The sequence below is a fragment of the Schistocerca americana genome, chromosome 1 (assembly GCF_021461395.2).
Source record: "Schistocerca americana isolate TAMUIC-IGC-003095 chromosome 1, iqSchAmer2.1, whole genome shotgun sequence".
In the NCBI taxonomy this organism is placed as follows: Eukaryota; Metazoa; Arthropoda; class Insecta; order Orthoptera; family Acrididae; genus Schistocerca; species Schistocerca americana.
The window spans coordinates 953,556,036-953,844,393 of record NC_060119.1 but is presented as its reverse complement, the minus strand read 5'-3'; the positions used below and the strand labels follow the sequence as shown (position 1 = coordinate 953,844,393).

General features: G+C 41.6%; 1 non-coding gene across 1 annotated transcript; it reads left to right on the top strand.

Annotated features, from left to right (window-relative positions):
- Positions 1-272,317: 272,317 nt before the first annotated feature.
- Trnaa-cgc lies at positions 272,318-272,390 on the top strand. Its single transcript has one exon. It is a non-coding gene; the product is annotated as a tRNA-Ala (tRNA).
- The last annotated feature ends 15,968 nt before the right edge of the window (positions 272,391-288,358 follow it).

Genomic DNA, 288,358 nt, shown 5'->3' with positions numbered 1-288,358 from the left:
TACCGGTGGATGTCGATGTGCCACGGCAGGGGTTATTCTTGGTAGAGCCACTACCTAGTAATGAGGTTTTAGACGAAAAGCATTGCTTTATTCGTAGGAGTGTATCATGGGTAACGGACATAAATGGGCAGTTTATGGTTCCGGTGAGTTTAGGTAACTTCAAGCGGGATGATGTTGATCTGCTGAAGGGACTAGTAATAGCGACATTAGAGTTAGTGGATGAAGAGGACATCGATAGTTCGAGGCTAGACTATGATGTAAAGCAAACCGACAGCATGTCTGCACTTCGTGACAAGGTAAATCATTTGAGAGGAAATGACCGTTCGGGTATGGAAGCATTATTACTAAAGTATAAAGCATTGTTTGAAGCACAGGGTACGTTACCTGCTACACCAATAACACACCATCGTATTCCGACAGGGAATCGCGCTCTGGTGTATTGTAAGCCATACAGACTACCGAAACAATTACAACCAGTAGTAGAGCAATTAATAGAGCAGCAACTGGAAGATGGGATAATCCAGCACAGTAACAGTCTTTGGTCTATTAGCGTGGTCCTAGTTTCGAAGAAGACACCGGACAGGTCGAAAAAGTTTCGCTTTTGTTGCGATTACAGACATTTGAATGAACGGACAGTGGTGGACGTACATCCTATTCCGAAATCACAGAAACGTTAGACAACCTAGGGCAGTGTAAATTTTTCTCCACTATGGATTTGCGAAGCGGTTATCACCAGCTTGAAGTATGTCCAGAGGACAGGCCAAAAACAGCATTGACGATGCATTGTGGTCACTTCGAGTATAATAGAATGCCGTTTTGACTACAAAACGCTCCAGCAACATTTCAGAGGTGGTTGGATGGAGTCCTTCGCGGGTTGAAACCGAAAAAAATGAGTTGTGTATCTGGATAATATTACAGTTTTTTCAAGAGATATAGAGCAGCATGTGGAACAGTTAGAGGAGGTGTTTAAAAGATTAGAGGCAGCACGGCTAACATTAATTTTGGACAAATGCCATTTTGTGCAAGCACAAGTAAATTATCTCGGTAATGTTATCACTCAGGATGGGGTATGGACAGATCCTCGTCTCACTTCTGCAGTATGAGATTTTCCGGTTCCACAAACGGTTAAACAACTGCAATCGTATATTGGTCTTGCGAGCTATTACCGAAAATTCGTACAGGGGTTGGCAGAAATAGCGAGACTACTTACTAAGTTGCTAAGAAAAGGTGTTACCTTCCAGTGGACGTCAGAGTGCGAGAAAGCATTTCAAGAGGTGAAACGGATACTGACATCAGATCCAGTTTTGAAGTTTCCAGACATTTCGAAGGAGTTTATACTACAATGTGACGGGTCTAACCACGCTCTTGGGGTTGTACTTGGGCAAGAAATTGATGGCAAAGAACATCCTATGGCGTTCGCGTCTCGTCAACTTAACAAGGCGGAACAAAATTATTCCACTACGGAGAAGGAATTGTTAGCGGTAATATATGGGATTTCATAATTTCGATGTTATCTGTACAGTAAAAGATTTAAGGATGTGATGAACCATTAAGCTCTGAAATGGTTATTAGGTCTGAAAGACCTAGCGAGTAGGTTAGTGAGATGGGCGCTGAAACACTGTGAGTTCGAGTATGAGGTAATACACAAGCCAAGCGTGAAACACGCCAAAAATGCTGACGCATTGAGCAGGAAAGTGGCAGTATTACAAGTAACAGGGGTGACTGAAGATGAGTAGAAAAGGGCACAAGCCACGGATAGTGATTGCCAATTGTTCAGAAAGCAACCGCAGTTCCTAGTACAGGACAGGTTACTTTGCAGTTCGACGAAATGCGGCCTGTACGTCTTCGTACCAGCAGCGTTAAGATCTGAAGTTTTGCAACAGGTGCATGACCACTTTCTTTCAGGACATGGCGGGAGAAGAGTTACGGATAGGCGGATAGCGGAGAAGTTTTGGTGGAGGACATGACATCAAGATGTGGACGAGTATGTCAGGAATTGTGTGCCATGTGCACAGTGTCCAGATTTGAGCCATCAAAAGATTCAGCTTCAAAGATTACCAGAGGGAGACAGACCTTTCCAACAAATCAGAGTTGATGTATTAGGCCCATTTAATAGGAGTGCAGCAGGGAATAAGTATGTGTTAACAGTGATTGACCACTTTTCTAGGTATTTAGTCATGGTCGCATTACCAGATCAGAAGGCAAGTACGGTGGCACAAACGTCAGTTAATAATTGGTTACTCAGATATGGGATACCTCAGTCCTTAATCTCGGATCAAGGTACTAATTTCACTTCTGATCTGATGAAGCAACTGTGTAAGTTACTGAAGGTAAAGAAACTACGGACTAGTCCATTCCATCCGCAAGCAAATGGACGAACGGAGAGAGTGCATCGCACGATCACTAATATGTTGAGTCACTATGTAAATAGTCAACATACCGACTGGGATGTGTACTTGCAATTCGTAACCAGTGCATATAATAGTAAGGTACATACGATGACAGGATTGTCGCCGTACAAAGTGGTGAATGGGTGGAAGATGCCATCAACTTTTGACATGCTTCGTCCAAGGCTGGGAACGGAGGGCGAGCATGTAAGGCAATTTGCGAAAAGCTTTAAGGAAGTATAGCAGAAAGTTAGACGAGCTAACATGAAAGTGTTGGAACGACAAGAATGGATGGGAGGTACAACGAGGATGTTGCCACAGTACAGAGTAGGCCAATGGGTGCTACTAGCTAATTCATATGTTCCGAAAGGGAGAACCAAGAAGATCACAAACAAGTTCCAGGGACCATACCAGATAGTGGAAATGACATCACCTGTCAATGTAAAATTACAATTGCCTACCAAGACAATGGTGGTTCACGTTAACAGAGTTAAGCCGTTCCAGGGGGTAGTAGATCCATGTATATGTACTTCTCCTTCTGGCAGAAAGCGAAAAGAAGCGCCAGAAGCTGACAGTAAACCAGGTATTGAGTATAAGTTGCGTTCGAGGGATGTGTAGTTACCAGTAATTGTCATGTGTGTACTATCTTTGTGGACGGACTAGGGATACTTTATTGGTATTAAGGGGTAGCGATGGGAGTTTTTTCCTTCTCTCTCCATTCTGTAGGTGACGCTGGATGGGGTGCAAGTGGATAGTATGGGGCGTAGTCCTGCGGCAGCTGACAGAAGCTCGCCAGGTACAGTATGTGCCATTCTGAAGTAGCGTGTTGTTCAGGAAACAAACGGATGTGGTCCTCACGAGTCACGAGTGGTCGCTTCGGCTGGCACTCAGCATCCTGCAGGAAAGGAAGGAGATGCGGCAGCTACAGGAGGTGGCATCGAGTGTGGAAACGGTTGCATCCAAGAACGGAATATTACGGGACGTGCAAGAAGAATACTAGGCTTTGGATAGGTTATGTAAGGAAATAAGGGAACAACTGTGCCAAGTTGTGAGCATGATTCCAGGTAGGAGAAAGAGAGTAAAGAGGGGTTAGTTGAATGCAGGTGGGAAGTTGCCGAAAACAATTTTTGGAACAGTTATTCGCGACAGGGAGAAAAGCATAGGGAAGTTGGCGGATATACACACAACAGAGATACAGGGATTAGGTACAGAGTTGTTGAATGTGATACGTGTGGTGCGTGGGATGGCTACAGGGTTACTCATGCTACTATGTCGAGTTTAGAGTTGAGTAGATGCCTAATGGAGTCAGTTCCATTTGTCCATCGCAGGTTGTTTTCACGGGCAAGGGGTCGTGTGAGATGCAGTTATTTAGGGCAGAAGCAGAAGCCATTTTCAGCAAGTTGGGAGGCTCTGGATGTATTCAGTATTCGCTACAGAGAGGATATCAGCCAAGTGTTATGACGATGGGAATTGGACAGCAACCATGGAGATGGAATTAGGGGACAGTGGTTTGCTAATCAACGGGACAAATCGTGAAATGGTAGGGGATCGTTTCAGCTTACCAGCGACAGTCACGGGAGTCACCAAGGATACAGATACTCATCTGACGTTGTACTGGCCTGATGCGTCATTCAGCATCGCTCCAGGAGAAAATTTGACGTATATTAACAACACCTTGGATGCTACACTATTGCAAACGATAGACAAACTAGTAGATTCGGAGAAAGGTCAAATTTAAATGCAGCAATTACTAAGGCATGTGGAGGAGTACGATACCAGGCGTAATCGTAGCATAGTGACCATTGGTATTTCAATCAGTACTAATACCCTGTTGATTCCATTTATCGGTATGGTATATGTCTTATTAAAACGGAAAATTCCTGTAGAATGTATTACCAGTAGGGCATGTGTCAGGGCAACCTGTATGTATATAGGAAAGAAGTAGAATATAGGATAAAACTAGGGTTAACGTATAGGATACATTCAGGGACGAATTTAAATTTTAGGAGGAGGCAGTGTTATGGCCACATGTAGTAAGCGTTGCTTCATGCAGTGGAGAATGGGAAAACAGAGGCACACCGTCGACCGAGGCGTTGCGAAGTAGGCAGGCACAGATAGCCTTGCTGACAGCAGCAGTCTACCAACAGGCTGATGCAAGGACGCACACAGACCGAGCGCTGAGCGAAGCCTGGAGAGTGCTGAGTAAGGAGAAATGAGGCCAGCACGCTAAGTTACGCTGCAATATACTGCGGGAGTAATAACAAAAAGCTACCACTGAGGGTAAAAGACGTCCTCTTGCCGGATATAAATAGTGGACCGCAGGCAGCAACAGACAAAAGCCAATAGGAAACAGTTCGGATCTGAGGACGGACGTGGTCCGTGTCCGAATGTTCAATCTTCGCAGGTGACGATTCCAGAAGTCTGTTCCAGCTCGCAGGAGTCATCCGTTCGCCGCCAGATGTCAACTTCAGCTCTGGAGGTCGGCCCGAGATCGGTCGGCCCCATGGCTGACTAACTACAGCGAAAACTTCCAGCAGGACCGGCCACAGCGCGCTCTTGGTCACAGGCGCCGCCGGGGACTGACGCTTGGAATTCACGGCAACCCTGCCCCATGACGTATGGTCCGTCCATGACGGGTCCTCATGAACATCGCGACTGACGGCTTCCCAGCCGCCGGTGCAGCAGGCGTCGGCAGCTGACCTCATGGCGATGCGGCTCTGTGGGCGTGCCCATGCTGGGGCGACGAGTGGCAACGAGTTCATCTCAACCACAGGGCGTCCTGGCTTCAGCGGAGTACTGGTGGCCTGAGGCTCCCGAGTGCGACCAGCGGCGCGCGTTGCGCGCATTGTCGGAGAATCTACACAGCAGCAGCCAGGCGGAGGGATCCGCAGGGCTAGGCAGCGACGAGAGGGAGAAATTGTAAAGAAAGTTCAAAAATAATTGTAAAACTCCACGCCCTCTCAGTCTTTGGTGCAGCCAGGCTGTGTCTGCTGCTAACAAGTGGTGCAGAAGTCGTAACAACTATTACATGATGATGTTCAACCTCTCATTCTCAGCATAATTATGCGGAATGAATTCTAAGGTAAGATACCTGTGAAACAAATAAGGGAATCCATTACGTGAATTTATTTATGACCGAACTATTTGTCTACCCTTATCGCTGATGTACTTATCAAATACTAATAGTATTTCAACTGAGAATTGCAAGTTTCGTGATCTTATTTGGAAGGTCAGAATTTTAGAATCGCCAGACTAATTTTTGTTTTGTGTGGCGATCAACTTGACACACCTGTCAAATTTAAACATTATCATTATTCAGACTAAAGTTTACAGCAATCGGGAAGCTTATCTTGTACCAGTTACTGTCGGATAAGATGGATGTTATAGGTGTACAGAATACCACCCGTCGGAAGCAAAGCATAGTTATCACTATTTCCTTAGTAGTAATTTTATAATATGCCTGGAAAGCGCTATTATAAAGTCATGACTGATCATCAAAACGAAATTGTGAGCGATTATATGATGGTTAATCATGCATGTATCGTTTTTCTTTTCCACGTACCGAAAAGCCATTAAACGTGTGAGCGGAAACCATTCAAAAGGTTGTATACCGAGGGAAGAAAGGAATTCGTCGGTGGAGCAGAAGAACCCCGGGTTTTAAATTCCAATTTTCCATTCAGACTAACTTGCAAGCAGGTAGTTGCTTATGATAACTTAAGTTCCAGATCAATAATTGTATTTACGGTGTGTAGGGTGTGTATATAGATATGTTCAGTGACGAAAGTATTATAATTTTTGCAGAAAATTTGTGCACTCTGACAGCCTTTAGTTTTGCTGTCATTAGACTGCTTTCATTGTCAAACATGTGACGTTACGACCACTGGTGGTACTACAGCGTTAATAGGTATAATGTATTAATATACAATGTGTTTGCAAAATATACGTTATATTTACCAGACCAGTAGTAATTTTAGATTACGTTAAATACTCGATATCAATGGACTCTAGCAAGAATAAGGTCGTCGCACTGGGATATGAGTTGGAGGAAACCACATCGCAAGAAAACCCATCGACGGATCTATCACATTACTTACGCTGAAGTTAGAAGCTATGCCATGAATAATGAAGACAATGTCACAGAATCAGCGGTCCATGTCATTTGAGTTGCCAAAATTGTCGCAAAATACAGAGACTATAATCCAAAACCAGGGCACTATTATGACCGAAACCGAAAAACTCATTGTAAAGAAAAATTTCTTAGCTCAAAATTTGCCGAAAGCGGTAGAGAAACTTTCTGCTGATAGTAAAGAAATTAACCAGGCACAATCTGCTTTATCCAGGAATGTCGACGATTTTCTGACGAGGGTGGATAATATAGAGGCGGGATAGGCATAATCGTTACGAGGCCAATTTAAAAAAGAAAATATTACTTGGACATCTGAAAAGAATAAGTAAATACAGAGTGACAATTATAGAACTATATGGCTTTGAGCACTATGGGACTTAACTTCTGAGGTCATCAGTACCCTAGAACTTAGAATCTAATTAAACCTAACTAACCTAAGGACATCACACACATCCATGCCCGAGGCAGGATTCGAACCTGCGACAACAGCGGTCGCGTGGATCCATACTGTAGCGCCTAGAACTATATGAAAAGAAGACGTAAATTAGTTACAAGCTAAGGCGTTCACACAATTTATTCAACATGTAAACGTCACTATAGACTTTCGGATCTAGGTTATGACGTGTTCGACATGTCTACCATTATTGGCGAAGATGTGGCGCAGACCAATAGCAAAATTCTGCATGACCCGCTGAGTGACGGAACATCGATGCTGCCGATGACCTCCTGAATGGCTGTTTTCAGCTCACCAACTGTTTTGGGGTTACTGCTGTACACCTTGTCTTTAATATAGCCCCTCAGATCCGGAAAAATTATTGCTCCCCAAAGTTCTCCTCCAATACATCAAACACTCTCCTGTTTCGATGATGTCGAGCTCCGTCTTGCTTGAACCACATCTTGTCGAAATTAAGGTCACTTTGGACAATGGGGATGAAATTATCTTCCAAAACCTTCATGTACCGTTCGGTAGTCACTGCGCCACCAAGGAATATCGCACCGGTTATTTCGTGACTGGATACTGCACGCCACACAGTCACTCATTGAGAATGAAGAGACTTATCGATAGAGAAATGCGGATTGTCAGTCTCCCAGACGCTCCAATTTTACTTATTGACGAACGCATCCAAATGAAAGTGAGATTCGTCGCTGAACCAAACCATATACGCGGATACTAATTCCCATTATGGCCCGCGGCCAACCGTGCAGTTTGAAGTCCTAACTCAAACCGTTCAAAAGTTATGAGGCTTTTGTTTCATATAGTTCACTAATTGTCACGCTGTAGATCGAGATAACAGAAAGAAAAGGTTCAAGATGTGATTAGTAAAATCAATAAGAACACCATGGCTGAACAGGACCCCACGGAAAGTCAAAAGGAAATTGATTTATGGAACACGATGAAAAGAAGATTTTTCATGTTGGCAGGGAGCTGCCTGTGAACATATTGATGATGTGAAAATGAAAATAGCCAGAATGAGAGAAATCATGCAAAATAATCAATTGATAGAATAATTATAGGAGGATGGAGTAATCCTGAATCGAGATCAAATCAATATGAGCCCTCTGTGGCAATGTTGCGTGAGTTGCTACACAAAGCCGGACCTCTGATGCAAGTAAATATCATTATGTTAGAAGAACATTTGATACACCACAGACAATATCAAATTTTTGCACCAGATGAAAGAACAAGGCACCCTTTTGTGTTCATTAATGTCTGTAACGGACATCGAGCAGATACATGACAATAGGACTAGTGAGTAGCTATGTACACGATGATGCCGCATTGTCGACAACTGAAGCTGCAGAAACCTGTAAAACGTACGAAGAATTCGAGACAGGAATGTCTTCACAAGAAAGTTTTTAATCCAGAACCATTCTAGGCATGACTTAGAACGTACAATACTTCGAGAAACACATTAATGAAACACGATATTGAGACAATCCAATAATGCACTAGGATGTGTTACAGATTTCAAAGACCAAGCTACTTGACCACGTAAGAGAAAAAGTCATTATAATGGCAGAATCTCACTTATAGGAAATCCTTGCAGTATTAGATTCCACAGAGCTAATTCATGAAGATACATAGAAAGCGATTAGCAACAGGAAATTTAAAGGCAGGTTTAATTCGAGATAAAATATTGTCAATGGTAGTAGTCAGTGTCAGCCATACTCGTTAAACAATCCAGTTAATCACAATTAGCGTAGCACAGTTCAGGTTAGTGATATGACAGACAATGTTAAATGTCGATCTACATCGAACCTGGAAGAAACCAAAGACCATAATATTTCCCCATCCATCTACTACCAGTGATCAACGTATATAACTGACCTAATGTCAATGTGGTAATGACGTTAGGAATGAGTAGCATTCTGATAGCAAAAAGTTCAGTAACCGACCTGTGATGGTGTCATAGCATTTAAACCGTAAGTAGCCAATATTCTGATTACAACTGTTCGGAACATAGGGGCTGTGGTAAACGTGACCTCGAATAGCTTGTACAAGAAAATGACCGAGAAAATACATTTATCTGCCTTCTCAGTGACTGTAAAATGTTTTGGGCAACAAGTTCTATGTCGCTTAACATATGATGGGAGATCTGCATACCACTCACACTAGGAAATGTAGCCATGCAATGCAAATTTTTAGCAAAAGAGACATTGGCCGTCTTGCGACCTCACTTCTGCACTGGCTTCAGCATTAGTGCTTACAATCCATCGTTGTGAACGTAGTTACGCGGAATGCATTCTTAGATAATATAACTTTGAAACTCATTGCGTCCACGGTGTGAGCTTATTTATAAAAGTGAATTATTGTTCTGTCCTTGCCGATGAAGTACTTATGAAGCACTAATAGTAATACAGCCGTGATTAATTCAAAATTGCATGTTTGGTAATCTTATCTGGAAGGCTAGTTGTTTAGAATCGCTATTTAGATTAATTTTTATTTTGTGGATCGCGACACCTGCCGCATATGTTAAATTTAAACTTTATGCAGATTAAGGCCAACAGTAATCAGAAAGCTTATCCAACGCCAAATGCCGCCAGATAAGACGATTGTTATTGTTGTACTGAATACTAGTACTAGGAAATATAGCACGGTTATGGCTACTCTCGTAGTAGTCGTAATTTTATAACAGTGCACGGCTTTATTATAATGCCTTCTAGTGGCTTTGAAGCCTTTATTTTCAGGATTACATCAAATCATTAAAAATCTAAAAACATGAAGACGTATTAAATTTTAGTTCATGTCCGTCTATGCATGATTTTGCCTGAGCAGAGCAATAAAGTGAAAGCTACAAGAGTTTACGTAGGACCGTACAACTCAACTCATTAGACCTGAAGGACATGCGCCATTTCGACGTTTCATATTACATGGGCATGCTGAAGGTACCTGTAAGCACCTTTCTGCTCCGAAGAAGACGCAGAAATCCGTCATAGCCGATAAAGTATTTTCTAGCAGAAATGAAAATTTTGACATGGAAAGAAGGCAATACGTAATTGCGGATGAGAGATTTGCTGTCAGGCAAGAGGAGGCCATTGAAAGTGGTATGATCACTTGTACCGCCTTTTTTTCTCTTTGTGTGTGTGTGTGTGTGTGTGTGTGTGTGTGTGTGTGTGTGTGTGTGTGTGTGTGGCTTTTGCCAAGTATGTGCTAATATCAGAGTAGCAATTGCAACCTGTGTCCTCAATTATTTGCTGGATGTATTCCAATCTCTGTTTTCCGCTCAGTTTTTACCTTCTAAAGCTCCCCATAATACGATGGAAGTAATTGCCTTATGTCTTAAAAGATGTTCTACCATCCTGTCCCTTCTTCTTTCCTCGCCGATTCTGCGAAGAACTCTTACGTTCCTTACCTAATTTTCAATATTCGTCTGCAACCCCCCCAGCTTAAAGGCTTCGATTCTCTTCTATTCCGGTTTTTTAACAGTCCATGTCCCACTATGATAAAACGCTGTGCTCCAAATGCACATACTCAGGAATTTGTTCCTCAAATGAAGACAAGAATACCCTTTTTGCCAGTGCTAGTTTACTTTTTATGTCCTCCTTTCTCATCTGTCACGGGTTCAAATGGTTCAAATGGCTCTGAGCACTGTGGGACTTAACATCTATGGCCATCAGTCCCCAAGAACTTAGAACTACTTAAACCTAACTAACCTAAGGAAAGCACACAACACCCAGTCATCACGAGGCAGAGAAAATCCCTGACCCCGCCGGGAATCGAACGCGGGAACCCGGGTGTGGGAAGCGAGAACGCTACCGCACGACCACGAGCTGCGGACTGTCACGGGTTATTGCTTGGACAACAGTACTCCTTAAGGTCATCTACTTCGTGATGCGCATTTCTGATGTTAAGTTTCGTATTATTCTCACTTCTGCCACGTCTTTCTTCAATTTACTGTCAGTTTATATTTTCTACTCATTAGACTTCTCATTCCATTGAACACATCTTGTAATTCTTATTCACTTTTATTGAGGATATCAACGTCATCAGCGAATCTTAATATTGATATCCTTTCACCCTGTATTTTAATCCCACTCTTGAATCTTTCTTATGTTTCCCACATTGCTTGTTCGATATATAGATTGAACAGTAGAGGTGAAAGACGGCACCCCTGTCTTATGACGTTTGCAATAGGAGCACTTTGTTCTTGGTCTTCCTGTCTTGTTGTTCTCTCTTGGTTCGTGTTCATATTCTGTATCATCCATCTTTCCCGGTACCTTACACCTATTTTTCTCATAATTTCGAAATTCTTGGAACATATTGCATAGAGAACTTTTTCCAGGTGGAAAAATCCTATCAACGTCTCTTGATTTTTCTTTAGTCTTGCTTCCATTATTAACCACACCGTTACAATCGCGTCTCTGGTGCCTTTATCTTTGCTAAAGACAAACTGATCGTCATCTAACAGTGCCTCAATTTTGTTTTCCATTCTTGTGTATATTTATTCTTGTCAGCAACCTGGATGCATGAGGAGTTAAGCTAATTGTGCGATAATTGTCGCAGTTGTCGGCTCTTGCTACCTTAAAAATTGTATGGGTGCTGTTTTTCCGAAAGTCTGATGGTATGTCGCCACTCTCATACGTTCTACACATACATTCTACATTTTGTTGCCACTTCACCCAGTGATTTTCGAAATTCTAGTGGAATATTATCTACCGCTATCTGCCTTTTTCGATTTTAAGTCTGCCAAAGCTCTTCTAAATTCTAATTCTAATACTGGATCCCGTATCTTTTCTCTGTTCACCCTTGTTTCTTCTTTTATTATGTCATCAGACATGTTTTCTTCCTCATAGAGATCTTTTTCCGCCTATCCGCTCCCTTTTGCATGTAATAGTGGATTTCCCATTCTACTCTAAATGTTATCGTCATTGCCTTTACTTTCACATACTTTTCTATATTCTAAGAACATCTTCCTGACGACCATTTCTTTTTAGATTTCTTCACATTTTTCATTCAGCCATTTTGCCTTAGCTGCCCTGTATCTCCTATTTACTTCGTTCTTAAATGACTTGTACTTCTATATTTATGAATTTCCTTCGACATTTGTGTACTTCCTTCATTCGGCGATCAAGTGAAATATTTCTATCGTTATCCATGATTCCTTTGGAGTTACCCTCCTTGCACCAATGGTTTTCTTTCCAACTTCTGTGACTGTACTTTTTAGAGATGCCCATTCCTCTTTAGGAGAACTACCTACTCAACTATTCATTATAGCAGTACCTATAGCCTCAAAGAACTTCAAGCGTGTCTTCATTCTTTAGTACTTCCGTATCCCACATCCTTGCCCGTTGATTATTCCTGACTAGCATCTTAATTTTCAGCCTATTCTTCATTGTAGTTTGAGTCTATATCTCTCTTGGGTAAGCCTTACAATCCAATATCTTATATAGCGATCTCTACCTGACCACAATATAATTTAACTGAACTCTTCCCGTATCTTTCGGCCTTTTCAAAGTATACTTCATTGTCTTATGAATCTCGAACAAAGCATTCTCTTATTTATTGCAAAACTCAATTAGTCTTTCTTTCCTCTAGTTCCTACTAACGAGCCTAAATTCTCCCGTAACATTTTCTTCTATTCCCTTCCCTACAACTGCATTCTAGTCCCAAATTTACATTAGATTTTCATCTCTCTTTACGTCCTGAATTACTACTGAATTACTTGTTGAATATCCTCATATACTTTCTCTGTCTTTCCACCCTCTGCTGGCGACGTGAGCATGTGTACCTGAACCGTAGTTGTCGGTGACAATTTGGTGTCGAGTCTGATGAGAAGAACCCTACCGCTGAACTGTACACAGTAATTTACCCTTTGTCCTACCCTATCTTCTCTTCATCTTTCCTCCTGCTCTAGTTTTAATGGCCAGGTGTGTTATTTGATTCTCTTGTTTTGTTAGCACCTAAGAAATCCTAACTGTGCGACGAGGGTGCTCCAGATGTGCTTCGGCCAGAGACTAATGGACAGAGACGCCACACTGCATCTGAGCTGAATGGTCACCTTAGGCAGATAAAGTGATGCACTGCTTGCAATGCAGTGTTCCGATAACTACCTGTTGACCTGTTGTCGAATTTATCTTAAGTGGTCGTGGAGTAACTCTAAATCATGGTTAGTAGCTACGAGGTCATAGTACGAGCAGAATTAGTAGTAAATTCGCAGGACATCAGACTTTAGACTTCTGGTTTTCAGCGTATATCAGCGGAGAAATTATCTCAGTCTGTAGGCTGGTTAAAGTTTTATTACAAATGGCAATTAATAATACATGTACTTATCCTACGTGTCTTAACTATTTTAAAACCTCGGCGAACGTAAGCAGCCGAAAGTAAACAGCGACACAGGCTTGTTGAAGAGGAGTGTGCGTACGTTTATTATGAGGAACTTTAACTCTGTGAAAAATCTCTTACAACATTGCGACCGCAATTACATGATTATAGAATGAGCATCGTTGATCCCGAACAACAGAATTCGAACGTCTTTTATATTCTGTATTCAGATACGTTTCGATGGTCATGCAAATTTGGTTCACAGACTTGCGGTCAGTCATCTGATATTGTAATCCATGATTTTATCGTTTGTCTCGGGAGAACGCAGTCATAAACCACTAACGTAAAAAAATATAAAGGATGAAACTCTTCTTGCACAAATTTATATCCACTATTCCATGTTTACCGAATGATTAGATTATCTGTTGTAGAGAACTGCCAGCTCCACAAGGCTGCTACGACACATTCAGAATGTCTTCGTTTACTTTGTGTGTATGATTTCCCTTCCGTTATATAACTGTCTTCCTCAAGAACTATTGCTACTTATTGCTTCTCACTGGGAAAAACGACTCTTTCAGAAGGTTTTATTCCACTCTACCTCTGTAAATATAGTTCTCATATTAAATAAATCTGCTATGCAGAAAAAATTGTGTAACGAACACTGCCGACGTCCAATTTTCAGTTTGTCCATCCAGGTGCAATCGTTATCGCAACATATTTCTACCTGAAGGCGAAGGCATATTACACTCGAAATATCCTGTTTCGAAAATGGCTGCAGATGAATGGATACCCGAGGGAGGGCTAGTTCGACAACATTTTTCCATATAGGTGACTTATCATTCGATACAACCTCATACCCCACCCACAGTTCCCTTGTGCACTATCCCCTTTTAGTTTCATATATTAATTTTGTTTACTTTTTCGAATTGTTCACTGGCTTTTGCCACATGATAAATTTTTGTGAATATAAGCAAATTCTCTGAATGAAGTGTGCCAATATATTATTTAGTTTTCCATGTTTGATAAATGATAATCTGGGACATCACTCCTGCCTCTTTCTTAACGAAGCTTATCAAGTTCAGTCAGACAACGGATGACAAAGAGATTGATTAATGAAAGAAGTATGGGACGGTGGTGGCATGTGTATAAATCAATGAACCTTCAACCTGCTTTCCGCGAATAATTTTAATGTGAGCAGAGGTAAATTCGACCACACTAGTAACTGTCTCCTTTTAAAAAGATGTAAACAGACAGTTTGATACTCTTCTTAAGAGGTCAAACTATAAGCAACTCAGATGTTATTGAAATAATACTTTTTCGTTCGTATAAGGTAACGTTCGGATGGACGAGTTTCACACAGTACTTGCTTTCCTCTTCAGGCGAGGCAGCCCGATGAGCCATGTGAACAATAGAGAACTCAAATAATGTACGCAGCAGTTTGCACATACCAGGTGTACATCATGATTAGTTCTCGACGGAATGCACAGGAAGGACGACTCACTGATTATTGGTGGAGTCACGTCTCTTGAAGATTTTATTAATTTATTTACTTATTTATACGTCAAGCTCCGTAGGTCCAAATTGAGGAGCAAATCTCCAAGGTCATGGAACGTATAAGTACATGATATTACAACATAAAAGTAATAACAGATAAAAATGAAATGTTTATGAACCAGAAAAAAGTCAAGCCATAAATTTAAGTAAACGCAGTCAACAATACAACAAGAATCAGCTTAATTTTTCAAGGAACTCCTCGACAGAATACAGGGAGTGACCCAAGAACAAACCCTTCAGTTTCGATTTGAAAGCGCGTGGATTACTGCAAAGATCTTTGAATTCTAGTGGTAACTTATTGGAAATGGATTCAGCAGTATAACGAACACCTTTCTGTACAAGAGCGTAGGAAGTTCGATCCAAATGCAGGTTTGATTTCTGGCGAGTATTAACTGAGTGAAAGCTGCTTATTCTTGGGAATAGGCTAACATTGTTAAGAAGAAACGACAGTAAAGAATACATATGTTGAGAGGCCAATGTCAAAATACCCGTACTAATGAATAGGGGTCGACAAGAGGTTCGCAAACATCCATCACTTAATGCCCGAAATGACCGTTTGTGAGCCAAAAATATCGGTTTATAATGGGTAGAGTTACCCCAAAATACAGATATAATACCATACGAGATAAGCGAATGAAAATAAAAAACGTGGACTAATTTTCGTGTCGAACTACCACTTTCTTCAGATTCCGTTCGAATAGTAAAAGTGGCATCATTAAGTCTTTGAAGAAGATCCTGGACGTGGGCTTTCCACGACAGATTACCATGTGTCTGAACACCTAGAAATTTGAACAATTCAGTTTCACTAATCATATGCACATTCTGTGAAATTAAAACGTCAGGTTTTATTGAATTGTGTGTTAGATACTGTAAAAACTGAGTCTTGCTGTGATTTAGCGTCAGTTTATATTCTACAAGCCATGGAATTAAGTTGTGAGCTGCAGTATTTGAAACCGAGCCAGTTTTGCACTCAACATCCTTTACTACCAGGCTAGTGAAACAAGCAAACAGGAATATTTTAGAATTATCCGTAATACTAGAGTTGTTGTTGTTGTGGTCTTCAGTCCTGAGACTGGTTTGATGCAGCTCTCCATGCTACTCTATCCTCTGCAAGCTTCTTCGTCTCCCAGTACTTACTGCAACCTACATCCTTCTGAAACTGCTTAATGTATTCTTCTCTTGGTCTCCCTCTACGATTTTTCCTCTCCAATGCTAAATTTGTGATCCCTCGATGCCTCAGAACATGTCCTACCAACCGGGCCCTTCTTCTTGTCAAGTTGTGCCACAAAATCCTCTTCTCCCCAATTCTGTTCAATACCTCCTCATTAGTTATGTGATCTACCCATCTAATCTTCAGCATTCTTCTGTAGCACCACATTTCTCATCTTCAGAAACGCTTTCCTTGCCATTGCCAGTCGACATTTTATATCCTCTCTACTTCGACCATCATCAGTTATTTTGTTTCCCAAATAGCAAAACTCCTTTACTACTTTAAGTGTCTCATTTCCTAATGTAATTCCCTCAGCATCACCCGACTTAATTCGACTATATTCCATTATCCTCGTTTTGATTTGGTTGATGTTAATCTTATATCCTCCTGTCAAGACACTGTCCATTCCGTTCAACTGCTCTTCCAAGTCCTTTGCTGTCTGACAGAATTACACTGTCATCGGCGAACCTCAAAGTTTTTATTTCTTCTCCATGGACTTTAATATCTACTCCGAATTTTTCTTTTGTTTCCTTTACTGCTTGCTCAATATACAGATTGAATATCAACGGGGAGAGGCTACAACCTTGTCTCGCTCCCTTCCCAACCGCTGCTTCCCTTTCGACTCTTATAACTGCCATCTGGTTTCTGTACAAACTGTAAATAGCCTTTCGCTCCCTGTATTTTACCCCTGCCACCTTTACAATTTGAAAGAGAGTATTCCAGTCAACATTGTCAAAAGCTTTCTCTAAGTCTACAAATGCTAGACACGTAGGTTTGCCTTTCCTTAATCTAGCTTCTAAGATAAGTCGTAGGGTCAGTATTGCCTCACGTGTTCCAATATTTCTACGAAATCCAAACTGATCTTCCCCAAGGTTGGCTTCTACTAGTTTTTCCATTCGTCTGTAAAGAATTCGCGTTAGTATTTTGCAGCTGTGGCTTATTAAAGTGATTGCTCGGTAATTATCACATCTGTCAACACCTGCATTCTTTGGGATTGGAATTATTATATTCTTCATGAAGTCTGATGGTATTTTGCCTGTCTCATACATCTTTCTCACCAGATGGTAGAGTTTTGTCCCAAGGCCGTCAGTAGTTCTAAAGGAATGTTGTCTACACCCGGGGCCTTGTTTCGACTCAGGTCTTTCAATGCTCTGTCAAACTCTTCATGCAGTATTGTATCTCCGATTTCATCTTCATCTACATTCTCTTCCATTTCCAGAATATTGTCCTCAAGTACGTGGCCCTTGTATAGACCCTCTATATACTCCTTCCACCTTTCTGCTTCCCTTCTTTGCTTAGAACTGGGTTTCCATCTGAGCTCTTGATATTCATACAAGTGGTTCACTTTTCTACAAAGGTCTCTTTAATTTTCCTGTAGGCAGTATCTATCTTACCCCTAGTGAGATAAGCCTCTACATCCTTACATTTGTCCTCAAGTCATCACTGCTCAGCCATTTTGCACTTCCTGTCGATCTCATTTTTGAGACGTTTGTATTCCCTTTTGACTGCTTCATTTACTGAATTTTTATATTTTCTCCTTTCATCAATTAAATTCAATATTTCTTCTGTTACCCAAGGATATCTACTAGCCCTCGTCTATTTACCTACTTGATCCTCTGCTGCCTTCACTTCTTCATCCCTCAGAGCTATCCATTCTTCTTCCACTGTATTTTACCCCCCCCCCCCATTTCTGTCAATTGTTCCCTTATGCTCTCCCTGAAACTCTGTGCAACCTCTGTTTATTTCATTTGATACTAGAGGGGATATTATTATATAATAGGGGGATATTATTTCTATAAATGAGGAACAGGAGTGGCTCCAACACTGATCCCTGGGGCACCTGACACTTGATTGTACCCCACTCAGACCGCACATCACAGCCATTCTCTACATTGTGAGTAACGACCTTTTTCTATCTATTTCTAAAGCAAGAGGTGAACCAATTGTGAGCTCCTCCCCATATTCTGTAATGGTCCAACTTCTGGAGAGCAACAAAATCAAACGCCTTAGTTAAATCAAAAACAAGCTTAGTGTTCGAAACCTTTTGTTTAACCCACCCAGTACGTCACAGACAAAAGAGAATATAGCGTTTTCAGTTGTTAAACAACTTCTAAAGCCGAACTGTACGTTTGATAGCAAACTGTGTGCTATAAAATGATCAATTATCCTTACATACATAGCCTTTTCAATAACTTTAGCAAACACTGATAGCATAGAAATAGGTCTAAAATTTTCTACGTTATTCCTTTCTCCATTTTTATAAAGGGGCTTTACTACTCAGTACTTTAATTATTCAGGAAACTGACCATTCAGGAAAAATTACAAATATGGATAATGCACAACAGTACTTTAATGTTCTGCTAGGCACTCCATCATATCCATGATAGTCCTCAGTCTTCAGTGATTTAATTATTGTCTCATTCTCCCCCTTGTATGTATCACAGACGCGTATTTCAGACATCATTCTCGGAAAGCTATTTGCCAAGAGAGCTATACAGTTCCCTGTAGAAACTAAATTTTTATTCAATTCACCAGCAATGCTCAGAAAATGCTTGTTAAATACTGTACATATATCTGATCTATCAGTAACAGAAATATTTTTACTACGAACTGACTTTATATCGTTAATCTTATGTTGCTGACCAGACACTCCTTCACAACTGACCATAAGGTTTTAATTTTATCCTGTGAATTAGCTACTTTATTTGCCTTCCTAATAACTATTTTAAGCATCTTACAGTACTGTTTGTAGTGGGCTACTGTAGCTAGATTGTGACCACTTCTAACATTTTGATATAATTCCCGCTTTGTTCTACATAATATCCTTAGCCACCAGACAGCCACCTGGGCTGCCTTTTACTGCTAGTACACCATTTAGAACGTGCTAATGGAAAGCAACTCTCAATGAGCATGAGAAATGTGTTAAGGAAAGCATTGTATTTATCATCTGTATTATCAGCACTATAAACATCCTGCACTCTTGCTCCTTGATGAGGTTTAAGGAACTCTGTTGCTGTTGGATTAACTCTGGTACATAGTTTGTATTTATGTGTGACATTTGTTTGAGCACAAAAGCCTTTGAATGTCAAAATTTGCACATCATAGCCTGAAAGGCCAATCACCCTTTTACTAAAAAAATGCCCATCTAGCAATTAAGAATGAATTAAAATATTGTCTATGGCTGTGATACTGTTACCTTGCATCCTAGTTCGAAAAAAAACACAGTCTGCATCAGATCATATCAATTTGAGAGATCTACCGACATCCTTTTTCTTGCACCATCATATACAAAATTTATATTGAAGTCACTACATATTACTAATTACTGGACTTTCTATAAAGTGAATCAAGAACCCTCTCTAGCTTGAACAGAAATGCTCTGAAGTCAGAGTTAGAGGACCTATAAACAACAACAATTAGAAGTTTAGTTTTACTAAATTCAACTGTCCCTGCACAACATACAAATACCTGTTCAGTGCTGTGCCATGATACATCTATGGCCTCAAATGGAACACTGTTATTTAGTTACATGGCCACTCCCCCACCCCTCAAGGAACTCCTTAAAAACAGCCAGATAATCTGCATCCTGATAAAGGAAGCCTCAGAATTGTCATATTATTTGGGTGGTGGTCCGATATACCAATAATTTCAGAGTAAAAAATCTATAAGCAGTTCACTAACTTTATCTCTAATACCTCATATATTTGATGAAATATGCTAATTCCTTTTCTACTTGGGAACATGACATCGATTAGTTAGAGGGACTTCCTTTAAGCAGGTATACCTATCAGCTGATTTCAATCTAAAAAGGTGCAGCTCTAACACCAACTACTACAGGACTTTTTCCATGAGTGCATGAGTGATCCCTCCACCACCCACTACCCTGCCACCTATAAGCTTTGACAGCCTCCTCTTCCCATACCTTCTGAGGTGCAGGCCTTGCCTAATGAAACCTGATCACCGATAGACTCAACTGGCATCGCTGAAATGTGACAAATGCCCTCTGCCATCAGCGCCTTCTCCAGCCCCATGTTAACACGCCTAACAGCCGCATTAAGATGAGGCCGATCATGATGCTGAAACAGGTGCACTAAATGCACAATAGTGCCACCAGTTTGACTAGTTATCTTTATCAGGTCACCAATAACATCATATTCTCCGTTCCTATCAGGACTGTTCCCTGTTCCACCCACTATCACTACCTGATCTACCTTCGTAAAATTCCTACATAACTCCCCTATACTGTCAGTCACCTGAGCGAACCCAGCACCAGGCTTCACAGTGATGGTGATCTGGTGCTCACTGCCCAACACTTCCTCTAACTGCTGGCCCACAACTCTACCATGCGAACTACATAGCAGCAGAACCTTCTTGTTTCTGTTAGACTTTGCAACTGACCTAAGCCTCCTAACTGCTGAGGACTGCTGCATGTTCCCTACACCTACAGCTACAAGAGGCTCCTCTCCACTTAACACTGACAGTTAGTCAGATCTATTGCGTATACGCAAAGTATAACTGTCTGAATAACTCCCACTCCTAACTGCCTCCTTGCCAACTACTAGTTCCCATTACCCAGCATCCTTCACCCTTCTCAACCTATCTAGTTCCTCCTTTGCGTGTTGTTACTGCACCTGAAAGGCACAGATCTTACGATCGTGCTCCTGTATCAACTTATTTCTACTACAGATTCTGCATTCCCAGGAGAGGATCTCGCTAGAATGCCCACTGGCTTCCACACTGCATTGCCCCCAGTGAAAATACTTTGAACAAATCGCACATGTGACCCACTAGTGTCAAATCTACGACAGAGACCACACTTCTCACTCGTGGTAAAATTTTACTGTAACCATACACCTACGTTACCTAAGTTCAGTTGTACTTGTAGAACTACTTATAGATCAAACAATAGCGGTCTCTAAATCGTCTCTCTACTAAGAAATCAACTACTTGTATTAATACTACTAAACCACAACTAATACCAATACCAACAACACTTCGCAAAATTACTAGCTAAAACTAAATATTCAAGCGGCCACTGGAACACTCAACCAAGTTAAAACACTGAAACAAAATTTTACTGAAACATTTCACTAGAAACAATAAGAAACGTCAGCTGAATACTAAAGCACGAAATTTACTAAAGGACTTCAACGCACAGAAAACTCAAAAAAAAATCACAGCGAGCGAACGTTGCAAAATCGTTATTACGACACAAACAGCACAAAACACCGCTGAAAACTATTAAATTTAATAACAGTGCAGAAATAACTTTGTCAGTATTTAGCTTTACAACCGCTGTAGCTGCAACTGCACACCGCAAAATGTAAACACACTACTGAGGCGTGAGGCTTGTACGAACGACGTAAGCACACTCACGAATAACAGACCACTCGAGACAATAACACAGGAAGAAAGACTGAGATTAATGAAAATCCACTACTAAGTTACTTTTACAGAAAATATTAGCACAAACTTTAAAATAAGTAACTGAAGACTAAAACTTTATAAAATATTGAAGAGCAATTCCAGTAGCAGTCCAACACACATGACGTCACCATACCGGTAAACAACTCAGAAACTGACGATCGTTTATGCCCCTGAGCGATAAGGTAGCATTAGTCCGGAGTTGACAGACCACTGATTAAGTGGGAAGCTATGACCATCGATGACGTACAGATGCCAATTTGTTTACCAAAAAGACGCTTTCGAAAAATATTCGGAATGGTAGGGGAAGATACGATGATTTTCTCATGTCTTATAGCCTAACGCTGAACCAAGAGCTCTCATTGGTCGCTAATAGCCCATGTGGCGTGGATATTCGTGAGGCTGATAAGATGAGAAGAGGGGAATACTTTGGAAAATAACCACAAACCCGGGTAGACTGACGTGGGTTATTGGTGGAATGTTTTTGATAAGTTGCCAGAGTTTGAGAAACGAAACGTACAGAGAGCATTCTGTTTTGGAGGGTAGTGGAGAGAGCTTTCGGTTTTAGATATCAGTACAGAGAGCATTCGGTGTCGGAGATATGTGAACAGCAGTTTTCTGGTTCTGAGATGGATGAAAGGCAGTTGGTGTTCATTTTAGAACCGAGGTAGCCGCCGGAATGGTGAGCATTCTCGCTGGGATTTATGAATTAACTGAGGTTAGCGACATATGAAATTTAGGAACGTTACGTCCAAGTTAGCGTCGTTTTACACCCATAGTCATGATAAATAACTTTTACTACAACCCTTTCATGGCGGAACTTAACGTTTGTTACAGTGAACCATGGATTATCATGATTTGCTCATTAACGTGCTGATGCATGTCTAATCTCTTCTTAATTCCCCAGCTAATGCAATTATTTCTATGAAATAGAGAATGGGGAAAGAAAGGGAAAGGATGGGTGAAATTCCTGACTTCCAGCCGCACAGGGCGTTGCATATACATGCAAATATTTTTGCCACATAAAATTTCGGGCGTGCAGCCGCATAAATTTCACTTCATATGATATTTCGGCTGTATACCATCCACCTATCTTCAGTATAAGCAGGGTGACTAACGTTCCAGCACATGCACCGTCCTTTTAAACCCGCAGATCCCGCCAATGCGCATGCGGCTCACTCTCAAGATGGCTGGACAGTATACGGCCGAAATATCGGAAGATGTAGTGAAACGTATGCGGCTGCACGCCTGAAGTTTTATGGAGATATCATTCTGCGGCGAAAATATGAAGATGCACATCAAGTACCTCTTTGGGTAGGAGATGGTTTTAAGTGTTGGACAGTTGGATAAGTTACAATACTTGAGAGCGAGGTTACTGGGCTCTTTAAGACGTTATTAAGGTGCCGTGATCATGGCATAGTTCCGAAGTTTCCCAGATTAGTACATTTTATAAAATCGACCGCAATGAATAAGATTTTAAGAAAAGTTGGTGCGCTGTTAAGGAGAGAATCCATTTTTCCCGTCGAAAACTTCATCTGGTTTCTGAACAGCTTTATCGCTTGTATCTGAAGATGTCTCTGGAGTTATCCAGCAATTTATGGAACTGGATAGATGATATAAGGTGGGCCATTCAGAATGGGTTCATGAAGTGGCCACAAGAAGACAGACATCGAAGTTTAGCCTGCTTGAAACGTATTGGCAGCTAGAAACTACTGTTCGACGCTTCGCCGTTAGTGTGACGTATAAATATTTGGGCAAAGCTACAGTGATGATGTTCTTCAAACACCTACGTTCATCAGTGCCATTGAAGAAGCTGTTCGACCTCTTTCCAAGGATTCAGCAGAAGAAATAAGACGCGAGAGTTGTCCAGTAGCTATGAAGGTTCGTCCAAAAAGGAGTAACATTTCTGTGACAGAGAGGGCTCCACTGCACAAGTTCCGCCAGAATACCGAGACGATGGTTCTTCCAGCTGATAATGGTAATGCTACTGTTTTAGCGTATCCTGACGACTCTCATGATAAAATGAACAGTTTACTGATAGCACATACCGGAAGATCAGTAAAGACACCACCAACCAGGTAGTAAGGATGATTGCTTCGCTTCTGAACCCCCCTCCCCCTTTCCACCAGAAGTTGTGCGAAGTTTGAAACCAAATGGTTAGGTTCCTATGAGGCTTAATGGACCTCCAGAGATCCATAAGAAAGATGTTCATCTGCGTCCGATAGTGAGTAACATTGGCTTTCCAATCTACGACTGCGAAAAACACTTAGCGTCGTTATTAAGGCCCCTCGTCGGAGAATGCAGTCATCATACACATAACTCTTCGGACTTTACTGGGAAACTGAAGTCACTCATACGTAACAGTTCTGCCAAATTAGCCAGTTTCGATGCAGTATCAGTCACAAACGTTCCTCTTACAGAATCATTTCTCATTAATAAACCCTTGATAAAGTGATTTCAGCTTTCTTTAAGCAAGTCTTGACCCCTACATAGTTTTTATTCTATAACGCATTTTATGAAGTCTGCCGGTGCCGCCATGGGTAGTCCTTTGTTTGTGGCAGCTTCTTTATGGAGGACTTTGAGGAAAAGGCGCTGGAATAGGCTAGCTTGAAGCCCACTGTATTCTGGAGATATGTTGACGGCATTTTTGTTGTGTGGCCCCATGGTGAAGATAAATTAATGAATTTTTAAATTATCTAAATTACATCCACAGACAAATCCAGTTCACACCGGAAAATGAAAAAGACGAGTGCCACCCATTTTTGGACGTTTTGGTACGACGCAAAGATGATGGCATTTTTGGACATGTGCTACATCGGAAACCGACCCATACAGATTTATATTTAGGTGCAAATAGCTGTCACGATCCTCCTCAGCCGGTGACTGTTCTCAGAACTCTGGTACACAGAGCACACGTCACTGCTGGCGAGAGCAGTCTGGACGACGAGCTTCTACATTTGAGAACAGTTTTAGAAGCCAGCGGGTATTCTCCACAGCAGATACGTAAGGCACTACGAATGGAACCAATAGTGGGCGTAAGAAATCCAGAAGAAGACAAGGAAAGTTTGAAATCCATGAGTTTTCTGCCATAAGTGAAAGGCTATGACAAAATTTGGGACTTATCCTCAGCAAAAACAAAGAGAAACTGGTTTTTCGCCCTCCAACAAAGACAGCAGCATTCTTGGGTTCCGTTAAAGATGATTTGTTGCTTCGGAAGCCTGGGGTTTACACGATCACTTGTGATGTGGCCGTTCGTACATCGGACAGAGGTCACGCACAGTCCATGAGAGATGCACAGAGCACTGCAGATACATCCGACTCTTACAACCTAAAATATTGGTGGTGGCAGAGCACTGTGTTGATACTGGGCGCTCTATGGTGTACTATAACGTCGAAATTTTAGCCTCGAGTTCATATTTCTGGAAGTCAGTAGTGAAACAAGCAACTAAAATTCGGTTGACGACGTTAATTAATAGAGACAGCAGCTTCAGTTTCGACAAGTCACGGAACCCGGCACTTTCTGTAGTAAACCTACAAACATGTGACAACGACGGAGCTCGCAGTGGTACATCGATATTGCAGTGCGGATCGGCCGTGCAGTCATAGATCTAATTTCAAGCAAATATGTTCTGCCTCTTAGCCGCCGGTCAACGTCTCTAGCGCCTCGCGTATCTGTTGCTGCGTGCGCAGTGGCGTGGTCGGCGGGTTTAAAAGGACGGACCAAGTGCTGGAACATCAGTCACCCGGCTTACTCTGAAGATGGCTGGACGGTGTACAGCCGAAATATCAGAAGAATAAGAGAAATTTATGCCCATGCACTCCCGAAATTTTTTGGACGTTCACCAAAAATTGCGCTGCGAGAATATAAAGATCCCCATTTCTGCCACAGAATTTAAATTCGATTTAGTCGCAATCTCTGGATGTAATGCTGTTTCACACTGCGTTTCCCAAAGCTCTTTGGATTTCCCATATGTGCATTACTTGTAACTGAGAGTTAAACACTTCATGTATTTCATGTTTTTTGCATGTGAGTATATCCTTGTGAGGAAAATGTGTAGTAATCGAATTCAATAATTAGTTAATCCCATGTCACTTTAACATAGATTAACCAATGCCATCGACAAAAGTGAATAATAATAAAATGCACTCAATAGTCAATAACTGCTTAAATTATCAAAAATTCTGGCAGTTATGGAAAGACAAGAATAATGAGGCCTCTCCAAAAGACGCACAGCTATATGGAGGTCCTTTTTTCGCAGCTACCGGTCTCAGGTCAGTTTATATGCACCTTGGGTTTAACTGCCAAGAATACAAATTTTATGAAGTGGTAGAATACAGAACCACAGGTAGTGTTAGCATTCACCAAAAAATACTGACGAGTGTCCGCAATGCTTATGTGCAGATGGCTAAGCTTTCGACAATTTATCCACGTTAAGAATCAAACCATGTTGGTGAGTTGTCGTACCAAAAGATGGTTCAAATGGCTCTGAGCACTATGGGACTCAACTGCTGGGGTCATTAGTCCCCTAGAACTTAGAACTAGTTAAACCTAACTAACCTAAGGACATCACAAACAGCCATGCCCGAGGCAGGATTCGAACCTGCGACCGAAGCGGTCTCCCGGTTCCAGACTGCAGCGCCTTTAACCGCACGGCCACTTCGGCCGGCACCAAAAGATGTTTGTCGAAAGTGTACAAAGCACGACTAGCGAATAAGCCAGACCTATAAAAAAGCAGTGGGGAAAAATAATGAATGGGACATTAATGTGAATGGGGATAAAATGCCTAAAGTCTAGGGAAAGTACTGTATGTGTATGGGAAGGTATCATCGAAAAATTAATAATCTAGTATGGCACCGAAACGTCGAGAATGGAAGAAATATAAAACATAGCTTACTGGCTATCACCTCATAGGACAGAGCGAGCAAGTGCTGCAGACTGAGCAAATGTGCGTACGTGCGGCACATATATCCACATCTCAGTCAGGAGGCAAAGCGGAACAGCGATATCTGTGACTAGACACGTATACCAAATGAGCAACAACGGTTCGCTTCCTGGTTTATGCGGCAGGAGGAGGACCGAAGCACAACCAGGCTTGCTTCCCTCTGGCGATTGTAGCTTTACGCGAGACGTACTGAGAAATGATGAGTACTGCAAAAAAGCAGAGAAAGAGAGATCTGTGTTGTTTACAGGGCATCCCAGCTAGTGCGTAAAATGTAGCGGTGACATCTATGCTTGGAGACATACATTAATTGAGTGGTGACAGTTCCTTTTCCTTGTTTACGAGTTTGGTAAGTGCCACATTCCGACCAAGAAGTTGCATATTGCAGCAGCTCTGTACGTATGCAGAATTTCTGGCCAGATATATTACAGAATTCGGTAGACAACAGCAATAGAGAACAGATGCAAGTAAAACTTAAAATCCTGTACCGCTAACAGGCTGATGTAGTGATAGAATCCCGTAAAGGCTAGCTAGCATTGCCCTGGAAAGTGAAAGGCCACGGTGCCGAAGATGTGTTGGCTTTCCGCCTTCCATTGTACTGCTAGACTACAAGGACTCCTTTCACCACATCGCCCTGTTAGAAATACGGCAGACGTACGAACATCTTAGAGAATTTTAAGTTTTGCTCACATAGTTTTGCACAGCAGGTGTCTAACGAATCCTGTAATACAGGGTGTTACAAAAAGGTACGGCCAAACTTTCAGGAAACATTCCTCACACACAAAGAAAGAAAATATGTTACGTGGACATGTGTCCGGAAACGCTTACTTTCCATGTTAGAGCTCATTTTATTACTTCTCTTCAAATCACATCAATCATGGAGTGGAAAGACACAGCAACCCAACGTACCAGCGTGACTTCAAACTCTTTGTTACAGCAAATGTTCAAAATGTCCTCCGTTAGCGAGGATACAGGCATCCACCCTCCGTCGCGTGGAATCCCTGATGCGCTGATGCAGCCCTGGAGAATGGCGTATTGTATCACAGCCGTCCACAATACGAGCACGAAGAGTCTCTACATTTGGTACCGGGGTTGCGTAGACAAGAGCTTTCAAATGCCCCCATAAATGAAAGTCAAGAAGGTTCAGGTCAGGAGAGTTTGGAGGCCATGGAATTGGTCCGCTTCTACCAATCCATCGGTGACCGAATCTGTTGTTGAGAAGCGTACGAACAGTTCGACTGAAATGTGCAGGAGCTCCATCGTTCATGAACCACATATTGGGTCGTATTTGTAAAGGCACATGTTCTAGCAGCACAGGTAGAGTATCCCGTATGAAATCATAATAACGTGCTCCATTTAGCGTAGGTGGAAGAACATGGGGCCCAATCAAGACATCACCAACAATGCCTGCCCAAACGTTCACAGAAAATCTGTGTTGATGACGTGATTGCACAATTGCGTGCGGATTCTCGTCAGCCCACACATGCTGCTTGTGAAAATTTACAATTTGATTACGTTGGAAAGAAAGCCTCATCCGTAAAGAGAACATTTGCACTGAAATGGGGATTGACACATTGTTGGATGAACCATTCGCTGAAGTGTAGCTGTGGAGGCCAATCAGCTGCTGATAGTGCCTACACACGCTGTACAAGGTACGGAAACAACTGGTTCTCCCGTAGCACTCTCCATACAGTGACGTGGTCAACGTTACCTTGTACAGCAGCAACTTCTCTGACGCTGACATTAGGCTTATCGTCATCTGCACGGAATTTGCCTCGTCCATTGCAGGTCGTTCGTCGTTCTAGGTCTTCCCCAGTCGCGAGTCATAGGCTGGAATGTTCCGCGCTGCCTAAGACGCCGATCAATTGCTTCGAACGTCTTCCTGTCGGGACACCTTCGTTCTGGAAATCTGTCTCGATACAAACGTACCGCGCCACGGCTATTGCCCCGTGCTAATCCATACACCAAATGGGCATCTGCCAACCCGCATTTGTAAACATTGCACTGACTGCAAAACAACGTTCGTGATGAACTCTAACCTGTTTATGCTACGTACTAATGTGCTGGATGCTAGTACTGTAGAGCAATGAGTCGCATGTCAACACAAGCACCGAAGGCAACATTACCTTCCTTCAAAAATGGTTCAAATGGCTCTGAGCACTATGGGACGTAACATCTGTGGGCATCAGTCCCCTAGAACTTAGAACTACTTAAACCTAACTAACCTAAGGACATCACACACATCCATGCCCGAGGCAGGATTCGAACCTGCGACCGTAGTAGTCGCGCGGTTCCGGACTGAGCGCCTGAACCGCTAGACCACCGCGGCCGGCTACCTTCCTTCAATTGGGCCAACTGGTGGTGAATCGAGGAAGTACAGTACATACTGACGAAACTAAAATGAGCTCTAACATGGAAATTAAGTGCTTCCGGACACATGTCCACATAACATCTTTTCTTTATTTGTGTGTGAGGAATGTTTCCTGAAAGTTTGGCCGTAACTTTTTGTAACACCCTGTATATCTTATGAGGTGATAGCTAGTAACCTATGTTTCATATTTATTCCATCCCCGACGTTTCGGTTCCATACTATATTATTAATTTTTGGACGATATCTTTCTGTGCACATACAGTACTTTCTTGTATACTTTAGTTAAATCTTGTCCCCGCTCACATTAGTGTCCCACTGATTATTTTTTTCCACCGCTTTTCTTGGCCCGACTTATACAGCAGTCATGCTTTGTACTCTTTGGACAAATATCTTTTGGGTGTACTGAATTTTATTATGACAACCCACCAATGTATTTGGCCTCCTAATGTGGATAGCTTACCAAATGTTTGGATTCCATAATCGTCGATATACATTATGAAAATATAACTATTATGAGTGCCGTATTCTACCATTTAATAGAATTTCGCACAGTAATTCGTATTCTTGGCAGATAAACCTACAGATTCGTCTGCACTGACGCGAAACCAGTAGTTTCGAATAAAGATCATTTATGTAGCTGCGCCGCTTTTGGAAACATTTCATTCTTCTTGACTTTTTAAGTCTTACCATTTTTATGATAATTTAAATGGTTAATGATTGCTGAGTTTTTATCTTGTCATTCACAATGTCTCTTCGGAGCTGTGGTCGTCCTACACAGAAAGCTGCTTATCACTAGAACCGCGAGAACTAGCACCATACTTAGAACCGCCGGTGTGGTCAAGGTGACCCCTTTCTTTGTAAGTACATGCTGTGCTGTTTAATATAAATATTAATGACCTTGATAACAATGTATCACTTTATTTACGTTTAATAACAGTATCGTTGTATTTTACAACAACAATGGGAACATAATATTACTAATATTAAAGAACGTAGTTCACAATATTTATCTGCAACCATACTAATTGTATAGCAGTAGTTTTAAAATTAATAGAAATTAATCTTAATGGAGAAACTAAGTACCCATGAATATGTTAAGAGAAAGACCAATCATAAAATATAACAATGTATAGTACCTAATCCTACTTACAAGCATTACAAACTACTGTCTTTATTACTTTATATGTACACGGCCCACAAACATATCTCTTGCATTAAACTGCACACTTCATTTGTCTTGTTTCTGCATTTCCTCGTTTGGCATAGTTTTCTTACTTTTGCAGGAATTTCCACTTCTTCTCTTTCTTCATCTCCATGTCCTTTTCTTCCTTTTCTTTTCCATCCCTTGGCATCCTTTCCTGATTTCTGCTAGGTTCAGATCCCTGTCACTAGCTTGAAAATGATCCATGCCTTGATGGCTGCTATTTCAAGGATATTGTGAAATACGTGTACACGCCATCGACGAGTACAAGAGCGGACAGAATATTTCCTCGTCATCCGGTCCAAGACATCTACAGCAAATTATGTGCTATTATAGAAGCTCACTGTTTCGGGAAGGTGTTTCGAATTATTTTGTATTTCATCATCTGTGTGCATGGTGCTATACAGAAGAGCATTTTTGTTCTTATTATCTTAGTAAACAGAGTACCCCCTTCCCTTTTCAAGAGAACAGACGTATAAAGAGGAGTTTTCATTTTTTATAGTGTTCGGTATCTCTTTTCTTGCACGGTCGATAGTGCCGACAAGTCTAGTTTTCTCTTTTTCCAGTCTCTCCCCAAGTGTGACCGTAGTGAAAAAATTATCAGTAGTCACATTTCGTCCTTTACTGCGATATGGAGCTACCAACTTCATTACTACTTGTTCTTGAAGCTTCCCATTACGTGCCCTCTGTTCGTTCTTTCCTACATAAGGGAACCCAGTACAAAGATATTTGGTTTCTACATTCGCTAGAAGCCAGAATTTGATTCCGAATGTATCAGGGTTGTTCGGCATATATTGCAAATACAGACACCTGGTTCTGCAGGGGAAAATTTGTTTGTCCACAGTGACATTTGATCCAGGTATGTAATTCAACTGACAGTTTTCTGTAAAATGGTTCCAAGTATTTGATATAAGTGCAAACGTTCCGACCGTGTATTTTTTTCATCAAAACGTAGATATTTCAAAATATCTCTAAACCTGTTTCTGCTCATTGTGTCAGTGAAAAATGGGGCTCCCCACTTTTTCGACCACAACTCATCTACTTCAACACATCCGGCACCTATTGCACCACGAACATATAACAAAGCAACAAATGCATCTAATTCTTCTAAATGCAAACTCCAGGAATCATTTCCAAGAAGCCGCTGTACCTCTGCTTCTGTGCATTTCTTTATGTGTTTCAACACTGATTGATCAACTAAAAGGCGCCAGGCACTCGAAACATTATCATTTGAGACGTGCCGCTTTGCGTGTGGAGTAGGTCCCCGTGTTTCTTTCAATATATTTTGTTGATCTATCCTACCTGGAGTAGTAACACCGAAGTCTAGCTACAGTCCACTCCGTGAATCCCGTCCTTCCCCAGGAGTTTTGAGCCAGGTTCTGGAAGCGAACCCTCACTTCGTTCTCCTCTTCTACGTCGATTCTGTATTGGTCCACTTACAGGAGGTGCAGTTCTTTTTTTTACCCAGGGTGGGTCCTTCTCTAGCATTGTTTATATTACTGATTTGTCCTGGTTCAGCAACTGCGTGAGGAAAGAGACAACTAGAAAGCTACAACTCATTATAAAGATAACATACCACACAATAAAATGCAGTAACAGAAGTACCAGTAGAAGTGTCAGCTCTGTTATAATAGTGATCATTATTCAAATAGTAACAACAATAATAATAGTAATAGTCATAAAAATAATAATAATAATAACAATATTATAAGTGAATGTAAATTACCTTCATCTTCAGTCTCGGAGCTGCTACTCTCCACATTAGCGACAGGTTGGTAATCTTCATCTGTAGAATCTTCTACAAGGTCCTCAACTTCAAGATCATTTTCAGCATCCGATTCATACAAAAGTGTGACAATTTCTTCACCTAAAAGTGGCCGTGGCCGTGGTTTGTATCGCTGTGACATCTGAGCCATGTCTACTGCTCTGAGACCAGTAATCTAATAATGTTTATGCGAAACCCAATAGCAAACAATAAATGACATATTGCATTGTTGAGCTTTTAAATTCAAACAATGCGAATAAACTTTAGTAACCAACATATGTAGTACATTGTTGACGAGTGCTAAGAATAAATCCGTGGAGTGACGCACAACAATCATTAAATAATCTCTTTTCAAATATACATGTAATGTGGTCAAAGTGACCACTCGGCGGTGGTGGTCATTCAAAGAAAACTAATGGACATAAAATAAATATTGGACTATTTATATGGTCTACATAAAAGTCATTAACTCACAACAGCATAGATTAGAAATTGACCAAATAATAACATGTTAAAATATAAAAAGTGGTCAAATTGACCACTCGGCGGTCCAAGTGTTATATCATTGGGGAAACTGTTCATGCCGAATTCTATGGTGCAGTCTTCTTTCAGACAACAAATAGCTTCCAATCAGCATAAAGGCCATAGGACATATTCCTTTATTTTGCTCTGGCATATGGCAACTCCTGCATTGAATCATTAATAGTACAAGCAACATCATACTTAGTCCCCACGTCATAGGTTTCTTTCATTTAAGCTCACCCTGACGGGATATTATTCCTTATCCATATAAAACCGATCCCGTTAATTTGGCAAACCCTGTCTTAGGATATGCGAGCTAGTGTGAATCTTCTGATAACTAGTCAGTTTGCACTACAAGGAGATGCATTTATTGAGAACAGAATGTCGAATGGCGTACGTTTTTCTTCCGTTTCGAACGGTTTTCATGCCCCTTCAGCGTTGTATGATACTGCGTTGCTTGGTGGTGTGATGCGATCCTTTGCTTATATTTAAATGTGTTGTGATTTTGATGTGTTGTTATTTTGAATACGAACAGAAAGTCTGTCTGAAATAGCGTCCTGCAATCAGTCTAAGAGCAATTCGAGGTGAGTGAGATGTGATCTCGGGGAAGGGTCCTCTGAATTAAAAGCGCAAGATGCATGTGACTTTGAGGCAGATGCATTATCAAATATGCTCGATGGCGTAAACAGCACACAGGAAACCATCCCTTGTCCTGTTGGCAAGATACTGAGACTGTTTGTGGGGAAGTTGAAACACCTAGCGATTGTACAATGATGGACATTTGTACACTGGAGGCTTCAAAAAGCTCAAGGTCCACTGACAAGCAAATGCGAGAAAATGATTGACAAGGTAGTGGACATATGGTTTACGAGTCGTTTGTTTAACACGTTAAGAACACAGTACCTCACCTCGAAGAAATGAAGATGAAAATCAGAGAAGTGAATGAAAATTTAAATGGTCAAAATAAAGGTGGAAACAAAAAGACAGATATCGAGAGGAACGTCAGGACGAAAATGTAAACAAGCTCAGTAAACTGGAAGAAACACACGCGAAGGATGGCATGAAGCGGGGCAGAAACTTACTACTAAAATCGAGGATATCAGTAACTGTTTATATATAGTTGAACTGATTAAATTACGAGAAGAGATTAAAGGACATGTGGAAGCAGTGCAGCAAGATATCGAAGCAGTGCAGCAAGATAGAAGACCAGGCGCAGGTTACGGCCCACAGTACTTCCATACAGGGTGTGGAATATAAATTAGAATCCTTAAGTACCAACATGAATGATTTAACTTCGACAGGTTAGGTAGGTACAGGAACTGTAGTGGGGAGTGTGAGGACATTAGTGGTTATGCATAAAAGCAGTGGTGGTACGGTATCTACTGCGGTGTCCAACAGAGCTTAAGTTAACTTCTTGCTAAAATTTAGAGAAAGGCGTTGTGAAATGAATATTAGGCCAGAGCTACGAAAGCGAGGACTGTGTGATCAATGATAAGTGTCGTGTGGTGGATCTCAATGACTCCAGACGAAGATGAATGGTATTGTGAACCAGAAACATACAAACTCATACACGGCACAAAAAATTACAGTAGTGATCGAGGTTTTCTGCAATGATGAGAGATGGATGGCTTTGATTAAAAGCATTTCTTGTACGCTCAGAAGTTCGAAATATATCATAATTCCTGAAATGATATCCATCCCAACGATTGGTTTGAGCAGTTCCACTATTCTCTGTCTTCCACATAGCAGAATGGGTATGGTTATTTACAGCAAGAACTGGCCCTCCGAATGAGACCAATTGTGAGATAATGTCATACGTACATAATATTGCCGATTTACCTCCAATATGGATTCACAACTCCAGCGAAATTCATTGAGCATTTCGTACAGAATGATCAGTTCCATTACAATCCGTACAGCACTGCAGAGCTAATCAGTATTGTTTTACCTGGGAAATACAATAAAGATGTTGAAGCTTTGAAAGGGTATGATGCAGGAGGAAGCGTGATGAAAAGTAACCAACATGGTGAGAACTATTATAATCATCTGCCACGTAATAAGAGGTCGCAGTAGAATCCAAGATACGACAGAATGTGCGGATTTAATGTGTCACCAACTCGTGCTTTTCATAAATGGAACTGCCGAAGTGTTAAGATTTTCTTCAGGTGCCAGTGAAGATGGGAACTGATGAGAGCAAAACTGCTATAAGGATATAAATAACTCTCCGGAAGAGTAGGTTGTATGCCGATTATGCCGAACCGTACATGGGTGGCACTGCCGTCTATCAGTTCATCTGTCCCAAGCACATCGCAAACCGTGCTTCTTGTACCCAATGGACCGGTCCACGAGCGGTGTATAGCCAAAACGGCTGTCGAGTTCTTTAACCATAAAGCAATGGTTCTCCGTAATGGTCAACGACCCAAGTTACGACAGCGATTTTCGTAAAGATGTTTTTATGACTTTCGGAACATTAACTGCATCGTTAGCGTGCTTCTGTCGTGGAGGCCTTTCGGTCGATATAGGAAACAGACTATCTTGTGCTCTGCGAACCACAAAGTACGCTTACAAGCAATATACATCTAGCTTTTGCCATCTAGGAGACAGGGTGAATTCAGTATTTCACTCTGTCATGTGACTGCAATGTCTTATCTTGTAATGAATGGCCTCGGCACGAGATTCTAATGCTTGACGGCCAAGTCGAGTGACATTGCTATCCTGACTGAAAGTGAAGAAGAATTACTTGATCTGTTGAATAGAACGAACAGGCCAACGAATGCAGAGTGGACTGAGAGCAAATCGAAGAAAGACGAAAGTAATGAGAACTAGCAGAAACGAGGAAAGTGAGAAACCGATGATGGTCATGAAGTAGATTAAGTTAAGAAATTCTACTACGTAGACAACAAAATAACTGATGATGGACGGAGCAAGGAGGACATCAAAACCAGACTAGCACTGACAAAAAGGGCATTCCTGAATAATAGAAGTCTACCACAATCAAACATAGGCCTTAATTTGAGGAAGAAATTACTGAGAATCTATGTTTGGAGTGCAGCATTGTATGGTAGTGAAAGATGGACTGTGGGGAACCTGGAACAGAAGACAATCGATTCATTTGAGATGTGGAAGAAATTAATGTGGAAGATGTGGAAGAAATGAATAAAGTTAAAGCATAAAATACACTGAATGAAATTGTTTTTAATGCATATTGTGGGCCACCAATGAAAGGAGGGAAGAAGATTTTGCGGAAGACCAAACTTAACAGGAGCCGACACGCTAATGTGTGTTTGTCACCAACATAATAATCGTAGTGGCTCGCAACACAGACTACAAAATGCCCAATGTATCGCCAGAGCGTTTGCGGTGGCTGCCGTCCGGGTACCGAGACGATTAAGGATATCGAACTAACGCGGGCAACAAGGAAGATAAAGAAAAGGCGCTGCTGAGAAATTGCGGTCGCAACGCGAACTGTTACACTTTGCTATTTATATTACATAAGAATAGATCATTGGTGATACAAATGTCACTAAAGAGAAAAAACATTTTAGTTTGCTACTTCTGTATATTAAAACAATGTACACAATAAATGAATCAGAATGACCTAAATGTGGACTAATGATGACAGTAAACTTGGATATATTAACATAAAATAAAAAAAAACATGTAATAAGTTATCCAGCTAGTTAGGTACTGAGACCCCTTAATTCAAAAAATTCAAACAATCACAATTGGTCAAGTAGGGCTCGGTGTCCTAATTCCATTTTGTTGTTGCGATATTCTCAGGTGACTGTCTTATGGATTTTACTGTAAACGTCTCCTGAAGTACTTCCAATAAACTTTTATAATTCCTTTTGCTTGTGAAACAGCGTAGTGTGTGTCATCATCCCTTATCATAACACTTTCTTTTTTTTAAAGAAAAGGGGGATTCCATCGATTGGATGAAATATAAAATAGGTGCACCCTCTGGCACGGATATCAAACGTTCGGCAGTACCGGTATCTGAGAAGACGTAAACGTTTTCAAGGACTTGGGCGTCGATTAAGATGCTTTTGTTTTGTGTTCATAAGCCACCTATTCCATCGCACATTGGTTCATCACTGTATTATAAAGTTCACATCCCTACAACACAGTCGTTTTACAATCTGACGGTTTCGTTTACGTTGCCATCAACTAACTATAATAATTCTATTTTTATTTATATTACGAGTTCCTGTCAATTTTAACCAACATCTGTTATTCCTGATTCGTTACAACATATTTATTTATTGTCATTTACTCCGGTTTTATAATATTTATGTTGTTGTTGTTGTGGTTTTCTGTCCGAAGACTGGTCTGTTGCTTCTCTATTCCGTGCAAACATCTTCATTTCTATATAATTAGTGCAACTTACATCCTTCTGAATCTGCTTACTGCAATCATCTATTGGCCTCCCCCACAATTTTTCCCCCCACACATCTCTCCAATACTAATCTGGTGAACCCTTGATGTCTCAGAATGTGTCCCATAAATCGATCGCTTCTAGTCAGGCTGTGCCACAAATTTCTTTTCTCATCAGTTATATTCAGTGTCTCTTAATTAATAACTTCATCTGCTCATCAAATCTTAAGCATTCCTTCAAAAGCGATTTTCTTCTTCTTTGAATTGATTATCCTCCGTCTTTCACTTCTGTGCATGGCTACAATCCCTACAAATACTTTCAGAAAAGATTTCCTGACACTTAAATCTATATTTGATGACAACAAATTTCTCTAACTTCTTTAGAAACGCTTTTCTTGCCATTGCCAGTCTACATATTGTGCCCTCTCTACTTCGGTCATTGTCTTTTGTTTCCCAGATAGCAAAACTCATCTACTACTTCAAATGTCTCGTTTTCTAATCTAATTTCCTCAGCATCGCCTGATTTTATTCGATTACATTTCATTATCCTCGTTTTGCTTTGTTGATATTCATCTTATATTCCCCTTTCAAGACACTATCCATTCGTTCAGCTATTCTTACAATGCCATCGACAAAAGTTTTTTTTCTGCTCCCTGAACATTAATTCATATTCCAAATTTTCCTTTGGTTTCCTATACTGCTTGCTGAATTTACACACTGAATAGCATACTTGCTTCCCTTTCACTCCCCTCGATTCTTGTAACTGCTGTCTGGTTTCTGTATAAGTTTCAAGTAACCTTTTGCTCCCTGTATTTGACCCCTGCTACCTTCAGAATTTCAAAGAGATTATTTCAGCCAACATCGTCAAACGTTTTCTCTAAGTCAACAAAATGTATGAACTTAAGTTTGTCTTTCCTTAACCTGTCTTCTATGACAAGTCGTAGGGTCAGTACTGCCTCGCGTGTTCCTACATTTCTTCGGAATCCATGCTGATCTTCTCTTAGGTCGGCTTCTACCAGCTTTTTCATTCTTCTGTAAGGAATTCGTGTTATTATCAATACTAGATAAAATATTACACTTTGTCACTTAAACAAACTGAGAAACTAAGAACTGGATTTTAAATGTTCTCGGCGAATCAGCTGTTTCTATTGTCCTCACGTCAGAGCCGGTTTAAGGCCCAAACGACCCAAGCCTCCCATTTGGGCACCAAGATGACAGGAGTGTCCATATGTGAGATTTGTATACATTGAACGATGTCTATTAATATGTGGATAAGGAATAATATCCTGACAGGGTGAGCTAAATGAAAGGAATCTATTACGGGAGGACTACGTATGTTGTTGAATGAGATCCTTTTTTTTTCAGGAGTGCTAGTTCTGCAAGGTTCGCAGGAGAGATTCTGTAAAGTTTGGAAAGTAGGAGACGAGGTACTGGCAGAAGTAAAGCTGTGAGGATGGGGCGTGAGTCGTGCGTGGGTAGCTCAGTTGGTGGAGCACTTGCCCGCGAATGGCAAAGGCCCCGAGTTGGAGTCTCGGTCCGGCACACAGTTTTAATCTGCCAGGAAGTTTCATACGTATGTTGTTGTAAGATTCCACGAAAAATTCAATACAAGGGTTCCCAAATGCCTCAAGCTGAATGATTAATACAAAACAAAGGGATATATGCCATGGCCTTCTGCGTGACCTGAAGCTACCTGTTGTTTTAAAGAAGATTTGGGTCACTGAACTGTCATAAAGAACAATTTCCATCACGTATGAGTGTGGCTGGTGGCATAGGTTAATCTATACCCAAGTGGCATTAGATTAACTACCGAAATACTATCAAAAGGAATTAAATTACTACACATTTATTTTGGAAAGATCTATTCGCATGGGAGAAACTAAACATTTTGGACAGCCCCGTCCAAAATAACAAGACATAAAGGAAGTATTAAACCATCTCAGAAGTAACAGATATACGGTGGTTCGCAAGGTATTGGAAAATTTACTTCTAGAGATAGCGAGTAAATAGACTTTCAGTGATGCAGTGGAAATAACTACGTTACCCATGGTGTTAAGGAGAGGCTAGACATGCACCTGAATTAATGCATCCACCAGGCAAATTAACGAGCAAATTGTGGTAACTGAAGATTCACTGCAACAAACTTTGATTTCCGCTACGAAAGAATTGTAATAAAATAATTAAGTATCATAACTATGCGTGTGAAACGACTGTAACTTGGTTCCCAGGTTCCAAGATTCTTCAACTTCATATGGTGCTATCCTCAGAGTACTCACAATTCTGGCTGACACTTCGGATCTCAAACGAACACCACGTGCTCTCCGTCGATCTCAGAAGCCGAATGGTCTCTGTACCGATCTCTGAAACCGAAAGCTCTGACTTCACCCTCCAAGAGCAAATGTCCCCAATACTTCTCGTTTCTCTAACTCTGGTGAGTCAAGAAAAATAATTCCAACAAAAATCGGTATCAGCCTACCACGGTTCGTGGTTATTTTCCACACCACTGCCCTCCTATCGTCTTATGACCCTCAGAAAGATCAACGCCGCAGAAGCTATTGGTGACAAATAAGAGCTCTTGTTTTGGCGTTAGCCTATGAGACATGAGCAAATCCTTGTATCTTCTCCTAACATATGGGCAACATATTACTACCGCCCACATATATCTCGCGTAATGATCACAACGAAAAGATCCGAGAAATTAGAGCAAATACGGAGACTTACAAGCAGTCGTTCTTCCCACGCACAATTCGTGAATGGAACAGGGAAGGGGGGATCAGATAGTGGTACAATAAGTACCCTCCGCCACACACCGTAAGGTGGCTCGCGGAGTATAGATGTAGATGTAGATGTAGATTCCAGCTATTTTTCGAAAGCTCGTTAATTCGACGCACAGTTTTGGTTAACATATTTTGTGTCGATCAGTCTGTCAGGGACATAACTTCTTACTTAATCAGCGGACTGTCATCTCTCGACTGGTGCTAGTGTGTCACTTAGGGGCTTAAGCGATCGTCAGTCTCTGAGCTGTCTTTCCGGGACTGGTGCACCGGCAATAGGCGTATCTTCACAGTTAATCGGTGACATGTGTTCCCCAAATCATACCACTGACAACAAACCATGAGGAACCCCTGGCAGACTTGTAAATATACCGTCCAAGGCAGAGGCCCTGCTGTATGCTTTACTTGAGCTTTTTATTGTCCACAGGGAACAACGGGCCGCTTTGTCGGAAGAAGCGCGTGACGCGTGTGGGAAGCTCGGGCACATGAACATTGCCTCATACAAACGAAGATACATCAATTGAATAAGATTTGACTTGGTTGTTCCTTGACGTACTAAGAGGAGTATCAAACTGTCTCTCTAAATTATCGTGAAAGAAACTAATCACAAGGGTGACTGAAGTTACAGCTGCTCACAATGAAGTTACTGGCGGCAACCAGTCTGAACCGGCCTTTAACCACAGCAGGTGGATATCTCAATGAAGGTGGAAATAGTGATATACAAGCCAGCATCCACCCGTGTTTCTTTCATTAATCCACCTTCATTAATCCTTAAAGCGTGTACAGCGAAAACTGAAATAATAGTTTATTAAAGGCGGCAAGTGGTGTCAAACACGTACGTGTGCTCAGTATTACATATTGACGCTAAAGCACAATGGAAAGTGACTGCATACGAAAAAGTTAGAGAAGCAATTTGTGCACAAGTTATGATCAATAACAAACAAGAGCCGGCCGGTGTGGCCGAGCGGTTCTAGGCGCTTCAGTCTGGAACCGCGCGACCGCTACGGTCGCAGGTTCGAATCCTGCCTCGGGCATGGATGTGTGCGATGTCGTTAGGTTAGTTAGGTTTAAGTAGTTCTAAGTTATAGGGGACTGATGACCTCAGATGTTAAGTCCCATAGTGCTCAGAGCCATTTGAACCATTTTTTTTTGGATAAACAAGAAGAACGACAGTAAATTGTACGTACACTAATTAACTACAAAGATACAAGAAAAAAACTCATTTAAATTAAATTAAAAGGGGCTAGTCATGGATAGGATGTTAATAGGCCACCTTAAGAATCAGTAATCGGTGTCGTCTGACATGAAATAACACCAAATTTACACTTGTTACAGAGTACGAAAGATAAAACTTAGGCATAGACACAACCTCACATAAATAAGCAGAAGCACTGACTTCGCAAAAAAAAAGAAGAAAAAGAAACAAAAAAGATGTTCATCCACATCTACATACATGCTCCGCAAACTACCATACGGTGCGTGACTGTACTGCTACTAGTCTTTCATTTCCTAGACCACTCACAGTTGGAGCGAGGGAAGAACCTACGGGATATGTAGGATCGCTCTGTAGTCAGCTTCAAATGCCAGTTCTCTAAATTTTCTCAATAGTGTTCCTCGAAAAGAACGTCTCCCTCCTTCCAGGGATTCCAATCTGAGCTCCCGAAGCACCTCCGTAACACTTGCGTGTTGTTCGAAACTATCGTCTCTGAACAGCTTTGATATCTTCCTTTAACCCGACCTGGTTCAGATCCCAAGCACTCGAGAAGTACTGGGGCGCACTAGTGATCTCCTGTACAGACAAACCACACTTTCCTAAATTCCCCCAATAATCTCAACATGACCATTCACCTTCCTACCGAAACTTCAAATGCTCGTTCCATTTCCCATGGCTTTGTAACGTTACTCCCAGACATTTAAACGAAGTGACTGTGTCAAGCCGAACACTCCTAATGCTGTATCATAATACTATGGATTGTTTTTCTTATTCATTCGCATTAACTTACTTCTTATACATCTAGAGCCAGCTATCATTTATCACACCAACTAGAAATTTTGCCTAATTCGTCTTGTTTCATACTACAGGCACGTTCCTCTACGCTACAGCATCAGCAGACAACCACAGATTTCTGCCCACCCTACCACTCACACCATTTACGTACATGGAAAAAAATATCGGTAATGTCACACTTCGATGTGTACATATAATCGAAGCATTTAACCATAAAATTTTCTTTAACAAAATTAACAAATTTGGAAAATTATTTTGACTTTAAATCCTAAGTTGAATAAGCTTTTAACCTTTGCAAAAGAAATCTGAAGTGCTGTATTGCAAAACAGAAAATAATATGACAATGATTACAACGGCCGGACCTGCAGCCCGCCTATTATCCGGTGAAACAGCGGTGTTTACTACTGCGCTGGACACAGTCTGTCTTATTAAATGCCCTTCTGCAACACATGAAAACTACGTAAGCACCATTGATGACAAGAGTGATTCAATTACTCAAAACAAATGACTTAACTTTTAATTTGAAAGCTGTATGTCGAAAAGTTCGAGGTTAAGATGCGCACCTGTGCCTAAAGGTTAAACAGATTAGCAAACAATACTACAATGATAAGACTTACTTCAAAGCAACCAACCTCTCAATTTCAATCGGCAACCAAGGTGCGACTGGATCCCAACCTGCCCCTTCTGACAATTGACTAAAGCCTGGTGACAGCTGGCTGTTAATATTTTCAAGGTCAAACTAATTGTCAGTTATTAAGATCGCTCTGAAGGAACATCTTAAAATATCACTTGTGAACACTTATTACAAAAGAACTCATTCGACGGAACCACAAGATCCAGCTAAAATTCACCAATAATGACCCGGTCTTTGAAACACGGAAACGAACAGTTTAGTACAACAGGTTGTTCAGATTATCACTAATGACAATCAATTACAATCAAAGAATTGAACCGGTTAACAGCTAAATCTAACCAAAAGGTCCCTCTTTGTTTAACGGCAATCTGTGCCTTACAACAATTGTTCCGGCTGTATTTACGACGAAGAGCTGATTAATTAGAACTTTAGTGACTGGGTACAAACATAGAAAGGAAAGGCAATATAATAACGGGACAAATTGTCAAATGACAACTAGTCTCTTAGTACAATACTACTGCCTATATTTACGACCAAAGAGCTGATCGAGTAAAACTCTAAGCGTCGGGTACAAACCAGAAAATAATAAGGAAGGCAGGTAGATAATGAAACAAATGGCCACGAGAATTACAGGATGTTACTCTATTAGTTAGTAGTTCCATGGATCGCCGGCCGAAGTGGCCGTTCGGTTAAAGGCGCTGCAGTCTGGAACCGCAAGACTGCTACGGTCGCAGGTTCGAATCCTGCCTCGGGCATGGATGTTTGTGAAGTCCTTAGGTTAGTTAGGTTTAACTAGTTCTAAGTTCTAGGGGACTAATGACCTGAGCAGTTGAGTCCCATAGTGCTCAGAGCCATGTGTGTGAGTTCCATGGATCCACGGTGCGTCGCAGCGGTTACTGAATGGCGCCGAAGAAAGCCAGGTAGAAAAGGGCAGCCATACCACGACCGGTCGTCCGACACGAATGTTGCCAACCAAACGACGGGATGTCGACGCTGACCCCTCTGAAGTACGCCGGTATCTTCGCTCTGCTCAGGCCCTCCTTGCGCAGCTCGTGGCTTCGGCCGCTCGGACCTCGCGTCCACCTCTTGTCGCGACACTACCGCCATTCCCCAAACTTCGGCTTCTCTCTCGGGCCAGCGAACCCCGTTTATATATCGGCAAGCAAAGACCTTTGAAAAGTCCCCTTAGAAAAATTAGTGAATTACTGTGCTGATAAACCTCTTACATTGTTTGATTTTCAAACAGCTAAGCAGAACTGAACGTACTCAGACATTTCGCTCTTTACCTATTCTGATCAACACTAAACTGACAGCCAATATTTTTAGCGCAACGCAATCTGACTTTCAATAATCCCTACGAGAGAATGGCCCTGACTAACAATAACCTATACGTTTCATGAATTCTTACCTCACAAAAATCTTCGTTACTCGAACTACTGCAATACAGCGAGCGCCAATACTGCCAGCTAAATTCTAACTACTGAAGGCACTAACTACTGATAGGCATAGTTAGCAAATGAAAGATTTTGATAGAGAACAAACGTATTTACCTTAATCGTGTTCAAAAGTCATAATATATACATCAGTCAATGATATCCAATATTACAAATTTACACTTTCTGATGGAAACGCGTCCAGATCGTCCGCTCTCAAAATTCCGCCATCTCTCTCCCCACATCCACCACTGCTGGCGGCTCACCTCCAACTGCGCAACGGTACGCGCTGTTAACAGCCAACTGCCCAACACTACAATAGCCAATAACAATGCAAACCAGCCATAGACTGCACACAGCACAGTCAGTGATTTTCATACAGAGCGCTACGTGGTGTTACCAATATAAAAACCTAAGCAGCTTACTTACATCTTGTGAGGACACAACCCACAGTTACCGACTCTTCCTCATAGATATTGGCGATGGGGCCGCAAGAGGGGTAGTCGATACTACACCTGAGCCAGTGGCGCCAGACAGAACAGTCTACTAGCTCAATGTCGCCACGGCTCATCTACGCCAGTGATGCTTATTAGTTATTAGTATGTTGTCCATACGGTACTCTGAGCAATGGTAAAACGACGGAATGTTTGTACGATTCTTCTGTGTGAGCGACTTCTTAAACGGGGTATTTAAAACTTTGGCTTCCGTTTTGCTTTAGTGAACTGCCATGCCACCCTTGTCAACGAGTGAGTAGACAAAAGCCTTAGACGCGCCTAGTTATTTTGCATAGCTTCAAGATTTTGTCGGGTTCTCGGCCAGATCGTTCGCTAAAGTATGACCGTGGTTGATGGTGCACGCTTCGCGCATACATCTTTCCACTAACCTTTGTCTTAAGTCATTTGCGCATTCTCTTTGGAACAGCCATTGCCACCTCAACACTTTCCGAATTTCGTTGCTAAACCGCGGTGGGTCTTTTCCATCCTTAACCCACTTACTAGGCACATATTTGTCCATCGCAGGATTTACAATCTGTTCAAACTGTATTCATAATTCCTCTGCGTCCATCTTACTGGAACTAAAGATTCGTGTATAAGTGAGATGCTAACAACTGTTCATCTAGGGGAAACATTCTTCTAGCCTTGTAAACAGATTTATTAACTTTCGTAAACATAGTAGCTATGATAACAACATAATCAATAATTCCCGTCTCCATGCAGACGCCATAGGTAAGGTCCGGCTTGCTTGTAGCGAGAGGGTCTAAGATATTTCCAATGATTGTATGCTGCCGAACAAGGTGCTCGAGAGAGATTTCAGAAAACTCTCTAACATTACTTCCCAAGTTTGTCTGTTCGCACCCTGCAATGAATCCATAGACTCCCCAGTCTATTCGGTGGGTTAAAGCTAACTCCAACTATTATTGCACGATCTAGATATTTACGCGCTACGGACATTACACATTTTATGAATGAATGTCATAGTGGAATCGGGTGACTGGTAAAAACGTCCATCAATTAACTTGGTTTCTCCTAGACCTGTTATATGCGACCAGATCTTCCAGATACCTTTACTGTCACACCCAATCTCAACCTCAGTAGAGACAATATTTTTCTCAATTGCAATGAACACTCCTCCTCCAGTTGTGTCTGATCTGTGCTTCCGATTAACGTTCCAAATCAATTTCTATGATTCACTGAACTGTCCTCACTCTCTGAAATATTTCTCCCGTAATTCTTACTCTTCCAAAATGTGTTTTTCTGATGGGCTATTTTTTTTCCTAGGTAGTCTATTCCATGGACTCGGCCACCTCTTCCTGGCAAGGGTATCTACACTCGGAAACTGCTGCTGAGCTTTAATTTTTGTCTTTTGTATTCTTAAACTGGCTTCCCGAAAACCTTCCGTCGACGCGTTCTGAAGTGGCCTCCTTGGGAGTTCAGTCGTCGCACCAATGTGACAATTGGCCCCTCCTGTCTCCTCGGACTAGTACGAATTCTGATTCCATTACTTGATGACACCTAAAATACCCCGTCATCGACAACTCTTGTAATTGTGTGGTTTTCACCAAACCCTCTTGAATAAACGACAGCACCCATTCACTTCCTGCTCCAACTTTTTTCTCCTGTTAGTCAGTTCTTATACAGCAACAGGTACAGCCGTGCTCAAAAGTATCCCAACGACCTGAATTGCATTTCGCCTGATTCACATGCAACCTACATAACGCAACTGCCCAGCAGGTCCTCTAATCGTTCCTGGGTACAGTCGTTTGACTGTTGAAAATGGTCCCAACAAGTCACCACTTGAAAACACTACTCTGTATCGCAACAACTCAAGATGTAAAGTAATACCACGATACTACAAGTATCAGGGAACACCTTATCACAGATAAGACTGTCCTTAAGGCTTGTAAGCTCACATTTATTACAATAAATGACATACCTGAAATGTTGCCACTCTCATTATTACGTCAGATAGGTAATGCACGTAATAAGTTCGTCGTATTCATGATTTCATCTTCAAAGTAACATACTGCACTTATTATTTAACACAAAATGAGATTAAAAATTTAAGTTATTCACGAGCAGCTAGTTGAGGATACGTATGAACTTCAAATGACACGACGAACCGTCTCGTTCTGCATATGGATTCTAACCCAGGTCATGCAGACTAAGCAAAGATTTCGTGACTGACGGAAACTAACAGTCATTCCTGATTAGGCATACAGAGAGTGATATACCTCGATTTTAGACAGTATCAGTTAGCAAATACCAACTTTAAATTACACAACGCAAGCATTTTTAACAGACGCGAATTCCTACCCAGCACCTATTGTCCCTGTTAACGAACTACGAGAGATGTTAAATATTGCTTCTTAACAAGTAACTTACTTGAATTGCCGTGAGGTAAAGCTTTGTGTTGGACAGGGATTCGAACCCAGAACCTAATCGGATAGATATCGACGCACAATCAACTGTGACATTTCGGATTTTTCGGCAGTAGCTAGATGTTTTAACTGAAATGACTAGACGAAACATTAATTTTTTTCCTTCCCAGTACTCCAACCCGGCACCTATCGCTGTTATATTCTAGAGAAAACGAACGTTAAATATGGGTTTGTTGCACCAGCAGCGACATGTGAGCATGTTTGAACTAGAAATAATATGACGAAGAGTTCAGTGCTGACTAGGAATAGAGCTCCACACATATCGTTGTTGACTACACACAAAGAGACGTCAGCTACCGAATTTTTCTCCAGCTCGGACTAACATCTTGAACTTACAGTGATCTCGTAAATAGTTCTGTGTCTCACTGGGAGTCAAAAACGTCACATATCGTTAGTGTTGACAACGAATGAAAATACATTAAAATCAGAATTATTATCCACCAGCAGATAGGTGTTCTCATGCAATAGCTTGATAATACATAATAAAATCTTTAGTGCCAGGCCAGGATTCGAACCCATTAACGCGCAATATGTGGAGATGTTGAGGAATCTGCAGAAATAAATAACTAGTATAAGAAAGGTTACTGGTGATAGAGATTCTATATGTCACCACTCCAGACTTTATTGCGGTTGAACGTAACGTCTACTTGGTAGAGAACAAATATAATTTTTAATGTTAATTTCAGACCACAATGCCATTATATCTCCTTCACTTGGTGTAGCCAGAAAAGAATGGAATCTGTCTCTCACTATCATTAACAGAAGTTGGGATCGAACCCAGACCGTAGATATACAAACATATCATCAGTCCAACAGACCACCAGAGGCTGTTCTCTGTGGCTCATTTTTCTATCGTAACGCCGTTGTGTCACACTGGTTGAGAATTTTGACACACAGGCTCCCTGTAGTAATTAGCAGCATGTTCAGTAAATTTATTTACTTGGTTGACCGAATCACCATGAACTAGCTGCCTCGGCTACCCAGTGCATACATTCGACTTTATTTTGCAATCACCGAAATAAAATCACGTAACTGCCACCTACACAGAACTGCTAACAGTGTAAGATGCAGAAATTGAAATAGGAAGTGTTTCTTTCCACTTGAGCTACTCTATTGCGCTATCTCTTTGTTGAAAACGTCGTGCAGTGCAAATGTGGTATTTCATAAATAAAGTTTTGTATTCCTAGAAACCCAAATTTGCTTGTCAGCGGCGGGAAGAGGAGTTACCTGTTGTGCAGCATTGTAAGTTTTTCATCATTGCACTATGAGCCGAAAGTATTTTCTTGCGATTTCCTTATCGATGTTTGATCTGACTGCTTGTAGCTCTTTCACAGAAGGGATAAGAACGCTACAGTCAGTGAGACTGGAACTGCGAACCATAACAGACCCATTTTTACAGGTCAGTACGTTACCACGGTGAAGAAGTACGTGTCTTAGCTTCCTCTTACGAGAGCAATAGTGCCTAGAATTCGTAAACCACCATTTAAAGGACGAGATTAGTTGCGATTCCACGTGCAACGACTTTCCTGCGCTGAAAACCGTAAATTTACAATCTATTTTAATACCTCAAGCGATAATAACTCAGATTATTCAATGGAAATGACAGGTAAAATCAAGTGAACTCTGAGGCTTAATTCCGTGTACACCAGAAAGTAACTCGTCCATCACAGTGTTGCCAAACATACGTTGCCTTGTTGCCAAATCTCAGTTACAGTACCAGCAGGAAGAAGACGAACCGATGTGATCGTACAGCGGGCTGGGAAGTGACCTGAGCTGGTGTCTCCAAGTCGCGGGTGCTACGGCCTGGAATACGTAATACGTCTGATTCGCATTTCCGTAACTAGGTTTAGGGACTGGAGCGTAGTTACTAATAATACTCAGAACTGACTGCAAACCAAGCATCATAAATCAGTAGCTCTCGTAGTTGTTTTTATATTTCTTTCCTAAGTGTACTCAAAACTAAGAAATTTTTCATTAAGATGACACGTTCCACATCATTACGAAATATCGTATTTATGATCTATGAAACAAGAATTGATCTAATGTAATGTAATCTAATCTAATCATATCATATTGCTGACTAGCCATGAAGAGTCATGAATTACCGAAACTTTTGCCGATACCAGTAACCAAATCTAAACTTGAAAATAAAGGCGACGATTTTTGTAATAACAGGGACTCCTATCAAGACCCTTTCGTCCCTGTTATCTAACCGCGAAAGATGTCTGATATACCTCCATTCTGAAGTAACAAAGTGTGCATGCATTTAAAGATGAAGTGCATGATGTGAAGTTCTGTGACGGAGATACGAACCCAACACGTTATCGGATAGTTAACTAAGTTAAATCAAACGTTACGTATCGGTTTTTCTTACCTGCTGCTAGGTGTTTGAATCTAAAATAAGGATACAAACTTTCGTGACTAAGCGACAATCGAACTGCGCACCTACCGTGCATCCACGAATATAGCTTAAATATTAGTTGCTTACTCACCAACGGTAAGATGTGAGCGTGTTTGACCAGAAATAACGACGCCCATTGCAATTGTTGTCAACACATGAAGAGACATTAAAAATGCACGTTAATTTTCACTAGCAGGACGGTGTGCACGTGATTGGGCTTGAAATGAAATTATGAATATTTTTGTATTGGATCAGGATTCGGACCCACATACTTACCTTTGGAGGAGACCTAGAGAAGATTGCAGTCTTGGGAAAAGGAACGAAATGATTGAACTATACTGTTCCGAGAGATTCAAATCCTCGAAAGAGGAGACACGAATTCGAATCACAGTCCAGCACCAAATTTTTCAAAGTCTCTATTTCAATCAAGTACAAGTAAAATAAGAGCCCTGTTCCTTTAAATGGCTATAGCTTCATCAAATAAAATAAAATTTTCTAATGTAAGTAAGTTTACCGGCTACTGTATTTCTGTTTACCATGACATCCGCCATGTCATTTCGCAACGTAAACCGGCTCTGCCCAGTTGGTAATGAAGGAACGTGATGTTTAATGAGGATTCTGGATTATAACGTCTTTGTCTTGAGGTTACCAGAGGTAAAGTAAATCTGTTTGTGCCTCTTAAAAGTAAATGCCTGAACCTACGCATTGCAACTGTGATAGTTCGTTTCACCAGACCATTGTGGCCGCCTTTCGCAGCCCCAGGAGTGTGCTGTAACCGATGATGTGCTTAGCTTACAAAATTAGTCATGGTGGAAAAAACGCGAGTCTATTAAATGGTTAAGTAGAATCAAACTTCTGACGCGGAGATTATGCTATTCTCATGTCAGCAGGATGTAAAGACTCTTCTAGGCATCATAGGCTGGATGTGAAGCCATTTTGAAAATTTCACAAATTCAGCAAATTTCTTAGTTCGAGAAAATCCAATGGGAAGTGTGAAGGTACCGGATAATTCGAATATTACCGTCATTATTACTATCATTTTCTTCATTCCGCTGCAGGAACACTGTACTTGAAGATCAGTTGAGGCCTTTTGGTCACTATAGAAGTAATTTCCCAAGAACCGGTTCTTTCCCTGTCTACGGAATTCTTTTCATGTTAATATCAAACATCAGCAATTACTCACACATTACATTAAAACTAAAGTAATTGATGCAGACGTTACTTGATAACAAAAACGCGCTGCCTTTCTTCAGTTGCTTGCGCCTAGAAATGGCTATCGAGTACTGCCAAACCAAACGGTAAGAGATCTTACTGCCTGCCGATATACGTCGCTGTCAGTTCTTCCATACGATTTGGTCGACGTGACCTGTTTCAAGTTGTGTATGACAGAGAATGTTTTAGAAAATCAATTTTTTTCCTTTGCAAGAAACAGAAAGATTTTCATTCTAAGCTATACAAGTACAAAATTTTCGCAATATTAGATCAAATTTAATATTCGTTCTAAAATGTAGTAAAGTATTTCACAGTAGCAAAACTCGCATCCGACTCACTGATCTTACAATTGGTCGATGACCATAAATTCCAGCTCAGAGTGACACCAGTTTAAGTAACTTAATGTAGCGAAGACTGTTTGCCAGTGCTCTTTCTCACCGGAAAACACGCAGTTCACTCACTTGGCTCCATAAGTACACTGAAACAGTAATTTCTGTGTGTATGCAATGCATACGGATTGTAGAATTTAGTGGTGCTCTCTCTTCCACTTCTGTATTCAATATGACTGACCTAAAGGGGCCCTTTATTGTTATAGGCCCAGGGGACTGCTGCATCATACTAACATCGATAGCCGGCCTGGATGGCGGAGCGGATCTAGGTGCTACTATCTGAAACCGCGCGACCGCTGCGGTAGCAGGTTCGAATCCTGCCTCAGGCATGGATGTGGGTGATGTCCTTAGATTAGTTAGGTTTAAGTAGTTCAAAGTTCTAGGGGACTGATGACCTCAGAATTGAAGTCCCATAGTGCTCAGAGCCATTTTTTGGGAACAGTAATGTTCTTATACTGACAACCTGACTGTTCGTTTTACCTGATTTTGTAATCATTTAAATAAAATAACATGACCTTCCAGTGGGAGACACTTCGTCTCCCTTTTCCTTCTGTAAATTTTGTCAGTAAGCTATTTGCCTTCCAACCAGCGAAATGCGGCAGAGCACGGCCGGTAAACGATTCACAAACCACGACTTAGTGCCGTTAAGACGATTTCTTTAAACATTGTCGGTGCTGTAGGAATTTAGTTTCGTCTTAAATCGTCTCAAGCAGCAACGTTCACAGACATCTCACATACGAAAAAGCTCGTTATCCAGGTACGAAGATTGTAAAACAAACTTCCCACAGTTTGTGTCAGGTTGATCTTTTCGTCTGATTCAGCGCAGGAAAGTCGTTGCACGTGGAATCGCAACTAATCTCGTCCTTTAAATGGCGGTTTACGAGTTCTAGGCACTATTGATCTCGTAAGAGGAAGCTAAGACACGTACTTCTTCACCGGCTCTGTGGTAACGTACTGACCTGTAAAAATGAGTCTGTTATGGTTCGCAGTTCCAGTCTCACTGACTGTACCGTTCTTATCCCTTCTGTGAAAGAGCTACAAGCAGTCAGATCAAACATCGATAAGGAAATCGCAAGAAAATACTTTCGGCTCATAGTGCAATGATGAAAAACTTACAATGCTGCACAACAGGTAACTCCTCTTCCCGCCGCTGACAAGCAAATTTTGGGTTTCTAGGAATACAAAACTTTATTTATGAAATACCACATTTGCACTGCACGACGTTTTCAACAAAGAGATAGCGCAATAGAGTAGCTCAAGTGGAAAGAAACAATTCCTATTTCAATTTCTGCATCTTACACTGTTAGCAGTTCTGTGTAGGTGGCAGTTACGTGATTTTATTTCGGTGATTATTTCGGCCGAGGCAGCTAGTTCATGGTGATTCGGTCAACCAAGTAAATGAATTTACTGAACATGCTGCAAAATACTACAGGGAGCCTGTGTGTCAGAATTCTGAACCAGTGTGGCGCAACGGCGTTTCGATAGAAAAATGAGCCACAGAGAACAGCCTTTGGTGGTCTATTGGACTGATGAAATGTTTGTATATCTACTGTCTGTGTTCGGTTCCAACTTCTGTCAATGATCTTAGATGGGGAGAGACAGATTCCATTCTTTTCTGGCTACACCAAGTGAAGGAGATATAATGGCATTGTGGTCTGAAATTAACATTAAAAATTATATTTGTTCTCTACCAAGTAGACGTTACGTTGAACCACAATGAAGTCTGGAGTGGCGACATATAGAAACTCAATCACCAGTAACCTTTCTTATACTAGTTATTTATTTCTAGTGACGAAACAAACGCTATGTAGACTCACAGGACACTTATTCCATCTTTTATCTGAGCTTCTGAATGTCGATAAAATTGGTTCTGAACTGGGAATGCAAATCAGACCGTCCGTAACGCGAAATTTGATCCCTTCGTGACAATACAGCTCGGCTACAATTTGTTGTTTGTTCAAAACTGCAGATTCTTCAACATCTCCACATATTGCGTTTGAATGGGTTCGAATCCTGGCCTGGCACTAAAGATTTCATTATGTATTATCAAGCTATTGCATGAGAACACCTATCTGCTGGTGGACAATAATTCTGATTTTAATGTATTTTCATTCGTTGTCAACACTAACGATATGTGACGTTTTTGACTCCCAGTGAGACACAGAACTATTTACGAGATCACTGTAAGTTCAAGATGTTAGTCCGAGCTGGAGAAAAATTCGGTAGCTGACGTCTCTTTGTGTGTAGTCAACAACGATATGTGTGGAGCTCTATTCCTAGTCAGCACTGAACTCTTCGTCATATTATTTCTAGTTCAAACATGCTCACATGTCGCTGCTGGTGCAACAAACCCATATTTAACGTTCGTTTTCTCTAGAATATAACAGCGATAGGTGCCGGGTTGGAGGCCTGGGAAGGAAAAAAATTAATGTTTCGTCTCGTCATTTCAGTTAAAGCATCTAGCTACTGCCGAAAAATCCGAAATGTCACAGTTGATTGTGCGTCGATATCTATCCGATTAGGTTCTGGGTTCGAATCCCTGTCCAACACAAAGCTTTACCTCACGGCAATTCAAGTAAGTTACTTGTTAAGAAGCAATATTTAACATCTCTCGTAGTTCGTTAACAGGGACAATAGGTGCTGGGTAGGAATTCGCGTCTGTTAAAAATGCTTGCGTTGTGTAATTTAAAGTTGGTATTTGCTAACTGATACTGTCTAAAATCGAGGTATATCACTCTCTGTAAGCCTAATCAGGAATGACTGTTAGTTTCCGTCAGTCACGAAATCTTTGCTTAGTCTGCATGACCTGGGTTAGAATCCATATGCAGAACGAGACGGTTCGTCGTGTCATTTGAATTTCATACACATCCTCAACTAGCTGCTCGTGAATAACTTAAATTTTTAATCTCATTTTGTGTTAAATAATAAGTGCAGTATGTTACTTTGAAGATGAAATCATGAATACGACGAACTTATTACGTGCATTACCTATCTGACGTAATAATGAGAGTGGCAACATTTCAGGTATGTCATTTATTGTAATAAATATGAGCTTACAAGCCTTAAGGACAGTCTTATCTGTGATAAGGTGTTCCCTGATATTTGTAGTATCGTGGTATTACTTTACATCTTGAGTTATTGCGATACAGAGCAGTGTTTTCTAGTGGTGACTTGTTGGGACCATTTTCAACAGTCAAACGACTGTACCCAGGAGCGATTAGAGGACCTGCTAGGCAGCTGCATTGTGTGGGTTGCATGTGAATCAGGCGAAATGCAATTAAGCTCGTTCGGATACTTTTGAGCATGACTGTACATAACGCAGCTTTAGAAGGTAGGTCAGTGTTGTAGCTAAGTGACTTATCCCTGTTATTTCTCCACTTGCCGTGCTTTACACTGCAGAAATAAATTTTGGCTGGTTGTATATCTTCGTGAAAACCTATGGATGTATAATGCTAGAAAATGTATATGGTTTCGGTAAGTCCGAAATAACAGACATTATTTTGATTAAGCAGCCACTATGAATCAAGATACAAAGGAACTAATGGCGTTAGCTGGCAGTGGGCATTAATTTATATGGAAGGGCAAGGTGAAAATTTGTGCCGCTCCGTGATTCGAACCCAAGACTCCTGCTTGCTAAGTAGACGCGATAATCACTGTGCCATCAGGACACAGTGGTCACCACAGCTGCACAGATTACCCTAGCACATATCCCGTCAGACACAAATTCTCATCTGATACCATACACTACTGACTCATGTCCCATTCTCATTATCCTCATTATGCATGCTATTTCGTCGATCACTGTAAGAGTTCGAATCTGATGTGCATCTCCACTGAAGGGATCATTGGCCGTCATTGCCTTAACTGTTTATGTGTAGTGTCTGTTCTCTCTGACATGTTCGAACCCTGATTTTTTAAAATTTTTAATTTGTCCCTTTGGTGTAAATAAATGCCCATTGGCAGTTAATGTCTTTAATTCCTTTGTGTGTTGATTTACAGTGCCTGCAGAATCTAAATGGTGTCTGTTCTCTTGGACATGTCCGAAAGAACAGACACCACATATATATAATCAAGGTGACGACGGCCATTGATTCCTTTAGTGCAGACGCACACCGACATCGAACTCTTACGGGAATTGGTGAGATGCCGCGAGTAACGAGGCTAAACAGCAGGAGCACTAAATCGATAGTGTGTGGTATAAGCTGAGACTTTGGGTCTGACAGGAAGGATGCCAGGGTGGTCTGTGAGGATGTGGTGACCACTGTGTCTGGATGGTGTAGTGGTTTGCGTGTCAGCCTAGTAGGCAGGAGACCAAGGTGCGAATCTCAGTCAGGGACAAATTTTCAACTTGACCGATTGATATAAATCAGTTCCCAGTTGCAGCTAATGGCTTTAATTTCTCTGAGTTTTTAGTGCTAGACTAAATTATATGTGCGGTTTTGCGTATGCCATATTTTATTTGAATTAAGCTCAAAGTTACGAACCATGTTAAATTCGTATCAGGGGAGGAGTTGAAAGGTGCCAGTCAATTCGTCGGTCAAAAATTTTGTAATTTTATAAAGTTCAGCACAGTGTCTTTTCCCTGCCAGTGTTTTCCTGTATTTTTACTATTCCAGGGAGCGTGTTTTATTTTCATTTTTATTATGTCTGATATTCAGCGTTCCATGTACCGTTAATCAACTTCCGTAAACAAGAATGACCGCCTTGCAGATTAGATAAACGGTGATGCAATTGCAAACGCATTCACTTCGGCATGGACTCTGTGGTTCATATTTTTAGTAGAGGCCTGGGGAAGGACGTTGAGTTTAAATTTAGATGCTGGCTTAAGGCGCCAGCGTAGATGGATCGAATCTCCCAGGGCTTTCTTAACTAGTGGCTTTTCGACGGGTTTCTTCAGACCCAAGCAGAAGGCACACACTCAGATTTTGACCAATGAAAAATTTTGAGCCAGGGAAACAAATATTCTCTCTTCTGCCTTCTGGCTGGAGATGGCTGGTTGTTGTTGTTGTTGTTGTCTTCAGTCCTGAGACTGGTTTGATGCAGCTCTCCATGCTACTGTATCCTGTGCAAGCTTCTTCATCTCCCAGTACCTACTGCAATCTACACCATTCTGAATCTGCTTAGTGTGTTGATCTCTTGGTCTCCCTTTACGATTTTTCCCCTCCACACTGCCCTCTAATACTAAATTGGTGATCCCTTGATGCCTCAGAACATGTCCTACCAACCGATCCCGTCTTCTGGTCAAGTTGTGCCACAAACTTCTCTTCTCCCCAATCCTATTCAATACTTCCTCATTAATTATGTGATCTACCCATCTAATCTTCAGCATTCTTCTGTAGCACCACATTTCGAATGCTTATATTCTCTTCTTGTCCAAACTATTTATCGTCCATGTTTCACTTCCATACATGGCTACACTCCATACAAATACTTTCAGAAACGACTTTCTGACACCTAAATCTATAGTCGATGTTAACAAATTTCTCTTCTTCAGAAGCGCTTTCCTTGCCATTGCCAGTCTACATTTTATATCCTCTCTACTTCGACCATCATCAGTTATTTTACTCCCTAAATAGCAAAACTCCGTTACTACTTTAAGTGTATCATTTCCTAATCCAATTCCCTCAGCATCACCCGAGTTAATTCGGCTACATTCCATTATATTCGTTTTGCTTACCACTTAAAAATTCGTCAATCACAGCTTTGTGGTCAGGTGAGTATGATGTGCCATTTCTGTGCACACTTTTAAGAGTTTTTTGAATGGCATTTATCTTAGGTTTTCGTATGAGGAACTTTTTATAATTTTGAAGACATGTGGTATGAGCATTATTGGGTTCCCGCGAGCTAATTTTACTATTGCTTACGAAGATTACGATCGAGACGAACTTGTTCTTACTCACACAAGATTTACTTCATATATCGTGAACACGACTGAGTTCCAAGTTTCTTTTCGCTGCGGGCTGCAAGCCAGGAAATGATGAATTTCGTCTCCAGTTACTCTCCGCACAAACGTTTATTAGAATATCGTGCTTGCCTCAGCGATACAGATAGCAGTACAGTCGGTGCAACTGCGACGAAGGGATATCTGTTGGGAGGCCAGACAAACGTGTGTTTCCTGAAGAAAGGCAGCAGCGTTTTCAGCATTTTCAGGGGCAGTAGTCTGAATGATTGATTAATCTGGCTCTGTGAAATCAACCAAAACGGCCTTGCTACGTTGGTACTGCGAACGGCTGAAATCGAAGAGATACTACAGTCATAATTTTTCCCCGAGTACATGCAGCTCTACTGTATGGTTCAATGATGATGGCATCCTCTTCGGTAAAATATTTCGGAGGTAAAAGAGTCTCCCATTCGGATCTCTGGTTGGGGACTACTCACGAGGGCATCATCAGGAGGAACGAAACTGGCATTCTATGAATCGGAGCCTGGAATGTCATGTCCCTTAATCGGGCAGGTAGATTAGAAAATCTATAAAGGGAAATGGAGAGGTTAAAGTTAGATATAGTGGGAATTAGTGAAGTTCGGTGGCAGGAGAAACAGGACTTCTGGTAAGGTGAATAGCCAAGATAAACTCGAGGCTCACACCCACGACAGTGGTACAAGTTTACGAGCCAATTAGCTCCGCAGATGAGGAAGAGACTGGAGAAATGTATGATGAGATAAAATAAATTATTTATATAGGTAAGGAAGTCGAAAATTTAAAGATCATGGGGGGACTGGAATTCGACAGTAGGAAAAGGAAAAGAATGAAAAGCAATAGGTGTATATGGACTGAGGGAAAAGAATGAAAGAGGAAGCTGTCAGGTAGAATTTTGCACTGAGCATAATTCGATCATAGCTAACACCTGGTTTAAGAACCATGAAAGAAGGTTTTATACGTGGAAGAGACATGAAGACGCCGGAAGGTTTCAGATTCATTATATAAGACAGAAATTTCATAACCACGTTTTAAGTTGTAAGGCAATGTGAAGGGCAGGTGCAGGCTCTCACCACTATTTACTGGTTATGAACTTATGTTTGAAATTGAAGAAACTTAAAAAAGGAAGCAATTTAAGATTTTGAATTTAATTGACGAAAGGAGAAACTGTGCCGTAAATGAAGCGGGCGAAAGGGAATACAAACGTCTAAAAAATGGGGTCGATAGTTAGTGCAAAATGGCAAAGCGGGAATGGCTAGAACGCCAATGTAAGCCTGTAGAAGTGTGTGTCACTTGGTGCCGCCTACAGGAAAATTGAAGAGAACTACATGTATGAATATAAGAGCTCAGATGGAAAACCAGTCCTGTGCAAAGAAGGGAAAGAAGAAATGTGTAAGGAGTATACAGAGGGTTTATACAAGGCAGATGTGCTTGAGGGCAATATTATGGAAATGGAAGAGGACGTAGATGAACATGTGATGGGATATATGATACTGCGAGAAGAATTTGACAAAGATCTGAAAGATCTAAGTCGTAAAACGGCCTCACGGGCAGACGACATTCCGTCAGAACTACTGATAGGCTTGGGAGAGCCAGTTACAACGAAAGTCTTCCATTTGGTGAGCAGGATGTGTGAGACAGACGAAATGCCCTCATACTTCAAGAGGATTATAATAATTCCACTTCCAGCTCCAATTCCAAAGAAAGCAGTTGCTGTCAGGCGTGAAAATTGCCGAACTATCAGTTCGATAAGTCATGACTGCGAATTCTGTACAGAAGAACGGAGAAACTGGTAGAATCCGACCTCGGGGTGATCATTTAGGACTCCGGAGAAACATAGGAATACGCATGGCAATACTGACCCTACGACTTCTCACGGAAGATAGGTTACATAAAGGCAAAACTAAGGTTATAGTGATTTTAGACTTTGAGAAAGCTTTTTAAAATGTTGACTGGAATACTCTCTCTCAAATTCTAAAAGTGACAAAGGTAAAATACAAGGAGCGGAAGACTATTTACAATTGTTATAGAAACCAGATAGCAGTTATAAAAGGTACGAAAGGAAAGCAGTGGTTGAGATGGGAGTGAGACACGTTTGTAGTCTATCCCCGACGTTATTCAGTCTGTATATTGAGCAAGTAGTAAAGGAAACAAAAGAAATGGGATAGGAACGAAAGTTCAGTGAGAATAAATAAAGAAAATCGAGGTTTGCGCTGTCATAATGTCAGAGACAGGAAAGGACCTGGAAGAGCAGCTGAACGGAATGGACAGCGTCTTGAAAGGAAGATATACGATGAACGTCAACAAAAGCAAAACGAGGATAATGAAATGTTTTAGAATTAAATCACGCAATTCTGAGGGCGTTACATTAGGAAACAAGACATTTAAAGCAGCAGTTGAGTTTAGCTATTTGTGCAGCAATATAACTGATCATGACCGAAGTAGAGAGGATATAAAATAGAGACTTCCAATGGCAAGAAAAGTGTTTCTGAATAAGAGAAATTTTTTAATATCGACTATAGATTTGTTCCAGGAAGTCTTTCCTGAAAGTATTCTTATGGAGTGTAGCCTTGTATGGAAGTGAAACATGGACGATAAACAGCTTAGACAAGATGAGAATAGAAGCTTTCCAAATGTGGTGCTATACATGAATGCCGAAGATTAGATTGGTAGATCACGTAACTAATGAGGAAGTCCTGAATAGAATTCGTGAGGGAAGAAATTTGTGGCACAACCTGACTAGAAGAAGGAATCGGTCGGTAGGAGACATTAGTACTAGATGGAAGCATGGTGGTAAAAGTCGCAGAGGGAGACCTTGAGATGAATACAGTAAGCAGATTCAGAAGGACGTCGTAGGTTGGGGTAGTGAGTAGGATGGAGAGCTGCATCAAACCAGTCGTTTGACTGCAGTCCACAACAACAGTAAATATATATTAACATACCATATATATTTAGGAAACGTAGCCTATGACCGGAGAAAAGTTTATTATAGCATCGTGTGAATGTTTGAAGTACATCAGTCAAGTACTTTCGCCTTCCGAAGTGGCCGTGCGGTTAAAGGCGCTGCAGTCTGGAACCGCAAGACCGCTACGGACGCAGGTTCGAATCCTGCCTCGGGCATGGATGTTTGTGATGTCCTTAGGTTAGTTAGGTTTAACTAGTTCTAAGTTCTAGGGGACTAATGACCTCAGCAGTTGAGCCCCATAGTGCTCAGAGCCATTTCAAGTACTTTCCGATGTTATTGGTATCCAAGTTAAGCAACTACTTGTCTTTATACAGCTGTGTAGATAAATCTTTGCACCTCCTGTGGTCATTAATCACATACAACCTGTAAGAGAACGACACTTGGAAAGATTTAGTAAAATTTAGTCCATGATTTGGGAATGTGAAATTCAGTAGTTAGATTTCCGTTGTGCATTTCCCATGTAATGACATTCAGGGATAAAATCAGTCAATATTTCTGGGACGTAAGTCGATTAGTCATTCAGCGAACATAAGACGAATTGGAATTCAAGGGAAGTTGGACGATAACAAGCATCGTTTTTATCAATAGGAAGGTCGTGGCTATGAAAGACTCTGTTGTAATCCAAAAAGTGTGTCCCACTGAAGAATCATTACCAATATTTAGACCCATTGGACAGCAGCTACTGCACATCTCTTAAAGTCAAATACATTTACCATTATGTTTCTGTTAGATCGCATCTCCGCAGCTAACGTTAAATTGTTTTTTAGCAAATGAGGCCTCAGTGCACCCACTCATGTCCAGCATTACTGCGTCTTATGATAAATTATTCTTCACTGTGAGTTAAAAATTTCGTATATATGAGCATTTTGACACGATTATGAGTTCAGAGCGTTTTAATCTATTGTGTTTTTTCCTCTGGTATTGGATCGATTCGCCATTGTTTAAAGCATTTCTGTGTGTCTGTGGAGAATGTGCGCTATTTCTCACGACTGCATGTCGTTCACGGTGTTATTTGTAATTGTGTGAAGTACTATTAATGTCACTATAGTGTTTTATATGTGATACTTTCTGAGAAGTCCAGTTTCAATGCCTTTTCATCATCTACGTGTGGGATGTACGGTTGAGTTATCCCACTGTCAATAATAACCGCACTCAGAGAGGAAACAGGTGTGAATAATTATTTAGTGTAATGACCACTAAGCCACTTATTCTTAAAAGAATCGAACTATGATACATAAAATAGCTTCACACGGCTGATTACTCTCAAATGAATTGACGTGTTAAATATTTGACGGTTGTTGTTGTTGTGGTCTTCAGTCCAGAGACTGGTTTGATGCAGCTCTCCATGCTACTCTATCCTGTGCAAGCTTCTTCATCTTCCAGTACCTACTGCAATGTACATCCTTCTGAATCTGCTTAGTGTATTCATCTCTTGGTCTCCCTCTACGATTTTTACCCTCCACGCTGCCCTCCAATACTAAATTGGTGATCCCTTGATGCCTCAACACATGTCCTACCATCCGATCCCTTCTTCTAGTCAAGTTGTGCCATAAACTTCTCTTCTCCTCAATCCTATTCAATACTTCCTCATTAGTTATGTGATCTACCCATCTAATCTTCAGCATTCTTCTGTAGCACCACATTTCAAAAGCTTCTATTCTCTTCTTGTTCAAACTATTTATCGTCCATGTTTCACTTCCATACATGGCTACACTCCATACAAATACTTTCCGAAATGACTTCCTGATACTTAAATCTATACTCGATGTTAACAAATTTCTCTTCTTCAGAAACGCTTTCCTTGCCATTGCCAGTCTACATTTTATATCCTCTCGACTTCGACCATCATCAGTTATTTAGCTCCCCAAATAGCAAAATTCCTTTACTGCTTTAAGTGTCTCATTTCCTAATCTAATTCCCTCAGCATCACATGATTTAATTCGACTACATTCCATTATCCTCGTTTTGCTTTTGTTGATGTTCATCTTATAGACTCCTTTCAAGACATTATCCATTCCATTCAACTGCTCTTCCAAGTCCTTTGCTGTCTCTGACAGAATTACAATGTCATCGGCGAACCTCAAAGTTTTTATTTCTTCTCCAAGGATTTTAATACCTACTTCGAATTTTTCTTTTATTTCCTTCACTGCTTGCTCAATATACAGATTGAATAACATCGGGGAGAGACTACAACCCTGTCTCACTCCCTTCCCAACCACTGCTTCCCTTTCATGGTTCAAATGGCTCTGAGCACTATGGGACTCAACTTCTGAGGTCATCAGTCCCCTAGAACTTAGAACTACTTAAACCTAACTAACCTAAGGACATCACACACATCCATGCCCGAGGCAGGATTCGAACCTGCGACCGTAGCGGTCACGCGGTTCCAGACTGAAGCGCCTAGAACCGCACGGCCACACCGGCCGGCCTCCCTTTCATGCCCCTCGACTCTTATAACTGCCATCTGGTTTCTGTACAAATTGTAAATAGCCTTTCTCTCCCTGTATTTTACCCCTGCCACCTTTACAATTTGAAAGAGAGTATTCCAGTCAACATTGTCAAAAGCTTTCTCTAAGTCTACAAATGCTAGACACGTAGGTTTGCATTTCCATAATCTAGCTTCTAAGATAAGTCGTAGGGTCAGTATTGCCTCACGTGTCCCAACATTTCTACAGAATCCCAACTGATCTTCCATGAGGTCGGCTTCTACTAGTTTTTCCATTCGTCTGTAAAGAATCCGCGTTAGTATTTTGCATCCATGACTTATTAAACTGATAGTTCGGTAATTTTCACATTTGTCAACACCTGATTTCTTTGGGATTGGAATTATTATATTCTTCTTGAAGTCTGAGGGTATTTCGCCTGTTTCATACATCTTGCTCGCCAGATTTGACGGTAAGCTTGTAATTTAGAAAGGATTTGAAGTTATCTTTAAAACTGCTTCAAAGTTGCAAGTGATCTCATTATTAATCACTTGATGAGTATAGTAAGCGTAAATTGCACCTCGTTTTAAGTAAAATCTAGTTCTCATGCATCTTAAAGTTTATGACGTCATAGCTGCTGCACTACATGCCGTACAGTGATGTAATTTTGTAGGTACGATCAGTGGTATATATGGACACTGTCTGCCAAACGTGTTTGGAATAGAGTTAGTAGCAAATAAGTAAAAAGTTAAAACGAAGAGCCCGATTCTGAATTTTTACTGCATGAACAGCGAAAATGTAGTACGTGATAAAATTTTTCTCCGTGTTGTGGGGAGTGTCAGCGAGAAGACCTTTCCTGAAGGTTTAAAGTAGTACGTAATGTTTGTTCGAAGTTGGTAAGGGCTCTCAATCTCAAATATGGGGTGAATATAAAGTGGTTAGTTTGCGCGCCATGCGTTACGCCACGTCAGGACATATATGGACACATTCTAACTGTAACACTTGTCTTCGTGCGTTAAATCATTAACGTACGAATGAGTGGCAGTATAATGCCTAAATGACACAAAACTTAAGGTTAAGATAGGCAATCAAATGACAGAAAGCTTCCAAGTTGTAACAGGATTACGCCAAGGAGATGGGCTATCACCTGTCCTCTTCAACCTGGGACTTGAGAAGGTAATGCGGGATTTCAACAAAGAAAACATCAAGGGCATTCAAATTGGTAATGAACACATTACATATCTGGCCTATGTAGACGACATTGCACTATTGGCATGCACACAAGAAGATCTGAAGAGAAGTATCCAGACCTTGGAGTTATTGGCAGCTAGGATCGGTCTACAAATTAGCTCTGAAAAGACAGAGTATATGACCATAGGAAGAAAGATCCAGAACTCTCAAGATTTAATTGTGAACAACACCAGGTATAAATATGTGAAAGAGTTCAAATACCTTGGATCATTTTTTACAGAAGTAACATCAACTGAAGCAGAGATAAAAGCACGACTGCAGGCGGGAAACAGATACTATCACTCTCTAGACCCTATATTAAAATGTAGAAGTGTCTCGCAACAACTAAAGCTACGATTGTATAAGACATTAATAATGCCAGTAGTACTTTATGGTTCTCAAACCTGGAACACTCGAAAACAAGACCTTAAGCGACTCCTAACATTTGAAAGGAAAGTCCTCAGGAAAATATTTGGACCAGTCAGAGATCAGACTACTGAAGAATGGAGAAGACGCCATAACACTGAATTAGAAGAGCTGTACAAGGAGCCTAACATCTTGGGAGTGATGAGAAGCAAAAGACTGCAATGGGCTGGATATGTTGTTAGAATGGAGGCAACAAGATGGCCCAAAATCACAATGGACTGGATCCCGTCAGGCAGCAGACCAGTGGGAAGACCTAGAAAGAGGTGGATCGATGGAGTGAGAGAAGACCTGTTGCAGCTGGGTGTCACGGAAAACTGGAGACAGATAGCAGAAGACAGAGACGGATGGAGAGCTCTAACTGTGGTGGCGCGCGGTCCTCTGGGCCTGATCGCGTGAAGAAGAAGAAGAAGAAGAATGAGTGGCAGTATTTGAAATGATTTATTTCGGTCGATAATTGTATGAAGTACTGAAAATCAAATTTTTCTTGCCCCTGGAAGCTGTTAAATAGGTAACCTGCAAACGAGACTCTGCAAATGAACCATGAATCATGAACCGCGTTAGTGACACAGATCTCTAGAATGAAACATGAAGTCTGTACACTGCACCAGCTAGACGCGTAAACACGCTACTGACTGGAAAGGCTCCATGTTGGAAGTTCACGTCTTAGTTGTAAACACTGCAAATAATTTCATCGGTCATTACCTTAGGACTCTCTCGAAGGAGAAAAATAAATAGCATCGTGAATGTATGGTTACTAGGAACCAAATTCCACATTATACTAGCTTTTGAATATAAATCTGAAGGATAGTGTTCATTACGTCATTTATTTCTTCTAGGGTAGCGACATTGCTTTCAAATCTTTGATTCCAGTCCAGCACTTTACTGAGAAACAACTGGTACATTCTATACAGATATTACCAGTTAGGTTCTGAGAGAAGATACCTCTTAATTCTTGCAAAGTGCGCTCTGATGAACTTGGTAGCAAATCTGTTGACTTGCTTCAAGTCATTCCTTTGTTTCATTATTCGTACCTTATTATGAAACCGTCCCAAGATGAACGAGTCCATTAATTCGAAATACGGATACGTCTCAAATTATGTTAAGACAGACTGGAATTAAAGGCAGCTTCTTAACAGGGATGTAATTCATCTACCGAAATCGTGAAGTTGATCGTCGTTTTCTTTTTAATAATCCATTTTTAGAAGTATCATGAGACAACTACTGTGAGACACTTCGTCTTCGTTATTGAAGTAGTACTCACGATATCTCCGATTCTTGGGAGCTTATAGTTCTACATTATAAAGTGACACATATATGGTTACCGACTAGAAAATATGGAAAGTCTGAGGCCGCTTACCTGCTCTGAAACAACAGACACTTGCAGCAATAGGCATCGTGCCTAACAAAGTTAATTTCACACACATGCTGTAACCCCCTCGAACATTACAATGATGCACCGCATTACTATTCTACATACATCTATAGCAATGATTTACCTTTGTCGTACTGAAACTAATTTTGTAATAAAATTTTCAATAATCTTTCTGTTTAGGCTTCTATCGCTGTGAATCAATAAAGTTTCTATTCTGGCTTCTTACCTTCATGGCAAGGGCTTGAGAGTTGTTCAATTATTTAGTTAATTAGCTGCATGATCATTCGAACGATACTTTTATCGAAATGTTGTGGAATGAATCGGTTTACAGTATACACACAATGATTCGATTACTGTTGACATTAATGAAATGAAAAAATTATTATTTTTATTCCTACTCACGCTATTTTCTTCCTCACTACAAGTTTTTAATTAGCAACTTGTCGTTGGAATTGGAGGTGCTCTTCAGGAGAAATGAATTTAAATTAGATTTAAAACCTGCTCCGCTATTGGTCATACATTGTTTGTTATAGGGCATATGATCAAAAATTTTTATTGCTGCATATTGAACTGCTCTCTGAGCAACTGACAGCTTTAATAACGGTAAATAAAGGACTTTTCCCTCTAGTTTTGTGCATAAGTACATCATTGTTTTTCTCTAACTGTGTTGGATTATTAATGACAAATATCTTTAACGAACATATATATTGTGACAGCGCAGTTAAAATGCCTACGTTCTTGAAGTATCCACATGACGTCAGTGGGTGGACATTCAATTTAATCCAACAGCTCGCTTTTGTGGAATTAATACTTTCTTTCTGAATCGTGAGTTACCTTGGAAAATTATTCCATACAGCATTATTGAGTGGAAATACGAATATGTTAGAAGGCTGAAACGGTTGTTTCCAAGGTTAACAATTACATGAAGAGCAAAAGAAGATGAACTTAATTGTTTAAGGAGCTCAGTAATATGCTTCCTCCTCTTCAGGTTTTCATCAACATACAAACCCAAAACATGGAACACTCTACACTGCTTACTGACTGCTGCTTATTTGCTACATAAATTATTGGTATGACTCTATTTGTTGTAAAGAACTGTACGTGGTAAGTGTTTTTGTTTCAAAATTTAGGGTGGGTCCAGTTTCGTAAAACAAGTTAATAATTCTTTGGAAAATGTCATTTACCAACTCTTCTGTTGATTTGTATCTATTGGGACTTACTATAATACTAATATCGTCTGCAAGAAGTACCAATTTTGCTAGTTTAATGATAAGGGGAAGATCATTTACGTACATTGGGAATAGGAGTGGACCCAAAACTGAACCCTGTGGGACTCAATTTGTGATTTTTTTTTTCCCCCTCCAGTCATTTAAATTTTCTACTTTCTCAACATTGCTTGAATTATTCTGTGCAGCCCTTTACATTCTGTTTGTCAAACATGATTCAAACCAGCTTTTTAGAGAGAGTATCATGTTCAACACAGTTGGACGCCTTGGAAAGATCACAGAAAGTAATAACTGGCAATGTACTGCTTTTTATGGATTGTACTGTTTGATGTGTGAATGTACAGATAGCATTCTCAGTCCAGCAACTTTTCTGGAATCCGAACTGTGATAAGAAAAAGGTCAAAGTGTCTGAAAACTATCTACGAACATCTACGTATATTGGATATTTAGTTGATAGATTGGTTGGTTTGGAGGTGAGGGACCAAACAGTGATGCAATCGGTCCCACTGGATTAGAGAAGGATGGGGAAGAAAGTCTACAGTGCCCTTTTCAAGGGAACCATCTCGGCATTTGCCTGAAGTGATTTAGGGAAACCGGCCGGACGCGGGTTTGAACTGTCGTCTTTCCGAATGCGAGTCCAGTGTGCAACGTTGAGAAGCTAGTAATTGTTCCCACTTAAGTGTGTGACCACTCTTCAGTTCGTTCTTTTTTTAATAATATAGAAAAGGATGACAGCAAGCAAACTGTGTGATGATTGTTTAATTCCGTCTTGTCGCCTTTCTTATGAAGTAGTTTGATAGCTGCATACTTTAACCCGTCTTGAAAGTGCAGTGTATCCGAATTTGTAGACTGCAAATTTCCGACTAATTCACATAGTAATCTCAATTCAACTATTTCGATGTTGGGTACACCTTAATTTCAGTATTTTAGGGAGAGTGCGATTCTGCATGTAGCTCCTTAAATGAGAAAGTCTCATCATATTTAATTCCATGGAAAGGATCGTGCCCCACGACCGTGATGTAATTCAAGACAGACTTAAGGCCAGCATAGGCCGTTATGTGATTTATCGTTTTTTCCTACGTTCCAGATCTAGGTTTCAAGCCAGATGTGCTGCTCTCTTACTACTACTACTGCTACTACTAATACTACTTATAACACACTGATGATAGCCGCACGGTCAGTTGAAATCTAGATCTGCAGTACAATAAAAAAAAGGCAGCTGAAATGACGACCGACGCTGACCTCCTTCCAGACTCCATAAGTAGGTCTCCCATCACGTAAATTGGCCACACGGAACAAAGGCTACGAAGCCTCCGGACATTTGAATCAAATAGGATTATTCTCCCGAAAACATACAGTTTGTCGACGATAAGTTGGCCGACGGTGGGATGAGCCGGCACAATCCATGGTCGATTTGTCAGCGTCTTCTTATTGTTCTCAATAAAGAAGTATAGAAAATATGTTTTTAGAAAAGCGCCTAACCATCTTTGCCACTAGATTTTTAATACAAAATAAACGAAACTACCTATGCGCCGTCCTGAATCAAGTGAATTTCTACTAAGATTTATTAAAATGTATTTATTTTCAACCACTCGAATTCCTCCAGTCAGAAAAATTTCCGTGTTTGCCCCTGACAGTTGCATGTACCACCTCCATTCCCCCAACCCCCTACGCCAAAGACGCCCCCAGACGTCCTCAAAACTACGGCAAATCCGGGAAAACGTGGATCCAAAAATTTGCTCTTGCTTTTCGTCGTGCTTGGTGCGTGCGTGACATGTAGAACGAGATTCGTATATCGGATGCAGGGCTTTGAAATAACTTCTACGTGATACTGAGCAAGATGTTATAAATACTAACGCTCAATATCATTGATCTCATATACCAATACATTTTTACCTACTAGCATAGCTTTGAGTGCATCGTATCGTAATTGATAAAACAAGAATAAATAAGGTTTCATCCTGCTATTTCCTCCTTTACATAAAATACTCAGGGAAACATAAATATTTTAATAGTAGCTCTTCCTATTTTGGTTTAAAAATTCCGACACCTGCAATTCTCGCAGAAATTTATTTGCCGATATGTTGTCCAAATGTGAGGTGGAACTTCCCGTGGTAGGTTCAGTGTTTGTGCAGCACCATGAACTGACGGGTTTATGTCTGTAGGCGGAATTGCTTGTCTGAGACTCCAACACCGTACGAACACCTGCTCCTACGGGAAGTGGTGCACGCTCCGTGGTGGGTGGCGGAAACCAGTGCGGCGTGAGGCGGGGGGTGTGGGTGGAGCAGATAGCGGGGGTGGATGTTACGACCCTGGTACGTGTGCCGTAAAGCGAGCAGGTGCTGGAACGCGCACTCCTCTGTCACACTCAACCGACAGCAATAAATCCCTTAGTAGAGGGGCAGGGTGAAACTTCCTCACAACAGAAACGACACGCAGCTCACGGCACAAATCCCTAGTCTCTGCTATATTAAGTGTCTACCAGCCTTCATAGAAAATTCCTATTTTCGTGCCTCTGTGTTAAACACAGATTACCTGTTTCTACGACAGTCCATTTATCTAATATGAACCTGACGTGCGTCTCAGTTTTTTATTACTTTTTTGTCGTATGGCAAACTAAGATCTGCAAGTTGAAAATTACAAATACAAAAGAATAAAATGTATTACGAAACAAAAGTTGTGCAAATAAATGATACAGATGAGAAATTCACAAAAAATATGAACACAAATCAGAAATTCTATAAAAAAGTAGCTTTGATACAACATTCCATATTAACAGATTTATATCGTCATTTGATATCCCGTTAACAACTTTAGCTTTAAGTTCCAGGACATAAGTAGACTTTTTCTTGAGAATACTATTGAGCAGTGTGTTGTCTTGAGTGTTCAGTCGTAGCATGTTCGAAACCGGTTTAGACGGCACGATATCTTTTTGTGTACTCCGGGTTCTGGCGTTGGTAAAGTGGACGCTCCGTAGCCGTTATGATGGAAATCTTACTTCACTTCCGTCTTTATTTCCATGCTTCCTTCACGAGAAAGGGTTAGTGCTTCCACATGCCATCAGTTCCCTTCATGTGTCGTAGGGAGTTCAGGCAGGAGCGTTGTTGATTACAATTTGGATTGGAAGTAATTGCAGGAGTATAGGAAAAAGAAACTTACACCATTACTTGTGCCCTGCTGCCCTTTCAGACAGCTTAGAACCATTGCTGAATGCGCTAGAAGACAACGACATGGCAAACGGAGTGGATGGTGCAAAGAACTGTTTAATCCCTTCTAAGAGGCACACTGAAAAGAAATCTAATCATAAAGGTGAACAACATATCTGTAAAAAAGAAAGCTATGACATGATACCTCGGCATTTGTATTGACGCACATTTACACTTTAAAGAATGTGCCAGACTAACAATTACCAAAGTGACAAAACTCTTGCATGAACTTGCAAGACTGAACTAAGATACAGACTACCCCTGCAGGCAATGAGGACATAGTACGCAGCATCGCTTGAGTCATTAACTTCTTTTGCAAAAAAATGGTTCAAATGGCTCTGAGCACTATGGGACTTAGCTTCTGAGGTCATCAGTCCCCTAGAACTTAGAACTACTTAAACCTAACTAAGGACATCACACAAATCCATGCCCGAGGCAGGATTGGAACCTGCGACCGCAGCGGTCGCGTGGTTCCAGACTGTAGCGCCTAGAACCGCTCGACCACCCAGCCGGCTCTTGTTTTGCAGTTAGCGCTTGGGCACATCGATTATGCCTAGATACTCATAAAATCTTTGTGATGCTGGGCCATAGGAGTGTTCTACTCCGAATGGTTGGGGATTTCGGCACTACCTTGATTGAGCTACTGTGTGTGATACTGGGAATTTTCCCAATAGATATTACAATTCGCCACATAACAGCTGCCTACTAGCTGAAGAGGGGAGAAGCGACAAAATAAGAGAGAGAACTGGACAGGACGTAACCGACAAACGGAAATTAAATAAGTGGAGGCCTGATACGTGGCAGACAGAATGGGATTCAACTGATAAGGGAAGACGAGTCTATTCTCTCTTCCTCAGCATCCGAGTGCGGATGAATCTTGAAGTACATACATCCAACACGCGGCATGCCGTACTTTCTCGCTGGCCAAGGCCCGTGTCCTGTGCATCTTCACAGTTTTAGCTTAAAACACTCTGACACTGGTGCCTGTGGCGAGAATGGCACACCTGAAGACGTAGTGCTCATCTGCGATGCCTTAGGACGCATGAGATCAAACTTAGGGAACCAGAACATACTACAGTTAATGCGCAGACAATATGACTGGAAGTCTATATACAACATAGCAGACGAATTATGGCGAGCACTACATGTGGCATACAAACGGGAGAGACCATACGCTGAGAAAAGATACATCAACAGCACTTGATAAACGACAGAGAAACAAATACAAACACTGGATTGGATGCTACATCACGCACAGAAGGTGAAGACGAGATACACACACAAATATAGCAAAAGTATGACAAAGTTCTCTAACACTGAATCGAATCAATGTGAAAATGTAACTCCCTATGTAGTTGGTTGTTATACCATTGCAAATAGAAGATGTGACATTTCTTCTTCTGTCGCAGCATTAGGTATGACTGGCTCGAGGTTTTACGAAGTCCTCGCACCTGATGCAGCTGACTGTGACATTTTAAATCAACTCCCAATCTCGACTGTTACCTTAAGTCCAAAGACATATTGTAACCTAATTAATCAATACGTTATTAATTATTACCACAATCAAGACAGCATATTTAACAGACGTAAACACATATGTAGACGGTATAAAAGGAAGAACTGTCAAGTCATATCTAAGTCAAATTGCTATCTCTTCTTTCTTCCATTAAATACGCTGTTAAATTTATTTAAAATGCATTCACAACATATTATGTATCTTATTTATTATCATTATCTAAGTCAGCAACAAACTTAAATAAAAATTGTGTCTATACATCTATACTTCTATTATTTTCTTATTTGTTATTTTTTATTTTATAAAATTCTCAAAAAGTGCATTAGTAATAAAACTGAATTTGTGTTATACAACATGTAAAAATCACACAATATTAGACCTGCTATATAACAACAGGCAGCAGGTCTTTACTTGAGAAATAGATAATAAAAATAAATAAAATGTCCTTTCAGACGGTTACACTGAACCTAAGACTCATCAAGGTTATAAAGAACTGCACAGCTGCAGGTGTGGTATGTCATATGTGTATTGAGAGAGAAAGAGAGATAAAGAGAGAGAAAGAGAGAGAGAGAGAGAGAGAGGAAAAATAAAGCAAGGATGCAAGATTAGGGTTCTATATCGTCCCATGATAGCGCTGACATTAGAGATGAAAAACGAGATCAGATAGGACAAGAACGGGGTAGCAAATCATGCGAGTCCCTTTATGAAGAAACTATCTGGGCATTTGGCTTGATGGAATCATGGAAGCCACAGAAAACCTAAATCTGAATGATCGTCTATGCATTTCAACCGCGGTCCTACCAAATGCATGCTAGCCACGGCGACTCTCGTATCTGCTTGCGTTGCGAGTATGTGTCAGACAGGGGGTACATCAGGAAAGAATGTGACGTGTGTGATGACCGTAAGTCACTATGGAAGATGGGAACTTACTAAACTACCATTTTGTGATCTCTTTCTGAACTCGGAAATTTCAGTGCAACATACCAGTGTCTGTCAGAGAAGGTAATGGAGCTCCTTCATTGGAACTCATTCTTGTTTACTGTTGCGGACATCGTAATACTGACGCACCCAGACGATATCCCAGAGCTATGCTATCGGATTAGATTCTTCTAAAAATACAGATCATTTCTGAATGGAGGGTAACCTCAATGTTCTTTGTACATATGTTTTCCTTCTCAAATTCTGTTATCGCCCTTTTTAGGGATGTCCATTCCTCTTCAAGTGTAGTGCCTACAGAGCTACTTCTTATTGCTGTATCTATAGCCTTATAGAACTTCGTAATTCCTTAGTACTTCCGTATCCCACTTCTTTGCGTATTAACTCTTCCCGACTAATGTCTAAACTTCAGCCTACTCTTCATCACTACTATGTTGTGATCTGAGTCTAGATCTGCTCCTGGGTACGCCCTACAATCCAGTATCTCAGTTTGTAGTCTCTGTCTGAGCATGAAGTAATCTAACTGACATCTTCCCGTATCACAGTGCCTTTTTCAAGTATACTTTCTCCTCTTGTGATTCCTGGACAGAATATTCCCTGTTACTAGCTGAAGTCAATTCCAGAACTCAATCTGTCTCCTCTGTCATTGCCGGCCGCAGTGGTCTAGCGGTTCTAGGCGCACAGTCCGGAACCGCGCGACTGCTACGGTCGCAGGTTCGAATCCTACCTCTGGCATGGATGTGTGTGATGTCCTTGGGTTAGTTAGGTTTAAGTAGTTCTAAGTTCTGGAGGACTGATGACCACAGATGTTAAGTCCCATAGTGCTCAGAGCCATTTGAACTATTTGAACCTCTGTCATTCCTTGTCCCAAGCCCACATTCTCCTGTACCTTTTCTTCTGCTTCTTGCCCTACAATTGCATTCCAGTCCCACAATACTATCAGATTTAGATCTCCCTTTACATACTGCATTACCCTTGCAATATCCTCATACACTTTCTCTATATCTCCATCTTCAGACTGCGACGTCGCCATGTGTACCTGAACTATTGTTGTTGGTGTTGGTTTGCTGTTGATTCTAATAAGAATAGTCCTATCACTGAACTGTTCACAGTAACACACTCTTTGCCCTACCTTCCTATTCATAACGAATCCTACTCCCATTAAACCACTTTCTGCTGCTGTTGATCTTACCTTATACTCATGTGACCAGAAATCCTTATCTTCTTGCCACTTCACTTCACTGACTCCTACTATATCTAGATTGAGCCTTTGCATTTCCCTTTTCAAATTTTCTAGTTTCCCTACCATGTTCAAGCTTCTGACATTCCACAACGCGACTCGTAGAATGTTGTTATTTCGTTCATTATTCAGTATTTTTCCCCTGATTACCTCCCCTTCGGCAGTCCCCACCCGTAGATCCGAATGGGGGACTATTCGAGAATCTTTTGCCAAAGGAGAGGTCATCATGACACTTTTTTCAATTACAGGCCACATGTCATGTGGATACACGTTACGTGTCTTTCATTCAGTGGTTTCCATTGCCGTCTGCATCCTCATGCCATTCACCTTTGTTGATTCTCCCGCCTCCAAGGGCAGTTTCCCGCCGATAGGACAAGAGAGTGCCCTGAACCTCTATCCGCTCCATCGCCCTCTTTGACAAGGGCGTTGGATGATTGAGGGTGACTTCCTATACCGGATGTCTTCGGCCGCCAGTGCTGATCATTAATCAAAATTTAAGCAGCGGCGAGATTCGAACGCGGGACTAAAGACGTTTTGATTATGTATCAAAGACGCTACCCCAACACCACAGGTATAGCATGTAACGAATACATTAGCCATATCGTTAACGAATGGAAAACAGAATAAGCCGTCGGATAAAAATAAGTCCGGCTAGAGAAAACTGTTTTGCAGTTTGCGGATGTTCTTACAGGGATAAATGAGTTATGACTATAGACTGAATCCAGTTTTCAGAGAATATAAATTAAAAATATCGGCACTGGATTAACACTGTAAGAAATCGATATATTGACTTTTATCATGATAGTTGGAAGAGCAGTTGAACGGAATGGACAGTGTCTTGAAGGGAGGGCATAAAATGAACACCAACAAAAGCAAAACGATTATGGAATGTAGTCGAATTAAGTCTGGTGATGCTGAGGAAATTAGATTAGGAAATGAGACACTTAAAGTAGTAAAGGAGTTTTGCTATTTGGGGAGAAAAATAACTGATGATGGTCGAAGTAGAGAGGATATAAAATGTAGACTGGCAATGGGAAGGAAAGCGTTTCTGAAGAAGAGAAATTTGTTAACATCGAGTATTGATTCAAGTGTCAGGAAGTCGTTTCTGAAAGTATTTGTATGGAGTGTAGCCATGTATGAAAGTGAAACATGGACGGTAAATAGTTTGGAGAAGAAGAGAATAGAAGCTTTTGAAATGTGGTGCTACAGAAGAATTCTGAAGATTAGATGGGTAGATCACATAACTAATGAGGAGGTATTGAATAGGATTGGGGAGAAGAGGAGTTTGTGGTGCAACTTGACTAGAAGAAGGGATCGGTTGGTAGCACATGTTCTGAGGCATCAAGGGATCACCAATTTAGTATTGGAGGGCAGCGTGTAGGGTAAAAATCGTAGAGGGAGACCAAGAGATGAATACACTAAGCAAATTCTGAAGGATGTAGGTTGCAGTAGGTACTGGGAGATGAAGAAGCTTGCACAGGATAGAGTAACATGGAGAGCTGCATCAAACCAGTCTCGGGACTGAAGACCAGAACAACAACAACATCATGATAGTTACCCAATAACATCTTAAAGAGAACCAATAACAATCAGCCAAGGGAATAGAACTCAGAGTTTTCACAGGTGGACGGAAATGAAACGTAGTTAGGTTAAAAATTCGCGGAGACGGCCAGTCACTACAAATTTATTAGTTAAAGATGGTAAGGGAACTGGGCCGTCACCAGTCGATCACGGCGCTTGAGACCTCTCATAAAGGGGCCGCTACTATCGTGTTGTCGTCCTGTAGGGAGGTCCGGTCAGCGTACGATTGGCTGACTTCTTCTCACTGCCTTCTCTTCCTTAACGTTCCCGACTGGCTTTCCCAAAGCGACGGACCGTCGTCGTATAGGGAGCACGGCAACGGGAGGAGAGGCAGGAGCGTGGACGCTCAGATGGACCGGAAGCTTTGGCTGTAGAGTACGTCAGACTTCCGGTCGTCCCATCATCCGGCCTCCGCTCTGGTGGAAACGTGTCCCGGGAAAAGCCCAGAAGGGTACGTCCACCTCATGAGACCCGTACCACGATGTAAAAGGTGTCGGCTGCTGTGACGTGGGTGGGTCCAGCTCCATCGAGAGAAGGTGAAGTCTCCGTCTCCATGGGGTCGCCCCGCGGTGTCTGACGGCTGTTGTGGCCGGGTTGTCCTCGGCACCCGTGAATCTGGGTGAAGAGATACAGAAGGATCACTATGCATATGATAGTGGCGAATTTGATTGTGATGTCGGCGATGCAATCCGTTTGTACCTGAAATGAGATACATGCAAGCGGCAAGTCGATGAAGGATCCCATTCTCGTAGCAAAATACGTTATGTCCAGGAATCCTGCATACTCGGTTCGCTAGACAAACAATCAAACGAGTCGTATTAATGAATTTTATTGTCGGCCGCGGTGGTCTAGCGGTTCTAGGTGCTCAGTCCGGAGCCGCGCGACTGCTACGGTCGCAGGTTCGAATCCTGCCTCGGGCATGGATGTGTGTGGTGTCCTTAGGTCAGTTAGGTTTAGGTAGTTCTAAGTTCTAGGGGACTGATGACCACAGATGTTAAGTCCCATAGTGCTCAGAGCCATTTTTGAATTTTATTAAAATAAGAAAATTACAATACTTAACTTTTGCAATTACATAGATGGGTCGCAAGTACTCAATCTCCTTAACTGTAAACAATTCCAAGTCTGTGCTACACAGAGAGTACAGGCGAAGATAGAGAGTACAGGCGAAGTAACTAGAGTTGACGCTGCTATTGAAGCTGCTAATCTTGAAGCTGCTATTGAACTGGCCCGTCGCTATTCAGTCGCGGCGTTTATGTCCTCTTCACATAGTGGTCGCTTCTGTCTCATTGTTGTCCTGGAGAGAGCGATTGGCTGACTTTTTCTCGCAGACTTCTCGTCCCTATCGGTCCCGACTGACCTGCTGGCGTTTGACGCCGTAACAGCAAGTACCCGGAAAGAAAGGAGTGAACACAGTAAGACAGCCTAAAATGCGCATAGGGAGCGAAAAGCCGGATGCGTGACTTTAAGGTCGTATACTCGGCTCCTGAAGGGAGTGAATTAATTTCGTCTCTGAACGAAGGTGGCGGGAGCGATGATGACTCATCTTACCAAAGCACGTGGGTAACGACAACATTAGCTGGTAACAATAGTGGCTGAAGACGATGACTACCGCCCAGTGTGTGTACTTAGAGCTTAAGTACAGATGTCCTTCCAGTGGCAGTAAGGCGCATCTAATCAGTCACCTCTCCTGTCCCAACCTGAAATGTGTACTTTTCGAATGACTAAAATGAAATATTTACAACAGCCTAGAGAGAAGTGTTTCCTCTTTTATACTCTAAAGTGAAGTCATTTCTGTACGAAAGCCAAACACGAAGTGAGTTCTCTGAGAGTCGTCTGGAACTCGGCAGTCTTCCTGCCAGAAATAGCAGTTGTCACCAAATTGGCATGGAAAGTCCGAGTTTTGACAAATGAAAACTACGTTACAGTGATAAACAAACTCCTACCGTTCTCTGTCTCATTATACTTCAGCCAATCGCTCACAGGTCGTGACTTTATCCTGAAACTGAACTCAGCACGTTGGCACAGCGTGAAAAAGTGGGCTTCTTCCAAAAATGGTGGAAAGACGCAACCAGAAGGCAGTAAAAGTTAAAACAGAGCGTGTTACTCCGAGGCACTGTAACGGTAACAAACTTGCACACACCCTAAGGGTAGCCACACCTGCTTATAAATCTCTTATCTGGCTGAAATACATTTGCGAAATATTTCATATTCCCTTAGACAGTGGAATGCATATTTGAGTTCCGGTTCGTACGCCGTGCCCCAAAATTCGTCGATGGCGATTATTCGTGACAGGAATTGGCCGCCATCCTGTTGCCAGCGTGCTACGTGGTCGGAGCATATTGCACATTGCTTGAGTGACTGTAGGATGATAAAAGATGACTTGGACAGGATTTGTGATTGGCGTAAAGAATGGCAGCTAACTCTAAATATAGATAAATATAAATTAATGCAGATGAATAGGAAAAGAATCCTGTAATGTGTGAATTCCCTATTATTAGTGCAGCCCTTGACACAGTCACTTCGATTAAATATTTGGGCGTAACATTGCAGAGCGATATGAAGTGGGACAAGCATGTAATAGCAGTTGTGGGGAAGGCGGATACTCGTTTTCGGTTCATTGGTAGAATTTTGGGAAGATGTGGTTCATCTGTAAAGGAGGCCGCTTATAAAACTCTAATACGACCTATTCTTGAGTACTGCTCGAGCGTTTGGGAACCCTATCAGGTCGGATTGAGGGAGGACATAGAAGCAATTCGGAGGCGGGCTGCTAGATTTGTTACTGGTAGGTTTGCTCATCACGCGAGTGTTACGGAAATGCTTTAAGAACTCGGATGGGAGTCTCTGGAGGAAAGGAGGCTTTCTTTTCGTGAATCGCTACTGAGGAAATTTAGAGAACCAGCATTTGAGGCTGACGGTAGTACAATTTTACTGCCGCCAACTTATACTTCGCGGAAAGACCACAAAGATAAGATAAGAGAGATTAGAGCTCGTACAGAGGCATATAGGCAGTCATTTTTCCCTCGTTCTGTTTTGGAGTAGAACAGGGAGAGAAGATGCTAGTTATGGTACGAGGTACCCTCCGCCACGCACCGTATGGTGGATTGCGGAGTATATATGTAGATGTAGATGTAGGTCGTCCTGAGCATTGCTGATCACCGTTCGCCACACTTCCTTGCTAAAACTTTACTAACGACTGGCGTGTCGCGGAAGTCACCGGGCGGCGACGTCACCCTGTACTACAGCTCTACCAGGGGGGCTGCAGAAAGCACAGTCCTGCGACTCAACGGTTGCACACTTCAGTGAGACGAGACGTTAGCAGTTCGACCCACAAAGGCCCTTCGCATGCATCACAAAACGAAAAAAAAGGTGCGCACAGTCATGTCAGGGCTCGCCCATGCTGCAAACCTTTCTGCTGCATACTCTGTGTCACGTGCGGTCAATAGAATGCAAATACACCTCCTCCATGCGAGTATTTAGGACCAGGCCAACCCCGGTCCAGGCAGTTCTGTTGCAGCTAGTCAACGGATGACCCAGCACCGCTTCCGACTACACGTCGCCTTCGCCTCCAGTGGACAGTACTAAGTTCATCAACATGCTCGCGGCAACTGTTGGTGTCATTCATTACTGTCGGAGTCTTCCGTCGAGATTGAAGGGTCTTTGAAATTATTTCGGTATTTTCAGAGCCTTAAGTTTCAAACTGCTCAGACTTACGTCTTCCAGTAGGATTGTGGACTTAAGAGATTTCCGAATGTTTTGTGTAGTGGGAGGACTGTACCATATCACGGAGAAAATTTTTGGGTGTTTCAGTAATTGAAGGATTGTGTTATCAACCATTCAGTGAACTTTCCGTTTAGTGTAAGATTTACTTCTAGGTTATTGGCACTTTTCCTGTGTGGAACTTCAGTATCAGTCACAGGAGGCCATTTGTGATACGAAGAGGAAAATAATTATGTTAATAAACAGAGACAGGATTTTGTTCTTATGTCCGTTATATACTCTGTAAACAAGAGTTTTACGTATTGTAAGCTGTCGACGAATGAATACAGTAATAGAAGTAACATAAGACTGTTATATTTTCGGTGAGAGCAGGAGCCTGTGTCATGGAGCAGGCTGCTCTGAAGAGGCGTGTAAAACATAGATGAGTGGAGCGCAGTCGCTCATGGCGTCCTGCATAACGTCACCAATAGCCAAAGTAGAGAGACCTCACTATAATCCACGGGAACTGCTTATAAACATATATTAGTATAAATATACATAAAAACGTGAAACATGAACCGTTTTAAATACAGAAGAACTTATTGGAAAATGACACCGTCTCATTTTAATACATGCTGCCCTTACGAGTGCATGTATCAATGTGAGTGTGGCAATGATGGTTAATAGAACACAAACGGATTACCACGGAGCCGAATGAGAGTTTATGTAGTCCACTGTCAGCCAAATACGTTGCGGCATCGGGTTGTGAGGGATATGGAAGTCGATGGGCACTGCCTTCAGCTATAGATATTGTGCAGTTATCTGCGGCTGTCTGATAGCAATTAAAATAAGTTAAGTGTAATATTATCGTTTACAAGGCAATACTGCTCTTTACGAACGCAATTAATACGACACTACATCTTACAGACCGATTACAGAATGCAGCATACATCTTGTGCAGATGACAAGTAACATGTACATCATATCTGCAGCTAAAGAGTTAAAATGTATATTAACTTAAAGGTAACAACCTAGTCGATACCTGCAGTATCACAGTGTTGGCTCACAAGCTTTGTGTAGTCATTAAGTACTATATTCGCGCTAAATACAGTTTATTAGCGCCAAGAGACAACTACGATCTACTATAAGACAGTATTACAAAAAATAAATAATATTTACAAGATGTACCGAATTGTTATTTTTTTAATTGTGGGGATATGGTTCAAATGGCTCTGAGCACAATGGGACTTAACTTCTGAGACCTTCAGTCCCCTAGAACTTAGAACTACTTAAACCTAACTAACCTAAGGACATCACACACATCCATGCCCGAGGCAGGATTCGAACCTGCGACCGCAGCGGTCGCGCGGCTCCAGACTGTAGCCCCTAGAACCTCTCGGTCACTTCAGCCGGCAATGTGGGGATAGTTTGAGCAACAAGTAGCATACGCAGAGAGAACAGAGGCCACGATGATCAGCCTGTACGTACATAATCCAAATTACATTTATGGGTGGCACGTACAGATATGAAAATATACGTCGCATCCAAACAATACGGTGGAATATCTTACGTGAGTGAATGCATTGTCTACATTCTGAGGCACAGTCGACAGTATAGAGGATAGGAACATATTCGCTCGTCTGCGACAAGCGAGCTTGGTTTTACAGGTTGAAACTTTTACGACCTGAAAATAAGTTCCCACGAGTGTAAAAAAATTATATAAAAGGAAACACTCTGTAAGTACATGGAGGGAATTCTATAGAATTAACGGAAAAAGGTAAAAATATATAAACATAAAACGATAATCTGTGTAAAGGGTAATAAAACATTAAAATTAATAAAACAAACCAGGAACGGAAGAGCTGGAATTTTTAGACTGATTCGTTAAACATATCGACGGGACGGCATCTAGATACATACGTCTAGATCATAAACGTTTTTCACCTATAAAAACAATCACAGGTATCGCAAACGAGTAAATGTCTTCCCATCCACCATATTACCGCTTTTGTCACAGGTTACAGGCAATGCATTTACCCACGTAAGACAATGTACCTTAGTTATGGGTTGCGATATACATATATTCGTATGTGTATGTGCCACCCATAAATGTAATTTTGAATTGTGTAAAAACAGGCTGATCTTTGTGGCTTCTGCATCACAAGTCACCCAATGGAGTGTGGCGAAATGTACTTCCGGTCGCACTAACCGGTCTCTCCTTCCCTGTTTCACTCCCGAACGCCGCGTAGGAAGAAATGCTTGCCGGTAAGCCTCTATATTACTTATAATTACTCGAATTTTCTCGTCGTAGTCATTTCGCGGGATTGGAGGTCGTAATATGTTTTTCGACTAGTCGCGGAAAGTGCTCTCTGGATATTTCAATAGTAAACCTCTTCGTGATTCACTACCCCTCTCTTGTATCGTCTTGCGCAGTTAGACAAAACATCCCCATATTTTTAAAAATTTGTATTTCTTGTAAATATTGTTATTTTATTTACTAGTTTCTTATCGTAGATATTAGTTGTCTACTCTCGCTACTATTCTTTATTTAGCTCGAATATAGGACTTAATGACTACACAAATCATGTTGACTCACATTGTGATACTGCTATCAACATGGTTGTTCCCTTTAAGTTACTATCTATTTTAATTCCACAATTGCAACCCTGAGCACTAAAGCACTCCGTCTTTAGGACACGAGTGGCCCATTGGGGCCATCCGACAGCCGTGTCATCCCTGAGGATGCTGATACGAGGGGTGTGTGGTCAGCACACCACTCTCCCGGTTGTTATCATGGTTTTCTTTGACCATAGCCGCTACTATTCGGTCCATTAGCTTCTCAGTTGGCATCACGAGACTGAGTGCACCCCGAGTTTGCATCCCTGATGTACATATATTGTTTCTCACATGCAGACAATATGTGCCACATTCAGTAATTCTCATGTAAGATGTAATGTCTTAATAACTGCGTTTTTAAGAAATTGTATGGCCTTGCAAACAATAATTTAACACTTTATTTATTTTAATTGTGCATCATACTAGCAGACATGTTTTCATACGTAAAATACGGGTACAGGTAACCCCACCACATCCATAGCAGAAGGCACTACTCGTCGATTTCCTTATCGCACCCAGCTGTGGTTAACGGAGGACTACATTGACTCACATTCGACTCCGTTTGCGTCCTATCGACACTCACTTTGATATTTGCATCTGTAGAGGTTAGCATATATTAAAATGAGCCATTGTCATTGGACGAGACATTATTCTCTGATTAAGAACTGTTTATGGTTAGCGTCTTTTGTATATATTCATAATATCCCTACGTGTTTCACAGGATGTTTCTATGACTTTAACTCATAATAACATAAATTTACAAACAGTTCTCTCAGATTATAGTAACGGCTCTCCAGTTGACTGTTGATGATGTTATGCAGTTTGTGATACGCTTCGATACCTGCAAGAAAAGAAAGAAAAAAACATGATACATTGAGCAACAGAATCAAGGATCACTTTTTCGACATCCCGTAATTGTCTCCCATTGTGTAGTTTGTAATTTGGCTCAAAGGTGCCTGAAACCTTCCACTGTGCGACGAGGCCCACAGACTGCTCAAAGTTCATCTGACGTATAAAGTGGGTTAATGGTGTTCAACTGGCACCACATTTCACCACAACTCTCCCCTTCGCTGCCGTCGACGTGTCACACGACGAAGGGTCGCCACAGCCCCTGTAGCCCACATTTCTCCTGTTCTTTTTACGTCTTTTCAATGGATGTCAGAACCGCCACTCCCAGGGTTTAAATAATGCGGTTTTCTTATGAGTGGTCGATGAAAACGTTTCAGAGACATCACCGCTCATAATCGACACCAAAGGATAGGCGACCACCTGATACACTTCAGGCGTCTAGCACCACTTTGTAGGTTTTCTCTGCGAAGAAGCAAAATTTTCATAATTATGAATAAATCTAAGGCACGGGGGGAGCCGGTTTTCATCGAGATTGTTACCGAACTGCGGGACCGTCGAGAGACCCTTTGCCGTTTTATTCGCGCGTATGTCAAAGTCGCACCCGTTCGTGAGCTCCCCACAGGAGAGTGTGAAACAGGAGTACTGAAAAAGCGTAAGAACTCTATGCCACTTCGGATCACATTCAGATTTCTTCGAATGATTTTTAACGGTCCCTAGTGGTTCCAGCCTGTACAACAGAGAAAAATGTACGGTCGCACTGCGCTACAGGTAGGTGAGATCACGTACAAAGTGGTTGTTAGGTCCTGATGTCTTTAGAGAACGGTCGAAGGGTCAAGGAGAAGTCAGCAGTGTCAGAGGTTGTCAAGTTTGTCTTCTTGTTGCGCAGTGCACTGCAAACTGTCATTTCCGACTACGAAATGCACAAGAATCAACGTTCCAAAGAGAGAAGTGGTTTCATAGACGCCATTTTTGCCACCCCTGAGGCCTTTTCTTGTCGATTCTGGGCGGCGGTGTGTCTGAAGTGTTTCCCTTGACCACTCGTAAGTAAATCGCGTGTTTTCCATGGTCGGTGTCGCCGTTCTGACCTCCATCGCAGAGTCCTCAAACGGATGGTGAAATGTGGGCAAGAATGATGTGCCGATCTCCTCATCGTTTGACACGTCCATGGTGGTGTTGGGCAGAATTCTAGTGAAATTTGGTGCAGATGGGGCATCATTAACCCACGTTTCACGTCGTATTTATTTCTGAGCTCTGTAATTTTTTCCGCATGTGTCGACACCTCGGTGCTGTAAGCTTCGTCACCCCCTAGGGACACGTGGCAGGTTGCTACGCTTTTGACCATTACAGAAGAAGGTTGTAGGCACCTCTGAACCAAATGTGCATCGCAGTGGGAGACAATTACGGGATTTCGAAAAAGTGATCCTTTAATGCTGATCGCAGTGTAGCTGCAGTGACTTTTGTTCCACGCATCGTGTGATGAACTATGCTAGGATTGTGAAAAAAATTTCATACACATAAAGGTGTGTTTCTGGGATACTTCTTTTAGTTCCGTCTCCCTGTCACACCTACTGCTGGTCGTTAATTTTATTTGTGTGTGAGTGTGTGTGAAATAAGGCTGCGTAAGTACCTTTCAGGCATCGACAGACATCAGTGGTGCTCCAGTAATCAAGATCCAAGACGAGTGAGATGAATGTATTTGAGAATAATAAAATTAGAATTATATATTATACCTTCAGCTGCTGACAGAAGTTGACGTATATCAACGTGGACAGGTGAAATTGTGTGCCACGACCAGGACTCGAACCCGGGATCTCCTGCTTACATTGCAGACGCTCTATCCATCTGAGCCACTGAGGGCCCAGTGACAAGTGCGACTGCAGAGACTGTCTCGCACACCCTCCAGCGAGACCCACGTTCTCACCTTATATGTCCACACACTACATTCGCAGTGTCCCTACCCAACACACTCATAACTCGCGAAAGACATTCTTACCAAGTCCCGTAAGAGTTCGGGTAATAAGTGTGCATCTGCACAGAAGAAGGTCATGGCCCGTATTGCCAGAACTATATACTTATATGGACATATCCCAAAGAACAGATACTATATCCATATAAGTATATTGAGAATAATATTCCCATTCAGGATACTTTACATGAAAAGTGCAGGCAGCTTGTATTATACACGTTTTCAGAACATGGATGCAATTATGAGCATGAAAGAGTTCGGATTTTTTCACGATCCCTCTCAAGATTGCAATTATAACGAAGTGCTGATGTGCTTCAAACTCAATAAACAAATAAAACAGGATAAACAGTGTTAGACTGAAAATGGGGTCTTGTCAGTGGTGTGATGGACGGGGGAGTGGGATAGAGGGGATCGAAAAGTAGCAGTTTGCCTTGAACGCTTACCCTAGTTGTGCCACTGGCGCTAGAGGTACAGTAATCAGTTTTCGCACCGCCGTAAGTCTAGATCTCCGAGAACTAGCCCCTAACGTAATCGGAACACTCACACACGAGAGAAGTAACCGCCAGCCGTCCCGATACATCTGCTTTACGTCAGCCGAGTTGGAACTTGGGTGGGAATTCCAGGCGTTAATTTTCCAGGTTACTGGCGGCTCGCGCTGTGCGGAATGCATTTCTAACCTCTGCAGGGGCTCCACCGTCCGATCTGCCTCTGCCGCGCCAACCAGGAGCTTGCTCGCTCCGCTCTGCTTTAAGCGCTTCCACGAGCCGACTTGTTTTGTACCTGGGCGCATTCGCTCGGAAAAGCAATTAGACGGAGCCGGCTCAGGTATGAGTACAGGTGTGAAGCAGGTTATGAATACATAAGCGGCAGGCGGTGCGCGTATTAAGACGGAAATTTCTAAGGTCAACGCACCAAGGAGAAGGAGAAGCGTATCTAGGCCACAGCTCCGTATATATTCTAGATGTTCCTTAAGCATACTTGTGACTTACTAAGAAGAAAGTCTGCTACATCACCTACGATTTTAGCTATTTATTAAGTTTCAGTGATACGATACTGCAACGTAACGTAGTCTGTAATTTATCCAGTTGTGTTTATAGTTCCCTCCGCCTCTTGGGTCTCAGCATTTGCCTTTTTAACGACAAAAACAAGTACTATGTTCATCTCAAACAGTTTCTGAAAAAAAATTTATTCAACAACTTTCGTCGGGCAAATGAATATCTCAAGATCTGAACATATCTACAAAGAGCAACATTATAGAGAATGGTGCGACATTCAAAGTTCACATATTTTCACTACTGAGCGAATATGTTAAACGAATTACTGACCAGTGAACTTACCGGGAAACTATCTCAATGAAGATTCTGCATCCCCCAGCGAACTCGTAAGGGACATTCCCTCAAATAAATGCAGCATCAGATGACTAAAGTAGTCTTGGCAACACCTGTAATGCCGTGGCCAGAATGCTGAAATGGCACCAATAACTTCCTATCACGCTGAACGTTTGAGCTGATTCGCATTGGATATTACAATCTGAGAGATAGCGTCCGTCTATTTGGTACCTACCAGTGAAACAAAGTCCTGCAATGCCTTATCCTACGTCGTGGTCCCCACAGAGTATGATGTTTCATAATGTAAGCTACACGATGAAAAGTATAAGGACACCCCTAAGTGAAGAGGAATTGACACATCACGAGAGGCGAGCCCGCCAGTGTAGTCCATGTAAATAAGTTGCCTGTCAATCAAGAGGAGTAGTAACAGTGGAATGGGTCGACCAGCTAAGCTCGGTGACTTTGAACGTTTGTAACACCGAAAATGCAGGATGCATGGCACCTACTACCGGTATATAACTTTTTTTGAATTGAATGTAAATATTTCTAATTTAAATGCTTTCTTTTAATAAGTAAGGACATTGCTTCACTGTATGTATACATTTAGGTAGAAGTCTGTTGACATTTCATTCTATTTATCTATGTTTTACTGTGAAACTTATAAGCTCTGGGGAAAGAGCCAGAGGAATTGTTATTTGCATCGACTAGCAACGGTGATAGCAGTGTTTTTGCATTGTAAAATCTTTGGGTAGGGAGTTGTTACGCAGAGCTCGCGGAGAGAGCGAGACGGGTTCCAGCAATTGTAGTGTGCAGAAGTGTAGTGTCAACGCTCTCGCAGTAGAGAGTACCATTTTCGGAGGCATCATGTACGCGCGCTGGCCAGATGTCTAGAGCAGGAGTACGGACAGTGGACGGGCGGAAGAGGCTGTATTAATTACGATTGCCCGACCCTATAATTAGCCATGGCTCCACAATATGCAACAGTCTTCAACAACAGCAGCAGTTTCAGCAACACAGTTTCGTCGTCGGCTCTGAGTTTCGTCGTACGCACAGCACTGAAGTAAGACTGTTCATTGGTAGAAAGTATTAATAGCTAACCCAGCAGCACAAATGAATGTGATTTGATTGATAAGATTAATTTAAATAATAATCAGTTAAACTCAGGGCGATTGTGCCCTCATTGCCTCCAGACATTGTTACCAAGCAGGATCCTTGTTCCCTTTTTTTTCCTAATATGCAAACTGAGTGTCATAAGAAACAAATTGAATAGTTACACGCAGTTTATTAATGAATAACTTCTCTTTTAAGAATTTTTGCCTTAGTCTACTATCAATTAACTGTTGTACAACAGTGGCTTTATTATATGACTAAAGTAAAGCCATTTCATTTTCAAGTTTGAGAATCAATCACTAGAAAAAAATCCAAATCTAAAAAAAATGCACAGATTAAGAGTGCGGAAGTTTTATTTATTTACATATACCTTGGAGCACATGGCTGTTTGGTTTGGTACGTATTCTAATATTTAATTCTGTTCAAGTCAGTAAAAAAGGCTTAGTTGTTCAAACAATATCACGAAATCCAATTTGCAAAATATGTAACGGCAAAGTAAAAAGTGCTTGCTTTTTTTCTAAATTTCTTTGATGACATTATGCTGAGTCACTGAGAGTCATTTATAATTGTATATTTTCAAATCATTACTCGATTACCTTTTTCAAAATTTAATGCCAAACATAACGTAAGAGCAACTTCTCAGTTTCCTTTACCATTACATACTCACTTAAAATTAGTGTAAAAAAAAAGTAACAACATGCAGTTGCCACGTCAATGTATTTTTCTTTCCCATCATCTTGTACAGGATTTTGGATGTAAACTGCCCTAGTGGGCTGGCGGCCGTTAATTATTTCCTTTTCGTTCATTAGTGTAACTTTAGGATTCATGATCAGTGGTACCCGTTTTCTGTCTGGTGTTGTTCGTGAGTGAAAATGGTTCAAATGGCTCTGAGCACTATGCGACTTAACTTCTGAGGTCATCAGTCGCCTAGAACTTAGAACTAAGTAAACCTAACTAACCTAAGGACATCACACACATCCATGCCCGAGGCAGGATTCGAACCTGCGACCGTAGCGGTCGCTCGGTTCCAGACTGCAGCGCCTAGAACCGCACGGCCACTCCGGCCGGCTGTTCGTGAGTGAATGCACAAAATAACTTTCATTTTCCCAAATTATGGCCATATTCGGTTTAATTACTTTTGTTTTAGTAGACTTTCCATCAGAAGGATCGGTCGTACACTTTCCTCCTACTTATCGGTATCACGTCTTCGGCAAAGGTAGCCTTATACAATTAGAAAAATTCCATTAGGCATACACGCGATCCACGGTCATATTTTACGAGCGCAAGCAGGATAGGTCGATTAGTGAGAGGGAGGTTATACGTTGTCTAGTCATCACCTGAGTAACAAATCCATCAGGGCATTTAAACTCTTCTGAAGCTGTCCAAGTCGACTCTTGGTGTTGCGATTGTGAAATAGACCAGGCAGACTTCATGTACTGACGAAGAGGGATCTTCGAGTATTGGTGGTGATGGCCATAAAATGTGGCCTGAAATAAACGGATGGAATAACTTGTAAGTTTCACAGTGCTACCAGTAGTTCAGCTAACACAGTCACTATGGGTAGATACTTAAAAAGACGGAGACTTCGATCGAACAGCTCCTCATAAGCCGCATATTTCTGTAGGTCAGAGCTAAGCGAAGCTTGAGGTAGTGGAAAGAGCAATGGTCCTCGTTAGTGGACGATTGGAAACGAGTGATTTGGAACTATGGCTCATGCTGTACCCCGCCGCAGTTAGACTGAATGTATTGGTTTGATTTCCAACTGTTTCCAAAGCCCGAAGATCACCTTCGAGGACTTCACTTTCACAGAGATGAGGCGGTGCTAGTAGAGGTGAGGCTATGGCTCTGGCAAAAATCAAACATTCCACAGCGACGTTACCAATAAACTGGTCTATCGTTGGGGTAAATGTGATCACCATGGTGACTATCTTGAGAAAGAAATACGTAGACATGTAGAATAAAGATGTAGGACATCGGTAACGTTTGTTTCATTTAAAAAGCTGTCAGAGTTTCACACCTTTCAGCGCACCTTCGTGCATCACTAATATTTGCAGTTGTGCAGGAAGTAAACTGTGGTAATTTATCTGCTCTTAATTAGCAAAGTAACATTTGAGAATGGAGTTTGCAATGTAAGCTTTTGCTTTTCTACACTGAGTTTAATTTTTTATGCCATCCATTAATGTCTGGATGCAGACTTTGCTGCCGCTGACAGTCTTTACATATGAAAAGAATTCTTATGTGTTTTATGAGGGATAAATCGACAAGATTATCATGCGTTGTGGAGCAACTTGTAAACAGTTCGCTATGAAATCGGACGAAGCATACCTGGAAATAATGTCGGAAGTGTACTAACTGTGGACTCATGCAGTCCGTTACAATGTAAATAAGTTGCCTGTCAATCTATACAACGTCGTTCTTTGTGATCTGTTGTCTAATGTTCGACAATTACTGTAGTCCTTGCCCATCAACTTACATGATCACGACAAACTCGTCAGGTTTCCGTTGATTTCACATTCGTATCCACCAGAATTTTGTCTTATCCGCTGTGTTTGCATGTCTAGTTTTCCTTACATATTTCTTCAAAACCGTTAGTTATTACTAAGTTTAAACACAGTGATCGTCAGCCACTTAGCAGTCACTTGTGAGTATGTGTGTGTGTACTAATGCTAGCTCCAAATATGTGTTGTAAACAGAATTTTTAAATCAACTAAAACTACGTCTATCAATAAGCTGTTAGTTACTTCATCACGGCGAACAAGTTTTATCCAAGTTGATGAAATAGATTTCTCTTAGCTTTCGGCCGGCCGAAGTGGCCGTGCGGTTAAAGGCGCTGCAGTCTGGATCCGCAAGACCGCTACGGTCTCAGGTTCGAATCCTGCCTCGGGCATGGATGGTTGTGATGTCCTTAGGTTAGTTATGTTTAACTAGTTCTCAGTTCTGGGGGACTAATGACCTCAGCAGTTGAGTCCCATAGTGCTCAGAGCCATTTTTCTTAGCTTTCGGATTAGCTGTGAAAGGTGTAAAGGAATACCAACATGTATTTCAAAATTGAAACTGATATATGTCGCTATATCCTCACTGCTTACAGTATGTCTCTAAGTATTAATCACGTACTTCTGTTGATTGTGTACAAATCTATTTGACCTGTGTTTGTTCTCATTTACATATCTAAATGTCTATAACTTTTTGCCAGGCATATTATTACATCTGCGGTTAACGCTTGATGCATCTTCTATCCTATTTTTTTTTTGTGCAGTATCAGTTAAAAGCTTGGAATACGTCCACTGTTGTATGTTATCATGAGGAATTGTTGAGGCACAAGAGAGAAGTCGCATTGTTTTTTATGTAGTATTCGATTAAAAAATAAATGAATAAAAACAAGATTCTTCAAAAACTACAAAAATGTATTTTCTAGCTATTGCAACTGCAAAAAGTTGATTTTAATTGAAATTAGATATAAATGACATTTTAAATACACTAAATTTGTAAATATCGTTATGTGTTGAATCAATTCACTTTGCACATAAACTGCAAACATCATCCATGTAACATTAAAATGGCTTAAAATGTACTTGGAAATTTTGTTATACATCTCAAATTGTAGCAACAAATTGTCATTTTGAACTTCATTCCCTATTTTGCGTAACGAAACCATATTTAACGGTAACATTATAGTGTTAAGCGATCATGTATGAAACCATTGCATAGATGTTATAAGAGCAAATATGTTATAACCTAGTATCGGTAGAAGCTGGAGACCTCAATTTAATCACCATCGGATCCTCATTTTCTTTTGTTTTACTGTCCAATAGAATGTCACACACGTAAGACTAGTAGATAATATCTATTATTGAAAAGATGGTACACTCTTTTAATCAACTCTTTTTAGTGAAAAAATTATATAAAATTATTAGAATGTAGGGTTACATTATATCACTAGTGCAAAGCATGATTTTTCTCCAGATTACAGAAAATAGAAGGGATAATTTGCAGTCAGACTGACACCGATAGGAGTTACATCTCTGTCTACGATTATAGTTTGAAATAAACTAAAATAATACCTTTGGATTGGCTTCCTATTTAAACGAAAAGTACAAAAAATTATATCGTGGTTCAGAGAGGAGATGGAAATAAAAAAAATAATTAGTACAGTAATAATCTATATTAGAAAAGATTGAAACGGTTTCTCTGGGGTGAGCACAAAAAGTAATGGGATCTCATTGTAGCTGTTACCAAAACTGGATTACATTGTTAGAGAGAAGTACGACTGTAACATCTGTTCACAAAAGTAGCGAGTTTTGAGTAAAACGTAAGGGATGTTGAACCAGAAGAACAGATTTCAAGTTTCTAACAGTAAGCATGCGAAAGAAACACATCCACTAGCTGCAAACAAATGAGAGTTTTTCCAACCACAGTGTGTCGCTAATGAAAGTGGAAAGGGCGAAACACCTTAGATACTTAATGTAGGGCTTTACATTCACCGAATACTACCAAACGCTGTCAGATGAAATCCACACAAAGAGGCCGAGTTATTCAGACACGAAACTGCAAACAAAGACCTGTTTTTGGAAGTGAATCTCTGTATTTTCGATACGTGTTTAGCAATGTGGAATGCTGTTCTTCACGAAATATGGTGTTGTAAAAAAATCAGCCTCAAATAAGTAAGGGGAAGGTAGAAACGTGGAATAAAAGTAGATAAACGACCGTTCCGTTGTTGTATAAATATTACCATAACTGTTACTGCGATTGTATCAAGCCGAAGCGAAACCGACCTGACTTTGTAACATTTTGAAATAACTGCAGATATCCGCATACAGTCGATACTGCAGTAACTAAATTCACCGTCCTGTTTTGATGCAGTAGAAATCCATCCTGAAAGCGTTTTCTTCTCAAACTCAATCAGCATTGCGAATCAGTTCTGTAGCTGCTGCTTTAATTCGATTTCTCGGCTCAGTGAGTTTGACAGATAAAGCTAACCTCTTTATTGAAATCCCATGGTGATGGAAGAGAAATCACAAATTGCAAATCGATATGGACGACCACAATCGTTCACCCAGGATAGCTGCTAAAACACGTGACCAGTAGTGACGGTACACAACTCTGTTCATCCCAATTTACGTTCGCCGTAGTTTCTACAAATCACATCAGAACAATATAAACACTGTTCTTTCCAAAACGGCACTATTAGTTTCCTCTCTGCTCCATGTTAAACCTCTCAATGTAGAGGGGCCGTTGCCCTCTAACATTAAGTTTCGCGAACAGTTCACCAACCAGCTATTGGACCATCAATGTAACTGTGGGCATTTACGATCAGTGAATCGAGAAATAATCTTGCTTGGCGTTCATGTAATGTTATCTAAATTGTGAAAACATTGAATTTATTGAAAACACAAAAGACTTTCAGCAAGGAGCTACGCAACAAGGTGCCTCTGGTATTACTCTGGATGACTGAGTTACTGTCATCCCTTGAAGTTTTACACAACCTCTCTACAAGGAATATACCAAGAGTTAGATTTGTCATTGTTTTTCACACGGAAAACGTATTGCCAAAAACAAATACACAATGGTATCATGACCTAAGTACTTTGTACTATTTTTCGACATAGGCGCCAGTAACAATGAGACAGTCGTCGAAGAGTACAGTCCGTTTCAATAATCCACTGTGGCTAAAATCTGTGCCCCGTGATGCGAGGAATTGTCGCACGATCAGCAATATTGTATCCATTCATGGATGCGTGGATGTTAAGGGAGCCCACTTCGAGCTTCATCCTCCACACTCTGGCTTTTTTCTCCGAACATGCAACAACAGCGCCCAATCATTTGACGAGACGTGACCTCTTCACCTTACACCGCCTGTAGGTGTTAATGCATGACGGTACACACTAGTCCCACGTGACCATTCATACCGGGTAACAGCACGCACTTCCACTGGCGACCACGCTATTAGTACACGTGCGTCTGTCATCGTTGTTTGTACTCGAATATCCTCGGGCACTCCGTCCGTGGCTACTCTCTCTTCTTCAGCGGTCCGTGCACGCGTCATTTATCCCCCGCTAACGTCTTTTCAATCGTTTAACCATCAACGGATGTGGATTCATGCGAAATTGTTTGTGTCATACGGTGTATCATGATCTGTTTCAAAAGCAGTGACGAAACTAAAGCCAGGAACCGGGAAGTGGATAAGGAGGAGAACACGCCAGCGAGGTCCCTCGCTTTTGTTCCCTTCGTTGGAAATATCTCCTTCAAAATAGCGAGAATTCTTAATAATTTTCATGCGAATGTGGTTTTTTGTCCACCTTCTAAGATTTCGGATTTGCTGGGATCAGTGAAGGATGATTTGGTACTGCGGAAGGCGAGAATTTACAAAATACCGTGTCAATGTGGTGTGGCGTATATATGACAAACAACGCTTACAGTGGAAGAGCGTTGTACGGAACATCAACGTTGCAATCGCCTTCTGCAACCCAGTAAGTCTGCAGTTGCGGAAGATTGTATTCCCAACGGACATTCAATGCAGTATGACAGAACTTCGATTTTGGCCACAGCAACAATTACCAAAGAATCCGTTGAAATACGCATCGCGGGAAATATAATGAACCATGACAGTGGTTCCAATTGAATATGGCGTGGAATTCCGTTATCTCCGAAATTTGCTCGAGAGGAAGACGCCAGAAGACTTCGATAGCTGCGGCGAGTGACAGTATCGACGGCAGCTGAGTCTTGCAGTTCCACTATCGAGGGCGCTGTCGCTGGGCGGTGTGGTCCTTCCGTCTCCGCGACTTCAGCGCATGCGCGGCAGTACCCAAAATGGTTCAAATGGCTCTGAGTACTATGGGACTTAACAGCTGAGGTCATCAGTCGCCCAGACGTAGAACTGCTTAAATCTAACTTACCTAAGGACATCACACACACCAATGCCCCAGGCAGGATTCGAACCAGCGACCGTAACAGCAGCGTGATTCCGGACTGAAGCGCCTACAACCACTCGGCCGCGGCGGTACCATCAGCGCGTTATATAAGACGGAGCGGAGAACTTCTTCATGACCTGTGGAAAACCTTCCGGATCCTTTTGATCACTTAAATCTTGCTAACCTGCCTTTGTAGCTGCAGTAACCGATCTAAGAACTACGCCAGATGCTCGTTGTCTTATATAGGTGCCATAATCTGCCTGTTTACATATCTCTGCATTTGAATAGGCATGCCAATACCGTTTCTTTGGCGGTTCATTATATACACTCCTGGCCATTAAAATAGCTACACCACAAAGATGACATGCTACAGACTCGAAATTTAACCGACAGGATGAAGATGCTGTGATATGCAAATGATAAGCTTGTCAGAGCATTCACACAAGGTTGGCGCCGGTGGCGACACCTACAACGTGCTGACATGACGAAGGTTTCCAGCCGATTTCTCATACACAAACAGCAGTTGACCGGCGTTGCCTCGTCAAACGTTGTTGTGATGCCTCATGTAAGAAGCAGAAATGCGTACCATCACGTTTCTGACTTTAATAAAGGTCGGATTGTAGAATATCGCGATTGCGGTTTACCGTATCGCGACATTGCTGCTCGTGTTGATCGAGATCCGATGACTGTTAGCAGAATATGGAATCGGTGGGTTCAGGAGGGTAATACGGAATGCCGTGCTGGATTCCAACGGCCTCGTATCACTAGCAGTAGAGATGACAGGCATCTTATCCGCATGGCTGTAACGGACCGTGCAGATCCCTATCCCTGAGTCAACAGATGGGGACGTTTGCAAGACAACAACCGTCTGCACAAACAGTTCGACGACGTTAGTAGCAGCATGGACTATCAGCTCGGAGACCATGGCTGCGGTTACCCTTGAATCTGCATCACAGAGAGGAGCGCCTGCGATGGTGAACTCAACGACGAACCTGGGTGCACGAATGGCAAAACTTCATTTTTTTCGGATGAATCCAGGTTCTGTTTACAGCATCATGATGGTCGCATCCGTGTTTGGCGACATCGCGGTGAAAGCAAATTGGAAGCGTGTATTCGTCATCGCCATACTGGCGTATCACCAGGTGTGATGGTATGGGGTGCCATTGGTTACACGTCTAGGTCATCTCTTGTTCGCACTGACGGCACTTTGAACAGTGGACGTTACATTTCAGATGTGTTACGACCCGTGGCTCTACCCTTCATTCGATCTCTGCGAAATACTACATTTCAGCAGGATAATGCACGACCGCATGTTGCAGGCCCTTCACGGGCCTCTCTGTATACAGAAAATGTTCGACTGCTTCTCTGGCCAGTGCATTCTCCAGATCTCTCACCAATTGAAAACGTCTGGTCAATGGTGGGTGAGCAACTGGCTCGTCACAATACGCCAGTCACTACTCTTGATGAACTGTGGTATCGTGTTGAAGCTGCATGAGCAGCTGTACCTGTACACGCCATCCAAGCTCTGTTTGACCCAATGCCGAGACATATCAAGGCCGTTATTACGGCCAGAGGTGGTTGTTCCGGGTACTGATTTCTCAGGATCTATGCACCCAAATATCGTGAAAATGTAATCATATGCCAGTTCTAGTATAATATATTTGTTCAATGAATACCCGCTTATCATCTGCATTTCATCTTGGTGCAGCAGTTTTAATGGCCAGTAGTGTATGTTCCTTTTCTCATCGATTTTATTTTTCTGTGTTGTACTAGATTTCCACCATATTCGTTTCTTTTAATATGTGTATTGGTGCTGATAACATCGGTGTTGAGCGTCCAAAAGCTGCAAGCAGACACACACACACACACACACACACACACACACACACACACACACACACAGGAGCGCGCGCCTGCAAACCCAGTATTATTAGAAGAGCTGCCCAAAACTATGTAACCAAGAAGACTCATAATCAGGTGTAATAATGACAAACAAACTCAGTTACGATCAGTGTAAGATCATTTTCACTGCACACGTACGCTATGTAGCTCTTTTTCCTGTAAGTACAACGCCGGCTGTGTACCAGGCAGACCGGTGCTTGGGAAGCGCTGTACGGTTGATTCACAAACAACCCAAAATTTGGCCCAGTCCGTGCTCGTTGGGAACAACCAGGAACCAACCTCTTTGTGCCCGTACTTTCAGCCTCGGGAACTGCATGCTCGTATAGTCAGCATCCAGACACCATTGTGCTCCTACAGCCTCTCTACCAGAATAGCGCCATACCCACGGATCACCAACATCATCATCTTCCAATACGTCCCGTTCCGTTTCTCCGCAACATACTTGAGACACCACAACAACAGCGGCCACTCCAGTCCTCCAAAAATACGGGGCATCTGTCACCTTTTGCCATCGGCGAATCGGCAGTCACCCCTTTCCAGGTGCACACTTGAAGACCAGCGGGTCTGCTGCTTGACGATCAGCTATGTAACCAGCCGCTCGAGGCGAAGACGTACTCGACGACGCGCCCTCCGTGGGTACGTCGTCGCTCACCCAGTGTTATCCATCAGCTGCTGCTGACGGGCACAGCGCTGTCTTCAGACTGTCTCTGCTTCGCTGTTCACAAATGATTCCTGCCTGCTGTCACTATCGCCCGCCGAGCGACTTTCGGTGCCGCTTGGTCGGCTGCGTGCACGCGCCAAGTTCCCTTGGTGCAGGACGTTCACGTGTGCGGATCTGGCACCATCTGACGAGCCACCAAACCACGGGAAATCAGATTATGGTGCACTTGTTTGGATGGAAGTGCGTGTGTGTGCAAGAGAGAGGAGAAGAAAATCAAGAAGAAAGATATAGATGAAAATGCAGGAAAGAGAAAAGCAACAGGAGTGGGAGATGAGAGTGAATGAGTGCCAGTGGGAGGAAGGAATTTAGAGAAAGCGTGTGTTTTGGTGTAACGGTATGTCCTTTCGTTGTTGTCTTTGTTATTTTTTATTCGGGTATAGCATTATTGCATTTTGTGTTAACAATGGGTAGCATATGAAATAAGCGTTTATATCTTGTTTGTTATTACTGGAAATCCTACCACTGCCTTTTGAGTCAGTTCCCTGTGACACTTGTGCTTTATTTTTTTCGTTCAACTTTGACAGTGTCGTACCATTTGGCACCGTCACTATAGTTTCTCCAGGATATCTGTTATTCCGGATCTTTCTTGATTTCTTGTTCTCTTCATGTTGCCCCATCTTATAATCTTTTAGCCAGTCAACTGCCATCGTACGGTTGGTTGGTTGGTTTGTGGGATTGAAGGGACGAGACTGCTAGGGCCATCGGTCCCGCCATCGTACGCAAAGAATAATTATGTCTCGGCTGTTTTCTGTGTTTCATGTTAAATCTGTATAGAATCTGTCCTTCGACCCAACTGTTGTCTAGCATCATGCATTACTTTTTCCACCAGATTGACAAGCATATTTGTAGTAACGGTCAAAGTCCCCTAGCATATGTAACTCTTCTTGTTTATGACCCGCGCTGTAATCTCTTCACTTCGATCGAAAACTGATCGGCTTCTTATTACAAGCCCAGTCAAATTTTGAGATCCTACCATTCATCGTTTTCTACTTGAGCTCATTCTACTGTATAACATCGAGTAAGTATTAAAAATCCTTGAACAGTTCGAAAGTGCCAGCACCTTCGATGTCCATTTACTCAAAACCGGTGGAGAATGTTTTCCAATACCGGAAACAACTTGAGAGGAATCTCATTGTTTCCAGCGTTCGGAGCAAAACAGCAGATAGTTGAAAAATTGGTCCTGGCGTCGTTAAATGACGGAAGGATAAACTATCGTGAAAATACCATTATTATCGTTGAGTTGTCACTCGATTTTGTAATCGCCAATTATTTACTCACACAAAGCCGTGACTATGAACTGGACCTCGGAAACTGTCTCCAAATTGTTAAAATTTCGGGTCGCGTGTAATGCGAAGGGCACTTAGGTGCATGTAATGTAATGTGTGAGGAGGGCAAGCAAATTTTTATAGATTGGGCACGGGAACCAATAGACAATTATTAGACGAAATCTGAAAGACACGTTGCGGCTGCTCGCGGTTTAGCCTCTTACATGCGCTTCCAGGGTTTAGAACGCCAGAGACCGTTCATGAGTAAGTTCCCCCAACATCTCACGCCGCTCCTGAGATGCGGGACACGCATATGGAGAAGAAAATGCTAGTACATAGAGCTCGAGGGCGCAGTCAATCCACGAGCTGACGAAACCACGGGAAGCGTGCTAAGACAATTGTAAGAGTTGGAAGTGAACCTCCCACAGTAACAGAGACGTTCATATGAAACGGAGAATGCGACAGAGATTGCGTTGTGACAGAGAAAGGCGCTCCACGAGTGTGTGGGATACGCCCACCCACCAGTAAGAGGAGAGAGTGTTACTAAAACTAGACTAGACGAGTTCTCAAACCGTGAAGGCGATGGGAGGGGTCCGTGGATATATCATTTGCATGTAGCTGATTATTTTTAAAGATTATAAACACACAGCATTTTGTGAATGTGGCATGTCATTGAAATTAGTACGTATCTATTGTAATCAGATAGTGGTTTGTGTGGGTGAGGACAGTGCGATGTTGGTATGGATGTACAGAAATAAAACAGCGAGCGTGTCATTGTGTGTGTGTGTGTGTGTGTGTGTGTGTGTGGTCTGTGCGATGACTCTCCATGCTGCGCGAAGCTAAGAGGAGCCATCAGCAGTAGCGAGTGTAAGACTCACCCTTGCGTTGGATTATAACAGAGCTCCCGCTTGTCGTTGCCATTTACTTGATGATATTTCTTTAGTTTATGCCTATTTTTAATATGATGTACTCACGTTTTGTTTTTGTATTTTCATGTGATGGGTAGAGTTGAATGATTTAACGTGAATGATGAGAGATACCCACGCCCACGAGGACGCGACAGAAACGTCGCACGGACTGCGGAGCATTTACCTCGAAAGTAAAACTTGAAATGTATATTTGGACATGTTTGATTAGTTTGAATGTTGAAAGTTAAGGGTAGGCGGCAACAGCCTATGATGTTTTTCCTCTCCTGTTGACAATCGAGCCCTTTGGCGTGATTTGCACAGCCGTCACTATAACATTTCGTGAAAGTGCGGGAGCTCTCAAAATATGAGTAGGTGTCACGCGTACCTAGCTCATAGTGATCGCAGGTGGTGTAATTCAACAGAAGGCACCGACTTTTTTTTGTATTTATTGGTTTTGTGGGAATCAGACCTACTGAAAGTAAAATTTAGTGATTATAAAATTTAGTTACACATCCCATCCTATTCAGCCAGACCTCGCGCCAATATTGCTTAAGGCACCCTTGTCGGCAAGTAACGCCAAATCTGTCAAATCGTGAGACGAAGTTGTTAATTACCTCCCCCATCATTGCCTAATTGCTTAGTCGTGATCATACTTGTACTATTGATCTGTGAGTAATATTAGATGTAAATGTGTCCATGTATTTACCATATTCTACTTTAATTTACTACGTTTTTGGTGCCCAGAGTGGGGGGACTTTTGCTTATCAATTCTTCTGGCTGTCTGAATCCATTATATCTCCGGCGTCCAATGTGGGGCGACCTTATTTGGGTATTAATCCGTTATCGATTTTATTTCATTACTTCTTTTAGTCAAGCTGGCCCGTAAATATCTGTTTTGACCCATTCAATTCATTACCTCCTCGTCCGCTATTAGATTTATCTACGTAAATACACTCCTGGAAATTGAAATAAGAACACCGTGAATTCATTGTCCCAGGAAGGGGAAACTTTATTGACACATTCCTGGGGTCAGATACATCACATGATCACACTGACAGAACCACAGGCACATAGACACAGGCAACAGAGCATGTACAATGTCAGCACTAGTACAGTGTATATCCACCTTTCGCAGCAATGCAGGCTGCTATTCTCCCATGGAGACGATCGTAGAGATGCTGGATGTAGTCCTGTGGAACGGCTTGCCATGCCATTTCCACCTGGCGCCTCAGTTGGACCAGCGTTCGTGCTGGACGTGCAGACCGCGTGAGACGACGCTTCATCCAGTCCCAAACATGCTCAATGGGGGACAGATCCGGAGATCTTGCTGGCCAGGGTAGTTGACTTACACCTTCTAGAGCACGTTGGGTGGCACGGGATACATGCGGACGTGCATTGTCCTGTTGGAACAGCAAGTTCATTTGCCGGTCTAGGAATGGTAGAACGATAGGTTCGATGACGGTTTGGATGTACCGTGCACTATTCAGTGTCCCCTCGACGATCACCAGTGGTGTACGGCCAGTGTAGGAGATCGCTCCCCACACCATGATGCCGGGTGTTGGCCCTGTGTGCCTCGGTCGTATGCAGTCCTGATTGTGGCGCTCACCTGCACGGCGCCAAACACGCATACGACCATCATTGGCGCCAAGGCAGAAGCGACTCTCATCGCTGAAGACGACACGTCTCCATTCGTCCCTCCATTCACGCCTGTCGCGACACCACTGGAGGCGGGCTGCACGATGTTGGGGCGTGAGCGGAAGACGGCCTAACGGTGTGCGGGACCGTAGCCCAGCTTCATGGAGACGGTTGCGAATGGTCCTCGCCGATACCCCAGGAGCAACAGTGTCCCTAATTTGCTGGGAAGTGGCGGTGCGGTCCCCTACGGCACTGCGTAGGATCCTACGGTCTTGGCGTGCATCCGTGCGTCGCTGCGGTCCGGTCCCAGGTCGACGGGCACGTGCACCTTCCGCTGACCACTGGCGACAACATCGATGTACTGTGGAGACCTCACGCCCCACGTGTTGAGCAATTCGGCGGTACGTCCACCCGGCCTCCCGCATGCCCACTATACGCTCTCGCTCAAAGTCCGTCAACTGCACATACGGTTCACGTCCACGCTGTCGCGGCATGCTACCAGTGTTAAAGACTGCGATGGAGCTCCGTATGCCACGGCAAACTGGCTGACACTGACGGCGGCGGTGCACAAATGCTGCGCAGCTAGCGCCATTCGACGGCCAACACCGCGGTTCCTGGTGTGTCCGCTGTGCCGTGCGTGTGATCATTGCTTGTACAGCCCTCTCGCAGTGTCCGGAGCAAGTATGGTGGGTCTGACACACCGGTGTCAATGTGTTCTTTTTTCCATTTCCAGGAGTGTATTTCGAAAGCAACAGTTCTGCGTCTAGGCAATTAACTAAAATAGCTTTGAGTTTGGAACTTCATCTAAACACATTTTTTTCTCTTTTCAGTATCTTCCTCCATTTTCAAATTATTAATGCAACTGAATTAAACTGAATTCATTTTTCAAGTTTTAACGTATAGAGTTAGGAAGGAACGAGTAGCTAAGTACATAGATTTTGCATATATGTCCTCTCCTCATACAGTGCTTTAAAATCCCGATGTTTCAATGGTTTGCAACTTTTTAAGTTCAGTGGAAACACCTATGGAATTTTTATTAACAGTTGTCCCAAACCGTTAGATTCAGAGCTACACATATGGTAGAAGATTCATTAGTAAGTGTTTGGAGACGATGAACTAACGATCACAAATTGATTTTTAGGGGTTCTGTTGATACCATTGACTTAAAATTTGACATATTGTCAACTGGAAGTAGTGACCTTTATAAGTGTTTCTTTAGTAATTTATTACTTTACGATCGCTTTTTCAGTCAAAGAAATGCGTTTTACATTAGTGAAGATGAACAAGTGCTCACAGCTCTCGGAGTGTGTGTTTACTGAACATTTTTCTCTTGTTTTCGTCCATACTACCTATTTCAGAAATATGGAAATCAAAACGCAGTAGAGATGAACTTCATTCTATATTTCCAGAAGCCTTTTTACATTGTGGCTTGTAGTCAAATTGCGTGCTTATGGGATATGGTCTCAGTTATGTGAGTGGATTCGTGATTTCCTGTCAGAGAGGTCACAGTTCGTAGTAGGTGACGGAAAGTCATCGAGTAAAACAGAAATGATATTTGGCGTTTTCCAAGGTAATGTTATAGCCCATCCACTGTATCTTTTCTACATAAACGATTTAGGAGACAATCTGAGTAACTGTCTTAGGTTGTTTACAGTTGCTGCTAAAGGCATCACAAGGTCAAAATAAATTGCAAAAGGATTTAGAGAAGATATCTGAATGGTGCGAATATTAGCAATTGACCGTAAGTTATGAAAAATGTGGGGTCATCCACGTGAACGCTAAAAGGAATCCGTTAAACTTCGGTTGCATGAAAATCAGTCAAATCTAAGTACCACAACTTACAGAAAAATGTACATTTGAAAGAACACATAGAAAATGTTCTGGGAGAGGCAAACCGAAGATTGCACTTTATTAGCAGAACACTTAGAAGACGTAACAGATACTGCCTACACTACGCTTGTCCGTCCTCTTTTTGGTGTACTGCTGCGCGGTGTGGGATCCACACCAGATAGGATTAACGGAGAAAGTTTAAAGAAGAGCAGCACGTTTTGTATTATCTCGAAATACTGGAGAGGGCTTCATTGACATGATACAGGATTTCCGGTCGACTTCATTAAGCAAAGGCATTTTTCGTTTCGGTGGAATCTTCTTACGAAATTTCAATCACGAACTATCTCCTCCGAATGCGAAAATATTTTTTTGACGCCGACCTACATAGGGAGAAACGATCATCATAATAAAGTAAGGGAAAATAGAGCTCGCACGGAAAGATATGTGTATTCTGTTTTTTGCGCTCTGCTCGAGATTGGAATAATAGAGGATTACTGAGAAGGTGGTTTGATGAACCCTCAACCAGGTACTTAAGTTTGAATTGCAGAGTTTCCATGTAGATGTAGATTAGACTAGTGTTTAATGCACTTACCGTTAAGGTTAGCCGGCCGGGGTGGCCGAGCGGTTCCAGGCGCTACAGTCTGGAACCGCACGACCGCTGCGGTCGCAGATTCGAATCCTGCCTCGGGCATGGATGTGTGTGATGTCCTTAGGTTAGTTAGATCTAAGTAGTTCTAAGTTCTAGGGGACTGATGACCTCAGAAGTTAAGTCCCATAGTGTTCAGAGCCATTTGAACCGTTTTTGTTAAGGTTAACTGTAAGGTATTTGTAATCAGTGCTAATCAGACTTATTGTGTTCACTGGTATGTGTATTTTATTAGAATAATATTTAACTCTGTTAGTGATTGCCAAACTTATTCTATCCATTAGTGATATGTATTTTACTATAATACGGTTTAACATATTCAGTTCTTGACGAACTTGTTTTATTTCTTTGTGTTAGTATACTTCTAGAATAGTGCTTAGTTCTGCTTATATGTGTGAGTTTCAGGGTAGATCATGTCCTCTTTATCGAATCCAGGGGCAGACCCAGGAACGGGCTTTGGTATATGCTTTGGTTGGTCTCACGACATTCATCAAACCATTCTGTAAATTCTTCATACATCTGTGGAATATGTATAAACGTCTTATGGCAATTACCAGTTTGGTTGCAACTGTTTATTACTTTGAATTATTTAGTTTAATTTTACTTTGGGCCGCCAACGTGGAGCGATCTTGCTTGATTTTTAGTTATTATCTTATTCGCATACATTTCAACGATTGTGTATTTGTGTATTTTCTCTTTGTAAAGTTTAATTCTTTCTGATAGTAAAGAGCTTTTCAGGTGTACCTTATTTTGTGGTTCCTGTACCGCACCACTCCCAAAATCCCTCCTTACCGTTCCAAAGACTCTACAGAAAAATACTGTTCAGTGAATGCGTCTGCTTAAGTTAAAGAAACCTTTTGATTTAGTTTCGAGTCTACATGTAATCGGTAAGTTAGGATGTTAAATAAGGAGGCATCCTATAGGGAGTTCTGGTAAATGCAGTCCCATATGAACTTCTAGACGAAGAACTGGCGCTGAAATACGCATTTGTGAGCACGTTACAGTCTTCATATTTACGTATTTCATTCTCTACTCCAAGGACTACAGTGAGCTATCAGAGACCCAATCAGTTGTAGAGTAATGGTTCTATTTAGCCGGTTACCAGGTCACTTGATGATCGACAGAGGAATTTCCGGTTGGGAACAACCGCGAATGTAACACCAGTTCAAGCATTTGCCTGATACCAAAGAACCATTTAACCTACATTTGGACAATGTTGTGCAGTGTTTTAAACAAGAATTTAAATTTTGTGTATGTATGTGTCGATGTTTTTATTGTGTGTGGTTCCTAGAGCTGTGAACAATGCTCAAGACAAGAATGCAGTTGTACTCTAAACATAACTGTATGTCCCATTCCAAAAATATTTCATAAATAGCATTTCACCCTAGTAACTGTGACTGACTTGAAGAGCTTCGCGCTTAGTGAGTATATCAAATTGTGTTAGCTCTTCAGCGTTCTGGTACTTCCAGAATAATTTAGTTCGATGTCTCACTTGGAGTGCACATGTTATCAACAGGTGCTGTATCAATAATTTATTAATACTGGTAAAGTGTATGCAACTACAAAGAAACACTGTGTCGAAATCTGACAGAAGAAACAAAAGCGATTCTTTCCATATGTAAAGAACACTAGCAGCAAGACACAATCAATACCTTCACTGTACAATGTCAGTGGTAATATTACCGATAACAGCACCATTAAAACGGAGTTGTTAAAGACAGTTCAGGAAGAAAACCACTAAATATTCTAGAATTCGAGTCAAGAACAACTGCCAATACGAGCAGCTTAGAAATAGATATCCTCGATGTAGCTAAGCAGATCAAAGCACGTAATACAGGCAAGTCTTGCTATCCAGACAGCATACCAATAACGTTCCTCTGAGTATACTTATACAATAGCCCCATAGTTAGCAATCAGATACATGCGCTTGATCGTCGAAATATCCACACGAAAACACTGGGAAGTTGCACCAATTCTCAAGAAAGGAAATAAGAACAAGCGATTGAATTACAGACCTATATCACTAACGTCGATTTTCAGTAGGGTTTTTGAACATATTCCGTCTTCGAACATAATGAGTGTGTGTGAATTGCCAAGGGACAAACTCCTCAGGTCATCGGCCCCTAGATTTACTTACACTAATTTATGCTAAGAACAACACGCACACCCATGCCCGAGGCAGAACTCAAACTTCCGCCTCGAACTTACGCCTCAAACCGCGTGGCTACTCCCCACGGCTCGAACGTAATGAATTACCGCGAAAGCTGAGGTCTTTTAACACAGAACACGGATTAAGAAAATATCGTTTTTGTGAAACAAAACTAACTGTTTATTCTGATGAAGTAATGAGTGCTATCGACAGAAGATCTCAAATTGATTCCATATTTCCAATTATCCAGAATGCTTTTGACTCCAACTCTCGTAAGAGACGTCTCATCAGTGTTGCGTGCCTATGAAGCATAGCTTCAGTTGCGCATCTGGATTCGTGATTTCCTGTCAGGAAGGTCAAAGTAAGGAATTGTCGACGGAAAAATCATCGATTTAAGCAGACGCGATATCCAGCGTTCTCCAAGGAAGTTTTACAGGCCCTCTGCTGCTCCTCATCTACATAAACGATTTAGTGGAAAATATGAGCAGACATCTTAGGTTGTTTGCAGAAATCAAAAGTAATTGCAATATGACTTAGACACGATATTTGTTTGGCCGGAAAGTGGCAATTATCTCTCAATAAGGAAAAGTGTGAGATCACCCACATTAGTACTAAAAGGTACACGATTGTAGGTACACGTTTTTAGGTACACGATAAATCGCAAAAATCTAAAGACCGTAAATTCAACTAAATACTTACGGATTACAATTACGAATAACTTAAATCGGAACGATCACACAGAAAATGGTGTGGGGAAAGCAAACCGAAATCTGCGATTTATTGGCAGAACTCTTAGAATGTGCAACAGGTCAACTAAACAGACTGTTTACACTTAGCTTGTCTGCCTTCTTCTAGAGTACTGCTGTGACGAGTGGAACCCACATCAGATGCGACTGTCAGATGACATCGAAAGCATTCCAAGTACGACAGCTCGTGTTGTATTATCGCGAAATAGGATAAAGAGTGCCACAAGTATGATGCGCGAATTGGGGTGACAATCTTTAAAACAAAGATGTTTCTCTTTACGGCAGGATTTGCTCATGAAATTTAAATGACAAACTTTCTCCTCAGAGTATAAAAACACTTCGATGGTATCCACCCATATAGGGAGAAATAACCATCATAATAAAATAAGAGAAACCAGAGCTCGCACGAATAGATTCATGTGTTCGTTTTTTCCCGCTGGTTGCTCGAGAGCTGAACGGTTGTGAAATAGGTGGAAGGTAGTGCGATGAACCCTCTGCCAGGTCGTTAACTGTTAATTGCAGAATACTCATGTAGATGTAGCTGTAGATGTACCTACAGAGTAAAAAAAAAAAAAAAAAAAAAAAAAAAAAAAAAAAAAAAAAAAAAAAAGAAAAAAAGAAAAAAAAATTAGTTTCATTTTATTTAGACGATAAATCACACAAATTTAAAGGCTGTCAGGCTGTCAGTTGATTAAATATCCGGGAATCACAATTAAGAATAACGTAAATTGTAACTACTAGATAGACTGTGTATTGGCAGAAAGTTTAGAAGATGCAACATGTGTACGGAAGAGCCTGCCTACACAACGCTCGTTCGTCCTCTCCTAGAGTACTGCTGTGTTGTATGGGATCCTTACCAGACATGATAGACGGAAGATTACCTTGTTTTGTATTATCGCGAGAAAGGGTAGAGAATATCACTGATATATAAGTGAGTAGGGTTGGCAATCTCTGAAACAAAGGCGGTTTTCGTTGCGGGGGGATCTTTTCACGAAATTCCAATCAGCGGCATTTTCCTCTGAAGGTGAAAGCATTCTTTTGTTGCCAATCTACTTAAGGAGATATGATCATCATGATGAAATAAGAAAAAATGGCGTTCATGCAGAAAAATATTTCTGTACGAAAGCCAGTTTTTCTTATTTCATTATGATGATCGTATCTCCCTATGTAGGTTGACGAAAAAAGAATTCATTTCGCTCACAAGCAGATAGAGAAATAGTCGGAAGGTGCCCTCTGCCACCATCTTAAGTTATCTAGCTGTAGAACGTGTTTTTTGTACAAGAAGTCGTTACATATCTCCAGAAGTAAAACATTCGAAGCAAACGAAGAACCACTACACCACAGCAGGGTAAGGATGTACTATTTCAAATCTGTGGACATTCATTCATCTTCTTGATGTGTCCTGAAACTTTCCAGACTGAAACCCAATTCCACTGTTGCACCACTTCACTGAGCAGCAATACAAGCCTCTCAGTTATGTCCCGCGCACGCACAGAGCTGTCAGTACCTCTAATGGAATGTTGTCTACTCCCGGGGCCTTGTTTCGACTCAGGTCTTACAGTGCTCTGTCAAACTCTTCACGCAGTATCATATCTCCCATTTCATCTTCATCTACATCATTACCATAATATTGTCCTCAAGTACATCGCCCTTGTACAGACCCTCTCCTTCCACCTTCATGCTTTTCCTTCATTGCTTAGATCTTGGTTTCCATCTGACCTCTTGATATTCATACACTCCTGGAAATGGAAAAAAGAACACATTGACACCGGTGTGTCAGACCCACCATACTTGCTCCGGACACTGCGAGAGGGCTGTACAAGCAATGATCACACGCACGGCACAGCGGACACACCAGGAACCGCGGTGTTGGCCGTCGAATGGCGCTAGCTGCGCAGCATTTGTGCACCGCCGCCGTCAGTGTCAGCCAGTTTGCCGTGGCATACGGAGCTCCATCGCAGTCTTTAACACTGGTAGCATGCCGCGACAGCGTGGACGTGAACCGTATGTGCAGTTGACGGACTTTGAGCGAGGGCGTATAGTGGGCATGCGGGAGGCCGGGTGGACGTACCGCCGAATTGCTCAACACGTGGGGCGTGATGTCTCCACACTACATCGATGTTGTCGCCAGTGGTCGGCGGAAGGTGCACGTGCCCGTCGACCTGGGACCGGACCGCAGCGACGCACGGATGCACGCCAAGACCGTAGGATCCTACGCAGTGCCGTAGGGGACCGCACCGCCACTTCCCAGCAAATTAGGGACACTGTTGCTCCTGGGGTATCGGCGAGGACCATTCGCAACCGTCTCCATGAAGCTGGGCTACGGTCCCGCACACCGTTAGGCCGTCTTCCGCTCACGCCCCAACATCGTGCAGCCCGCCTCCAGTGGTGTCGCGACAGGCGTGAATGGAGGGACGAATGGAGACGTGTCGTCTTCAGCGATGAGAGTCGCTTCTGCCTTGGTGCCAATGATGGTCGTATGCGTGTTTGGCGCCGTGCAGGTGAGCGCCACAATCAGGACTGCATACGACCGAGGCACACAGGGCCAACACCCGGCATCATGGTGTGGGGAGCGATCTCCTACACTGGCCGTACACCACTGGTGATCGTCGAGGGGACACTGAATAGTGCACGGTACATCCAAACCGTCATCGAACCCATCGTTGTACCATTCCTAGACCGGCAAGGGAACTTGCTGTTCCAACAGGACAATGCACGTCCGCATGTATCCCGTGCCACCCAACGTGCTCTAGAAGGTGTAAGTCAACTACCCTGGCCAGCAAGATCTCCGGATCTGTCCCCCATTGAGCATGTTTGGGACTGGATGAAGCGTCGTCTCACGCGGTCTGCACGCCCAGCACGAACGCTGGTCCAACTGAGGCGCCAGGTGGAAATGGCATGGCAAACCGTTCCACAGGACTACATCGAGCATCTCTACGATCGTCTCCATGGGAGAATAGCAGCCTGCATTGCTGCGAAAGGTGGATATACACTGTACTAGTGCCGACATTGTGCATGCTCTGTTGCCTGTGTCTACGTGCCTGTGGTTCTGTCAGTGTGATCATGTGATTTATCTGACCCCAGGAATGTGTCAATAAAGTTTCCCCTTCCTGGGACAATGAATTCACGGTGTTCTTATTTCAATTTCCAGGAGTGTATAAGTGGTTCTCTTTTCTCCAAAGGTCTCTTTAATTTTTGTAGGCAGTATCTATCTTACCCCTAGTGGGATAAGCCTCTACATCCTTATATTTGTCCTCTAGCCATCCCCGCTCAGCCATTTTTCACTCCCTGTCGATCTCATTTCTTGAGACGTTTGTATTCCTTTTTGCCTGCTTCATTTATTGCATTTTTATATTTTCTCCTTTCATCAATTACATTCAATATTTCTTCTGTTACGCAAGGATTTCTACTAACCCTTGTCTTTTTCCGACTTGATCCTCTGCTGCCTTCACTACCTCATTCCTCAAAGCTACCCAATCTTCCTCTACTGTCTTTCGTTCCCCCATTCTTGTAAATCGTTCCCTAATGCTCTCCCTGAAGCTCTCTACTACCTCTGGTTCTTTCAGTTTATCCAGGTCCCATCTCCTTAAATTACCGCCTTTTTGCAGTTTCTTCAGTTTTAATCTACAATCCATAACCAATAGATTGTGGTCAGAGCCCACATCTGCCCCTGGATATGTCTTACAATTTAAAACGTGGTTCTTAAATTTCTGTCTTACCATTATATAATCTATCTGAAACCTGTCAGTATCTCCAGGCTTCTTCCATGTATACAACCTTCTTTTATGATTCTTTAACCAAGTGTTAGCTATGATTAAGTTGTGCTCGGTGCAAAATTCTACCAGGCGGCTTCCTCTTTCATTTCTTACCCCTAATCCACATTCACCTACTACGTTTCCTTCTCTCCCTTTTCCTACTGCCGAATTCTAGTCACTTATGACTATTAAATTTTCGTCTCCCTTCACCATCTGGATAATTTCTTTTATTTCATCATACATTCCTTCAATTTCTTCGTCATCTGCAGAGCTTGTAATACTGTAGTAGGCGTGAGCTTCGTGTCTATCTTGGCCACAATCAGGCGTTCACTATGCTGTTTCTGTAGTAGATTACCTGGACTCCTATTTTTTTTATCCATTATTAAACCTACTACTGCATTACCCCTATTTGATTTTGTATTTGTAACCCTGTATTCGCCTGACCAAAAGTCTTGTTCCTCCTGTCACCGAACTTCACTAATTCCCACTATATCTAATTTTAACCTACCCATTTCCTTTTTTAATTTTCTAACCTACCTGCCCAGTTAAGGGATCTGACATTCCACGTTCCGATACATAGAACGCCAGTTTTCTTTCTCCTGATGACGACATCCTCTTGAGTAGACCCCACCCGGAGATTTGAATGGAAGACTATTTTACCTCCAGAATATTTTACCCAAGAGGACGTCATCATCATTTAACCATACAGTAAAGCTGCGTGCCCTCGAGAAAAATTACGGCTGTAGTTTCCCCTTGCTTTCAGCTGTTCGCAGTACCAGCACAGCAAGGCCGTTTTGGTTAGTGTTACAAGGTCAGTTCAGTCAATCATTCAGACTGTTGCCCCTGCAACTACTGAAAAGGCTGCTGCCCCTCTTCAGGAACCACACGTTTGTCTGGCCTCTCAACAGATACCCCTCCGTTGTGGTTGCACTTACAGTACGGCTATCCGTATCGCTGAGGCACGCAATCGTCCCCACCAACAGCAAGGTCCATGGTTCATGGGGGTCTTTTATATTACGTTTCATAAAATTATTCTCTCATGTGGCTGAAGATAAGCAAATTGTATCTGCTGAAAGTCCCCCATATGGAGTAGAGGCGGTGAAATAACAATAAGGAAAAAAATAGGCACACTGGGACAGTGGGTCACTGTTCTGCCATCGCCATCAGCTGCTGTTACGCTGTCTCAGTGTTCTGCTGCCTTGGCGAGCTCACTCACTTCCACTAGCCAAGGTGAACACCTGTGCCACAGCAATCGGTCTACGGTATGATAACTGTTGAGCAATAGAGAGCGTTTTATTGACTCCACATTTAGCACAGTTTTGGAAGATCCCATGCCCACAGTCCCTTGCACGCATTTCAGGGGACCGTCCTACAACACTGTTGTCAGCATAGCAGTCAACGCAAACAGGACACCACTACAATCTCAGTAGTCCGCCCACAGTGTAGCATTTGTTCTTTGACGCACGATCGTTTGCTATTTCTAAAAAGGGATTGTTGGATTCCTCCATTATAGAGTAATGGAATCCAGGCTGGCTTATCAGAGCATGTAGAGCGACGAGAAGCTAAATGTATATTTGAGTGTTACAAGAAAATTATTTATAGGAGCTTGTACGTCTGTGCCGCATAATGTTGCAAATAATATATGTAGTGCTTGTTCTGAACTTACGTTGTCACACCACATTTATTGAGTCAAGAACATTGTGATAATGCCCACAAGAAAATTATCAGTGAAAGTGAGTAAGATTTATGTATGGGACTAGCATACTCTGAGAAAGAACATACTTGTATGTCAGTGCAGAGCCGATTTTACCACAATTATGTAAACTTAATTGATTTAACTTGTTCGGGAATTTAAGGATACGGGAGCTGGATGAACTGAAAGAACCAGAGGATTTAGAGAGTTTCAGAGAGAGCGTTAGGGAACGACTGACAAGAACGGGGCAAGGAAATACAGTGCAAGAATGGGTAGCTTTATAAGATGAAATAGTGAAGGCAGCCGAGGATCGTGTAGGTAAAAAGACGAGGGCTAGAAGAAATCCTTGAGTAAAAGAAGAGATATTGAATTTATTTGATGAAAGTAGAAAATATAAACATGCAGTAAATGAAGCAGGCAAAGAGGAATACAAAAATCTCAAAAATGAAATCCACACGATGTGCAAAATGGCTGAGCAGGCATGGCTAGCAAACAAACGTAACGATGTACAGACATATTATTAGGGGTAAAATAGATTCCGCCTGTAGGAAAACTAAAGAGACCTTTGGAGGAAAGAGAACCACTTCTATGAATATCAAGAGCTCAGATGGAAAACCAGTTCTAAGCAAAGATGGGAGAGCAGAAAGGTGGAGAGAGTATATTGAGGGTTTATACAAGGGCGATGAACTTGAGGGCAATACTACAGAATTGGAAGAGGACGTAAATGAATATTAAACGGGAGATATGATACTGCGTGAAGAGTTTGAGAGAGCCCTGAACTATATCCAAACAAGGCCCCAGGCGTGGACAATTTCTATTAGAACTTCTTATAGCCTTGGGAGAGTCAGCCCTGACAAGAGTGAAGAGTTTGACAGAGCAATGAAAGTCCTATATCAAAACAAGGCCCCAGGAGTAGACGACATTCCATTAGAACTACTCTACCATCTGGTGAACAAGATGAATGAGACAGGCGAAATACCCACAGACTTCAATAAGAATTAGTAATACCAATTCCAAAGAAAGCAGGGGCGGACAGGTATGAAAATTACAGAACTATCAGTTTAATAAGTCAAGGCTACAAAATAACTACACGAATTATTTATACACGAATGGTAAAACTGGTAGAAGCCGACATCAGGGAAGATCAGTTTGGATTCTGTAGAAGTGCTGGAACACGCAAGGCAGTACTGACCCTACGACGTATCTTTGAAGATAGGTTAAGGAAAGGCAAAACTAAGTTTCTAGCATTTAATGACTTAGAAAAAACTTTTGACAATGTAGACTGGAATATTATATTTCAAAATTTGAAGGTGGCAGGTGTAAAACACAGGGAACTAAAGGCTAATTACAATTCGTACAGAGACCAGATGGCAGTTATAAGAGTCGAGGGGAATGAAAGGGAAGCAATGGATGGGAAGGGAGTGAGACAGGGTTGTAAGCTATCCCCGAGGTTATTCAATCTGTATATTTAGCAGGCAGTGAAGGAAATAAAAGAAAAATTTTGAATAGGTATTAAAACACATGGAGAACAAATAAAAACTTTGAGGTTCACCGATGACATTTTAATTTTGTCACAGACAGCAAAGGGCCTTAAAAAGCAATTGAACAGAAAGGTCAGTGTCTTGAAAGAAGAATATAAGATGAACATCAACAAAAGCAAAACGATTATAATGGAATGTAGTCGAATTAAATCAGGTGATGCTGAGGGAACTAGACTAGGAAATGAGACACTTAACGTAGTAGAAGAGTTTTGCTATTTGGGGAGCGAAATAGCTGATGATGGAGAACGTAGAGAGGATATGAAATGTAGACTGGCAATGGCAAGGAAAGCGTTCCTGAAGAAGATCACTTTGTTAACATCGTTTATAGATTTGAGTGTCAGAAAGTCTTCTCTGAAAGTATTTATATGGAGTGTAGCAATATTTGGAAGTGAAGCATGGACGACAAACAGTTTAGATAAGAAGGGAATAGAAGCTTTGGAAATGTGGTGCCACAGAAGAATCCTGAATATTATATTTCTAGATCACGTAGGTAATGAGGAGGTACTGAATAGAATTAGGAAGAAGACGAATTTGTGGCACTACTTGATTAGAAGAAGGGACTGGTTGCTAGGACATATTCTGAAGCATTGGAGGGTAAAAATCAGAGAGGGAGGCCAAGAGATGAATACACTAAGCAGTTTCATAGTACTTGGAGGTGAAGAAGCTTGCATAGGATACAGTAGTATGGAGAGCTGCATCAAACCAGTCTACGGACTGAAGACCACAACATCAGAAGAACATAACAATTCACTCAAGAACACGATTCCCTTTGAATCAAATTTTATATTGTGCCAAAACACGTCTTCACAAACGAGATTTCTACAAAGGAACGAGATAGAGTGGGCGGAAGCTTCAGTTGGGTGGTACAGGTCCCAGTCGGGAAAGAAGCTTTACCTGGCACTGTATAAAAATCGAATATTACTCAAACTGTACCGCTTACGTAGTCCGCTACATAAAACGGAAAGATGATTGAGAGGGTGACAGTTCGTCCTGTTCCAACGTAAATACTGTCCTCAAACTTTGAAGCTGTTAGCTTCATATGGATCAAGTAAACTACAAACATCCGAATAACAAAAATTAGTCTGTGTGGATTTGTCGATTTGGATTCTCATTTTGTAATGTGACTTTAATGAAATAAGCGTATTAGGTTCGAAATTTTTAACGACAATATAATGTTGATGAAAAGTTCCAGAACACAGAAATGCATAGTACGTGACATGGTATTTCTGATGCACACGCTGTTCTGTTGTAATTAGAAATTCTCAGCTATACTAATTACAAATATTTGCATTTCAAACTGATAATTTCAACCTAAACAATATTGCTGTTTTGTGTTTGTTTCCATAACTGTCTAAAATTAACTGATGTTGCAAGAGAAAATTTAATCCGTAAGCTGTGATTGTTTCTCATTTTTAGCTTTCTATACTTGCAAACAATTGTAGAATCCATTACCCATCCTCAGCTGATGTCCAACCATAGTGGTAGCCTTTTGTGTTTCATCTGCTTCAGTCTCTCTCGTTATAAGTTACATGCTTTTATGCAAAATAAAGTAATTGCAATACGGATATTTGAGAAGTTAATTTTTTTATAATTGTGGCATGTACGTATTACACAGAAACTTTCTTTGGCGACTACAAGCATCTCTAGAAACACTCTATGTATTTTGACATGAATTTTAATGGATTTTTGTGCTTTAAGTGATTCTCAGCATAAATATGTAATTGCAAATACAGAAGGTCCATAAAGCACTACATATTACAAGCACAACAATTGGTTGTTAGTAATTTTATACGGCTTCACTTGTTTATTGGGTTCATGTTATTACAACATTACATATACAGCACTCGCAAATTTTGTTTCATAGCTACGTTATTGCCTTCCCTATTTCAAGATTTTTTGGCATTTAATAATACATATTATAGAATACATGAGATGTAACAGTTCCATTTCTGCTTGCAGATCACTGGATTGTCACATATAAACAATCTGTACAGGGTGTAACACAAATGTAAGTCATAAACTGCAGGACATGTTCCTTACATGTAGACGAAGAAATTGTATAATATGAAGATGGATCTGGTAACTCTTTGTTTCAATGTTACAACTCTTTTCCTCCAATTCATGCGAAATACACAAGAAAACGTTAGAATCTTGGCGAACATTCCCTCTTGGTAATGTCTGGTTACGTTGTGGAGCCGCCAGTGTTTTACTTTACATGTCCCCATTGCCATATGATGTACGTGATCTCTTGTTTTCGCCGGCCGGAGTGGCCGTGCGGTTCTGGCGTTACAGTGTGGAGCCGAGCGACCGCTATGATCGCAGGTTCGAATCCTGCCTGGGGCATGGATGTGTGTGATGTCCTTATGTTAGATAGGTTTAATTAGTTCTAAGTTCTAGGCGACTGATGACCTCAGAAGTTAAGTCGCATAGCGCTCAGAGCCATTTGAACCATTTGATCTCTTGTTTTCAGGTAATATAAACTGTTCTAGCGATCAGCATGACCGTGACAAGCACACAGGTTGCTATGTATAGTTAATCACAGTGGCATTGTACACAAATGTAGAGAAGGCAGATGCCCCTTTGATGTATGGATTAGCTAAAAAATGGCTCTGAGCACTATGGGACTCAACTGCTGAGGTCATTAGTCCCCTAGAACTTAGAACTAGTTAAACCTAACTAACCTAAGGACATCACAAACATCCATGCCCGAGGCAGGATTCGAACCTGCGACCCTAGCGGTCTTGCGGTTCGAGACTGCAGCGCCTTTAACCGCACGGCCACTTCGGCCGGCTATGGATTAGCTCATGGCAATGGTGCTCGCGAACAATGTTTGTACCGGGAGAGATTTCCAGGACGAGAGGGCGCCAACAGGAAAACGTCTGAAGCCGTTGAACATCGACTTACGCCTGATTTCAGCCTGATACTCGTGACCGCGGGAGGCCTAGAAGGACGAGGACGCCACAACGGGAGTTTTTTTTTTTTTTTTTTTTTTTTTTTTTTTTTTTTTTGTTACGCTTTTAGGGCGCAAAACTGCTACGGTCATTAGCGCCCGGACAACGAGAGGTGGCAAATCTTCAATCAGTTGACGACGACCCATTGTCAGTACAAGACATGTAGCTGCAACACCGAATATTGACTACATGACTGTATGGCGAGTGTTACAAAAGGACAAGCTGTATCCATGCCATACACAGCGTGTGCAGGTACTATAATCAGCTAATTTTCTTTCGAGGGTACTCTTCTGTGAATATTGAACAATGTGTCAATCCTAATTTTAGTGCAACGGTAATGTTCACAGATAAGCTGTCATTTCAACGCGATCAGACTGTAAATTTCAGTCCTCATGCAACTCTTGAAGCAATTCATCAACAAAGATTTTCTGCCAACTACTGGGCCAGCATTTTTGGCGACTGTTTCGTAGGATATCAGTTTCTTCCACGAACAGTCAACGGAAAAAGTTGTCATAATTTCGTAAAGAATGTTCTAGCTGACCTCTTAGCAGATGTGCCTTTAGACATGTGACAAAACATGTACTTCATGCGGGATGGAGCACCTCCTCATTTTTGTGTTGATGTCCATCAGCTTCTAAATAACAGATTAGGTTACAGATAGATAGACGGAGATGGATCAGTTTCCTGGTCTTCATTGTCTCTGGACCTAATCCCACTGGACTTTTATTTGTGAGGACATTTGAAATCTCTTATGTATGGAACCCCAGTGCAAGATGTTCAGAGTTTTCATGCATATATTATAGAGGGCTGCAAAACCGTACGAATACTCCAGGGACACATCAGCGCATCCGAAATTCACTTCGACGGCGGGTTGGTGCAACTGTCAATGCCCACGGAGGGCGTATTGAACATCTCGTGTGAGAAAGACTTGCATGTGGGATGCTGGTACGTTCTATTCGTGAATGTTTCCCATAATTAATGAGTTGGAGAAAATGAATCGTAACACATAAACAGAGCGTTTGCAGATCCATGTTCATGTAACACAATTTCTTCGTCTACGTATGAGGAATGTATCCTGCAGTTTGTACCATACAGTTTTGTTGCGATCTGTATAAATGGTCATGGTACTCAGTTGAGGCTTTGGTTAGTAAGAAAAACATAATTTTACAGAATAACGTGATTATTGTTAATTAACTTTTCATTTTCAATATTATATGTATTTTTTGTGTGTTTTAAATAGAGTACTTGTATCTTTATCCGTTTCGGTACTCTAAATGCAACAGAATCTCGATTCTCCATAATTTATTATTGTATAGATAGTATACAGGAAGAACTGTAGATCTTTTTGTGGACAAAGTGAATTTATGTTACTTTTGTCCTGCTTAGCAGGAAATTTTACATGTAGATTTCAGACTACGGCGGTATTTGTTTTGAAGAATATGCTTTTTTATAACAGTGAATGAAGCAATGTAACTTTTCTTAAAAGATACTGTGACAGTGACCATACTTATTTCTTACTTGTAGGTATCTGTGAACGTTACGGTAGCAAACCTATGAAGCAGTAGAGCTACAGAAACGAACCGTGAGCCACTCTTTCACGTCTCCAGAAGATGGCGCAACACGTTCTGAAATATGTCGTGGTGTGCTAAAAAATTAAAAATTGATAACGTTAAGTTCTTAATATGCCATTGGTCTCATACTCATAATTGAAAACTGCGTTCGCCAGCTTGCCACGTTAACCTGGGAACTGTAATTCGCCTACGAGAATAGAGGGCGTGGCAGAGAACAGGTAGTCTCCACAAACTTGATGCTAGAGAGCTGGGCGAACACTTGGAGGACTGTACATCTTCTTCTTCTTGGGCCGTTAGGGACGGCCTCCTTTCCATGAGAATGGCAGCCCGAGATAACTGCGCAGATAAAACGGCGGCCGTCCTCTCTCTCGCAACCCTCACTCCCTGCCTCTCGCCGGAAGGCCGTGTTCGCTCGTCAACACGGCCTGGGGGGAGAAGGGGGGATGAGTGGGTGGGTGGAGGAGGCGGCCCGAGCTACCTCAGCACATCCAGCACACACACACACAGACACACACACTAAATACACCAAGGCGTTGTAGAGGTGGTGCGAGGCAATGAACAGATCAAGCAGAATGAAAGCGTCACTGTTTGCTCAGCAACGTGTATATGTGTACTTTGCCATTTACGGGGGACTGCCGTCAAACGGAAAGAGACAGGAAAGAAATCTTTTGTTAATCGACGGTTCCACTCAGACTTCGTAAGACAGTACACAGTGTATGGGAGAGGTCAGTTGCTGCCAGAATGATACAGCGTGATTTTTTCCACCCTGTACAAATTCTACGGATTGATCAAGGAGAGTACAAGAAATAGAAAAGGTCTAATGAACTTATGGGAAATGCACGGTTTCCATGCTATAGACCATTTATTCATTCATACATTGTTACAGAGGCTGCGATCTAATACACACTGCACCAAGCAGCCGCAGTTACAAATGGCTCTGAGCACTATGGGACTTAACTGCTGAGGTCATCAGTCCCGTAGAACTTAGAAGTACTTAAATCTAACTAACCTAAGGACATTACACACATCCATGCCCGAGGCAGAATTAGAACCTGCGACCGTAGCGGTCGTGCGGTTCCAGACTGTAGCGCCTAGAACCGCTCGGCCACAGCGGCCGGCAGCCACAGTTACAGTACGTGTTGAAAATCATTTTCATGTTCCTGAACACATGTGTGTACTCGCCATAGCATATTCTGTCTCACACATTCACATTGGCCAGGCTGCATCCGACCAGTGTCAAAGGCAGCATGAATACGCTGCTCCAGAATCTCCTCATCTGGAATGGGCTCTGCATACACGATGCCTTTTAGACAGTCCCATAACCAGAAATCACACGGGTAGAGATCCGCTCAACGAGCAGACCATACAGCTGCACCCCCTTGTCCGATCCACTGACCAGGGAAGACACGTTTGAGATGTGTCGGACGTTAAAGGCGAAATGGCCTGGAGCACTATTATGTAGCAGCCACATAACCCTTCGAATCATTAAAGACACTTCTTCCAGCAGAGGAGCAAAGTCATCCTCAAGAACCACCGATAGTTCCGGCCTGTTACGCGAAGTGGAAGGAAGCCTGGCTGTATCAGTGCTGCTGATTCACTGTCACCATACCATTGGGTTTCTGAATATATCCCACAGACGACTATCATGAAAGTTGAAGATACCACTCCGCATAAAGGTGGTCTCATCTATGAATAGGATGGATGACACAAATCCCGGTATCGTTGTTGCCTGGTGAAGCAAGCAGTGACAAAACTGCTCCTGATGTGCAAAATCTGTTGCAAGTAAGCCCTTCTAGAAGGAAACCATGCATACTGTAACTGTACAATGCGTATTAGACCGCAGTCTCTGTAATGAAGTAGTATTCAATAAATGGTCTCTATCATGGAAGCCATGCATTTCCGGACATAAGTTCATTAGATCTTTTTTGTTCTATGTCCTCTCATCGATCAATCCCTAGAGATTGTACACGATGGAATAAATTACCCCCCGTACTGATCTCTTTATACATTACTGCTATAGTTCAGTAGCTACGGCCACAGACTTGACTGGCGTAGCGTATTTTGTTTGAATAAAATTCAGAGAACAGCGTAAAGTAAATCATTATAGCCGCTTTCAGATTACTGGCCTAAAGTGAGTAGCGCACACCAGGAAAGTAGTCTGGAGGCATGCATGTTATATGCTCCATACTGAATTGGAGTTCGAAGTGACAGTTAATGGTAATGACACGACCTCATTGTGATGAAACTTCCTGGCAGATTAAAACTGTGTGCCAGACCGAGACTCGAACCCGGGGGCCTTTGCCTTTCGCGGGCAAGCGCTCTACCAACTGAGCTACCCAAGCATGACTCACGCCCTGTCCTCACAGCTTTAATTCCGCCAGTACCTCGTCTCCTACCTTCCAAACTTAACAGAAGCTCTCCTACTAACCTCTGTTACTGGCGGAACTATAGCTGAGAGAAATCTACTGGAAATCTACTGGAAAGAAAAGTGCCTATGTCCAGCATATATAATTTCATCGTGCACATAATTAAAATTTAAATGGTCTGTGTACTTAAACTCCAACGGCATGCCCTGTCGAACCCATTTGTACCAACCCACCGCCCTGTTAGCCTCCTGCCAATGGCGTCACTTGATGCGGTGTGGAGGGGCGTGGGGCCAGCACACCGCTCTCCCAGCTGTTGTCAGCTTTCTTGACCTGGAGCCGCTAATATTCGGTCAAATAGCAAATCGATTGGCACCATGAGGCTGAGTGTGCACAATTCCTGTCCTCCCATCGAGGAAAATTCCTTGCCACTACCAGGAATAGAGGCCGGGTTCTCCGCATGCCAGCCAGCCGTGTTGACCCTTCAGTTACAGAGGTGGACCAAGTACGCTGCATGCAAGATAACATATCATTACAGCAGGGTAAGGATGTACTATTTCAAATCTGTGGACATTCATTCATCTTCTTGACGTGTCCTGAAACGTTCCAGACTGAAACCCAATTCCACTGTTGCACCACTTCACAGAGCAGCAATACAAGCCTCTCAGTTATGTCCCGCGCGCGTACAGAGATACTGCGAGGCCTATTGCAAACAGCATGGCTGGCCACACCGTGGGACTGCATTAGACAACCGAGAAGAATTCCTGCGGTACATGGAGGGGTGTGGTTGTGGGGATTATGGATGTTTGGAGGAGAGATGGCGGAAGAATGGGGAAGGATGCGGTCCCAAACCAAGACATAGAAAAGGGGTGGAGGGGATTGAAGAGGATGGGGGACGAGAGCCCTGACAAGGTTTGGTTGGCCAGTCCAGCTATTTTCTTGTTATTATTATTTCATCTCCTGCCCATATATATATATATATATATATATATATATATATATATATATATATATGGGCAGGAGATGAAATAATAATAATAAGAAAATAGCTGGACTGGCCAACCAAACCTAGTCAGGGCTCTCGTCCCCCATCCTCTTCAATCCCCTCCACCCCTTTTCTATGTCTTCGTTTGGGACCGCATCCCTCCCCATTCTTCCGCCATCTCTCCTCCAAACGTCCATCCCCACAACCACACCCCTCCATCTAATATCTTTAAATGCCACGTTCCCATGATGTCCTCCTCCCTTACTGTCTAAATCCATTCATCCCTGTTGTTATTTATGTATCCCATTTACTTAGTCTTTCCATTATTCTTTATTCGACTGTTTGTCTGTTTTTATACGTATCTTCATGTCCAACACTTATTTTACTTTCATCTGGAAATGTATTTTAATGGCTGAGTCAATCTTTTATATTTTTATTATTCCTTATTTATTATTCAACCGCCATGTCCAACTTTAATATTATTGTTGTTCTTGTCGTAGTATTCAGTCCTGAGACTGGTTTGATGCAGCTCTCCATGCTACTCTGTCCTGTGCAAGCTTCTTCATCTCCCACTACCTACTGCAACCGACATCCTTCTGAATCTGCTTAGTGTATTCATCTCTTGGTCTCCCTCTATGATTTTTACCCTCCACGCTGCCCTCCAATACTAAATTGGTGATCCCTTGATATATATATATATATATATATATATATATATATATATATATATATATATATATATATATATATATATATATAAAAGACCCCTTTAGCAGAAGCATTGGGAAATGAGACACACTTACAGCCATTTGCGATTTGTAAGCTGTACATTAACGAAAAGAAAAAAAGGTAAATACATAATATGATACTATTTACGAGTGTAGTGCTCATTATCTTACTTGAATGCTGCATCTCCTGACGGATAACTGACAAGGCACCTCCACTCCAGCGCAGCTCCGTCTACCAGGTGTACTGTGTACATGAATCTAGCCAAACCATTTCTTTGTACCTGATCGGTTGGCGCTACCTAAGCCACGGCTGCCAGTCATCGATCCCTGGTGACCACTGCTGTTACTGGCCGCAGCACAGTGCGAGACAAGCAGATGTGGCTTTGATGTATAGTTTTCCTGGTATTTGATTCCTGACATAGACTGTCCCCAGTTGAAAAACATTCACTTTACCCAATCTGAAATAGGGATATTGTTGTTGATACTCCTCGAAAGTCTCATGCAAAATGTGGATTCCTCTTTTTTATACGAATTATTTTCCAAGAAACAAGAAATCGGATCGTTCATACCCTTTCACGTCGTTGAAGTATCGCTACTTGTTGTGAACATCCTGTACAACATTATGCCATGGGCTATATTTGCTCTAAGCGTTCCGTTATCAGATAAAAAGCATCTTATCAGCTTATTATCTGTTATATCTCCCATCAAATGACTAGAATATTAATCACATTTTGGGCTCATTGACGGAGTGTTAACAACAAGCTCTTCCTTTGTCACAGGATCCTTTCTCACTTTAGACCTCTCTTAAGGTAGCCACGTGCCTCGTCTCCTAGGACGTCTCTTAAGGTGTCCAAATAGCACATCAGAACAGTTGTAAATATCAGGTTAATACTACGTGTCACTTTATAAATTCGGTAATATGGTTAATTTTATTACGACAACCGTCTCTCCAAGTGTAAGTACGGGACTGAAATTTAATTAAGAAATCTCGCTGTAACTTAAAAAAAAAAAGGCCTGATTACCGCTCCATCTCGCGAATGATACCCGTGGTACTGTCGCCGTTGCTTCCACCTGCCCTGCGGAACGTATTGACATAAAATTAATTTGCCAATTAATTAAACTGATTATTATAGTTCCTTTGCATGGTGAATAATTTTTTCCCTGCAGTCGGATTACACGCGTCAGGTAACCATTACAGAGCTTCTGTTAGGTCTCTAGTTGCTACCCACAGGTTAGATAGTCACTCTGATATCAAATTCGATGGTAACCGTCGTAACACAGCTGAAAAAATGGAAAGCAAATTACAAGAGCTATTCAGAAAGTAGGGAACGGTTTGGAATTAAAAACAAAAAACTAAGTACAAGAAATACATTTTATTATATACATATGAAGGAGTGACTGACATACTACTTTTCCACATAGTCACCAAACACAGTGAGACATCATAGAAGTGAACAAGCTCTGAAAGACATTCGTCGTAAAATTCTGCCGCCTGAGACTTCAGCCACTGAGTCACGCCCGTCTGGTGTTCCGCGTCGTCATCAAAGCGCTGCGTTGCAAGCGAGTTCTTCATCTTGTGAAACAAGTGGAAGTCGCTTGGTGCAAGAGCGGGGCTGTAGGGCGGATGAGGGAAAATTTCCCATTTGAATGAATTAAGGAGTTCTTTAGTGCGGGTTGCCATATGAGGTCGGGCATTGTCGTGCAAAAACGAAATAAGGACATCTGCTTTCCTCGGCGTTTGTTTTGAACTGCTCTTCTAAGGGTGTGCAAAGTTTGTCATTACCGGGCAGAATTTATGGTTGCTCCACGTTCGAGAAAATCAATAAGAAGCACACCTTGCCTATCCCAAAACACTGTCCTCATCAGCTTCCTTGCTGGACAAGATTTGCAAACATTTTCTTGGGTTTTAGGGGGACCTTGTGTGGCCCCAATCCATGGACTCTAATTTTGTATCGCAATTGTGTTTCACCCAAGTCTCGTCACCGGTTTTGGTTCGATCCAGTAACGAATCACCGTGTTTGTGGTAGGCCTCTTGAAATGTTAACGTCACCCCCATTCGCTGTTCTTTATGGTGCTCTGTAACCATTTTGGGCACCCATCGTGCACAAAATTTGTGGTACCCTAGCTTTTGAGTGACAATTTCAAACAACAAATTCCGTGAAACTTATGGAAAAGAAAGCGAAAGCTCCGTTATTGTGATGCGACGGTTTTCACGAATCGTCTCATCAACTTCAGCGACAAGATCGTCAGTCACAATGCTTAAACGCCCACTCTTCTCTCCATCATGAACGTTGGTTAGGCCATTTTTAACCCGAATGCACCATTTGCGGACGGAACATTCACTCATTACGTTGTTTCCGTACACTTGGCACACTTCACGATAAATTTCTATAAGTTTTAGATTTTTTGGCAACAAAAACCGCATCACAGGCCGCATCTCACAACTGGCCGGATTTTCGATTGCAGTGCACATTTCAAATTCGAATATCGAAAAAACCGTACGCGCAGAGACGTTTCCACTGTCACGGTTGGATGCCGACTGAGCTGCCAAGCACGGACATACCAAAATATTAATTTTAATTTTAAAAATCAACAGCCTCAGTTGCACAAATTACCTAGATTTACCTAGGCTTCAGTCGGGATAAACAAAACTTCTTCAGAATAAAAGTAACTACCGTTTGTCCATAGAGGAAATAGTCAAGTGAAAACTACAAATCCATAAATTATCGTCAGACTGAGGTGGCTGCCGCATCGCGGTCGCGAAGTGGGGCCGAAGCAGTTCATCTGACGATAATTTATGGATTTTTAGTTTCAGCTTGACGATGTCCGCTATGGACAAACGATAGATACTTTTATTCTGAAGAAGGTTGGGTTATCCCGACTGAAACCTAGGTAATCCTAGGTAATCTGTGCAACTGAGGCTGTTGATCTTTAAAATTAATATTTATACGGTTGCTGACAGGGCCGAGAAATGTTGAAAATATTTATACCAAAATATACGTGATCGGAGCGCGCCTTGCGGCGTCAGACGGAAACGTTCCCTACTTTATGAATAGCCCTCGTACATTCTGTCTGTTGATTGCCGTGTCACGCTTGTGGAATTCTGAAATATCACTTCAAAACTAATCCTACTGATAACTGTCAGTTATGGAGTCGGTAGGATGTGTCACTCTCTTCTCCACCCCTACGAAGCCTCCGTTGCAGTCCCCACCACCGCTACTAGGTGACATGTGAACCACTGCCACCTGCACTACTGGGTCGTGAACCTCGGCCCGCATGTCAGGCCTGTGCCGTTCCTGGCGGACAAGCCACGGTTCACCGTGCCAGTGAGCAGTTAACGATTCCAGAATCGCAAAAGTTGTCCTATCCTTCTCAGAAGGATTGGACACTTAAATGCCGGTGGGGTTAATGCTAAGATGTTGAGCAATATGTTTTTCCTGCTCCCAGCTGCAAAACGAAACGTTCTAAGATGTAATTTCGAAATATGCTGAAATATAAACCATAGCGAAATACCTGTCTGCTAACCACCCGATCCCAAATGTGTATGAGCCTGAAAACCTGGTTTTCCCTTAGAATACAGCCCTGTGGAAGCGTTCCTATTCCCTCCTGCCAAATTTGTAGGTGGACGCTTCAAGAACTCAAATGGGAATCCCTGGAGGGTCGGCGATGCTCTTTTCAAGAAACACTATTGAGAACCGGCATTAGAAGCAAACTGTAGAAGGATTCTACTGCCACCAACACACATTTCGCGTAAGAGACATTATGCTGAGACCCGAAAAATTTATACTCATACAGAGGTGTATAGATAGTATTTTTTTTCTCTATATGTGTGTCGTACAATGAGTAGCGAACCATGCATATAGATGGAGGTGTAAATGTAGTCTACTCATTAAGATGCCAGTCCATGCATTTACAGGCACATAAAACTGACGGGAGAATGTTGTCTCTTATTTGTCGAGAACACAAAAGTCAGAACGTCTGCTACTCATTGTCTCTCATAAAAATCTTCGTATTAGCCTCTAATTGCAGTCAGTCTGTGAGATGTGTCCTAGAGGTCGTAAAACAACACCTATAAGAATCGGCATAAAGCTCCCCTCTCAATCCCTCTTTTGTCAGAGCACCACTAACCTGCCGTATTCTCACGAATCTTCCGGTCTTTGATATATACCATCTCAGCCCATCTGATTTCGACAAGTGAGAGATGTCCCCTATCAAATCACGGATCTCTGCTAATTCTCTCGAAATCGCATCACCTTTCAACGGCACGTTTCCATTAGTTAGAAGGCTGTCAAGCCTTCCTCCCGACACTGATTATGTAGAGACTTACCACGAGGAAAATAGTACATAACATACAGGAGGAAAGTCACAGCCTACCAGAATGTACCTTGACTGCTCAAAGAAATTCAGATGCTTAACACCTGCAATCATCGATATCGAATGTTTGTTTCTAGACATTACCCTGTACATGCCTTAATCTACCCCTGCAGTAGTCTCCCTGTGCAGGAGGGAAATGACTACTGCACAGGGAATATGATAGCGAAATTCTGTGAAAGTCTTCTTTGACAGCATAGTGTATCGTGAGAAATACATCATCCTTTTTCAAATGGGGTATACCTCCATAATACGAATCTAACAATATCACGGAGCTTCCAATATGCTATACATTGAATCAATCACATCGGTGCACCAAATTCACGCCTCGATGCATAATTCAAAGCTACTGCAAGAGTAGGGGGAGATTTGGGACTTAATCACAGCAATGCTCATTTTTTACCCCAACACACTGTTCGATAGTCAACCTACTTTGATACTGTATCCCATCCAGAGTAGAGTAAATACACACGGGTAGTATGCATAGACATAGTGCTAGTCGTTAATGCAGAAGCTTTTGCTTATCTTCTTAGAATTTCAGACATCTAGTCACCACCTTATTGGAAATCTACCCTCCAGGCAGCGACTGTGTCGCAGACTGCTCTCACCTTTCCATCAATGTGGTAGGAAGACCGCTGCGCTAAAAAGAATCTGTTTTTTAAGGGTTGATGTATATCTGTGGAAATGGATTTTTCGAGTTTGATCCTGTCTAAATGCTAGCGATATGGAAGTATATTTCAAAAAGACTATAGTTTTAATGGAACGTTTGTTAATTATGAAAGAGAGTACCCTTCACAGCGTCATTAAATAGCCTTGACAGTTGTTTGGGTCCTATATTACATACAACTGATTTCAGTGAAATGTAAGATTACTGGGTATTTTTTCTTCATAGGCAAATTATGTTTCGAAATTAGAATAGAGACTATATCAACATATATGACATGGAAGACTCAAGTCTTAATGGAACGTTTATTAATGGATGGATGGAGTATCAGATACAGCATACCGTGAAACGTTTGGAGATTAAGCTATATGCATTTCATTCCGTTGCACCTTCGGATTGTTCTTTTATTGCTAAGCAAATTACATCCCGAAATCAGAAATGGAAGTACGAGGTGCATTCAAGTTCTAAGGCCTCCGATTTTTTTTCTCCAGACTGGAAAGAGATAGAAACATGCGCATTGTTTTAAAATGAGGCCGTGTTCATTGTCAATACGTCCCAGAGATGGCAGCACCATACGGCAGATGGAATTTTACCGCCAGCGGCGAGAATGAAAACTGTTTTAAATACTTAAAATGGCGACGTTTTCCTTACTTGAAAAGCGTGCAATCATTCGTTTTCTGAATTTGCTTGGTGTGTAACCAATTGAAATTCATCGACAGTTGAAGAAGACATGTGGTGATGGAGTTATAGATGTGTCGAAAGTGCGTTCGTGGGTGCGACAGTTTAATGAAGGCAGAACATCGTGTGACAACAAACCGAAACAACCTCGGGCTCGCACAAGCCGGTCTGACGACATTATCGAGAAAGTGGAGAGAATTGTTTTGGGGGATCGCCGAATGACTGTTGAACAGGTCGCCTCCAAAGTTGGCATTTCTGTGGGTTCTGTGCACACAATCCTGCATGACGACCTGCAAATGCTAAAAGTGTCATCCAGGTGGGTGCCACAAATGCTGACGGACGACCACATGGCTGCCCGTGTGGCATGTTGCCAAGCAATGTTAATGCGCAATGACAGCATGAATGGGACTTTCTTTTCGTCGGTTGTGACAATGGATGAGACGTGGATGCCATTTTTCAATCCAGAAACAAAGCGCCAGTCAACTCAATGGAAGCAAACAGATTCACCGCCACCAAAAAAATTTCGGGTAACACCGCCAGTGCTGAAAAAATGATGGTGTCCATGTTCTGGGACAGCGAGGGCGTAATCCTTACCCATTGCGTTCCAAAGGGCACTACGGTAGCAGGTGCATCCTACGAAAATGTTTTGAAGAACAAATTCCTTCCTGCACTGCAACAAAAACGTCCGGGAAGGGCTGCGTGTGTGCTGTTTCACCAAGACAACGCACCCGCACATCGAGCTAACGTTACGCAACAGTTTCTTCGTGATAACAACTTTGAAGTGATTCCTCATGCTCTCTACTCACCTGACCTGGCTCCTAGTGACTTTTGGCTTTTTCCAACAATGAAAGACACTCTCTGTGGCCGCACATTCACCAGCCGTGCTGCTATTGCCTCAGCGATTTTCCAGTGGTCAAAACCGACTCCTAAATAAGCCTTCGCCGCTGCCATGGAATCATGGCGTCAGCGTTGTGAAAAATGTGTACGTGTGCAGGGCGATTACGTCGAGAGGTAACGCCAGTTTCATCGATTTCGGGTGGGTAGTTAATTAGAAAAAAAATCGGAGGCCTTAGAACTCGAATGCACCTCGTATATGCATGTATATATCATGGAAGACTGTGCTTTAATACCTAATTTGTTAATGGTGGTAGGGAGAATGGTTGGACCACCACGACTCCTCACAGAACGTGGGGTTCAGAGACATGTCTGTTTTGTAAAGTAGGACAGATTGCCGTCTGTGGCATCTCTACCGAAAGAGTACAATACTGGCGCACGCACAAGTGTTTCGAAGCACACCGTTCATCGTACGTTGTCAAACATGGAGCTCTGCAGTAGAATGCCCTTACGTGTTCACTTGTTCATCCAACGACGTCGTCAATTACGATTGCAGTGGGTACAGGACCATCGGGATTCAACCGTCGATCAAGGAAAACGTCTCAGCTCTTCGAGTGGATCAAATGTTTTACTACGCTAGGTTGATGGGCGTCTCCACAGATGCTGTCATCGAGGTGAACGGCAACTCGAAGCGTGTAGCGCGCCACAGACGCAGGCTGTTCTTTTTGTATATTCGTGCTAATCTCAGGGACTTCTGCAGGGACTAGCCCGATTTGCAGGGACGTTTCGTGTGTATAATTCATAAATATTTCGTGCAAACTGGATGGATTGTGATGCATTAAAGTACCCAGCTGCTTTTCATAAGCTGCCACTGTCGTCTAGAATCAAGTTAACTCACATGACCTAGTACCGTTACGTAGCAGTGGTTGTATCGCACCAAATGTGCTTTTTACCGATGTTTCAAGGTAAAAGGAGCTCTGTACCAATGGTGCGTGACAGAGATTGCTTTGTGTCAGTGTTGCGTGGCAGAGGGCACCCCATACCATATTGCGAGGCGGAAGAAGCTCCGTACTGATTATGCTTTGCAGAGGGTACATCTCAACAATGTTGCATGGAAGAGGTCCGTTCTACAGATGTTGTATGGTAGAGGACGCTTCGTAGTGATGTTTCCGTTGGTAAACGCCAGTAAGCTCACATAGAAAATGTTCTCTGCACAACACAATTAAACGATCGCGGTTTGGAAACTCTGTAATTGTTTCCCATTGCGACGCAGAAGTTTGAAATACGAGTCAGGAGTGCCTACGACCTTTCTCCGTATTGGTGGAAAAGCATGGCGCCGTGTGACGCTACTCTCGGGTTTGGTGACGCTTCAAACATCGATGTGTCACCACATGCGTAAAAATGCCACAGCTTAGAAACTCATGCGAGGTGTAAGGTGGGTTACTGATGAAACTTGGCACCAAAATTGAAAACAATTCTGCCCAACGCCACTGTGGAAGAGTCACATGATAGGTAGATCGTCACACTTCATCTTATCCCCATTTTCACACCTTCTCTTGACGCCTCTGCGATGAATGTCTGGATAGCGACGCCAGGCGTTAAAATCACGGGGTGGCGGAGGAAAACATTTCAGACACACCGCAGCTCATGGAGGCAATGGCCTTCCATTCCTTGGGGAATTAGTTCTTACACATTTCGCGGTCGGAAGCAACAGGTAACAGTGAGATGAGCTACACGATAACTTTCTTGACAACCCCTTGACACCTCTCCGATTCCGAACCTCTATTAGCACACGCAGGAATAACAACGTAGCCTGGATGCAGTGCTGAAATCAACGCTCCAAAGAAAGCGGGGGGTTTCCTTGAAGCCATTTATGCCGCACCCTAAGAACTTTTTGTGTGATTATGAGCGAATGTGTGTCTGAAATTATTTCCACGGCCACCCATAAGGAAACAGCGTGATTTTAATTCTGGGGTCGCGGCTCTGACCTACATACGGAGGCTTCTAAAGAAGGGGTTAAACTGGATAAGGAAGGTGTGACGACCCCCTACAGTGTGACACGTATACGGTGCCGTTGGCCAGAATTGTGATGATGTTCGGTGTCAAAGTGACATTCGACACGTTGCTGTTTGAACTGTCGCCGAATTCAAGGGTGAAGTCGCAGGGCTCCTTAAAGTATGTAGACAGCTTTGAGCCAAATTTCAGTATTCTTCTGTTGCAATGGGGGATAATTATGGCGTTTCGAAAAAGTGAGCGTTTAATTGCGTCGCACAGTGTAGCTCACGCCACACTGGCTCATAGGTCGGTACATGACCTTGGCTAGTGCCTTACTGCACTGCGGTCAGACGGACCGCCCTGTACCAGCCCTACAGCTAAGTGGCTGGAAAATGCCTGTATCTGGCCCGGAACTGGCGATAATGTCGGATAGTCCGGCTCGCAGCTCCCAACACTACCACGATATGTCACTCCAAACGCCAATTAAATACGGAACAGGTAACATTTGTGCTACCGAGAACTTTTATGGCATACGTATCTTCAATTAACTTGTATGAAAGTGTTGAAATTCAGTTACGTAGAATCGTTCTTTAAATTTTGAGAATTCTGCACAGTGGCCCTTCAACGAAATTACTGCTACCACAGGGAAGTTTCCTGGCCGTACATACTTGGTGCTAACCGTGCGGAGCCGAGGCCGGACTATAATTTATGTATAAAAAGAATCCTCACTCTATCCAATTCCCCCCTCTGCCCTCGGCTGTGGTGTGTCATATTTGTGCCAACTTTTTAGTGCAGAGCTCAAGTGAGTGTTCAGTCTAGTGCGTCTTTCCAAGGTGTTGCGAACAGAAATCATGCTGTCGCTGAGTGTGATTTTTATATCTCTTGCGAACAGAAACCACACTGTCGCCGTATTTTCTAATTGTCTGTCTATTATTTTACCTGTCTGCTTCCTGTGTATTTTATTAGCATCACTAACCATTTGTTTTATGTTTTAAGTTCCACAATTTTCTGCCATTTTACCATTTAAGTCACCGATTTTATAGCCTGATTTTATTATTTATTGATTTTTTAAAAACAAATTCTGTAGGCTGAAGAGCAGCGTACTAAGCTGCTGCCAGCCCGCCCCCTTCGAGGGGAGTCGAAACTCAATAAAGAATAAAAAAAAACACTCTGCCCAAATATTCAAGTGCCGTTATGGGCGCCATATAAGCGGCCTGTCTAGAACGACATTAACTTTTTTGTTCAACTACACTTCGGTAAGATACAGGAAAGTTTGACGACTAAGGTGTACACCACATACTTGAAGCAGCCTAGGCTGCTTCTTCATGTTTGTCACTGTTGTTTGTTGAGATGATGAAACATTTGTTAGATATAAAGTGCTACACAGAGAGAAAGTGTGCTATTATACCGATTAACGAACTGTAACACAGTTCTGATAAGATCAAATTTTTTCAAAAATTTGTTATTTTTCGGGGCTGAAGTAATCCCACGTTACTCTCACGCACAAATGTGATTCACATTCACAGTGACACCACACATCTACCGACTGCTGTCTCGTGAGCATTATCGCCATCTTTCTGGTTCAGTGAAAGCAGACGTATGAGAGTATAAGCTTATAACACTCACGATTGGCTGCAATTGTGCTCTAAACGTACCGTACGCTCTGTTACAATACACACATACCACCAAATAATTGTCTTTTAGAATAAACTTAAACTTTTTAAAATGACATCATGCTCCATCGGGGATTCCAACAGTTTCTCCTTTCAGAGCAACCGTCACCGATCGCATGCCAAACAAAAAGAGCTACACTATCTACGGACTGTCGCTACGTAGTGATGTGCAGCTTACAGCTATTCATTGCAATTTGGCAAAATAGTACGTCTGAATGCTATACATACAGCTACAAAGATCTGCACTGAAACTGAGCTATTATGAAAAACTTGAAGTACGTGTTGTTTCGGGACTGAAGTCTCCCAGTCTTGTAGAGCAATCCTACAGTAAAGTTCACGGAACATATTGTGTTATAGTTTATAATTACATCAGCAATAACATAAAACAAATAGTAGACATGCTCTGATATCAGTGTAACTTCATTCACGTACAACAATTAGCTGTTATGTAAATTATTGGAGTTGTAGTCCTATGTGACACTTAGAACGTCTACCAGAGTCACTTAGCTTTGTTTGTATTTATTGTCGTTTCTAGGCCTTGAGAGGTGTGCGGCTCGCGTTGATGCCCTTCAGAGCTTGGCATCCTGTAATAGCGACATTGGCGTCTCGTTTTCTTAGTGTGTTCACTGGCGCCACTACGTTAGCTCGCCTTGTCTGTCAGTGAGTGGCAGCAGCAGTGCTTATCGATAGCGCGTACTGTCGTACCATCTATGGAGCGGCCTCTAGTATTTCCGGGTCGTCGTGTGTCTGTGCTAGTTGAGTTGAGGCGGAGCAGCAGTGAGGTACAGACAGCCAGTACTCGGCCGACCGCTGGCGACACACACTGACTGTCTGACGGAAGGATGTGGTCCCAAGAGTGGACGACCAAGTCAGGGACCGGGTTCAGCGAGTTTTATTTGAATGGACTGTGATATTCTAGTAGTACAACTTTCACTTGTGTGTGTGTGTGTCCGCCAGCCGAAGTGGCCTCATGGCAATAAGTTGCAAGTCGACGATTTATACTGGCATATTTCCCATGCCTGACTTGAAAGGGGACGACCGTTAGTTGGTCGTTCGGTCGGTCGTCGCAGCGGACGACGTGCATTGGGTCTTCCGACCGCTTCTGGCTTCTCTGTGTTTCTTCCGACTAACAATGCGTCCGTGTTGTTTCACAGTGACTGATTTTAGTGTTGTGTGTTGTTGGTTGAATTGTTTTTCCGGATTCGTGTGTATCTTGTGCTTTTGAATGAGCAATTATTTTAATGTTGTCTGCGTACTGGATTTGGAGAGGGTTACGAGCGGACATCTGATCGTTTGTGGCGCAGCAGTGAGCAGGTCCGTGCAGCGCGAGTGCGAGCCGGGACCACTGGCGACGTGCTGCCACTGCCGGATCGGGGAACTGCGACAGCGTCGACTTCGTTGCACACCGAACCCCGGACGTTTAAATTGGGTGAAGAGTTAACTGCTAATGCAACCTCGACTATTCTGAGATCTCGCCTTTGGTCGGCAGGTTGTTGCTCCCAGGGCCTCTGAGCCTGACGGCAACCAGTGAAGTGTTTTGAGGCAGCGAAATATTGCAGCCGTCTTTCTTTATTTGCTATTCTTCATTGACTTTAGCATTATTCTTATTAGTGAGATCCAATCAGTGGTATTTCCTGCATTGTGGCCGCTATCGGTCCAGTTACCTGCCCTGGAGGTTAGCGTACTTTTCCAGCAGTGTACCTTTCCTCGTCGTGTTGATACTGTCCGACACGGCGTACTTGTATTGTACTGCACATATTTTCTAGGGAGGTCTACCTTGGTTCTAGTGTTTCCTTTGACCTTCGGTGTTTTCTGAAGACGTAGTGCTGTCTGTCTCTTCAACCTTGCCTAATGATATTCCATCGTTGTACCGGTGATTGGACGTTAGGCGGATTGGTTAGTCGGTCAGTCGGCGCTTAAGCTGCCCCTAGTTCAATTGCCACCCTGTTACGTGAGTGCAACTCTTAGCTGCCTGTCTCACCTTACCTTATGTTTGGGTTACCTTCCCAGGCCGACCCTTCGAACACTTGCTGAGAACCGCTTCCCCTGATTCCTTAGAATGTGATGTTGTTTTAAGGGCATTTGTAATTTTCTGATTATTGTTGGTGTGGCCTTCAGCCGAGCAAGAATTTCATTTCTTTCATAATAAGGTTCAAAAATGGTTCAAATGGCTCTGAGCATTATGAGACTTAACTTCTGAGGTCATCAGTCCCCTATAAACTGAGAACTACTAAAACCTAACTCACCCAAGGACATCACAAACATCCATGGCCGAGGCAGGATTAGAACCTGCGATCGTAGCGGTCGCGCGATTCCAGACTGTAGCGCCTAGAACCGCTCGGCCAACCCGGCCGGCTCATAATAAGGCCTTCTGCCATGTTACAATAAGGTTTTTTTAAAGGCAAACGTGTTTTAAAAACAAGGTGTTTGTTGAGATGTGTGCTATTTGGAATTGTTTTCCCGACTTCTAATTCAGGCTTTGAGCCATTTGTTATTTGAAATTGTTTGTGACCTTCAGTCGAGTTGTAATTTCACTTCTTTTATCATAAGGCCTTCAGCCGTGTTACAGTTTGTTTTAAAATGAAGTATTTATCTTAATATGTGCCTTTTGGAATTGTTCCTTTGACTTCTAATTCTGGCCTTCAGCTGTTCGTTGTTTGAGGTTATTGTTGGTAGCCTTCTGCCCCAAAATTGTGGATTGTTTTCCCTGTGATAAGGCCTTCAGCCGTCATACTGTCAATTGTGTCATTTTTAAGTGATTGTTTGAAAATTTTAATTTCTTAAGTAAAGTTTACGTATTTGTTGTGCAACCGAGAGTAACTGATTACGGCCCCATCCACAATCGTAACGTTATCCTGACGCATCCTGAGAATCCAGCTCTCAGGCCTGTTACTGTATATAAGCGTTGTGAACATCAGATGTTGAGTGATTACTGTGAAGAAAACGGAGACTTCATATACTCATGTGGGACGGTGTTATGAACACCTGACAGAGTTCAGAAGTGGCCAGACTGTGGATCTTCATTTGGCCGCTGCTACAATGATGCAGTATCCAGATTCAGATGCGGCGGAACCCAGATGTTAGATTGCATGGGAACCTGAGGGCAGTCATACTCGTCGCCAACGTTCTGGTCCACCAGGTTTGAACTCCACAAGGGAGAGCATCACTGTACTGTGTACCAAGCGCATCGTAACCTCATCACATCTGCTCCTGCTATCCAAGGACAATAATGGACTCCCTGCAACACTGGTCGGAGAGCAGCAGCAGCCAAAACTGCGGAATTACCGTCCCGAGCGTACACAGCAGTACGGGAAACACAAACACAAACGGCTGTGTTTGGATTGGCGCGCCGAAAAGAAAGCAAGGACTACTGATGACGGGCATCGCATTATTTTTGCCATGACTATCTTCGGCGAGTGTGGCGGCGATCTGGGCGGAGGTCCACTTCTTCCAATGTTTTGGTCATGCTGTGGGAAGCTATCAAGTATGATTTCATTTCATGTTCGGTAGTGACTGAGGAAACTCTTGCAGCACAACGGCACGTCGCGGACATATTGCATGCCCATGAGCTACCTCTCATGCGACGGTATGGTGCCACTTTCCAATGGGTCAGAGCTTGTGCACGTGTCTCTGTGAACTTTCTGCATAATGTCAAGATACTCCCGTGGCCAGCGAGATACCCCGGATCTGCGTATGACCATCTCGAACATCATCCCAGAGCCAGTATCCAGGATATGCGTTTGTATTCTCTTGTTGTTATCAGAGTAAGTTTCAATTATTCACATATTCGAAAGTATTTCTTCAAGAATGAATTGTAGGTTATGTCACTGAATCAGTGAGATTAGGCTGTTGGAGATAAGTTCGACCGATATTCGATCCTAACAACGGCATAACATATCAAATACTCGTATCTGAATGTAGACTTTGTCTGAGGGACTGCTGACGAAATATTTTAGGGTATTCTTCGGCAGAAGATGATGAGCGTGACATTCATCGAAATGTTGCAGAATTTCAAAGCACATACGTAGGATGGAAGCCCGAGATTTCTTTCAATATACGCAGGGAAATATTTGACCTTTTATACTGTGATGATAATGCAAACCGAACTTGGTAGTTGTAATAAAAGGCAATGAACGAGGTACTTGTCATACATAAAAAATGAAACCAGTACGCCGCTTGCCCCTCAGTCTGAACAAGGGGCCGAAGCATCATGCAGTAACTGGGAGCGTGACTACAGTAGGATTGGTTGTGGCTCACAGGGACAGCACTTGAGCCATACCTTGCATGTCTTTCAGTCTCAATATAATGCGAGAACACTACAGTTTTAATCACTCTTAATAATTTCGACACAGGTATTTGTAGAGAAAATTGTTGCAGGATTTAGCTACAGGCCTTTCAAGCTTTACGGATGAGGGAAAAATTAATCATGCGTCTACAGGAACGCGTGGAATTCTCCCTGTCAGTACGCTTTTCAGCTCTGAGAAATTCGCATTCTCCTGTGGTGAGTTTTCCAATATTCTTGAATATGGCTCTTCTCATATTTTCCGACTGAAGAAACCACCGGTTAGCCCACATGTTCTGCCGGCTCGGCTGTGTCAGTATAGCCTTGGCGGACGCTCGTGTTTCGTAAGGGCGCCGGGATGTGAAAGGTCACAGGTGAGTGGCCAGTGGGAGAGCTAGAAAAGTAGGGCCTTCCCTGTACACACACACACACACACACACACACACACACACACACACACACACACACACACACTGAAGAATGAACACGTGTGCAAACGGAAATAACTGCATTTAACAGACCACTCCTTTCATCACAATTATAAAAGTTAATATTCAAAGACAGTAACAATATTTAACGTTTTTTATGGCAGAAGTTGGCAGAGACGTTGCGTCCGAGTGCGCACCGTGTCCTAGGAGCCAAAATAAATACCCCAGAATAACTGAAAAGTGATCTGAAATAACAAATTTCACACAGACATACGTTCTACGAAGAATGGGTCTCGAGATAAACACATATGCGAGGGTGCACTGAAAAGTAATCACATGAAATTGTTTTATTGTGTTCTCATCATTGGTTGAGGTATTACACGTCATGCATTGTACTCGCTCGACTTTCCCGCTTCGTCGACCCAAGCCTTTACAGCTAGAGGGTTCGAATTGCAGCGTGTAAAAATGTGGCGGTGTCCAACATAACTGCGTCCGTGCGTGATAAACAGCTCAGAAAACTGAAATCAGGAATTCGAAGAGTCTGTCCATACATAAACCATCCTCTCCTTCAGCATGACAACGCCACACCACAGACGAACGCTGCGACACGTACACAGTCCGACGGCCTGGCTTCACTCTCATCGATTACCCATACGGTACCAAATGAACACCATCCGATTTTACAAAACTTAAATAACGCCTTCAAGGACTTCACTTTGACAGTGTTGAAGCGGTGCAAGAAGAGGTAATGTTGTAGCTCCGTCAACAAAGTCAATCGTTCTACGGTGACGGTATCAAAGAACTGGCACCTCGTTGGGAGAGGTGTTCGTCGCCAGGGATTGTATGTTGAGAAATAAATATGTAGACTTGAATATTAATGATGCAGACTGTTAATAATTTATATTTTACTTGAAAATCTAACAGTTTCCACGTAAAAAAAATTGGAGGCATTATTTTTCAGTAGGTTTTTGTATTTTATTCATCATTAAGAAATAGTATTGTTTCGCCACTTTTATGTGTTTGCTGTTATTTCTTTGTCAAGGCATTAATTTTAAAAGTTCATAACACTGCCGAAAAAACTGATATTTCGGTATCCAGAAATCTTTCTAAATAACTGAAACATTCTAATTTGTAATATGGAAACCATTGCTTTTGTTACCAACCATTGTGCGAATGCAGCCATTTATATAAGTGTGATACTAAAGACAGTACATGGCTTGGTAAATAGCAGTGGCTCAGAGAACAGAGTTCCAGGGTACAAAGAAACACAACAGAGAACAGGAAATGCAATACTAACCTGACCATAGCAGGTGCTGACCGTGACCACCATTCATCTCTTGGCACCTTTTGGTCCTGGTCAGCAAGTTGCTAAAGGTGGATCGAAGCTGAACTGCTGGAGCTGGCAGTCTCATCAGAAAAGTTTTTCTGCAGTTCTTGTTGTGATACACCTAAAACGTGCGGGTTTCCCACATAAACTAATCGCACATTGACAGATCAGGCGATCTGAAGTCAGTCAGGACCTCGACCACGCTGACCTCTGCTTCCAACTCTGCCAGGCGTGAAGATTCTGTAATTCGCTCCAAGGTTCGGCTAGCTGTGTGGGTAATTGCTCTATCCTGTTGGAAGATGGTCACTTTCAACATCTCTTATAGTCAGTCCTGATGCAAATGTTCATGTTCACCGCTGATTGAATTAAAGTTCTCGGTGAAGATTTCAAGAGGTGTGGACATGAATTTTATGGGGCATACTTCAACTATTCTGTTTGTACGCCCTTATTACTCTTTTGCAAAACATTAATATAGTCATTTCTAAGGAAACTGGCTATGACTGGTTTGAATGACAGCCATACAAGTCTTTCAGAACCACACAGTATGTCTTGTAAACGGCTGTCAGCAATGATTTTCCGTGTTTGTGAACTTCCTATCGCTCATTCCAGCTTCTATTAAATTTCATTAAAACTCTGCAAACTTGTTGTAGAGACAGCGAAGAGCATCATAGAATTTGTCTTGTGCATTTACGAAATTCTTCTTAAACATCATGTGAAACTCTGGCATAATAAATTTGCCAACAGCACACGAACGGCCTTTTTACTTCCTGCAGACGTTCTGTTCTAATTTTTCTTCCTTATGTGATGGTGCTTAATATCTGTGTCGCCCCAGCGATACCTTGTCAGCACTCTCCTGAAATTGGTGATTCCTTTCATACTACTACAGCAACGGCAATTGGACTCGCAATACCGTATGTGTTCAAGAAGTAAGGACATGCTTTCCTTCACCTCTTTCAGATGGGCATGACAGCGTGTGATATGAAAGGTACATCTACAGTTATTACAGATCGAATAATTCCAGCGGTCCTCTCAACTCCTTCAATTAGCGGTAGAACAATTTTTGTAGCATGTGAGCTCAGGTATACTGGTTGACATGTGACCTTGATTGGGGGTAATTAAACTTGAAATATTCCGATGTAGGAAAAATGTTTTGCGAAGCATGGTTTCATTCAAATTACGGCCAGGGTAATTTACGTCTTTGCAAAAAAAGGACCAAAAATGTAAATTACCAACGTACGCTGTTTTTCAGAGAAAATTACCAACGTATGCTATTTTCTGAAAATAGCATTGCCTTTTTAACTGCAAATTTAACGTGACAGAAGATCTAGCAAGAAGTACTCGGATTAAAGAAACGCTGTAAGACAGGGGTGCAATCATTCAACCTAAACGACGCCGAACCAATGACGGAAATTAGAGATTCGGCAGTTGGATTAAAATGCAGGGACAAATATCAATAATAAGAGTCATTTACGACATTGATGTCCTCAGTGAAAGCAGGGAAGAATTAAAGGACCTGTTTAATGGAATGAACAGTCAAATGAGCACAGTATATGAACTGAGAGCAAGCTAAAGAAAGACGAAAGCATTGATATGTAACAGAAATGTGATTGGAGATTAACTGAATATCGAAATTGGTGACCACGAAAAAGACGAAATGAAGGAACCCTGAATGACTGGGTGTTGTGTGATGTCCTTAGGTTAGTTAGCTTTAAGTAGTTCTAAGTTCTAGGGGACTGATGACCATAGATGTTAAGTCCCATAGTGCTCAGAGCCATTTGAACATTTGAAGGAACCCTGCTGTTTTGGAAGCTAAACTACGTAATACTAACCAAGGATGATGAACGAAGCAGACTAGCACAGGCAAAGAAGGCATTCGTCGGTACACGAATTCCACTAGTATCAAATGTACCCTTCATTCGATGAAGAAGTTGCCGAGAATGTACATTTGGAGTCCGATATTCTGAAGAAGTTAATCGTGAACTGTGAAGGAAGCGGAAGAGACTCCAAGCGTTAGATATACAGTGCCACGAAATACGTGAAGTGAGAAGCTTCTCTTCAGAACTGACGAAGAAAGGAATACTATGCAATGACTATAAGAACGGAAAAATAATAGGACACTTGTTAAGGTATCAGGAAGTAACTTCCATGGTATTAGAGGAAACTGTACAGGGGGAGACCGAGACTGGAATATACCCAACAAATAATTGAAGGAATTTTGTGTAAGTGTTGCTCTGAGGTGAAGAGTGAATGTTATCGTAGGCCGCATCAAACCAGTGAGTAGACTTGAAGGAAAAAAAGATCACACAACATTGTCACTATTGTGACGACATGCACAGGCTTTCAACGGAACGGGTACAAAATGACAGACACCATGAAAGTCATACATCTATTCGTAAGGCATCCAGACGTGTGCTAAATGGACATGTGGTAGTTGTCGGACTGTATGTAGTCCCCGGATATTTCAATTACTACACCAGATGAAATATCTATACAGACCAGCCTGTCGCTCTGAATGTTTTCAAAGCGGTAGGAGAAAATGCGACTGTCCGACACTGGATGCGCTAGATAGCGCCGACAGTGTACATTCACAACAGCAGGAACACTGCCATTGCAAGAGGCTTATATCTGCATATTCTTCAGTAGTGAAAGCATTTGCCACTTTTAGTAACAACTAACACAGTAATTTAGTGTCGTGTTGCGTCTCTCTGATACAGTTGCAGCGTATGTGAGTGACACTGTAGCGCCGGCCGGTGTGGCAGAGCGGTTCAAGCGTTTCAGTCTGGAACCGCGCGACTGCTACGGTCACAGGTTCGAATCCAGCCTCTGGCATGGATGTGTGTGATGTCCTTAGGTTATTTAGGTTTAAGTAGTTCTAAGTTCTAGGGGACTGATGACAGCAGATGTGAAGTCTCATAGTGCTCAGAGCCATTTGAACCAATTTTTTTGAAACTGTAGCAACAAACAAGATTAATTTTAGACACTCACAGGAAAGCTATCGGCTCTTAATATAATACTGATAGAACGTGTTACGCAGTATATTTGTTTAAAATTAATTTTCCTCTTTGATAAAAACTCTGTTTTTGTTGTTCTATGCAGATATAAGGATTAAAAAACTTAATAGAGTATATTAGCCTAAATAAACTGACGTCTCGTTCTGTGGTTATTTTATAAATCAATTAAGAGTAATATTTCTTGTAAATTAATACGTGGTGATATGTATATATAGCAAAGATCTAGTCGGTTATGCCCCTTATGTAAATCTAGAACCATTCATGTCTACACACTAGATGTTTAATATATTACGGGGTGAACATTAATAAAACCGACAAACTGCACAGACGGATTTCTGAATGGGCATAGAGGGAAAAAAAGGTCCTGCGAACATGTGTCCGGAAATGCATGGTGTGCGTGCAACTGCAACTACAGAGGTTTATCTCATCCACGTCGCAACAGATGTTCAAAGTTGTGTCCATGAGATTGCAGGTGGTAGAATTAGTAGCGGTTTTCATGCAGGACACACGTAATCGTGCTTTGGATACGTCTTGTTGGCGAAACACTTGCCTGGAGCTTGCACTAAAGTTCGTCTCAGTATCCCGTAGAAACCGGTCCTCCTGATCTGGTGTACGCACATCCGGGCGCCTCCCTACACGATAGTCTGTTTGAAAGGACTCGCGATCACACAAACGCCCAAAAAGAGCTTGAAATGTTGTATGATACGGTTGGTGTCTGTGAAGGTACTTGTTTTGGCATAGCCGTGCTGCCTCTTGACCATTTCGATGTGCATGGCTGTACACAGACACCATCTAGACTTGTTCCCGACAAACTCCGGACGATTCCGCTGCTCACAGTACTCTACGTGAATGACACAGCCTGCAATACACGAGGAACACACAGCACCTGGTTAGAGGAGGTGTTATTCGTCAACGCCATCTACCGTAGCAACGATTATTTTCCGGACATATGTTCATACGACCTTCTTTCCTCCATTTAGAGCCAGGAATCCGCTCCTGCAGTTTTTCGGATTTATTGATGTTCATTCTGTGCGCACATCATTAACTTACGACATACATAGTAAACTTAGAATTGACAGAGTGGCTACGCCTGAATAGACCTCAAGAAACGTTGATCCGTCTGCTTTGTACGGTATATTGTACTTCGTGTAATAGTTAACTCACGATTATGTGTCCTTATTGACTCATATATGTTTCTATTTGGAATATAAAATATTTTGGCATTTTCTGGTGCCTCAGCCATGACACTTACGCTCTGCGGTAAGCTGTAAATGATAGATGTCAGTCGCTCGGAGCGGCCGCGTGGTTTAGGACGCCATGCTACGGATTGCATGACTTCTCCCAACGGAGGTTAGTGTCCTCCCTCGGACATGGGTGTGTGTGTGTGTGTGTGTGTGTGTGTGTGTGTGTGTGTGTGTGTGTGTGTGTGTGTTGTTCTTAGCGTAAGTTAGTTTAAGTAGTGTGTAAGAAGACTAGGGACCGATGACCTTAACAGTTTGGTCTCTTAGGAATTCACACACATTTGGATACTGTTGATAGATGTTAACATCATAAACGAAGGAGGTCATTGAGTAATAGCTGATTGTAACTGACAGTTTACTTATCGAGTGTCTACAGCTTACACGTACTGGCATAGACTCATGCATATGTACTAACATGCTTTAATTCATCTGGATATAGCCTATGTAAAGCGTGGCATCCAGCGTAGTATAGAAATGTTAATTACCTGCCAAATCTTATGTGATTCATCGTATGGTGTCATCCACATGTAAGTAGAGTTACTGGTTTATGTCAAGTTTTTGACAAGACTGTATTAGGTCTTTTACCTTTTGTAGAGTATGTACTTGTGTTATAGCGTGTTTTCATTCAGGTGCTCGGTAATGACGTAATTGTCGAAATTAGCCTGCCAATAAAAAACGAAAACAATACAGCCTACTGCGAACCATGCTTTCCTTCATAAAATTTCCAGAGGCTGTGGCCCCACACAGAAGAAAAATTGTAGCGTCAAATGTAATGTGAACGCTGCTGTGTCAGGCAGCTTTAAAGTTGTGAAGGCTAGTCGTGAGTCGTGCTTGGACTTACTAAGAGGTTGTTAGGTCTCAGGTTCGAATCCCGATGTAGTACAATTAATCTGCCAGGGACTTTTTATCACACCTTTGGTGCGCACTCTAGATTATAAGCGTCTTGTAGATCAAAGTTTCTCGAAGTCTCTCTCCTAACACCATTCGACTACAGTATGTCTAAACTGCCACTATTCCACATGTCACAACACTTGTGTAATATTGTATCGTGGACAACAGCTAAGGTCTGTAACCAGCAATTTAGCTAGATCCAGCATGGTAACTTGAATCAAGTGTGAAACATTATATCCACAGAATACACTTTACTGAAAAGTACTGAAAAGAAAACACAATCAAGCAAAACTAACCAGTGAGAAAACTAGTCACAAGTCGAACAATCATTTTGTTTCAGCATTTTATTGTATTAATGGAATACTTGAGATAACTATAATTTGCAGGAACGCACGAGTTTTCGGAGAGTCTCATTTATGATGTTCTGACATTACAAACTGTCTAGCGGTGTCAATTTGAAGCAATTTTTCGACAAACTCCAGTCCACTACTCCCATGAATGGAGAGCACTGAGTAGGTCATTTGGCTATGATGGTTGTCTTATAGAACAGGCAAGTGTCTGCTAAAGTTCCTGAAATCCTCAGGTCGTACCCACTGTTTTAGGAGCTAAGCAGAATTTATATTTGAGCTGGTACTGCTGAATCTGAAGAAGAGAGCGGCACCAGTCGCATTTATTGTCTTGTTTGAGTTACCAGGTACAATCTTGGACGATTTTTCAAAATTGGTTGGGTGACGGTTGGACTGAGACAGACTCGAATTGTTCTAGAACGTGTTCACTGTCAGTTACTTCAAATGAAGCAGTAAGTTCTGTGAAAGAGTATTTGCGTTAGGCCTGGGATAATCTACATTTTGTGGACTTCAAACTTATCTATGCAGCGCATAGAGGAACTAACTCTTAAAACTGTGTACCTAGAGCTAATTCGTTCTGCAGGCCTATGCACTACTTTTTTATCGCTGGATAACAAAGAGGCCGTGGTAAAGTGGTAAAGTGAGGGCATCACCTACATTTGTGTAACTAGCCGGTCACTATACGGTGTGTACCAGAAGATACCTTGTAGCATAGTTACAATTTCTGTACTTCTGTGTTGCAACAGTTCCGCCATCAGTAACACAGGCATGTCTGGCGGGTTGCAGCTGCGCCAACCCTGCAGGCAATTGTACTTCGGGAACCACACGTAAAAACTCCTTGACAAGATCAACACCGATTTGTTTTCGTGTACGGCTCCAACGAGTGTCGCAAAGACAAGTGGTACCTGATTCGCCTACAGGAAGCGCCCGTATTGCCATTAGATGCACAGTAGATGCGGCTCTGCTCTTGTCACATGGCAGCTAGTAGACCGAACCATCCAGCCATTCAGCTACGTAGCCAGCAGTCTAGTCGGAACGTCAACCTAGAAGTTACGCCTCTGCAGACACTACAAGCAGCCAGTGGAACGCCTCAGAATCTGTGCCTCTCCGACACTAGCCTCCAGTGGAATCTGGACCAGAACTGCGTTATCACTGCGTCTCATTGACTTTTGTGACTAAGTTCTGGGGCTGATGCCCTGATTTGGTCTATCTGGACTTATGCTTGTACTATTAATTACTCTGCAATGATTGCAAGCTGGCCCGGATATAGTTTCTTCAAATGTTAGTGTATTTGACACGAATTATGAGGAGACAATTATTCAGTACGAATTATTGACCAAGAAAATTTATTTCTGTTCACCTAATTTGCTACTTCTGTGGACATTAAGTGTGATCATTAATTGTAATTGTTTAATCACCACGTGATGTTCTGAACCCACGTAAGGTCATCACGTTTAACGGCAACGAATTTTTAAACGCAGCAGACTCAGAATTTCTGACAGTCTTCAGCGTGGCTTTTGCTACTCGGAAGTTTTTTCATAGAGTTCATGTCAACTTGATAGTATCCCAATGTTACATGATGTTCACTATGGCCACATCCAGTGTAAATGTAACCACTCAAATTATTTTGTTACTGCAAAGCATGTGCCGGTCCTAGCAGACAATGCAAAAAGGCATTTCCTAATCTAATTCCCTCAGCATCACCCGATTTAATTCGACTACATTCCATTATCCTAGTTTTGCTTTTGTTGATGTTCATCTTATATCCTACTTTCAAAACACTATCCATTCCGTTCAACTGCTCTTCCAAGTCCTTTGCTATCTCTGACAGAATTACAATGTATTCGGCGACCCTCAAAGTATTTATTTCTTCTCCATGAATTTTAATACCTACTCCGAATTTTTCTTTTGTTTTCTTTACTGCTTGCCCGATATACAAATTGAATAACATCGGGGAGAGGCTACAACCCTGTCTCACCCCCTTCCCAACCACTGCTTCCCTTTCATGCCCGTCGACTCTTATAACTGCTATCTGGTTTCTGTACAAATTGTAAATAGCCTTTCGCTCTCTGTATTGTATCCCTGCCACCTTCAGAATTTGAAAGAGAGTAATCCAGTTAACATTGTCAAAAGCTTTCTCTAAGTCTACAAATGCTAGAAATGTAGGTTTGCCTTTTCTTAATCTTTCTTCTAAGATAAATCGTAAGGTTAGTATTGCCTCACGTGTTCCAAAATTTCTACGGAATCCAAACTGATCTTCCCCGAGGTCGGCTTCTACCAGTTTTTCCATTCGTCTGTAAAGAATTCGCGTTAGTATTTTGCAGCTGAGACATATTAAACTGATAGTTCGGTAATTTTCACATCTGTCAACACCCGCTTTCTTTGGAATTGGAATTATTATTTTGTTCTTGAAGTCTGAGGGTATTTCGCCTGTCTCATACATCTTGCTCACCAGATGGCAGAGTTTTGTCAGGACTGGCTCTCCCAAGGCCGTCAGTAGTTCTAATGGAATGTTGTCTACTCCCGGGGCCTTGTTTCGACTCAGGTCTTTCAGTGCTCTGTCAAACTTTTCACGCAGTATCTTATCTCCCATTTCGTCTTCATCTACATCCTCTTCCATTTCCATAATATTGTCCTCAAGTACATCGCCCTTGTATAAACCCTTTATATACTCCTTCCACCTTTCTGCCTTCCCTTCTTTGCTTAGAACTGGGTTTCCATCTGTGCTCTTGATATTCCTACAAGTGGTTCTCTTCTCTCCAAAGGTCTCTTCAATTTTCCTGTAGGCAGTATCTATCTTACCCCTAGTAAGACAAGCCTCTACATCGTTAAATTTGTCCTCTAGCCATCCCTGCTTAGCCATTTTGCACTTCCTGTCGATCTCATTTTTGAGACGTTTGTATTCCTTTTAGCCTGCTTCAATTACTGCATTTTTATATGTTCTCCTTTCATCAATTAAATTCAACATTTCTTCTTTTACCTAAGGATTTCTATTAGCCCTCGCCTTTTACCTACTTGATCGTCTGCTGCCTTCACTACTTCATCCCTAAGAGCTATCCATTCTTCTTCTACTGTATTTATAACCCCCATTCCTGTCAATTGTTCTCTTATGCTCTCCCTGAAACTCTGTGCATCCTCTGGTTTAATCAGTTTGTCCAGGTCCCATCTCCTTAAATTCCCATCTTTTTGCAGTTTCTTCAGTTTTACACTACAGTTCATAACCAATAGATTGTGGTCAGAGTCCACATCTGCCCGTAGAAATGTCTTACAATTTAAAACCTGGTTCCTAAATCTCTGTCTTACCATTATATAATCTATCTGATACCTTTTAGTATCTCCAGGATTCTTCCATGTATACAACATTCTTCTATGATTCTTGAACTAAGTGTTAGCTATGATTAAGTTACGCTCTGTGCAAAATTCTACCAGATGGCTTCCTCTTTCAATTCTTCCCCCCGCCTACTATGTTTCCTTCTCTCCCTTCTCCTAATCTCGAATTCCAGTCACCCATGAGTATTAAATTTTCGTCTCCCTTCACTACCTGAATAATTTCTTTTATCTCATCATACATTTCATCAATTTCTTCATCATCTGCAGAGCTCGTTGGCATATAAACTTGTACTACTGTAGTAGGCATGGGCTTTCTGTCTATCTTGGCCACAATAATGCGTTCACTATGCTGTTTGTAGTAGCTTACCCGCACTCCTGTTCTTTATTCATTATTAAACCTACTCTGCATTACCCCTATTTGATTTTGTGTTCATAACCCTGTATTCACCTGACCAAAAGTCTTGTTCCTCCTGCCACTGAACTTCACAAATTCCAACTATATCTAACTTTAACCCATCCATTTCCCGTTTTAAGTTTTCTAGCCTACCTGCCAGATTTATGGATCTGGCATTCCACGCTCCGATCCGCAGAACGCCATTTTTCTTTCTCCTGATAACGACGTCCTCTCGAGTAGTCCCCGCCCGGAGATCCGAATGGGGGACTATTTTACCTCCGGAATATTTTACCCAAGAGGACGCCATCATCATTTAACCATACAGTAAAGCTGTATGCCCTCGGGAAAAATTACGGCTGTAGTTTCCACTTGCTTTCAGCCGTTCGCAGTACCAGCACAGCAAGGCCGTTTTGGTTAGTGTTACAAGGCGAGATCAGTCAATCATCCAGACTGTTGCCCTGCGACTACTGAAAAGGCTGCTGCCCCTCTTCAGGAACCACACGTTTGTCTGGCCTCTCAACAGATAACCCTCCGTTGTGGTTGCACTTACGGTACGGCCATCTGTATCGCTGAGGCACGCCCTGATATTACTATTCACTAATTGGTGACCGGATCCTTTTGATCACATAGTGTATCTTGAGGCACAATAACACAGAGCGCTAATCACCAATACTATATCCGACTAGTATTTTAGACTGAAAACAGGTAGTGACTTGTAACAAGTCTTACACGTTATTCCCAAACTTTCCGAGAATTTTTCTCGTTGATACCCTCGCAACGAAGAAATGAAAGAAAAAGAACTTTACCGCTTGCTACATTTTCGCTATTAATGTAGAAATACTTCAGCATCAGGCATGGTTGCTATTAATTCTGCACTTAACTTTATTGGTAGCAAATTTTGCAGGTAGTATTCACATATACCACAATGTACACAAAAATTTGTAGGGAACGACATTAACACTGGGATTTGTGAATATCTAAGTTTTCGTACAACAAAGCGTAAATTATCTGTACTAAACTGATATAGTGTTCGATAATGAGAGAATTTTTTGATTTCCAAGAAAATGTAAACAAGGATTAAACCTTTTCTAAATACTCTGAATTACCAATTTTGGTTTTGACTTTTTCATTAGTCTATGGGTGAACAATCTGAAACAAATGAAACCAACATAATTCGAGTTTTACTTCTTCAAGCATAAAGGCGTTACATACTAAACGTCAAACTTTTAAAGTATTAATTCATTTATAAAGTAATCAGACGTTTGAAGTATCTTTGTTATATGAAGCTATTTTATACCTAGGAGTTCGAGTAAAGAACATAGGGTGGGGAGTAACTGCTATATTCTAACGCGATTATACAGACCGGAAATTTGATGTATAATGTATGTAGAATTTTGCTTGGTGTCAGGAAAGGGTATGTTTTCTTCGACTGAACATGCACGTTACACGCTAATAATATGATGTACTTTTCTCCCTAAAATATGGGACCCACGGTTACTTGCAGGATTAAGGACGATTAACAGCTTAGCACATCCTACCTGACAGTGATGGTGCACGTCAACGGGGTAGCTTGATGATGATCAATACTGTCGCGCAGCGTGCTCCACACAAATTGTGGACAGCAGTGTCCACAGATCTGTATCTGTTTGCAATAATGTAACCAGACATCTCCGAAATTACGAATCTCCTACGGAATTAGTGTGTGATAGAACGGAAGTTACTCCGAAAGCGGCGTAGTTGCAGTCGTCAATTGTACTGTCTTGAAATCATTCGAAATGGAAGAACCGGCCTGCATCTCAGTAGAGACGATTACATATACAGACGATGCAGTATGTTACCACATAGAGTAAAAGAACACTGCGAATCCTCCAGGTCTGCCGCACCGAGGGAACAATGTCGAAGAGCTCGGAGTACCAGAAACTTCGTGATTCCACTAGGTGCAAGTTAAAGATCTACATACCAGCGTAGTGTACACCACTATTTAACTGAACCCCGTTAGGAATAATCTGTTTTGTACCAGGCATTCCATGTGAGCTCTTCACGTAGCCTGCTGTTATAGCAAAGATTAATTATAGACAGGAATATCGTAAAATCTGTAGCACAAAAATTTACCCTTACATATAGTAGGTACCCATGGTCTAGGGGTAGCGTCTTTGATTCATAATCAAAATCCCGCTGCTGTTAAAATTTTGATTAACAATCAGCATTGGCGGCCGAAGACTTCCCGCATACCCCTCATTCTGTCAAAGGCCTTTTCAAAGAGGGCGGTGGAGTGGACAGAGGCTCAGGGCTCTCTCTTGTCCTAGGGGTGGGAAACTGTCCCTAAAGGCGGAAGAATCAGAATTGATCAACGGCATGAGGATGCAGAAGGCAATGAAAACCATTGCATTAAAGACACGCAACGTGTAAGCACAGGACATATGGCCTGTAATTGAAGAAGTATCATGACGATCTCTCCATTCCGGAATAGTCCTCCATTCGGATCTGAGGGGGGGAACGCCAAGGGGGAGATTACTATGAGCAAAAAATTGAATAATAAACGGAAGGATAACGTTCTACGAGACGGGGCGTGGAATGTCAGAAGATTGAACGTGGTAGGGAAACAAAAAATTCTGAAAAGGGAAATACAAAGGCTTAATTGAGATATAGTAAGGGTCAGTGAAGTGAAGTGGAAAGAAGAGAAGGATTTCTGATCAGATGAGTATAGGGTAACATCAACAGTAGCAGAAAATGGTATAACGGGAGTAGGATTCGTCATGAATAGGAAGGCAGGGTAAAGAGTGTGTTACTGTGAACAGTTCAGTGATAGGTGTGTTCTTATCAGAATCGACAGCAAACCAACACCGACAACGATAGTTCAGGTACACATGCCGACGTAGCAATCTGAAGATGAAGAGACATAGGAAATGGATGAGGAAAATGGTTCAAATGGCTCTGAGCACTATGGGACTTAACATCTATGGTCATCAGTCCCCTAGAACTTAGAACTACTTAAACCTAACTAACCTAAGGACAGCACACAACACCCAGCCATCACGAGGCAGAGAAAATCCCTGACCCCGCCGGGAATCGAACCCGGGAACCCGGGCGTGGGAAGCGAGAACGCTACCGCACGACCACGAGATGCGGGCAATGGATGAGGATACTGATTGTATAATACAGTATGTAAAGGGACATGAAAATCTAATAGTCATGAAGGGCTGGAATGCAGCTGTAGGGGAAGGAGTAGAAGAAAAGGCTACGGGGGAATATGGGCTTGGGTCAAGGAATAAGAGAGGAGAAAGAGTTCTGTGATAAGTTTCATGTAGTAATAGCGAATACTCTGTTCAAGAATCACAAGACGAGGAGTTGTACTTGGAAAAGGCCTGGTGATGCGGCAAGATTTCAGTTAGATTACATCATGGTCAGGCACATGTTCCGAAATCAGATATTGGATTGCAAGGTGTAAGCAGGAGCAGCTATAGTCTCTGATCACAATATAATAGGCTGAAGTTTAAGACATTATTAGTCAAGAAGAACCAATATGCAAAGAAGTGGGATTACTAAGGAATGAGGAGATACGGTTGAAGTTATCTAAGGCTATAAATACAGCGATCAGGAATAGCTGAGTACGCAGTACAGTTGAAGAGCCGGCCGGTGTGGCCGAGCGGTTCTAGGCGCTTCAGTCTGGAACCGCGCGACCGCTACGGTGGCAGGTTCGAATCCTGTCTCGGGCTTGGATGTGTGTGATGCCCTTAGGTTAGTTAGGTTTAAGTAGTTCTAAGTTCCAGGGGACTGATGACCTCAGCTGTTAAGTCCCATAGTGCTCAGAGCCATTTGAACCATCTGAACAGTTGAAGAGGAATTGACATCTCTAAGAAGGTCCATCATGGAAGTTGGGAAGAAAACATAGGTGCAAAGTAGTTAACTGCGAAAAAACATGGGTAACAGAAGAAATAATTCAGTTGATCGACGAAAGGAGGAAGTACAAAATGTTCAGGGAAACTCAGGAATAGAGTAATACAAATCGCTGAGGAATGAAATAAATAAGAAGTGCAGGGAAGCTAAGACGAAATGGCTACAGAAAAAATGTGAAGACATCGAAAAATAAATGGTTGTCGGAAGGACAGACTCAGCATAGAGGAAAGTCAAAACAACCTGCAGTGCCATTAAAAGCAAAGGTGACAACATTAAGAGTGCAACGGGAATTCCACTGTTAAATGCAGAAGAGAGAGCGGATAGGTGGAAAAAATACATTGAAAGATTTGTCTGATGTGATAGAAGAAGAAACAGGAGTCGGTTTAGAAGACATAGGGGATCCAGTATTAGAATCAGAATTTAAAAGAGCTTTGGAGGACTTAAAATCAAATATGGCAGAAGGAGTAGATAACATAGCGTCAGAATTTCTAAAACCGTTGGGGTAAGTGGCAACAAACGACTGTTCGCGTTGGTACGTAGAATGTATGAGTCTGGCGACACACCATCTGACTTTCGTAAAAGCATCATCCACACAATTCTGAAGACGGCAAGATCTGACAAGTGCCTAGAATTACCACACAATCAGCTTAACTGCTCATGCATCCAAGTTGGTTGCAAGAATAATATACAGAAGAACTGAAAAGAAAATTGCGGATGCTATAGATGACGATCAGTTTGGTTTTAGCAAAGTAGGCGCAATTCTGACTTTGCGGTTAATAATGGAAGCAAGACTAAAGAAAAGTCAAGACATGTTCACAGGATATGTCGAACTGGAAAAAGCTTTCGACAATGTAAGATGGTGCAAGATGTTCGAAATTCTGAGAAAGGTAGGGGTAAACTCTAGGAAGAGACGGGGAATATAGAATATGTACAACAGCCAAGAGGGAATAATAAGAGTGGACGACCAACAAAGAAGTACTCGTATTAAAGAGGGTGTAAGACAAGGATATAGCCTTTCGCCCCTATTGTTCAATCTGCACATCGAGGAAGCAATGATGGAAATAAAAGAGAGTTTCAGGAGTGGAATTAAAATTCAAGGTGAAAAGATATCAACGATACGGTTCGGCGATGACATTGCTATCCTGAGTGAAAGTAAAGAAGAATTACATGATCTGCTGAACGGAATGAACAGTCTAACGAGTGCAGGGTATGAATTGAGAGTAAATCAAAGAAAGACGAAGGTAGTGAGAAGTAGTAGAAATGAGAACAGCGGCCACCTGCAGTGGCCGAGCGGTTCTAGGCGCTTCAATCTAGAACCGCGTGACCGCTACGGTCGCAGGGTCGAATCCTGCCTCGGGCATGGATCTGAGTGATGTCCTTGGGTTTGTTAGGTTTATAAGTAGTTCTAAGTTCTAGGGGACTGATGACCTCAGATGTTAAGTCCCATATTGCTCAGATTCATTTGAACCATTTTCTTTTTAGAACAGCGAGAAGTTTTACATCAGGATTGATAATCACGAAGTAGATGAAGTTAAGGGATTCTGCTACGTAGGCAGTAAGATAACCAGTGACGGACAGAGCAAGGAGGACATCAAATGTAGACTAGCAATAAGGGCATTCCTGGCAAAGAGAAGTCTACTAATCTCAAATATCGGCCTTAATTTGAGGAAGAAATTTCTGAGAATGTACCTCTGCAGTACAGCATTGTAAGGTTGTGAAACATGGGCTGTGGGAAAACGGGAACAGAAGTGAGATGTGGTGCTAAAGACGAATGGTGAAAATTAGATGAACTGATAAGGTAAGGAATCGGGAGGGTCTGCGCAAAATCGGAAACGAAAGGAATATGTGAAAAACACTGATATGGAGAAGGGACAGGATGGTAGGACATCTGTTAAGACATGAGGGAATGACTTCCATGGTATTAGAGGGAGCTGTAGAGGGCAAAAGCTGTAGAGAAAAACAGAGATTGGAATACATCCAGGAAATAAAATAATTGAGGACGTAGGTCGCAAGTGCTACTCTGAGATGAAGAGGTTGACACAGGAGAGGATTTCGTGGGAGATCGCATCAAACCAGTCAGAAGACTGATGACAAATAAATGAATAAATAAATAAAAAATTAAAAAAATTAAAAAATAATAAAAAAGGTAGTAATGTACTGATGAAAACGAGATACAGTTAGTTGTTTGTTTCTGTCCGATCAGCATTCAGCGCTTTTGTTTTATCCGTTGTCAGATAAGGAGACAGGAAAGAAGAGACGTGGAGCTGTTTACAGATGAGCTTTGAATAAACTGTGTGAAGTTTGCACCTTGACTCTGCTTCATCACTATCTCCTTCTCATACACCACAAAATAGCAATGCCAACAAATTCTTACAAAAAAGCGTCGGTATATTACCAGTACATTATCATGTAGCATTTCGGAACACTCGCAATCCTCCTCCTCTGCCTCACCATAGGGAATACTGTTGAACCGTGGGCGTACAATTAATTTATAGAGGATCAACCAGAATTCCACAGACTCACTTCCAGAGGCTGTTCAAGGATACCTTCTTAATATTTCAGTATATGAGACCCAAGGTCTCTGGCGGCTCGTTACAGAGACACTCAATTTCGTTTGGACGAAGATGGATTGGTCGCAGTGGTTCTGTTCCGGTTAGTTCGGTCACCAGACACGACGCCAATGCACTTCTCTTACTGGCGGCATGTGAAGAGACCAGTTTATGAGGCTTCCGTCGGTACTAGTTCGGATTTGGTTGCTGGTGTTATCGTACCCTCGGGAGTAGTACGCCAAATTCCTAGACTTCTTGAGCGTGTAAGGCAGTCGATGGTGCGTCGCCGTACACTCTGCCGTGATCATGGTAACTGAAATTTTGGACAATACCTGTAAGGGAACTGTTCTGAATTGTATGTATGTTTGCAGGTGAGGATAATCAGCCACCAAATAATTGTCAAAATTCATGGTGAAACGTAATTGTTCTTTATTTTGCACAGTTTGCTACTAGTTTCACTCAGTGACCATTATCAAGCTTAGGTAGCATAAACGGCAGGAAAGTTACATACTAATTACTTTTCTTTAAATTGTGCTATAATTTTCCTGCCGTTTATGCCAGCTAAACTTGATAATGGTCATTACCCGAAACTAGTAGCGAATTGTGCAAAATAAAGGACACCTGAAGATTTCACCATGAATTTGTTACTTTCTGTACTGTTGTAAGTAGGCTGTTTAGGTTTTTATGTTGGTAACGCCACGTAGCGCTCTGTATGAAAATCACTGGTTGTGCTGTGTACAGCCTGTGGCTGACTGGCATTGTTGGAATATTCGCTATTGTAGTGTTGGGCAGTTGAAGGTGAACAGCGTGTAGCTTTGCACAGTTGGAGGTGAGCCGCCAGCAGTGGTGGATGTGGGGAGAGAGGTGGCAGAATTTTTGGAGCGGACGATCTGGACGTGTGTCCATCAGAAAGAGTACATTTGTAATACTGGATATCATGAACTGATATATAAATGATGATCTTTGAATATTATTGAGGTAAATACATTGTTTGCTCTCTATCAAAATCTTTCATTTGCTAACTATGCCTATCAGTAGTTAGTGCCTTCAGTAGTTAGAATCTTTTATTTAGCTGGCAGTATTGGCGCTCGCTGTATTGCAGTAGTTCGAGTAACGAAGATTTTTGTGAGGTAGGTGATTCATGAAAGGTATAGGTTATTGTCAGTCAGGGCCATTCTTTTGTAGGGATTATTGAAAGTCAGATTGCGTTACGCTAAAAAAATATTGTGTGTCAGTTTAGTGTTGATCAGAATAAGTAAAGAGAGAAATGTCTGAGTACGTTCAGTTCTGCTTAGCTGTTTGAAAATGAAATAACGTAACAGGTTACCAGCACGGTAAATCATAAATTTTTCTAAGGGGAGGTTTCACTGTGCACTGATAGAATAGATTGAACACCCTGTTTAAAAAGTGGACATGTTTTGTCTGAAGGTTGTTACATTACTCTGTGTTGTGTTGCACTTCGGTTATTGTATATTCTAGGCTTCTTCAGTGCTGTGAACGTATTTCGACAGAAACAAGTGTGGCTGCGTTAACAAGTCGATAATAAAATACATTATTACTCTGTAACGAGCCGCCGGAGACCATGGGTCCCAATACCAAAATACTCAGAAGATATCCCAGACCAGCCTCTCAAAGTTTGTCGGTGGAGTTCTGGTTCATCCTGTAGATAACGACTTTTCGGTGTCTACAGAAAGTCAAGGGTAGTATCGATACTGCTGAATGGAACTGAAAAGTAATGTACCAATTTAGAAATAAACCAATTTTTTCGGACGTATCGCTACTTTTATGTAGCTCACAAACAACAACTTCCAAGAACATACAACAAACTCATACACAAAATGACGACATTATGAAGAGGTCATAAAGCTGACACACTGTAATCACAAAATGAATGAAAAGACCTGGCTACTAGCCCTGGCGAATGTCATCGTATGAGTATGCTACACTTTTCTTTGGACACAACTGCCGCCTATTATCAACATGTATCACGAACTATCCCAAGCGACTGCTTCTTCCGATATCTATGAACAACTTTCTTTTTTGACCATAGACAGCTCCTGACAGTCATTCGTATGAACAAGATTTTGACATTATTAACCAGTTACTCAGAAAATATTGAAGAACAATTTTTGTTTGCAAATTTTCTGTACTTTCTGTTGACGAAGTATCCGTATGTATCGAAAAGTCATATTTTTTTAATAATTAACATTGATGCGTATGTAATTACATAGTGGTCTAAGTTTACCATAAAATATCGATCCTCACATCCAGTATATGTAATATTTGTCCACTACCAACTGAATAATGATTCACGTTCTTACGACCATTATTTTCGTTGAAAGAAGAAAAGGAAACATTACAACGTGAGTCCATGCGGAGCGTGTCAGATAAACCTAATCGGCGACAGATGTAATAAAAGATTGAATTGTGATGAAAATAACCACCTGTATGTCGGCTTTTGTGGTTCAATAATGACAGTGTAGTCACATAATATATGCTATGCTGGGGTTATTAATTAAAGTTGTAGCTTAAGATTACTAAATCTGATCCTCAGAGGAACACGCGCGAAACGTAACTTATTTCAATGTTATTGTAATCTTGTTTATGGTCGCATGTTTAATAAGTAATTATTTTATTTCGTATGTACTTAAGAGGGAGCCTAGATTGTTCCATTTTTTGAAGTGATTTCCTGGAAAACACGCGAACGGAGTGGTAAGCATCCAGCTACTGTAGCTGCACTGTATGTAACGTTATGTGTGGCTGATCGTTATCGGACTAATGGACAAAAAAAGAGCACCTGGCCCTCCTTAACCACAATCCGAAATAGGTGCCCGGTTTCTTAAAATGTTACGTTCCTGGAATGCGAGCGAGTGCTTGCTGGGCGGTTTCTCCCGAAAGAACAAATCGTGACAGCCGCTGCGTCTTCCGAGAGTGATCGCCGAAAAAAGGTTGGTCTCGGTTTTCCGAGAAGTCAGTTCTGGCGAGCGGATTCTACCGCCAGGGTTCCACGAAGTGCGGCGCAGAGGGAAGGAAGAACCTGGCAGAGACATTCTCGCCCGAAGAGAACGTTAGCAGGAGATGTAATTATAGAGCAGCAGCTGGCGCAGGCGTGGATAGGCCGCGCGATGAGAGGACACTGTACTTTGCATAATCACACTGCCTCTATGTAGCATGAGTGGGTCCACCCGTTTGCCAAGTTTGCTTCTATTGTCAACTGTAATTACATCTACTTTGCCAGGGCGTAACGCTTGTCTCTAGTAACTGGAATGTTCTTAGCTCCAACGGGTAGTTGGATAATTTAATCCGCTTCACGTGTTCCTCTTATATGCGACTGACCTCCCTGCAACAGACCTGTAATGACGCGATTGACCTTTCCCCCAATATCGTCACGGGGCGTACCTCAGTTGCAACTTTCGCTGGAATATTGCAAAGCCCATTGAAAGCGTGTGATGCACGGTGTGAAAAAGAATGGTGTGACACATGACGGGAGGATACATGAAATTCCGACTGTCACCAAAAGCACTACAAATGCAGACACACAATAAAAGTTTCCAGATTGCCACTGTTACACAGTGTAGTAGTAACTGTTCCATCTCATAAGTAGATGAATGATTTATCATTTTCATCTCCAATGGACGGTTTTAAGTAGGTACTTTCACCGGCGATCTTGCAATACTGTCCGTAGACACGGCAATGGTAATAAGAAGAAATCAATATTTTGAAAAGAATTGCAGCGAAAACAGGTCTTCAAATATCTTAGGCAAACACAGAATGTATGACAAATATAATGGATGCACAAGATTTCATCAGTAAATTACGAAAAAATTTAAAAATTTAATAAACTTATTACAGTAGATCAGCCATAATAGCAATCCTAATAAACTCAGGGCAAGAAAAATGGAAGTGGGCTTTCAGCTGACTAAAGATGAGCACGATCTATCTCTTTTCAAGCAAAGTTAAAGCACTAGGGTACAGTAATGAAACCACAATGTTTGCCGCGCGGTCCCAGGCGTCTTGTCACGTTTCGTGCATCTCCCCCCGTCGGAGGTTCGAGTCCCCCCTCGGGCATGGGTGTGTGTGTTGTCCTTAGCGTAAGTTAAAGTTAGATTATTATGTAACCATAAGGGCCGATGACCTCAGCAGTTTGGTCCCATAAGGCCTTAAATCAATTTTTTTCCACAATGTTTATACGCAGTTTACTGATTAGAAACAGAAAAGAAAGAGAAGAAAATCACAAGAAAAATATTTTAATAAATAAAACATGGCGTCGAATACGGAGCAGAAATATGAAAATCTGTGCAAGGAAACTCAACAACAAAATGTAAAGACTAGAAGCCGTAGAACGATGTGTCATGGACGTCTTGTTCGGGGTGTATGAAAGTAAAACATGCAAGACTATTTTTGAAGATAACAGGCAGGAGAAGTCTCAGTGGTGCAATTGACTCCAAGATGTCAGAAGCGGTCTGAATGAGACGAAAACAGGAGAACGTGAAATTCCTAACAGAGATACGATTCCAGCGAAGGTCTTAGAATCGAAAGGGAACGAGGAAAGATAACTGAAGCGCAGTGATCAGAAGCTTGGAAACAACAGCACTTTGATCGAATGGAAAACTTATTGGAAAAACTTATGGTTATATACGTAGCCTAAATCAAATAATAAACAACTACTTTCACTGGATCATGTGCTTTTTTCTGCTGCCGTTCTAGCTATGTGCGGTGCAATTCCATAAGAAAGCATTGTTGTATTGGGAGGAGAGCACCGCGGTGTTTGGTTCCCCACAGAGTTTAAAAGGCCACTTTTCTGGATTAATGCAAAGCAACAATTGCTGCGAAATGCAGTCGACTGATGAAGCTGAGGAACGGCAGAGTTAGTACACGTGGGGGAGAAAACTCGAATTAATGCCAAACCAATAAACTGTGGAGTGCCATTATGTAAACACTACGAGGTAAATGACTCGGTACTGGCCACCAAGAGTTCCACTATTTTTTAAATATTTTGGACATGGCTGCGCCTCAGCAACGGAACTAAATAAATCCAAAGCAGGCAGCCCATTGTACCGAAAAGTGGATTTATTTGACTGTGGTTTACAAGGATGTAGACCGTTCTTCTTCAGAAATAAGTTTAATCTGAAGACATTGTAACAGCAATAACAACAAACCCAGAAATATACATGTCAAAGCCGCCCGGATTGGCCGAGAGGTTCTAGGCACTATAGTCTGGAACCGCGCGACTGCTACGGTCGCAGGTTCGAATCCTGCCTCGGGTATGGATGTGTGTGATGTCCTTAGGTTAGTTAGGTTTAAGTAGTTCTAAGTTCTAGGGGGCTGATGACCACAGCAGTTAAGTCCCATAGTGCTCAGGGTCATTTGAAGCCATACATTTCAAAATTTCACGTCATACAGAGACTAGATCCCCACTGAGGGGTAGGAATATCACATATATCATAAAACATAACCAAAAGCATGACAACTAGTCCTTACTAATATTTCACACTGGAAAAACACCAAATAATCAAGCAATATCTCATATGTCCACTGAAAATATACTGTCAGTGCTCATTATTTTATTCATTGTTAAATAAGCTATCCCCTGTGATCACGTCTTGTCAGCTAAGAATAATTAAAACCAGAAATAAAACCAGTGAAATAAAATATCAGGTCATGTTAGCTACACACCGACTGAAAAGAAACGGAAGGCGTGAACACCAGGAAAACAAGGCAGGCGGTACGTGCGTCGAGACTGAAGTACTCTTGCGTCATAAACGGCTAATAAGTGGAAATGAATATTTAGTAATGTATGCAATGATGCGCCCTGACAACATATTTCTTTTATTGGACAAATGACTAATCGCTATATTTTTGATGTTTTTCTAATGTGAAATTTTAGTTAGTACTAGTTTTTATGCTTTTGGTTATGTTTTATGATGTATGCGATATTGTCATCCCTTTGTGGGGATCTAGTCCCCGTATGACGCTTAATTTTGACATGTGTCTCTCCGGGTCTGTAGTTATTGTTGCCACAATGTCTCCAGATTACATGTATTTTAGAAGAAAATGTGTTTACATGCGTCGAAACCACTGCTGAAGGTTGAATAAAACCACATTTTGTTGCCTCCAGTTGGCTGCTTTGGATTTATCTCTTGTTCCACTATTGTATACTCTTTCACAACAGGTGCCGTTGCATGTTCAGACCTTTTCCATTCACAGATACAGGTTACGACATTTTTGACGATGGAATGATGAAAAAAGGGAATAGTAGTTTAACCAGCGTCACAAAATCGAGTGTTACAATCGAGTAGAGCCATCCAGACGATTTACAATAAAAACATCTTACACTTTTCAACTTTTTCCTGAGTTTATCCTGTATGTTCACAGAGTAGGTATGTTAATCTGGACTTGGCAGTGTCAGTGGTAGAAAGCTGCCGGATGCCCCTCCTGTCGCAACCTCTTCCTTCATGAGACAGAATTTGTGTACCCCATGTGTCTGTGTTTAGTGTTGTTCCATGTGAAAATGCGTGAACGTTTTGCAAATGTATGCGAGTGTTGTAACTGAGGCGAGGCATGAACAATAGCCCGGAATTCACGTAGTCGGATGTGGAAAACCATCTAAAACCACACTCTGGCTGACCGACACGCCAGCCCTCGTTGTTATTCAGCTGGGGCCAGTGTGATTCCCCAAATACTGAAAAAGGCGTAATAATGCGCGAAGCTATCTACGAGGGTCATTTCCAGCAAAAATGTGATAATGAGAATTATCTGAGACTATATTTTAGGTACTTCAGAGCAAAGATGCTTTTAAAAATTCCGGGTGGTGGGAAAATGCAGTTTATTTGCAGTAAGCCTTTGGAAATTTTAGTAAACTGGCTTTTATTCTTCATGAAGCACATAAATTTGCTATCAGGTTGGAATTTACTATTTTAACTGCTGTATCATTCCAAGTTCACAGTCAATACTCCAAAATTTCACACGGAAAAGCAGCCACAATATCTACGAGTCCGACCCAATTAATGTTCGGTCTGACAGTCACTGATCCACTACTATAGCGAGTTGAAACATCGGTCGTATCAGTGATCTTCAACGTTACAAATGCTAGCGCAGGTATTCCATAAAGTACACGAAACACGCCACGCGGAATTTCACTAAGACCGAAATATCACACGCTCATGACACATCAATTAATTAATCAAATTGTTCTCATAATGTTCGTAACTTAAAATGCCTATGTCACGACACTTTCTAACAGCATTGAACTCAACAGTTATTAATTTTATAAGTTATTTACTCGGTGACATTTAGCATCATGTTACACGTACAGAGGTTGGCTAGCGACTCTCTCTATGTCTCCCCACTTTATGCCTATCTAATTTTCTGCGCTCGGGAACAGCTTAATTCTGATTGGCTAATGGTTTGAACGACCAATCAGAATGATCCTTCTAGATCATTCTCGCGGCAAGACTTGCCTGAACCAATCACTAACCAGAAAATCACTTACAACATTCCAATGCCAATTTTTTATATAATATTAAATAAAATAGACCGAAATACAAAATAATCTTTAAATTAATTTAGAAACTAATTCCATTTCCGACTACTATTCTGGCTACTTTCTTACAAAAGCAAACACAGAACGACATACGTCATCAGCTTCGTGGTTGCACCACAGTTTTCCCACGATTCGATTTCATACGTTTTTACATAAAATAGTATGAAGTTTTTACGTATGTCCCACAGACACTCTCTCATTCACTCCTATGTATTGACACAACAAATTAATAAGCAGATAATAATTCTGAACGATTTTTTAGACTACGAAAAGGAGAGTAATTAAAGTTTGAAAAGAAAAATTCCAGTTAAATGATTTTATACACTGAGAACTCTGTTTATGACTTTAGAGGATAATAAAAGACAAGGTGCTATTGTTTCTTACTGAGTTTTGAAACATACGTGTCGGTTTTTGGAAATTTAAGTAATTTTCTCATTCTCAGGAACTATAAGAGATAAAAGTCTGAAAATTTAACAGGATCCTTTACTTAATAACAGAAGATGGTATACCACGTTTGAGCAAAATCGGATGATAATTACTATAGTTTATTTAGATTCGTAGGGGGTATGAATTTAAGTTCCTACTAGATGTTACTTGAGACCGTTCTCACGGCTAGCATCAGCTGAGCTGTGAGTCATAGCGAAGACACAATCATGCAGCCACCGGGCTACACGGCGGCATGCTTTGCTGCAATGAATGTTATCTCGTAGTAACTTGCTACGTTACAGACTGTTTTTATTCTGAAATAATTCAAAAGCGGTTACTTTACCATCCTGCCACTCTTTAAAGGACAATATTTTACACACGTTAGGTAACCTTATCTTCAATTCTACTTGAAGTCTTGTTTGTGAAGAATGAAAAAGAAATACTGAGTTATTTAAGTAACACCTTATGGCCGTCTTACACGTTGAACGAAATCGTAATCGACTGACAACCAGCTGCGTGAATGGTAGCCGTCTATCGTGTGAATGGACTCACTGTTATGATTGCATTAGTAGATACGTGCGATAATTCTAGGGGTACAGGAATGGGACCAGTTCTAAATTCGGTACTAGTGGCCTCACTAAGCAAACGCGAGGTAGTAACTGTCAGCTGAGTCTACCATACAGCTTTCTGGCGCACTTACCTTATGCTGAGTTTTGTTTCTGTTTATGGTCGTTTCGTTATCATGATTTTTCTGAGCAAGTGAGTGTAGATAACTTTTTGTAAATATTTTCCGGGAAATTTTTAAAATCTTTGTAAATTTCACGTCATGCTTCTAGCAGTACGCTGTGTTTACGTTTATCATTTAAATATGCTGCGAAAGGAGCTTTTACGATTTTATAGTTCGGGCCTAGTGCTCCGAGAGCGCTTCAGTAGACTATAATCTTTCTTGAACACTTTCGTTCATCGTCTAAAAAGGACTTTAACCTCTAAGTGTCTACTGTCCAAAAAATTTCAAAACTGAAATAATACAAAATAGAGAATAGTTAAGATGGTGGCGTTAATGCTTCAAGTGTTCTGCGTAGCTTCCCCCAATATGAGTAAAATGCACAGAATGTTCATGGAACGATGCGAAAATGTCTGAAAAGTTCCCCTTTGAGATGTTGCCCAAATCGCGCTTCGAATTAGCTTGGATGTCTGTTATGTCATCAAAGCATTGACCATATTAATATCTGCATTTTATCTTTCCGTGGTGGATACTTACTTATAACACCAAGTGTTTGCTTTCAGAAAGTAATTGCATTTCAATCAGCTGAGGCAGGCTTTGAGACGGGTGAGAGGAAATTTGTTTGAATTGTCATCACGGCACTTTTGTCGTCCTAGCTTATTGGTGCAATAGCTGAATTTGCAATGATATGGGTTGAATTTTATGGGTTATTGTAATGTTACTTACATTATGTGTTTGCTCAGAAATGTTGTAGAGACCAGTTCACAAGCGATGAACTGCATTCATGTTTCGAGCGGCAAAGATCATACCTACATCGGTGGCAAACAGAAGTTGTATTTCGGGCGGCAAATATCTAGCAATAGTGGCACCCGGCAATGAAAAGAATAATCGACGGCCATCAGCAATAATGACTTAATTATCAAAAGCAATGGTTTCACTGTACGTTTGTTTGTGCAAGTTTTTGGAAAATGGTTTAGAATGGATCTTGTGGTTGCTTATTGTGAAGGGGTCGAACAGAACAGTCAAGCTCACCCCGGGGAGTTACTGTGGAGAAGTCTTACTGGACAGTCAAGTTCGAACTGCTGACAGTTACAATAAGCTGCAGTACGGATAGTAGCAGAGGAACAGCGTAACTTGCAGTAGTGTGAGTACTTAAAGGTCAGAATAATTACTGGCTTGAAATAATTAATTGGTTTAACTCTGCGAGTTTCCACCAGTGAATAACTGTCTAGTTAGGGAGGTGTGGCTTCGTAGTGGAAAAGAGAGGGCTTAATTATTTCGTTGGATGATAGAAATATTTCACAGCGAGGACCATACTGCGCACAGTCACTTACTGTTAATACGCGATTGAATTTCAGGTTAAATGCTGAGCTGCATTGTTCCATATTTTCTACCTGGTGTTCCTACTTTTCGAACTCAGTGGTAATTGAGTATTGCTGTATATATGATTAGCACACACTGAGAGAATTGGGTGTTAGCTGTGTTATTTGGAGGATCTGAGCACATTAAGAGGATAGTGTGGTGCGTCACTGGTGTATAGTTAAGATTCGTGGATTCACTGAACTGTAGCTATTGTTTGTAAAATATTTGCTTAAACATGCACTAGGGAACTTCGGAACGTAGCCACTTATTAGTCACACACTGTTGGTCGCCGGCAAAGTGCCAGCATCTTCCTAATAACGTAAACTAGTAACCTAATGCAACCACTTTTGCAGGCGCGTCACAGTACTACCATTATTTTAATATTTTGGTTGCGAGTTACCATTAAATTAGGAAGCGATTCAGCGACACAATTCGCCAACACCTGACGAGACTTAAATTTTGATTGCACTGAATAAGTTTTGGGCCCAAAGGGATGGTGTCACTTAGGTTTTTTTGTTTTTTTTCTGAATTTTGAATCGCTGTACTTGTGATAGAGAACTGCTGGCACTCTTACGCTACCGACGATTTCTGATATATTGGAAAACTTAAAATAGAGCTGCGGTATGTTAATCAAAAATGAAGAAATATAGAATATTATTTCAAAATAAGTGAATTTTCTCCAAATATTTCTTGTCACAAACTAAGAGAAAGGTAAATAGTATTGATATTAATTGAAAGAGACAAGTTCAGAAGAGCTTAAAAGAGTCTTAAATACAAAGACATTAATGGTTTGCTAATAGCTATTTGAACGAAAGAAACGTATTTTGGACATGCAATAATTTAGCATTACATTCGTCTTGGTGATATTGTCTGAGTGGAATTTCATGTGAATTGAAAATAAGTAAAGAAGGAAGCATTACCTTTGATTGCGATTAATACCTAAAAAGGCACTTCATAGTAAAATATTTGAGAAAATAAAATAAAAAATAAATAAAATATTTGTTTTATACCGAAACGAAAGAGAGATAGACGGTGTCGATAAAAATTGTATCGCTGACTTAGTAGTCAGTTATCTTTTTGATTTAAAATGGATGTCATTAATTTTCAATCAAAGGGGAAGCTGTGGCATTATGTATTATAATGTGTCGTAAGAAAAGGAAATTCCTTAAGCGGCAGGTCTGCACAGGATCCGTTAACTTTGAGTCACTGGTGGTTTCTGAATTTTATATTTAATTAGAGAGGCATGTAATTACATAACATGAGGTTCACGAAAAGCAAAGATACAACGACTTTCGAGCTGTGCATGGAGATGCACCTTCTTATTACTGCTTTATTCAAAGAATAAATCAATATTAAGAATAATCAGTTTTTATCGTATATTTGTCTAAATAAATTACGTGAGGGTAAATCTTGATAAAACAGCACAGAGATAATCCATTAACAATGTTCTTGAGTACAACTACTTGACTGTACTTTGGTAATAATATCTTGTATCCTGTTTATCTATAGAGATTGCTTACCACAGCTTGTGGTTATGTAGAACACGAAAGGAGAGGTTCCATAGTATTACGCCATACACAAATCATTTGACTGTAGCGAATGTTATACACTAGTTACTTAAAAGTCGAGCTATGTACTTGTAACTTATTAACGACTTCTACATCTACGCACATACTTCGGAAGCCATAGTACGGTCTGTGGCTTAGGGGATCCTTCCACTACTAGTTATTTCCTTTCCTGTTCCAATCGAAGACCGACGGAGAAACGACTGTCCAAACACCCCCTTACGAACCCTAACTCGTAGCTTCTTATCTTTGTGGTCCTTAGGCGAAACGTACGCTGGCACCAGTAGACTCGTTCTACAATCGGTTTCCAATGGTTGTTCTCTAATTTGCGGTATGGTGCACGCGGAAAGATCATCGTCCTCCTTCCAGTGATTCCATTTCGGTTCACGGAGCATCTCAGTAATATCTGAGTGCTGATCGAATCTACCGCAAAATAATCTAGCAGCACGCCTCTGGATTTCTTCCTTGTCTTCCTTCAATCCAAGCTGATGGGGATCCAAACTCCTCAACAGTTCTTAAGAATGAGTCGCATTAGCATTCTACCTCCCATCTATTTTATGGATGAGCAACACTTTTCCCAAAATTCTCTCAATCAAGCTATGTAGAGCACTCAACTTCCCTACTATCAAACTAATGTGCTCATTTCATTTCAAGTCGCTTTGCAACGTTATGCCTAGATATTTAATCGAAGTGACTGTGTCCAAACAATGCTGTATTCAAATGTTACAGGATTGTTTTTTCTACACATAAGCATTAACGTACATTTTTTCAACATTTAGAGAAAGCTGCTATCCACCACCCAAACCAGAAACGTTGTCTAAATCATCTTGTATATGCCTACAGTCACTCAACGACAACACCTCCCCTTACAACATAGTGTCATCAGCAAAAAGCCGTAAATTGCTTCCCACGCTGTCCGTCAGGTCATTTATGTATTTAGAAAATAAAATGGGTCCTGTCACCCTTCCCTGGGGCACCCCTGACACCAACCTGGTTCCTGATGAACTCTCGCCGTTGAGGATCAGGTACTGGGTTCTATTACTTAAAAAGTCTTTGAGCCACTCACGTATCTCGGAACCTAAACCGTATGATCGGAAGTTCGTGAACAGTCTTCTGTGGGCACCGTGTTAGATGCTTTCTGGAAATCTAGGAATATGGAATTTGCCTCTTGCAGCCCATCCATTGTTTATAGGGTGTCATGCGAGAAAAGTGCAAGCTGAGTTTGACACGGCCGATGCTTTCTAGATCCGTGCTGATTTGTGGACGGAAGCCTTTCTGTGTCAAGAAAATTTATGACATTGGAATTAAGAATATGATCAATTATTCTGCAGCTTATCGATGTTAAGGATATTGCATGTAAATCTGCGGGGCAGTCTTTTAAGTTTTTTTGTATATTGGAGTCAACTGCGTTTTTTTCCATTCGATTGAGACTTTTCGCTTCTCTACGCCAAGGATGCCAATTTCGTTGTCCTCCACGCGGGAATCTCTACGAAAGTCAAACGACGGTAAGTTTGTACGATCTTCCTGCATGAACTATTTCTTGAACGCGAAACTGAAAACTTCAACTTTCCTTTAGCTGTCTCCCGATTGCCATCCCAGATTAGTTGACGAGCGACTGAATAGAATCCTTCGACAAGTTTAGTGATTACTTACGACCAGAATTTTCTCGGGTTCTCGGCAAGATCTTTCGACGGGGTATGACGGAGAAAGTCATTATACGCTTCGCGCATTGGTCTTCTTACTTACGCACGAATTTCCTCCATCTTTTTCCTGTCAACAACTGCCCGCTGCTTGTCGAACCGAGAGCGCAACAATATCTGTTTCGTCAGCATTTTCCAATTTTGGATCCGTCCCATCCATAATCCACCTGCTTGGCACACAAGTCTCCACAACGCGATTCACAAGTAGTTTAAATTCTACACATAATTCATGAACGACCATCATACCGGGGCTAACTGGTGTCATCACCTGGTGCTAACGATCAATATGCTGTTCAGAAGCAATATCGCACAGAGTTACTTGCACAGAATTTAAATTAAAAGAAAAATTAAACGTGATGGGGTGGATTAACATCAAACTTATGAGCAGGATATATATATTCATATTTACATTTCTTGATATATGTATGCACGTCGTAAACGTCGTTTACTGATTTAGGTTGTGAATCATCATTCGCTACCAGGGTATCTTCTTTTTTTTGGGCCTTTTTCCCACTCCAACGCGGGGTCGGCCTTGTCACAATGGATATGGCGATGTTACTGTCAGAGGGTGGCCGGATGGCCTTCCTGTCGCCGCCCCGTACATCCCGGGACGGAATTAGCGGACCCCAGATGTCAGCGTCTTCTATAAGCCGTGAAATAGTACGAACGTTTCCAAATGTCTGCAAGTCGTGTAACTGAGGCGAGATGTGAGAACCAGCCCAGTATTCACCTAGTGGGATGTGGAAAACATCCGCTACCAGGGTATAGTTCTCGTAAAACAGTACCAGATGTGTTGCCTGCCGCCGAGATTGTATGATCAACCACCTTACGAGAAGTGGTGACCATGAGACACCAGAGGATACAGTATCGATTCTTTGGGATGTAATTCCGTAGGTCTTCTTTCGTCACAGTGCGGCGTTCACACGTCGCCGCTTTTCTTTGGAAGTCAAGAAGTCAAACTCTGCATACACATTACTCTTTCTCAAAAGATACTGGAGAATTCTTGATCACTCGATTTATCTATGTTTCTCCATTGCTATTTGTGACACACCAACGCTGACACACCACGGCCGTACGTCCTCTGCTTAACACCGCCTAATCACAGCTGAATGATCTGCAATTGCCGCGCGGGATTAGCCGAGCGGTCTGGGTCGGTGCAGTCGTGGACTGTGCGGCTAGTCCCGGCGGAGGTTCGAGTCCTCCCTCGGGCACGGGTGTGTGTGTTTGTCCTTACGATAATTTAGGTTAAGGAGTGTGCTTAGGAACTGCTGACCTTAGCAGTTAAGTCCCATAAGATTTCATGCACATTTTTTTGATCTGAAATTTACACTTGTTATGTCAAGCTAACCACCGTAGTCGCTGCACGGATGTCGCTTGTACACCAGAAATAAAATCATGGAAAGTATTCGTAGTTGCGAATATGGGAAACCATCAACCGTGTAATGGACTGTTGACTATGTACAGTAACTTATCCAGCGGCACGAAATCGAGTGCTACAGTGGAGCATTAACGTCCGTAAGGTTTTAAATGAAAATATTTTCTTCCTTTCATCTTCTTCCTGCCTTAATCCGTATCTTCACATAGTAGGTAAGTTATCTGGCTTTGGCTGCATTAGTTGTAGAAAGTTACTGGGTGCCCTTCCTGTCACTATCCCTCCCCCCCCCTCCCCCCGGTAAATGCATCCCTTTTAGGGAAATATACATAATAGATGTTTGTCCGAGAGCCGAGAGCCTGCTCGGATAGCCTAATGCTTAGATGACCGATCGCGATACGCGAGAAATCTGAGTTCGAGTCCCGGTCCATTACGAAATTTCCCTTTTACAAATGATAGTTTTCCACATCTGTAACTGCCAATGCATTTCATGTATTTCATAACGCCTGTATTCGCTTCAGTGCCTTTGCATCGTATTTCTGAACAACACCGGCACTGTAATACCTTATAAATAAAATCGGTCTCGGAAAATTTTGGACAGATGGCGCACATTTGTTGCAGTAGGTGTGATGTCATTGAAGTGAGATTTTAGTATATTGAAGGACGAACGAGGTGATTCTCGACGTTTGTAACATACGTTAGGTATCCTGTGAGTACATGTCCTGCAAGCTGCCGACAGTGAGTAGGAGTTGAACAAAATGGAGGACCTTATACCCTTAACAAATTGTACTCTGGTGGTACATTTGTCGTGGAGACGTCTGAGAAGCCATTCGATGTGCACATCGGAAGTGGTTGTGCGCTCTTCGGCTATCAACGTATTGCCACTCGTGCACCGAGATGGCATCCAAGTGGTTCTACTGTAGGTTTGTAAATGTGTTTACTGTTTGACCAAATGACGCATGAAACTTCTAGATTACCGACCCAGAAAACTATCGTGTGAAATTTCGGACTATGATAAATTGTGACAACGTACATTTGAAGTAAAATGATGCAGAAAAGACATATCTAACAAAAGTGAAAACGTTGAGTGGTCATAAAAAACTTCATAGATAGTTGAAAACACAAAATTTTGGACTTCAAACTTTTCTGCAGTTTTGCATTTATGTTTTGTCGCGAGAACTGCTTTGACATGTGACGTGTCAGGAAATTATGGTGCATTATATATAATGTACATATATCTTTCTTTATAAATATACGAATTTTAAAAACCGTAATGAAACAAGCAGCAACTACCAGAAAAAAATTACTGTAATTATTTCAGTTGATAGAATATAAGGAACTGAACAAAACTGATAAGTATCCTCAGAAAAATATTTGAATAAGGTATTTACGTGCAGTTTTCCTTCACAATCACTCTCCGCTCTTCTGTATATATTGTGAACCATCTAAAGAGAGTTTCATACCATTCAATGTATCCTGCAGAAATATGTTCTGCTTGCATATCCTTCATTTATTTATAATTAGAGGAAAACTAACATTGATTTATGCTTTCTTATGAGGTAGATTCGGAGGGATATTGCAGAATTTAAGAGAATATGTATGCTTGTCCAGTACATCAGTATACTCATATGCAACAATCTTCCCTTTCATATCTGATTTGCTTCAATGTGCTTCAATTTGGACAACTGAAAAGTAATTTTAGTTTCCTTAGGAATACCGCTTCCTGCCGTAATGTAATAGACACATTTTTGTAGTGTCTGCGTTATCCTTTCTTCAAAGCTAGAATATCATCTACTTTGATAGAGAAACGTCCATTCACGCTGATGTTTTACACAACCTCACAGTATTCTTCCACTCTATATATTCCGTCATTCCTCCTGACGAGCTGTTTAACGGCTGTCACGGAGAAGAAAGGAATAGCTTCGTACATGGAATTTCTGGATTACAGTTTTCAGTACATGTAATCAATCATATTAAATAGAAAACGAACCAGTGCTTTGTCCAGGACATGCGACACTGAACGCTGTAAGATGTTGCACATCATTCTCTTTAATATTTTGTTGAGAGTACTCCTACAAAAGTTTACAAACTTTATCAGGAGTTCTCTTGCTAATTATTCCGCTCAATGTGAATTGGCCAACATTCGCTGCTTTGCAGAAGAGGAACAAATGTGCTAGATATGCTCACCGTGAATGTTTCGAGATAACCTAAACCATGTTCCAGTGGCTACATATGTGACACTTCTGCGTAGTGCTAGAGTTACACTCCAGCTATCGGTTGACAAAAAGCTTCAAATTTTGTTGTCTATCCCCTTTCTGCATACTGTACTTCAATTATTTGGACCAATGATTTTTTCTTTGCTGAACTTCTCTGTGCGTTTCTCTGATAGCTGCCTGGTTATTTCTTTTGAACTGCGTGCCATTTTCACTTGCAAGCGGAAACGTCCGCTTCATCTTTAAACCAGCGCATACGTTTCATTTTTATGATTTTTCCATTTCAGCATTCCTGAAACTAATATCCTTCTTTTCTTGTATGTCAAATACTTTGGAGCTCATAAAAAAAATTATCGTTATATCGGATGCCGGGACCTTGCGTTAGTTTACTGCCACTAAAGGTTGCGCAGTAAGCCATTTCACGACGGAAACGATGCTAGTCCGAGAGAATGCTGTTTCTTGCTATGGCTGCTATGGACGGAAACGCAGTAGGAATTGAGTGCCTCCAAGGAATGACGGTCGGGAACTAGCAGCGAGAGTTCAGAACCGATTTTCTCCTTTTTTCGGCTGGTTCTGTGTGGGAGGAGGAACAGGATATTGGACAGCGGTGCAGGAGATGAGGAATGGAGCTTTCGAAGAGCAATACTGCCGATAGCACATGGGACATTTATGACGAATGTTCACTGTTTTTGCGGAGGAACGGAGGGAGCTGGCAAGAAACCCAGAACTTACGGTGCTGTAGCTCTGCTTTGCCACTTCACATCATAAAGCAAAATACTGTAGCTGACAGCACTCGTTCGATGGCCAGCACAATAAACATGTCAGCTGAAAAGGCACTGTAACAACTGGCATGTTGCCGATGCTAAGAAGAGTTTATTAGTTTGAAAAATGGCTCACATGGCTCTGAGCACTATGGGACTAAACTTCTGAAGTCATCAGTCCCCTAGAAGTTAGAACTACTTAAACCTAACTAACCTAAGGACATCACACACATCCACGCCCGAGGCAGGATTTGAACCTGCGACCGTAGTGGTCGCGTGGTTCCAGACTGTAGCGCCTAGAGCCGCTCGGCCACCCCTGCCGGCTATTAGTTTGAGAAACTCAGTGTGCTCATTAAGCTATGGATTGTGCTGTTGCAAATAAAAAACGTTGTCAGGGACCATTAGCTACTCTCATTGCAGGAGTCCAATTTCCAAAGACGAAATGTTTATTACTATTAAAATACAATAGCGTACTGAGAACCTGCCAATGTTTTTATTTCCTACTTACCCATGTATTCTGGAATTAAATAATTCATCAGAATTACTAGTAAGAGACCAAACGTATCGCTTGTTTTCACTGGTTGTACTGAATGCAAAGTGTATAGGCTTTCTTTCGGCACAGTAGACAATACAGTTTCTTAATGATGTGACACGAACTTCCGAATTTCCCAGGCGAGATGAACAATAAGGAAGTAATAACCATTTTTCAGTAAAGTAACTACTATCGTAGAGGGTAACACATTCAAGTAATAATAGTTGCTTTTGAAAAATACGAAGGACGTCTTAATATGAAATGATGCAGAAAGAATGTGTAACATTCCATCGGACTTTCTGGAATAATTCTACGAAGTGGTAACAAAACGACTATTCACGATCGTGTACAGAATGTGTGAGTTTGGCGATATACTATCAGACTTTCAGAAAACATCATACACCCAATTCCGAAGATTGCAGGAGCCAAAAAGCACGAGAATTATCGTACAATCAGTTTAACAGCTTATGCGTCCAAGTTGCTGACAAGAACAATATGGAAAAGAAAACTGAAGAGGTGATAGATGACGCTCTGTTTGGCAGTTTGGCTTTAGGAAAGGTAAAGGCGCCAGAGAGGGAGCTCTGACTATGTGGTTGATAATGGAAGCAAGACTGAAGAAAAATCAGTACAAATGGTTCAAATGGCTCTGAGCACTATGGGACTCAACTGCTGAGGTCATTAGTCCCCTAGAATTTAGAACTAGTTAAACCTAACTAACCTAAGGACATCACAAACATCCATGCCCGAGGCAGGATTCGAACCTGCGACCGTAGCGGTCTTGCGGTTCCAGACTGCAGCGCCTTTAACCGCACGGCCACTTCGGCCGGCAAAATCAGTACAGTTTCATAGGATTTGGGGATCTAATAACGCGTTCTAGAACGTGAAATTGTGCAAGATATTCTAAATTCTGAAAAATATAGGGGTAAACTATAGGAAAAGATTGGTCATATAAAATTTTGTAGATGAACAACAAGGCTGGAAGACCAAGAACGAAGTGCTCGGTTTGAAAAGGACGTAAGACAGGGACATAGGCTTTCGTCCCTACTTTTCAATATAAACATCTAAGAAGCAATGGCGGGTGCAAATGAAAGGTTGGTTGTTGGGTTGGTCCGGGGGGAGTGGACCAATCAGCGAGGTCATCGGTCCCATCGGATTAGGGAATGACGGGTGTAATTTTTCCTCCTCTCTATGTAATTATGTAGTTCTCAATTCGTTCGAGCAATCAATCATTGATAATAGGAAACACAGTCATAGCTCAGTCACTCAAAATGATTCAGAAATTTTACTTGTTAGAATGAAATCAGGCGATGATTCTTCTTCTCTGCAGGCTCGTGCTTTGCGCCAGTCTGCTAATCTGTACAAATAAAATGCCTCGTAATTTGGGGAGCGTTGTATAGTCAGTCGGGAAACCTCAGATCAAGCGGATATTTGGCTTTGATGAAGTTTAACCTTCCGAAGAAGTAATGGAGCTCTTGAATTATTAAATGCAGGTTCGTATCCAGTCTTTCGGAAGTTCCCTTCTGATTAACAAATTCGCAATACATTGATGAATATCATAAATACTCAAATGTCAAATACACACCTTTTGTATGAAGGAGCCATATATATGTATATTTCCCTTTTAATCGTACAATTTCGTCTCAGTTACCTTTTGTCATAAATCTCAATATTCTGACTACGATTCTTCAAACCAAGCTCAGGCTAATCGGCACAAAGACAACCTCGGAAGCTTTTTTTTTCTAACAACCACCAGAGAGAGAGAGAGTACTACAAAGAATAATTACGCGCTGATGGCATAGCTATTGTATGAAATACTTTGCGAATGGACTCTGCGAGTATGAAGATAGAAAATTAGTAAACGTCATTCAAGGGTAGATGTGTACCAGAATAATTCATCGAATATAAAGAGATATTACACGGGGAAGGAAGTCGGCGTGCGCTTTCAGAGTAACCATCCCGGCATTTGCCTGAAGCGATTTAGGGAAATCACGGAAAATTAAAATCAGGACGACGGGACGCGATAAAGGAAAGATTCAAGTTTGGGACAACAACATGGGATTGTGGGTCCGACTTGATGTAAAATACGTTTGGGACTGCAGCAGTGTTGTGGATACAGTACTGATGTGTAGCATACACAACACTGCCGCAATCCCAATTGTATAGCGCCGATATGCATAAGTTAACTTTTTTGTATTTGTTTACTAATAGCCACCCCAACAAAAGATACCGAAAATATGTCGGAAACAGCGGCAACAAACGCAAAAACCGTGCTGTGTCGTATGGCAAGTAAGTATTAAGAAATTACTCACAGAAAACAGTATTTGGAACCAAATAGCGCACACGTAAAATGTTTTACAGTGTTTATTTTCGGATGGTTTAGTTTCAAAGAACCCACTAATGATGGCGATATTGCCATTGAAACTTGTTTGGGATTAAATAAAAGAAAAGAAAAGCGATTTACATCAAGGGAGACCCACAATCCCACATTATTGTTTTTATGCAAACACGGATTTATGAAGGAGTTCCCAGATAAAATTATTGTTCAAGAGTTGGATTAATATTCTAAATCCGTTGATAACATTACAAACCTCAGTGAAACTCATGAAAAATTACAGGATCTGTTGAAACGAATGAACAGCCTAATAAACAAAGGATATTGATTGGGAATAGATCGAAGAGAGACGAAAGTAATGGGAAGTAAAAGAAATGGGAACATTGAAAAACTTAACATCGAAACTGGGGATCACAAAGTAAACGAAATTAAGAAATGTTGCTACCTAGGCAGCAAGATAACCGAGGATGCACGGGGCAAGGAGGAGATTCAAAGCAGACTGGCGCCGGCAGGAAGGCCATTCCTGGCCAAACAACATCTACTTGTATCAGACATCGGCCTTAATCTGACGAAGAAATTTGTGAGGAAGAACGTTTCGAGCGCAGCATTGTGTGGTAGAAACCGGAACAGAGGAGATTCGAAACGACAGAGATACGGCGTTACAGAAGAATGTTGAAAATTAGATGGACTGATAAACTAAGGAATGAAGAGGCTCTCTACAGAATTGTCGAGGAAAGGAACATATGGAAAACACTGAAAAAAGGACACGTTTGTAGGACATCTGTTAAGACATCAGGGAATAGCTTCCAGGGTACCAGAGAGATACGTAGAGAATAAAATCTGTAAAATCTGTATAGGAAAACAGAGGTTACAATATATCCAGCAAATAGTTGAGGACATAGATTGCAATTGCCATTTTGTGTTGAAAAGGTTGTCACAGAAGAGGAATTCGTGGCGAGACGAGGCAAAAATTTCAGAACAAGGATCACTGAAGAAAAAGTTGATTTTAATTTTAAATTATATTGTTTTATTGAAACACACGGCATTAGGAGAGACCTTTCTCATTTTCAAAATACACAAGGGGTGATTTTTTTGGAGACATCTTTAAATGCAACACTTCGTTACTTAATAAGAGCCTTACTAGATAAGCTATAAGAGTCACTGATAACGGTACATGATGATACTAAGAGTACTACAGAGTAGTAGCACATCAGTTCACATCTAAATTAAACTAAATTTATTACCAGGTACTGCAAAATAGATGTATAGTTAAGTTATTTGCAAGAAGGAACTAGCCGGCCACTGTGGCCGAGCGGTTCTAGGCTCTCCAGTCTGGAACCGCGTTGCTGCTACGGTCGCAGGTTCGAATACAATCTCGGGATTGGATGTGCGTGATGTCCTTAGCTTGGTTAGGTTTAAGTAGTTCTACGTTCTAGGGAACTGATGACCTCAGATGTTAAGTCCCATAGTGCTCAGAGCCATTTGTACCAAGAAGGAAGAGATTAGCAATTTTAATATAGACTGACGGAAAAAAAATCCCATCAAGAAGGAGTTGTGCGACATAAAAGAAAGTTGGTAGGCGTATTTCTACATCTGAAAGATGATGGCGATTCAAATTTCGCACCAGTCGTATAAGAATGGCGGTAGTAGCGCCAATATGATGATGCAAATCGGGTTTGTTTTAATACGCGTTGTAACGATCGTGAGGGTTTGCTACCCTTTAGATTGGACGTGGTGAGTTGCTGTTAATCATGAATGCCTTTAAGAAGACACAATCATCAACACCTCACTGTGTTTAAACGAGATGGTACAATAGGACTACAACAATCTGAAGGTTCCTTAACGACACCGCAGAAAGACTTGGCAGGAATGTAACCGCTCTGCATGATTGCTGGCAGCGGTGGTCAAGAGCATGCACGGTCGCAAGACCGGGCTTCGCACGGCCCGATGCCCCTACCGAGGGGGAAGACCATGTGGCCTGGCTCATCATACTGCAACTACAGTTGCCGTTTGAACAGTAGTTGGCATCAAAGTGACACAGTGTACTGTTACAAGTAAGTTACGTCAAGGACAGCTCCCGTGCAGACGCTCACTGGCCCCAAACTACCATCATTTGGGACTTCAGTGGTGTCAAGAGAGAACTCATTGGAGAATGAGATTTTTCACTCTGCAGCGGAGTATGCGTTGATATGAAACTTCCTGTCAGATTAAAACTGTGTGCCAGACTGAGACTGGAACACGATTTCGCAGGAGAGCTTCTGTAAAGTTTGGAAGGTAGGAGACGAGGTACTGGCGAAAGTAAGGCTGTGAGGACGGGGCGGGAGTCGTGCTTGGGTAGCTCAGTTGGTAGAGCACTTGCACGCGAAAGGCAAGGCCCCGAGTTCGAGTCTCGGTCCGACACACAGTTTTAATCTGCCAGGAAATCTCAACTCTTTGGAGGACGGCGTGGACGCCTGTTTTGTTTTTTGGTGAAATCTGGTTCTACCTAGGTGCCACTGATAGCTGTATGTTGGTTAGAAGGAGGCCAGTTGAGTGCCTGGAACCAGCCAGCCTGCGTGCAAGACACACTGGACCTGTACCTTGAGTTATCGACTAGGGTGCGATTTCGTATGATAGCAGGAGCGCTCCTGTGGATACCGCAGACATCCTAACTGAAAATTTGTATGTCAGTCTGGTAATTCGACCTCTTGTGCTGTCAGTCATGAAGAGCACTCCAGGGGGTGTTTTCCAACAGGATACCACTAGCCCATATACCGGTTTTGTTGCGCAACATTCTCTACACAGTGTAGACATGTCCCTTGGCCTGCTCGCTCACCAAATCTGTCTCCAATCGAGAACATAAGAGACGTCAGCGGGTGACAACTCCAGTCTTATCCACAAACAGCATTAACCGTTCCTGTATTGACTGACCAAGTGCAACGGCATGGAACATAAAATTATATCCGGTAACGGTAAAGTACAATGGATGAACACTTGAACGCTTGCATTTAACAATCTGGCGGTTACACCGGGTATTAATTTATCAGTATTTCCCATTTATAATGGGTTAGCTTGCACTTATTTTAAACTGTGATCTTGCAAAAAATCACTTAAATGTATTACGTAGACAAATGTGTTCCTGAAATTTCATTGCTCAACATTAATTATTTTTTGATGTTGTGATTTTTTTGCGTCAGTGTAAGAATTTTCTATGTTTGATTGCATTTAAGGATAACTAATTGTCTGATTTGAAAGATTCTGTATACAGTTAATAGAGGATGTATTCTGCAGGGTGCCACAGCATTGAGAACTGTGGGCTGGAACTAGCACTGTATTGCTCGCTCAAAATAACACGTGGTATCAGCACAAAGACGCATTCTCGTCATGAGCGCTGCTCACAGATGATGCGATTGTATAAAAAAAAATAAAAAATAAAAAAAGACCTGCAGATGATTGACGGATGCAGGGGCAGGAGCTGGCAGTTGACCCTGAACGTAAATAAATGTAACACGTTGCGCACACATAGGAAAAGAAAACTACTACTGTAGAATTACACTATTGATCTCGAATTGCAGGAAACAGTATCTACCGTAAAATGGCTAGGACTGACTGTCCAGCGCAACCTTAAGTGGAATGACCATTTTACACAAATAGTACAGAATGCCGATACCAGACTCGGATTCATAGGTAGAATATTAAAGAAATGTAACTCATCCACGAAGGAAGTGGCTCATTCGGCTCTTGTTCTATCGATTCTTGGGATTGTTCATCATAATGGTATCCAAACCAGGTAGGACCGACAGATGACATGGAGAAGATCCAACGAAGAGAGGCAGGATTCGTCACGGGATCGTATAATCGGCGAGACAGCGTTACTGAGATGATCAACAAACTCCATTGACAGACGCCTATAGTCAAACCAACCTTCAGATTGATGATAGCAATACATTTGTGACATAATCACGCTTGTCGCCTCTGCTCAAATCGTTAATGTTGATGTAGTGGCGTCCGAAAGGCCATACGTGCGTGTGGCGTGCTTCGGATCCCTAACCACCTTAATGTATGGAAACAGTGTGTTTCGTAATATTGATGGCTTCCACGGTAATGTATTTAATAGTGCCACAGATCACCGCCTGTTCTAGAGGGGCGTTGTGCATCATGGAGAGGTTTACTATCGAAACTTCGAGAGAGTATATTCCTGGAAGAGTCGGACAACATACTACTTTTCCTACATGTATCTCGCGTAATGACAACGACGAGAAAGTTCTAGAAGTTAGAGCCAATACAGAAGCTCACAGACGACAATTCTTTCCACGCACAATTCGCAAGTGGAACAGGGCAGGGCGATCAGTTGGTGATACCAGAACTACCCTCCACCACACAACAGTAAGTCGCTTGCGGAGTATGATGTAGAACAAGCTAGCTCGTGTGACAGGCACACAATTTCCATGTTATATATACTCTTCACTTTACATTTTCATGATCATGGTAACAGATGTCCACCAACATTTTACTAAAGAAAGAACACCAGTTTCATGAGGTTTGCTTCTGACAGTATGTGGTTCATGCAGTTTTGCTTAGTTGATCCTTTATTTACATAAATATTTCCATTTTAGGACTCTTAGTGGGGAACTATTGACTCTAAACATGCATGTTTGTCCAATTTTTGTTTGTGCAGACAAAAGCTGTCAGCACGATCATTTACAGACTCCCTAGCCAGTAGCAAATAAGTTATGTGAGACATACGTTTCGGTAGAGGCTTTAGCTGCACCTCTCTTATCACGCAGAGCCCCCACCATGTTCCCCGCTATCCTATCGCGCCATCTGCGCCTCTGCGAGCGAAGTTATTTTGTGAGAACTGTACAAATAAAAGTCAACTTCTTCATTTTGAATCTTCCACTGGAGGAGCCGAAAGCCGCAGTCGCCTTGCAGGCTGCCAACTTGTTACATAGCCGGTGAAGTGAGCCAGCGGTATTTAGAACCATTGGCGTTCTTATTCAGGGCATTGGAAGTTATTGAACTCAGCTTGTCCGTATAACAGAAATCTATAGTCTTTCGTAACTAAGTCCCTAAACTTCCAAAACCCAGGCGATCATTGCAGGCAAAACCACCCCTTCCTTCTGCCTCCTAGATTTCTGTCTAACCATCTATGGCCATCCTATCGCCCTCACCCCCACCCTTAAGTACCTTGGCGTCACCCTCGACCGTCGCCTCTTCTGGACCCCCATCTCTGGACAATCCAAGCCAAGGCACGCTCCTGACTCCGTCTCCTCAAGCTCCTTTCCGGCCGTATGTGGGGTCTGGACCCCTCCACCATCCTCCACACCTATAAATCCCTCATCCGCCCTATCCTTTGTTACACCCATCTGGCCTGGATCTCCACCCCCCTATCTTTTACAAATCCCTTCAGATCCTTGAACGTCATGCTCTCCACCTCGCCTACCGCATCCGTCTCCCCTCCCCATGCGGATCCTGTACGACCACATTCCGTCCCCCACCTCCTCCTTTTCCTTGAAAGGATACGGATCCTGTACACCTCCAGTAAAGTCGATCTTCCTCACCCGCTTGTCTCACCCATCCTCTCCCACCACCGCCCTCTGCCGCACCTGTATTCCCACGTCACACCTGGTCTCCATCTCTCCACCCTCCTTACCCTCTCCCAAGGCGGCTTCCGCCAGCTCCCCCTCCCTGATGATGTCCTCCTCCCCTCCATCTACCCCTCCTACCAACTTTGATCCTCCCCTCCCACATCCTGTGTCTTTTCCTTTGGGCACCCTCCCTCCCTTCTCTCTCCTTTCCTCCCCTTCCTCCACCCCTCTTCCCCCGGTCTTCCCCTCACCCCTTCCTCCCTCCCCCCTATCTCCCCTGCATGTGGCATCTCTGCTCTCCCCTCTCCCTCTCCCAGCCCCCCTCCTCCTCTCTTGGCAGGTCCCCGGACTCGTACACGCTTAGTGAACATTCGCGCGCCGGAGATCAACGATTTGTGTTTCTGTGTGTGCCGTCGTTTGTGCTTAAGTGGTTCAGTGTCATTCGTTTTGTGCACCTACGTTCGCGTGTGACAATTTTCGTCTATGTCTGTGTCCAAGTGTCTGAACAAATTTTATCTTGGACTCTACGCCCGTGAACGTCTCCATGTATTTTAACAGTGTTTGTCTCCGTTTATATGTTCACCGTATTTTTTCTCTAATTGTCTTCATTTGTATCTTTTGTGTTTCTCTATGGCCAAAGAGCGGCGTAGTATGCTGCTGCTGGCCTGCCTGTAAACAGGTTTAAAAATAACAATAAAGAAAAAAAATCCCTAATGTTAGGAAATCGGCAACATTATTATCAGAGTCTGGGATTTAGACCGCGTGGCAAAGCGATAGTTTCTCTATTTCTGTATGTAAGAGCCACTGCAGTAGCTAGAGACGCACCATGTGTCTACAGAACAAATCAATAATACTGATTTTTCGTATGTAAGTGTAGTTACACATATTACACAGTGCTCACATACACCAACAAATACAACACATTAAAATACATTTCTCATGTCAACAATCGATCTCTCTATTTATGAGGTGAATTTTTTGGCACAACTTCTTATTTAGACACCTGCTCCCCTGTAAGCTTCTTGTTTCCACAGAAACTTTTATTACTGCCGTCTTATCCCTCATGCCCTTTTTTTTTTGATTCGTGTCCTTCCAAGTTATTTGTGGCATATCCTCTAATTGTATCACGTGATGGCTCTCTACAGCATTGCCTCCAAAACATCAGTTTCTACACTGTTTCTTCTTGGTTTTGATTTTTAATTGAGAACCGGTACTTCTAATCCATATGTGACAGTACTCTCCACAAATGTTTCGACGTTATAGATATTTTATCCTTTATCTGATGTTACTAATTCACAAGGTACAGTTTAGCTGTGTAGTTTTTCTTAGTCGCACTTAATGGAACGCATCATTTTCGTTGGTTTCCTCTGGAAATGTCCCCATGTATCTGAACTCATGAACTTATTGTATTTACAACAAAAAATTTTGTTTTTAGATGTTAATTTCCAAACTTACCGTTTATATTACCCTGTGAGTATTAAAAATTCAACATTCTACACATCGAATATCAATAACATATTATCACAAGTAAAAAGACTTTTACTATTTCTCAACTGCAGCAGTGTGTACATGTAATAAGTGTAATTCATAAATGAGAGCTATAAAAGGATACAGTCTTCAACAGAAAATCATATTGTGTATGTCACCTATTAAGTGGAGTTTTAATCAACTCTCAATTGGTTTTGAACATCACAGTAGTTTACAAGGAACGATTCGTCTCAAGGTGGCGTGACTTTGCCTTGGTCCGAGCATTGAAGTGACAAGCACAGAAAATTAAAGGGTGAGATACAATTTAACATGGTATCCGAACCACAATACAACTCTGTATTTTTAATAATAACAGATACTGCAGGAGGTGAAAGAAATGATAAGCCACAAATAATAGTCTCAGGACTGAGCAGGGAGTGAAATCCAGACCTGTGAATCCGTAGTTTAGTAGCCCTGAGACACATATGTGATCTATAGATTTTTGAAGTACGTTCTGAGCCCGTGAAAATCTATGTAAAGCAACATTCCTTGCAATAACATAGAGTTCGAAAATTCTGTGTAATAATCCAAAAATGATAAAATCAGAAGCAATGTTCACTGCCGCAGAGTGTGCGCTGATTTGATACTTCCTGACAGATTAAAAGTATATATCCAACAGCGACTCAGATCCGGAAGTCTGCCTTGTGAGGGTAAACGCTCTATCGACTGAGCTATGAAGACACGACTCACGAGAAACTCTCGCAATTTTACTTGCAGCTGTACCTCTCGTCTAGCTTCCTAAGTTCACAGAAATTCTCCTCTATACCTTGCAGCATGTACCAGCGTAGCTCAGTTTGTAGAAGATTTTAGTGCGAACGGCAAATGTTTCGGGTTTCATTCACAGCCAGGCATTCAGTGTTCATCAGGTGCGAAGTTTATGATGTATTCAAATTCAAAAAGCAATGCCTTACAAACTCATATTCTCTCAATTGAAGTTATGACCTCTATTTCAGCACTGGTCACAATGGGATTCTCTATTTGTAACAAACCCAATGTCTAGAGGTAGTAGGAACTTGGAATAAGAATCAAAACGTCCTCGGTTCCGGGTTCGAACGTCGACACGGCTTAAATTTGAATAAAAATCATCAGCAATAGCGGCCGAAAACTTCCGGGATAAGAAGTCATCCCCATTTCGCCCGACGGCCTTGTCTATCAGGGCAGAGGACCGGAAGAGGTTCACAGCACCCTCTTTTTCTTGGAGTGGGAAACAGTCCACAGTCCCGAAATGCGAAAGAATCAGCAGTGATCAATGGCATGAGGATGCAAAAGCAATGGAAACCACAGCATTAAAGATAAGTACTGTGTGTCCACAGGACATGTCGCTTGTAACTGAAAAAGTGGCATGATGATCTCTCCATTGGCAAAAGATCCCGAAATGGTCTCCCATTCGTATCTCCATAAGGGAGCTGCCAAGTGGGAGGTAACCATGAGAAAAAGGTTGAATAACTAATGAAGGGATAACGTTCTACGATTGAGGCCGTGAAATATCAGAAGATGGAACATGGTACGGAAACGAGAAAATCGGAAAACGTAAATGCTCAATCTCAATCTAGATATAGTGACGGCCAGTGAAGTAAAATTGAAAGAAGACAGGCATTTCAAGTCAGATGAGTGAAGGGTAATATCAACACAGAGGGTTAGTTACCGTGAGCAGTTCAGTGATAGGGTCAATTTCATCAAATTAACAGGAAACTGACGCCGACAACAGTAGTTCAGGTATACATGCCGATGTCGCAAGCAGAAGATAAAGAGATAGAGAACGTATATGACGTTATTGAACGGGTAATTCAGTACGTAAAAGGAGATGAAATCTAATAGCCATGGGGGACTGGTGTTCTGTTGCAGGGTACGGAGTAGAAGAATGCCTTCTGGAAGAATGTGGGCTTGTAACAAGGAATGAGGGAGAAGAATGACTAATTGAGCAGCAGTAGTTTTTACATTATGACGCGGTACCAAACCAAGATAACTTTTATGTCGAGAAGACGGATATGTAAACATAGGTACAAGGATGGTACCTGCCAAGAAACCTTGGTCAACAGAAAAATACTTCAGTTGATCGATGAAAGGAAGATGTATGAAATGAGGAAGTACAAAAATTTACATGGAATTTCAAGGCTACCAAAATACACTTAGGAATGACATAAAAAGGAAGTGCAGGGAAGCTAAAAGAAATGTCTGCTTGCAAAATATCGAAAAAGAAATGAACGCCAGAAGGACTGACTCGCATATAGAAAAGTGGAAAACGTTCGGTGAAATTAAAAGAAAGGATGGCAACATTAGCAGTGCAATTCCACCGTTAAGTGCTGATCTGAGAGCAGATAGGTGCAAAGAGTACATTGAGGGCCTCTGTGAGGGGGAAGATGTGTCTGATGTGACAGAAGAAGAAACAGAAGTCGATATAGAGGTTTCAGTATTAGAATCAGAATTTCAAATAGCTTTGGGAGACTTAAAATCATATAAGGCAGAAGGAATAGATAACATTCCGTCAGAATTTCTAAAATCATTGGGAGGAATGGCACGAAACGACTATTCAAGTTGGTGTGTAGAACGTATGAGTCCTGCTATACACCATATGACTTTCGGAAAAACATCATCCACACGATTCCTAAGAAAGTAAGAGCCGTCAAATGCGAGAACTATACACAATTAGCTTAACAACCCACGCATCCAAGTTACTGACAAAAATAATATACAGAAGAATGGAAAATAAAATGGATGATCTGTTAGATGACGATCACTGGCTTTTAGAAAAGATAAAGGCATCAGAGAGGCAATTCTGACGTTGCGGTTGATAACGGAAGCAAGACTGGTAAAGTCTAGACACGTTCATCGGATTTTGTCGACCTGGATAAAGCATTCGACAATGTAAAATGGTGTAAGCTGTTCGAATTGTTCAAAAAATAGGGGTAAGCTATAGTGAGAGACGAGTAATATGCAATGTGTACAAGAACCAAGAAGGAACAATAAGAGTGGGAAACGAGGATTGAAGTGCTAAGATTAAAAAAGGTGCAAGTAAAGGGGTAGTCTTTCACACCTTCTGTTCAATCTGTACATCGAAGAAGCAGTTACGGAAATGAAAGGAAGGTTCAAGAGTGGAATTAAGATGCAAGATGGGAAGTTATCAACGACAAGATTGACTGATAACTTTGCTATCCTCAATACAAGTGATGGATAATTACAGCACTTGCTGAATTGAATGAATAGTCTAATGAGTACAGAATATGGATTGAGAGTAAATAGAAGAAAGACGAAGGTAATGAGAGGTAACTGAAATAAGAGTAGCGAGAAACTTAACATCAGCACTGGTAATCAGGAAGTGGATGAAGTTAATGAATTCTGTTACATAGGAAGCGAAATAACCCATGACGCCCAGAGCAAGGAGAACATCAAAAGCAGACTAGCGTCAGCAGAGGGGCATTCCTGGCCAATAGAAGTCTACTAGCATCAGACATAGGCCTCAGTTTGACTAGGATATTTCTGAGAATGTGCGTTTGGACTACAGCATTATATGGTTGTGAAGCATGGACTATGGGGAAACCAAAAAAAAGAGAGTAGAAGCATCTGAGATATGTTGTTGCAGAAACATGTTGAAAATTAGGTGGACTAATAAGGTAAGGGAAGAGGAGATTCTCCGAAAAATCGGCGAGGAAAGAAATATGTGGAAAACACTGACAGGAAGAAGGGACAAGATGGTAGGAAGCTTGTTAAGACATCCGGCACTAACTTTATGGTACTAGAGGGAGCTGTGGAGGGTAAGAACAGCTGAGGAAAACAGAGATTGAATTAGTAAATAATTGAGTGTGTACATTGGAAGTGCTACTCTGAAATGAAGAGGTTCAAAAGGAGAGAAATTCATGGCATGCCGCATCAAACCAGTCAAAAGACTGAGGACCCGATAAAATTTTAAAGAAAGAAAAGAAAAGAAGAAAATACTAGTGTAACACACATCTCTTCTGTAATAAAATGATTCCCTATATACCTACAGTCAAAAGGGTAACAACGACGTCGAAGGGATCGAGGGTTTATAGTCGTTATAGTCGATAGGCAAAGAATCCTGCTTTCAAATAGTGTCACAAGTACAGTGCACCTACAATATTATTATGTTGTATTTGTGGAGAGGGTTGGAAGAAGAATTTTTTTATGTTTATGCACTACATACAACAATAAAATTCTAGCAAAATGTAAAAACCTTTTATAAGTAAAGAAAGACGTATCAACAAATTGTTTAATGATGTGGAAAACTGTCTTGGAGAAGAATAAGATAAATGTTGAGCATGTTTAAACTTACCGGAGGCGCTGTAGCCTATAACACGTCATAAATGACATGATTTCGTTCCAGTTACTGGTTGTGAGAGGCAATCTTGAAGAGCAAAATGACGCTGCGTAACGACCTAAAACGTTTTACCTTCTATGACGACGACCACTGTAAAAGAGGAGCACCAGGCTATTATCTGGATCACTGAACTACCTGCCAACGTTTCAACGTGGAATTCAGTGTGTAACAGTCGCTCTTGTTTCAGATACGTCGCTGCGTGGCCTTTGGCAACGTCATCGTGAAGTGTTCCACTTGTATGGACACGGCTCGCGGCTAGAGCGTTACGAGCACAACGGCCACCGCGTACACGCACCGCGCAACAGTGGCTGCGTAGCGCGGCCATGATAACACACCCGTTAACAGCCGGCGGCGGCCATTCGCGGGATACAGCGCGTTGTGCGGCGTGCTGCCCAGGGCTTAACGTTCCGCGGTGGGGCGGCGTCATTACCACGCGGAATGCGGGCACACCGGTTAGGTGTCGCCTGGACGCATCGGAATTCGTTGGCATGGCCGGCGCCGCTGCTGGACCTCAGGGGAACGGAATTTATATCGACTGGGGCTCCACAAGACAAGAAACAAGACGGAATGTGAAGTCCCAATTTTATCAAAAGACCAAAGCGGTGTCTCTGCAGGAAAAAATAGTACGATCTACGATGATAATTGATCATTCGACTCATAAGCTCAAGCCCTTTGAAGTACGCGCATTGTACTCGTTTCTAATAATAATATACATCCACGGAATAAATAGCAACACTAATAAGAAGTTCATACATCTGAAAGACGATGGCTTTTCAAATTTCGCGCCAGCGCATAAGAGTGGCGCTAGTATCGAAACTATGGGGATGAAAATCAGGATTGTTTTAATACACGTTGTAACGGTCGTGAGGGTTTATTAGCTATTATACTGGACGTGGTTGACGTTAGCCAAGAATGCTTTGAAGGGTACAAAGTGGTCATAATCAGTACCACACTCTTTGAACGAGATCATGTACTAGGGCAAGAAGAAGCTGGATTTTCCTTCTGCGCAGAATGGTTGGGCAAGAATGTAGGCACTGCAAAAATTTGCTGGTAGCGGTGCTCACGAGAATGTAGCGTCGCAAGACTACCACGTGGCACTACCGTGGCGTTATGTTCTGAGGTGCGGTATCGCAGGACAGTGGGGACACTCTTGAGGTCATCCCACGGTCACTGACGGATGATTTGTACGTCATTCTGATGATTCGACCTCCTCTGCTGCCATTCATGAAAAGCATTCCAGGGGGTGTTTTCCAACAGGATAACGCTTGCCCACATACCGCTGTTGTAACCCGACATCCTCTACTGAGTGTCGACATGTTGCCCTGGCCTGTTAGAATACCAGATCTGACTCCAATCGAGCACATATGGGACATCATCGGACGACAACTCCAGGTATCCACAGGAGATAAGCTAACAACGCCCCTTCTTCTCCATCAGAGCGGCAAAATTAGCCTATGACTATGGCCCACCAATGGTAGCCATATGAATTTTAACCAATACTATCACTTCTCCAGCACGAACGGGTGAAAACTCCACATTTATAAGAGGACGTGACACTCGTCCTTGACAGTGTTAGCCGTAGTGGACACCAAAAGATCCTGAGGAAGGTGCCAGCAGAGGGGTCGAAACGTCGATCATTTTAGAAGAAACGTGACGTGGCCCAATAACCCAGAAGATTTTAACTTCAGTGACAACGGCCACGAAAGCCTGCAGACTTACATAAGTCCAGCTTTGTCCACAAACAGCATTAACCGCCCCTGTGTTGACCGACCAAGCACCATCCGTCTGGAGCTGCATCCCAGAAACTGAGATTCGAGGAGGAGGAGGAGGAGGAGGTCATTAGAGATGGAGCACAAGCTCGGATTAGGGAAGGACGGGGAAGGAAACCGGCCGTGCTCTTTCAGAGGAACCATCCCGGCATTTGCCTGAAACGATTTAGGGAAACCACGGAAAACCTAAATCGTGATGGCCGGAGACGGATCTGAACCAACGACCTCCTGATTGCGAGTCCAGTGTGCTAACCACTGCGCCACCACGCTCGGTTCGGGTTCGGCACCTGTACTAGAAAATATATGCACATTTGCATGCTCGAATTCAACAGTTTGACGGATGTTTCGGTTATTAATGTACCACCATATCACAATATGTTACCTAAACAAATGCATTCCCGAAATTTCATTATTCTACGCTAATTATAATTTGGTGTTGCGATTTATTCCATCAGTGTAGTAATATTTTGACATTTCAGTCGTGTTGAGGATCCGTACGAGATCAGATTAAAGGAAGACATTGAAGCAATTCAGAGGTGGGCTGTTAGATTTGTCACCGGTACACTCGAACAACACCCACGTGATACAGACGGAGATGCTTCGGGAACTGGAATGTGAATCGCTGGACGGAAGGCGACGTTCTTTTCGAGGAAAACTATTGAGAAAATTTAGATAAGTGGCATTTGGAGTTGATTACAGAACAACTCTGCTACCATAGACATACTTTTCGCTTAGGGACCACGAAGATAAGATACGTGAAATTAAGGCTCATACGGAGCCTTGGAGACATTTGTATCCTCATCTCTCTGTTTGCGAGTGAAACAGTAAAGGAAATGACTATTAGTGGTACACAGTACCTTCTCGCACGCACTGTACAGTGGTCTGCGAATTATGTACGAATATTAGACTTACATCTTGTTAAGTAACTTTCTCGTTCCGTTCCTATCATTGAGGCTATCATTGATACACGATGATGAAAGAATATTCAGTGTTTGATTTCGTTATGGCAATCATTCTTGCTCTGTCGATGTTGTGGGATGTAATACCTGCTAATTAAAGGAATTATCTCAACGGTTCAGGGCCAAGCGGTAGTAAATACGGAGTGACGCCCTTTTCGTTCTTCAGAATTGCTGTGGAACATAGAAATTTTATGAAATTATTTTTGTAGACTGCGTAACCAGTTACTCTTAGAAATATTATATGGGTTCTGAATACCAGATAAACATATATTCCCATCACATGTTTGTCAATGTGTCTTTGAGATTAATTAAGTAATACAGCGCTGGTGTACAGTACCATAAATTAAAATTTCTGGACAGACGCAACTCCATTTCTGAACATAACATCACTGCAGCATGCAGAATAAAATGAAAAACATTCTTTCGCATTGCACAGGAATATGTGAACATAACAGTGAGGTACAGGTATCTGATGATGGCGGCCTGCTGCCAAACCGCGCAAATATTGGAATAAAATCGTGACTGAAGTTGAAAAGTTTTATACAGGCAATTTTGTTTTTTAGCTAAAGAATAGGAAAACATTTACCTCTATTTCTGTTACGTATGCTTTATTAAGTGCTGTAAATGGAAATTTAACGGGATTTCTCCATGAGGAGTCTAGTATACAAATCGAAAACGCTGATGTAACATTTTCGGTGATAAACTGATCTTTATGACAGTATTTTTACGTGTTTAAACATATGCTATAGACGTACTGTTTAAGCACCCTTTTAATTTATGAAGTGCTGTTTCAGAAAGCTAATGTAATTTTACCAATTATATTGTTGCATTTCCCCATTGGAAATACAGTGGCGTGCAAAACTATCAAGTAACATAATTCGATGAAACATATAGCATCCATAGAACGAACTGCTATAGTATCATCCACAAGTTAACGGAAACTTGGTATTGATTGGCCTGTTGTGCTTCATCAAATTAAAAGTGTAACTACACCTATAAGAAATTTTCTTGTGCCGGATGGGTTAGTCTACGAATTCTGACTTAGATGGTATAGCATGCTCCCTTATGGTTGTATACTGATTATTTGTGTAGTGTAAGTGTTATGTAAGCAGATCTAGAGCTGTTAAGCTGGCCTATCTCAGAATGTGTCTATTTTAAGGAGTGATAAGCTATTTAAGCTCTGGTACGTGAGAGATAACTGGTTTACGTTTATGTTTTGGCATGTAGCGGAGATATCGCGTAGCGCTGATGTTAAGGTGGCATACTGCACACATTATTTGTGTCTCCTATAGTAGCTGTGCGCACACGTGGTCTAGCTGCAGCGTCTTTGGTTAGTAATCAAAACGTCGTCGGTATCGGGCTCAAACTCTGCCACCACTTAAATTTTGAATAAAAATCATCAACAATGGCGGCCGAAGATTTCCGGCATAAGAAGACACCCTCATTGTGCCAATTGCATTGTCAAAGAGGGTGGAGGAGCGGACAGAGGTTCAGGGGAAACTGCCCATAAAGGTGGAAGAGTCAGCAAGTATCAACGGCATGAGGAATGCGAGAGGCAATGGAAACTACTGCATTAAAAACACATAACACGTATCCACAGGACATGTGGGCTGTACTTGAAAAGTGACATGATGACCTCTCCTCCTTGGTAAAAGATTCCGGAACAGTCCCGTTTTCGGATCTCCGGGAGGTGATTTCGAAGAATGGGTAACCATGGGAAAAATATTCAATAACCAACGAAAGGATAACGTTCTACGAGTCGGGACGTTTAAGCGTGATAGGGAAGCTAGATGATATGAAAAGGGAAATGCAAAGGCTCAATCTAGATGTAGTGGAGGTTAGTGAACTGAAATGGAAAGAGGACAAGGATTTCTGGTCAGATGAGTATAGGGTAATATCAACAGCAGCAGAAAATCGTGTAACGGAAGTAGGAATAGTTATGAACAGGAAGGTAGGGCAGAGAGTGAGTTACTGTACCCATTTCACCACCGACAACTGTAGTTAAGGTATACAAGCCGACGTCGCAAGCGGAAGATGAAGAGATAGAGAAAGTATACCAGGATATTGAATGGGTAGTTCAGCATGTAAAGGGAAATGAAAATCTGTGAGTCTGGCATGTTACTGAAAGGGAAGGAGCAGAAGAAAGGGTTACTGGAGAATATGAGCTTTGTAGCAGGAATGAGAGAGGAAAAAGTCTGAATGAATTCTGCAATAAATTTCAGCTAGTAATAGCGAATAATCTTTTCAAGAATCAGAAGAGAAGGAGGTATACTTGTAAAAGGCGTCATGGTCAAGCAGGAATTCCGAAATCAGATAATGGATTGTAAGACATACCCTGGAACAGGTATAGCTTCAGTTCACGACTTAGTAGTGACTAGAAGAAGGTTGAAGTTAAAGAAACTGGTCAGAACGAAACTATACGCAAAGAAGTTGTTTGCAGAAATACTAAGGAATGAAGAGGTACACTTGAAATTCTCTAAGGCTATAGATAATGCGATAAGGCATTGGTCAGTTATCCGTTCACTTGAAGAGGAGTGGCCATCTCTACAAAGGTCAATAACAGAACATGGAAAGATTAAGATAGGTACAAAGAAGGTACCTGTGAAGAAACTGTGGAGAACAGAAGAAATACTTTAGTTGATCTAAGGAAGAACAAAAATGTTCAGGAAAAAATAGGGGTATAGAAAAACAAGTCGCTTAGGAATGAAATAGAGAGGACGAGCATGGAAAGTAACGCGATATGGCTGCATGCAAGATATGAAGACATGGAAAAATAAATGATCGTCGGAGCTACTGACTCAGCATATAGAAAAGTCCAAACAACATTCTGTGAAATTAAAAGAAAGAGTCGTAACAATAATATTGCGATGGTAATTCCACCATCAAATGCAGAGGAGAGAGCGGGTAGGTGGAAATAATATCCCTTTGAAGGGCATTATCTGATGTGACTGAACAAGAATGTAGTCGATATAGAGGAGATAGGGGGCCCAGTACTAGAATGCGACTATAAAAGAACTTTGGAAGATCAAATAGGGCAGAAGAGATAGATAATATTCAGTTAGAATTTCTGAAATCATTGGGGTAAGTGGCAATAAAACGACTACTCACGGTGATGTGAAGAATGCTTGAGTCCGGTGTATACCATCTGTCTTTCGCAAAAATATCATCCACACAATTCCAAAGTCTGCAAGAGCTGAAAAGTGCAAGAATTATCGCACAATCATCTCAAAAGCTGATGCATCCAAACTGCCAACAAGAATAATACATAGAATAAAGGGAAAGAAAATTGAGGATGTGATAGATAACGATCAGTTTGGCTTTAAGAAAGGTAAAGGCACCAGACACTACGGCTCTGACACTATGGCAATAAGGGAATCAAGACTAAAGGATTTATCGGCCTGGGAAAAGCGTTCGACAGAGCCAATTGGTGCAAGATGTTTGAGATCTGGAAATATAGGGAGAGACAGATAATACACAACATGTTTAAGGGCCAAAAGGGAATAATACGAGCAGTAGGCCAAGAACGAAGTGTTTGGATTAAAAAGGGTGTAAGACAGGGAAGTAGACTTTCGCACCCTATTGTTCAATCTACACATCGAAGAAGCAATGAGGGAAATAAAAGAAAGATTCAAGAGTGGTATTAAAATTCGAGGTTGAACTCATATCAATAATAAGACTCACTGATGAGATTGGTATCGTCAATGAAAGTGAAGAAGAACTACGGGATATGCTGAATGGAATGAACAGCCTAATGAGTACAGAGAACGAAAGAAACTTATCAGGATCAATGGTCGCGAAGTAGATGAAGTTAGGAAATTCTGCTACCGAGGTAACAAAGTAATCTATGACGAACGGAGCGAGGAGGACGTCAAAAGCAGACTAGCATTTCCAAATAGGGCATTCCTGACCAAGGGAAGTGTATTAATTTCCAACATAGGCCTTAATATGAGGAAGGAATTTTTGAGAATGTATGTTTGGATAACAGCATTTTATGGCAGTGAAACATGGACTGTGGGATAACCGGAACAGAAGAGTACCGAAGCATTTGTGAGATGGAGCTACAGAAGAATGTTGAAAATGAGGTGGACTGTTAAGGTAAGTGATGAGGGAGTCTCTCCAGAGAATCGGTGCGGAAAGGAATATGGAAATCACTGCCAAGAAGAAATGAACGTTGATAGGACATCTGTTAAGACATTAGGGATTACATCCATGGTACTAGATGGAGCTGTAGAGGGTAAAAACTGTAGAGGAAGACAGAAATTAGAATACATCCAGCAAACAATTGACGAGCAAGCGCTTCGCTGAGAAGAAGAGGTTGGTACAGGAGAGTAATTCGTGGCGAGCCGCATCAAACCAGTCGGGAGACAGATAGCTAAAAAAAAAAAAAACTGTGACTGGTGACCAGAGGTTCATTAGCTGTTACGTGTAGTGTAATTTGTTATTGTGGTGATCTTCTCGTCGACGAGAATAAATTGAATGAAATTGAAAGTCACTTGTCTTAGAGTATTTTAACGTGAAAACCTCTCAAAACAAAAGCCGAGTTTTGATATTAATCATTGAGTTTGAGTATTTGTTATCACACGATTGGAGTTAATATACTGCGTTAAGATAACGTTGACAGTCAGTTTTAAATTTTTTGTCTTAAACAAGCATCTGTGGCTATCAGAGAGTCTTTTGAAGGTTATGTGATTATCTTAATAGTGTGACTATGAAATTTTAAATTCAAAATTCCGTCGGTATACATTTCATATAAAGTCTCTAATCTTATAATATCTCAAATCTTGTATGTCTTTCCTGTTTGAAGGGTGGTAAGATTCCAAGTGAGCCATGGTCCTACAATTATCTCAGTCACAGGAAGCCGTCGGTGGCCATTTTGAGGGATGGGCTGGTGCCTGACATTGGTACCCAACGTGGTGGTCCCGTACCCACGACGGAATCTCCACTGTAACAGGCTGGATTACTGACGCAAGTGTATTCTCAAGTGAATGATTTTGAGCTCAGCTTCTGTAGTTAATAACAACCCAGTTCTCAAATCTCCCAACCACCAACATTCGGTTCGCTGTTACTGCAGCACGTAGAAAACAGAGCCATTTGAAATAATTCATAATGCTATCAGGTAGAGCTGATGAAACGGTTTTATTTGCTGATTATAACAGATTGTGAGTTCGCTCGTCGATACAAAAAAACGAGTAACGAGTTTCACAAACAATGCACAGGCGGCATAGCGCATTAGCAAGTTGCAATAAATGCAATACATTATCAGATCACGGGTCAAGGATCCATTGCTGACATCAAAGGCACTGATAACAATAAATCCGTACGTTATTCAGTGGCTGTACGTTTCCATCTTTATAGACACATGAACGCTTCTGAATTCACACCTAAATTACATATGCGGTTTTGTCCTCAATTAAGATAGCAAAGGCGTTCAATATACAATTATTATACACAAACTGGGGCACAGAACTTACCTGGCTCTTGTCGCCAGCGACATGAATAACAGCTGAAACGAATGTTTCACACCTCTGTCGGCAGTAACGACCTGCAGTCTGTTTCCTCAATACCTATAGCGAAGTCGTCTGAGGTAACGTGACCGATAATTGATGTTGTACAGTTGATAGTCTTTAACATTTGTCAAATAGTTTGTTTTTATTACGCTCATCGACATTGAAAGAGAGAATGTATTACGGAAATTTTCCATTCTTTAAATCACTAGCAGAGGCTAAATGATGTCGAAATCACTACCCTCTTTAGATCAATTACTAAAATATGAAATACTAATGACGCAAGTTTCGAATGATATACCTTCGAAATTATTATGAGACGAAGTACTGGAATTTCATTATTCAATAATTTGACTGTTACCGGAAACAGCACCAACGTTTTGCACAAACTTCCGCCTCGTGCTCCTGATCACTCTTAGAAAAGGTGGTACAGGGAAATCAGGTTTATCAATGGTAGTTATTACACGCACTATTTGCTATTCGAACAACAGGGTAGGAAATTAAACCATTGCGCGATGTATCTTCCGTCACACACAGCTTACAAATGCAGTTGTGAATGTGCCTGTGACTGCGTGTTTCGCACCAAACGACTAATTTTGAAAAATACTAACATTAAGGGAACTTGTGATTATAGAGAAGTATCAGATAACCTTTTACTGGTGGTCTGATTATTGCACAACGACGGATCGAACCGAAAATAGTAGTGAGAGATTATTAGTTTATTTTTCAATCGGTTTATCTACATCTACATCTACATGATTACTCTGCAATTCGCATTTAAATGCTTGGCAGAGGGTTCATCGAACCACAATCATACTATCTCTCTAACATTCCACTCCCGAACAGCGCGCGGGATAAACGAACACCTAAACCCTTCTGTTCGAGCTCTGACTTTTTTTATTTTATTTTGATGATCACTCCTACCTATGTAGGCTGGGCTCAACAAAATATTTTCGCTTTCGGATGAGAAAGTTGGTGACTGAAATTTCGTGAATAGATCTCGCCACGTCGAAAAACGTCTTTGCTTTAGTGACTTCCATCCCAAATCGCGTATCATATCTGCCACTCACTCTCCCCTATTACGTGATAATACAAAACGAGCTGCCCTTTTTTGCATCCTTTCGATGTTCTCCCTCAATCTCACCTGGTAAGGATCCCACACCGCGCAGCAATATTCTAACAGAGGACGAACGAGTGTAGTGTAAGCTGTATCTTTAGTGAACTTGTTGCATCTTCTAAGTGTCCTGCCAATGAAACGCAACCTTTGGCTCGCCTTCCCCACAATATTATCTATGTGGTCTTTCCAACTGAAGTTATTCGTAATTTTAACACCCAGGTACTTATCTGAATTGACAGCCTTGAGAATTGTACTATTTATCGAGTAATCGAATTCCAACGGATTTATTTTGGAACTCATGTGGATCACCTCACACTTTTCGTTATTTAGCGTCAACTGCCACCTGCCACACCATACAGCAATCTTTTCTAAATCGCTTTGCAACTGATACTCGTCTTCGGATGACCTTACTAGACGGTACATTACAGCATCATCTGCGAACAACCTAAGAGAACTGTTCAGATTGTCACCCAGGTCATTGGGGAACACCTGATATCACTTCAGTTTTACTCGATGATTTGCCGTCTATTACTACGAACTGCGACCTTCCTGACAGGAAATCACGAATCCACTCGCACAACTGAGACGGTGCCCCGTAGGCCCGCAGCTTGATTAGAAGTCGCTTGTAAGGAACGGTGTCAAAAGCTTTCCGGAAATCTAGAAATACAGAATCAACTTGAGGTCCCTTGTCGATAGCGGCCATTACTTCGTGCGAATAAAGAGCTAGCTGCGTTGCACAAGAACGATGTTTTCTGAAACCAAGCTGATTACGTATCAATAGATCGTTGCCTTCGAGGTGATTCATAATGTCTGAATATAGTATATGCTCCAAAAACCTACTGCAAACCGACGTCAATGATATAGGTCTGTAGTTCGATGGATTACTCCTACTACCCTTCTTAAACACTGGTGTGACCTGCGCAATTTGCCAATCTGGAGGCACAGATCTATCGGTGAGCGAGCGGTTGTATATAATTGCTAAGTAGGGAGCTATTGTATCAGCGTAGTCTGAAAGGAACCTAATCAGTATACAATCTGGACCTGAAGACTTGCCCGTCTCAAGCGATTTGAGTGAAACTCATGTTAGCAGCTGTTCGTGTTTCAAATTCTGGAATATTCCATTCGTCTTCCCTGGTGAAGGAATTTCGGAAAACTGCGTTCAATAACTCCGCTTTAGCAGCACAATCGTCGGTAACAGTACCATCGCCACTGCGCAGCGAAGGTATTGACTGCGTCCTGCCGCTTGTGTACTTTACATACGACCAGAGTTTCTTCGGATTTTCTAATAAAATTTCGAGACAATGTTTCATTGTGGAACCTATGATAGGCATCTCGCATTGAAGTCCGTGCCAAATTTCACGCATCCGTAAATTTTAGCCAATCTTCGGGATTTCGCGCTCTTCTGAACTTTGCATGCTTCTTCCGTTGCCTCTGCAACAGCGTTCGGACCTGTTTTGTGTACCATGGGGGATCAGTTCCATCTCTTTCCAGTTTATGAGGTGTGAATCTCTCAATTGCTGTTGCTACTATATCTTTGAATTTGAGCCACATCTCGTCTACATTTGCATAGTCAGTTCGGAAGGAATGGAGATTGTCTCCTAGGAAGGCTTCTATTGACACTTTATCCACTTTTTTAAATAAAATTATTTTGCGTTTGTTTCTGGTGGATTTGGAAGAAACGGTATTGAGCCTAGCTACAACGACCTTGTGATCACTAATCCCTGTATCAGTCATGATGCTCTCTATTAGCTCTGGATTGTTTGTGGCTAAGAGGTCAAGTGTGTTTTCGCAACCATTTACAATTCGCGTGGGTTCGTGGACTAACTGCTCGAAATAATTTTCAGAGAAAGCATTTAAGACAATCTCGGAAGATGTTTTCTGCCTACCACCCCGGATTTGAACAAGTGTTTTTGCCACCATATCGAGGGATGGTTGAAGTCCCCACCAACTATAGCTGTATGAGTGGGGTATTTATTTGTTATGAGACTCAAATTTTCTCTGAACTGTTCAGCAACTATATCATCGGAGTCTGGGGGTCGGTAGAAGGAGCCAATTATTAACTTCGGCTGTTAAGTATAACCTCCACCCTTACCAATTCGCACGGAGTATCTACTTCGACTTCACTACAAGATAAACCACTACTGACAGACACAAACACTCCACCACCAATTCTGCCTAATCTATCTTTCCTGAACACCCTCTGAGACTTCGTAAAAATTTGTACTGAACTTATTTCAGGCTTTAGCCAGCTTTCTGTACCTATAACGATTTCAGCTTCTGTGCTTTCTATTAGCGCTTGAAGCTCAGGGACTTTCCCAGCACAACTACAACAATTTACAACTACAATTCCGACTGTTCCTTGATCCAATCACGTCCTGTATTTGCCATGCATCCTTTGAGAGTGCAGCCCACCCTGTACTTTCCCAAGGCCTTCTAACCTTAAAAAAGCCCAGTCCACGCCACACAGCCTCCGCTACCCGTGTAGCCGCCAGCTGAGTGTAGTGAACCCGAACCCGAAACCCCACCACCCTATGGCGCAAGTCAAGGTATCTGCAGCCAACACGGTCGCAAAACCGTCTGAGCCTCTGATTCAGACCCTCCACCCGGCTCTGCATCAAAGGTCCGCAGTCGGTTCTGTCAACGATGCTTCAGATGGTGAGCTCTGCCTTCATCTCGTAAGCAAGACCGGCAGCCTTCACCAAATCAGATAGCCGCTGGAATCCAGAGAGAATTTCCTCAGATCCAAAGGGACACACGTCATTAGTGCCGACGTGTGCCACCACCTGTAGCTGGCTGCACCCTGTGCTCTTCATGGCATCCGGAAGCACCCTTTCCACATCAGGAATGACTCCACCTGGAATTCACACGGAGTGCACACTGGATTTCTTCCCCTCCTTAGACGCCATATCCCTAAGGGGCCTCATTACGCGCCTAACATTGGAGCTCCCAACTACCAATAAGCCCACCCTCTGCGATTGCCTGGACCTTGAAGGCTGAGAATGATCCTCTGAAACAGAGCAGGCAGCTGCATCTGGTTCAGCCAGAGACAGTACCCGAATCCTGTTTGTCAGACGCACCGGGGAGACTTTCTGATCAGCCTCCGGAGACTTTTGCTGCCCGCCACGCCTTGGAACGACCTCCCAATCAACCACAGGCGAGGACTCAGCTCCACTGCGGGCAGCAACCGGGGCAACCACAGCGGCAAACCGATCTAGGGACAGACGGGACGAGGTTGACATCCCCGTGATCACCAATTCCGGCCCCCCACAGTGGTGCCCATTGGTAACAGCCTCAAGCTGCGCGACCGAAGTCAGCGGCGCCTGCAGCTGTGAGCGAAGGGATGCAAACTCAGCCCTCATCCGAACACAGCAATCACAGTCCCTATCCATTCTAATCGATGTTGAACAACAGTTACTGAAACACGAGTGCCTAGATAACGCAAGGGAAACACGCAAAGAATGTATGAACTGACCTGTACAAATGCCTAACGACTGCGCTACAATCTGCCTGAATTTACGATTACAGTAACTAAAACTCGAAATTACACCTCCTATACGAAACTCAGACGCAGTTTAAGTACGAATCTACGTAGTAAACACAGAAAAGAAGCTATATACATATCTTTCTGCGCTGTCGATGTGCACCAACTGGGAGCTCAGGCGGCAATGGCTGAGACAAACCGACACTGACCGTTCAAAACAAAACCAGAAGACAGACGACTACGCGAATTTACACTATTCAGGTACTAAAGCGCGATGATACAACTCTCAAATACTATAATACGCCCGAAATTTATGAATTAAACAATGCAAGTACCGAAAAACACGCAAAGAAATTAAGAATTAAACTGTGTAACAAATAAGTAAGCTAGGAGTATACGACTTGCTGCTGGCAGCTGCTTATCCAACGGCGGCAGGGAGCACTAACACCGTTGCAGTTCCACCTCCCTGCTGCAGTCAGATCGTTCATAGCACGTGATAGGTGGACGACAGACGACAAGTTACCATCACTCAAATACAGCAGGTTCCACTCATTATTTTCGAGCACCCAATCCGGTAATGTGTCTCCTACAACTGTATGCTGCGACTTAGTCTGTTCTGCTAGCACTGGGTTGTAAGCTCTCTGCTGTTTGTCTACTGGCGTAGAAGTAGACCATACTATATTCTCCAGACTATATTCTATTGCATACGGCTATAATAAGCTACAAAAAATGGTTCAAGTTGCTCGAGCACCATGGGACTTAACTTCTCAGGTCATCAGTCCCCTCGAACTTAGAACCACTTAAACCTAACTAACCTAAGGACATCACACACATCCATGTCCGAGGCAGGATTCGAACCTGCGGCCATAGCGGTCGCGCGGTTCCAGACTGTTACACAAATCACAGAATTTACAGCTAAATTATCACGTTACGTGATTATTCGCCCGAAGTTTTTGTGGAGCATACTATGACACCATTAATTTATACACAGCGCACGTATTCTACCTGAGGGAAACCTACGCTTTAAATCTACGTTAACGGAATCAGCCTTCTACATATACATCTACATATATACTCCGCTAGCCACCAAACGGTGTGTGGCGGAGGGCACAATTCGCGCCAAAGTCATATTCCCCCCCCCCCCCCCCCCGTCTGTTCCACTCGGGGATGCTCGAGGGAAAAACGACTGTAGTCGGTAGTTCTATAAGTTTTTCCAGGATAGAGCGTGATGTTCAGTTGAAGACTACATCTCGAAATTATACATGGGCACCTAGGTTTACATACCATAAGACGGTTAGGATTCACTCTTTAACCTGGGTGACCGCCAGTTGTAGAGGACAACCTATATAAATTAAATCAGAGGCCGAAGAGCGGGCAGCTTTATAGATTTATAGATAACGACCTTATAGGTTTTATACAGTGACCAGGCACATGGCTATACATCGTACTACCTGGCTGTAATCCACTGCAGAATGGATCGTACGTTTGATTCCTGTGTAAGGATGTTTAAGAATGGACTTGATGACATTTCCACCACTCTGTTGTGAAATATAATTACATCACTTCGGCAGTTATTGGTAATTCCGCACCGCTATTTAGGATATAATCACATTATTTGCCGCGTATTGCGATGTCGATATCTTCGTCTCTGGAAACCGGCTTTCATACTGTCAAACTACAATATTGAGGTACCATACCTCTTAATATTTACAGACATTTTGTTTCAGCTTTGCCTACTGGAAATCTTAACATGTACGATGTAGATGAGTGCTTGATATTAAGTGTATGTTCCAGAAGGGGTAGCAACATGGGCTGGCAGCATCGATAACGTCATTTACGGTTATGATCCACTAACGTTTTTTAGAATACGACTTCCACGTCTATATATCTGTACATTAATACGTGTTATGGCATTCGTTTAGCCTTTATATCATTATAGGATGGTCATTCAAAGTCTTGTGACAAGTATTATTCGTTATTACGGTGGCTCTTTACGTACGGAAGGCACACGATATGGAGTTCTTACAGCGGTCTTGGCTATATTACGATAAACATTTAGTTTAATGAGTTAAACAGACAATTTAGATGCGGGAATAGTTGAGTTGTACTTGTAATGCCTGAGGCATCTGAAAATACATCATAGAAAGTGTTTGTTTTCTAAGATATGGACTCTGACATTGTCTTTCGAAATGTTTGTCTCTTGCTGTTATCCTCTTTGGTCCTGTGTTTATGAGCTGCGGACAACATGCCTTCATGTTGAGTAAGTGATATTTTTGGTGACAAGAAAACACCTTCCTCTTTCCTTCCTTTCCTAATGAGACGATTGTGTTGCGTGTGTGTTCGTGGTCGTGTACTTGGTTACAGGTTTTTATGATCACGAGCCATAGATTGTAGAAATTCAACGGCACAGATCAAATACTCACTTTACGTATTTAACGACGTGAAGAGCGTTGCTGACGTCTGACTTGTTTTTATAGTTTTCTGAACAGTAATATCGGACCAGTACAGTCTGCAAAGCCTTTATGGAGCCTTCAGATTACAAACTGTTGTTATTTACATGGCTTTCGGTGGGTCTGTGTTATTTGTAATAATAGAAATAATTGGCTTCGTCCATAATGTTTCTAGTGAATGACGTGATGTATTACATTTGTCGCTCCAAAAATGGTGCTTGAGAAATTTTTTAATCACTCGAATATACACTTTGAGGTTGTATTAACCTCAACTGACAACGTAAAGATAGTTTTTTTTACGTTGTTTCGGAAATATTTTGTTTGATGGTGTGTCTAATTAATTACTTTCAGTTCATATGCTTAGATAACACGTATTTTTCTACAGTTATAGTCGATGTCTGGCTAGTTTTACGACATCAAATTTTGACCTAATCTATCGAAAGTCAAATGCTGGATTCTACATATTTCAGCATTTTGATTATTAATTTGGTGAATATGCTTGTATGTGGAAATTACGTAATGCTTTCATTAACATTCTACACTTTTTTTGCAGTATTGTCGCATCAAATAGCGTCTCTCCCCTGCATTAACCTCGACTAGCCTTGTAAGCATCGCATTTTTCGCACTGCTGGCACATTCTGCAGACGTTTCGAAATATTTGCAGCATCTTATATGGCGAAAACAATTAATTTGCGAGATGTTGCGTTTTTTATTTGCTATTGGAGCCATCTTTTCGTGTGGTACAAAGTTAAACTATGGGTGCGATTTTACAGTGCCGCCATATGCTGGTGACTGGAGCAACAGGAATTTTCTGCATTTCGCGTTTTATTGGTTTGTGGGGCGGTATTTAAGCTAAAATTAAGTTTCAACAAATATGAATTGCGAATTGGTTATATATGATTTCCAAACAAATGTTGGTTTTGAATAATTTTTTGAGAAATATAGTTTTTTTCAGTCCAGCCATCTGCAGAGCCACTAGGATGTGAAAATGAACTTGCCTTCATTTAAGTTTTCAGAACTTGTAAGAAAGTGTTAATGGTTATAAACTCATTTTCATTAAATAAGAATTCATATTTCGTTAGCTGTATTTTATATGCAAATTTTATTTTTTAATTGAATATAGAGAAATGTGCTATATACTCGTTTCAGTATTCAATGACAAATGATATACAACTTGAAATCAAAGTTATCAATGCCCTTAAACGAATTTTCGGCAGGGAGTAATGCAAACACAGCTGCAGAGCGTAACTGTGGTAGCGTGGGGTGTGAGCCACAATTTTCAGAGTTGCTGGGGGTGGGTGGGAGGTGCAGATGTCAGCGAAATATGACATGAACACGAGTCTCGCTTCCCCTAATGCAAGGGAGCGCTCGGGAGGGGGCCGGAGGGTGGTGCATGCACAATTTACAGGAGTTTTGGGAGGGGGAGGCCCTGCACTCCTGGATCTTGGCCTGTAGCGATATTCCTGAAATGGCTTTGGAGATACGGAAGTGTTAATGACGTCATCAGAAAAATATGACATGCGCATTTGTTTTAGGTGTAATGCGACACCCCTGATAATAAAGCGCTGATGCTGATGTCAGCGTGTCTTGGACGTGTACCTACACTGACCTACTACTTATGTAAATATACGCAGTTTCCATTGTATAACACATTTGTTAAAACAATTCAAAACAACTCTACAAATTTACAGGTGCTACTGTTTAAAGGACACTACGCTCTTATATTATCAATTACACATAGATATCATTTATAAAGCAAATATTTGTGAGTATATCAAATGTGGCAGTGTGTTAGCAAATGGCTGCACTGTCAAATAATTGAAGAAATGAATGTAGAAATTAGTGAAAAAACTGTGGCTGCTAAATTCCGTTTCTTTATTCAACATGTTTTCAGAATATTGTTCTTTTTGTAACATTATTTCTAATTGTTCTAATAGATCATTTGCTACAATAGTTTTCTGTGTGGAGTACAGGTTGGTACAGGTTGGCTGTAGTGGATATCACTCAGTCTGTATCCATTAAGATAGAATTAATTAGCTATTATGAATGTCTCAAGAATGTTAAGTCTAAAAGCATCAGTGTATACTCTGTAACGTGCTTGAGAAATAATTTCTAATTTGAGTATGTAAAATGCAGCACAACTGTTACATTGTAATTTATGTACCCAACTGTGTTTTGTTATTGGGTGTTCGAGTTCGCTTGTTGAGGTAAGTGGTGTCCAAGTTTGTAGTTTGTGGAGTAGGATATAATATTGCTGTTGCTAGACAAATTAGTAATTTTTTGTAATGTCGTGCCTAAACAGAGAATGAGTGTGAAGATATGTGTTGTGTCAGTTGTTATTCCTGTAGTGCTTCTGCTACAGATGTTGTCATGTATTTTATTGGATAGTTTGTCAACAGATTCTTCTGAATAGTCGCCATTTATTGCAGTTTCTTTGATAGTATCAATTTCTTGTGTTGATGCTTTGGGTCTTAAACGTACTGTGTGTGCCCTGTTCAAGACAGACCTAAATGCGGCATTCTTGTGTCTGTTTGGAGGGTGTGGGGATTTGTGTATTGTGATATTAGTGTAGGTGGGTTTCCTGTAAATGTAAAAATTATGTTCTTGCTGTTCATGAACTATTATGAGGTTTAAGAAATTGATGGATTGATTTGTTCCATCTTATGATGTTTACTGTACTCTGGAGTGAAATGTATAATGTAACAAGTTCATCAAGTTGTTCTTTCGTGCCATCAAATGGAAGTACATTGCCATCCACTTATCTTCTGTAATAAACAATTTATGAAGCAAGTTTATTTTGGCCTTCAACAGATTTCTTCTCTAAATGCTTGGTAAATATGTTAGCCAGGTGGCTTGACATGTTGTTACCCATAACGAAGCTTTCTCTCTGTTGGTAGATTTTATCATTAAATGAGAAGCAGTTGTGGGATAGCACTAGTTCAAGCAGGCCAAACAACACTGATCTCTCGGGTATGGTTAGTGCTTCGTGTCGGGTAATTTTTTTTGTCATAATTTCAGTTATCTGTTTGGTAGGTGTATTTTTGAAGGCCACAATGAGTTCTTCAAACCTTGCGTTTTCTTTAGTGCCAGTGAGCTTGAGGAAATGGACTGTCTTCCCAAGAATGTGTCCCTTCTACCACACGGTTTTCTTTTTAAATGCATCTCCATCAAATGAGAAAGATGTTACCTTGCAATGTCTTGCTGCAGGCAGTGTGTGGTCAAGTACACTTAAAATGCAAAGTCTGCAATACATTCTGGATGTTCTAATTTTCGTTCCTGCACAGCATTTTAGATCAAAAAATCTTTCCAGGCATATCCCTTGACTTTTTCAGTAATACATGATGTCTGCATGCGCTTCGTTCAGTTTCATTGGAATAATCTGTGCAACTTTATAAATTTTTCTCTTCATACCACCAATTTTTCACATGCACCAAATCTGCAAATTTAGCATAAAGTGCTTTTTTATGTATCGAACAACGACTCCTGTTTGTCGATCGTTAAAATTTTTTGCATTTTCATTGGTAACTAAATTTTTAAATTCTTTCTGCATGATTTTGTAGTGTTTCATAGCAAATGTGCAGTACTGTCGTTAGGCGAAATGAGAATTCTCATCCCTCTCTACTGTCGTTTCTATTCATTTCAAAGGATTGCGACGATAGATCGTTAGGCATTCTGTTTATGCGCAAATGTCCTTCACAGCATCAACAAATAGCGAAGGCTAAACATCGCTGACAGCACGATTCTGTCGAGCCCGAAGAGTTCTGCCCATCGAAAAACGCCGCATGGGAATGCCTAATGAAATGTTTTCTCTTTTCCGGGTACTTCCGGGAAGGACCGACCAACAGGCCAGGAATTGGTCCGCCCGCAGGCCTCACGCACTGTACGAGTGAGATCTGACATTCCGTGATCGGCCAAGCTGTTAAGGTTCGTTACGAGTCATCAGTGGAAACTACTAAAGGGAAGTTATGATCGTCTTGCAGCAACTGTTTAAGTTGCTAGCACATATCCGCTCGATCTCGCTACTGACCGTCTTGAAGCAGTCGTGGCAGAAACTTCGTCGCAATCCTCCCCAGGTTCAGTTCTTCTGAATACTTTCATGTGTATCATTATATTTTCCCAAGTTGTTGTATTGACCTTAGATTATCTCTCTACGATTTTGAGGACTAGCTCCTTCAGTTGCTGAACATTTAACGGTGTGATCCCAGTTGAAGGCGGAACGGAACGGTAATCATCAGTCGATGGTCGCACGTTTTTGAAATGCATATACCAGTCGTAGGTCTATGTCTGACCTGAAGCGTTGTCTTCTGAAACTTGCTTCAAAATACCCTGCAGTGGATTTCCCAAGTTTCCAACTATGCAGATACGCTAACCTTTAAGGGCAGCCATCGCAAAACCCTCAAATTCACGGAGACACGACAGTGGAAAATGCTCACTTACACCAACCAACCAAACCACTCAGCTAGCGACAACTTGTGCGCATAATTCAAATTTCGGGAACTTTTGAACACCAGCTTGTTGTTGCGAATACCAGCATTCACGTTGTGGCAGGTAAACTGCATTTCTTTTAATGGGCGATTTATGTTTGATAGTTCTGACAATCACGATAGAGCAGTTGTCCTGAAATATTATAAAATGCCTTAAAATACCAGCCTCTAATTTCTTCAAAGTGACAGAGCATGAAACTTAGTTGTTGTATACTCCACAGTTCTCGATGTTAAGCAAATACCCAGATTCTGCCCGAAGTAATGCAGTAATCTACAGCTAGAGGTCTTTGTGGAAAATTAGCGATATTCCCTGTCATTCCTTGGGAAAAAATGTCACGGTAAATCATTTGACTACTTTGATAGATCGCCAGTACATAACTGTATTCAGATTTAATGTTTCTGATTGTCCGAGAACTAATTTTTTATTGGTCACTGATGCTCTTTTGAAGAAGCCAGCTTACTATATGCGTACTTGTTGTTGATCGCCATCTATCGTTACCCTTCCACATAAAAGAGTCTGTTCAGAAGTACTGAAATGCTGATGACTTTTCTGCAGAAACGCAATAACGTGGAATGGGCAGCCCAAGCGGTGGAGTAACTAACTTTTACGACATTAGAGGGGAGGCGAGTCGATCGCTTGTAACAGCACGTTCTACGAGGAAAACAAAAACGCCGGTAGCAGCAATTTGTAACTTGGTGAGATACGTCACGAGCTTGTTGAACAGAGGTCTTTCTTTTTTGCTCCTTGCAAACGTATCCAACAAGTGTTGCAAGGAAATTGAAGCCCAAGAAGGAAAGAAAAGTAATTTACTGAAATATTGCTTTTCGGTCACTACGTAATGTTTTTTGGCTTTTGCAGACGGATTTTCCCAATGGAGCGATAATGAGCGTACCCTGTATAGCGAATTTAAAAGTGGTTGCATCAGTTCTACACAGTAGGCGTCGAAAGGGGAGAGAAATAGAAAACGAGAAAGAGACGGAGAGAGTCGACATATACAGGATGATTTTTTTCCATCGTGTACAAACTCTACGGATTAATCTTTGAGAGGATGCGGAGGTTTAATGAATTTATGTCCGGAAATGCGTGGTTTCCGTTCCAGAGACTATTTATTCAATCAATCATTGTTACAGAGACTGCGGTGTAGTACGTGCTGTACCATGCAGCCACGGTTACACTATGTTGAAAATGGTTTCCCTATGCCTCAACGCATGCGTGTACGCGCTATAGCGTCTCCTGTCACACACGTTCGCATCGGCCAGGTTGCAAAGGCAGCATAATACACTGCTCCAGTGTTTCCACGTCTGGAATGGTCTCTGCGCACATTACACTTTTCACTTGGCCCCATAACAAGAAATCGCACCGAATGATATCCATGAAAGTGCAAGCCATGCAACTGGATCCCCTCGTCCGATACATCGACCAGGGGAGACACGATTGAAATGCGTTCGGACGTTAACGTGGAAGTGCGCTGGAGCACCGTCATGTAGCTGCCACATAACCCTTTGAATCAATAATGGAACTTCTTCCACCAGAGGAGTTACCCGGAAGAAACGCCGATACTTCCGGCATGTTAGGCGACGTGTAATGGAGACTGGTCCAAAAATACGGCCACCAATTATCCTCGTTCACACATTCCGACAGCGCCGATGCTGATGATTCGCTGTCACCATACCATGAAGGTTCTGCGTACTCCGCGTAAAGGCGGCCTCATCTTGAACAGGAAGGATGACACAAACATCGACTCTTGGTAGCCTGGTGAAGAAACCAGTGACAGAACTGCTCCCGATGTAAGCCCTGCACACCTTGTAAGTGATAAGGGTAGTAACAACTGACATGGAGAATGTTGCACACGATCTTCTGTCTTACCTTGTACTGGCGGGCCAGCTGTCTGGTACTGACATGGCAGTTGCCGTCCACACTGTTAATCAGATTTTCCTCCAAATCTGGTGTCACAACATTTGTGGTCCTTCCTTCATGATTTGCTACCTCCTCAAATGACCCTGACTCAGACAAACGGCGAGACACTGTTTCAAACATTGAATGCTGTTGTTATTGTCGGCGGGAACAGGTCTCCTGATACAACCTTGCTGTCCGCCGCCCGTTGCCATTTGCCTTTCAGAAATTAAACACTAGGTCAGCAAGCTCTCGATTCGAATACGGAACCATTCTCTACAACGGTGTATCACATCCACTAAAAGTTGAATCAGCAAAAGAAGGGAATGGGACACCACATTACCAGCTGGTATGGCAGGAGAGGGCGATAGGGCATGACGTATGAGAAACAGTTCCACATTCTAGGAGGGAAGCATGCACATTGTAAATGTGGCAGAATGGTACAGCGCGCAGTAGATCACAGTCTCTGCACAAAAGTATGATCCAATAAATGATCCCTAGCATGGAAACCGTGCATTTCCCGACGTATCCTCTCATCAATCAAACCCTAGAGTTTGTACACGGTGAAAAAAATCACCCTGCATATTGCGACGGGGTTGAAAAAAAGTGCGGTTGAAGAGTTCGCACGAATGTGCATATACAAACGTTCGTTAAAAAAATGTTAGTGCAAATTTTGGCCCTCACGTAAATCACAGGGGAAGTTTTCCACACTTGGTGCATTAGTACACTGTCCCATATCCACGCATTAGTTACAGTTCATGAATTAATATTCACTCAGTCATGAGTACAGTTTATGCCAGGGAACAGAAATTAGGCGATTATAACAGCAAAATCAGTTTTCATGACACAGTTCAAATAAGTTTTTATCAGCACTATTTATTGACGTCGTCCTTTTCTTTCACACAATGAAATTAGCATTGGTGAGACGGTTTACAGTTTCAGTTTAATAGGAATTTGACTCAGGAATTTGACTGAGAGTTACTCAGTCAACTTGAACAGAACGACAAGTCCCACTGTCCTCTTTGTTCTAACATTTTTCGCGCGAAATCACAGATCGTCCATTGTTAACTTATGTCGATGTATACCTCGTAATTCGTACTCAAACAAATAATCGTAGCAGATCTAGTTCACCAAATATATGCTTGCACGCTTCCGCTATTAAACAATACTCTTTGTCGAAATAAGTCGGTGCGAAAAATTCTTACTCAAACGACCTCATGGGCTCGGTTGTGTAACCCCCCCCCCCCCCCCTGTGCAAGTAGCAGTCCCACCAGTAAAGGTTACAATTTTTGACACATACATCCCTCAATGGAAATAAGTACACTATCGGAACCGTGCTAAAAGGTACATCCTATCTACTATGCCACATTAATTTCTAGGATTATTCTATCGCCTGTAAATCAGTTTTAGTTTCTTGCAAAATTTCGCCACTTAGCGCAAATTTGTTTGTTTACATCTGTGCTGCAAAGTTTTAACATAGAACTGCATATAGCACTGTTTTTAGACGTAATCTATAGCGATCTACACATTGCACTGCTCAAAATCTTCATATCTATAATAATTAATTAATTATAGGCGATAAATGTTAATAATAATTTTTAAACAAAAAATATGAATCTTAACATATGACTACGGCACTCAATCTGCTTCGAAGAGACGTTTTTAAAGAGCGCTTGCTCATCTCTGTAAGTTGTTATTTTCTATTTTTATTAATTTTGGGTATTCGTGATACTAAAAAATTTTCAAGTTACTGTAACTTTTGCCTTCCCCCCATGAACTATGGACATTGCCATTGGTGGGGAGGCTTGCGTGCCTCAGCGACACAGATAGCCGTACCGTAGGTGCAACCACAACGGAGGGGTATCTGTTGAGAGGCCAGACAAACGTGTGGTTCCTGAAGAGGGGCAGCAGCCTTTTCAGTAGTTGCAAGGGCAACAGTTTGGATGATTGGCTGATCTGGCCTTGTAACACTAACCAAAATGGCCTTGCTGTGCTGGTACTGCGAACGGCTGAAAGCAAGAGGAAACTACAGCCGTAATTTTTCCCGAGGGCATGCAGCTTTACTGTATGGTTAAATGATGATGGCGTCCTCTTGGGTAAAATATTCCGGAGGTAAAATAGTCCCCCATTAGGATCTCCGGGCGGGGGCTGCTCGAGAGGACGTCGTTATCAGGAGAAAGAAAACTGGCGTTCTGCGGATCGGAGCGTGGAATGCCAGATCCCTTAATCTGGCAGGTAGGCTAGAAAACTTAAAACGGGAAATGGATAGGTTAAAGTTAGATATAGTGGGCATTAGTGATTTCGGTGGCAGGAGGAACAAGACTTTTGGTCAGGTGAATACAGGGTTATAAATACAAAATCAAATAGTGAACGCATTATTGTAGCCAAGACAGATACGAAGCCCATGCCTACTACGGTAGTACAAGTTTATAGGCCAACTAGCTCTACAGATGATGAAGAAATTGATCAAATGTATGATGAGATAAAAGAAATTATTCAGGTAGTGAAGGAAGACGAAAATTTAATAGTCATGGGTGACTGGAATTCGAGAGTAGGAAAAGGGAGAGAAGGAAACATAGTAGGTGAATATGGATTGGGGGAAAGAAATGAAAGAGGAAGCCGCCTGGTAGAATTTTGCACAGAGTATAACTTAATCATAGCTAACACTTGGTTCAAGAATCATGAAAGAAGGTTGTACACATGGAAGAATCCTGGAAATACTAGAAGGTATCAGATAGATTATATAATGGTAAGACAGAGATTTAGGAAGCAGGTATTCAATTGTAAGACATTTCTAGGGGAAGATGTGGACTCTGACCACAATCTATTGGTTATGAACTGTAGTGTAAAACTGAAAAAAATGCAAAAAGATGGGAATTTAAGGAGATGGGACCTGGACAGACTGATTAAACCAGAGGATTCACAGAGTTTCAGGGAGAGCATAAGGGAAAAATTGTCACAAATGGGGGAAAGAAATACAGTAGCAGAAGAATGGGTAACTCTGAGGGATGAAGTAGTGAAGGCAGTAGAGGATCAAGTAGGTAAAAAGACGAGGGCTAGTAGAAATCCTTGGGTAACAGAAGAAATATTGAATTTAATTGATGAAAGGAGAAAATATAAAAATGCAGTAAGTGAAGCAGGCAAAAAGGAATACAAACGTCTCAAAAATAAGATCAACAGGAAATGCAAAATGGCTAAGCAGGGATGGCTCGAGAACAAATGTAAGGATGTAGAGGCTTATCTCACTAGGGGTAAGATAGATACTGCCTACAGGAAAATTAAAGAGACCTTTGGAGAAAAGAGAACCACTTGTATGAATATCAAGAGCTCAGATGGAAACCCAGTTCTAAGCAAAGAAGGGAAAGCAGAAAGGTGGAAGGAGTATATAGAGGGTCAATACAAGGGCGACGTACTTGAGGACAGTATTCTGGAAATGGAAGAGAATGTAGATGAAGACGAAATGGGAGATACAATACTGCGTGAAGAGTTTGACAGAGCACTGGAAGACCTGAGTCGAAAAAAGACCCCGGGAGTAGACAACATTCCATTAGAACTACTGATGGCCTTGGGAGAGCCAGTTCTGACAAAACTCCACCATCTGGTGAGCAGGATGTGTGAGTCAGGCGAAATACCCTCAGTCTTCAAGAAGAATATAATAATTCCAATCCCAAAGAAAGCAGGTGTTGACACATGAGAAAATTACCGAACAATCACTTTAATAAGCCACAGCTGCAAAATACTAATGCAAATCCTTTACAGACGAATGGAGAAGCTAGTAGAAGCCGACCTTGGGGAAGATCAGTTTGGATTCCGTAGAATACTGACCTTTCGACTTATCTTATAAGAAAGATTAAGGAAAGGCAAACCTACGTTTCTAGGGATTGTAGACTTAGAGACAGCTTTTGACAATGTTGACTGGAATACTCTCTTTCAAATTCTAAAGGTGTCAGGCGTAAAATACGGGGAGCGAAAGGCTATTTACAATTTGTACAGAGACCAGATGGCAGTTATAAGAGTCGAGGGGCATGAAAGGGAAGCAGCGGTTGGGAAGGGAGTGAGACAGGGTTGTAGCCTCTCCCCGATGTTATTCAATCAGTATATTAAGCAAGCAGTAAAGGAAACAAAAGAAAAATTCGGAGTGGGTATTAAAATCCATGGAGAAGAAATAAAAACTTTGAGGTACGCCGATGACATTGTAATTCTGTCAGAGACAGCAAAGGACTTGTAAGAGCAGTTGAACGGAACGGACAGTGTCTTGAAAGGAGGATATAAGATGAACATCAACAAAAGCAGAACGAGGATAATGGAATGTAGGCGAATTAAGTCGGGTGATGCTGCGGGAATTAGATTAGGAAATGAGACACTTAAAGTAGTAAATGATTTTCGCTGTTTGGGGAGCAAAATAACTGATGATGGTCGAAGTCGAGAGGATATAAAATGTAGACTGGCAATGGCAAGGAAAGCATTTCTGAAGAAGAGAAATTTGTTAACATCGATTATAGATGTAAGTGTCAGGAAGTCGTTTCTGAAAGTATTTGTGTGGAGTGTAGCCATGTATGGAAGTGAAACATGGACGATAAATAGTTTGGACAGGAAGAGAATATAATCTTTCGAAATGTGGTGCTACAGGAGAATGCTGAAGATTAGATGGGTAGATCACATAACTAATAAGGAGGTACTGAATAGAATTGGGGAGAAGAGCAGTTTGTGGCACACCTGGACTAGAAGAAGGGATCGGTTGGTAGGACATGTTTTGAAGCATCAAGGGATCACAAATGTAGCATTTGAGGGCAGCGTGGAGGGTAAAAATCGTAGAGGGAGACCAAGAGATGAATACACTAAGCAGATTCAAAAGGATGTAGGTTGCAGTAAGTACTGGGAGATGAAGAAGCTTGCACAGTATAGAGTAGCATGGAGATCTGCATCAAACCAGTCTCAGGACTGAAGACCACAGCAACAACAACAACATAACTTTTGCGTCTTGTGACTTAAAATAAAGATCGATCTTTCAGAAGGTGCTTATTGCTGACCACAATCAACTGCCGCATCGCTCTTCGCGGGCCACGTGGCCGCCCGGCGGCATAGGCATCGCACCTACACGTTGCGGACCTTGCGTGAGTGCGCCACGCGCTTTTGTGAATGGCAAACCATGTCCCACGCTTGCTCTCCACAAAGCAAACCTTACATACTAGGCCTATTCATCTAGTAACGGGGGTTTGTACCATAACTATACCCCTACTTGCTAGCGCATGCACTTAGTGAATGCAGTAGCAAGTAACACCAACAAAAAACAAAATAAAAAAATAAATAAATAAAAAACGCAGAAAGAGTGACTGAGCAGCCATGTTAAATTAGTCCTAGAATGTTAACAGTTTCCTTGGCAATCTAGTCGGTGGTTGCATCACCCTAAACTAAGTAAAGTTCCCTACGTATTTTGTGCCCAACAAAAAGAAATTTGTAACATATCTGTAAATAACCGCAATCCAAAAGATATCTATTTCCTTAACTATGATTCTAAATTCGTGTTTTTGTGTGTCTGTGTGTAGAGTACATGAGGCCTGGCAAAGCAAAACAAACACAAACAAATTTAACAAAATCATAATAATTTTTATCAATTTTTTATTTTTTTGACACCTTGTCAGACCAGAAAAAACTTCCTTATTTTGTGCTGCATATTATGCACACCACATTGTTTCCAATCAATCTATTCACTTTGGAACACGTATCATGTATCTACTTCTCACTGCCTAAAATGTCTTCGAGGGATGCTCCCAGACAAGATGTAGTGTCACAGCTCTCTACTCTGGCGCTATTTCCTGTCCTCTCAGTAGCCAGTTTATGAAGCACTACCAGGGAACACACAAATTCCCAATGAAAATCTCATATACAGAAAAGTTTTCCCTGTTTGCCTTAGAGTGGTCCAGCCTAGACCCATCCTCATGCTATCCAGAGCTGACACAGCTAAGACAGAATATCAGGGGAAACCATAACTAAGAAACACGCTAGAGCAACAGCTGGGTAGTTGTGCCCAATGATCTGTTCAATACTGGATTAGAAATGCCCACGTCACTGAGGTAGTACTGCTTGGCGACAAAGCCTCCCTAATCAAAATGATACTGATAATGTGGCAGGAATCAATCAGACTTTAAATAATCTCTGACTGTTGTTATGGCTTGACAGCAGAAACTCAAAAAAACTTTACTTGATTATTACAGACCATTAATTAAATTCCAGGGTTTGGCAATGTTTCCCCAAAAAATGACTTAATCTAGTTTTAAAAATCTCTATTAAAATTCCCCTATACGCTTTGATAAAATTATCCTCTTTCATATCATCCAGCCCAGACTGAGATTACAAGCAGCAAAATCAACTAACTTTAATTTTACACTCCCCATGCTGTGTTGCTTACCCTAATATTCAGTCCACCAACTTGACCCACACCCACCAAAGGAAGTTTGGTGTGTCTACATGCAGAACCCAGTGCAAAATATCTTCATGTCAACAATTACAACCCCAAATTTCTCAAACAACATAAAACCTAGTGCTGGACCCCTCATGCACCAAAAATTAAGCAGATTGTATACATAAGCCCAACAGTAACTTAAATTTTGAATCACCAGGAATGGGTGACTAAACAACTCTCCACCAATGTTTACATCTAAAACAGCCTCCTTCAACACTGTCTTGCTGTAATTACCAGTAGCATTTTTTATTCTAACCCTGTGACTGGGAATTCTACCATTTTGTCATCACTGATATAATTGTAGAAACCCTCTGCTATCTTACTGGCTGTGCTACCTGTGTTCACCAAGGCTTCTTCAGTGACTTGACCTATCTGAACATTAACTATTGGTTGGACCTTCCTAAAACTCCTTGAGCTCTACTTCTGCTAAAAGATCCTCCTCCACTTCATTAGCACAGTACTTTTCCATAGTGCATACCTGTCTCCCAGTGAATGATTCTATTTCATTATCCCCTTTAAAATTACTTCAAAAGTATCTTCATGTTCTTTATTTTCAAAGCGCAACCATCCTAATTTTACGGCAAAACTTAACGTCTCCTTCTCCCATACCTTTGGTCCCAACTTATGTATATACTTAGAAAAATGCACCCAATCACTTGCATCAAAATTACATTCACCCTTCCCCATCCAACCAGTATTCTGTTCAGCCTCTTCCATACCCCTATACCGCTCATCCTCATACATTACATAATTATTCACCTTTACAACTTCATCCCCCTCGTCACACACTAATTTTCCACAATCTGTAATCCTGCAGTTACTCTCCAAGGCACATCCTACCATTTCATTTATAAAATCCCCCCTTAAACCATCAAACTCCTTATCTCCATGAAATATTTTCTTGAGTACATGATAATATGCCTCATCCTCAACATTTAACTGCTTTACATTTCCCTACTGTCCAGTTTTCTGGTGTATATTTTTGCAAACATTTTTCCGTTGCTACCCAATCATTTAAGTTCAACTCAGATTCCCCCTTAGTTCTTCACTGCTCATCATTCTTAGTTAGCTGTTTAACCCCATGCATGTAAACACTAGCACAATTTGTTTCATGATGTTTCATGGATTCAGATAGAGCTTTCCCCGCCAAAACATCACTTGCATTATTATCCTGCACATTACAAACACTTTCACCAGTCATTTCAGAACTAGCCCCTGCTGGCTGCTCACAGCTAACCTCATAAATTTCACCAGATATACTCTCTGGTACATATTCATTTATCACTACTTAAACAATAGGCACTATGGCAGAAAAATCACTACCATAATCTACAAAACCATTAGTTTCAGGCACCTTGGCCTCTCAGAATTAACATTATCATCCACTCTATCTGCTTCCATTACATGCAACTCAACAAATTTCTTACTATTACTTTCACACAGAATTTGGTCATCACAACATCAATCTACACCTCCAGGCAGTGCCTCAGTCCCTGACAATAATACTCACCAAACCAATACTATCTTTCTCAGAATTCACATCCCCAAACTCTTTACAAAAACATTCTCAGCATTGATTTCTTCCATTTGGGCCCTAACATTCTTCCTATTAAAAGGTCTCCTTTTGCCATACTCCATGGACCAGCTCCCCAATACATTTTCATCATTTAAAATGGCCTCCATACCAAAAATTCTTTACTCACTCCTATTTCTATCATTATTGTCATACCCCCTTTTAGAATAACTACTCCTAGTCTGATATAATTATTATGGTTCCATCTCTTGGCACTATTGTTTGCAACTTGTCAGGTCCCAAAGAGGAGCGCATTTGAGACAGCTCCTAGTTTAAAGGATGCTGTCCCCGTTGTGTGCTGTTGCTCTGTCCTCCTCTTCCAGGTCCATTTCCCAGCATTGGCCTTGGTTCATTTCTTACATCACTGCCAATAAAATCCCTTTGACTGTGGCGCTCTTCATTATATCTTCCCCCATTTCCCCTCCAATGTTCATTTATATTTCTGTCCCCATGATGGCTCAGATGATTGTTTCCCCAATTCCTATTTCTGTGACCATTTTGATGATAGTTACTCGAATTCATATTTCTTCTCTCCCCCAGATCCCTATGGTTATTCCCTAGGTTGTTTCCCTTTGAGCGAGGCCTATAGCACATAGCCTGCTCCATCCTCTCAACAAAGTCTAAAAACTTCCCCACAGAAACAGTGGGGCAATATATGAGTTCCCATTGTAACTCCTAAGGTAGTCTCCTCCTTAAAGTCGATATTTCTGTTAAAACACCTAAAGCCTGATCCAGATGTACTAATTTATTCAGCTCTTCCTGGCAAAGTTTATGCTAGGGAACAACAGTTTAGGCGATTATAAAAGAAAAATCATGTTTCATAACAAAGTTCAATTAAATTTTTACCAGCACTATTTACTGGCGACGTCATGTCCTTTCACACAATGGAATTAGCACTGGTGAGACGGTTACAGTTTTAGTTTAATAAGAATTTGACTTCGAGTCCCCAATAGCAGTAATGCAGGCTGCCATAATCGAGCGTTACTCAATCAACTCGAACAGAACCACAAGTGCCACTGTCCTCTTTGTTCTAACAGTTCTGGCGCGAAATCACACATCGCCACATGTTAACTTACGCCAATGTACACATCGTAATTTGTACTCAAACAAATAATTGCAGCACTTCCAGTTCACCAAATATATGCTTGCACACTTGCGCTATCAAACAATACTCTTTGTCGAAATAAATCGGCGTGAAAAATTCTTACTCAAACGACCACATGGGCCACCCACAAGTGGGGCTCGCTCGCCACCCACTGGCCAACTCCACTACCCACACGCTCACCGACTACCGAACGACTGACTGTCCCCCCGGCCAAGATGGCCGCTCGCTTATATAGGCTCAGATGTGTAACTCCATGTGTAAATCTCGCGCGAGCGCGCCACGCGCTTTTTTGAATGGCAAACCATGTCGAGCGCTCGCTCTCCACAAAGCAGTCCTTGCATACTAGACCTATTCAACTAGTAATGGGAGTTTGCATTGTCAGAATATAGAATCTGAAATTTAAATAATTTTGTAATATTAAAAAACTGAATGCCGTATGAAAGGTTAATTGTTTAGTAGTAATTGATAAAGTAAATGTGTCAGTACTCAGAGCTTCTGTTAAGTATTGCACACCAACATTCTATGCTTTTGTTAAACATTGGTGTTTCATGTTTAAAATAATTTGTTCTTTGCCATCAGCCTACATGTTTTATTAATGTTTGTCTTATCATCCTGTGCATTCTTCTTGTTACTGTTTTCCGCATGTTCCTTCAAATGGCTCTGAGCACTATGATACTTAACATCTGTGGTCATCAGTCCCCTAGAACTTAGAACTATTTAAACCTAACTAACCTAAGGACGTCACACACATCCATGCCCGAGGCAGGATTCGAACCTGCGACCGCAGCAGTCGCGCGGTTCCGGACTGCGCGGCTAGAACCGCTAGACCACCGCGGCCGGCCCGCATGTTCCTTCCTCGCTGGTTCTGTGGGGCACCTTTTCAGTTCTTATTAATCCACCTAATTTTCAACATCATTCTGTAGCAATGCGTATTAAATGCCGTGACTACTATTTGCCATTTTACCCACATTCCATGATTCACTTCCATACAATTCTCCAAACGTACATTCTCAGGAATTTTTTTTCTCAAATTAAGGCCGATGTTTGATAGAAGAAGATTTTTCTTATTTTTTTTTACAGGTCCGCCTAAATTACACGATTTTTGATGCTTTATTATTACTCGTTACGGACTCTGCCATCTTCAGATCATAAAATATTCTGATGTAGATATCAACTGCAAATTATACATGCAGATACATACTGTCTGCGTACATGTATAATTTGACGCTGACTCCTACATCAGAATATTTTTTGATCTGAAGATGGCAGTAGCCGAAACCAGTAACAGTGGAGTGAAAAAGTTCATGTGATCAAGACCGACCCGTAAAATATAGTGCCACAGTATGATCTCGGACTGATTTCCAGACTTTACTTCTTCAATTGATAGATTTTTCTTAGCCAAGTAAGCGTTCTTTGTTTGTCAAGTTCTTGTTTCGTCCATATTTCTGTTTCCAAGATAACAGAACGCCTCTACTTCATCTACCATATCGCCTAAATATTGACATTAAGCTTACTGCTAATCTCATTTCCTCTGCTCCTTTTACTTTCGTCTGTCTTCCGTCTACTCTAACTCCACAGTGTGTAATCTTTAAAACATTCCATTCAACAGGTCTTGTAACTTGTCTCTACATTCACTGAGGATAGCAAGTCATCAGCGAATCATATCATCGATATGTTTCGGTCTTAAGTTTAATCCCACTTATGGACCAACGTTTTATCTATGACCTGTGCCTAATTTCATCGTAAATCTTCCGCAGCTCCGTCTAGTTTTGTTACTGGATCCTCTTTGTCTGTGCATTTTTCGTACAGGCTTTTTCCCTTGGGCTTCCCCGCACTTCCAGTTTATTTCATTGCTAAGAAATTATTTTTCCGAACACTCACTTCATTGATCATTTGAAGTATACCATCTGAGCGAATGTATTTGGTGACCCCTATGTAGTGCAGAAGTATCCACTAAATGCCTCGAGAGGAGGACTCACCAGTGTTGTCAGTAGAGAAACAGTAACAACAGAGTAGGTCGGAAGGCGAGCTCAGTCTTTTGGTATCACCTGACTAGTTAATCCGTCAGGGATATTTCAATCCTTGTAAAACTGTCCGCTGTAACACCCCAATTATAGAACCCATAATGAACAGCCTTTTGTGGCAAAAAGAAATAGAAAAATTAGTCATCCTGACAGCGATGACAGCTACTGACAACAATATTTACACTCTTGACAGTTTGATTAACAAGAATGATATGTAAATACTAATGCTTATCATAAAGAAAGGACTGAATGAAAGAATACCTTATGATACGAAACAGAAACTTTAAAGAAATAATTTAAAAAAATTATTATTTACGAAGATTAAAGCCCAGACCATAAATTGACTAAAGGTAACATTTAGCCCAGAAGAGAGTTGTAGCCGCATCGAGCTGTAAGTTTACTGTGACCACAATGTAACTCGCGAATGGAGATGTTAGCTTCACTTCTCTCTTGTACTCTTGCAATAGTAGTATGTATGTTAATCGCTACTGGATTGTTTTAAAGCCGATCTGAAGTTTAAAAGTGTTACGGTTGGAAGTACAACTCAGAAGTCGGACTGAAGTAAATTCATCCTTACCGTTTAGACGGATAACGGGATAGTTTATATATGTGACAGAAATATAACTCGTGTGATTGCTGATTTTGCATGGGACTTAGCCTTCGCGATACTTAATAGTCACGAACATCAAGGGACACAGAAAGAGACTGATCACCGACATAAACTCAATTATTAGACTTGAGTATTCAACAGATAAACGCAATCACTAAGAACTTACAATTGCGCCGTGTTGTCAGAAGCTATCGTCAAGTCAGAATTGCTGATGCTAACAGACGCAATTCCCTGAATGAAAAATCGGTGTGTGTGCTCATTGTAGGGACAAATAATTACAAAGAACAATAAACTTTAATTCAACTTTAATTTTTCGTGTCGCATACATCATTTAATGGACATGGTGTATTTGTGGAATTAACTGATTCTTCGGATAACATAAAAGTGAAAAGTGATTGAGTGACAATTTATCTGCAAACGGCAATAAGTTTACGACGAAATACGACGCACTCTGAACATTGCTCAAGGGTCTGGAGTTTTGTCGTTTAGTTGTCGAATACGCGACGTGGTGACGCCTTGACGACAGAATAATTATTAACAACTCAATATCCTCAGAAAATTCATGATGTGACATCGGCTGCTTGGGTGATGGGTTAATGATTCAAGACATTATATTTTCAAAGTTTGACAGCCATTCTCAAACCGGGCACTAGAATTACAGTCAGCTAGTTCGCGTAAACTGAAAAATCTGTCGCGATCACATAAAGGACTTTTGGTTATCATTTCAGATCAAGGGAGTCATCGCGTTATCGAGTGGTGCAGTCGCTACACATATAAGTGGAGAAGATCGATAGACATCGAACGTCATTACTTTAATTACAAGCAAGAGCGGCGCACACACTCTGGCATGCTGCTCCATCGAGACGTTATCAGTTTTGAGAGACAGTATCTGAGAAATAACTAAACCGCGTGAGGATTTTATTTTTATAATAGTTACGGATTGGCGTAGTAGTGATCGACGGACGCCGTTCCACGTCATCTCGACTGGGACAACCATCACTATCGAGCCGAGACAAAACGGGACGTCACATCATTTGGCGCCACAACGTGTTGGGCTCGACGCCACAACGACTGCAACGTGTGGTTCGACGCTTCGCGACTCCGAGACACACGAGCACATCCGCAGAGGGAGTGACTCAACGCGTCGGTGAACTGAACCAGAGCAGAAGGTTGGTCGAGACAGCGACATCGGCTACCGACAGTGACATGAACGAGACTGCAACAGCACGCAAGCAGACGATAAGTAGCAATCACTACTCAAAGTAAATGATTATCCAGGCAAGGTAGATTTTATTGCTTTACCAAATTGGTAATTGTAAGAATTTCATTGGGCTGGTGTCGAGTAGTGAATAATGTTAATATTGTGTGTCTTTTGTGACCATAGTTGGTGTCAGTACAAGCAAAAAGTGGTTAACAAGATTTCAAATCATGTCGAGAAGAGGTAGAAGTTTGCTTAGCGATTTCGACAAAATTGTCCAGAAATCTTGTGATGAATTAAGTGAAGTATCAGACCATGAGGATATCAATAGAACGATTGTCATTGTGGGAGTGGTATCTTTTGCCGAGTCAGACAAAATTAAAGTCCCTAATGTATCTGACTCTGGGTTAGAGAGTAAGGAAAAGATAACTCATGATAAAACTTCTGATCCTAAGGATAAAGCCATCAATGAATACACGATGAATGTTACACCAACAGGGTCAGGAAATATAGATGTACTTAGTGCTATAATAGCAAAATCGACTATGTTGGATGATTTAAATGTTAAATTCTCTGACATGAACAATAGGTTCGCTGAACGGCAAGTGACCTCAAATGTTAAGTATCCTGATATGGACAGTGAGTTTGCTAAAATAGATGCGAAGTTAACTGAACAGCAAGCATCTATAGGTGCTAAATTCGGTGATGAACAACAGGCTTCAGAAATTAAGTTTGCTGAACAACAGGATAATTTAATTGCAATTTGGGAGGCTAAACAAGCCGAACAACAGGATAAAGTCGGCTATTAGTTTGACAGTCTAGATTACGTTTGACAGTCCAGAGTGAAGGTTAGCAAACTGAGAAAAGGAATATATTAGGTTTATTGATCATGTCGGAAAAAAATCAATGTAAATGTCAATACTTTTTCAGAACTATTTAGGGTTATGTCTGGAAAGGTCATTGCTTTGGCTGAGAATAACATTTGTATCACGGAAGGAGTAGAGGGATTGTCAGGTCATATAAACGACATGAAGAAAAATTCGTTGGGTTAAGTGCATATTTATACGCTAGATCAAACTAAGAAACCGGAAAACAAAGCGCTAAAATTTAACGGTAGTGTACGTTCGGCCAATGAGAATAAGAGTCAAATATTAATTATCCATTGATGTAGACTTTGTGAGAGGAAAACGAATAAATACGCGACAACGTGAAATGGAACTGCGAGAGAAAACGCCTGCGAATGTAACACAGCACGTATGTAGGTGAACCGTGGGAAACGAATAGCCAATCAGATGAGGAAGATGATCCCTACGTTCAGAGAGGATGTATTTCGTCATTAAAAGTCGAACATAGTATTTTCAAAAGTCGAAAATTTCCAACATTTTCAAATGAAAAGAATAATATCAACCCCAGTGTGTTTATCAATTCATTTAAAAGAATATTTCCCAGTAATAGGACGGAATATGGTAAATTACAGTTTATAGTGACGAAGATTGTAGTAGAAGCAGCGTTATGGGCCGCTGAACTTAGCGAGACCTGTAACACGTGTTCTGAGTTTGAGAGATTATTTCTAGCTAAATATTGGCCATTAAGTAAACAAAAGAAACTGCGTAAGGAAGTATATCAACCAGAATTTTATAATTCGAAAAAGGAAACTCTTAGGCAGTATTTTTAACGCTACTTGATCAAAACGCCTTATTGAACAGAACCAATTTCGAGTAGAGAAGTGATTCCAATACTGAAAGGTAGGCTACCTTTGAATATTCGAGAGAAATTAATTCATGTTCCCGATTCCGACGTTGAAAAGTTCCTATCCGTGATCGATTCAACCTATATGCTCATGGAGGATGCAAAACAGTGGCATAATAATAAGAACGACCATTATTATGCTAGGAACAACGCTAGTAATAAAGCGTGGAATAGCGATAATCAAATTAAGTCATTCTGCAGAATTTGACCGAAATAACGGTAATTCTAAGAACGGTGATCATCATTTAGATCTCTCGCAAAAGAAGAATCAGAATTGGAACACGAATTATCAATATTCAAAAGGGAATCTTGTGGGAAACAACAGTCAAGTGCCTGGAAGGGAAATTTTCAACGAGAGAGTATGTGGGGGGGGGGGGGGGGGGCTGCAATCATTGAACCCACAATATTGTGATGATGGCAGTAGGAACAATTGCGTTCCTATAAATCCACAGAATAAATCGAATTGGGGAAATTGTCCCATGCACAATGTAGGTTGGCGATATTCAGACACTGCAAGTGCATCTTCCGGGTCGAACTGACCTTTACCTTTGTCAGATGGAAGAGGACGAAATGATGCTGAGATAGATGTATCAAGCATCACAGAAAAAGTATGCGAATCGGAATGTCTATCAATAGAACAACAAGATGAGCTGGGAAAAGTTTTACAACGATATTTGTATTTAATAAGAAATCAGGCGTGATTAAAGATTTTGAATATTGTGTTCAAACTTATCCACACTCTACGTTTTATAAAACTACTTATTCAGTTCCCTGGTCAAAAAGGGAAGCCGTGGCTAAAGAAGTAAAAAAGATCATAGATTTGGGAATAATTGAGACTTCAACTTCTGAATAGTCAAGTCCATTGTTAGCTGTGACTAGACCGAACGGTTATATTCGGCTAGTTCTTGACGCTCGCGACATTAATAAAATTATCAAGCCCGTAAGAACTCGCCCTGCTATTGCAGAAATTTTACAGGGTGAAATTTTTGACCTCACTCAACCTCCGGAGTTCCTAATGGCAAACGAAAATATCAAAGGAATCGAGAAAATATACGGCATTCATTTTCCTGGTACGGAGTTACCAATTTAAGGTAATGCTGTTTGATCTTAATATTAGCGGTGGTGTTTTCATAACAGCTATAGATACTTTGCTCGGACCCGATTTATTAGAGTGTGTCACTCTACATGTAGAAGATCTTCTGATCGCCACAGAGACCTGGAGCGAGCACGCCCAATTAATTGATCGTGTATTTAATAAATTTCTTGAGTATGGAGTCACGGTCAATTTAACGAAATCTAAATTTGGTAGAAATCAAATAAAATTCTTAGAGCACATTGTGACTCCAGAAGGAATTGTACCGAGCCCTAAAAAGTTGGATGCCACTACAAATTGTCCATATCCACGAAATAAAAAAAAAAAAAATTAAAGGCATTTTTAGGTCTGACATCTTTCCTTAGAAAGTTTGTGTCGCAGCAGCTATTAAATAAACATTGTCAGTTACATTTGTTAAGGAAAAATATTGCATAGGGATGGACGGAAGCGTGTAGTAAATCTTTCGATGATATTTGAAATGCTTTGATAAAGTCTCCATTGTCATATCATCCCCAAATGAATAAAGACTTTTATGTAGCGACAGTTGAGGCTGAAACAGGATTAGATGGTACACTATTCCAAATGGAAGATGGGAATAATGTAGAAACAACAAAAATTATCGCCTTTGCTAGCCGAACCTTAACAGGTTGCGAGAGATCGTGCAGCATGACTGAGCTGGAAGTGCTGGCAATTATCTAGACGCTTAAAAAGATGTTTCGTACATGGGAAACGAATTGTAATTTATTGTGACCATAAAGCGGTGACGTTTTTAATGACAAGTAGGATGCTGCATGACCGATTAACACGTTGGACATTGTTGCTTCACTAATATGACATAACCGATAAGCATGTCAAGTGAAGGGATAATGTTGTCGCTGATGCGTTGTCAAGGTTACCAACTAAAAAGGTAGATGAGATCGAACAAGAAAGGGTAACAGACTTTAAAGTGATGACGTTCGGAACACCTCCATATAGGAGAGAAGTTAAAGAAATGTTTCACGAATAGGACAAATGCAAAAATCAAATCATAAATAGAGAAAAATTGGGACTGAATTAAGAGAAGAAACTAATAGTAATGTTAATGACCATTACCAATTGCAAGCAAATGTATTATTTTATGGTAGAACCGAGGAGGATGAGTGGAAATATGCATTCCCTCACATTGTGTTGAGACATTATTGTGGATCACACATACAAGATGGGGACATTTTGGAGCTCACAAATGCGTGATGAAATTACAAAAATTGTTTTTATCCGGATTTATTAAGGAGAGCCCAGGAGATACTTCAGAGATGTAAAATTTGTCAATGAGAAAAACCGGTTAATTATTGTATTAAAGGTATATTACAACCCATTATACCAATGGAACCACTGAGTATCGTCTCATTTGATACGTGTGGTCCGTTTCCCATAGCTAAAGGAAATTTTAAATGCATATTCGCAGTGTATGATTTAGTCATGAAGTATGTGAAACTATAGACTTTGCGGACAACCAATGTAAAACCCATGCCGAGAAAGATTATGGATGATTATTTGGTGAAGGTAGGAAAACCTGGATTGCTTATTTCAGATAACGGCCCATATTTTCGAAGTGAAGTGTGGAAAGAAACAATGAAGGCATGTGGAATTCCTCATGTATTCATGGCTCGCTTTAATCCATAAGGAAACACAGTAGAAGAGTATTTAGAGAATTAAATCGATCTATGAGAACTTAAGTACCTACTCAGCACCATAGGTGGATCGAATTAATTGATGATTTTGAAAAGACGTACAACGAATTACCCCATATAACTGGGTATTCGCCAAATGAGGTTCTGTTTAATAAGCAAGAGAATGATAATTGGCTTCATAATTTACCACGTGTGCCAAGTGAACCAAAAGATCGGGGGGGGGGGGGAGGGGGGGGTTATAAAAATGGTATACTTGAACTTACAACATAAAGTAAGTATTCGAAAACGTCAGTTTGACAAAAAGATAGGAGTAGGAATTAATTATAAGTTTGCCGATAATGTTCTATTGAAGAATCATCCCAAATCTCCAAAGACAAGGAAATTACTTCGAAAATGGAGAAATTTGTATAAAGAAATACATAGGATTGTAAAGAAACCGCGTGAAGGAAGCTAACTGTTTAAGGATGAGGAAACCAGGAGGATAAAAGGAGTGTACCTTCATATAGAGTTAAAGAAATACTATAGTTAATTAAAGGTTTAGATTGTTAGTATACAAACTAGGCGTAGTTATGAAGCAGAAAGATGTTACTACAATGTTTGTGAATTTATTTTCTATATAGAATTAGTGGACAATGAATCGGTTTTAAATAGTTCTTGCAAAAAAAGTTCTATTTACTTAAGTCATTAAGAAAGATTACGAGGTACGAGTTTCTAACTAACTATTTTGTGTTAAAAAATTTTATCCAATAAAAAAAATTTATCCGATGAAAAATTAAGTGGATATTACCGTATTAATAATTGATATTTTAATATTTTTATGCTAACATGCCTCTACATGTTGTTTGACAAACGAGGCATCAGTTTAAAATAGGCACGCCAGTACAATGAAAAATCTTACTGTGATCGTTCGGGAATAGGAGAATCAAAATCACCTATTTTTACGAAGGAGAAGATGAGAGGAGAATAAGGGTGCAAACCTTCTTGGGTAAAATATTCTGGAGGTAAAATAGTCCCCCAATCGGAACTTCGGGTGGGGAATACTCAAGAGGATGTTGTTATCAGGAGAAAGAAATCTGGCGTTCTAAGGATCGGAGCGTGGAATATCAGATCACTTAATCGGGCAGGTAGGTTAGAAAGTTTAAAAAGGGAAATGGATAGGTTAAAGTTAGATACAGTGGGAAGCAGTGAAGTTCGATGGCAGGAGGAACGAGACTTCTGGTCAGGTGAATACAGGGTAATAAATACAAAATTAAATAGGGGTAATGCAGGACTAGTTTTAATAATGAATATAGAAATAAGAGCACTGGTCAGCTAATATTAACAGCATAGTGAACGCATTATTGTAGCCAAGATAGACATGAAGCCCACACCTACCACAGTAGTACAAGTTTATATTCCAACTAGCTCCGCAGATGATGAAGAGATTGAAGAAATGTATGATGAGATAAAAGAAATTATTCAGATAGTGAATAGAGACGAAAATTTTATAGTCATGGGGGACTGGAGTTCGATAGTAGGAAAAGGAAGAGAAGGAAAATTAGTAGGTGAGTATGGAATGGGGTTAAGGAATGAAAGAGGAAGCCGCCTGGTAGAATTTTGCACAAAGGATAGCTTGATCATAGCTAACCGTTGGTTTAAGAGTCATGAAAGAAGGTTGTATACATGGAAGAGGCCTGGAGACACTGGAAGGTTTCAGATAGATTATATAATGGTACGACAGAGATTTAGAAACAAGGTTTTATTGTAAGACATTTCCAGGGGCAGATGTGGACTCTGACCACAATCTATTGGTTATGAACTGTAGAGTAAAACTGATTGAACTGCAAAGAGGTGGGAATGTAAGAAGATGAGTCCAGCATAAGCTGAAAGAACCAGAGGTTTTAGAGAGTTTCAGAGAGAGCATTAGGGAACGGTTGACAGGAACAGGGGAAAGAAATATGATAGAAGAAGAATGGGTAGCTTTGAGAGATGAAATAGTGAAGACAGCAGAGGATCACGCAGGTAAAAAGACGAGGGCTAACAGAAGAGGTATTGAATTTTATTGATGAAAAGAGAAACTACAAAAATGCAGTAAATGAAGCAGGCAAATAGGAATACAAACGTCTCGAAAATGAGATCGACAGGAAGTGCGAAATGGCTAAGCAGGGATGGCTAGAGGAAAAATATAAGGATGTAGAGGCTTACCTCAGTAGGGGTAAGATAAATACTGCCTACAGGAAAATTAAAGACAACTTTGGAAAAAAGATAACAACTTGCACGATTATCAAGAACTCAGATGGAACCGCAGTTCTAAGCGAAGAAGAGAAAGCAGAAAGATGGAAGGAGTATATAGAGGGTCTATACAAGGGCGATGTTCTTGAGGACAATGTTATGGAAATGGAAGAGAATGTAGATGAAGATGAAATAGGAGATGCGATACTGTGTGTAGAGTTTGACAGAGCACTGAAAGAGCACTGAAATTCCAGTAGAACTACTGACAGCCTTGGGAGAGCCAGGCCTAACAAAACTCTACCATCTGGTGAGAAAGATTTTGAGACAGGCGAAATACCCTCAGGCGTCAAGAAGAATATAATAATTCCAATCCCAAAGAAAGCAGGTGTTGACAGATGGGAAAATTACCGAACTATCAGTTTAATAAGTGACGGCTGCAAAAAAATACTAACACGAATTATTTACAGACGAATGGAAAAACTGGTAGAAGCCGACTTCGGGGAACATCAGTTTGGATTCCGCAGAAATGTTGGAACACGTGAGGCAATACTAAAATTACGACTTATCTTAGAAGATAGACTAAGGAAAGAGAAGCCTACGTTTCTAGCATTTGTAGACTTGGAGAAAGATTTTGACAATGTTGACTGGAAAACTCTCACTCAAATTCTGAAGGTGGCAGGGGTAAATCAGAGGGAGCGAATGACTATTTACAATGTGTACAGAAACCAGATGGCAGTTATAAGGGTCGAGGGACATGAAAGGGAAGCAGTGGTTGGGAAGGGAGTGACACAGGGTTGTAGCCTCTCCCCGATGTTATTCAATCTGTATACTGAGCAAGCAATAAAGGAAACAAAAGAAAAGTTCGGAGTAGGTACTAAAATCCACGGAGAAGAAATAAAAACTTTGAGGTTTGACGATGTCATTGTGTTTCTGACAGGGACAGCAAAGGACCTGGAAGAGCAGCTGAACGAAATGGACAGTGTCTTGAAAGGAATATTTAAGTTGAACATCAACAAAAGCATAACGAGGATCATCGAATGTAGTCGAATTACGTCGGGTGATGCTGAGGGAATAAGATTAGGAAATGAGACGCTTAAAGTAATAAATGAGTTCTGCTATTTGGGGAGCAAAATAACTGATGATGGTCGAAGTAGAGAGGATATAGAATGTAGACTGGCAATGGCAAGGAAATCGTTTCTGAAGAAGGGAAATTTGTTAACATCGAGTATAGATTTAAGTGTCAGGAAGCCGTTTCTGAAAGTATTTGTATGGAGTGTAGCCATGTATGGAAGTGAAACATGGACGATAAATAGTTTGGGCAAGAAGAGAATAGAAGCTTTCGAAATGTGGTGCTACAGAAGAATGCTGAAAATTAGACGAGTAGGTCACATAACTAATGAGGAGGTGCTGAATGGAATTAGAGAGAAGAGAAATTTGTGGCACAACTTGACTAGAAGAAGGGATCGGTTGGTAGGACATGTTCTGAAGCATCAAGGGATCGCAAATTTAGCATTTGAAGGCAGCGTGGAGGGTAAAAATCGTAGAGGGAGACCAAGAGATGAATACACTAAACAGATTCAAAGGGATGTAGGTTTAGTAGGTACTGGGAGATGAAGAAGCTTGCACAGGATAGAGTAGCACGGATAGCTGCATCAAACCAGTCTCTGGACTGAAGACCACAACAACAACACGACTATCTGCTAAAGACAAATTTGCCTTGATTACCATCCAGTAGTAAGGTACGTGGCCCGATTTCAGTCTCATGTGTGTAATGGATATGTTTAGCATCATTACGCAGGGGATGGTTAGGTTAGATCCAGTCCGCTTGCAGAGGCTTAGGCAGATATTGCGCTTATAGACGGTCGGCGCTTACCAGCCCCTATCTCGGGAACCCATTTTCGCAAAATCCGTACGCACTTAATCCTGGTCATATGCCGAAATACAGGGGCACTTTTGGTTTTTCGAATATGACGTACTTGGAGACCGTTGCGCCTCATTACGAATTCATTTTAAAACAATATTCTGTTCTTTGTTAACAATAAAGTAAATATACTGATGGAGAGAGTACTGTTCCAGACCTCTACAATATTCCTCAGGTATTACGCAGAAGAATGTGAGTAAAGCCTGTTTTGTTTTCAAAATATTTCAGTTACATTGTCCGGAATGGTGGATCATTGTGTACCGACGCAAGCTTGGGAGGAACCATTATCATTGCCAGCACCTTCAGATATTGAGAGATCATTGATATTTTACCCGCAAAGTAGTAAAAAGTACTTCTTAACACAGCAGACGTTCTGTATAGAAAGATGTTTGGTGATCTATGAAAAATGTGACACGGTGCATTAGGATGTGATTCGAATTCATGTGTGCAGAGGCAAGAGGAGATCATCTGGAATATGTGTGTTTCCATAACAACCTGAACAAGATACATGAGGTGAGAATGGTAAATAGATAATATGCTGTTGTACAAACCCTTTGTTAATAGTTACTGACAGACGAGGCGTTGAGATACGTTTGTATGAACCCGTTTATATGAACCCACCATACATTCACCCCTTTTTTGAGAAACGGTAGCTGAGGTAAGAATTTCACATTCATGGAATCTACCATCTTACTGCGGAGTATTAAGTCGAGAAGCGAAACCACCTCGAATATAATTACAGAACCAATTCAGCACGGAAAAGAATACCTTCATTGAAAGAGTTAATGTTTCAACTTTATTTTCTTGAAGAGTTACCGGGTACTATGCTTCGCAGTGCAAACTGTTGCAATTGATTTCCAGAAAAAAACGCTGGGGAAGTGCGAGGTAACCCCCCTTACACCTCCTCCTTCCATGTGTAGTTCTCAAATGTAGAAACAAATTTGTGTTTAAAAGTTCATAATACGGAATAATAACAAGGCAGGGTCTTATGCACACGGTGATTAATCGCTGTGAGATATGGGACGCAAGGGAAGAAAATGTAGTCCTTATCAGCGGCGGTCAACATTAAGAGGTGAGATTATCGGGCGTGAGCCTTGGGCGATCCACTTACAAGTGGGGTATGCCCGCTGTTCATTATCCTCTGTCTGGAAGATGATATAAAGAATGTATTTTTCTGTATTTACTCCTGTGTCACAAGACTTTCGTAATTATACGCAAAAAGAAACTAGAGACTCAGCTTAATGTCGGTGCATTAAGTAAGAAATATTATATCTGCAGCACAAAGCAGAACACCTAGCAAAAAAAAAAAAGAAAAAAAAAATGGTTCAAATGGTTCGGGGCACTATGGGACTCAACTGCTGAGGTCATTACTCCTCTAGAACCTAGAACAAGTTAAACCTAACTAACCTAAGGACATCACAAACATCCATGCCCGAGGCAGGATTCGAACCTGCGACCGTAGCGGCCTTGCGGTTCCAGACTGCAGGGCTTTTAACCGCACGGCCACTTCGGCTGGCCAGAACACCTAGCCTAGTGGTTTCCAGTCTTTCTGAGACTGTACCCCCGGGTGCAACAGTCTGACATTAGATACGGTAGTAACCACCCCGTTCCTCTTGCGATAGTTAACATTAGCGCCTAACTAAACTTTAGAATCAAAAAGAATCTTCTTTGAACACTTCAATTTTTAAAACGACGGAAGATAAAAAGAATTCAGTTATTGTAGGTACGTTATTAAATCATGTATTAATGAGTCAATGAGACAGTGGTACTGCTTAGTTCTAACAGCATTCTTTGTAGAATAATGAAGCAGTATTCTGTGCGTCGCGATTGATACCTACAGCTCCTTCTCAGAGATGAAAGCTGACTGTCAACACTGGCAGGCACTTGTTACAAACCGTGCATCCTCTGCAACGTTCCTGTCCCTAGCGACACTTGCGTCATACACACCCTGCATCGACATTTAAAATTGGTCAAATAAGTATATATGATAAACTTAGGTCTACTGTTAGTAAATCACTTAATTGCTAGATTCTTTACTTCCGAACCGGCCGAAAATGGAAGACTACAGGCTGTTTGTGACTGCCCGCGGTCACTAATGATGCTGCTAATAATAATAATAATGAGGCCCGGGAAAAGAATAGGCCTCCGGTATGTTCTGCCAGTCGTAAAAGGCGACGAAAAGAACAAACCACTAATAGGGCTAACCCCCCTTTTAGTGTGATTAGTTGGTTCAGGACAGAACTAAAGAAGCCTCGGACAAGCGCCGTCATGGTCGGGGACGACGCTTGAACCCTATTCCCGCCCACAATGGTAACGACACTGCTAGCCAACTGGAAAATGATTTAAATCCAAATAGAGGTGTTTTGCGGGATATGCTTCCAGCAACCACCCTAGAAGGAAAACAAAGACAGAGGATGAGATGGTCAGATGAAGTTAATCGACACCTCATGTTCTGTTATTACCAAGCAACAAACCTAGGAACCAACACAACTGGATACAGATCACAAGTATACACAACATTTATTACCAGATACCCAGAATTAAAATTTTTAACAGGACAACGACTAGCTGATCAGATCCGTGTAATAATAAAAATTAACAGGATACCCCAGTCAGAATTAGAAAACATCAAACAACAAGCACAACAAATACTGGAACAAAATAATGTGCAATCAGAAGAAGAAGAAAATACAGTAATGGACTCAAACATCCCAGAGCAAACAAACAAAGAACAACACGCACCAATTAAACAATCAGAGGAAAACGAAATCTTAAGACAGCCACCAGAACAAGCACAAATAGAACACGAAGTGACACAGATGTTAGATATAGAAGAAAAATTTCAGCTAACATATATAGAATACAAAGACACAAATACAGACATTAGACCATTCTTGCATAGACCACCAAATAACCCACAAGTCGAAACAACAATAAAAACTATCAACACAATCATACACAACAAAATAAATGTAAACACAACTATGGAAGAGTTACAACTACTGGTTTATATAGGAGCACTCACTACACTAAATATACACACTAGGCAGAGATCAGAACCAACCAACACACAGAAGAAACCCACAAAACCAGCATGGCAACACAGGCTACAGATCAAAATAGAAAAACTGAGAAAAGACATCGGACAGCTAACACAATTTATAAGAAATGAAATCTCGGAAACAAACGAAAAAGGTTAGGTAAAATCTCACAACAAGAAGCGACAGAGCAATTAGACGAAAAGAAGCAGAAATTACAAGCATTAGCCAAACGACTCAGAAGATACAAAAAAAGTGAAAATAGAAGGAAACAAAACCAAACATTCAACACAAACCAAAAGAAATTTTACCAGACAATAGATAACACACACATTAAAATAAACAATCCACCAAACATAACAGACATGGAACACTTCTGGAGCAACATATGGTCAAACCCGGTACAACATAATAGGCATGCACGATGGATACAAGCAGAAACAGACACATACAAGATGAAACTTCCTGGCAGATTAAAACTGTGTGCCCGAGCGAGACTCGAACTCGGGACCTTTGCCTTTCGCGGGCAAGTGCTCTACCAACTGAGCTACCGAAGCACGACTCACGCCCGGTACTCACAGCTTCACTTCTGCCAGTACCTCATCTCCTACCTTCCAAACTTTACAGAAGCTCTCCTGCGAACCTTGCAGAACTAGCACTCCTGAAAGAAAGGATATTGCGGAGACATGGCTTAGCCACAGCCTGGGGGATGTTTCCAGAATGAGATTTTCACTCTGCAGCGGAGTGTGCGCTGATATGAAACTTCCTGGCAGATTAAAACTGTGTGCCCGACCGATACTCGAACTCGGGACCTTTGCCTTTCGCGGGCAAGTGGTCTACCAACTGAGCTACCGAAGCACGACTCACGCCCGGTACTCACAGCTTCACTTCTGCCAGTACCTCGTCTCCTACCTTCCAAACTTTACAGAAGCTCTCCTGCGAACCTTGCAGAACTAGCACTCCTGAAAGAAAGGATATTGCGGAGACATGGCTTAGCCACAGCCTGGGGGATGTTTCCAGAATGAGATTTTCACTCTGCAGCGGAGGGTGCGCTGATATGAAACTTCCTGGCAGATTAAAACTGTGTGCCCGACCGAGACTCGAACTCGGGACTTTCGCCTTTCGCGGGCAAGTGCTCTACCAACTGAGCTACCGAAGCACTTGCCCGCGAAAGGCAAAGGTCCCGAGTTCGAGTCTCGGTCGGGCACACAGTTTTAATCTGCCAGGAAGTTTCATATCAGCGCACACTCCGCTGCAGAGTGAAAATCTCATTCTGGAAACATACAAGATGATACCACAAATGCCTGAAGTGATAATTTTGCAACATGAAGTCACCCAAGCAATTATTTCCACTCACAATTGGAAAGCCCATGGAAATGATAAAATAGCAAATTTCTGGATAAAGAAGTTCACGTCAACACATTCACATCTAACTAAATTATTTAACAGTTACATTGCAGACCCATACACATTCCCTGATACACTTACACACGGAATAACATATCTGAAACCTAAAGATCAAGCAGACACAGCGAACCCAGCTAAATATCGCCCCAGAACATGCCTACCAACAATATACAAAATATTAACTTCAGTCATTAAACAGAAATTAATGACACATACAACACAGAACAAAATTATAAATGAAGAACAAAAAGGCTGTTGCAAAGGAGCACGAGGATGTAAAGAGCAACTGATAATAGATGCAGAGGTGACATATCAAGCTAAAACTAAACAAAGGTTGCTACACTACGCATACATTGATTACCAAAAAGCTTTTGATAGTGTACCCCACTCATGGTTACTACAAATATTGGAAATATACAAAGTAGATCCTAAATTGATACAGTTCCTAAACATAGTTATGAAAAATTGGAAAACCACACTTAATATCCAAACAAATTCAAATAATATCACATCACAGCCAATACAGATTAAGCGTGGAATATACCAAGGAGACTCATTAAGTCCTTTCTGGTTCTGCCTTGCTCTGAACCCACTATCCAACATGCTAAATAATACAAATTATGGATACAATATTACTGGAACATACCCACACAAAATCACACATTTGCTATACATGGATGATCTAAAACTACTGGCAGCAACAAATCAACAACTCAACCAACTTTTGGAACAGACAAATGTAATAAAAATAGCATAGTCAAGGGAAAACACACTAAACAAGAAGATTACATATTGGATAACCACAGCGACTGCATAGAAGCGATGGAAAAAACGGATGCCTATAAATATCTAGGATACAGACAAAAAATAGGAATAGATAATACAAATATTGAAGAAGAACTAAAAGAAAAATATAGACAAAGACTAACAAAAATACTGAAAACAGAATTGACAGCAAGAAACAAGACAAAAGCTATAAATACTTATGCCATACCAATACTCATTTGGAGTAGTGAAGTGGAGTAACACAGACCTAGAAGCACTCAATACACTTACACGATCACAATGCCACAAATATAGAATACATCACATACATTCAGCAACAGAAAGATTCACATTAAGCAGAAAGGAAGGAGGAAGGGGATTTATCGACATAAAAACCCTACATTACGGACAGGTAGACAATTTAAGAAAATTCTTTCTAGAACGAGCAGAAACTAGCAAAATACACAAGGCAATCACTCATATAAATACATCGGCTACACCACTGGAATTTCATAACCACTTCTACAACCCTTTAGATCACATAACATCAACAGATACGAAGAAAGTAAATTGGAAAAAGAAAACACTTCATGGCAAGCACCCGTATCATCTAACACAGCCACACATCGATCAAGACGCATCCAACACATGGCTAAGAAAAGGCAATATATACAGTGAGACAGAAAGATTCATGATTGCAATACAGGATCAAACAATAAACACCAGGTATTACAGCAAGCATATTATTAACGATCCAAATACCACAACGGATAAATGCAGACTTTGTAAACAACAAATAGAAACAGTAGATCACATCACAAGCGGATGTACAATACTAGCAAATACAGAATACCCCAGAAGACATGACAATGTCGCAAAAATAATACATCAACAGCTTGCCTTACAACATAAACTTTTAAAACAACACGTTCCTACATACAAGTATACACCACAAAATGTACTGGAGAATGATGAATACAAATTATACTGGAACAGAACCATTATAACAGATAAAACAACGCCACATAACAAACCTGACATCATACTCACCAAAAAAAAGAAGAAATTAACACAACTAATCGAAATATCCATACCCAATACAACAAATATACAAAAGAAAACAGGAGAAAAAATTGAAAAATACATCCAACTGGCTGAGGAAGTCAAAGACATGTGGCATCAGGATAAAGTTGACATCATACCAATTATACTATCAACTACAGGAGTCATACCACACAATATCCACCAGTACATCAATGCAATACAGCTACAGCCAAACATATATATACAACTACAGAAATCCGTAATTATTGATACATGTTCAATTACCCGAAAGTTTCTAAATGCAATATAACACATACCGTACAGTTAAAAGGAAGTGACGCTTGATCAAGGTCCGCGTCACTCCATTTTTAACCGGACTTAACGTCTGAGAAAGTGAAGGAGATAATAATAATGATAATACCGTTTTAGTCCCTGAACAAGTACTATAGCCATTACACAGTTTCATGTGTATTACTGTCAATTAATTAGTTTATTGTTGCGAAGTGAATAATGAAACTGTTTCTAGTCTATTGTGGAGCTACATACAACTCGGAGAAGACATTTTCATGAGATGTGATGTGTATGTCTCAATGTCACTCACATAGACGCAAGGTACAATGAGTATGCATGTAGTGGGTTGATTATGTGAGAGAAATGTCGTTCATACATTTGTTTCGCAACCTGTAACCTCCACCACATTAGCCATTCATATCTGCTTAGCCATTTTGCACTTCCTTTCAATCTCATATTTTATATATACCGCCTAAAGGCAAATTAAAGAAGGCTTTAGAGAAAGAAGGATCAGCAGTGTGAATACCAAGAGTTCGAATGGAAGAAACGTCTTAAGCAAAGAACGGAAAGCTGAGAAGTTGAAGGAGTACATATAGAACCTATATAACGGATATGAACTGTGAGGGAATAATATAGAAACTGAGGAGGACGCAGATGAGGATGAATTGGGTGATGCGATATTACGAGAAGAATTTGACATAACGCTGAAAGACCTAAGTCGAAATAAGGCCCCGGGAGTAGAGACATTCTGCCGGAACTACTAATGCCCTCGGCAAAGCCATACGTGACAAAACTCTTCAAAATGGCTCTGAGCACTATGGGACTCAACACCTTAGGTCATAAGTCCCCTAGAACTTAGAACTACTTAAACCTAACTAACCTAAGGACATCACACACACCCATGCCCGAGGCAGGATTCGAACCTGCGACCGTAACAGTCCCGCGGTTCCGGACTGCAGCGCCAGAACCGCTAGACCACCGCGGCCGGCGACAAAACTCTTCCATCTGGTGTAGAAGTTGTATGAGACAGTTGAAATACCTCAGGTTTCAAGAAAAATATAATAATTTCAATTCCAGAGACCGCAGGTGCTGACAGGTGTGAATGTTATTGAACTATCAATTTATTAATTCATGACTGCAAAATGCTACCACGAATTACGTACAGAAGAGTGTAAAAACTGGTAGAAGCAGACCTCAGGGAAGGTAAGTTTAAATTGAGAAAGAAATGTAGGAACGGGCGAGGAAATACTGACCCTACTATTTCTTTGAGAAGACAGGTTAAGAAAAGATGAACCTACGTTTATAACATTTGTAGACCGAGAAAATGCTTTGGCAATGCTGACCGGAAAACTCTCTTTGAAATTCTTAAGACAGCAGCGGTAACATACTGGGAGTGAAAGGGTATTCACAACTTGTACAGAAATCAGACAGGAGTTATAAGTCGAGGGGCATCAAAGGGAAGGAATGGTTGAGAAGAACAAGATTGTAGCTTATCGTCCATCGTCAATCTGTGCATTGAGTAAGCACCAAAGGGAAAAAAATGTGAACTGTCGAATTGAATCATGTGATGCTGAGGGAGGTAGATTACGAAACGAAAGCTTAAAATGATAGATGAGTTTTCATATTTGGACAGCAAGATAACTGATGATGACAGAAGTAGAGAGGATATAAAATGTAGACTGGAAATAGCAAGAAAAGCATTTCTGAAGAAGAGCAATTTGTTAACATCGAATATAGATGTAAGGTTTAGGATATCTTTCCCTAAAATGTTTTTATGGAGTGTAACCATGTACGGAAGTAAAACAAGAGCTACAAACAGTTTCGGCAAGAAGAGAATAGAAGTTTTGAAATGTTGTGCTACAGAAGATTGTTGACCATCAGATGGGTAGATACGTAACCAATCAGGTAAGAAAAGAAATTTGTGGCACAACCTGACTAGAAGAAGGATTCGGTTGATATGACATATTCTCAAATATCTAGGGATCATCAATTTAGTATAAGAGGGAAGTGTGGTGGTAAAAATCGTGGACGGAGACCAAGAATGGAACGACGTAAGTTGCAGTATTTACTTGGATAAGAAGAGGGTTGCACAGGCCAGAGTAGGATGGTGAGCTGAATCAAACCCTTCTTGGGACTGAAGATCTCAATAACAACAACGACACCATATTATCGCGTTATTTGAAAAAGAATGTAGTAATTAACGGTAACTTATGTAGTCCGTATTAGTCTTAAGAAATAACAATTTGTTTTGACGACTGAAAACAATTGACTCTTTTCATTTTTAACCCTCAGAAAATTGCATTTCACCCTCGGGGGCTAAGTACCCCCAGTATAGAAGCCACCAACTTCGCCACATTATCTCTGCATCTCAGTACAAATAAGGATTACTATGATTTTCCTACTGCCATATCAATATATTGTTCTGTGTCAGTATCGATAGATAATGAAGGGAGTGTTCGAACGTGCTTGAATCCACCCGTTAATGGAAAATTCGATAACTTGAATTTATCGCCTTAGTAACGTTGAGCTGAAGGTTTACTTCTACATCTACATACATATTTTGAAAGCCACCGTACGGTGCCTGGCGGAGGATACCCTGTATTAATGCTAATCATTTTCATTCCTGTTCCACTCGCAAGTAGAGCGGGGGAAGAACGTTTGTATATATGCCTCTGCACGAGCGCTAATTTCCTTTGTTCTTTCCTTACGCGGCAACACAATCACACTGCACTCAGCTTCAAATGCCAGTTCTCTATATTTTCTCAATAACTTTCCGCGGAAAGAAACTCACTTTCCCAACAGGCATTCCCCTTGGTGTTCCCGAACCATCTCTGTTACACTTACATTTGTTCCAACCCACTGGTAACAAGCCTAGCAGCCCGCCTCTGATTTGCCTCTTTGTCTTCCTTTAATCTGACCTGCCGCTGCTACCAAACACTTGAGCGGCACTCAAAGAATTAGTCTTACTTGTGTTGTTTATGGGGCCTCCTTTAGAGATGAACCACATTTTTCTACAATTTTCCCGAAATAACCGTAGTCGATGATTCGCCTTCCCTACTACAATGCTTACATGCTCGTTTCATTTCATATTGCTCTGCAACGTTAACGCCTAGACATTTTTTCGACGTGACTGTGTGAAGCAGCATACCAGTAGCGTTTATTCGAACTTTACGGGTTTGTTTTTCTTATGCGCATTAGATTTCATTTTTCTAAATTCAGAGCTAACTGCGATTCACCACAAGCATTAGAGATCTCGTTTAAGTCGTATCTTTCTACAGTCACTCAACGTCGACACCACGCCATACACTTCAGCATCATTAGCAAACAGACTGCTGTTCACCCCGTCCGCTATATCATTTATGTATATAGCAAATAACAGCAGTTCTATCAAACTTCCCTGGGGCACTCTTACCAAAACCCTTGCCTCTGATGAACACTTCCCGCCGAGGACAACGTATTCATTTCTGTTACTTAAGAAATATTCATGGTACTCTCATATCTGGAAACCTGTTCCGTATGTCCGTATCTTCGTTAACAGAGTGCAGTGGGGCACGGTGTCATTTTTATTTATTTATTTGTTTATTTTGAAATGTAGTTATATGGTTCGCAGGATGTCACTTAGAAGAGGGAAAGATGAGTCTCGCACCAGCGGTGATTTCTAAAACCGTGCTGTTTCATGGAAAGAAGTATTCGTGTTTGAAGGAAAAATACTATTTGCGAACTGAAAATACGTCCAATACATCTGCAGCAAAACGATATTAAAGATACTGGTGTGTAATTTTGCGGACCCCGTATTTACCGTTTTTATGTACAGGAGAAACCTGTGATTTTTTCCAGTCGCTTGGGGCTGTACGCTGGGAGAGAGATTCGCGATAAATTCAAGCTAAAGTCAAGGAGCAACGCCGTAGAGTACTCTTTGGAAATCCGAACTGAGTTCCATCCGGACCTGGCGATTTATTTGCTTTCGGCTCTTTCAGTTGATTCCCTGCGCCAGGGCTGCTTATTATCATGCTGTCCATACGGGAGTCTATGCGGTGGTCAAACTATTGTATGATTCTCCTGCGTGAACGATTTCTGAAACACGAAATTTTAATCTTCAGCTTCCTGTTTGCTATCTTCTAGGGGCACACCAGACTTGCCAACGAGCGACAGAGTCTCGAAGCGATTTTACGTAGGGCCAGATTTTTGGTCGGGTTCTCGGCAAGATCTTTTGCTAAGGTATGATGGAGGCAGTAGTACGCTTAGTGAATCAGTCTCTTTCTACTGACGTTTGCCGCTCTTCATTTGTGCATTCTCTTTCCGACAGCCTTCCGTAGACACCAGCTTGTAAGTCAGAGTATTAATGTAATTCATAACTGTCTTTGAGTGCCCAATACAAAAATGATTCAGACAAATTATTTAGAGACGGTGGATAAGATAACATTTCCTCCTACTTTTAGATTATTGGGACGAATACAGTAAATATAATTTTCTGACTATAGACTTCTGGCCTGTGAAATAAATGATACTCTAAATCCAAATTAACTATATTTCTTTAGCCATCGGAAATAAGTTTCCATATTATTTTTTTCTCTTTCTCGCAGGATAGAGTTCCCTAATTATCCTTGTACGGTAAGTGTAAAACATTTAACTAAACAAGTTTTCCAGTAATTTTTATTTATTTACTTACTTTAGGGCATTATTTTATTATTGCTGTTATCTGCCTGTCACTCTTGAGCCACTGACTGAAACAAGTTACAGACACAGAACTACAGTTTCATGATATATAAAATGATGAATAGTTGTCTATTGTGATGTTCATTGTGGTTCTATGGATAACGGGATTTGATGAGGTTTCCTGGTAACTATAGGAGGAGAGTGTCCTACCCTTACAACAGTGCTAACTTCATCAGAAGCCAGCCAGACTGGGATGTGGAGAACAAAGTCTCCTGGAAGATTATAGACAGCAAAAGAGAAGCTACCATCGGGCTGCCATGACCAATACGGGACATTGAAGGCCCTCAACAGATTCAGGTGTGGCAAAGTGGAAGACTAATTGGATGTAGTGTAATGTGGGACTGGGCAGGACTCTGAACTGTTGATTTGCAGTAATCTGATCTAGCCATGTGACATGGAAGACCTGTTTGTATTGAATGACGGTACCTTCATTAGGAATGCGACTAGAATGGAGGGATGATGTTGATAGAATGGGTTGATATTAGTGATGATTTCACGTACTGGGACACGAAAGTGATTAAAATTATTCTAGGACAGTATGTAAAGGGTTTGAAAATAATAAAAACGTTTGATGCACTGATGCAAGGGCGGGAACAGGTCAAGTGTCGTGAGGATTGAAGTTATAAGTAGGTGGTTACAGGGGTTGTAATAGAAGCAAAGATGCTCTTGAGCTTAGTAAGTTGAGGAAGAGGCAGACGGATATGGAGGGTGACAGAGTGTGTTTGGATGGAGCGGAACAGATGTCCGTGGTACAATACTGTTAGTCAGTGCATACTTTTGAGGTGTCTGATCTTGTAGCACGGCCTGTTGTCAACGGGAAGGCGGCAGAAGTAAAGCAAATTTGCGGATTTCTCTCTGGAGCTACCAGCTGTGAAGTGTCAGCTGGGTCCCCGACAAACGTCATCGCGGCGTCAGCAAGGCTACAATACTTTATCATACACTTCTCAAAAATCGTTATATGACGAGTCTCCACATGTAAATACATAAGAACATATAAGTTTTCAACAAAATACTAACAAAAAGTATAGTACCTAAAATGATTCACGTATATCGAATATTATTTTAATGATTAATGAGCAAGAACCTTCGACAAAAATTCAGTCTCGCAGCTGACCTAGCGTCTGAAAGTAGACAAACTCGAATTAAGGGTGTTGAAGGGATTGTCTGACCTATGATAGTACTATTGTCTGATTTGTCAAGTTCGTGTAAACGCGCGGTATAGTACGTTTTTTCACAACAAAAGACTGCTGCCCTGCAGGAGCCACGTTGCGGCAGCCTCTAAAAGGACAGCGGAAGCAGGTTTCTGGTTTCTACCAGGTCACTGACTTCGCACTTGTTTCTGATATGGTTACATTGGTTTTCTAATTAATAATCACTTCTTGCTTTCTTGTTGGATTTCTGATCCGTCCATGGCCTTAACTGTAACACCACCAGAGGTCCAACAGTTCGCAGGTTTCTTCACTTCTTTTCTTCACCCATTTCGTCCATTGCCTGGCTTCAGCATTACATACCTCTGTTGCACGCAGTTTGCATACAAGACACTGACTGCCCATTTCTTGTCGTAGTCCAGAATCTCTTCCCCTCAACCAGTTGGACAAACCAACCATTCCACGGCAGTGGCTCATGTAGCTGACTGAGTTTCGTAGGCAGAGTTTCAGACCTAGTGGCTTAATCACTTGGAGTTACGTTCTTATACAGTACTAGGAAGCTTTCCTCATACTGTCTCTATCTGATTTATGAGTCAGTCCATTCAAACATTCCTTTTATAAGCTAAGTGATTTCGTTAGGCTTGTTTTAGAAAACACTACTCAACGAACTCAAAATCCCAAAATTGAACCGCGTGCTGATCGCTGCTGATGTGTGTGTACAGAATCTTCCAATATCTGCTTGATGAAGTAGATTTTAATCAAAAACTATAGCCTATGGCACTCAGTTTTCGCTTTCCCCAAGTTACTATGATTATCTTTCCTTCATGCACCGCTTAAATTTTTCAGTGTCACAATTTGCATTATTTTTGTTTAGTATGATTGAAACCAGTTGCTTGCAACCCCCTTAACTCCATAAAATTCAGTTGTTTCTGAAGAGAGAATCTCTAATTACACAATCAAATGCTTTGGCGCAGAAAGAGTAATCCCCTGTATACACAGCTTCATCTTGTTGAAATGTAAGATGGCAACATAACCGACCGAGTGTGGAAAATATAGCCACAGTACAGGCTAGTAAAATCAGTGACCGAAAGCTGTAAGGAAGCAATTGTTCTGAAGAGAGGCAAATTTAAAAATAAATGTTATCAATAAGCATCAATAAGTTATTCTCATGTTTTCTCTTCATGAGAATATCATCGCTTATGCACTGTACGTTCTTATATTTGATAGAGCCTGAGATTTCCAGATGTAGCTCCTGTTGTCACACTAAATTCTTAACAATATTGAATTTAAATAATTTCCACATCCAGGCATGCAGGAAGCGTATCCGAACTTGCGCTAAGGGAGCAATTAAGTCTGTTAAAAATAATTCAGTTCCTTTTGTGCACAGACTGCAGCAGGAAACACAATTTATACTGCTTCTAAAAATCACTTAATTGATAATAGTGTTTTCTCTCTACGTCTGTAAACAATCAAAAGTATAAAACGTCTGCTAGAATGGATAAACAGTTTGATGAAATGCGTGGATTAGCATTTACAGAAAGTCAGATCATGAATCTGTAAGTTTTTTAAAATGTTTCAGTGAAGTAGGCACTTATTTCTTACAAATCATTCATAAATTTTCTTGTGTGATAAGGGCACACGTAACACAAAAACTGCGAAAACAAGCACACACTACTATCACAGCCAACGGTGTCAATACTGTTATTTCACCGCGTACTGTTGGCTCTAAATAATCTGGAATCATGTCTCTGCTACTCTGGAAGAGCGATGTTATGCATCTCCATAGTGAATGAGCACATGGAATTGTCAGAGAACTTATTCGGTAACTTTTGCAATGACTAGGGTAGTTAAAAACTAAAATACCAATATGTTGAAAGTCTTAAAATATAAGCGGTGATAAATATAATCGAATACAGAGCAGCACAGTTTGACAAGTGTTTTGTAGGGAAAGATCTGTTGGTGTTAAAATATGGTTCTGATGTTACGTAACTAATATTTAATATTATACTTCAGGAGTGCAGCAGTACTTTAGACCAACAAGCTGTCATCCAGAAGAACACTTGATACAGAGAAAGCTAGAAAGAGAGAGAGAAAGAGAAAATACGAAGATGACTCAAAGAGAAGAACGATAGAAAGAAGTCTAGAGAATCACTTTACTGGAGAAAGGGTAAATATTGTGTCCTAGTCTAGGGATGCGAAATATTAGGTACTTTTGTAGAAGACGAATAATAGGAAGTAAACGATAGCTAAAGGTAGAGATTAGCAGATGTGACATTGAACACTGTTAAAACTAGTCTGGTCGTATGTAAAGTACACAAGCGGCAAGACGCAGTCAATACCGTTGCGGAGTGCCGATGGTACTGTTACCGACGACTGTGCCGCTAAAGCGGAGTTATTGAACGCAGTTTTCCGAATTTCCTTCACCAGGGAAGACGAATGGAATATTCCAGAATTTGAAACACGAACAGCTGCTAGCATGAGTTTCTTATAAGTAGATACCTTAGGGGTTGCGAAGCAACTTATATTGATTGATTCGGACTAGTCTTCAGGTACAGATTGTATAACGATTAGGTTCGTTTCAGATTACGCTGATACAATAGCTCCCTGCTTAGCAATCATATACAACCGCTCGGTCACCGATAGATCTGTACCTGCAGATTGGAAAATTGCGCAGGTCGCACCAGTGTTTAAGAAGGGTAGTAGGAGTAATCCATTTAACTACAGACCTATATCATTGACGTCGGTTTGCAGTAGTTTTTCGGAGCATATACTGTATTCAAACATTATGAATCACCTCGAAGGGAACGATCTAATGATACTTAATCAGCATGGTTTCACAAAACATCGTTCTTGTGCAACGCAGCTAGCTCCTTATTCGCACGAAGTAATGGCCGCTAACGACAGGGGATCTCAAGTTGATTCCGTATTTCTAGATTTCCGGAAAGCTTTTGACACCGTTCCTCACAAGCGACTTCTAATCAAGCTGCGGGCCTATGAAGTATCGTCTCAGTTGTGCCACTGGATTCGTGATTTCCTGTCAGGAAGGTCGCAGTTCGTAGTAATAGACGGCAAATCATCGAGTAAAACTGAAGTGATATCAGGTGTACCCCAGGGAAGCGTCCTGGGACCTCTGCTGTTCCTGATCTATATAAATGACCTGGATGACAATCTGAGCAATTCTCTTAGGTTGTTCGCAGATGATGCTGCAATTTACCATCTAGTAAGGTCATCCGAAGACCAGTATCAGTTGCAAAGCGATTTAGGAAAGATTGCTGTATGGTGTGGCAGGTGGCAGTTGACGCTAAATAACGAAACGTGTGAGGTGATCCACATGAATTCCAAAAAGAAATCCGTTGGAATTAGATTACTCGATAAATAGTACAATTCTCAAGGCTGTCAATTCAACTAAGTACCTGGGTGTAAAAATTACGAACAACTTCAGCTGGAAAGACCACATAGATAATATTGTGGGGAAGGCGAGCCAAAGGTTGCGTTTCATTGGCAGGACACTTAGAAGATGCAACAAGTTCACTAAAGAGACAGCTTACACTACACTCGTTCGTCCTCTGTTAGAATATTGCTGCGCGGTGTGGGATCCTTACCAGGTGGGATTGACGGAGGACATCGATAGGATGCAAAAAAGGGCAGTTCGTTTTGTATTATCACGTAATAGGGGAGAGAGTGTGGCAGATATGATACGCGAGTTGGGGTGGAAGTCATTAAAGCAAAGACGTTTTTCATCGCGGCGAGATCTATTTACGAAATTTCAGTCACCACCTTTCTCTTCCGAATGGGAAAATATTTTGTTGAGCCCAACCTACACAGGTAGGAATGACCATCAAAATAAAATAAGAGAAATCAGAGCTCGAACAGAAAGGTCTGGGTGTTCGTTTTTCCCGCGCGCTGTTCGGGAGTGGAATGGTAGGGAGATAGTATGATTGTGGTTCGATGAACCCTCTGTCAAACACTTAAATGTGAATTGCAGAGTAATCATGTAGATGTAGATGTAGAAGTGGTAAGATCTCCGAGAATATTATATACATAATGCGTGAACTCCAATAAAAATTAGAGAAATCGATAACCTCATTTGAGCTACCTACGTCCCACAGCATAAGACAATTCTGAGGCCACTGTGCTGTTGATTGGAGTGCATCACAGTCTTAAAATATGGCGTCACTAGCGTCGCAATAGTATCTAAATCTTAGAGCATTTGGCAACTGTCTATTTTATGCATCGCAAAGAGGTATACAAAAATGTAATGCCGTGATAATGGAAGGTGTAATATTGATTTTGAGCTGGTGCAAATAATAAATGAACGCTATATTTCTAGCAGTTAATGGGAGGAGATAAATTATTGCCTTTCCGAAGTACAGAAGACAAACAATGAAATGGAACCAATGATTATTCACATATACATAGCTCTTGCTATTTGAAAATTTGGCGTATTTTCGATAATATTCTGTGGGTTGAGTGCATAACGATGATTTACTTTTGAACATTGAACAAAGGCTACATGAAAATTATCGCATGTCTTTAGATTACATTAATTACGTAAACACTACTCATAAGTTTCATGGGAATCATCTGGGAACTGAAAATATTTGCATCAATTCAGAAAATAATTTTAAAGCACATTAGAAGAAGATCAATTCTGAGCATTAGAGTGACTTAAGTAGTCTTCAGGTGTCGAACCTCCATCTACAACTGTAAGTTGGGCCTTGGAAGTTGAAGAATTATAAACTACCAGCATCCTCTGAAGTTAACTAGTCTTACACACTGACAATAAAAATTAAGTGAAACTAAGCAAGCAAAAAAAAAAAAAAAAAAAAAAAAAAAAAAAAGAAACAAAAATATAAAAAGAAACTAAAATTCACAATGTATAATGTTTGATGTTTACATTATTGTGTATATCTGGATTCTGTCGTTAGAAAGTGTTAATAAAGATTAGTACAGATTACATCAAAAAGGCAAAAATGAATTTTGTGAAATATATATAGTCATTTAATGAACAGAAATATATCTGGAACAAGGGTTTTCGTAGATCTTACAGGCAGACAAATCGCACATGTTTATTACAATTGTTTTCATATTGAACTACCCTGCAGTGAGTGACAACATGTTTTGACTAAAATCCTTGTTCATATGTTTATGCGTTATTGTTTAAAGAACTCCAACATATGGGACTCACGGTACATTTTGAATTACTGAGACAAATTTCATTGTTTTTAATTTGAAACTGCGTGTACATGAAAGGCGTTTCATCTTCATTTAATGACAGTTGGTAGACATATCATGATTTTAATGTCAAATTAGGTAGAAACATCATAATATTATAAAAAGTTTATATTAGAGTGAAATAATGACGCAGTTCGCCATTAGGCAGTGGTCTCTGTGCTAGTCTTGGCGCTATAAATACGCATTTTTGATGATGGTTCTTAAATAAGGGGGTCTCTAAAAAATAAAAATGGTGTTGGACAACGATATTTTCTGTCATTCTTACCCGAACTGAGAGTCAAATGTTCTGGATATCAGGAAGACAAAACTTTTCAGCACAAGCAAAACCCACATTCAGCGGGTGCAGTCTTGCCGATACCTGCCTTTCTACCAAGGAATGTGTCTTACTACGCCACACCAAGTCTGGGCATTGGTGACAGTTGTGAGCCTCATATCTAAATTTCCAAACTTTCCAAAATAGTTTATAGAAACATCTTACACTATATCATCAAGCTTCAGTTGTGTCACCATACTACACCTGTTGTAACTGTAGTACGTTAAATAATGGAGCGTTATTAAATAATTGGTGAAATGCTAATAGATGTTGACTCTGATATTTTGGTATATCGGAGCACCACTTAAATCCTGGTAAAGGAATTATCAAATTTTGAGGTTTCCTTTACCAGGACACAGATTAGCTGGCTGTGTTTCAGAGAGTTCCTTGCTGAGTGGGGGAGTGGCCACGTATGTAGAAAACAGTATTCCATTTGAGTCCGTAGACGTACCACAGCACTGCACTGAACAAATATGTGAATGTCGTTCATTGGCAGTTAAATTAAAAGAAACTAAACTTCTAATTGTTGTTGATTATAGAACCCCTTACTCTGACTTCAGAGCATTTCTGCTCAAGCTAGAGAGGATTCTTGGTTTACATTATAGGAAGTACCAAAAATTAGATATGTGTGGTGCCTTCAGTATTACTTTTATATATGATTTTGCAAGAAAAAGGATATTGGTAGTTCGTCTAGTCTCATACGAACTGATGCAGGCTGTGCTTTTTCCAACTAGGGTGCAGGAGAACAGTAGCACAGCCACAGTCTACATCTTTATTCATTCTTCATTACTAGATGGGCATTCTCTAAATAAAAGAGTGAATTGAATTTCAGACCATGATGCACAAATTTTAACACTAAAGTGCTTTTGTACTCAAACTAATGTCATATATAATTACAACATATGTAGGAATGCTAATCCAACGGCAATAGAGTGTTTGCTAAACTTCGTTAAGGAACAACAGTGACAGGATATTTATAGTGACAGTAACATAGCTGACAAATATAATGCATTCCTTAACACATTTCTCATGTTCTTTGAGAGTTGCTTTCCATTACAACGTTCTAAACTGGGTACTTGCAGTAAAAGGCAACCTGGGTAGGTGACTAGTGGGATAAGGATATCATGTGGAACCAAGTAGGAATTATATCAAAATATTAGAAGCAGTCAAAATCAAGCTACAGTAGCCTATTACAAACAGTACTGTAAGGTGGTTAAAATGTTATTAGGAAGGAAAGGAGTATGTGATACACAAATAGAATAGCTAATTCCCATGATAAAATTAAAACCATATGGTCAGTTGTGAAGGAAGTATCTGATCAGCAACACAAGGTCGACAGTATAAAGTCAGATCGTACTAAAAATATTTTTGTTATTGATAAATCGGATATTTAACAATCATTTTCCAAGCATTGCTGGTGAATTAAATAAAAATTTAGTTTCTACAGGGAATTGTATAACTCCCTTAGTAAAAGACTTTCTGAGATTAATATCTGAAACACTCCTCTGTGATACAGACAAGGGGGAGATTGAGTCCATAATTAAGTCACTGAAGACTAAGGGCTCTCTTTGACATGATGTAGTGCCTACCAAAATATTAAAATACTGTGCTGCACATGTTAGCCCTGTACTTAGCCATATTTGTAATTTTTTCTTTAGGAATGGTTAGTTTCCTGAACGACTAAAGTACTCAGTAGTAAGGCAAGTTTATAAAAATGGAGCAAGGGATAATGTAGACAACTGTAGACCTATCTCTATGTCATCATTGTTTGCTGAAGTTACTGAAAAGGTTGTGTACGTAAGGATAGTTGATCATTTTGTATCACACTAGTTGCTATCAAATGTACAGTTCGGCTTTGGAAATCGTTTAACAACTGAAAATGCTATATTCTCTTTTCTCTGTGAGGCACTGGATGGATTAAAAAAAAGGGTTCAAACGCTAGGCATATTTTATTTATTTAACTAAGGTATTTGATTGTGTTGATCACAAAATATTGCTCCAGAAGTTAGACCATTATGGAATACAGGGAGTAGCACAGAATTGGTTCACCTCTTACTTTAAACAACAGACAGCAAAATATCATTATTCAAATTGATGAGAATGGCTGTGATGTGGGGTTTGAGTGGAATAGAGTGAAATGGGGGCGGAGGGTGATCAGTTTTGGGGCCACTCCTGTTCCTTATTATATAAACGGTATACCCTCTAGTACTGCTGGTAATTCTATAATATTTCTGCTTGTTGGTGACAATAACTTGGTAGTAAAGTATGTTACATGCAACATTGGCTCTATTTCAAATAGTGCATCTCATGACATAATTTCATGGCCTGTAGAAAGTAAACTAACGCTAAATCACAATAAGACTCAGTTTTTACAGTTTCTAACACACAATTCAACAAAACCAACGTTTTAATTTTGCTGAATGGGTATATTATTGGTAAAACTGAACAGTTAAAATTTCTAGATGTTCAGATAGATAGTAAACTGTCATGAAAAGCTCATGTTTAGGATCAAATACCGTTGGAATAAGTAAAAAAAATGGCAACGTTAAGTCTTGTTCAAAAGAGTTAAAGTTGCCAATTTTACTATTCGTACGGTAATTGAGGTAAGTGATCGTTCGACACGAAAATTAGTCTACAATTCTTATTTTCATTCGGTTATGTCGTATGGTGTTGTATTTTCAGGTAACTCTCCCCACTCTAAAATAATATTTTTGGCTCCGAAACGGGCAATTCGGGCAATAAATGGTGTAAGCTCGCGAACCTCTTGTCGACCCTTGTTCACTAGTCTGGGTATACTGACATTGACCTCTCAATGTATATATTCTTTACTGTCGTTTCTTGTGAACAATATCAGCTTATACCCACGAATTAGCAATTTTCACTCAGTACAAGACAGAAATAAAGTCTGTATTTAGATCGCACTTCCTTAACTCTAGTGCAGAAAGGTGTTAAGTATACTGATGCATCAATTTTCAATAAGCTATCACAAGAATTCAAAGAGCTTAGCAGTAATCACGCGCTTTAAAATCTAAACTGAAGAGTTGCCTTATGTGTCACTCCTTCTACTCTATTGAGGAGATCCTTGAAAAATTAAGCCGACTCCTATGTTATATTTTTGATTGCGTTTACTTATAGGTTGACATTTTTGGGTTCATTGAAAGGTGGCTACACTGAGCCACTGCGCCAGAGATTGCGCCAAAGAGTATTATTAAGCCGCCTCCACAGTGCTTGTCGAGAGCTCGTAGAAGTCAGTGCCTGTTAAGAACTCGTAGAAGTCAGTGCCTGTCGAGGTCTCGTGGTAGTCTGTGTTGAAATGTTGTAGCAGAGAGTGTTTGTTGAGATGTGCTATTGGAGAGTTCTGGTTGAGATATAATGTAAGGATTAGAATGATTTTCATCAATATAAATGAGGTAATTAACTCAGTTGTTTTTATTTTAGTGTCCTAAATAATGCGTCATTACAGGTTCAGTCAACAAAGCATCTGGCGTGTGTTCTTATATTAGAGTGTAATTCTACTTTCCTTGAGCAATTATGGTATTTCTAATTTTCTTTTATCACGTCAGTATAATTGGTATTTAAAAATTTTTGTCTTGTTGAAGAAGAACCGTGCCAGATGTATAGGTTGAGTCACACTCCCACACACATAACAATTACATTTGTGCTTGGGTTTTGTAGGTTTTATAGTTGCTGGGGACTTAATTAATTAATTGTGTTAACGAAAAATTTCATTTCATTCTTCTTGTTGTTCTTTGCAGTCAGATAGCGTAATAATACTAGTCAGGGCCAACCGATTACGAGACACAGCGTAATCGGACATACAGCTACTAAAAACTAAAAAAGTAGTTTCAATCATATTTAATTAAGCCCCCATGCATCATAAACATGTTATTTTGCCTGTTATTAGATTTATGTTGTAATTTCATGTACTGACACATTTGATGATGTTGGAGATTTGCTCCTCAATTTGGCGCAATGGAACTAGACGTGTACAGTAAATAAATAAAAAAGCAAATCGTTTAGAAACTTCAGACACAGTGCCTATTTACACAAAATTCAGATCGTTCTTTTTGGTCTTGATGCAAAATTACTCAAATTCAGACCATTTGGAAACTTCCTGTCCTGTAATTTAAACAAGAATCACATCGAACATCATACGGATACTTTTGAACAAGTCACAAAAAAATTTATTTGTTCCTATACTTTTGAACAGCTGGCAATGTGTACAGAGTCATATCGTTTACATTTTTGAAACGTTCCGTGTGGAATCCTGTTTCATTTTTTAAACCGTAAGCCATCTCTTTTTTTAAACGGTTACCATACAGTTTTTTTTTTTATTTAAGTCTGCAGAAGTACGGGGACTCTGGTGTGGAAGTTCTGGGGAGGGGTGCAGTGCAGCTCACGATTGCAGAGAGAGGCTGCGGCAATCTGTAAGTATTTGATTTTCCTGTGCCTCAGGCGGCACTGGTGTTCGTCTTTCTAGTGACGTCGAAACCGCTCATTCGGTGGTTTGATCGCTCTGCTTTGCTGAGGACGCAGCTCCGTTGCCCGTGACCCAGATGCGACAGCCACGGCGAGGCACGCTACCACCCTCAGCGAACTCTTTGATGTCAGCCGCGAGCCGGCCTCCGATGACGAGTGGCACTCGCGCCACGCCAACCTGGTCCGTGCGACGGCGGAAGACGGATACTGGTGGGTGAATGTCCTCTGCCGTTGAAGGAATGTGATCCTCCCCACCCCTTCCTCCGCCCCCCCCCCTCCCAAGCTGCGGGGAAGGAGTCGACCGCGCTGCTGTGAGGCCTGGTACGGCACCCTGCTGGCTGGCTCCGAGTACCTTGCGAATTCAGAGGGTCGAACCGTGACCCCGCCAACCGTGACCCCGCCACAGATTGGAACTGTGGTCTTTCGTCGGAAGCTTCATGTGACCGAGCGTGAAGCACAGTATCGTCGTGCACAAGAGAGCTGTGACGCTAAAGACACTAGTGTTACTTGATCGGCTTCTGTTTAGACTCCACAGTGCGCATACGTTTTGTGAATGCGCCTCTTCACACCACCTACTGACATACATTGTCTTAACGCTAGTGTTCTGGTTTCAATGGCGGCTTGCGGCAAGAGTTGTTTCTAATCCCGATGGATACACTGTTTCGGCAGGTCTTGCGCCCATGTCGGCCCGCCATACTTAGCTACTTCAATCTGCACAAAGTTATTAGCAACAAGCCCTCATCTAACTTAGGGATACAGCTGCAACTTCACGCTAAAACTGCCTTACGCAGTGACGCCGCTACAGTGTGAATGACGTGTTCCATTTCTTTAAACAGTGACCGGTTCTGATTTTTAACAGAAAGGTTACTTCCACTCCTTTAAAGAGTGACCAGATACTTTTCCTTAAACGATCTGCATGAACGGCCACTTCTGTTTTCTTAAACAGTGAGCCGCACCGTTTATTTTATTCAACAGTGACTTGTTCCATTTTTAAATGGTGACCCAATTCGTATTTTATATGATCTATGCACAAGTTCTTTATTCTTAAAGGGCGACCCATTCCAGTTGTGTAAAGGATTTGTGGGAATGAGGCGTTTCATTTCTTCAAATGGTCTGTGTGAACGACCCATTACGTTTTATAGATGATCTATGTGAATAACAGTCAGTGAACTTTTACGTTCACAAGTGCTGCTTTTTACTTGAAAGTTCATTGCACTAAGACTGTGTGTATGTGTGTGTGTGTGTGTGTACTTACAAATATTTTCTAAAAATGATTGATTACTTTTAAATATTACACCAAAAAATCAGATGGTTTCTATATAATACCTTTATGGCTACATTGTGACTGACTGATTTTATTCGTCGCTAAAATACTAGGCTGGGACTGAATGTTTCGTTTTAACAGATGGTAAAAGTTTTATAAAAATTATCCTGCCGGTGCCATCTAAGTCGTCTTCGATTCTTGAATTTATAGCCAACGTCATATTCCGTATGTTTAAATTTTCCACCCACCACCATCCTGTATATTTTTAAACTTCTGCAAGCACCATCTTGAAGTTTCAATTACCTCACCAATGCCATCTTGAAAATTTTTACACATCCTGGCAGCAGCAGGTAGATGGCTGGTATCTACCTTTCACGGTTTTGACTACTGCTGCGCCGAATAGTGCTGGAAACTTCAGCAGTGGCCTAGAACCAAAGAAACCATACTACTCGCTAGAAAATGAGTGTGTTCTGAGACTGCGGTAATGAGATATGCTCATTCACCCATCGATCTCGATGTGAGCTACACTTGTGAAATATTACAAACCAACACCAAACATATTCAAGGATTAAATATAAATTTCATTAATGTTTCACAAAGCCACTTAACGTATTTTAAGAATCTAGGATGAGGTGTTACTCACTATTATAATAATATGATTGAGAGGAAATAAACATAAGATGTTTCTAAGAACACAATTCTGTCTACATTTTCACATGGAACAGAAATTTGAATGATGAAAGCCAAGGACAAATTTAAATTTCAAATGAATCAAAAGATTTTTCTCAGTACCGATCTTACATGTACAAGACTAAACTCCAACACAAGCGACATAATCCAAGAAGTAATGAAGTTCTTAGTCGTGAACAACGAAATACCATCATTTAAAGAAATTTATGCTGGAGTATTAGCCACAGAGAATAAGAAACATACTGCGACCAAGAAAAAGGTATATAAATAGACCAGAACAGATAAAAGTGAATAATCTGTGATGTGGATGGTGATAAATCTGTAATTCGAAGGTAGAAAATGAACCCATATTCGCATTCATGCAAGCTGAAAGCGTTTAAGTCTGCGGCTGACGTTCATTCAAGTGTTGTAGATATCATGTATTTCTATCGAATTCATCATGTTATGTTACTTTTACAGAGATCATAAAAGCATGAAAAAGAGCAGAAAAATTGAGTGTGAGGAATGATTCTCGTGCAAAAATGAAGTGGAAGAGGTAAATTACCAGTCATTTTGAGGGCAGGAAGGTTACTCAGAAAGATAAAGTTCGCTATACTAGTAGCCCATAGATCACAATATTCTACAGTTTTCTTATGAAACAGAAAATGAGTTATCGTCACAAAAACCAAGAAGCTGAAAGAGTTTACTATGGTCAAGATCAGTTTAGGAATGACTCCATCACACCATGTCGTGAAAAATTCAGTAAAAGCTTCGTAACGAGAGAAGTGCTCTTTAAAACATAATTAGTTAATTTAGTGGATGCCGGGGACGAAATAGGAAAATTAACACGTGTGTTGTTATCATCACGCTGGAGAGCCAAAGAAACAGGTACACCTGCCTAATATCTTGTAGGGCCCCGTGATCGTGCAGAAGTGTTCAAGAAGAAGTGCATGTCTGAAGTAGTGCCGGAGGGAATTGAAACCATGAATCCTGCAGGGTTGTCCATAAATCCGTAAGAGTACGAGAGGGTGGGTATCCCTTCTGAACAGCACTTTGGGAAGCAACCCGGATATGCTCAATGCCGCTCATGTCAGGGGAGTTTGGTGACTAGCGGTAGTATTTAAACTCAGGAGAGTGTTCCTGGAGCCATTCTGTAGCAATTATGGACGTGTGGGGTGTCTCATTGCCCCGCTGAAATCGCGCAAGTCCGTCACAATGCACGTGGATGGATGCAGGTGATTAGACAGGATCCTTAAGTATATCACTCCAACTGCACACGTGTCACACCATTACAGAGCCTACACAAGCTTGAACAGTCCCCTGCTGACGTGCAGGGTCCATGGATTCCTGAGGTTGTCTCCATGTCCGTACACGTCCATCCGCTCGATACAGTTTGAAACGAGACTCGTCCGATCATGCAATATGTTTCATCAGGAGTCCGACGTCGGTGTTCACGGGCGCAGGTGAGGCGTAAAGCTTTGTGTCGTGCAGTCATCAAGAGTACACGAAAGGGCCTTCTATTCCGAAAGTTCATGTCGATGATGTTTCGTTGAATGGTTCACACGCTGACACTTGTTGATGGCCCAGCACTGAAATCTGCAGCATTTTGCAGAAGGGTTGCACTTCTGTCACATTGAACGAATCTCTTCAGTCTTCGTTGGTCCCGTTCTTGCAGGATCTTTTTCCGGCCGCAGCGATGTCGGAGATTTGATGTTTTATCAGATTTCTGATATTCACGGTACACTCGTGAAATGGTCGTTCAGGAAAATCCCCACTTCATCGCTATCTCCGAGATGCTGTGTCCCCTCGTTCTTGCGCCGACTATAGCACCACGTTCAAACTCACTTAAATCTTACTAACCTGCCTTTGTAGCAGCAGCAACCGATCGAGTAACTGCACTCTACACTGTATGGAAAAACGCTACTAACGTATTTTTAACACTTGTGACAGTTTATAAAAGTCATGACTATTTTCATGAGAATGAGCATTCAGTTGTGTTAACGAAGCCAATGAGGTCAATATTACTAAACCTTTCAAAATATATTTCATTTCTTGTTGTGAATAGGCACACAAAGAGCTGTTTAATTACTTGCACAACATATAGCAAATTATGCATTAAAAAGAAAGAAAAAAGAATGTAAATGAATGAACGTATAATATATAACAATTCGTACAGGTTCTGTAACATTCTGGAGCACTGGTTAGTAGTCTATTTATGTTCTGACACAATTGATAATACATTCCTAACATATGGTTACATCCAAAAGGCTTGCTAATCGATTACTAGCTGCATAAAATAGCCTTTTGTAGGAACTAAACTAGTGTGCAAAACTTAAGGACTGTGCCGCGTTCGGTACTATAGTTATTTTGGCAATGCTCTCCATCGATGCTGAGGTGACTTGTCTGACTGAATTGAAGCTGTATCTGTATCAGTGCGGCGGTAGAAGAGCAGCAGTGACCTGGGACAGGGACGGCGAGAAGGCAAGGAGAGCGCGTCTCGATTTATAGGCTACATCGTTAACGCAGACAAGTTGTTTACTTGGTTCGAGACGGAAGCCGCGGTGCTCTGTCTTACTGGATGTCGTCACTGTGTATATTGGTCACGAGCGTACAGAGCACTGAAGTGTGTAAACAAATAAGACTAGTAGAAATTGCCTACCTCAACGGTGTTGTGGGCTCATTGTTTTCAGGTACCGTCTAATAAGCGTTGTGTCTCATTTTATGTCTTCTTGCTGTCAAGTGCTCTAATTGTTCGTGAAGTAATGGCTGTATCTGGTGTCCCATGTGCGACTTTTGATGTACACTTCGATGTCAAACGCGTTCTTTTACTAGTCTGAGCGAAGCTGACGTACGGTGAGTTAACTACTATTTGGGCATGTGTCGTTAGGCTCGGCTTCATTGCTGTGGCCTTCGTTTGTTTTCTATTTATTAATTGGTAGCTATTGCCGGTATTGCATTAAACGTGCGCAATTGACTTGTTTCATTCTGCTAAATTATGATAAGCTTAAGCTGGGTTCACACATTAGTGAAATACTGTAGAGCCATTTATAATGCTGCGTTGTTTCAGGTGTTCTATGAGATATTTTGTGTATTGTATGGATGACTTGGAAAACGATCAGACGAGTATTTGCATGTAACGAGTTGCACTTGAAAATTAAACGACCTGTACGGGACGAAAGTGTTTTTGACATTTTTGGTTGATAATAATAATTTTAATGTTGATATGTCAGCCCAAAAAAAAAGCAGAATTTGCTCAATATAGGATAATGCTCATTACTGGTTGGTGTTCTGAGTACAATCGGTGTAACATACTTATGTGTTAAAGCCTTAAGTTTATGGTGTAGTTTTGTTTTAAAATTGCAACGTTGGCATAATTATCAGATGTACAATTAAGTTACCCAATGATTGGGACTCCTGAATGTTCTAGTTTTTGTAGTGTAATTTCTGTTGAGGTAACTAAGTTGATGCTCTTGTGAATAACTTTTTATTGCTTTCAACTGATTTTTTTAATTCTGTCAACTTCCTTGCTTTTGGATCATTAATTGTTTTGAATAATTATCACGTTTCAGTACAGTAATAGGTTCTTATGAGATGTTTCATGATGAAAGACAATTGTTCGAAAGAATACACGTTCATAATTTGCTGAGCTGTGAAGGCTTTTTTTCATTCTTTCTTTTTTTAATAAAATTGTTTTACGTAGTATATGTGTCACTCAAACAATCGATTTTAGTCTTTCCTAATCTATGGGTCCCATTGCTTCAGCATAAGACGAAAGTAAATTTCGTATGATGTGTTACTGTGAAGTAAAAGAGTTCCATGAAATTTGCACCGTACATGGAAGGAACTACCACAGTACACAACAGTAAGAGTGCAGAAGGTAAATGAAAGAAATGCGCTGGGAGACGAAGAGAGATAACAATTTTCTTTGGATTGACCAGTCTTCTGACTGGTTTGGTTCAAGTGGCTCTGAGCACTATGGGCCTTGAACCGCTCTGGCACAACGGCCGGGACTGGTCTTATGCTGCCCGACACGAATTCCTCTTTTATGCTAACCAGATCATCTCAGAGTACCAATTGCAACCTACGTTGTCAATTACTTGCTTGACGTATTCCAATCTCTGTCTTCCTCTACGGTTTTCGCCCTCTACAGCTCCCTCTAGTACCATGGAGGTCACTCCCTGATGCTTTTACAGGTGTCTTATCATCTGTCTCTTCTTCTTGTCGGTGTTTTCCATATACTCCTCTCTTCCCCGATGCTGCCAAGAACCTCCTCACTCCTTACCTTACTAGTCCACTCAATTTTCAACATTCGTCTGTAGCAAAAAATGGTTCAAATGGCTCTGAGCACTATGGGACTTAACTTCTAAGGTCATCAGTCCCCTAGAACTTAGAACTACTTAAACCTGACTAACCTAAGGACACATCCATGCCCGAGGCAGGATTAGAACCTGCGACCGTAGCGGTCACGCGGTTCCAGACTGTAGCGCCTAGAACCGCTCGGCCACCCCGACCGGCTGGTCTGTAGCAGCACATCTCAAATGCTTCGGTTCTCTTCTGTTCCGGTTTTCCCACAGTCCATGTTTCACTACCGTACAATGCTGTGCTGAAAACGTACATTCTAAGAAATTTCTGCCCCAAATTGAGGCCTATGTTTGATACTAGTAGACTTCTCTTGCCCACAAATGCCCTTTTTGCCAGTGCTAGTGTGCTTTTGATGCTCTCCTTGGTCCGTTCGTCCTGGGTTATTTTGCTCCCTAGGTAGAAAAATTCGTTAAATTTTTCTACTATGTGATCATCAATCCTGATATTAAGTTCCTGGGTGTTTTTAATTCTACTGCTTATCTTTACTTTCGTGTTTCTTCGGTTTACTCTCAGTCCATATGCTATGCTCATTAGACTCTTCATTCCATTCTGCAGAACCTGTAATACTTTTTTGCACTTTCACTGAGTATACCGAAGTCACCAGCGAATCTTCTCATTTACATCCATTAACCTTGAATTTAATTCCACCTCTAAATCTTCCTTTTGTTTCCGTCATTCCTTCCGCGATGTAAGATTGAATAGTAGGGGCAAAAGACTACATTTCTGTCTGACACCTTTTTCAACCCTAGCACTTCGTTCATGGTCTTCCACTTTTACTGTTCCCCCTTGGTTCTTGTACATATTGTATATTATCCGGCTTTCCTTATAGCTCACCGTTATTTTTCTTGGAATTTGAAACAACCTACACCATTAGATATTGTCCAACTGTTTTTCCAGGTAAAAAAATCCAAAGAACATGTTATGATTTTTCTTTAGTTCTTCCTTCAATTATCAATCGCAACGTCAGAATTGCCTTTCTGGTGCCTTACCCTTGCTAAGGTCAATTTGATCGTCATGTAACACATCTTCGACTTTCTTTTCCATTCTTATTTATATTATTCTTGTAACCAACTTTGATGCATGAGCTGTTAAGATTGTACTATAATTATCGCACTTGTCACCTCTTGCAGTCTTCTGAATTACGTGGATGATACTTTTCCGAAAGTCAGATGATATGTTGTCAGACTCATACATTCTACTCACCAACGTGAATAGTAGTTTTGTTGCCACTTTCCCCAATGAAACTATAGGCCCATATCTCTGACATCGATCTGTTGTAGAATTTTAGAACATGTTTATCGCTCGCGTATCATGTCATTTCTGAAAACCCAGAATCTACTCCGTAGGAATCAACATGGTTTCCGGAAACAGTGAGACCCAGAAAATATTAGATACAGGCTCCCAAGTAGATGCCATTTTCCTTGACTTTCGGAAGGCGTTCGATACGTCCCGCACTGTCGCCTGATAAACAAAGTAAGAACCTACGGAATGTCAGACCAGCTGTGTGGTTGGATTGAAGAGTTTTTAGCAAACAGAACACAGCATGTTCTTCTCAATGGAGAGACGTCTACAGACGTAGAAGTAAACACTGCCGTGCCTCAGGGGATTGTTATGGGACCATTGCTATTCACAATATATATAAATGACCTAGTAGATAGTGTTGGAAGTTCCATGCGGCTTTTCGCGGATGATGCTGTGGTATACACAGAAGTTGCATCTGTAGAAAATTGCAGCAAAATGCAGGAAGATCTGCAGAGGATAGGCACTTGGTGCTGGGAGTGGCAACTGACGCTTAACATAGACAAAAGTAATGTATTGCGAATACATAGAAAGAAGGATCCTTTATTGTATGATTAAAGGATAGCGGAATTAACACTGGTAGCAGTTACTTCTGTAAAATATCTGGGAGTATGCGTGCGGAACAATTTGAAGTGGAATGATCATATAAAATTAATTGTTGGTAAGGCGGGTACCAGGTTGAGATTCATTGGGAGAGTTCTTAGAAAATGTAGTCCATCAACAAAGGAGGTGTCTCACAAAACACTCGTTCGACCTATACTTGAGCATTGCTCGTCAGTGTGGGATCCGTACAAAGTCGGGTTAACGGAGGAGATATAAAAGATCCAAAGAAGTGCGGCGCGTTTCGTCACAGGGTTATTTGTTAAGTGTGATAGCGATACGGAGATGTTTAGCAAACTCAAGTTGCAGACTGCATGAGAGGCGCTTTGCATCGCGGTGTAGCTTGCTGTCCAGGTTTCGAAAGGGTGCGTTTCTGGATGAGGTATCGAATATATTGCTTCCCCCTACTTACACCTCCTGAGGAGATCACGAGTGTAAAACTAGAGAGATTCGAGCGCGCACGGAGACTTTCCGGCAGTCGTTCTTCCCGCGAACCATACGCGACTGGAACAGGAAAGGTAGGTAATGCAGTGGCACGTAAAGTCCCCTCCACCACACACCGTTGGGTGGATTGCAGAGTATAAATGTAGATGTAGATGTAGAATGATTTAGCAATTCTGATGGAATGTTATCTATCGCTTTTGCCTTATTTGAATTTAAACCTTCAAAAGCTCTCTTAAATTCTGATTCCTGTACTGGACCCTCTCACTTTTAAATCGAATCCTGTTTCTTCTTCTCTGACACCAGACGAGTCTTTCCCATCATAGAGGCCTTCAGTGTACTCTTTCCACCTATCCTCTCTCTCTTCTGCATTTAGCAGTGAAATTCCTTTGCACTCTTAATGTCAATATCCCTGCTTTTAATTTCGCAGAAGGTTATTTTGGCTTTCGTATATGCTGAGTCAGTCCTTCCAACAATTTTTCTGCAGCCATTTCGTCTTAACTTCCCTGCGTTTCTCTACTTATTTCATTTCTCAGCGACCTGTATCTGTATTTCTGAATGTTCATGAGCATTTTTCACTTCCTTATGTTACCGATCAACTGAATTACTTTTTGTTACCCATGTTTCTTGGTAGTTACCTACTTTGCACCTATGTTTTCTTCCTAACTACTGTGATGGACCTTTTTAGAGATGTCCATGCTTCTTCCACTGTACTGCGTACTCAGCTATTCCTTATTGCTGTACACTGGACTCGCATTCGGGAGGACGACGGTTCAATACCGCGGCCGGCTATCCTGATTTAGGTTTTCCATGATTTCCCTAAATCTTTCCAGGCAAATGCCGGGATGGTTCCTTTGAAAGGGCACGGCCGAATTCCTTCCCCGTCCTTCCCTAACCCGATGAGACCGATGACCTCATAGTCTTCTCTCTTCCCCCAAAACAACCAACCAACCTTCTTGCTGTATATATAGCCTTAGAGAACTTCAAGCGTATCTTGTCATTCCTTAGTAATCCCACTTCTTTGCGTATTGATTCTTCTTGGCTAATGTCTTAAACTTCAGCCTACTCTTCACCACTACTATATTGTGATCTGAGTCTATATCTGCTCCTGGGTATGCCTTACAATCCATTTCTGATTTCGGAATCTCTGTATGACCATGATGTAATCTAACTGACATCTTACCGTATCACCCAGCGTTTTCCAAGTATATCTCCCCCTCTTGTGATTCCTGAACAGAGTATTCGCTATTACTAGCTCAAGTTTATAACGGCACTCAATTAATCTTTCTATTCTCTCATTCCTTGTTCCAAGCCCATATTCTCTTGTAACCTTTTCTTCTACACCTTCCCCTGCAACTGCATTCCACTCCCACATGACTATGAGATTTTCATCTCTCTTTCCATACTGTATTACCCTTTCAGTATCCTCATACACTTTGTCTATCTCTTCATCTTCAGCTTGCGACGTCGGCATGTATACCTGGAATATAGTTGTCGGAGTTGGTTTTCTGTAGATTCTGATAATAACGACCCTGTCACTGAACTGTCCACAGAAACACATTCTTTGTCCTACTTTCCTATTCATAACGAATCCTACTCCCGTTATACCATTTTCTGCCGCTGTTGATATTACTCTAGCCTCATCTGACCAGAAATCCTTGTCTTCTTTCCACTTCAGTTCACTGACCCCTACGATATCTAGCCTGAGCCCTTGCATTTCCCTTTTCAGATTTTCTAGTTTCCTTAGCAAGTTCAAGCTTCTGACATTCCACACCCCGAGTCGTAGAACGTTATCCTTCCGTTGATTATTCAATGTTCCTCTCATGGTAACCGCCCGCTTGGCAGTGCCCTCCCGGACATCCGAATGGGGGACTATTCCGGCCATCTTTTGCCAGTGGAGAGATCATCGTGACATTTTTGCAATTACAGGCCACATGTCCTGTGGATACACGTTGCGCGTCTTCTGCAGCCTCATGTTGTTGATCATTGCTGACTATTCCGCCTTTTAGGGGCAGTTTCTATCCCTAGAACAATAGAGTGCCCTGAACCTCTGTCCGCTCCCCGCCCTCTTTGACAAGGCCGTTGGCAGAATGATGGTGACTTCTTATGCCGGAAATTTTCAGACGCCAATGCTGATTATTAATCAAAATTCAAGCAGCGGCGAGATTCGAACACGGGGCCGTAAACATACCGATTGTGAATCAATGACGCTACCCCTTTTTCTTATCTTATTTTATTTATATTTCTTTGACGCCAGTTTTTTTTTCATACAAAAAGCGGTTCCTCTTCCGATACAAAACCAGAATAATAGAAAGTCGTCCCGTTACGACGTAAGGATGCTCCATACCATGCCTGCTGCGAATTGTTCGATGACTGTCGTCTCGTTGCTGTGTTGTTTCCATTGTTTGTTCAATCTCATAAAAAAGAAAAAGGAAACTGCAAAGAGCTGTGATGGTTGCCTTCTCATGTCATCGATAATCCAGCTGCGAGCGGATTATGGAATGCGCTCCAAAGAAAATTAGAAAAATATTGCCTATATTTAGGGTTCTTGACGATTCCACAATGTCGTTCGTTGAAGTAATACAAAAAATCGTGTACTGTCTTTTCGCCATTACCGAATAGGTAGTGAACAGCGTGGCCGCTAATACACGTCACAGAGTTCGTTTTTGCTCTTGGGAAATACATCTCATCGGGGAAAAGAAGTGATCGGGTAGTTATACTGTCGGGAGAATTGCGTGTGAGAAAAGCCAATATGTGACGCACCAAATACCAAACGTACTTTGCCGACCCGCATTCGAAACGATGTTCATCCATGTCAGTCACTTGGCATGTGGCACACAAGGGTGAGTCGGCGAGGTGGATGTGATGTAGGCGGGACTGGCACAACTGTTTCCCATTAACAGTTACGTACCATGCATATTGCACGTCAGTATCAAGGGTGGCTGCATTCGCTACCTGCCACACAGCACGCCACTCTGTAGTGGGGTGTTTGGTTTCAATCACATTCGGCGTCTTGTTCAGTTGCATGGCAACATATATCGCCCTCGTCATCATCAAATGTGTGGGTTGTAGTGCGGTATGGATGTAGCTTAATTCAAGGAAGAATTGGCTAACGCCGAAGGAAGGTGCTGGGATGTCCGATATCATCACAGGGGGTGCGAGTGAGGTCGGTCGTAAGGCCTCCAGTAAGAGACTTGTGAGGCACGTCAGGCTTCGTCGCCACAGTTGCAGGTGACAGCTGACGAACAGGACTTTCGCTCTGTTCTGAACATGACAAAGGGCTAAGCTTCCTCTGCTCCTCGGGGAGTTAGGGACTCGTAACGCATCTTAAATAACATGCCCGTACTAACAAAGGATCCCAAAACCGGCAACATGCGATGAGCCCGAGTAGGTGGTATCGGATATATCTGTGCAGAATGGGGGATACGTGACATCAAATAGACCTTAGCATACCGCGTCCGTTGCAGGAGGTCTAGATGTCTAAGTCGATGGTCACTTATTCCTGCCCTCATCTGGTTCAATGAGAGCCTGTAGTTAAGGGCTGTTGAACGCTTCATGTCCGATGTGAAATCAATCCCAAGACAGTGGATTGTGTCACTGATTCGTAGCGGTGCGACGCTCTCGTTGTATAGACCTCTGCCTATAGACAGGACGTGCGATTTGTGGAGATTGAGGTTGCTCCCCGATGCCGAGCCAAGGCTCGCCACCCACGCCAGTGCTGCACGAACATCGTCATTACTGCGAAGAAGGAGTACCAGATCATCTGCATAGGCAGTGCAGCAAAAAGTGTGTCCACCAAGGGACATCCCAATCAGGCGTTGTCGGAGGCCGCAGAGGAGTGGCTGCAGGACGAGGGCGTACAATATCGCCGAAAGAGGGCAGCCTTGTTGAACCAATCGCTGGATCTGTATCGGCGGTGTGAGACGGCCGTTATATAACACCTTCGACGTCGCGCCGAGTAGGAAACGCATCAGTACCTTAACTATGATGTCTGGATATCCCATGTGTCGCAGTACCTCCATCAAAAATGTGTGGTCGACTCTGTCAAAGGCCTGGCTAAAGTCGAGTGAGGCCAAAACTGCAGGCAGTTGGCGAGCTTTGGCCAGCGCGATCGTATCTCGATATCGGCAGTGAGAATATTATGGTCACCTCCTAACGATGCCTGGTCCTGCGACACAGCACATTGTACCGATCGCTTTAGGCGTGTCGCCAGAAGTCGGGTGAAAATATTCATGTCACTGTTGAGTAAGGTCAAGGAGCGATAATCACTGATCCTGGATTCGCCTCGTGGTTTGTGCTTGGGCACAATCAGTCCTTCTAGGAAAGCCCAGGTATCTGCGTCGTGGGAGACATAAGATCGCGGCAAATATCAGTCCATGCTGGTGCCAGCAATTGTTGATATGTCCGATAAAATTCCAGAGGAAACCATCAGGTCCCGGGGACTTGTGAGCAGCCCCCGCTTGTATTGCTTCAATTATTTCCTCTGCCGTTACATCTGCAGTCAAATCCGCAGCCGCTATCGGAGAGATCGTGCCATAGGTAAATTGAGAGACTTCGGCGATCACCTCTGGGGGATGGTGTTCCGAGTACAGCATATTGTAGTGAGCATGAAGGGCGTTTCCTATATCGCACTGGGCATCAAGGCGTCGTTCGTCTTCCGTCGTGATAGCTTGGATCAGTGTCCTGCGTCGGCGCCATCGTTCTACAATGATGTGGTACATGGACGGTTTCTCCCGGGCCACTCTGTCTTGAGTGCGCGCTGACGATCGCACCCTCAAGGTGGAAACGTGTTAATCAGATGATATGTGCCTTGGCACGGTTCACCGTCACCTGCCTTGCAGGTGAGTACGGCATTGTTGTTAAGATACTGTAGTAAAATTCCGTGGATGTCTCTTCCATGCTGCTACATCTCGTCTGTAGCCTATCAAGGTCTTCCGGAGGTTGGTTTGGTGCAGACTAACCACCATGACAGCGTAGACCGGTAAGCTACAGGAAGCCCACATGTCCTGTATAAGGTGGCGACATTCCTGACAGGCTAGGTGGGTGACGTTCAACTCCCAAGGACCAATGCAGTGCCATACCTTCTGGCGGCCGAGGGTAATGGCGCAGATGTAGGCCTCATGGTATGAAAACACTGTGGGTCTAACTTCGGCAGCTCTCGTCCCCACTGCTGTGGAGCGCGAGATGAAAATCCGGTCGTTGCGGCTAGAGGAATGGCTGCTGTAGTGCGTAAATCCGGGCCCATCGCCACAAACATGTTCCCACGAGTCCACCAATTGAAGATTATTTATGATTGTCGCAAGTTCTGTGTAGGGAGAATAATGCGGTAACTGATCCTTAGGTGCTTGGCTACAATTGAAGTCCCTTCCGAATATGAAGGCGTCCTGACAAACCATAAAGAGGGGCATGATTGTATGAGCGAAAAAGGTGGATCGTTCGCGATGCCGACCAGATCCTGAAACGGCGCATAGATGTTAATAAGTTTGACTCCTTGGATAGTAAGAGCCATGCCTCTGCCGTCAGGGAGATACTCGACGTCTTCTGTGGGTATACCTTCGCGGAGGAGGATCGCCACACCACTCTCATTGGAAGACGCATGTGAGACCCAAGTCTTGTAGTATGCGACATAGACCTCTTGAAGGAGCGCCATGCCGATGTCTGCTGCATTGAGCAGATCCTGTAGCATCGATAGTTTATGTCGGGCGCGTATGTTGTTGATGTTAATCGTTGTTAGACGGTTGTTTGGTCAGCCACGTCGACAGCTGAGTTGTGTAGGAGGCCAGGTGTGGGCGGCAGGGGCGGCCCCACAGAGGCTGACGATAGTGGTGGTCACTGTGGTTGGTCGGTGCTGGGTACAGCCGAGAGAGCACGTCTGCCCTCCGGGCGCTGTGGCTCATCCTCGACATCATCCGCCCAAGAATCAGATGCAGCAGTTGGTAACGGTTTATTAGTGCTGTCAACAGAGCGCTCGAGCTCATGTTTGATGATAAAAATATAGCTATCACACTCAACAGACAAGAATTAACTAGTGATATTGTAAACAATGTTTTTCAGAAAATCATTAAGTGGTTCTCTGCAAATGGGCTCTCATTAAACTTTGACAAAACACAGTACATACAGTTCCACACAGTAACTGGAATGACACCAATAATAAATACAGACTTCGATCAGAAATCGGTAGCTAAGGTAGAATATTCAAAATTTCTAGGTGTATGCATTAATGAGGGGTTGAACTGGAAAAAACACACTGAAGATCTGCTGAAATGTTTGAGGTCAGCTACTTATGGTATTAGCGTCATTGCAAATTTTGGCGATTTACATCTCAGTAAATCAGCTTACCACGCCTGTTTTCATTCTCTGCTTTTCTATGGCATCATATTCTGGGGTAGCTCATCACTGAGTAAAAGAGTGTTCATAGCACAAAAGCGTGTAGTCAGAATAATTGCTGGAGCTCATCCAAGATCATCCTGCAGACACTTCTTTAAAAAGCTAGAGATCTTACTGTAGCCTCACAATATATATATATTCACTTATGAAATATGTTATTAACAATCCTAACGAATTCAAAAGTAATAGCAGTGTACATGGCTACAACACTAGGAGATAGGATGATCTTCACTACTCAAGGTTGAATCTAACTTTGGTTAAGAATGGGGTGATTTATGCTTCCACAAAAGTCTTTGGTCACTTACCTAATAGCATCAAAAGTCTGACAGATACCGATACAGCAGCTAAAAGGAAATTAAAAGAATTTATTAATGGCAACTCCTTCTACTCATTAGATGAATTTTTGGAAATAGTAAGTGGGTAATTTCCCCAACCCCCACCGAAAAAAAAATTTAAATCTTAAGTGTCATGTAATATTTTGTGTAATGTAATATCTTGTATGGACACCTTTTATAAACTTGACAAGTTCCACATCATTACGAAGTGTCGTATTCATGATCTATGGAACAAGTACTAATCTAATCTAATAGAAGTGGTGTTGTCGGTCCGAGTCTCAGAAACTGATTTCGCCGCAGCATCGTGACGGGAAGGGTGAGTTGTGGTGGTAGAGTCCTGAGTGTCGCCCGACGCCGGATGTTCGTCCGGGTCACACATCCGAAGCAGGCAATTATCGGATGGCGTATGGCGACGTTTCTTGCGTTTTCGAAGGGACCGTTGTTTTCGGACACGTTGTTTTGCGTCAGAGTGCGGGCGGCATTCGTTTGACGCGGTCTCCATTGGTAGGAAGGCAGAAGTTGGGACAATTTCTGGTTAGACTTCCATCTTTTCTTTAGGCTCGTCTCGGTGGCACAACTGATCACCATCTTGAGGTAATTCTGCCCATGGCGTTGTGGAGGGAGATATGTTGTCCGCCACACGGTCATCGACCATTGACTGCAATATAGTGTTTCGATCCTGGGCAGGAACAGTTGTTGCGGTTGCAGCCGTTGCATACGTGACGGAGAGTAAGTAGTTGTCGTCGGGGGTGGAACTTCACCAACCGGTGTCTGAGTCAGTCGGCGCTGAATACAGGCTGATCGGACATGTCCTTCCTGGCCACAGCCGGCGCAAGTACGCGGTTGTCCGTCATATATGACAATGGCTCTCAGCCGCCAATTACTAAATAGCATGGCACATGCTTCGTCAAACGTTTGCTATTTTCAGCCCGGTGGCTTCACACGTTGCCGTGCGGTTTGAAAGCTTTCGTCTCAACATCTGGCGGGACTTCGAATAGCAGCTCGTAGAACCTCAGAGTGCGAAGGCCTAATCCAGCGTTACAGTTCCTATGTGGCTATCAGGATGCTTAAATTTAAGCCCATGAGTGTGTCGGCACACAACATCAGTGCACGCCTCTTCATTGATCAGTTTTATGTACACAACACTTTGAGTTATAGAAAAGTGGATCCCCATGATGTATTGAGGTGCCATATGAAGTTCTTTCCGGATGAAACGTTCAATGTCAAGTACTCGAGGTCTTGCGTAGTCCGCTTGAAATGTGATCTTACCTGTGGACTTAAGGTACGAGTGCGCCATGGCACTACCGAGACACGGACGCGTGACACTCGCCGCAACGGAAGGTAAACACTCGCGCGCGCGGTACTCAAACAGGCGGGACACAAGCACGATGGCCTTGCCCCACCGCTGCTAACTGTGGAATGGCCCCTAGACCACTGCTGCTGAACATTTGTGACGAAAATAGCGTGTCAACTCCATGATGACTGCAATCCTTGTTTGTAACTGGAGTGGGTGGTGGGGGGGGGGGGGGGGGGGGCAGTCATTTTGCGCGAATAGCGGACTGTTTCTCAAACACAGGGATCCGGCAAAGGGCAAACAAAAATTCATCGTAGTGTATTCTTCACAAAAGAGTAGAAAAATTTTATCGGAACAATTACCAATTCCGTAGATGTGAGGCATCGTACAGAGAATGGCATCAGTGGAACCTGCTGCCCTTAGCACAACGAACAGGAAGAAAATTCTGAAAAATGTTCCGAACACATTAAAAAACTTCTCCTACAGCTTTCCTTCGGAACCCGCACCTCGTCGGCTGTGATCACATAAGTGATACACAAATGTGGCATAGTACAGGCCAGTACCCTGTCCTCGCCCTCTAGTATACATGTACTCACTATTAAGCGAGCACTGCATGTACTCACTATTAAGCGAGCACACCATCTAATGACTTCACCTGCTTCGCAGGTGCTTCCACTCAACTTCCTCCTGCCCACCCCATCCCTCTCGTTTAAGGCAGTCTACTTCTAAATTGTACTGACATCAACATGGCTTGCGACTATGCCTCTATGAAGGCTTGCTGGCAGCTTTTTTCATAATTCTTACCAAAATAACTGAAAATTTTCAGAACGTACAGCAGCAAGTAAATCGCAGAACGTCCAAATTAAAACCACCTCCCCCACTTCTAAGTTATAAAACTTGTCCAATATTTGCTGTGGTCAGCTATATAGCTGTATGACAGAATTTTCTGACGTGCTATTCTCACTTGTAGCACTAAAAGCTATGTATACAAAGCAAGAATATTAAGTCAAAGCATCTTTCGCTCAAAATCTCGTGTTACGCGACGAGCGAATATATCGAAGGATTGCTAATCTTGGGGGATGCCTTACATAAACGAAGGAGATTTATTGTTGGACCTGTACGAAGTAGTTACGACGAAGAACAGTCATTGTTACAAAACAGAAAAATTGCAAGTAAAACGCTGTTTGCTGTTAGAAATAATAGTACACAATTCTTGTATTCCACGTGCAGTAGGAGAGACTAGCTGCGGTTGCTAAGATAATTATATCACACTGATGCACACATCACATGGAGCTGTTCCTGTGAAGCGAGCCGCTTTCCCTTCGCATATTGTAATCGTACTGTGGAATACGAACAAATGATTATGCGCGACAGTGCACATCAATAGCGGAGCTCGGTGCAATAACAAGCCCGTTGGCTGGCAATTTTACTCCATGCGCCATCGAATTTGTCATATTGTGCTTCCACTGAAGCCATGAATGCTTTTAGTAACGCATTCCACACCCTCTTTTGAATCGACCTAAAATTTCGGTGTCCGACATTCATAACTAAATTTTCTGCAACGTCTGTTATTCGGGATGATCCTATCGTGCCAGAACGAGGTGTCAGCCTGAGTCTGTAGAGGAACGCCAGCTCGTTTTGTGTTATTGCAAAATGGGGGGGGGGGGGGGGGGGGAGAGTGTCATGGATACGATACCTGAGATGGACTGGGAATCATTAAAATAAAGGCGGTTTTCTTTCGAGCGGTTTATATCACCAACTTTCTCCTCAGGTTGAGAAAATATTTTATTGGCGCCTACCTACGTAGGGAGAAATGATCATCAGGATAAAGTAAGAGAAATAAAAGCTCGCACAAAATGATTTAGATGCTAGCTTTCCTCGAGTCCAGTTAATTGTGAATTGCGGAGTAATCATATAGATGGAGATGGAGATAAGCGATGAAGAGCGTAAGACTGAGGATCTGCTAGTAAGCTGCTTCCATATTTCAACAAAACGAACTGAGAATGTGAGATCAGCTGAAAGTTATTTAGGTACGAAGTCATAGTTCTTTCTTCTCCAGTTTTTAGTCCATCTTCCGCAACACAATTTGCGGTGTTTGACGGAGATAATATAACGCTGAGACTGTTGAGCGATGACTCTACCCATTAATATTTAGTGTCAGGTTAGTCACCGAAAGCTCTACGTATCAAGAAGCAGCACCCATAGAGCGCTAATAACAGTTTATCATAGTCCAAAACATAATCGATCACAACACAAATGTCTTTGTCACGAATGTAACACAGAGCACCATGCAAAAAATTAAAGTTTCAAAGCCTATTAAAGGTTGTTCTTCTATAGATCTAAGCATCACTAATTAAATAAGGGAATGCAAACTGTATTCAGCAGAAAATGTGACAGGATATTGATTTTGCCGATTTTCTATCAGAAATGAAAATAAAATATTAACTGTGTTTGTAGTGCACTATCGGAAAATATACATTTCCATGTATTCCTGAGAACACCTTTGTCGCTGTGTAACAATCGTATTGAGAAATACACTTAATGTACAAATGTGCATGAACAGTGCCAAAAACTTTTGTAAACGTCTCTATGGCAACGCCTGTTCATAGCTCTATAGACAGCTACTGTTTTCACTAAGGCCGTTTACACTCCACAGTTGAAAGCTATCAAAAGAGCTGCCGAGTGTCAGGGATTTCCTTTAAGTTGACTCGACTGCAGGAGTGTCTTAGTAGTAAAGAATAAATGTATTAAAACTTCATGGATGATGCAGTATTTCATCACGCAACTCAGTGTTTACGACGTCATTAAAATACGTCGTACAATGATATATTTGCGTAGGTGCGTTCAGCGGCATCTGTGGATAACACTGCATGTGAAATATGTTGCGAATAGAGTCATTAGCAAGGAAGTGAAAAATTTAAACTTTATGCACAACGGGGCACTATCTCACGCATCTCAATGTTCATGACGTAATATCTCCTGATCTATGATAAGGAGGTGAAAGGTGGGTGTGTCTTGCCCCATGACAATCGTTGCCTGTTAGTAACGGATATGTGTACCAAGTTCGGTTGTAATCGATCCAATGGTTTAGGGGGAGATGTGGAACATACACACACACACACACACACACATACACACACACACACACACACACACACACACACACACACACGTACTCGTGCTTCCATAGGCTCGAGTTCTGAGGGTTCTGTACAAGCTTAACTATATGTGTAGATAGTTCATTCGTAGGTTCTGATGAATGGGTTTTCGACTAACAAAATGTTGTTGTTGTGTTCTTCAGTCCTGAGACTGGTTTGATGCAGTTCTCCATGCTACTCTATCCTGTGCTAGCTTCTTCATCTCCAAATACCTACTGCAGCCTACATCCTTCTGAATTTGCTTAGTGTATTCATCTCTTGGTCTCCCTCTACGATTTTTACCCTCCACGCTGCCCTCCAGTACTAAATTGGTGATCCCTTGATGCCTCAGAACATGTTCTACCAACCGATCTCTTCTTCTGTTCAATACCTCCTCATTAGGTATGTGATCTACCCATCTAATCTTCAGCATTCTTCTGTAGCACCACATTTCGAAAGCTTCTATTCTCTTCTTGTCTAAACTATTTATCATCCACGTTTCACTTCCATACATGGCTACACTCCATACTAGTACTTTCAGAAACGACATCCTAACACTTAAATCAATGGTCGATGTTAACAAATTCTAACACTTAAATCAATGGTCGACGTTAACAAATTTCTGTTCTTCAGAAACTTTTTCCTTGCCATTGCCAGTCTTAATTTATATCCTCTCTACTTCGACCGTCATCAGTTATTTTGCTCCCCAAATAGCAAAACTCCTTTACTACTTTAAGTGTCAGATTTCCTAATCTAATTCCATCAGCATCACCCGACTTAATTCGACTACATTCCATTATCCCTGTTTGCTTTTGTTGGTGTTCATCTTATACCCTCCTTTCAAGACATTGTCCAGTCCTGTCAACTGATCTTCCAAGTCCTTTGCTGTTTCTGACAGAATTACAATGTCATCGGCGAACCTCAATGTTTTCATTTCTTCTCCATGGATTTTAGAACCTACTCCGAACTTTTCTTTTGTTTCCTTTACTGCTTGCTCAATATACAGATTGAATAGCATCGGGGAGAGGCTACAACCCTGTCTCACTCCCTTCCCAATCACTGCTTCCCTTTCATGTCCCTCGACTCTTATAACTGCCATCTGGTTTCTGTTCAAATTGTAAATAGCCTTTCGCTCCCTGTACTTTGACCCTGCCACCTTCAGAATTTGAAAGAGAGTATTCCAGTCAACATTGTCAAAAGCTTTCTCTAAGTCTACAAATGCTAGAAACGTAGGTTTCCCTTTCCTTAATCTTTCTTCTAAGATAAGTCGTAGGGTCAGTATTGCCTCACGTGTTCCAATATTTCTACGGAATCCAAACTGATCTTCCCCGAGGTCAACTTCTACCAGTTTTTCCATTCGTCTGTAAAGAATTCGCGTTAGTATTTTGCAGCTGTGACTTATTAAACTGATAGTTCGGTAATTTTCACATCTGTCAACACCTGCTTTGTTTGGGATTGGAATTATTATATTCTTCTTGAAGTCTGAGGGAATTTCGCCTGTCTCATACATCATGCTCACCAGATGCTAGAGTTTTGTCAGGACTGGCTCTCCAAAGGCTGTCAGTAGTTCTAATCGAATTTTGTCTACTCCCGGGGCCTTGTTTCGACTTAGGTCTTTCAGTGCTCTGTCAAACTTTTCACGCAGTATCGTATCTCTCATTTCATCTTCATCTACATCCTCTTCCATTTCCATAATATTGTCCTCAAGAACATCGCCCCTGTATAGACCCCCTATATACTCCTTTCACCTTTCTGCTTTCCCTTCTTTGCTTAGAACTGAGTTTCCATCTGAGCTCTTGATATTAATAAAAGTGGTTCTCCTTTCTCCAAAGGTCTCTTTAATTTTCCTGTAGGCAGTATCTGTCTTACCCTTCGTGAGATAAGCCTCTACATCCTGATATTTGTCCTATAGCCATCCCTGCTTAGCCGTTCTGCACTTCCTGTCGATCTCATTTTTGAGACGTTTATATTTCTTTTTGCCTGCTTTATTTACTGCAATTTTGTATTTTCTCCTTTCATTAATTAAATTCAGTATCTCTTCTGTTACCCAAGGATTTCTACTAGCCCTCGTCTTTTTACCTACTTGATCCTCTGCTGCCTTCACTATTTCATTCCCCAAAGCTACCCATTCTTCTTCTACTGTATTTCTTTCCTCCATTCCTGTCAATTGTTCCCTTATGCTCTCACTGAGACTCTGTACAACCTCTGGTTCTTTCAGTTTATCTCCTTACATTCCCACTTTTTTGCAGTTTCTTCAGTTTTAATCTACAGTTCATAACCAATAGATTGTGGTCACAGTCCACATCTGCCCCTGGAAATGTCTTACAAATTAAAACCTGGTTCCTAAATCTCTGTCTTACCATTATATAATCTATCTGAAACCTTTTAGTATCTCCAGGGTTCTTCCATGTGTACAACACTAACAAAATATGTGACACGAAATTCCATATTTTTCGATTGCATCAATTTAGAAGCTTAACTCTTTTGCAGCACCAAGGGAACGTAGACTGTAGCAATTGACATGAATTTTAACTTGGTACCCCCACCCGTTCCAGAGAAAGAGAGATCTTAACAGGCGGACAGACAGGCGTACGACAATGTGTTCCTGTAAGGTTTCCCACCGAGCGAGGTGGCGCAGTGGTTAGCGCACTGGACTCGCATTCGGGAGGACGACGGTTCAATCCCGTCTCCAGCCATCCTGATTTAGGTTTTCCGTGATTTCCCTAAATCGTTTCAGGCAGATGCCGGGATGGTTCCTCTGAAAGGGCACGGCCGATTTCCTTCCCAATCCTTCCCTAACCCGAGCTTGGGCTCCGTCTCTAATGACCTCGTTGTCGAAGGGACGTTAAACACTAACCACCACCACTGTAAGGTTTCCGCTTTTACCGACCGAGATACGGAAACCTAAAAACGATGCTTTCCGAAACATTTGTGCTACTTCTTCGTGTGTAACCGATCAGAATAGGCTTCTCTTCAAGGAGGCTTCATGCATGATGCATTATACACTAAACACGTCTGGCCTCGAAAACTAAAGGAAAAACATTTAATACATGTCATTTTATGTAATGTGTAGCTAAAGTTGATAATAATAAGAACTTTCGGTTTACATTCATTGTTGAGTTATAGCGATTATTGTGACTCAATGTGTAACAGCACGACACTCATCCTCCGTCATCCGGTAAATGGTGTAGCGAGTGAAAGATCATATTTCCGTGGTACGTGTAGCATGTATAAAAGAATGAAGCTAACAGGTGTAACAATAAGAAATTTACTTGAGAAATCAGACAAAGAATTTAGTAGGAAACTATATGAACGTTCAAGCATTGAAACTGAAGCTGTAGTGACTGAGCAGACATGCAGGGTGCCTCGGAGACGTGTGCCCGAACCATATCATCAAATGAGTGAGCGTGAAGGAGGGCGCATTTTGACATGAAAGAATTTGATTCATCCGTTCAGGGAATTGCTGCTCGTGTGGGACGAAGTGTTTCGGAAGTGAAACGGGTGAGGACTGCTTCTTCCTGGGCTCTGGCTCAACGGTGGAGTAGTGTAACACATCGTACACGACCATGGGAGGCAGTTCGTCGCCGTCGCCGTTTATTGCTGAAACATGTTAGACGGCAATGGTGCCTGGAACGACTTCACTGGGGAGAGGAATGGCTTCAGATAGTGTTTTCGGAAGAATACAGGTTTAGTTCGTTAGAAAATGATGGCCGCATTTTGATTCGCCGTAGAGTAGGGGAGCGGTCGCACAATAACTGCACTCGCACAAAACATTCAGCGCCAATTCAAGACCTCATATCGTGATGTGCTACTAGGTACAACCACCAGCTGGTGCGCGTCCAGGGCACTGCGATCGGTGTGATCTATGTGAATGACATCCTGCTACACGTAGCCATACCCTTTCTGCGCAACATCCCAGACGTCATTTCTCAGCAAGACAATGCACGACCACATGTTGCTGCACGAACACGTGCCTCTTGTAGTCATCCTTTTGCCCTGGCCCTGTGCATCACCAGATCTGTCGAAAGTCAAAAATAAGTAGAATATGGTGAAACGGAGGGTGCAGCCCGGTGACCCAATGCCAAACACCCCAGCTGAACTTCGGAACGACGTGAATGCAACATGGATGGCTACACCACAGGACAGCCATTCGCGTCTTATACGTGTCGATGCCATCACGCATGGAACAAGTTATCGGCGACCACTGCGGATCCTGTGCCTACTAGGCAACAGGACACATGCTGAAACAAGGTGACTGAAATGCCAATCATTGTTACAGAACATACTAATGTACTTGATCTGTGAATATGAACGTGTTGTCTCTAGTCGTTCAAGGTGATCTGTCCCCCTCCCCAGTCTGTATTGGCCAGTGCAACAAAGAGCATTGGTATGGAAATGTTAAATCTTCCTGGATACGAGTATCTGTTAGAAGGTCAGAACAGATGCAGTTCACGCGTCTAGGCACAGAACTCAAAACACTTTCAACTAGGACTGAGAAGAAGAAATAAACTAGTGGTGAATGCGATATTGGAAATACAAGAACTCAGTCGACGGTAGAAATATACGACATGGTTCAATGTTACTACTCCTATTTGCAATGAAATTTCAGCATCAAGAATTTTTTGATGTTGAATACATTTTTATGGCTATACTACGTTTTAAGCGTTTTATGATGATGGTGATGATGATGATAGTGATTATATTGACGAAGTTGTTTCGGAAGTTTTTATTAGGAGTTAAAGGAAAGACTTCTAGACACACGTGATCGAGATGGTATTGGTGTGCGGCGACGTAGAGCGCGCTGGTGGCGCAGGCATCGCATGGAGATACCAGCGGTTACGCGGCGGGTGCCGGAAAGAAATCGAACATCGCGTTTCTGAACGTGCTGTGTGTGGAAATAGCGCGATTATCCTGCTTACACCCTCATGCGGCAAGATAGCACAAAACGTGACTGTTGAAGCAAATATTTGCCTCAAGTTTATAGTTTTCCTCTGATCCGAAAGTGGGGAGGGGGGGCCCCACTTCTTGCATGAGTTCGTATTGACGAAAAGAGGGGACTGTTCAAGTTACCGAGCATGTGGACATAAGAAGGGTTTTTTTCCTGTGAAGGAGCTGGTTGATGGTTAGTCAGTTCACGATATTCAGTATCCGGGATATATATGGGCTCACCCAGGTTGGTTAATGATGTCGTTAGGCATTTGCGTCAGTCGTAAGAAGACGCTAAGCTCCACAAGACACACAGAGGGCCAGCTCGCATGAAAACATGGACAAGAATAGAAGACAAGAGGTGCTCGTTCAGGCTTATTCCCGCGAAATATTCTGTAGACTGCACTGGCGCATACTTCTCCAATACTATGGTACAATCGATGTAATACGCGCCGTGGCAGTTGACGATCAATGACGCATTTTTCAAGTATTGCTTTTGTGGCCTGTTTAATACACTGCAACGATCCTGTCTACTTGTCAGAAGAAAATAGATTGTGTATCATTCCAGTAGGCATGTTTAAAGCATTTTTAACCTGTGTAATGACATATATAGACTTAAAACCAAGCTACTACCGATATTTTCCGAGATCTTTGGCTACAAAACTTCCTCTGCGTGGCCCACTTTTGTAAATAACTCTCTTGCTACCTTAATAGCTTAGTTAATGTGTTCAAATTTATTTGCAGTCACAGATTTTTTTTTGTTCCTCATTATTGCAGTCATATCATAAACTATTATCTGCTCCAAAAATGCCATTCGGGTTTCCTGTAGAATTCCTGGAGAGATTTTTCACCTGCCTCGAAATGACTGGGTGTTTGTGTTGTCCGCATCATTTCATCATCATTCATGAAAGTGGCGAGATTGGACTGAGCAATGGTTGGGAATTTGTACGGGCACTGATAACCGCGCAGTTGAGCGCCCCACAAGCCAAACATCATAATCATCATCTTGGAGACTTTTCGCAGCTGTGATCATAATAATTGTTACGAAAATCTGAAAATAATTTATTTACATGATTAAAATTTCGCTAATTGCTGCAGAACTATTCCGATTTTATACAGGGAACTAAAGAACTAAAATATAATTAGCAAGGACTCTTAAAATGTATATTTCTCGAAAGTGCCAACTTCTTCAGACTCACAACATTCTGCAATAATTACCAATGCCGTCATCAGCCCATGCAAGCTTTGATGAACGCTTATGCCATAATCGAAGCTGCTCCGTTGCCAATTGGCCGGCTACCTGAAGATGCGCAAGAAGCTCGGAATAAGGACACACGGCGTTATCGAGAGGATTCCCGTGATAGAACGGTGCATATCGTATTCTATTGGCTTCTGGTATCTTCAAACCATTCATGTACGGTCGGAGAAGATAAAAAAATGCAATTACATTAAATTTCAGCCTCCAGTTGCATGAGCAAAGAAACTTTACCTAGGTTTCGGCTGTAATAATGTAGCCTTCTTCAGAAACGTCACAATATAAAATTAAATTAAAACATGGCAGATATTGGCCTCGTCAAACTTAAAATTGTAGTACTGCAGTACATAGTCATAAGACTGCGTCGTTTCTGCTAATCTAGAAGTGACGCAGTCTTATGACTATGTACTGTAGTACTAAGTTTGACAAGGCCAATATCTGGCATGTTTTAATTTAATTTTGTATTGTGACATTTCTGAAGAAGGCTACATTATTATAGTCGAAACCTAGGTAAAGTTTTGCTATTGCAACTGGAGGCTGAAATTTAATATAATTACATTTTACAGTTGCTGACTCTGCTGTACCATGCTAAAAATATTCAAATAAACAAATGCCACATGAGGTAAAAGATCTGTTTTCCCAGCCATCTCCCAGTGGACAACCAGACTGCCATCCTTCTGAAAGCAATAATGACACAAGCGACTACTGTGACTATGAGTTCAACTGAAAAATGTAAAATATTGAATAAAGCAATTCAATATGGAAATTTCCAATTTTAATTCTTTATCAGTGCCCTCACAATGCTTTATATCCAAAGTTTTTCTCGAATACACTAGATTTATAATTATTCATCCGGCAAATTGGATCTACCATTTTGAGTTTCGTAATTAGGACATTGGATTCGTAATCAGCGAATAAAAAAATCCAAAATGGACACACTGTTGTAGGATTTTATATCCATTTTTCCATTATGCCTAGGTTCTGAAGCGAGTTCGCTCATAACGCGTGGTTTCTCTATGACGCTCCTTGTTGGCTACTCGTAGTTGGTAATAGTTCTGTAAAAGGTGTCGGGATGGCTGGACAGGGATAGAGCTTCCCTGCTTGAGGTGGTGGAGACCTAGACGCTGAAAGCAGCCAGACGTTGTGCAACGAAGCACTGACCCCCGCTTCAGTAATATACAAATCTTACCTGCCATTGTTCTACTTTCAGAAACAGAAAGTTGTTTCCGATTCAAGAAGATTGCCGATTGATATCAGAAATGAATGTACTGACACCATCTAACTGTAGTCGTACTAATTGAGTAGCACGCACCTAGACTATACTATGTTAAGAGATGACATCATCTGGTGGCCGATTTCAGTTCTCTGCATACCTTTTGTAATGAATATTGTTTCATACAAATTTTCACTTTTTCTTGTACCTATTTCTTGCTTCGTTCTTAGTAATGAAACAATAGTGCGTGCAGGTTAAACAATCAAATAACATTGTCATAACGGATAAAAGTGCACTGACGGAAAATAAATAACAACACAGTGAAGGAGTTGTGATACATAAACGAATGATGGTAGGCGCCTTTCTACATCTGAAAGATGATGTCTATTCAGATTTAGCACCAGTCGCGTAAGAGTGGCGCTAGTAGCGTCACTACGAGGATGCAAATCAGTTTTGTCTTAAAAACGCGCTATAACGGTCGTGAGCGTTAGTTATCGTTGAAATTACACGTGAAGTGTTGATGTTACTCAAGAACGCCTTTAAGGCGACAAAGACACCAATTTCAACACCTCACAGAGTTTGAAAGAGGTTATGTGACGTTCTTTCTGCGATATTGTAGAGAAACTTGGCAGAGATGTAGCCACTGTACATGGTTGCTGGCAGCAGTGCTCACGAGAAAGTACGGTCGTAAGAACAACGGGATCCAGACGGCCACATGGTACTACCGAGAGGGAAGACCATCGTCTTCGGCGTATGGCTGGCGCACAATACTGCAGCTGCAGCAACAATTTGAGCAGCAGTTTGCTGCACAGTGACACAACGAACTGTTAGAAATCGGTTATCTCACACACAGCTCCGAACCAGACACCTTGCAGCGTGCATTCCAATGACCCCAAATCACCATTTGTGTCAAGCGAGAGCTCTTGCAGGTCAGGCTGGAGGTCTGTAGTGTTTTTGTGTTTTCTGATGAAAGTTTGTTCTGCCTCGGTGCCTGTCCTGGCGGAATGTTGGTTACATGGAGACCAGTTGAGGCCTGCAACAAACCTAGCTACGTGCTTGTTGCACTGGTCCTGCGCCTCGATTTATGGTGTGGGGTGCGAATTCGTATGACAGCAAGAGCACACTCGTGCTTATCCCCTGCACTCTGACTGCAACTGTGTACATCAGTCTGGTTATTCGACCTGTTGTACTGCCATTCATAAACAGCATTCCAGGGGTATTTTCCAACAGGATAACGCTCGGCCGCTTACCGATATTCTAACCCAACATGCTCTACAGAGTGTAAACATGTTGCCTTGGCCTACTCGATCACCAGGCTTGTCTGCAGTCGTGCTCCTATGGGACATCATCGGATGACAACTCCGCCATCCACAAACAGATGGTTCAAATGGCTCTGAGCACTATGGGACTTGACATCTGAGGTCTAAGTCCCCTAGAACTTAGAGCTACTTAAATCCAACTAACCTAAGGACATCACACACACCCATGCCCGAGGCAGGATTCGAACCTGCGACCGTAGCGGTCGCGCGGATCTAGACTGAAGCGCCTAGAACCGCTCGGCCTGTCCGGCAGGCTCCACAAACAGCTTTACCAGTCCCTGTATTGACCGACCATCTGCAACAGACATGGAACTCCATCCCACAAACTGACAATAGCAATTATACAACACAAAATGCATTCTGGTTGAAATGCTAGCATTCAACGGTCTGACCGTTGCACCGGTTATTAACGTACCAGCATTTCACATTTGCAACGGCTTATCTCGCGCTTACATTAACCTTGATCTTGGAATGTTAATCACTTGAATGTAGTACCTAGACAAATGCATTCCCAAAATTTCATTACTCTACATTGATTATTTTTTGATGTTGCGATATTTTTCCGTCTGTATATTTACAGAGAGAGAGCCGTGCTCACTGGGAAACCACATATGTATAGGCTACAAGTCAGCGGAAGTACCGAAAGACGAAAAGCGAATTTCTATCCCGCCCTTTATCATGACTTTCTTCGTGAGAGTACGATGTGAGTGTGTCCTGGACACAGTGTACGAAGAAAACCCCTAAATTACAGTGGTACAAAATGCTGCTTTGGAGCCGAAAATTAGGTAGCGCAGTTACGCAGTCATTACGAATAATTTTGATCAAGTTACTTACAGCCATTTAATAGACCGCTTTTTTAACAACGAAGCTGACCTCAGGAAGTTGCTTGGCTTGCTTATTGGCTAACTGTACAAAAGAAGCAGCTTCTTGTACGGAATCTTAACTACTGGATGAAGCTAAATGCCAAATTGTTACATTTGACGGAATTAGGTTAGCAAGTGTTGTGGATGCGTGAGACTGCTCTTCAAAGTGACAAACATATTCAATCAATTTTATAGCCAGTATGGTGGTGAACGTGGTCTTCTTGAGATGTGGCCATGTGAAGCTCTTTACCGCAAATGTAAAATGACCCTTATAACTATTTATGTGAAATGTACTTCTGTTGTTACGTGGTTTTCATTTCGTAAACAGTGAATGAATCCATTTCCTATGTTGAATACTCTAAGGTTGATTCATGTATTACAGTTCTGTACAATAATATTGGAGCCAAATAAATTAATATCCTCAGAGGTAAGCTATTGCAGTCTATCAGATAGAAATTAAACCAGCTTTCTCTCAAAGTCTGTACAACATGCAGTGAAAATTAGAAGTATTTAGACAACCATAGGTGACAAGTCATGTTAACTATTGATTAAAAGATGCACAATGATGATGCAAATTTGTTTTTTCCATTACGTGTGTTCAAAGTCTACATTCAGTGAAACATTGTTGTTAACTTGAATTTACTTCAATAAATATTCGAAAGTGCTAAAGTTAAAGAAATAATTAGCGATCCTGAATGTTCATTGTACTGTTAAACATACAACCAGCCGCAATAGTAGGTACTACAATTTCAGAATGGTACAGGTTATTCATACATTATTTTACTGTATGTATTTTAACGTAAGTGTTATTTAACGTTGTGGACCGTGTAAGTTGATATTGTCTGGGAGTGCAGGTTTTAATAAGGAATTGAATTATTTGTTCCTCTTCTGATGTGTTTTGATGAGAATTCACAACTGTAGTAGCTCGAGCGGATTATCTCGTCTTTTCCTTCTAATGCCTTGTGGTAAATTAAAGCTCATTCCTCATTAATGACGGCCGTGTAATATGGAAACAAGCTGTAGAATCGCAGATGACAAAGTTCCTTGTATTAAATCATAAACAGATGTAGGGCACCGTGCCTGCAGTAAGCAGGCAGCGGACAGTGCATATTAAGCCTAGTTTACACGACGACATTGGGTTGCGCCACTCGTTGCGTGGAATGAGTTGCACGCAAATGGTTTCACATTTTACCGTAGACACGGCGAAACCAGCATATACTTCAGTTTCGTCGTTTTGTGGGTTCCTGAGTCGTGTCTGAAATGAATATTTTGGCAGCTGCACGTCGCACGAGTTGTAATGGAGCTAAAGCTTGTTGCGTGGAATAGCTGCATACGAAAAAAAAAAGAAACGTGTTTCGATTCGTGACTGAATGAAGACATGACGTCATTTCGGTTGCTCAGCATTCTTGCTGAAATAATTTGTAATGGAAGATCGAAGATGTTCTTTTACGGCCGGCCTGGGTGGCCGAGCGGTTCTAGGCGCTACAGTCTGGAACCACGCGACCGCTACGCTCGCAGGTTCGAATCCTGGCTCGGGCATGGATGTGTGTGATGTCCTTAGTTTAGTTAGGTTTAAGTAGTTCTAAGTTCTAGGGGCTGATGACCTCAGAAGTTAAGTCCCATAGTGCTCAGAGCCATTTGAACCATTTGTTCTTTTACGTATCTTAGAATATCCCCAGAACTGTTAACATTTATGCTAAATAGAGTTAATTATGCGATAAGTAATAAAGATATTGTAATGAATGAAGCACTGTCGCTAGAACTGAAATTACAGATCACATTGCATGCATTACAATCGAGAACACTCGGCATATTATATGATGCGGTTTTAGTGATGATACTTTCTCATTAACACCAATAACTATTAACAGTAATAATTATTAACATTAACAGCAGTAATTATTCGAAGCAGGCCGCATTAAGAAGAGAATGGTTTGCAAACTACTCTCTTGAAGATAGATCTGTACAGTGGCAATATTTCAAAATTCAAACATATGTGAATGGGGAGCACTGCTGCGACGTTTTAAATAGAAGAATATTGAATAAAGACTGCAGCTTCTTGATTTGCGTTGCCTTCCCTCCTTTCAACAACATTCCTTAAAAAAAAGGGTGGGCCAACTCGGATTTTAGTCTTGTAGACAAGAGCATTTCTACAGCCAGAATTACATTTGCTTATATTTTTCTTAATTCAGTTGTATATGTGCTCTTATTTCAATAAATTTTGCCCTGCAGCTCAGATATTGTCAAACTATCTATGTTCTGATCGATCATGACGATCCCGGGAGCAGCAACATGTTACTTATTTTTGTAACCAGCATCACTGAAATCCCAGAAACACCTATGAAAAGCATAGATATCCAAAAAGCGAACATTATTCTGTTGCGTGCAACCTAGTGTCGCCGTGTAAACTAGGCCCTAGAGTCTAGGGCCGCACAAGGCGCATGCACCGGTGCATCGCACAGTGCAGACTGCAGAAGACGGCTGCTCTATGTTGACGACAGTGCAGACCCCCCACTCCTCGGCTTTTCGCAACAGCGCTGCCTCTCACTTCCTTAGCTTGTGTCACTCGCCCCGCCTGTCTCGACCTGTTTCAAAGCTTTTACCATGTTGTCTTCGTCATTGCCAAATACTAATGTACACTAGGTGGAGAGCTTAGTTTGGTGTACCGGTACAAAAGAGATTTATATGATAACTGTAATGGTAACAATTTTAAATTTGGTTTCAACACAAATGTATCTTCCTATTTGCTCTTTATTTTATTTCCAATTATGCTACTAAGATCTGGAACAAGAGACTGGCTGACAGCAATTCTGAGAGAATTTTTTTAAATTACAGTTAGAAATACTCGCACCCAGTCTAGTTTTTGTACAAGACAAAACAGAAAAAAACCTTTCACACACACAAGTGGAACCAAACATAGAAATAATCTTCGCTGCTTCTCTGTGTAACTTGGAAAATTCTTCCTTCGGAAAATTCTGGTAGAATTGGAGCAAACCTTTTGTATTGTAAAACACATCCTTTCGGTGAACATCGCTTTGCAGATAAATTAGTTCGAAATGTAAATCTGAAGGCGCACTTTCAATATCCATCGAAAAAGGTTTCACAAAAACATCGAGAACTGGCTGCAGGTAGGTAATTTCCTGAAACAATAACAAAGCCAATGTTAATAAATGAAAGTAATGTAAGCCGTTGTTTCGAAGTACTAAAATGCGATAGATTTTAATGAACATGTAATGTGTACTATTGGTTTTAATTTAATGTTACACTTGCATATGTAACGCAGTCTCCTTTATTTAGCTGTATGTCATACACCAGCACATTACCTGGAATCGGTCGTTAAACGCATTTTCACGGGATTGTAGCACCTCGACGTATTGTTGAAAGCGCGCTCCTTCCTGCACAGATGCTGTCAAACAAAATCATAGTACCGTTTTGATTAGAGCTGTTATAAAAATCAGGCTGTTTTAATAAAGGTACAATTTATATCTCGCTTACCTAGTTCAGAAAAGTGTTGCGTATTTTTCTCTGAAAGGTTGTTTTTGAGGAGCTTCAGTTTATACCGGAAAGCGTTTGTTTTGCTGATCATATCGTTGATGAGATTGTTTTCTTTTTGGAGTTTTCGACTTAAATCATTTAGGAGAGCCATAATGTCTGCTAAAAATCCTAAATCAGCTACCCATTCAGGGTCATGAAAAAGTGGTCCGGACGTCCTTTGCTCTCCAAAAACTGAGCCACAGTGTGGCGTAGTCGAATAATTCGGGAAATCACTTTCCCTTTGCTCAGCCAGCGCACCTCAGCGTGGTAGGGAATATCTGGATACTCCTCTTCAAAGGAAATCAAAAATTCTTTGAACTGATGATGAGTGAGTCCATGAGAACGAATGTAGTTCACGTTACGCACCACTACCTTCATCACATCTTGAAGACCGATAACTTTCGCACAAAGAGCCTCTTTGTGTGCAAAACAATGAACGGAAGGTAAATTCGGCATGTTAAGTTTTTTTCCGCAGTAGGCCAATAAACCCTTTTGCTTTACCGCACGTTGCTGGTGCCATGTCTGTGGTTACGGAAAACAGCTTTTCCCAAGGGAGTCCTATTCCTTCAGCTGCCATTTCAACAGCTGCTAAAATATCCGCCCCTGTAACAGTGTCCTTCAACGAAATCATATCCGGGAGCTCTTCCGTTACGCCGGCCGGTGTGGCCGAGCGGTTCTAGGCGCTTCAGTCTGGAACCGCGTGACCGCTACGGTCGCAGGTTCGAATCCTGCCTCGGGCATGGGTGTGTGTGATGTCCTTAGGTTAGTTAGGCTTAATTAGTTCTAAGTTCTAGGCGACTGATGACCTCAGAAGTTAAGTCGCATAGTGCTCAGAGCCGTTTGAACCATTTCTTCCGTTACAAGTAGGTCGTCGTCCACGCCACGCAAAAATATTGCTAACTGAGCCGTGTTGTTAATATCCGTGGACTCATCAAGTGCGATGAAGTACGCTAGGAAGTTTTCAATTTTGGCTGCCAGTTGTTCATGCAAATTCTCAGCAATGTCGTTGATTCTCCGATGTATTGTCATTCTGGAAAGTGGTATTCTGCTGTACGCGGGAGATAATGTGGGATTCATTGTCTCTACTACGTCCAACATAATGTATTTTATTAATGGCCCGTCCACAAATGGCCTCCCAGCTCTTGCTAAACGTAGATCAACTTTGTAACTAGCTCTGAGAGTCCTTTCCCAACACCCCTCATCTTGTTCCCCCGAAAGTAGAGAAAAAAAGATATGTTAGAAATAATTTCTGTGAAAACGAAAATTAAGGAATCTAAACAAATGTTATTTCGTTTCGCATGACCTTTAACCAAAATATACATGCTAAAGTACTTGCAACAAACCTCGTTTGTAGATACAGAATTCTCTTCTGCAAGAGTTTGCAACTTCCGTAATTCTTCCTCTCTGGTATCCCCTGTTATATCACTATACTTGTCTGAATGCAATTTGCCGTAGTGCCTTTCAATAGACGATTTTCTGACACACGTAATTAGTGTACCGCAGATTAGACATTTGGCTTTATCGTTACAACGCACAAAAAAGTAGGAGAATTCCCATTCCGGTTTAAATTGACTTTCGGCAATTTTCCCTTTTTTTGGAGCACATGGTTCCATTATTCCCGTAATTGTCTTGCGCTTACATATTCCAATGTAGACTATGCCATCTGGCAGCGCATACGGCAGTGCACAGCGTCGGCCTCACCTAGCAAGCCGAGTTGAGGCGAAGTATTCCGAGTTGAACCGATGCACTGTGCAGGCACTCGCTGCACCTCGCTTTGCACGCGTGCGGTTTTCCGTGTTTGTGCGGCCCTGCCCTAGACTCAGGAGCCAGGCAAGACGACGTGGACGCGTGCTGCTGTAAGCTTTTCTCACAGATGTGACCTACTGGTAGGTGACCTTTGTGCCTACTCATTCCCGCATCCAGTTGTCGCTGTGTCCAGCAGGGCACCCACTGAAGTAGCGTGACAAATGACGTGACACATGCCGTAATATCTGCGTAACAGTGACGTGGGATGTGCGCAACTAGGTGCCAGTAGAGGTAACGTGGCACCATGTCTTTCTCGCATTATGAGTGTTGTGGCTTTAGTGAGCTTAATTAATGTTTAATGTAAATAAAGCAAAGCTACTCTGCCTCAGAATCTCGTTTGTCAGTTAAACTATCAAATTTTGCATAGAAAATTAAAAATCACTGATTTGGGTTTTGTGTGTGTTCTCTGCTATGCTATCTTTCTCATTCGATTTTGAGACTACTATTCGATAAAAAAAAATTGATATTTCGGACCTTCTCGTCTTATGAGGTGCGACAATATAGCAATGAGACTGATGCGAAAAAAATTGTTGCTTACCGTTTTAGTCAAGATGAATGTTGTCTCCTTCAAAGTAGCTCCATTCTGATTGCACACACTTTTCCCAGTGCTTCTGCCATTGATGGCAACATTTCTGGAACTCATCTTCTGTATAATATCCTCCAGGACTCTTGTCACAGCTTTTTGGACATCTTGTGTTGTTTGAAAATAGTGTCCCTTAACCACCGTTTTGACTCTTGGAAATAGAAAAAAGTTGCACGGAGACATTTCTTATGAATAAGGTGGCTGTGGCAGTAATGAAATTTGTTTTGAGGTTAAAAATTGCTGTACTGACAGAGCAGTATGAGATGGCGCATTATCGTGATGCAGAATCAAATTATCAGCAATGTTGGCACAGACACGAAGAACTCTTTTACAAAGTCTTTCTAAAATTTATTTGTAGTAATATTGGTTTACTGTTTGTCCAGGAGGCAACCACTCTTTATGAACAATCCCTTGGAATCAAAGAAGCACACAAGCATGCATTTCAATTTTGACGTTCACATTTGTTCTGCCTTCACTAAACGTTTTATGCCAATGAAAAACTTGATCTCTTGACATAACTTCCTCTCCAAAAGCCTTCTGAAACTTACCGTAAGTTTTCGTCGCGTTTTCAGCCAATGTAACGCAAAAAGAAATGGCATACTGTTGCACAGTATTATGTAGTTCCATTTCCGTGACGAGAGACACAAACACATGTTATCTTATTACAGCACAACTCACAGCTGAGCAGTTGCAAATGGTTCAAATGGCTCTGAGCACTATGGGACTCAACTGCTGTGGTCATCAGCCCCCTAGAACTTAGAACTACTTAAACCTAACTAACTTAAGGACATCACAAACACCCATGCCCGAGGCAGGATTCGAACCTGCGACCGTAGCAGCAGCGCGGGTCCGGACTGGAGCGCCTAGAACCGCACGGCCACCGCGGCCGGCGAGCAGTTGCATCAATGCGCCGCTTGGACTAGAAGCAGCTTATAGACCGAGGCTAAAGATATTGTGCATACGCAAGCCTGCAGGGTTAGCACATCTTGCAAAGAAAATCAGTCTCATTACTTTATTGTCGCACCTCACATATCATATATTGACAATGAGTTGGCTGTATTTTCGTAATTATTTACAGTTATTTTGATGTTTCAAAATTAAGTAGTTGCTGTAACATATTTTTAGAAGTCTGCGGTTAGAAAAGTATTCGCTGACCAGTTTAAAGCTGGTAAATTTTAGGACACATATATCTGCATACAAAATGAATCTAAAACATCGAAATTGTTTTTAACACTGGAAGATAGTTATATCTCATTCCAGGCTCGAATAAATAATTGGTATACAATGTTCGAGAATGAATGGTCAAATTCAGAGCTGTGACAGACACGCTCATTTGAAGCAAAGAACGTCATTAGCATATTTCTCCTATTTCAAATAATTTCTGAGGTAAAACACATTCATTGTACATTCGTTTCAGTTCATTTACAGTGTTCATACAAAACGCTTAATATAATTACTTGCATTTTTTGGAAAATTCGTTTAATGAACACCTTGAGGACGTTCCTTTGGCCATCCAGATTGCAGTGTACATGCAGCGTCATGGAGCCCCTCCACATTTTACCAGACATGCCAGGCAGCACCCTAACCGCCCTCCCGCAATGATCTTTAGTTCCCGGTTGTTAGTAAAGGCGGTCAGTGTGTCTCGCCAAGAGGACGGAGTCTACGTGTGGAGTTGAGCAGTTTCATGGGAGTGGGACGGCGGTCTCCTCCGTGCTTTTTTTAGCTGGAATCGGCACCTGCCGTCAGTGAGGGCAGAGACTGCTGAACATCCACTGGCATCTACGGAGAATAATTAAGCGTGACATTTTTGTCTATTTTGTATGGGCATCAAAGGACAGGAGGCCATGGCGCCATACGATCAGCTTCAGAGTGTCAGTTGCTTTCGCTCCAAATTTTGGGTAATCTAATCGAATGAGTCGTGCTCTTACAAGTTAATATGAGCAGAATATTTGTTGAACGTCAGCTGTGTGACATGGCAAACGTTTAGGGAAACTCCTACGTTTCTTTTAATGTTGGTATGAGACTTTACCAGTTTCACTTACCAAAATTAGACATTGCATTTTGGTCCTTATTGCTGATGCATTTCTTGTTCTTTCATCCCTAAGTTTGAGATGGACATAAATTCTTCCAAATTAAATGTGTCTTCAAATTGTGACATCCAGTATGCTTTAGTTACATGAGTAGCAAAATTCCATTACACGTTCTTTGCTCAAGGGAAGATACACTGGCCGCCCGGAGTGGCTGAGCGGTTCTAGGCGCTACAGTCTGGAACCGCGCGACCGCTAAGGTCGCAGGTTCGAATCTTCCCTCGGGCATGGATGTGTGTCGTGTCCCTAGGTTAGTTAGGTTTAAGTAGTTCTAAGTCCTAGGGGACTGTTGACCTCAGAAGTTAAGTCCCATAGTGCTCAGATCCATTCGAACCATTTTTTTTAACATACACTATTCGTTCATCAACGTCAACAACAACAGTTATTGAACCTTTTATGAGGGAAAGTGTTTGCGCTAACAAAAAGCAAAAAAAAGCTGGATTCGTCTCTGTAGTACAATTAATTGGCCATCTCAGGTCGGCAGAAATTACAGCCTTGGATTTTTGTTTATGGTATCTAATTAAGTCTTACGTGTACAAACGATATGTGAGTATGTGAGATGAACTGCTTGGTCGCACCATGGACTCTACTGCCCTAATTAGTGAACGTGCAGAGGCACATAGACAAGCAACCCATGTTCTTCAGAGAGTTCACAAGTGCCCTGGAATTGACGGTGGAATATTCAAACATTTGCTGCGAACTGAAGAGAAACTGTAATGTGGTACGTGGAATAACGCTTAGACGTGAATGTATTAAAAACTCATATATTTCAATCAACACTTTGTAAAAAGAATGTTGTGACGTTTACTAACTATTGTACAGTGTCAGCCCTAGAATGTGCTGGATAATACCGAAAGTAAGAAGCAATGTACATTACCTGTATTCCATCGTGGAAGTAATTCAGAATAGGTATATGAAGTTTTTACCTCGAATATTCGTTGCTGTCACATACCTCACTACTGAGTGTTCATAATGGCACGCACGGTAATTCGAAGTTATACAGTGATCAGCTTTGAGACGCCACGCTAGACTGTAAAGCCACCCCGCCAGGCTAGTCGAGAGCGCTAATGCGGTGCTT